At 44.5% G+C, this 284,879-nt stretch overlaps 11 protein-coding genes and 2 long non-coding RNA genes across 18 annotated transcripts in view; 7 read left to right on the top strand and 6 right to left on the bottom strand.

The window, feature by feature from the left end:
• Positions 1-13,434, bottom strand: part of REXO5 (RNA exonuclease 5) — a gene marked incomplete at its 5' end in the record, with an annotated part of 28,586 nt that extends 15,152 nt beyond the window's left edge. The window contains 7 exons of the mRNA XM_079953774.1: positions 868-983; positions 1,287-1,375; positions 2,517-2,624; positions 4,849-4,936; positions 8,948-9,074; positions 12,226-12,347; positions 13,294-13,434. Coding sequence (XP_079809900.1) covers positions 868-983; positions 1,287-1,375; positions 2,517-2,624; positions 4,849-4,936; positions 8,948-9,074; positions 12,226-12,347; positions 13,294-13,434 — 791 coding nt within the window. The remainder of the gene's footprint in view (positions 1-867; positions 984-1,286; positions 1,376-2,516; positions 2,625-4,848; positions 4,937-8,947; positions 9,075-12,225; positions 12,348-13,293) is intronic.
• On the top strand, positions 13,395-22,352 carry LOC307203290 (ERI1 exoribonuclease 2-like). Its single transcript, XM_079954021.1, has 9 exons — positions 13,395-13,474; positions 15,702-16,061; positions 16,712-16,782; positions 16,869-16,952; positions 18,819-18,946; positions 19,134-19,278; positions 19,719-19,819; positions 21,178-21,259; positions 22,213-22,352. The coding sequence occupies exons 2-9, from the start codon at positions 16,039-16,041 to the stop codon at positions 22,320-22,322; spliced, it is 744 nt and encodes a 247-aa protein (XP_079810147.1). The 5' UTR covers positions 13,395-13,474; positions 15,702-16,038; the 3' UTR covers positions 22,323-22,352.
• Positions 22,353-22,560: 208 nt separating this feature from the next.
• LOC307203250 (ERI1 exoribonuclease 2-like) lies at positions 22,561-24,587 on the top strand (the record flags this gene model as incomplete). Its single annotated transcript, XM_079953934.1, has 1 exon — positions 22,561-24,587. One exon carries the CDS (start codon positions 22,561-22,563, stop codon positions 23,758-23,760), a length of 1,200 nt encoding a protein of 399 aa, XP_079810060.1. The 3' UTR covers positions 23,761-24,587.
• Positions 24,151-44,614, bottom strand: LOC307203191 (acyl-coenzyme A synthetase ACSM3, mitochondrial-like). Of its 3 annotated transcripts, none has more exons than XM_079953826.1 (15): positions 44,505-44,614; positions 40,711-40,982; positions 39,282-39,492; positions 38,324-38,531; positions 38,058-38,201; positions 36,434-36,590; positions 35,246-35,325; positions 33,637-33,760; positions 32,221-32,301; positions 31,685-31,786; positions 30,120-30,247; positions 29,934-30,033; positions 28,718-28,837; positions 25,410-26,198; positions 24,151-25,149 (listed from the first exon to the last, which is right to left on the bottom strand). In XM_079953826.1, exons 2-14 carry the CDS (start codon positions 40,930-40,932, stop codon positions 26,112-26,114), a joined length of 1,764 nt encoding a protein of 587 aa, XP_079809952.1. In that variant the 5' UTR covers positions 40,933-40,982; positions 44,505-44,614; the 3' UTR covers positions 24,151-25,149; positions 25,410-26,111. The 3 variants fall into 3 exon arrangements, with proteins under 3 accessions (XP_079809952.1, XP_079809950.1, XP_079809951.1); XM_079953824.1 differs by having other exon boundaries at positions 40,711-40,986; positions 44,505-44,612; XM_079953825.1 differs by having other exon boundaries at positions 40,711-40,986; positions 44,397-44,521.
• LOC307203194 (acyl-coenzyme A synthetase ACSM5, mitochondrial-like) lies at positions 44,598-64,824 on the top strand. Its single transcript, XM_079953830.1, has 14 exons — positions 44,598-44,734; positions 47,109-47,330; positions 53,370-53,580; positions 55,239-55,446; positions 56,472-56,615; positions 57,414-57,570; positions 59,737-59,816; positions 60,626-60,749; positions 61,575-61,655; positions 62,182-62,283; positions 63,123-63,250; positions 63,343-63,442; positions 64,183-64,302; positions 64,522-64,824. The coding sequence occupies exons 2-14, from the start codon at positions 47,142-47,144 to the stop codon at positions 64,606-64,608; spliced, it is 1,731 nt and encodes a 576-aa protein (XP_079809956.1). The 5' UTR covers positions 44,598-44,734; positions 47,109-47,141; the 3' UTR covers positions 64,609-64,824.
• A 3,661-nt stretch (positions 64,825-68,485) lies between these two features.
• Positions 68,486-69,031, top strand: LOC307203344. Its single transcript, XR_013833165.1, has 2 exons — positions 68,486-68,600; positions 68,849-69,031. It is a non-coding gene; the product is annotated as an uncharacterized lncRNA (long non-coding RNA).
• A 3,563-nt stretch (positions 69,032-72,594) lies between these two features.
• Positions 72,595-78,842, top strand: THUMPD1 (THUMP domain 1 NAT10 acetyltransferase adaptor). Its single transcript, XM_079953981.1, has 4 exons — positions 72,595-72,852; positions 73,464-73,641; positions 73,893-74,141; positions 75,610-78,842. Exons 1-4 carry the CDS (start codon positions 72,610-72,612, stop codon positions 75,894-75,896), a joined length of 957 nt encoding a protein of 318 aa, XP_079810107.1. The 5' UTR covers positions 72,595-72,609; the 3' UTR covers positions 75,897-78,842.
• Positions 76,882-92,836, bottom strand: LOC307203193 (acyl-coenzyme A synthetase ACSM4, mitochondrial-like). The gene is made up of 14 exons (XM_079953829.1): positions 92,726-92,836; positions 91,368-91,609; positions 89,679-89,889; positions 88,717-88,924; positions 87,317-87,460; positions 86,456-86,612; positions 85,280-85,359; positions 84,682-84,805; positions 83,888-83,968; positions 83,636-83,737; positions 82,700-82,827; positions 81,700-81,799; positions 80,433-80,552; positions 76,882-80,068 (listed from the first exon to the last, which is right to left on the bottom strand). Exons 2-14 carry the CDS (start codon positions 91,566-91,568, stop codon positions 79,982-79,984), a joined length of 1,743 nt encoding a protein of 580 aa, XP_079809955.1. The 5' UTR covers positions 91,569-91,609; positions 92,726-92,836; the 3' UTR covers positions 76,882-79,981.
• Positions 92,837-98,589: 5,753 nt separating this feature from the next.
• Positions 98,590-197,446, bottom strand: LOC307202711 (uncharacterized protein). Its single transcript, XM_079952878.1, has 27 exons — positions 197,427-197,446; positions 133,880-134,098; positions 132,473-132,683; positions 132,162-132,372; positions 131,151-131,294; positions 130,261-130,417; positions 129,348-129,427; positions 128,284-128,407; positions 126,497-126,577; positions 126,244-126,345; positions 125,058-125,185; positions 124,131-124,230; positions 123,091-123,214; positions 121,507-121,583; positions 116,696-116,905; positions 108,567-108,777; positions 108,267-108,477; positions 106,520-106,663; positions 104,945-105,101; positions 104,754-104,833; positions 104,085-104,268; positions 103,579-103,659; positions 103,309-103,410; positions 101,985-102,112; positions 100,184-100,283; positions 99,728-99,847; positions 98,590-98,733 (listed from the first exon to the last, which is right to left on the bottom strand). Exons 1-27 carry the CDS (start codon positions 197,430-197,432, stop codon positions 98,626-98,628), a joined length of 3,600 nt encoding a protein of 1,199 aa, XP_079809004.1. The 5' UTR covers positions 197,433-197,446; the 3' UTR covers positions 98,590-98,625.
• LOC307203366 lies at positions 136,852-150,200 on the top strand. Of its 2 annotated transcripts, none has more exons than XR_013833195.1 (3): positions 136,852-137,007; positions 148,463-148,537; positions 149,718-150,200. It is a non-coding gene; the product is annotated as an uncharacterized lncRNA (long non-coding RNA). The 2 variants fall into 2 exon arrangements; XR_013833196.1 differs by lacking the exon at positions 136,852-137,007 and adding an exon at positions 137,547-137,681.
• On the bottom strand, positions 144,421-161,462 carry LOC307203332 (acyl-coenzyme A synthetase ACSM4, mitochondrial-like). The gene is made up of 13 exons (XM_079954103.1): positions 160,923-161,462; positions 159,364-159,574; positions 157,695-157,902; positions 156,680-156,823; positions 155,701-155,857; positions 154,275-154,354; positions 153,032-153,155; positions 150,521-150,601; positions 149,647-149,748; positions 147,935-148,062; positions 147,301-147,400; positions 146,149-146,268; positions 144,421-144,970 (listed from the first exon to the last, which is right to left on the bottom strand). The coding sequence occupies exons 1-13, from the start codon at positions 161,121-161,123 to the stop codon at positions 144,884-144,886; spliced, it is 1,743 nt and encodes a 580-aa protein (XP_079810229.1). The 5' UTR covers positions 161,124-161,462; the 3' UTR covers positions 144,421-144,883.
• LOC307203195 (acyl-coenzyme A synthetase ACSM5, mitochondrial-like) lies at positions 165,617-190,170 on the bottom strand. Of its 3 annotated transcripts, none has more exons than XM_079953832.1 (14): positions 189,681-190,170; positions 183,442-183,711; positions 180,917-181,127; positions 178,738-178,945; positions 177,897-178,040; positions 176,806-176,962; positions 175,581-175,660; positions 173,293-173,416; positions 172,864-172,944; positions 172,144-172,245; positions 170,928-171,055; positions 170,753-170,852; positions 169,972-170,091; positions 165,617-167,855 (listed from the first exon to the last, which is right to left on the bottom strand). In XM_079953832.1, the coding sequence occupies exons 2-14, from the start codon at positions 183,625-183,627 to the stop codon at positions 167,769-167,771; spliced, it is 1,728 nt and encodes a 575-aa protein (XP_079809958.1). In that variant the 5' UTR covers positions 183,628-183,711; positions 189,681-190,170; the 3' UTR covers positions 165,617-167,768. The 3 variants fall into 3 exon arrangements, with proteins under 3 accessions (XP_079809958.1, XP_079809957.1, XP_079809959.1); XM_079953831.1 differs by having other exon boundaries at positions 183,442-183,676; positions 189,681-190,169; XM_079953833.1 differs by lacking the exon at positions 189,681-190,170 and adding an exon at positions 189,503-189,652 and having other exon boundaries at positions 183,442-183,676.
• Positions 197,447-198,553: 1,107 nt separating the features above from the next.
• LOC307202710 (pancreatic secretory granule membrane major glycoprotein GP2-like) lies at positions 198,554-235,369 on the top strand (the record flags this gene model as incomplete). The annotated part of the gene is made up of 19 exons (XM_079952877.1): positions 198,554-198,590; positions 198,717-198,886; positions 204,017-204,154; positions 205,292-205,402; positions 206,016-206,141; positions 207,258-207,455; positions 210,498-210,618; positions 211,386-211,567; positions 214,260-214,337; positions 224,764-224,851; positions 224,998-225,387; positions 225,519-225,608; positions 228,126-228,328; positions 229,563-229,711; positions 230,925-231,170; positions 231,956-232,118; positions 232,237-232,321; positions 234,765-234,800; positions 235,218-235,369. The coding sequence occupies 19 exons, from the start codon at positions 198,554-198,556 to the stop codon at positions 235,286-235,288; spliced, it is 2,682 nt and encodes an 893-aa protein (XP_079809003.1). The 3' UTR covers positions 235,289-235,369.
• Between the last annotated feature and the right edge of the window lie 49,510 nt (positions 235,370-284,879).

The following is a 284,879-nucleotide window of genomic DNA, read 5'->3' as shown; positions in this document are numbered from 1 at the left end:
TCCCTGTGGAACAGCTCAGACCTGGCCTTTGCAGGGAGAAGGGGTGTCACAGAACAGCCTGTGTTGCTTCAGACAGCCAAGGAGGGAAATGTAGGTTTGTCCAGAAAGGGTACGTCATTTCTGATGATCAGCCCGTGAGTGCCAATACTTATACAGTGGTACCTCGGGTTACATACACTTCAGGTTACATACGCTTCAGGTTACAGACTCCACCAACCCAGAAATAGTGCTTCAGGTTAAAAACTTTGCTTCAGGATGAGAACAGAAATTGTGCTCCGGCGGCGCAGCAGCAGCAGGAGGCCCCATTTGCTAAAGGGTGCTTCAGGTTAAGAACAGTTTCAGGTTAAGTATGGACCTCCGGAACGAATTAAGTACTTAACCCAAGGTACCACTGTACGGCCAAATCTGCATTACCAAGGCAGAAGAGGGAGATCTCAGCTGGTCCCTGAATGAGCGCAGTGTGGGTGGGTGGGTGGGTGGGTAGGTTTGCAGAAGTATAACATTTCTTGAAAGAAAACCCTAAGGGCAGGGGGAGGATCGGCCAAACAGCTCCATCAAGTCTGAAAAATGCTCAGTGGACACAGAAGGGGGAGCAGGGTAACAGAAAAGGGATTTGGAGGGGAATGGCTTAGATTTTCCCAGCCTTGGGTCCCCAGGTGTTGTTGGAGTACAATTCCCCTCATCTCTGACCAGATGGTGGGAGCTGTCGTCCGGCAACATCTGGGGAAAGGGTAGCTGAGAGTATCCTGAACAGAAGCAATTAATTCTCAATTTATGGGATACACACACACACACTCCCCTGCAGTGCCTAGGCTTGGTGGTTTTCTGCCCCTTCTCCCCCACAGAATAAATGTGTGACAAGGGTACCTCGTGAGGTAATTTCTTATTGGTAACTTGGGCTTGACCAGCTCATTCATAATGCACCGACCACGGGCATCCACCACCGAGATTCGCGTGAGTTCAGATCCCTTATCGGTGAGGCACTGGGGAAAACATTGAGAAGCAAAGAACATCAAGAAAAGTCTTGACTGGCTCAGGCTGAGACCTTGCTTTCCTCCCCACAACATCCAAACCCCTGCCACGTAAGTACAAGCCCACAAGCAAAGGGGTCTCCTGACCAGGGCTGGTTCGAGTACTCAGAGTTGCTGAGGAGGCTTTTAGGAAATACCTGGCAACGTTTCACGCTGAAGGTCTCCCACAGTTTAAGCCTCAGATACGGCAAGGAAACATAACACAAGCACAACACTCATTTCTTTTGTTTGTCAGTGAGTGTCACGCCAACGTACCATTTCACAGTCCAGCCCAAAGAGGGGACTGCTGTCTGTCGCTGGGCCATCACAACAGGTGCGGACAAAATGGCTGCAGTTGCTGAGGCCTAGAGAAGGAAGCGGAGGTATTTCAGCTCCAAAAGACATGGCAAGAGCCAGTGTGGTTGGCGCTTCCATTTCAAGAGAACGGTGTGCAAGTTCTGTGACGTACGATGGAACGCCAAGGAAAATGAAACTTAGCTCAGTCTGAAGGAATATATCCGAGTACTCTGAAAATCATTTGCCCACCAACAAAGCCCACCAGAAAAGGGTAGATCTGGCTGAAAGGGAGCACAAGGATATCTGCAATGATTGTTGCAATGAATCCCTAATTATGATTACTTAATAATTATTGGACGCGGGTGGCGCTGTGGGTTAAACCACAGAGCCTAGGACGTGCTGATCAGAAGGTTGGCGGTTCGAATCCCCACAATGGGGTGAGCTCCCGTTGCTCGGTCCCTGCTCCTGCCAACCTAGCAGTTCAAAAGCACGCCAAAGTGCAAGTAGATAAATAGGTACTGCTCCGGCGAGAAGGTAAACGCCGTTTCCATGCGCTGCTCTGGTTCACCAGAAGCGGCTTTGTCATGCCGGCTACATGACCTGGAAGCGGTACGCCGGCTCCCTCGGCCAATAAAGCAAGATGAGCGCCGCAACCCCAGAGTCGGTCACGACTGGACCTAATGGTCAGGCGTCCTTTTACCTTTACCTTTATGCCCAGAAAAGGGTAGATCTGGCTGAAAGGGAGCACAAGGATATCTGCAATGATTGTTGCAATGAATCCCTAATTATGATTACTTAATAATTATAATATGATCGTATGATCGTAGAAGGGACGTGGCTTTGAGAAGGCGTGGCTGTGATTGTCATGAAGGGACTCTGCGCTTCTAAATTTGCCACCACACGACTGACTAGAACGGTAAGTGATGAGGTGGCAGACGACAAAAGCAGACTTTTTAACAATAGTATTGGTTCTAAACAGCAGCTAGCATATAAACAACGGTTTGTCATGGGATCTGACCTGAACCACCTTCTCAAGCTACCCTGCCTAATTTTATTCCATTGGTGATACTGAATAGTTAAGAGAATTTGTAGAAATCGGTGCATGTGCTCCACCACCGAACCACGGCACTCCCCCACTTTTCAAATAATCTGCAAATTAACTGTAATCACAAATGTGCATTTCCATTTTCCCCAATAACAGGAGCTTACCTTCCAAGGGGTAATCATTGAGACGCATCTCCTCTGCAGTAAGGACATACCTGGAGAGCCCATGGGCCTCTTCTCCATATTTCTGAATTATGGGATCTTTCCGCGTCACTGAAATACAGAACAAAGGGAGGGGTCATCAGGGTTGTGGGAGCCAGACAGTTTGCAGAATATAAACCTCCGGGGGGGGGGGGGGTGGAATTGCAAGACAACCCAATTAGGACCAGGAGATTCATAGGACACAGAATGCTGATTGACAGGCGTTTGTGTGTGTAAAACTGAGGGAATGGAATGGAGTACCCTGAAAAGAGCATGGCTGGCTGACATTCCGAACAGGAGCACTCCATACCGCCAGCTTTTGTTTCGGGTTCTACTTGCATTTCCATACATTGTATTAATACTCCCTGTCCTCAACACTGAACAAATGTCAAGTCACGCACATTTCATCCTAACGGGTCTGCTGAGAATTGCAGCCTTAATTAAAATTCTAATTTAAAGTAGTTGGGTTTTTTTTTTTTTAAAAAAATCCAAAATAAATTAAGTGCAGCTTTTGTGTGAGCTGCTAAAAAAAAAAAAGGCAACTTATCTTTTTCTTAACAGAGGACAAAAACAGGAAAGCCTTCAAGATCTAGTAGAAGCGGGTCTCATGCAGGTGGAGAGGCAGTGACAGAATACATCACCTGTTGAATTCCTGCCTTTTAGGCACCTTGCATGAACCCTGATGGTGTAGAGGAGCCAGCAACCACAGATGGAAACCCTTATTTTCCGGCTCCTCTCTACTTCTCCTTCCTGCGGCCTACGACTGCACACTCTGAGACAGCTCTGGGGTAGCTCTGTCGTTAAGGGCAGGAGACTCTTAATCTCAGGGTCAAGGGTTCAGTCCCCGCGTTGGAGAAAATATTCCTGCACTGCAGAGGGTTGGGCTAGATGACCCCCATGGTCCCTTCCAACTCTACGATTTGATGGCAGGGAATCCTGAGCTGTATGGTGGGAATCTGTGGCAGGCTCACAGGCATCAGTTGGTGCTAGTTTCTGGCAGGCAGGAAACCCGTGTCGCTCCTGTGGGGCCTAAGCCATTTAAGGCTTTTTATATGCAAGTGCCAACAGATTGAATTTGGCCCAGAGACGCTTGAAGAATGGGAAAAGTTGTGGAATGAAAGGATAAAATTTACAGCCTGTTATGCTTTGAAAGAGAATATGATGAAAATGATGTATAGATGGTATATTACACCAGGGAAATTAGCTAAAATGTATAAGACAAATAATAAATGTTGGAAATGTAAAGAAAAAGAAGGGACATTTTATCATATGTGGTGGGAATGTAAAAAAGTAAAGAACTTCTGGGAAATGATATATAATGAGATGAAAAAGATGTTGAAATATACATTTTTTTTAAAAACCAGAAGCATTTTCACTTGGTATTATAGGTCAGGACATTAATAGGCAAGATGTTAAATTGTTTTTATACGCAACAACTGCGGCAAGAGTATTGTTAGCCCAGAAATGGAAACAAGAAGAAATTCCGACGAAAGAAGAATGGCAGACGAAATTAATGGGCTATGCAGAATTGGACAAAATGACAGGAAGGATTTGAAACCTGCGGGACCAGAGATTTACAGAAGATTGGAAGAAGTATTTGAATTATTTGAAGAGCAACTGTAATCAACAAATTACGCTAGTAGGACTACAAGAAGTTTTGGAAGGAGAAATATGCGAAGTGTTACAAAGTAGAAAAAGATAGAGATATTGGTTATGAGTTTGAAATGTAATAAGGAAGATAAGAAATGCATACTGAGAGATTAGATTGGAAAATTTTCAGACAGGATTGATGGAAGTGAAAAATTTGAATAAGATGTAAAAGTATGTTTAATTACTGTTGAAAATGATATGTTAAAAAAAACTAATAAAAAATTATAATTAAAGAATTTGGCCCAGAGACTCGCTGACAGCCAGTGCTGTGTTTTCAGGACTGAACTATTTGGGCAGAGCTGTACCACATGTTTGACTGATGCCAGGTCAGATTCACAGGAGAGCCACACATGCCAATCTGGAATAGCAAGGGATTTTAACCAACAGTGGTACCTCAGGTTAAGTACTTAATTCGTTCTGGAGGTCTGTTCTTAACCTGAAACTGTTCTTAACCTGAAGCACCCCTTTAGCTAACGGGGCCTCCTGCTGCTGCCGTGCCGCCAGAGCACGATTTCTGTTCTCATCCTGAAGCAAAGTTCTTAACCTGAGGTACTATTTCTGGGTTAGCGGAGTCTGTAACCTGAAGCGTATGTAACCTGAAGCATATGTAAGCAGAGGTACCACTGTACACACAAATACTAAATACCTTGCCTGCTGGTCTGTGGAGCATCATTTATTCCCGAGCCGCAAAGTTCTTTCATAAAGTCATCAGAGGCCGGGGGCAGAGAGAAGCGCTGTTGAAAGACACAGAGGACATGGCAAACCAAAGAACTGAAAATGCAGAGAAACATGTGCATCACAGCGAGATTTCTCTTGTATCCAGGAATGGAGAACCTGTAACTCTCCACAACTCCAAATTTCACCATTTGCTTGTTTATTTAACGCCTTCCGAAACACACCCCAAGGAAATGCATAAAGTGCAACAAAGACAGCTTTATTTATTTATTACATTTAGAGGCTGCCTTCTGCTTCAAGAAGCTCACGGTGGTGGCACTGTTCTCCTCACTCCCTATTTTATCCTCACAACAACCCTGTGAGGTAGGAGAGGCTGAGAAAAGCAGGGACTGCTCCCCCCCCCCCGGTCACCCAGTGAGCTCCATGGCTGAGTGGGGATTTGAATCCTGGCCTCCCAGGCTGCAGTCCAATACTCAAACCATTACACCACACTTCAAAAAGAGTTAAAAATGACATGGGAAATAACAGCAGATAACTTTAAAAACAAACGAAGCAGACACGTATGGCAGCTGGAAAAGCCGGGAAGCTTAAACAAAACCAAAAAGAAAAAGAAAAACTTGGGTGGGGTTTTGTTTTGTTCTTTTGGTACCCCAGTAATTAAAAATACATTTCACTGACTCCTAGTGTTGGATCGGGTCCAGAAACCCTGCATACAAATAAATTTAACATGAATGAATAGCAGCTACGTAAGTTCTCGAATCTTCGGACAGAGAAGGTGCCAAAATACACAACTGAACAAAAGGTCAGGCCAAGTAATTAAGGGGCTGCTATGGAAGCCATGTGCCAATCCCACAAAAACAAACATTTTTCTTTTCTGCTTGAGGTCTTAGGGCAGGGGTCACAAACTTTTCAGCAGTGGGCCGGTCCGCTGTCCCTCAGACCTTGTGGGGGGGCCAGACTACATTTTGGTGGGAAATGATGCAAGAGGACCACGAGCCCCGGTGGCTACTTACCTGTGTCTTGCAAGCAGCAGGGGCTGGCGGCAGGACAATGAGCAGCGTGTGAAAGGGCTCCGGAGAGGAGCTGCTTAAAATGGCGGCCACTCAAGAGTTGCTGCTGGCACCAACAAAGCCCAGTCCCCTTCCTCCTCTAGGCAGGGCAGGGAGAAGCCAGAAAGAGGGAGGGAGGAGGCGCCGGCGCCGCCGTGTGAGGGAGAAGGAAAGAACCCATGTGCTGGTGATCCACGCGGTGATTCCTGGACCATCCGCGGGCCAGATCCAGAAGGCAATTGGGCCTGATCTGGCCCGCAAGCCTTAGTTTGCCTACCCATGTCTTAGGGGGTTCCACAGACTAAGGAAAGCGGTGTGGTAGATTTACCCTCCACTCAGATTTCAAGACAATGGCCCAAGTCCAAAACTTCCGAGGTTGATAGTTCTGGAAATAACAGAGCCTAGATAGAAATAAGTGGACGCCTAACCAGGAAAGTCCAAAGCTGAAAAATTACAGGATTTCCCTTTTGATCAAACATGCAGTAGTACCCAGGTCCTGATTGCAGGCTTCTGATGGACGTCTGGTTGGCTGCTGCGAGAACAGCATGCTAGACTAGAATCACAGAATTGTAGAGTTGGAAGGGTCATCTAGTCTAACCCCCTGCAATGCAGCAACCTCAACTCAAGCATCCATCACAGATGGCCATCCAACCTCTGCTTAAAAACCCCCAAGGAAGGAGAGTCCACAACCTTCCCAGGGAGTCTGTTCCACTGTCCAACAGTTCTTACTGTCCAGAAGTTCTTCCTGATATTTAGTCCGAATTTCCTTTCTGATAACTTGAAGCAGTGGCGTAGCGTGGGGGGTGCAGGGGGGGCCGGCCGCACCGGGCGCAACATCTGGGGGTTAGGGAAATCCACGGATTAGGGGGCGCAAATCCACGGGTTAGGGGGCGCAAATCCATGGGTTAGGGGGCGCAAATTACTTGCCTTGCCCGGGTGCTGATAACCCACGCTACGCCACTGACTTGAAGCCATCAGTTCGGGTCCCTCCCTCCGGAGCAGGAGAAATCAAGCTTGCTCCCTCTTCCATGCGACAGCCCTTGAGAGTTTTAGCCTAACTGAACAGGGCTCTTCTTATGTTGAACGTACGTGTCATTTGGAAGGATTTTTAATTCATCAAAACATCGAGCAAATGATTCAAGTGATTCCCCTTCTCCCCGTGACAGAGGTCCACTGACTGATACTGGTCTTTTGTCTTTTTAAGTTTCACCTCCGCGCTAGCTGAAGCGCCCAAACACTTTCCAAACGCACATGCAACAGATGCACTGCATAAACAGACCCCTATTAATAGGCAGAAAACAAGCGGGGTCTGCAACAAAATGTTGCAGTGCCGAGGGCTGCTTTTTTCAGCGCTCCAGACGACCAGCCGGGCCCAATTCTAGGATACTCCATTCTACTTCCCCCTTCAGGGTTTGCCTCCCCTCCCTTTTTTATTCCTCACAGAAACCATGTGAGGTAGGTTAGGCTGACCCGGTGAGCTCTCTGGCTAAGTAAGGATTTGAAACCTGGTCTCGTAAGAAGAGCTCTGGCCAAGCTCTGGTCCAGCTAGCTTAGCATCCTGCCCTCACAGTTGCCAACTAGATGCCCATGGGAATCCTGAAAGCAGGACCCAAGAGCGACAGCCCTTGCTTGTGACTGATTACCAGTCAGTGGTATTCAAAAATATACTCCCTCCAACAGTGGTGATAGAACCACCGTCTTTCTGAATACTCATCTCCCAGGTCATAGTCTAGTATAGTCCAAACACACTAGCATACAGCCATTTTTAAACTGCCTCACTCTTGAGTCCGAAATTGTTGCTTTAACGGTGGGGAGGACTGCACAGGGGGACAAATAACATTTTCAGGGAAATGGGAGTGACTAAAACGGGCCTCTTTTGTGTCGTTATCGTATTAATGACCTCGACTTCCAGGCAGGAGCCAGAGAAAGCTCAGTCGTTGTCTCGCTGGCAAGGACTGGCGGCTGCATATTCCTGGAAAGTCTTGAATTTGCTCTCAATTAAAGACATGTGTTTCCTTGCCACTGGAAAGCTCCCCCCCCCATCCACCCACCGCTTAAAAAAACCCCAACAAACTTGGGCAAAGTTTACTCATTCAAAGCATCCTGTTCAGAGGAGACTTGTAAGGAAAACCAAAAAGAAAAAGAAAAGAAAAGAAACTGAGCACATTAAAGCAGACTCTATTTTGCGTGGAAAACAGTTGTCTCTTTCAAAAGACAGAACGTACCATTTGTGTTAAGAAAAGCACATCACGCGAACGCATATTCGCAGCTAGGTTTTGGAGCCCTGTGTGCCAAGACTTGGGAGACGAAGTTCTTGAGGAGAGTGCATAGGGAAGACTTTTAATGTTTAATTATGTTTTTATATACGTTGGAAGCCACCAAGAGTGGCTGGGGTAACCCAGTCAGATGGGCGGGGCACAAGTTAAAATAATAATAATAATAATAATAATAATAATAATAATATCTGGTGCCTTCTTGAGCGGCCACAGATTGTGGCTGGAGAGTGGGGAGAGCAAGGGAGAATAGCACATCCATTTTGTCGCTTTATTTCATTCCTGCAAATCAGGCAACGAAACCTGCCAGCCTGGAAAAGGGTTCGCAGCAGAGGTGGGGAAGTTTCTCTGGCCTGAAGGTAACTCTCCCTTCTCAACTGACTTCTGGGGGGTTGAGGGGGCAGAGCCAGAGGGAAAAGTGGGTGGTGCAATGGATGTGAATTTTACACAAACTGAAACATATGCACCTCCCCCTCTCTATCCTCTATCTGGGTGTGCAATATGGACGGATGGAGATGAAAGGATTCATTCCAGCCAGGCAAAAACAATACAAAGCAAAGCTGATAAGGGACATGTCCAGGAGCCAAACAGAAAGATCAAGGGCGGGGGGGGGGGGGAGGCACATTTGGCCCAGAGAACTGAGGTTTGCCATCCCTAGTTTGCTGCCCTCTGGAACTGATTATAGGAGCTCTGTCCCGATTATAGGAGCTTGCCCAGATGCCTCAGGGATTACGGCTGGTGAACTTACATGTCTGAATATCTTTCGGAGATGCTTGAACTGCAGGTAGAAGCGGTCGAAGTGGAGCTGACCGACGTCCCACAGGACCACCACCACTACGCCAGCCAGACGCCTCCGGTGATGAACACGGCACCAGCTGCACCACAAAGCAGGGGGAGAGGGAAAGACATTACCACTCCGGTGAGCCTCCTGCCTTTCTCTAGGTGGGGGGCGACAAAGCACAGTAATGGGGGGGGGCAAGGTCTGTAGCTCAGCGGCAGAGCTTCTGCTTTGCATGCAGAAGGTCCCGGGTTCAAATCCCCAGGCATCTCTAGGTCCTGTCTGAAACCCTGGAGAGTCAGTGTAGACAATACTGAGCTTGCTAGACCAGTCGTCCTGTGATCGTGGTCTGCTAGTGGGCTTCCCATAGGCATCTGGTTGGCCAATGTGACAACAGGAGACTGGACTAGATGGGCCATTGGCCTGACCCCGCTGGCCCTTCTTGCGTTCTGTTTCAGTATAAGGCAGATTCCTTGGTCATGGGTATTTTAGGGACAAGGACCTGGTTTCCAGTGCTGGTCAATGTTGTTGATGCAGCGCTGGGACACAGAAAGATAACAACAACAACAACAATTTATTATTTATACCCCGCCCATCTGGCTGGGTTTCCCCAGCCACTCTGGGCGGCTTCCAACAAAACACTAAAATACAATAACCTATTAAACATTAAAAGCTTCCCTAAACAGGGCTACCTTCAGATGTCTTCTAAAAGTTTGGTAGTTATTTTTCTCTTTGACATCTGGTGGGAGGGCGTTCCACAGGGTGGGTGCCACTACCGAGAAGGCCCTCTGCCTGGTTCCCTGTAACTTGGCTTCTCGCAGCGAGGGAACCGCCAGAAGGCCCTCGGCGCTGGACCTCAGTGTCCGGGCGCCGGAATGTAAATGCTCTTTATGCCTCTTTAGTCCAACGCCCTTTACTTTGATTGGCACATGTTCTCCAGTTCTCAGTCAAAGAGATCTTCCTATCACCTGCTGTGTGAGCCTTTTTTTTTTTAAGGCAATGCCAAAAACTGAACCAGGAACTTTCTGCATGCTTTGTCCCTCTTGAGCATGGTTAAGGAGGAAGGAGAATGTTCATTCAGAGCAGCGAAGGCCTGCAGCAGTGCTGGGGAATCTCAGGTGCTGGATGCGGCCCCCAGGTAACTCTACCAGGCCCCCAGGACTCCTGACCACATCCCTCACAATATAGCCTCCCAACAGCGCATAGCAAAGCTGCTTTTGAAAGGCAAGGAATTTGGAAAAGCAGTCCGGGACATGGTGTTTGTCTGCTGCTTCCTAGTTTATAAATGCTGTACTGATTTGTTGATCGCATTACACGACTTTTGCTTTAATTGTGGCGTCCAGCTTATTTTTTAGTTGCTGCTTTGTTAACAGTGTTTTATAGACTGCAATTGTTTCACTTATGATTTGTTACTTGCTCTAGATGATTCACGCTGCATTTGTGATGTTCTCCATCAATCTCACTTACTGGCATCCACAGGATGCAGAAGTATTTTAGCCAAAGCGTAAAATTGGCATCTGTTCATAGAAGGAGATGCTTTAAGATAAAACTAAGGTTAAAAAGTGCCTCTTGTGTCTTGGGCCCGGTCTTATTCAACATCTTTATCAACGACTTGGATGCTGGACTCAAGGGCATCCTGATCAAATTTGCAGATGACACCAAACTGGGAGGGGTGGCTAACACCCCAGAGGACAGGATCACACTTCAAAACGACCTTGACAGATTAGAGAACTGGGCCAAAACAAACAAGATGAATTTTAACAGGGAGAAATGTAAAGTATTGCACTTGGGCAAAAAAAATGAGAGGCACAAATACAAGATGGGTGACACCTGGCTTGAGAGCAGTACATGTGAAAAGGATCTAGGAGTCTTGGTTGACCACAAACTTGACATGAGCCAACAGTGTGACGTGGCAGCTAAAAAAGCCAATGCAATTCTGGGCTGCATCAATAGGAGCATAGCATCTAGATCAAGGGAAGTAATAGTGCCACTGTATTCTGCTCTGGTCAGACCTCACCTGGAGTACTGTGTCCAGTTCTGGGCACCATAGTTCAAGAAGGACACTGACAAACTGGAACGTATCCAGAGGAGGGCAACCAAAATGGTCAAAGGCCTGGAAACAATGCCTTATGAGGAACGGCTAAGGGAGCTGGGCATGTTTAGCCTGGAGAAGAGGAGGTTAAGGGGTGATATGATAGCCATGTTCAAATATATAAAAGGATGTCACATAGAGGAGGGAGAAAGGTTGTTTTCTGCTGCTCCAGAGAAGTGGACACGGAGCAATGGATCCAAACTACAAGAAAGAAGATTCCACCTAAACATTAGGAAGAACTTCCTGACAGTAAGAGCTGTTTGACAGTGGAATTTGCTGCCAAGGAGTGTGGTGGATTCTCCTTCTTTGGAGGTCTTTAAGCAGAGGCTTGACAACCATATGTCAGGAGTGCTCTGATGGTGTTTCCTGCTTGGCAGGGGGTTGGACTCGATGGCCCTTGTGGTCTCTTCCAGCTCTATGATTCTATGAGTCTTATAGTGATGTGGCATCTCTCAGAAATTTTGCTACTTTCTCCACAAGGCCATTAATTATCCCATATGATTTATACTGCATTTATTATGTTCAACCATGTTCTTATTATTTATTGTTTGTAATCCTCTTTGGGATTCTTGAACGAAACTATAATAAATCAAGCAAATCAATCCATCTGTTCAACTAAACAAGGGAAATCAATATTCCTACTGGACTAGATGGGCCTGATCCTGCTGGGCCATCCTGGGGTTCTGATGTAGCCAGGAGTGGATCTGAACTGAAGCCTTCCCTGAACTAAATTCACATCTACAATACGCAATGAAAATACATTACTTCCCCCAAAGATCCCTGGCAACTGTGTATGCTGGCAATTGCAGTTCTGCGGGGAGCAAACTACAGTTCCCATGATTCTTTGGAGGAAGCCATGTGTTTTAAATGCATGGTGCTGATGTGATCTATGTCAGTGCCAGAAACTTGACACAGGCTAATGGAAGCGTCAAAGGTGCATGGCTCACAGCTCATCAGAGCAGATGAGAATGGCATTAGGTGATGGTCTATAGTGAGATCTATTCCTGTTGGAGCATGTAGGATGGACTCCTAGACTGAACATATAGCAGGGATAGGCAGCCTTCAGTCCTCCAGGATGTTGCTGGACTCCAGCTCCAGCTCTCAACCTCAATGAGAGCATGGGAGCATCAACACCTGGAAGGGGACAAGTGACTACCTGGGATGAGTTGCATCGTGGCGCTTCCCCAAAGCAGAATACTTGAGGAATCTGTACAGTTGGTCATAGCTGATTTCAGAGTCTTCTCCAAACACTTTGGCAGACAAGCGGGGCTGCTTCTCCTGAAAAGAAAGAGAGAACCGAATCAGGATTGTTTACAAAGACAGAAAGCGTTGAAGTGTCTGAGCTGCCACTGAATGAATTCCAGAAGGGGACGACTCGTCTCTTACAAAAAGGGCACAGAGAAAATAAATGAGCGAGCAGGGAAGACAGAGTGAGCATACAGTATTTTGATTATGCATAACTTGACATCACTTGGAAGCTATTTACATAAACACAGCAAATGCCAAGCGACTGCAGTTGGATGTGCCATTTGCAAAAATCCTCCGCTGGGAAGTTAACAACCCTGACTGTGAAAAAACACATGAGTCATCCTCTCAAAAAACGACCTTGCAGGGTTAGAAATGGTGGAGGAACTTGGCTGCCTGCTTTCCTACCTTTCGGTTTACAATATTTTAAAACTTGACCCACAAAGTGCTTTTAATCTTGTCTTGATTTCATGAGGGCCAGAAGCTTGAGTTTACTTTTGCAGAATTCAGGGAGGAGCACACTGGCTTCACACAAACATGGCCTGGAGGTGATCTGTCTTTAGATGATGACCACTTCTGATCAAGTCTGGCTCTCCTGGATTTTGCTCCAGTGAGCATTCAGGCTGCTGCATTTTGTACTAGCTGCAGTTTCCGGGACAACTTCAGGGGAAGCCCTGCAAAGAGTGCATTGTATTAATCCAATATGGAGGTGACCAGCACCCTGAAAACTGTGGTCAGGCTACTATGGTCCAGAAATGGCTGTAGCCAGGGAACAGTCAAAGCTGTTAAAAAAGCACTGGGTTGTATCCAGTGCTAGTCCTATTCAGAGTTAACCCACTGAAATTAATAGGTGTGACTAACGTAGGGTCATTATTTCCAATGGGTCTACTCTAGTACACAACTTATTGTTACTTTTTGCTGAGATTGCTGAGATCCACAGAACTGAGAGCAGATCTCCTGCAATAGCAGGAACACTTACATCACTTTTAGCTTTCTGCTGGTTTTGGCAAACATCACTTTCATCAACCTTCCTTCTCTTTTTAACCTTCTCAGTCTTTTCATTATCTTCACAGGGCCATTTCTTTTTCATGACATGGGTTGCTGTATCCATTTTGTCCATCAGTATGGGGTTGGCGTTTTTTTCTTGGGGTGTGTGTGTTGTATCTGCCAAAAAGACGAATCAGGAAATAAAATAGCTGGAAACAGATTTAAGTTGAACAAAACATAACAAACCCCAAAACACAATTTGGCATCCCTTGGCAGGCACAGACAGAAGAGGAGGAAATGGGGTGGTGGGGTGGATTGTGGGAACCTGGGTTGGAGGCAGGCAAATCTCCTCTTTTCACTCAACTACAGTTGCTTTGGAAGAGGAAGCAGGGATGGGAGCTCTCCCCTCCGACCCACATGTGGAGCAGAAAGCCTCAGTGGAGGTTGCATAGCAGTGGTGGCCAAATTCGACCCTCCAGATGTTTTGGGACTACATCTGGTTCTGTTAGCTAGGGATGATGGGAGTTGTAGTCCCAAAACATCTGGAGGGCTGAGTTTGGCAACCACTGGATAGGGTTTTGATCTGCCGAGGGGGTTGTGGCTGACAGGAAGTGGCAACTGATCAGGAAGGTGCTTGTCATCTGGACTCAGGAGCTGCCTTCACAGATGGAAGCAGACCCATCTACCCCACCAGAGAGCACACTCGCAATCTCAACATCCCCACAAGGCAAGAGAGTCTCCTGAGTGAACACACCACGTCTCAGCTTTAAAGGCTTGGTGGGAAAACTTGTTGTGACATCTTCGTTGCTTCTGTCCAGTTCTGAACTTCTTGCCCTGCTCTTGAACTCCTGAGCCCTGTGTCAGCTGCTGAGCCTGTACTTCTAGCCATCTGAATAAAGATATCTTTCTTATTTACAAGTATGACCCTCTGTTTGTGTTTTGGGAGGAAACCAGGGCAATGTTCTGCCACGTTTGAAATGGGTTTCAGCATGGTACAACTGTGTTGTGGGAGGGAGTAGGGGCTACTGTTTTGTTTTCGTTCTCTTGTTTTGTGTGTGTGTTTTCTTATCTTGTATTTTTGTGTTGTGAGCTGCCTTGAGATCTATGCATGGAGGGCTGCATTCAAATTTAATAAATAATAATAACCGGGAGCATTTACACAATGGTTCTAACCAGCTAAGCTATTTATAGTCACAAGACAGAATATGTTTGTTCTATGTTTTACGTTTGTGCACTCAGAAGTGCTGCTGAACTTAATTGGGCTTACTCTCTAGGAGGTGTGCCAATGATTGCAACCTATACCACACTGAAAGCAGTGGGGAGTTTGGTGTCTTCAATTTCTCCATTGCCTTTAATAAGGGGCAATGAAATGGGGTGCCCTAGAAACAGAAGCACCCCCCACTGCTGTTGCAGGCCCTCCCCTTTGAGAACACCCAAATTAACAATGGCACTTAAAAGTAAATCATGAATAATCTACCAATGATTTCAGCAGGACAAAATCTCTCACATACCTGGGAGGAAACCCCACTGACTTGAACAGGACACACTTCTGAGTAGACATGGTTAGGATTGTCATGTTATTCTAGATCCAATCCACAACTGAAGGGGAAGCCATTATAGAACAAGCATACTTCTAGTGGAGCCAAGCACATAGCAACATGCCAGACCCTCCAAGTGTCTCTATTTTCCAGGGGCACCCCTGATTTAGAGAAGTCCTGATTTCTGATTTGATCCTGGAATGTCCCGCTTTTCCTTAGGGTGTCCCTATTTTCATTGGAGAAATGTTGGAGGGTATAGAGTCACCCAACCCCCAAACCATCTGAAAGCCATCCTGTATAGGGAGTGGCTGGAGCAACCCAATAAGATGTGTGGGGTATAAATACTAAAATTATCATTATGGAACGGGAGGTCCCTATTTTCATCGGAGAAATGTTGCGAGGGTATGACATGCATCATAATAATAAAGGGAGGAAACAAATGTTGTGTCGTGAAAAGGCTGTAATACACACCATACAATTGAAACACATTCCCCCTCCCCAAATCCTGGGAACCGTAGTCTGCAATTCCAAGCACCCATAACAAACTACAGCTCCCAGGATTAAGCATATGGTGTGCATGGCAGCCTAAATAGCATGGAGCAGGCGCAGGGACACCCACAGCGTGTGCAATAATGGAGAGGAGACTCAAGACTGCAGGTTATAGAGCCAATGTTAGCACTACTCAGAGTAGACCGCTGGGAGACCAGCAGCCATGTGCGTTTATCCGTGGAGGGGGGCCGGATTCCTCCTCCTCCTCCTCCTGCCCTCTGAAGGCAAACCCCGCATATCCGCTTTTCCCGTCCCCCCCCCCCCCCGGGGGGACTTAGAAACGCCTTTCAAAGAACGACGGTCGTTTAAGCAGGAGAGATGCTCACCTTCTTCCTCCGTTCGCCTTCGCGGGGTGCAGAGCGGAGCTCCCAATCGAGGAAAAGCTTCAGATCGGCAATCGTTTCCTTCGGCCTAGGCTGCTCACCCGCCCACCCGCTCTCTCGGAGCGCCGCATAGGCTGTTGGAGAAGTCGCGAGCGGGGACTCCGGAGAAGAACGGAGAGCTCCCCGGAAGTCAGAAGGACCAGACCCTAGTAGCCGATTTGTCGACGGCATCGATAAGAGGCGGGATCCGCGGGCTGTTCAAAACGGAGGCCGGAAACGGAGAGGAGTGAGGAGCGTGGAGCGTCGGGGGGATGGGAGGCCGTAACCATGGCGACGAAGAAGTTGGCCAGGTGAGGCCTACAACAGGCGCTGCATCCTTCTTTTCCTCCATTTCCCTAGTGGGCTCTCGGGTTATTATTATTATTATTATTATTAAGTTCATTTATACACTGCCTTTTCATCCAAGGAGCTCTAGGTAGCGCACGTGCCCCCTCCCATTCATTTAATCCACCCAACAACCCTGTGAGGTTGGTTAGGTTCAGAGGCAGTCACCCAGGGAGCTCCATGGCTGAGTGAGGATTCGAACCCTGCTCTCCCAGGTCCTAGTCTGGTGCTCTAACCACTGCACCACCCTGGTTAACAAGCCTTGTGGGTTTCTTTTCCCTTGGGAAGGTTTGGGTGTTTAAAATAAGGGTTTGGAGGGAGCTGGTGAGAAGAAAAGATGCTGCCAGATGTCTGGAACAAACCCCCATTTTGCCCCCGTTCTCTCCCCTTTTATCCCATTTTTTTTGAGCTTCGTGCAAATAGGTTACAGGCTGGGCCACTTGCATTTCATTACTAGTTGTCCCAACTGTTCTCCACACTTTTTCTCAAGGGATTTGGGAGCCTCAGGCCTGAATCTCGATCGCTTGGTTACCCCCCAAAATACTGTTCTGCTATTGAGAGATTAATTCTTTCAGTATGTGTTTGTATTATTTATTTATTATTTATTTTTTTGTAGGCAGCTTGGCATTATTAGAAGAATTTCTAAAACATCACCCAGTGGCCAGAATCATGGCAAACCCAAACTGAGTGAGTACTGTACTCTGTCTGAATTGCAAAGCAAAAACTACTGTCTTTACTCTCACAAATAACACAATCCTTGCTTGATTCCGTAGGGCAGTTGTTTGACTACTTAGTAATTATTGATTTTGAGTCTACGTGCTGGAAAGAAGGCAGAAAATGTTACACTCAAGAAATCAGTAAGTGGAGATTTAGTAATATTGTTTGAGAACTGCTTCTGTGTGATCGGTAAATTAATAATGGAGCTATCAAAACATTGCTCATGCAGTTTATTTGTGTATAATTCCCAACCTACCTATCCCAAACTCTACATGTAAAGTATTCATATTTTGATACTTAAGTTACACGAATGACTGGAGGTGGGTGCTGGAACATAACAGCCCCTGGTATTTGGGGCACACCTCTTACTATCAGAAGTTTTCAACCTTTTTGAGTCTATGGCTCCCTTGACCAACTACATCCTTTCTGTGGCACTGTTGTAGGGCTCAGGAGCCCAGTTATGTCACCCCTTGCCTGCAGAGCTGGCAGCCTTTCACCTTTTTCAAACACTCTCCCTTGTGGAATGTTCCCTCAGCCTCCTCTTCCCTCTCCTCTCCTTGGGAGTCCTTCAGATAGCTGCTGCTGCTGCCACCCCTGGTCTCTGAGCTGCCCCCCCCCACCCCAAAGAGAGGTGTCTCCTCACACTGCCCCATAGGGGCATGGGAACTACCCCCTGGCCAGCTCCAGAGGTACCATTTACCTGGGGAGCCTGTAGCCAGGGCTGTGCTGCAACAAACAGGTGTGCAAGCATTTTGGGAGTCAAAGACGTTAAGAGGGCATCAGAAGAGGGAGGGAAGGAAAGAGGGACAGAGGCCAGTGTTGCCCACGGCACCCCTGACCATCGTTCAAGGCACCCCAGGGTGCTATACAACACTGGTTGAAAACCACTGCCTTAGATGTAGCAGCTCATGCAAAGAAGTCTCTGGCCATTGCTGCTATTGGCCACAATTCAAAGCTTTATGAGTGAGACTTCTTTGAACATGAAGGATTCAGCATGTCCTATGCTCTGGCTTCCCCAAACCCTATAGTACTGGGAAATGTGACCCATGCACCCCAGTTGAATGCACAGCACTTTCTTGAGAGAACAAGGCAGCTTGTGATTGGTTAAACTCTTTGCTTATAAATTAGAGTTTATTGGATTGGGGTTACTAAAGAACTAAGAGCATGGAGCTTAGGAGAAGATGTCTTCAGTCTATTGACGATTCCTCATCCAAGGATTTAATACACACTTTGAAAAGGAGAGGGAACAAGATGGAACCTTGTGGAATTCCACTAGGAAGGTCCAAATGAGAAAAGGACAATGTATTTTTGTCCAACAAGTGGAATTTAAATGGTACCAAACACTACCATGCTGTGTGTGTGTGTTTTTAAAAAAATAAACATATTTTTATTGAATTCCAATATATAAAAATTACAAAAAAGAGAAGAAGATACAAAAACAAACCCCCCCTCACCTCTCGCTCCAGGACAGATCAATCTAGTTAAGTTTGTCAAAGTCCAATCTGTGATTTCGGTGGTTGTCATTCTGTTAAGAAAACTCACCCTTCTTAAACTAGGCAAAACGCAGTACCTTAGGGATTGATTGATTGATTGATTGATTGATCAATTGATCAAAACATCTTGGCTTATAAGCATTCCTAGGAGCAAATAGATGAGCTTGTCTTAAAAAATATGAATTGATTTTTCAGTGGTATTAAAACATGCTGAAATGTTTAGCTTGTTTAAACCCGGGGCACGGTGGCAATTAATTGCATTTTTATCTCTTCCTCTCTCAAAGGAGCTTAGAAAGATTTATATAATCCCCTCTCCGTTTTATACTCACAACAATCCTGTGAGGTAGGTTAGGGTAAGGAAATATAACTGACCCAATGTATTTTATGACTGGGGGGCGGGGGGCCTTAAACCTTTGACCCAGCACTCTTCAACTCCATCTGTAAAACTGCATTTTTAAGAATGCTATTTCTTTAAAATAAACCTGATTTGGAATGAAAATGTACTTTCTTTAGTTGAATTTCCAGCAGTTCTATTAAACACCTTGAATGGAGAGATTGAATCTGAATTCCACATGTACGTGCAGCCTCAGGAACATCCCATTCTCTCTGAATTTTGCACTGAGCTAACTGGCATAAAGCAGGTACAATTTTATTGTTTCATGTTGCAGTCAATTTGCAAGCTAAGCTCATAGTTTCCAGTTGGTTTTGAAACCATTGAGCTTGACCCTGTTTCACTATGCCTGACAATGAATTGTGTTAAGGCTGAGTGTAAAGCAACACTTGGATACTGTCAAAAATACTAAATGTATCTTGTTCTCTTCTATTAAGAACCAAGTTGATGAAGGCGTCCCTCTTCATATATGCCTGTCTCAGTTTTCTAAATGGATTCAAAAAATGCAGAAGGAAAAAAACATTGTTTTCAGTTCAGGTCATTCTTCGGAAGGGAAATTATGTGCTTTTGTTACATGGTCAGGTAATTCATAGTACCTTTTTAAAAATCTGATTTCTTACACTGAAAGTGGTTTGAAGTGATTTGACCCTCTTGACTTTGCTTTTCCACTTCCTTTTGAAAAATCTTTCAAGGCTGTATTTGCAACATGTGCTAGAAACTGGTTTAAGAAAGCAAAAGAAAAATGAGGTTTTTCTTGGATAAAATACAAAACTCTGAGTTGGGGGGTGCAATGCACAGTTGTGGATTGCGTACTCCTCAGCAGTTATGTGTGCATTTCACGATCACACCATAGAGCGGACTTAGTCCCTAGGTATCTTTTCCTACTTTAATTCCTCATGTTTCTAGCCCGGCGAGGAATGGCTGTCTGATAAGACACAGTTACTATTCCACACGGAAGAAAGCTAGAAACAATAACAAAGCATAAAACATGAAAGGTTTATGACAGTTTGTTTGTTCTATAGACTGGGACCTGGGTGTGTGTTTGCAATACGAGTGTAAAAGAAAGCAGCTGAGAAAACCAGATGTTTTAAACTCCTGGATTGATCTCCGGGCAACTTACAAGGTGAGATCAGACTGTGTATGTGTAATATTCATGAAAGGAATGTGGAAATGGCCAATTTTGCTAGCTGAGAGCTGCTTATTGTTTGGATGGCCGTGGTCATGGTGTAACTGGCAGCCTGTCTGCATCTCCGCAAGCTAGATCATTGGCCAGATGAAATAAACTTTTGCTGCATTTCCACATTGCTTATAATACTGTCATGTTAGTTCAAACCTCCCATCTGTTTTACTCCTTTCCATCTCTCTTCTTTTCTTTTATTTATTAAGTGTTTTCCTTCGCTGGTGACATAAAGATCACATGTTTACATAGCCCTCCTAGGTATATGACCCATCTCTGGTCCTGTCTGTATTATTTATTTATTATATTATCCATATCCCACCTTTAAGGAAGTAAAGTAAAGAAATACATTGGGGGGGGGATAAAATAATTGAATAATGTTGCAATAAGAACACAGGAGGAGCTGTGATCGGAACAGTGGCCCATGTTGTCCAGCATTCCATTCCCAGCAGCCAACCAGATGCCTGAAAAGCATAACAAGTCACCAGGCTGCCTTCCATAGTGCAGTCACTGTGTGCAGGGAGGGGGGAATAGTCTGAGGTCACCTGAGGTCATCATTGCCTATCTCCTTTGGTCTCCTATTCCTTGTCATAGGGCGTTTCGTGGTAGACAGCCCTGTAAGTTAGATGGGACAGTGATTTATTTATTTTTTTGGAGGAAGGATATGATCTATGTAGTATATTAGATAGATAGATAGATAGATAGATAATTTATTACGGTCGGAGACCAGCTTATAAAACACACTTGAGGGTACAATCCCAGAAGGAAAACAAACATTTTAAACAATGTACAACAATAAGCCACCCCCTGACCCAAACTAGTTCGTTAAGAAAATCCCAAACTCGGCCCCATGGGTGACTCTGGGTCATCTCTCTGCGGTAGCTTATCTTAAAGTTTTTAAGTGTCTATACGCTTATTGCATTTATAAATGTAGTATATTCATTATTTTAAAAATGATAGATATCACTTAATACAGATTCATTTTATGATTGCTCCTGAATATTTAGTAATCAGAGCACTGATGGGAGTGTTTTCAGTTCTTTGACTTGCTAAAGCAAAGAACCTTTGGCCCTCTAAATGTTGTGGAACTCCTAACTTCCATCAGCCCCAGCGAGCATGGCCAATAGTCAGGGATTATGGGAGGTGTAGTTCAGCAATGTTTAGAGGGTCACAGGCTTCCCACACCAGTGCTAAAGAAAGGCGTATATGAAGAACTAAATTTTGTGCTGCACCTATGAACACCCACCATGATTCGAATTGAACAGAGCACAGCAGCTCATGTCTTTACCTTTATTTCCTCTTAGCTCTTCTACTGTCGGAAGCCACGTGGGCTAAACGGTGCTTTGCAGGATGTGGGGATCATATTTGCAGGACGGGAGCATTCTGGTGAGTGAATTTTTAAGTGTGTATGTGTGTATGTATGGAAATATTTCTAGTTATCAGTAGCAAGTTCTTAGGCTTGTTCCAAGCTCTGCCGAAACTGAGACAAACTCCATCGAATATAACCCAAACTGTTCAATAATGACATGCTCTAAAACCAAGAATGCTGGTTTTTCTTATCCTTTTAAATGAGTTTTATTCCACTTTTGTTTCACCCTTCTTTCAAAAAGTTCAGGACAATTTATTAAATTATTTGAAAAAAGTTCAGGGCAATAATTTGAAAAAGTGAAAAATATTTATTGCATATTTCCAAAGCATTGTGTACAATATCATACATTAGCAGAATTTTGAAAAACACTTGTAATATGATGAATAATGTATAAAACTAAAAATTATTGTGAATTTAAGATATTATGGATGTGCACGAACAAATGTAAAACAAAAGAACCAAGAAGGGGAGTGGAGGGAAGTCAAGGGATTTTAGAAATCGCATGTTTGGAAGTTGTTATGGATTGTAGACATAGTATAGTTATTTTTATGTGATTTTTGTTACTGTAAAAATTAATAAAATAGTATTAAACACACACACACACACACACACACACACACACACACAAGTTCAGGACAGTACCTACTGTTCCCTACCTCCTTCTGTTTTTATCCTTGCAGCAACCCGGTGGGGTGGGCTGGACCGGACTGGGAGGCAGAGTGACTCAGTCACTTAGTGCACTTCAGGACCAAGCAGGGAGTGGAACTTGATTGTCCCTGGACTTACTACCTGCCATGTGTAGATCACCAAATTTTATACTTATACTAGGGTCTTCTTATACAAGGGTGCTTTGTGCATAGCTGTATCCCTACAGGTTCTTTTGTTAAGCAGTGAGAAAGGGTTGTGTGAGTACAGAATAGTTAACTTGCCTGACTTGGTCAACAACAGCACCATATCTCTTTTTCCCAAGGGCTGGATGATTCCCGGAATACTGCCCGCCTTGCATGGAAGATGATCTGCGATGGGTGTGTGATGAAAATCACTAAATCTTTGGATAAGGTCAGTGGCTTTTCTTCTTGACATATGTGCCAAGAAGACAGTAAGAGTTTGCTGAAACAACTTTGAACTTGATCTTCTTCCTGGAGGATTCCGAGGCACATTTTCTCACTTGGCTGTTGACATCTCTTTCCTGCGGTTCCCACAATATCTTATTTGTTTATGGATTCTTTAGGCACCTCCTGCGAAGAATTCCATTGCCAGATTTTTGTCTCCGAAACCTACTGAAGGAAGTCCTTTGGGAAGCAATGATGGTGCAGGAATGTCATGTCTGGATGAGAGCAAAAATGCTGGAGTTACCACAGGAATTAAAAACAACAAGGAAAACCAACAGCAAGAGTTCACTCCTGTTCATCTGCATAGAAACGCCCATGTTCTGTCGAGAAACACCCCAAAGACTGATGGATATAGTAGTGTCCAAAGCTGCTTGATTGAAAGGCTCAATTCCCCTCTTGGCTCTTTTCAGCCTTCGCATAACTCTTTGGGCATCCAGAGTGGGCTAAATAACAGACACCCAATTTCTAATTCTTCAGTGCATAATTCAGGACTGGTTTTAGTCTCAACCACTCTTTCCTCCATAAGTATTTCAGATATAGACATAAGTACCACTCCAGATTGTTTATCAGCGTTGGCCAACTGGGAGGATGTAGCTTTAATACCAGCATCGCAAGATGATGAAAGTTTGGGGTGTTTGCAGCAGGAGGATGACCCAAACCATAAGAGTTCATTAACCGTTGAAGAGAAGATGGATCTCAATGAGTCGCACACGATGAACTTGGGATCTAAAAGTGTTGCGGATGCTACTCTGAATCTGGAACTCCCCAAGTCTGTTGTGTACCAAAGCCCCAGCACTACGATTTATAACATTAGCATAGCTCCAAATAAGTTCTCGGATACTTCTGCTTTTAAGCTTCCCACTGCAAAAGCAAGTGCTGCTTCCATTGATGTGCCAAATGGAACCCCTTTCAGATTGTCATCTGAAGCTCACAAAAGGAAGCCTTCCAGTCCAAAATCAGTTCCTCCAGCAAAGAAACCACCCTTTATAGTTTATGAAGACAAAGGCGCAACGCCTAGTACCTCCCAGTTAGTCAGGAGGCTCGGTTCCTACCGCGTCCCTTCCGGCATCTTAAACTCCTCAGTCAACTTAAACCAGCCTTTAAAGGCTGCAGAGACTGGGAGAGTGACCCCTCCTTTGTGCAGATGCGGTCGAAGGGCCAGAAGGCTAAATGTTTCGAATGGTGGTCCGAATCATGGCAAAGCATTCTATAGCTGCCCAGTTGGAAAGCAGGCGGGGAATAGAAAGGGCTGCGGTTATTTCATATGGGAGCATACTCTTCAAAAGGAGAAGTTCACACTCCCTACCTCCAGTGCTCTGGGGCTGCCATGTCCTGGACGCAGTTTCAGTTCATCAGGAAATTCTGAAAAGAAGACCCTTGTTCTCCGACCCTCTATGCGAACCTAGCCAAGGACTACCTCCTTGACGTCCTCCTTCATGGAGAAAAATGTCTCACCCCATCACAAATGAAAGAGGCTATTAGCTTTGTTTCCCCATCAGAATATTCTTCCAAATCATGCTGCAAATGGGCTGTCTATAAGCTTCTAAAGTGAGAAGTAAAAGGATGGGCGTCCCTGAAAGGATTTTGACAGTATTGCTGAAGATAAACCAAATGAGGATCAGTAGTTGGTCTTGCCTTTTAAAGTTATCCTGCTGTTTCTATATTCTAGGCTTATCACAGATTATGTCTCCGTTACTAGATAACTGCAAACACATGCATGCTCCATGAGAATCGGTAGCATAGGCTTCTGAACACTTGCTTTTTAAAAGAAATAGTGCATAAAGAAGGTATCATGGTTTTAAGTTTTATATACATATTGATTTTTTATTAGTGAAGTACAGTAAAAGTGTGGCCTGGAATTCTGGAGGTTGACTTCCTTCCGGTATAGCAGCTTAAATTCCACAGTAAAACTGAAGCACTTTTCTTATCTTGATGCTCAGAAAGTAAAGAGGTAGAAGTTCTACAACAAATTAAGCAAGCTCAGCACATTAAATGGAATGAAGTTGTTGTATAGCATGGCAGGAGAGTTCCGTGACTTTCTTCTTGAATGCATGAGAAAACTGGCAATGATTTGAAAATGGTTGCCAATATCATGAAATACTGTGCCTATAGTGCTTTCAGTGTCCCAGGAGATAACCCATATTGGTCCGGGCTGGAATTTTTTAGCTAACCATTTTTTATGATCTGAATTAAGTGAAATAAAATATGAAATAAAAACAATTTTCTGTTTTAACAGTTTGGGTTTTGCCTGTTGATAGCTTTTTGATTTTGATAGCTCTTTAAGCACTGTAGGGAAGTTACATATGCAGAAATATTAATACTTAAAAGTCTGCTCAGTTGTTCTTAACTATAATCCTAGGAGCTTGCTTACACACGGATGGGGGAGAGGATATTTAAGCACAGATGTGGGCCTCCGGTTGTTGCAGAAATGAAAAATATTCCTGGTTTGATCAGTCACTATCACACGCTTCAGGCCCCACTGACGTTCAGTGTGTATTGAATTCTCCCATTGAACTAAATGGGATTTAAAAGAATTTAATATTGGCTGGATTGTGTCCAGCTGAATTAAAAGCCTTTTCTCCTGCTTCAATGATGCCGGCATCATTCAGCATAGTACATCGTTGGTGGGAGCTTTGGTGGGGATGCTACTCTTGCATGGTGACCACCGGATCCCTTGTAGTTTATATCACCCTGATGCACAATAGAGACGGGACTTATTTAGGTTGCGGCCAGGCCAGGTTGTGTCTCTAGAATGGCTTTCTAGCAGGGGTGCCCAAAGAAGCTTCTGCCAGTAACTACCGTATTTTTTGCTCTATAAGACTCACTTTTTCCCTCCTAAAAAGTAAGGGGAAATGTGTGTGCGTCTTATGGAGCAAATGTAGGCTGCGCAGCTATCCCAGAAGCCAGAACAGCAAGAGGGATTGCTGCTTTCACTGCGCAGCGATCCCTCTTGCTGTTCTGGCTTCTGAGATTCTGAATATTTTTTTTCTTGTTTTCCTCCTCCAAAAAGTAGGTGCGTCTTGTGGTCTGGTGCGTCTTATAGAGCGAAAAATACGGTATGTGGAATGTTGAAATGAGCATGTGTCAACAGTGCTGTGAAGGTCCTTATTTATAATCCCAGACAGTTCACTTGCTTTGAGACAACTATGGCCCCATTGCAACAACTTTTACTCCCCTGATTTTTTCGGTGGCCTGGGTGTGGATACTTCCATCATCCTGTGTATTGGAAGCTGTTGGGTCAACAGGAGATCTGAACAGATCAAGACCCTTCCATTCTGTCTCTACAGGGGAGCGGGGAAAGGAACTGGCTAACATGCTTGATTACATGTCTAGCTTGTTCTTGTAGCTCCCTGCAGATTCGTGGTGATTTTTTAAGCTTCTGAGCTTTGGAATCAACTTTGTGTTGGCATTTTCTCCAGAGTACACTGTGTTCTTTTCTGCATGCGACTCAGCATCTGGAATGAGAGTTACGCTTTGCTTTGCTCAACCTTGCAAGATGCTTTTTGGATTTTATATAAATGGGTGGAGGGAGATGCTCAACCACTGATATTCCCCAAATGTCTGATCCTGCACTGCATGTAATATACCTCAAACTCTCCAAGGGAGTGAGTATGTGAGGGTTGGGGGATTTTTTGCAGTGTGTGTGTGACAGCTGCAGCATTGGGATTTAAATACAGAGGCTGGCATGGCAAGATCTTGCAACATAAGGAATCAATATAAAACTCAGAACAGGCGCTGTGGAAGTAAACAGCTAAATCTAAGCTTTCCCCCACTCTGCCTTGCGCAATTCATTTCTTCTGATTTTCCCACTGATTGTCTTTGGCAGATGTGGCACAAACTCCACCTGTTGGACAAGAGAAGGAATTACAGTGAGCCAAAGAGGGGGCAAAACATACAAAGGTTTTTTTTATATGGAGTCTGTTTGTGGAAAGCAAACAGTAGGGCTCTACTTACCCCTATTTCAGGGATGGAGGATCTTCCAGCCTGCGAGCTACACCACCTGTTGTGGACTGGCTGGATGCTGAGGAATGGTGAGAGGCACCAGCTGGGGAACCCCCAAGAGAGGACGGCTCAGAGCCAGGGGATTGGTGGCAGGTCAAGGATGAGGGGTCAGAGGGAGTGGACTGGGAGGAGGAGGTGTTGGTAGCTGAAGAGGCAACAGGGTTTAGTGAGAAGGAAGAGGCTGTGGCAGAGAGCAGTGCAGACTCAGAGGCAGAAGCAGAGGCAGGAAAGGAGAGGGACCAAGAAGCAGCAATAAGGCAGGTCGCCGAAGAAGCCAGGGAGTCTCGCTTTTCAGCTGTGACCAGCTCCCCTCCCCCTTGGTCTCCCAGAACACGAAGAGGAATGAAGCGGGCACAGCAAAGGGTGAAGGAGCCTCAGGGTGCTGGGGAGGAGTCTTAAGAGAGCAGTGGGAAGGTGGGGACCTTCAGTTCTTGCAACTGCTTCATTGGGCCAAGACCTGCCGGGAAGAGTTGCCATGATCACGAGGCCAGTGCTGTTTGCTTCTTTGAATGAAGAGTTAACTTTGTGAGTTATTGCTGACCTGCCCTGACTCCTGCCTTGACACCGCCCTACACCTGATGCCAGATGTGGGGCAGGTAAGGTAGGGGCTTAGCTGCTGGGCAGTGGCTGCAAAGCCCCCTCGCACAGTTTCTGAAGCACCCAACAACCATCTGGTTTTCTGAAGCATTGTGCCAACCAAGATTGGGCTCCTTCACGTTTATTTATATAAAAAAAATTATACCACAGTTTCCTTGAAAAATGCTGTAGTGTCTTACAGCAATTATGATACAATTAAAAGAGGACATTATAACACAATTAAAAACCACACAAACATTAAAGCAGTTCACCAGCTGATATGAGGGCAATGCTGTTGAGTTCAGGTGTGCAGGATAGCTCCCTGCAAAGTATCTTCTCATTCCTCTCTCAGGCTGCACACACACCAAATATTTAAAGCAAACTACCACTGCACCTGGACGCGGGTGGCGCTGTGGGTAAAACCTCAGCCCCTAGGACTTGCCGATCGTATGGTCGGCGGTTCGAATCCCTGCGGTGGGGTGAGCTCCAGTCGTTCAGTCCTAGCTCCTGCCAACCTAGCAGTTCGAAAGCACACTTAAGTGCAAGTAGATAAATAGGTACCGCTTTATAGCAGGAAGGTAAACAACGTTTCCGTGTGCTGCGCTGGTGCTGGCTCGCCAGAGCAGCTTCGTCACGCTGGCCACATGACCCAGAAGTGTCTCTGGACAACGCTGGCCCCCGGCCTCTTAAGTGAGATGGCCGCACAACCCTAGAGTCGGACACGACTGGCCCGTACGGGCAGGGGTAAAAAGGTAAAGGTAAAGGTACCCCTGCCCGTACGGGCCAGTCTTGACAGACTCTGGGGTTGTGCGCCCATCTCACTTAAGAGGCCAGGGGCCAGCGCTGTCCGGAGACACTTCCGGGTCACGTGGCCAGCGTGACATCGCTGCTCTGGCCAGAGCCAGAGCCGCACACGGAAACGCCGTTTACCTTCCCGCTGGTAAGCGGTCCCTATTTATCTACTTGCACCTGGAGGTGCTTTCGAACTGCTAGGTTGGCAGGCGCTGGGACCAAGCAGCGGGAGCGCACCCCGCCGCAGGGATTCGAACCGCCGACCTTTCAATCGGCAAGTCCTAGGCGCTGAGGCTTTAACCCACAGCGCCACCTGCGTCCCACGGGCAGGGGTACCTTTACCTTTACCTTTACCTTTACCACTGCACCTGAGTCCAGGGAACTGTAGTTTGTTAAGGGTGCTGGTAGCTTTGTAAGGGGTGAACTGTGGTACCTAGGATTCATTGAAGGAAGCTGCATGCTTTAAATGTATGCTGTGTACACAGCTTCAGAGATTGACTATGGCATTTTTCCAAAGGTTTGACAGAGCCTTGCCCCAAGGGACTCACAGTCTGCTAAGGCACAAGGGAAATACTAGAGGAGAGGGAGGGCAATGAAGACAGGAGTAAATAAGAGATGGATGTGTTTTTCAGTTTCAGGCACTTCAGTTTAGATATAGAAAAGTATTTGATGAAGGGTTCGTTCCATTCTGTGGACAAGATGACTTTTGAGGATTGATTTGAAGGAAAGGGGAGGTGGACTTACAGAAGCATTCTGGGTAGAAGTTGCAGGCATAAGGAGAAACCAAGGGTGGGGTTATTTTAGAGAAAAGGACACATCCACAAAGCTCAGGGTGGTAGAGCTGAATGAGCCCAAAGGAAGGATATAAAAGCTGGCAGGTGCAGGGACATAGCCATGGAGAGTATTGAAGGCAAGGACATGAAGCCTGTGTAGGAACTGGGCAGAGTTCGGAAGCCAGTGCAGGGATCTAAAAGAAGCTAGATCATGGCTTACCTTTCTAGGATACTTGTAAGGGGCAGTGACTTTTTTGACGTGATCCTGTAGCTCCTTAATCAGTGCTTCTGGGTCGCGGGATACATAGTCGGGTGCCAAAACCACAAAGGCTTTTACAACCTTAACACATAAATATGTTTGATAAAAGATCATGAAGACTTATCAAAATATTCTTTGGGCAGATTATAACAATGGATCATTTCCAACGGTCCACGACCAACCCAAAGAATGGTACACTCTGCACTCTGTGTGTGTGTGTGTGTGTGTGTGTGTGTGTGTGTGTTGTGTCCTGTGGCTGCACCACCTTTTTTTAACAGGCAGCTGAAGAGATGGACTGTACAGCCACAAATCTCTTAAGCCATTTTACTGTGCCAGCTTAAAGCTAAGCATGCCAATTTAAGTGGCTCGGGGGATTGCTGCTTGTACATCCCAGCATAAGGTGTTCAAATCAGCATGGACCATTGTGTTCTGGAACATTAATTCCTTGTGGAGTTCATAGGCTTTCAAATTCAAAAAAGAACACGTAAACACCAGCAGGATTTTGTCTTTTCAGAGACGTCTTTTTGCTTACAACAAATATGAACTATAAAAAATCTAATTTCAATTATATGACAGTTTAAAAACCAGAAATTACAAACCTAAAGGACCTATACTGGCTCCTGGTATGTTTCTGAGCACCATTCAAAGTGTTGGTGCTGACCTTTAAAGCCCTAAACTTTAAAGCCCTGTATACCCAAAGAAGCATCTCCACCCCCATCATTCAGCCTGGACACTGAGATCTAGTTCTGAGGGCCTTCTGGCAGTTCCCTCACTGCGAGATGTGAGGTTCCAGGGAACCAGGCAGAGGGGTTTATTGGCAGTGGCATCTGCCCTTTGGAATGCCCTTCCATAAGATGTCAAGGAAATAAACAATTATCTGACTTTTAGAAGACATCAGAAGGCAGTTTTTAGTGTGTGATGTTTTATAATGTTTTTATATGTGTTGTAAGCTGCTCAGAGTGGCTGGAGCAACCCAGCTAAATATAATAAGTAATAAAATTATTATTATTAATATAATATATAATATAATATAAATAGTAATAAAGTTGTTGTTTTGTTGTTGTTGTTGTTGAAGGTGCTTCATGCATTCTGACTTTCACCCATTCAAAACAGCCAGCAAACTGTTTCCTCTGTTTTAAAAACATTCCATACTGTAATACAACTCGACTCTTTTTACCTCCCCTCTGATGGAATCTGGGCTGCTAACAACAGCGGATTCTACGACCGCCGGGTGTTCTATCAATGCACTTTCCACTTCGAATGGTCCAATGCGGTATCTTGGAAACAAAAGAGAAGGCTTTGAAGGGACCTTCTGATATTTGGTCTGCAGAAAACGCTTAGCACCACACAGAAAGTGCGTTACCCAGCAGAATTGATGAGGTCGTCGGCTCTTCCTACGAACCAGAAGTAGCCATCTTCATCTTGCATTCCTCTGTCCCCGGTGATGTAGAAGTCCCCGCGTACAGTTGAATTTGTTCTTTCTGGATCATCCTGGGAGAGGTGAATAGGTACTTATAAAAAGCACAAGCATGCTCATGCTTGCAAATTTAGGCATAGCTGTGTGTGTGTATGTATAAGTGTATATGTGTGTATGTTTATGTATACTGTATCTCCGTCAGGAGGTTGTGGACTCTCCTTCTTTGGGGGTTCTTAAGCAAAGGTTGGGTGGCCATCTGCCATGGATGCTTTAGCTGAGATTCCTGCATCGCAGGGGGCTGGACTCAATGGTTCCTCGGGGTCCTTCCAACTCTATTATTCTATTATATCTATATCACCACTACAGTCATACCTTGGTTTTCAAGCAGCTTAGTTCTTATGTTTTGGCGCCTGAACGCCACAAACCCGGACGTTAGTGTTCCAGTTTGCAAACTATTTTTGGAAGCCGAATGTCCGACAGAACTTCCACGGCTTCCGATTGGAGGCAGGAGCTTCCTGCAGCCAATCAGAAGCCACACTTTTGTTTCCAAACGTTTTGGAAGTCAAACGGACTTCCAGAACGGATTCCGCTTGACTTCCAAGGTACGGTTGTGTTATTTTTATTCATTTCCTCCTGCTGTATCAATGCTATTTGCCACACCCTTCTACCCTATCATGCCATAAGACTTGAGTTAATAATACTGAGATAACGCAAGTGCCATATATAAAGCTGGTGAATTATACCATTTGTGGGAGCAGGTAAGTATTCAGCCCTTGGGTTAACAGTGAACATTTTAAGAACACCAGAAGAAAAGGCATGTTATGCTTGCACATTGCACTAAATCCAGAGTTAAACACAGGGGTAACCAAGCTTTCTGGACCAACAGGGTAGATATTGAAGAAAGTACCATGGCTGCCATGGGGGAAGGCATAACACAAAATTAAGAGCGGTAATTACTGCTCCTTTCCACCCCAAGCTGTTTCATGCTTGCAGTGGGAAGGTATGTATCCAATGCTAGTCCTACTCAGAGTAAGCACGTTGAAAGTAATAGAATTGACTAACTTAGGATCATTCATTTCAGTTGGTCAGCCCTCAGTGCAACGTACAGCCCTATAATTCTGGCTGGTCAGTGTCTGTACATGGAATTTGTGGGGTGGGGGAGCAGCATTTAACCTTTGCTTTGCCCAGTAAGGTTTTCCTGGGCATGCCTTTGCTCAAACCTTCAGTGTTGTGTTTCTTTCTGCTTGGACAATGGTCCTACAAGACAAGACGCCTGGTCTTCCTTGCTCTCCAACTCTCATTCTGAGCCCCTCAAATGGCTACCAAGCCACTTCAGCCGCTGCAATAGCTTCCAAGTTTCTGCCACTTGATCATCTTGTCCAGCTTTACATCTGTAGCTGGAAGGGCAAGATGCTACTCTGATTCCTGGAGATCCGAAAACTAGATCAAATTCCGAGTAAATAACTTAATGGCTTCTAATTCTTACTTAGCCGTGCAGTTTGCATCCCTACCGTGTATTGAGTGAAAAGACAAAATGGCCGCGTCGGTTTTATTCGGATAGCAATATCTCCTTCTTTCCCAGGAGGCAACATATTGCAGTTTTCATCTATTATCTAAAAGCAAAGAGAAAATAGTCAAAAGTCATAGGATCCATTACAAAGTTGGACTCGGGGGTGGGGTGGGAATCAGGTGGAACAGTGAAGGGCAATATCTCACTGCTACAGCACCTGTTTCACATCCAAAAGGTTTCAGGTTCAATCCCTGGCATCTTGGAGTTGGGGTTGGTGAAAGATGATGTCTGAAACCCTGGAGAGCTGCTGCCAATGTAGACGATGCTAAACCAGATGGACCAATGGTAACTTGAAACGAGGCACCCCAGTATGGTCCACTTTAGGCTGCCTTGTGCCTTGCACATGAATCCCAACCCCACCAGTTAAAGACCAGCTGCTTAAGCTAGGGGTAGCCAACTTTGTGACCTCCAGCCCTTAGGTTCTCCCCCCCCCCCAAAAAAAAAAAACTAAACTAAAACCAGCACTGCATACTGTACCTGAGTGTCATAGGCTGGGGAAGGCTTCCCCATAGAGCCCGGCTTAATTTTCATCCCCTTGAAAGTTCCACAAACCAGCACCTGTTTCAAGTAGTGAAAAGCAAAGTGTGGCTAATGAGATTTCGGTGGGTGAAGGTGCCAACTTGAATAAAATATTGGGGAAGCCTAGGTAGGCCCTGCCCTGCATAACTGATCACTAAAAGCGGCACACACATGCCATTTGAATGGCAATGTCCATCAGCTTTGTGGGGGATGGCCTCAAATATTTTATTGGGGGGCTGAAGGGGCCTTGGCCCCTAGGAGGTGGCTCCTATGGGCACAGAAATGCTAGGTGACATGTTGTCAGTGAGAAGGTAGAAAAAGTGGCCTTCTAAAAGCACTGGAGAAGTTGCATGGTGTCACGGTACGGTGTCTACTTAGCAAGTAATTATCAGGTTCAGTTCCTGACATCCTGACTTAGGGCTGGGAGAGACCCTTGCCTGGGAGAGATCTTGGACGGCTGCTGCCAGTCAGTGCAGACAGTACTGAGCTATATCAGCCTCAGTGCTCTGACTCTGCATAAGGCAGCATCTTAGGTTCATGTAACTAATCTGGTTGCATGCTGTCAAGACAATTAATTGGTTAGTCTCACTAATTAAATCAATGTTTAAATGTTGCAGCCCTGTTAACAGGTACATTAAGCCTTTGTATTTTATACTGTTGTGAGTTTATGGGTGCTAGACACCCTAAATTCCTGGGTCCAGTAGGTGTTAGAATTTAATCAAGGCAAGTGTTCAAATATAAGCCAGATTACTTTCCTGACCAGGAAATTGCCTGGGGCGATGGGCCATTAGGAAGGCAATAAGCCAGACAGCAAGTGGATGGGGCTCCTCCCTCTGCTCAGAGTTAATGAGAAGAATGAAAACCAGGGTTTGGAGTTGGCTAGAATGTGACCTGGAAAGTAGATGTTTCAGCTTGGTAAAGTTAGGAGAGCGGGAGAGAGCATCAGAGTCATGGCTGATGTCTGTCTGGATCCAGAGCTGCAGCTATGGGAGAAGCAAGACCCTCTTGGAGTATTAATGCTGTGAACCCCTCCATCGTAGGCTCAGGTTGTATATATGTGTAAATAAACCATTTATGATAAAGACACCGCAGTCTCCGCTTTGCCTCATTCTGTGAACTGCCCTGAGATCTTATGATGAAGAGTGGTATATAAATGTAATATATAAACAAACAAATAGATTCCCAAAAGGAAACACAAACCCAGGGTGAAGTGCCTGAAACCCCCTGAAATTTTGCACCACTCGGGGGTGGCATGCAAGTTACTACTTTTTGCTTTTTATGTAGCAGAATATGGACATCCATTGCAGCTTCATGAACCTTCTGAAAGCAGAAAGAACACCCTGTTGCTGCACTTTAAGAACTGCCCAGCGTTACCGTCTCTGTCTGCCCGTAGCCTTCGTAGATATCCAGTCCTGTTTTTGTTTTCCATTGCTCCAGGATTTCTGGGTTCATGGGCTCCCCTGCGCTCACGCAATGCTTCAGGCTGTGGAATTTATAACTTTGGATAAATGGGGGAAGGGAAGAGAGAGAAACGTTTAGATTTCAAAAGGGTTAATAATCAAGAGGTTATACAAATTAACCATGGTTTGGAGAACATGGATAGACAGAAGCATTTCTTCTAAAAAAGCTGAATGGTTGGAGATTCAGGAAACATTTATTTACACAACTAAGCTATGAAAATATAAGTGGTTTATAGGGGGAGAAGGGGAAGCTTTCTAGGTTGTGTGATGAGTTCACCTCTGCCCACCTGCCAGATTTTAGTCCATGGAGATTTAGAAGCAATAAGGTTTCCTTGCCAACAAAGGTCCGTATAGTTAAAGCTATGGTTTTCCCAGTAGTGATGTATGGAAGTGAGAGCTGGACCATAAAGAAGGCTGATCGCCGAAGATTTGATGCTTTTGAATTATGGTGCTGGAGGAGACTCTTAAGAGTCCCATGGAATGCAAGAAGATCAAACCTATCCATTCTTAAGGAAATCAGCCCTGAGTGCTCACTGGAAGGACAGATCGTGAAGCTGAGGCTCCAATACTTTGGCCACCTCATGAGAAGAGAAGACTCCCTGGAAAAGACCCTGATGTTGGGAAAGATGGAGGGCACAAGGAGAAGGAGATGACAGAGGACGAGATGGTTGGATAGTGTTCTTGAAGCTACAAACATGAGTCTGACCAAACTGCGAGAGGCAGTGGAAGACAGGAGTGCCTGGCGTGCTCTGGTCCATGGGGTCATGAAGAGTCGGACACGACTAAACGACTAAACAACAACAACAACAACAACAAGGCTTCCTGTTCCAATTTTCCACCCCATAGTATAAGATCTCCCACTTTATCTTTGCTCGTACTTCCAGAGCTGGAACTGGAAGTCTGCATATCTGTGTAGAGCTGCTTGCTAACAGCAGCCTGGGCAGCTATAGATTCCTGCCAGTCATTCATCCTAGACTTGCCATTGATCGATTGCTTTTGTATCCCACCGTCTTCCCCGCAAGGAGCTCAAAAGGGGCGTACAAGGTTCTCCTCCTCATTTAACCCCTCCCAAAACAACCCTGTCAGGTAGGCTAGCCTGAGAAGCAGTGACTGGCCCAGTGAGCTGCATGGCTGAGTGAAGATTTGGTCTCCCCAGCCTTTCTCAGCCCTGGGTCCCCAGATGTTGTTGGATTACAACTCCCATCATCCCTAGCTAGCAGGAACAGTGGTCAGGGATGATGGGAGTTGTAGTCCAACAACATCTAGGGATGCCAGGCTGAGAAAGGCTGCTCTAACCACTACACCACACTGGCTCTCACTGGCTTCTCCTCACCAGGGAGGACAATAAATGTTTTCCTGCTTAGGCTGGGATTTTGTCTGAGCAAATGCAATGATAAGTGGTGCCAACAAGTAGTAAATAACAACAGCACCTATAAAAACATAAGAAAACATCAAACATGTAAAACGTCCCGAAACAGGGCTGCCTTCAGATGTCTTCTAAAAGTTGTATAGTACTTCTTTACCTGCTTAAACTGTGATGGATTAGCATCCGATAAGCAGTTGGAGCAGAACAGAATGTTGTTATGGGAAACCTGGACAAAGCCTAGATGATTATAAAAAACAATGGATCAAAATCTAGTTTAATGCTGTGTACAGATCGTAATATATAGCTTTTTGCAGCTATCAACAGACAATTTTTTAAAAAGATGTGGCATACAGACATATTTGCTTATCCGTTCTCCAGCTGATTGATTTAAGTACTTATTGGATATGTATCCTGCTTTTCAACTAGTCCTCAAAGCAGCTTAACATTTATAAACACAACAGATGCATCAAGAACCACATGTTCAAAAACAAAACAACTAATGGAACAGGAGATGTTCTTTCCCCCAAGGCAGTTGCTATAAATTAGCTCTCTGGGGGTTGGAGAAGGGAAGCCCTCCTATCTTCATCCTTGTAATTTAGCCTCCAAAAATAGTTATTAGCCTGTGAAAGCTTTATTTGCCCGCCTTTTTACTCGTAAGACAGGCAGGTTGAGGATGAATGGGGGACCCCTTTCTACTCTTACCAGCCTCTCATGAGTAAAAAGCTGGTGAGTATGAAATGAAATGAAATGAAATATGGATGCCAGGAACCTCATCTAAATGTTGGTGAGGCTGCAACTCCATAGGCTCATACCTTCACATGTGGTGGGAATGCCCCAGAGTTCAATCCTTTTGGATAACAGTGCTGCATGAAATCTTCAAAATAACCAAACGGGTAATAGAAGCAACTCCAGAACTAGCTCCATTGAATATATTCCAGGACAACAACACACATGCACGGGACAAGAAATTCGTAAGTCACTTAATCTCAGCAGCTAGAAGTATATTAATGCTTTCAAAGCTCTTGGAGACCTTTTAGATAACAAGTGACTTATAAGAAAATAATAAAGGGATCATTTGGGCACACTGTGGTCTGCCATGAGGTCTGAATTTAGGTAGCTGTTGGTCAACACTGTTGAAAGCAGATTAAGAAGATGAACTTGCAGAAGTGAGCTGGGCTGAGAGAGAGGTGAATGCTGCAGCCATCACAGGGCGGCTTCACTGTGAGATAAATTCTATGCGTCTACTCAGCCAACATCCCACACAACCAGTTCAGTTGTATGAATCCAAACAATGTTGAAAGGAAAGTCCAGTCCTTGAGTAACTAGTATAATACTTGTCTCTTACTTCAAGTACAGGGGTTGGCTCAAAGCGTGGCATGCTGTGAACGAACACACATGCCCCTTGGATCCAGGGTGCGAAAACACTGCTCCAAGCCGATTTTGCCCAGCCTGTGTCAGACGTATTCCAAATGATGTCCGAGGGGGTCAAATCCAGCCAATACCTATGTAACAGGAAGAAGAAGTGCAAAATGTTAGGAATTCAACACCACACTGCTAGAAATGTTCCATCAGCGTAAGCATTTCTGGTTGTTTGCCTTCTCCTCCCTCTTCCACCGTGCTGTTGTGGGGTTCTCCTCCCCCCACAAAAAAACCCTGTGCACAAGGGCGGGGGAGAAGGAAGAAGCCCCACTGTGCTAGCTGAAATCATTATGTGGGCTTCCACTAGTGGGATCAGTTAGTTGACCCCAGCAAAGGAGGCAGATTGCTGTCATACCTACACAGCCTGTAACTGCAAGAAACAGCATTGTGAAGATCTGTTCTTGGACTATCTTAAGACAACTTGTTCATCTGGCATTCATCTTGATTTACTTTCACAAAGTGGTTAGACTAGATGTGGTCTTCATGGAGCATTTGTTCTGATTTGATTACGGGGTGGTTACATGACTGTGAGCATTCATCCTGATTTGCTTGTGGGGTGTTTCCATGTCTTCCCGTTAATCATTCATTTATCCCACACTTTCAGTGCATATCCTGTCACTTACCAAAGTCCAGGTTTAAAGTGGTTTTGTTGTGGTAGGCCATCAGAACCCTCGAGTCCATTTTGAAGGCACAAACCTGAAGGCCAGTATGTATGTATGTATGTATGTATGTATGTATGTATGTATGTCATAACACAGGCATAGGCAAACTTGGCCCTCCAGATGTTTCGGGACTACAACTCCCATCATTCCTAGCTAATAGGACCAGTGGTCAGGGATGATGGGAACTGTAGTCCCAAAATATCTGGAGAGCCGAGTTTGCCTATGCCTATCATAACATATACATACTCCTTTATATTATTTTTTACAAACACCTCAAAGCGGTTTACAAAAGGTATGTGCTTGTATCCTCCTGCAAAAATGACCAGAATAATTCCTTATCTGGGTGCTCTCATGAAACCGAGTGTGGATCAGTTGGCAAGAAACTGCAGAAAGTTTTGTTGTTGTTTAGTCGTTTAGTCATGTCAGACTCTTCATGACCCCCTGGACCAGAGCACGCCAGGCACTCCTGTCTTCCACTGTCTCCCGCAGTTTGGTCAAACTCATGCTGGTAGCTTCGAGAACACTGTCCAACCATCTTGTCCTCCGTCGTCCCCTTCTCCTTGTGCCCTCCATCTTTCCCAGCATCAGGGTCTTTTCCAGGGAGTCTTCTCTTCTTATGAGGTGGCCAAAGTATTGGAACCTCAGCTTCAGGATCTGTCCTTCCAGTGAGCACTCAGGGCTGATTTCCTTAAGAATGGATAGGTTTGATCTTCTTGTAGTCCATAGGACTCTCAAGAGTCTCCTCCAGCACCATAATTCAAAAGCATCAATTCTTAGGCGATCAGCAAATGACCAGAATAATTCCTTATCTGGGTGCTCTCATGAAACCAAGTGTGGATCAGTTGGCAAGAAACTGCAAAAAGTACACACACACAAACCCTTTCATACCTTCCATTTACACCAAGGCCAATGCCATGACTTGCGTGAGAATGTTCAGTCATTTTGGGAGTCCCTGTTGTCCCGCTGGTGAAATAGATAGCCATTGGGTCACAGCTCTTTGTGACTGCACAGTCATGCTCAGCAGGTGCAAGTCTGTAAGACACAGAATAAATTGAAGCCCATGTGATCAAAAGAACCACAGCCTTCAAGCACACGACGCTTGCCAAATTTGTCCTGCAGAGAGATTATGTATAGAGACAAGTCTGTATACTTACTTCAATAAGTTGCTGAAGTTTAGCCAGTCCTCTCTGTGGTTCCTTGACACAATGAGCTTGAATTCTAGAGATGGGCATTTGGAAGCTATGGTATCTATTGCTGGGGCCAGAATCTCGTCAGCAATGATACATCTGGCCTTTGAAGTCTGGACTCGGTGGAGAATGTCTTTTGCCGTCAGCTGTGTTGTCCCAGGAATAAGAACGGTTCCTAATGAGGGACCAAATGACGAAGATTAAAAATGATGTCACATGTTTCCAGCTTAAGACTGGCATGTTCCCTCCCTCCTCGTCAATCGTTTGGGAGCTTCAAAAGCTTTCTTCAGCCTGACCATCACAGCAACCAATGTTAACAGACATCGGCACACTTAGGGATCCGCAGAGTTTGCGCATCTTGCGTGACAGACCTCAGCAACTCAGCATTTTGGCTAATCTACTTTATTTACATATAAATACACACGGAGCACTGCAACATGGCTCCCCCTCTCTCTAGCATCAGACAGCAAAGAGAATGAACAAAGGACAATAGTCCCAGTTCACGGAACACAGTAACATAAACATCCTGTCTCCTGTGGAGTCAAAACATACCACGTCATGTGATAGACAAAAATCCCATGACTACAATCATGGAGCAGGAATTCTAACAGTAGGGGCCTGCTAACAATTCTCAGCACCCTTGACAAATGACAGTTCCCAGTATTCTTTGGGGGGAAGCCATGACCAATTAAAGTGGTCTGATACTGCTTTAAATGTATAGTGTAGGCGGGGGCTAGAAGAGAAGCAGAGGGTGGGGAAAACATCTGTATAAATAAAGAACATTATCCATGAAAGGATGGCTCAAGTGTTTAGGCAGAGGTCAGCCCCTGAACTAGAAAAATGGGAAGGGATTGATCCTGATCCCACATGGGGAGGGCCCATCCTGCTTCCTCCACCAACCAGCACTTCTCCGCATGCTGCTAACCTGTTCGCATGCAAGCCACATTCAAGAGCCACCATTCAGGAATCCGTGGCAGGATCACAATGACTCTGTCTCCCCTCTGCAGGCCACACTGCTCAGAGAGCACTTTAGCCGCTTTTTTGGAAACGTGGGACAGCTCCACAAAGCTCCACTTCACTTGGTCTCCTTGGTCATTGACCCACCAGAGAGCTGGGCTTGTCGGTCGATTTCCTTCCTGTTGGAATGACAGAGTCAGCTGGCTGTAAGCAACCACACTCAGTTGGCAGAACGCTTCTTATGGCCAATTATGAAGTAGTGGTTATAGCTATAGGCCTGTCAATTTTGGTTTCTCATGTTTCAGTTTTAGATTTAGTTATCTACACATCAGTTTGCAATTTAGTTTTTACTTTTTTTGAGAGAAATCAGTTATCGTGAAAATTCCTCAGCAAAATTTCTCTCACTAGCCATGTTTTTGGATGCAATTTTGCCCAATATGTACAATTTTATAAAGCAATCTTCCCTAATACAATACATTTTTGTTTGTTGTGCCCACTAATATAAGCATTCATATTCACAAATTATCCTAGTATTTTGATTTTTCTAAACATTACTTGGGCTAGAGAATGGCACTGAAAAACTCACAAAAGTTTGAATTTCAAAGTGTTTCGTCCCATATGTTGTTTTGAAAAGTGCAGTTTAGGATCTATTTGAATTGAGCTGAATTTCTGCCTTGTCCCTACTTAAAGTAACTAATTGGTTAATTTGACATTTCCTGCTTTGCTTTGTCTTTGTCGATGTCTCTACTAGTGGGACCAGCACCAGAATATTGTAATGCTCCTGTTAGAAGGTGCCAGCCAGCTATACCCTTTTCCAGTATACTCCATTCCATTGCCCTCCCCACTGGTTTTCTAGGTCCGCTCAATCTGCATTCTGAACCCACAGAGAATGCTCAGTCCTCATTGGTCTGTTTTGTCCCCCCTTAGGAGTCCCCCCCAAAAAAATATTTTGTACTTCTACAAACTTTGTATCCCTCAGGCCTGCTGATACCTCTTTGAGGGCGTATGGTGCAGTTTTGGGTACTAAAATGTAAGTGGCTAGCTTGTGGCCCTCCATATGATGTTGGACTACAATTCCCATCATCCCTGAACATTGGGCATGCTGGCAGTTGAAGTCAAACAACACTGGAGCAAAGGATCTATTGAAATATAGGATGGAATTTAAAACACCCACCACACACTGGCTAGGTTTCTGTGTAACACCAAGCCACAGTAAACAAGGTTTATGAACCAACAACAAATCATAGCTAACAAGGAATGGTTAATTTGTGTTTAACAAACCATGGCCAAACTGCTAAGGTATATAAACCAGGGCTTAGTGTTATGTGCGAACCAGACTGCTGTGTTGATGCGCCACATTTGAAAGACTTGACATGAAAAGTGACAGAAAATGTTACCTTTTCCGCCTCAGCCCAGTTATCTACCACATCTTTTGCAAAGTTGAAGTATTCTGGCACCTCTGGCTTATATTGTGCTTGTATGGATTCGTAGCCTGAAAAGTTCTGAGCAGCCAGGGCCAGCTGCCATTTGCTGAAACTTCTGGAAGAAGACAGGCGAAGAGGCCAGAGAGCTCGAAAGGCCGAGGCCTTCGATAATATCATTGAGGTGATGCACGCCATAGTGAGGCCTTCCACAGTGTATTACATTCAGTGCATTTTTCATGAGCTGCCTACCTGAAAAACATAGGGAAACCATTGTACAACAGAGAAGATACTGATTTCTTCAGCTCGCTAAGAATTTCAACGTTCTTTTTCTTTATTATTTTATGCAAAATCATTTCTAAACCTCCTATCTCTAAGTATATACAAATAAATGAAACCTAAACACAATAAAACAGTATAATAAAAACAGGAATTAGGTAATAACAGGGTGCAGTCTTATAGGCCAAGAAAATTCTGGAGAGAAAGCATGTCTTTACGAGATGTCAGAAGCAATCAATGGATGATATTTCACACTTTGTTTGTTTGTTTATTTATTTGTATACTGCTCTTTATTTGGGGCAGGGGAATCTCTTAAAACATGACAAGATTATCAAAACAGAACATCACAAATGGAAATCAGATACAAAAATATGATAAAAGATCTGCATTTAAAGCCACACAATTAGCAAAAAAATAAAAATAAAATCACCCCTTAAAATATCAACAACAAAAAACCTGGTTAGTAAGCAAATCTGGAAACGCAATAAACATTCCATGTGTTAAAACATCCGTGGCATGTAAACAAAATCATTGAGGTAGAATCTGCACCTCTTCACCTGACTATTGACCATGCTGGCTGAGGCTGATGGGAGATGAAGTCCAAAACATCTGCAAGGCTGCTCCATCGCATTATACCTCTGAAGTGTTAGTGGGTTAGTGGGTTGTGCAGTCTTCTTCAACCTTGGGTCCCCAGATGTGGGTGGACTACAACTCCCATCATCCTTGACCTCTGGGCTAAGCTGGCTGTGGATGACACTGGTCATGGAGTAAGTGAATCTTTATTGTTCCTTTCTCTACTGTTCCAATGATTTGTTCTGCCCTCCATCCCACGTCTGAGTTTTGGTTTAAACTGGAAGAATGTCTACAACGAATTCCAGAACCGGAGGCTACAAAAGCCACATTTATAAAACACTACAGGAAAAGTTACAATGATGTGTTTGTTCATACAACTGCCCTGATGTAAACCTTCAGATTATCTCTGAACCAAATTTACCACACGGGACCATTTTGTGCCGGGAGGGTGGGGATCATGCTTGCTATCCTGAGCTACTTCAAGGAAGAATGGGCTAAAACAAAGGAACGGAAACCAAGTTTTTGTTTCTCAAACCCTACCAAGTTTCCCCTCCAGTTTAAATTCTGGGTTATTTATGGCGTTTTCTTCTGGGGTATTTGAAAACACGCCTTGAGAAAATAATCTCACAATATGTGAAAGAGAAGAGTGAAAGATAAATAACCTGAAGCACTATTTTTGGGTTAGCGGAGTCTGTAACCTGAAGCATATGTAACCTGAAGCGTATGTAACCTGAGGTACCACTGTACTTCAAACTGGGAAAAATAAATACAGTAAATGGACAAAAGTGCAAAGACTCACAAAATGTTGAGGGGTATGCGTATCCCTGTGTCCCTCCAGAAAAAAGCACTGGTTAAAGGTGTTTGAGTATTGTTAGAAGACCCCTATTCCCCTCACAGAACTATAATTCTGAGTTCCTCACGAAGAGGGATTGATAGTTAAACTACTCTAATCAGTCACTTATAAACAACCCACTCAAAGTTCTTCTTTTCCTTGCTTTGTCCTCACATGGCCAGGGTTAATCCAGGTCAAATGCAATGGTACTTGCGGAAGGAACACAACAGTTAGCAGACTGCTCAAAAACTTTTTAAATTAGTTACACTTTTCCACAAGGGTAAAAACTGAACAGGGTACTGGATTTTCTCCACTATCTCTCTCTCATGTCGAGCAGCAGGCCGAAACACCCCCAGCCAGCTGGTCTACTCATGAGTAAAGCCCTGCAGAAACAGCTACTTGATTTAGAGATCTCCCTCCTTGAACTTGCATCTATAGCAGCTATTCCATCAGGCAGAGAGAGAGAGAGAGAGAGAGAGAGAGAGAGAGAGATATGAAATGGCAAGGTCTCTCCATGGCATCTGCTGAAAAACTAGCAACTTTTCAGCTTCTCTCTATTCCTGCTGTTACCTGCAAGATTTTGTTACTAAGAATTCATGCCTGAGCCTGTTCTTTCTCCCTTCTCCCTCCCAGGCCCTTTTTCCTTTTGTGTTGTGAGCCCTAGGGAAGCGACTGTCTTTTTTCACTGATCTTTTAAGCCGCTGTGGGAGCCTTTGTTTGGCAGAAGAGTGGGACAACCACAAACAGCACCGCAACAACAACATAGCTGGGCCAGCCCGCTATTTAGACCCCAAGGTTCCTTGGGATATCTTCTTTCGGAACTATGCTTTTTAAAGATTACAAAATCCAGAAGTGGGCTTTAAGCAGTGAGGATGCCAACTGCAAAGAAATGCATATTGTTCCAGGTTAATGCTAGGATTTATTCTGGGGAAACCAGTTTGTCCAGCCTTAAGGGACTTAACAAAAGAAATTAGGTAAAGGTAAAGGTACCCCTGGGACGCAGGTGGCGCTGTGGGTTAAAGCCTCAGCGCCTAGGACTTGCCGATCGAAAGGTCGGCGGTTCGAATCCCTGCGGCGGGGGTGCGCTCCCGCTGCTCGGTCCCAGCGCCTGCCAACCTAGCAGTTCAGCAAGTAGATAAATAGGGACCGCTTACCGGCGGGAAGGTAAACGGCGTTTCCGTGTGCGGCTCTGGCTCTGGCCAGTCTTGACAGACTCTGGGGTTGTGCGCCCATCTCACTTAAGAGGCCAGGGGCCAGCGCTGTCCGGAGACACTTCCGGGTCACGTGGCCAGCGTGACATCGCTGCTCTGGCCAGAGCCAGAGCCAGAGCCGCACACAGAAACGCCGTTTACCTTCCCGCTGGTAAGCGGTCCCTATTTATCTACTTGCACCTGGAGGTGCTTTCGAACTGCTAGGTTGGCAGGCGCTGGGACCGAGTAGCGGGAGCGCACCCTGCCGCAGGGATTCAAACCGCTGACCTTTCGATCGGCAAGCCCTAGGCGCTGAGGCTTTAACCCACAGCGCCACCTGCGTCCCTTAAAAGAAATTAGGTTCAAACAAATACTATTCTGTCCCATTTGGAAACACCTGTATAACTGCAATGGTTTTATTTGGGTTTTTGTTTTTTTAACATGGAATATTCACAGAGTTGTAGAGTTGGAAGGGACTACGAGGATCACATAGCCCAATTACTAATTAATTATTATTTAATTATTAATTATTAATTATTTTTAAATTAATACTAATAATGGTGGTGGTTGTGACCGGCCCTGGGACCTCATAGTGAAGATCGGTTAAGAAACCCCTTAAAAAGAATCTATTCGACATCAACTGTGTCTGCCCGAAGTGTGGCAGCAGCGAGCAAGCGAAAGCCTGCGCGCTCTGGGGCCGCCGCCGAAGCGCTTGGACGAGAGAAAGTTGGGACAAAGAAAGCGAAAGCGAGCAAGCAGCCCCGCCACGTCGGAAGCTGTTCGATTACCCCGATCTCGGCCTCCGCGAAGTTCAGCGAGCAGCAGCAGCAGCAGCAGCACCGCCCAGGGCGAGAGGAGGAGGAGGAGGAGGAGGAGCAGGGAGGGGAGACACTTACGCCGTTGCCTACAGTTTGTTGGACGGATTTGGCGGAGGCAACTTGGCTGATCTCGATCCCTCGACGGCGCCACTCGCCCCGCGCCAAGAGGAAGGGGCCGTCCCTGCCTGCCTTGGGGGAAGAGGCTGGCCCGCCCAGGCACTTGTTGCAGAGGAGGACGGACTGGTCCGGCGGAGTTTCCTCGGCCGCCTCCCTGGCACTGCGCGGAGTCCCCCGAGGGAAAAGCCAAGGTCAGTGAACTCTGGACTGCCCGGGCTCTCGCTGCTTCGCGGTGGGATTCAGTCGCATGCCTGCTAATACAGCTTCCGCAATCATAGAGCATAAGAAGATGCAGGATCAAATCTTCACCAAATCTTCCAAAATTCAGTATCCTTGGATGTCCACCGGGGTCTAGGTAAAAGTAAAGGGACCCTGACCATTAGGTCCAGTCGCAGACGACTCTGGGGTTGCAGCGCTCATCTCGCTTTATTGGCTGAGGGAGCCGGCGTACAGCTTCTGGGTCATGTGGCCAGCATGACTAAACCGCTTCTGGCGAACCAGAGCAGCGCATGGAAACGCCGTTTCCCTTCCCACCGGAGCGGTACCTATTTATCTACTTGCACTTTGAAGTGCTTTCGAACTGCTAGGTTGGCAGGAGCTGGGACTAAACAACGTCACGGGGATTCGAACCGCCGACCTTCTGATCGGCAAGTCCTAGGCTCTGTGGTTTAACCCACAGCGCCACCCGCGTCCACGGGGGTCTAATGGGATGGGGAAAGGAGGAAAGCTTGTCTCTGTCCACACAGAGCACGCAGATCCACAGAGGACCGTAGAACATCGAAACTGATTTATCTCAAAGCAGACCAATGGTCCATCTAGCCCAGTGTTGTCTACACCGATTGGCAGCAGCTCTCCAGGGTTTCTGTCAGGCAGGAGCAGGCATAGGCAAACTCGGTCCTCCAGATGTTTTGAGACCGCAACTCCCATCATCCCTGACCACTGGTCCTGTTAGCTAGGGATGATGGAAGTTGTAGTCCCAAAACATCTGGAGGGCTGAGTTTGCCTATGCCTGGTCAGGAGGCTCTGCCAAAGTTTTGCAGGAAGGGAAGTGATGGGGAAGTGCTCTTGGAAAGTGCGAGAGAACACTTACAATCATGGAACTGTGGAGTTGGAAGGGACCCTGAGGGCCATCTAGTTCAACCCGCTGCAATGCACTCGTTTTGACACAGTATCCCCTAAGTGCAATGAACCCGTTGCCTGGAAATCCCTGCTGTGTGTCGTGATGGAAGCTGAGCTGCAAAGGGTTGCTTCCAGAAAATTTTTATCAAAAGCGGTCCCATTGAACTAGCCATGCCCATTGATTTCAATGGGTCTACTCGGATTAGGATGAACAGTGGACACCACTGCAAGCATCTTTAGAAGGTGGACTCTTGATCATTGGAGGTATTTAAGCAGAGATTGGATGACCATCTGTCGGGGATTCGTTAGCTGGGCTTTCTTCATTGCAGGGGGTTAAACAAGATGACCCTTGGCATTCCCTTCCATGTCTACAATTCTGTGCTTCTTTGGACAGGGGGCATTTGGTGGAGAGGGTGGGGTCTGCTCTGCTCCAATGTGATTGCACCACGATTGTTCGAGAGATTAGATTTCAGTCAGGTAATTCAGACGGCTTGGCTTCGGTCCATCCCTTACCCCTGCTCAATATCGTGTATCTTACTTTGCTTACATAAAAGTGTTTCCCATGTGATTCACGGCGATATTGTGAAACTCTCTCTGACTCACTCTCTTCCTTCTGTTTATTTAGCCGTTTATTTAGCTGTTTATTGAGCCTTGTATACTTTGTTAGCCAAGGGATGCGGGTGGCGCTGTGGGTTAAACCACAGAGCCTAGGACTTGCCGATCAGGAGGTCGGCGGTTCGAATCCCTGCAACGGGGTGAGCTCCCATTGCTCGGTCCCAGCTCCTGCCAACCTAGCAGTTTGAAAGCACGTCAAAGTGCAAGTAGATAAATAGGCATCGCTCCGGTGGGAAGGTAAACGGCGTTTCCGTGTGCTGCTCTGGTTCGCCAGAAGTGGCTTAGTCATGCTGGCCACATGGCCCGGAAGCTGTCTGCGGACAAACGCCAGCTCCCTTGGCCTATAGAGCGAGATGAACGCACAACCCCAGAGTCAGTCACGACTGGACCTAATGGTCAGGGGTCCCTTTACCTTTACTTTGTTAGCCAAGGACCCTCAGAAAATCGGGAGTCAGCCCCTTTTCTCTTCTTTGTACATATTTGAGACATCTGCAGCATGTGAAAACAGAGCATCCTGCACAAACACCACTCATCCATTTTGCAGGGTGGAGTTTGGGAGATGAGCTGATAGGTTTGGGAAGCTCAGGAGTAGAGCATCTGCTTTGAGTGCAGAACGCCCCTCGTTCAATCCTTGACATCTCCACATAGGGCTGAGAACATCCCTTGAGAGCTGCTGCCAGTCTGTGTAGACAACACTGAGCTAGATGGACTCAATATAAGTCGGTTTCCTGCCTTTGGGATCCATAAGGTTGTGGCTCTGCTGCTATATTGACTGCTTTGAGGCTTACAGAGTCTTCAGGGTTTTTCTGCTCTCAAAACATGTCACTGCAGAGAGACCAAGCTGGTTGATGCCCTCAAGCTGCCATGAAGACCTTGCTTCGATGCTTCTGGAGCCTGCGGCAGCCTCCTTGCACTCTCTTTCGCCAAGCCAAGAGACACCTGGCCTCTCCGATCATCTCGCATTACGAAGCTATAAACCATGGTGAACTGGATGTGCCTGAGTATTTTAATTTTGCCAGGGATGTTCTGGACAGGTGGACCCAAGAGGAAAAGGTAGGGGTTTGGCTGTTTGTGGGGGGGACAGGTAGGAAAACCAAATATTAATAGTACTGTAGTGCACTTGGTCTCCCTGGAGCACAGAGGAACCTGAAACTTATTTTTTAAAATAAAAGTAAAAATTAAACAATAGCAACATTTATATTCTTCACAAAGTTTATACACCTCTTGATTGTAACAACTACCACCACCACCACAACAACAATCCCCAAAGCGGTGTATAAAACAGATCAAACAAATTATCAATAAAAATGAACAACAATAACTTGAGATTTTTGAACTTTTTAAATAGCAGTAGACTACTAAAAACAGATTAACGCTTGCATCAAGAAGAAAAACTTCAATAATGCACAAGAATAAAGAAAAACAATGCAACGGAATAATTTTTTAAAAATATATATATTTGGGTTGTTTCATTCATATTCCATGGAGGGAAAATATTTTGATTAGAATTGCTGGTGTTTGAGGGTAGTAATATTTTTTTAAAGGGTTTATTTTATTCATAAATATCAGGATGCCTTCAAAGTCTTATATTCTCATTTAAAGAGGAAAAGTTACTAAGAATTCCACATAGTAGCATATTTCACAGGAGCCATTTGAAACATCAATAATATACAAAATAATTTTTTGCAACATAGTTGAAAATGAAGCATAGAGGCTGGTGGCTTCATTCAGCGATGTGTTCCCCAAATTGAAAGATGCAGGGAAGTCTTGGATTCAACCCTCCAAGACCGCCTGATTCTTGTGTCAGGAGCATCCTCCTCCACGATGCCGCCTTCTTCTTCTTCTTCTTCTTCTTCTTCTTCTTCTTCTTCTTCTTCTTCTTCTTCTTCTTCTTTGGCGATCCCTTGTAGCCAAGGAAGGTTATCTTCCATAAACACGGTTTTAACAATGAGTCCGTAAGTGACTGTGGAGGCCAATTCTGGATCCACACGTCCTTCCACAGTGGGGACATTGGTTTCCGGGCGGGAGTTGATCACGGTGTAGATTTGCCAAGCGTGCCTTCCTCTTAGCACGTTTCTCCCTTGCGTCCTGAGTTCGAATGTCTTCAAAGCCCATGGCACCTTTGGTAAAGGCTGTTCTCCAATTGGAGCGCTCGCAGGCCAGTGTTTCCCAGTTGTCTGTTTTTATACTACATTTTTTAAGATTTGCACTGATTGACATAAACTAGACAGACCACTGCTACTTTGAAGCTTGCCTGCCAGAAACGTGTCCCAAGTGTATTGTCACTGAAGGGTTAACAACATCCCATCCTCCCTTATTTGCCTATACCACAGCATAGAATAATGCAGTTCAGTGATGTCTTTAAATCTCTTTTGTTGACCACCAGCATTACACTTTCCATTTTTAAGTTCAGAATAATGTAGTTGGTTTGGAAGACGATCGTCAGGCATCCGCACAACATGACCAGTCCAACGAAGCTGATGTTGAAGAATCACTGCTTCAACACTGGTTGAAGCACCTTGCCTTCAATCGCCATTTGTTCCCTCTGCTGACTTCAGCTGTAGCTCAGTGATTAAGCAGGTGTGTTGCATGCAGAAGGCCTCAGGTTTAGAGAGACCTCCATCTGAATCCCTGGAGAGCTTCTGACAGTCGCTGCGGCACAATATTGAGACAGATGGACCAATGGTCTGACTTGGCCTGAGGCGGCTTCCTGTGTTCCTTCTCTCACACATAGGAGGGGGAAGGCCACTTAAGCGAAGGGCTCTAGCTCAGTGATAGAACATATGCACACAGAAAGTCCTGTGTTCGATTTCCGGCATCTCCAGTTAGGGCTGGGAGGCTCCTGTGCCTGAAAACCTGGACAGCTCCAGCAGGTCAGTGTAGAGAAAACCAGAATAGATGTACCAATGGACTGGCTCTTTCTAAGGCATCTTGCGTTCCTATGATGTAGGCCTGCGACATAAAAATATATGGAGTTTGGCTGCAGCTGAGGAAATAACCCACAAAGTAATGGCGCTGACAGGAATAGAGAAAAATGGTTGCTTTTTTCAGCTACCTGACATGAAGGACATGAAGTTGTTTTAAATGTTGATTTTAATGCTATAACCCATCCTAGGACCTTAGGTTCAAGGGAGAGTAATAAATGATTTACTGCAATAATGATGATGATTACATTGTTATTATTAATAATAAAATTAATACTTACCTGACTGGTAAAATTAATACTTACACTCCTCTTCATCCTGGAGAAGAGTGACTAGTGGGGTGCCACAGGGTTCTGTCTTGGGCCCGGTCTTATTCAACATCTTTATCAACGACTTGGATGATGGACTCAAGGGCATCCTGATCAAATTTGCAGATGACACCAAACTGGGAGGGGTGGCTAACACCCCAGAGGACAGGATCACACTTCAAAAGGACCTTGACAGATTAGAGAACTGGGCCAAAACAAACAAGATGAATTTTAACAGGGAGAAATGTAAAGTATTGCACTTGGGCAAAAAAAATGAGAGGCACAAATACAAGATGGGTGACACCTGGCTTGAGAGCAGTACATGTGAAAAGGATCTAGGAGTCTTGGTTGACCACAAACTTGACATGAGCCAACAGTGTGACGCGGCAGCTAAAAAAGCCAATGCAATTCTGGGCTGCATCAATAGGAGTATAGCATCTAGATCAAGGGAAGTAATAGTGCCACTGTATTCTGCTCTGGTCAGACCTCACCTGGAGTACTGTGTCCAGTTCTGGGCACCACAGTTCAAGAAGGACACTGACAAACTGGAACGTATCCAGAGGAGGGCAACCAAAATGGTCCAAGGCCTGGAAACAATGCCTTATGAGGAACGGCTAAGGGAGCTGGGCATGTTTAGCCTGGAGAAGAGGAGGTTAAGGGGTGATATGATAGCCATGTTCAAATATATAAAAGGATGTCACATAGAGGAGGGAGAAAGGTTGTTTTCTGCTGCTCCAGAGAAGTGGACACGGAGCAATGGTTCCAAACTACAAGAAAGAAGATTCCACCTAAACATTAGGAAGACCTTCCTGACAGTAAGAGCTGTTCGACAGTGGAATTTGCTGCCAAGGAGTGTGGTGGAATCTCCTTCTTTGGAGGTCTTTAAGCAGAGGCTTGACAACCATATGTCAGGAATGCTCTGATGGTGTTTCCTGCTTGGCAGGGGGTTGGACTCGATGGCCTTTGTGGTCTCTTCCAACTCTATGATTCTATGATTCTATGATTCTATGACTGCTGGCAAGATTGACAGGAGTGTTGATGCCTGCTGATGTTCATTGCTTGTCTTTAGCTGTCTAGTTATATTTTGTTGTACATCCTTGAAAATTAGTAAAAAATACTTTGGAAACAGCAGAACAGAAGCAAGATCCTGGCACTAGATATCACATACATACAGACACACACCGCCGCTTTCCTTTTTCTTTGCCTATTTTAAAAAAATATTTTAAATGAAGAATTCCCCATAATACAGTAAGATTACAACTACAGAAAATACAAATCAAATAAGTAAAATATGGAGTCCTCTCTTAAAAGTACCGTATTTTTCGCTCTATAAGACGCACCAGACCACAAGACGCACCTAGTTTTTGGAGGAGGAAAACAAGAAAAAAAATATTCTGAATCTCAGAAGCCAGAACAGCAAGAGGGATCGCTGTGCAGTGAAAGCAGCAATCCCTTTTGCTGTTCTGGCTTCTGGGATAGCTGTGCAGCCTGCATTTGCTCCATAAGACGCACACACATTTCCCCTTACTTTTTAGGAGGGAAAAAGTGAGTCTTATAGAGCAAAAAATACGGTAATTCTCGGCCCTTACCACTCACAGAGAACAGTAGTTCCTGCTCCTCCCAGCGCTGACCTGGGATATTTCCTTTCTCCTCCAAGTCCGAGAGACCCGACATTTCCCTATCTCTCTCTCTCTCTCTTTTTTATAAATGATATTTATTCAAATTTTAAAGGTTACAAAGGGAAGCAAAAAAGAAAACAAAACCAATACATAAAAACAAGTCACATCAAAGAAAAAAGAAAAAAGAAAAACAGATAAAAAGGGGGGAAAAATACATACAATAAAAAAAGAACAAATCAAACCTTAACATAACTTTCTTTCTTTAGCTTATTTCCTTGACCTCCTCACACCTCCCCTCTATGTATTCTAGTTCAGTTAAATATTTCAGCAAATCCTTCATCTTTGTTTTTATCCTAATAATTTATCTTAATATACTGTAATTTTACATTCTCTTCTTTCACCAATTAACCATCCATTTTTACTTTATTTAATATTGTCTGTCATTAAAACTAATATATTTGAACTTGATCTCTTAAGACATTTCCCCTAGGGCCATAAAATTTTCATTCCACGATTTCCCATCTCTCATCAATTTTGTTTTTTAAGAAAATCTCCATATATACACTTTAAATTCCCAATTTTCTTCCACCGTCTCCCCTCCCCGGTCTCGGCCCCTGCCGTCAGTCCCATCAACCTCCAACAGTCCATCAACCTGGAGATCTTATATCCGAGGCTCTTAACTCTTCTTGACATCCCTTCTGCCGATCTTCTTGATAATCTTTGATGCTAAAAAGCAGATCTTGGGGGAGCTCCAACCCAATGATGCTTAGATTCCTTCTTAGCAAGTCCGCCAGATTTCCATAGTTGAGGCTAGGGCCCACAAAGTATTCCAAATCTTGTTTCACAATTCCTCCAAGTCCAAAGGCCCCAAAAGCTCCAAGCTCCTCCTGGCCCACATCCATATCCCAAAGGTCAATTGATCCCTGCATAAGGGGATCTCTCCCACTTTCCTTTTCCAAACCAGGCCAGGCTCCCATTTTTACAATCTGGCTTTTCCTAGTTACAGTCATATAGAGCTTCAACTTATAATCCTCCATTTGCCTCTGTAAGTTTAAGGCTCCCCTTGTATTGCATTATATTCAACAACGGCAACTTTCTCCTTCTCCAATTCATCAATTTGTTCAATTAAAATAGATTCCTGTGCCAGATTTTTGTCAACTTCTTTACTGCTGCCCACTTTTGTTCCCAAGATATCAATATTGGTAGCCATAATATCTATCTGTTTATGCAACTTTCCCAACAAATAGAATGTCCTATTCAGTACAGAGACTACTTCTTCCTTAGCCGACATTCTTGAGATGTTCAAGGTCAAAACTGATTTCCCACAGTCTTTATCTTAGCAGCTGCACTCTTGTAACAATGTTCCAAGGCTCCCTCTAGAGGAAGCCAGACTTCATTTGTATCAATCCACACAATTCCAGCACAATTCCAAAAGTAAATTTAGTGACAATTTTTAGTTACTTTTTCTTCTTTTTAAGCGCAGAAGCGGACAATGGAAACAATGTCCTTCTTTTAGACTAGCTGTCAAATTTATCCTGTTCACCGTCGATGGGCTTTTTGCAAACCGCTCCCAGGTTCAGAGACGTGGTGCTTCAATTTTAAGTTTTCACCTTCTCCTACAGGTTCTCCCCCGCTTCCAGGGGGGGATTAAATAATTTCAATCAGTGGCGTTTTGATCCTTTACATAGGACTTTCCAAGACCTTAGTTAGCAAGTACTTTGCTTCAGTCTATTTACAGAAAGGGAAGGTGGACTTCCTGTTTGAGCCTTCCCCGTTCGGTGCCAAATTAACTTATTTAAGAGTCCAATCTTCCGTTCTACTCACGGGTTGTTGTTTAAAGTCCAATTGTCCACAGGAAAAAAGTCAGCGCTCTCCGACAGCGGCAATGCGGCTTCACTCCGTGAAAGAAGCGGTCGATTCAAAGCACCGTGCCGCTCACCCCACGTCGCTCCGGATTCCCGTTGCCGGGTCTCCCCGCGAGTAGGGGGGGCGCAAAAGGTTCCAGCCGAATCCCAAGTTCACAGGCTTCTTCCGCCTGTGATTTCTGGGGGTCTCCGCCTTCGCCGTGGCGGTCAGACCCTATTTCTCACGGAGCGGGTTCCTCCCGATCGGAGGAGCTCCGCCATTGCCCTATCTCTCACCCAAGGTCCTCCATTGGCCACAACTGACCACACTTCTATATGATTCATACATATAAAATGGCTCTGTGGATTAGGTTGTTAATAATGTCTTCTCTGCTAGGATGGAAAGAGGCCTCCGAACCCAGCCTTCTGGTGGGTGGATGACCAGAGCAAAGAGGTGAAGTGGAGCTTTGAGGAGCTGGGAGTCTTATCCCGGAAAGCTGCCAACATGCTGGCCAATCCCTGCGGCTTACAGACGGGCGACAGGGTCATGGTGGTTCTTCCAAAGCTTCCCGAATGGTGGCTGATGAATGTGGCTTGTATCCGGACAGGTCAGTCAAGATTCGAGGAGAGAAAAGAGGGGGCTCCCTCCCCAGAAAAAGTGCTGTTTTCCCCAGTGAGAAGATTTAGCAGTAGACAAATATTCTCCACTGACAGCTTGACAAAAAAAACAGCAACACAATTTGCGGGGAAATTGGGAGGAAAGGGAATGCATTGCAGGATTCTCAGCTAAAGAATCCATGACATTGTACTCTTTGGATTTGGTCAGACAACCAGCTACAGATCCACATAACAATTTACATTCATTCAATCCCACATTTTACCAGCTTCCTTGAAAAAATACCATGGGGAACATTGTCAATAGCAGGCATCCCCAAACTCGGCCCTCCAGCTGTTTTGGAACTACAACTCCCATCATCCCTAGCTAACAGGACCAGTGGTCGGGGATGATGGGAATTGTAGTCCCAGAACATCTGGAGGGCCGAGTTTGGGGGTGCCTGGTCAAAAGCATTACCGAAATCAAGATTTCAGTTTTAAAATAAATTACTGTGTGGGAGGGAGAAGGAGCTGCAGAAGTGATGAAACCCACGTGCTCCCTTCTTTCATTTCCTGGCTAGCTTCAGAGGTCTGCATTTTTTAGAACGGATCAGTATTTTATTTATTTATTCACTGCAGGGGTGGGGAACCTCAAGCTTGGGAGGCAAACGTGGCCCTCTAAGCCTCTCTATCTGGCTCTGGGAATTCTCCCTGGCCATACCCCAGGATGTGTCCTTGAACTCCCATGATGCCTCTTGCTTGTCCGAAAAGAGGATCTAGAAGGGTGTGAGAATGTGTGGAGTTTGCAGGTTTTGCTCTTCCCACTTAAGCCCTTGGCCGCACCCACCAATGTCAGGTGTCCCTCAGACTGGAATGTGACCCTTTGGCTGAAAATGGTCCCACATACCTGCTTTACAGGGTCTAAGTTGCCCCTCTTCCTCCTAGGAAAGTCGGGACAAAAAATAGTTCCCCCGCCATTTTCTCCACACGTGAGGAAGGTTAGGCTCAGAGATAGTGACTGGCCCAATGAGTCATCTAGCAAGTCTGACAGATTACTGGGAATTTTTACCTTGGTTTCTCCAGAGGTAGTCCAACAGTCTAGCCCAGGAATGGGGAACCTTTGGGCCCTCAGGTGTCGCTGAACTACAACTCCCATCAGCCCCTAACAGCTAAAATAAGAGAACCCAATGATGATTGCTTTGTGGAAGAGTGGAAGCCTCTTTTGGATTATGGAAATAAATATTATAGTATGATAAATTCATGATCAGGATTTGAACTATGTGGAACAGAAGGAATTAAAGATTATTGTATTGTTGTTATGATATAAGAGAGAGGAGATAAGGTGCAGCATAGGGGAGAAATAATAAAAAAACCACCATGGAAAACAGGGTGGGAAGCCAATAAAACAAAAGAAAAATTCATTATGTATTGGGGTGTATATTAAATTTTTGAAATTTAATAAAATATAAATGAATAAAACAACAACTCCCCCCAGTCCTGGATATTGACCATACTGCTTGGGGCTGACAGAACATCTGAAGGACCCAAAGTTCTCCATAGCTGCTCTAACCACTACACCACCTTAGAATGAGACACCACTGTGTGTGCAGCCTTCCCAAGCATGGAGACTTTCTGGGTTTCCTGCTCACGTCATTCTCTGCTTCTTTTCTAGGTGTTGTTTTCATCCCAGGGACGCCCCAGTTAACCGCCAAAGACATCTCCTACAGGCTCCAGGCTTCCAAAGCCAAAGGCATCGTGGTCAGCGACGCCTTGGCCCCCGCAGTGGACTCGGTCCTGTCCGAATGCAAGTTTCTGAAAACCAAGCTTCTTGTGTCTGACAGCAGCAGAGATGGCTGGCTGAACTTCAGGGATCTCGTCCAGTAAGCATTGCAACAGACATGAATCGATAGCAGTAGAGATATTATTTAGATCAGTGGTCTTCAGCTGGTGCAGATTAATACCCAGGTCTGACTTCCCAAGCTGCAACATGGGATCCATTTTCACTTTTGATTTATACAGTGGTGCCTCGCAAGACGAAAAGAATCCGTTCCGCGATTCTCTTCGTCTAGCGGTTTTTTCATCTTGCGAAGCAAGCCCATTGACGGCTTAGCGGATTAGCGCTATTAGCAGCTTTTAGCGGCTTTTAGCGGCTTATCGGCTTATCGGATCAGCTGATAAGCGGCTTAGCGGCTTAGAAAAAGGGGGGTAAGGAAAAAAAAGTCGGAAAAACTTGCAAGCCCATAGGGAAATTCGTTTTGCGAAGCGCCTCCAAAACGGAAAACCCTTTCGTCTAGCGGATTTTCCGTCTTGCGAAGCGTTAGTCTTGCAGGGCACCACTGTACTCAATAGCAGAGCTGGACCGCTCATCAGACTGGATGAGGCAGCTGCATCAGGCAGCATCCCCCAAGGGGAGGCGTGCCTTTTCTGCCACCAGTCTCCCTGACCCCTAGAGGCAGAGAGGAGCTGGCAGCAGAGCTCTCCTCCTGCTGAGTTGGTGAGAGGGGAGGCATTCAGCCACTGGGAGAGCAGGGTTCGAATCCCCATTCAGCCATCAAGCTCAGAGGGTGACCTTGGGCCAGTCACTGTCTCTTAGCATAACCTCACAGGTTGTTGTGAGGATGAAATGGAGGGGAGGAGAACCACATACACCACCTTGAGATCCTTGGAAGATAAAGGTGGTACATAAATTTAATAATAATAATAATAATAATAATTTGAAAGTAGTGCCATAGTGCTTTCAGCCTATGGTGTGGATGTGGCCAATGACCCACTGGATTTCTGCCAAGGGTTACCGAATGGGTGCAGGATTCCAGCTGCTAGGTTCTGCTCATGATGTGTGTGTGTGGCTGCTGAGGAAGGGGAAAGTGTTGCCTGTCAATGCCATGCAATGTGATTGCTTTTTAAGATCAGCGTCTTCCGACCACGACTGCGCAAAGACCAAGAGCGAGGACACAATGGCCATTTACTTTACAAGTGGAACCACAGGAGCTCCCAAAATGGTGGAACATTCCCACTGCTTCCACGGCATTGGATTGATATCTGCCGCCAGGTAAAGCTTCAAAGTGCCATGGTAGCAAAAGCAGGGAATGGATGAGTCATAATAATAATAATAATAATAATATATTTATACCCCGCCCATCTGGCTGAGTTTCCCCAGCCACTCTGGGCGGCTCCCAATCAAATGTTTAAAACAGTACAGCATTAAATATTAAAAACTTCCCTAAACAGGGCTGCCTTCAGATGTCTTTTAAAGATAGGATAGCTGCTTATTTCCTTCACATCTGAAGGGAGGGTGTTCCACAGGGTGGGCGCCACTACCGAGAAGGCCCCCTGTCTGGTTCCCTGTAACCTCACTTCTCTCAATGAGGGAACCGCCAGATGGCCCTCGGAGCTGGATCTCAGTGTCTGGGCTGAATGATGGGGGTGGAGACGCTCCTTCAGGTATACATGGCATTCTGGATTGGGGCCTTCTTTGGGGATACTCTAATGACAGGGGTGGGGAATAGGATGCGGCTGCTGAGCTATATTCTGAGCCCTTCTCCTGGTCAGTAGGGATGGAGGAAGAATACGATTTGGCTTACTTTTACAGGATCTACATTGGTATCTTCTCAACATTATTAAATAGTGTTTTGTAATGCTTAATGGCAGTTTTCCATTGTCAGCGGCTCACTGCTCTACAGTTCGCCACCTGTATGGACTTTGCACTCTTTAGCCGACTCACCTTCTGCCTCCTTCAGCCTGATTTGCAGCACTTTTGCTGAGTCATCCTGTAACCTGCTTCCCAGAATCCTGATGCCCCGAGTCAGCAACTGGTTCCCCGTCTTCTGCTCCTTTCCCACATACATAGGCGCTGCATGGGTTTGTCTCCTTCGGCTATATTCTGGAATACGTCGGACCCAGGATGGGTTAAGACGACATGGAGTGGTGTTTTTGGTCCATGGATCAATGGGTCGTGCGTCTTTGTACACCGCCTGCCGCAATTTGAACCCGCCATCGTACTGAACGTAAGCGTGCAGGGCATTGCAGTGCCCTTTATGATGGTTCAGAAACGTCAGTTGACCCTAAATACAGCAACCGAGTTACTGATTGTGGTTCTGCTTGGAGCTTGTACAGTGGTACCTTGACTAAATTCCAGTCTATTATAAGTCCATTTTGGACTAAGTCCAATTGCAACCCGGAAATGAGTGCTCCGGGGTGAGTCTTTTTTTGACATAAGTCGGGCCCTGCTGCTGTTTTAGGGGTCGATTTTCATCGTCTGGTTCCCATTGAGGGTGTTTCGTTTGTTAATTGAGTCCCTCGCTGCTAATCAGAGGCTTTCTGTTGAGTCTGCCAGCTGTTGAGTCCTGAGCACCCATGCAACACAGTGATATTTGGAGGTTTTGTTTTTTCTATTTTTTGTGGTTTGGTTTGTGTGGCTTTTTCAGTTTTTTGACTGTGACTTCATTTTATGGGACTGACCTGTGACTGGCTTGTGACTTCGTTTTTGTGACTTGTTTTTGTGACTATGTGGAACCCAGTTCAGCTACTGGTTGATTGTATGACTGCAGAAATGGATAAAAGCCCCCCATCCAAACAATGACTATCATTATGTTATCCCCCCCCCCCCATCATACAGTGGTACCTCTGGTTACATATGCTTCAGGTTACAGACTCCGCTAACCCACAAATAGTGCTTCAGGTTAAAAACTTTGCTTCAGGATAAGAACAGAAATTGTGCTTCGGTGGCGCGGCGGCAGCAGGAGGCCCCATTAGCTAAAGTGGTGCTTCAGGTTAAGAACAGTTTCAGGTTAAGAACGGACCTCCGGAACGAATTAAGTACTTAACCCGAGGTACCACTGTATTTATTTTATAGTACAGTACATTGATTATTGCCTTCATTTTATGGATCAATGGTCTCATTACAGTAAAATTCCTGTTAAATTGCTGTTTTAGGGGGTGTTTTTCATTGTCTAGAATGGATCAATCCATTTTCAATTACTTTCTATGGGAAAGCACGCCTTGCTTTAAGTCTGCTTTGTTTTAAGACCGGACTTCTGGAATGGATTATGGTCTTAAATCAAGGTACCACTGTATATAAATCCTGTTTTAAAACAGCTGAACTGGTTGCACATTTGTCTTCAGGGCCCAATTCAAAGTGCACATGTTGGTGATTGAAGCTAATTTTTCTAAGGAGAGGATCTTTATCTGTTGTGAGGCAGATGTTTAACCAGCATGCAAGAAATCTCGCCCAGGCTACGGGCTCTACCTTTTGTTGACCTCCCTCTAGACACAAGGCCGCATAGGGTACACAGTGTGGGACAGCAAAAATCTTAAGAAGGAAAGCTGTCTGCACACGTTCTACCAGCTGGGTAAACCCTGGCAGCCAGACTGGAATTCCGTAGAGAAATTGAGCTATAACTTTGGCATTGAAGACCTTGAGGGCAGAGGGGATATGCGAATTACCTCTTGTTATAAAGAAATGCATTATGGCCTGCATAGATAAGGTACAGCAACTTGGGCTGTCAGTGGAATTTTTGTGATCAATGTCCGCACCATCTACCAAGGCTATAATAAAAACTAAGTTGTGGGACATTGAACGCCAGGAACTAACAGCAGCAGCAGAGAAAACATGTTCCCCTCTTAACTTTTAACTTTCTTGGGCATATGAAATTAACCACAATTATTTTGAATTTTTGCTTAATCCTCAAGAAAGAAGGGCATTTTCGCTGGCCAGGTTTTAATTCAAATCCTTCAAACCTCCTATGGGGAAGATTCTTGGGAATGGCGGAAGGAGAAAGAATTTGCCCATGTGAAGACCATCAGGTGGAAACTCTTACACATATGGTTCTTAAATGTAAACTATATGTTGATCTCCGCCAGCAGTTCCTAGATCAACTACATCCCCAAATGGAAACCAGAGTTAGAGGTCATACATTTTCTATTATTGGGGAATAATCAGGAGCTCACCAAGTTAGCGGCAAAATATCTTTATCTGGTTTTTTGTCGTTGAAACACATTGCAGATGTCTGATCTCCCTGGAGACCTAGAGATGTAATGTTAGACTGCTTTGCCTCTTTCATTTGACAAATGTTTTGTGTCACTGGGAAGGCGGTAATTCCGTATTGATTTGCTATGGATGTTTGTACGTGATGCCAATAAAAGGTTTGATGATCTTGATTGTCTCTATCTAGACTCTTGCCCGATACCCAATCACCACGTTCTGCACAGCTCCTACAGGATTCCGTATGTTGGTGCAGCAGGATCTTGCCAGGTACTTTTTACTGGGCTAACTGGAAAAGCGAATGCAAGGGGAAATGTCCTGTGTAAGCTGATGGGTGCCCTCCAGATTGTTGCCCTCGGTAGGCTTTGTGTCTCTTGGGCTGATGGGATTCCCCGTCCCCAGTCTAGGAAATGCGTGTGAAAATGCATGTGTGTCACTGCTAAGAGAGCATCATCTGTCCATATATGGAGAAGGGTCAGAGGTCAGAAGTGGAGCATCTGCTTTGCATGCAGAAGGCCCCAATCCTCAGCATCTCCAAGTAGGGCTGGGAGACACCCCTGTCTGAAACCCCGGAGAACTGTTGCCAGCCAGCGAAAACAATACTGAGTGAGATGGGCCAGTGGGCTGGCTCTGCTAAGGCAGCTCTCTATGTTCATCAACTTCCTGTAGGATAAATAGTGGGGTTTTTTTCAGATAGTGCTGTGTTTCCATTTTAAATCATGGAGGTTTTGGGGAGAGTATGGCTGAGTGAGCAGGAACACTTCCTGCTGCAACATTTTGTTGCAGTCATGGGTGTCCATGGGTGGGGCGGGCAGTTGCTCCCCCTGGATGAATCATAACCCCTAGGTTCCTACCTTTCATTTTATAAAAAAAAACCTGAGAGAAAACATACAGGCAACATTTTCTCTCTCTCTCTCTCTCTCTCCCTCTCTCTCTCTCTCTCTCTCTCAAATTAGCCTGATCCTCGCTTTCAGTTTCACTTTGTCTGCCCCCTACCCCTGCCCTGAAAAATTATTGTAGGCACCCATGGGTGCAAGCCTCACTTGTGGGTTTACTAATTGTCGCCATTTCTTATCAAGCTACAAATTCCCAAGCTTGGAGCATTGTGTGACAGGAGGGGAACCGCTCAACGCAGAGGTGTTGGAGCGATGGAAAACCCACACAGGGGTGGATATCTATGAAGGCTATGGACAAACAGAAACAGTATGTTTATCTTCTTTCTGGCGTGGCTGGGCATCTGGCAAACTCACCACAATGCAGTTGATAGATCTTTTAAATCAAGGGTGGTGTGGGGAAGGCCTTTTCAGCCCAGCCTTTTCTGAGGAAACTTCCGGGGGCTGCATGCCAGTGGGCTGAGTAGGAAATACAAAAATTGCCTCTGTATAGGAGGCTGGTTTCCACATACATTTCTGTAGCCCTTTTGCTCCCAGACAAAAAACTGTGTCTGTCTATATTTCCTATCTGTCTTTGTTTTGAAGCAGCTGGGGGAGTAAAGGCTTGCATTTGGGAATTCAGGACTCTGCATGACAAAGTGAGAAGCCATGATGGCTTAAGGGTTTTCAGGACGCTCCTGACATTTTGGGGGCAGTTGGAGACTAGGCAATATTTTCTGCTCAAGCAACAATGGAGAGGGCTTATTACCCTCCCAAACTACAGTGGTGCCTCGCAAGACGAAATTAATCCGTTCCGCGAGTCTCTTCGTCTAGCGGTTTTTTCGTCTTGCGAAACAAGCCCATTGACGGCTTAGTGGATTAGCGCTATTAGCGGCTTATCGGCTTAGCAGATAAGCGGCTTAGCGGCTTAGAAAAAGGGGGGATAAAGGAAAAAAACCCGCAGGAACTCGCAATACATTTTCGTCTTGCGAAGCAAGCCCATAGGGAAATTCGTTTTGTGAAGCACCTCCAAAACGGAAAACCCTTTCGTCTAGCGGGTTTTCCGTCTTGCGAGGCATTCGTCTTGCGGGGCACCTCTGTAGTGAGAACTCTCAAATGTTATTTGGCTTTGTTTTATCTCTCTCTGCTCTTACAGGTAGCCATCTGTACGAATGTTAAAGGGATGAAAATCAAACCGGGCTCCATGGGAGTGGCGTCTCCACCGTATGATGTCCAGGTACAAGCACGAATATAAACTTACCAGACTGGTGTCCGTCTGAAGACTGGGCAACCTGTTTATTGAGCACTCACCTTGATTTGTTTGTACAGAGTTTGCAGGGAGGTTAAATGATGTTTACTGAGTGTTCATTCTACTTTGTTGTGAGGTGGTTGGGCAACACTGCATCAAGGAAGTCCCACATTTTCCAGTGTATCTTCCAGTCACTTTCCTTACTTCCAAAACTCTGATTTGGTGGGGCGGGAATGGGTTTTAAAATTGTATTCCATAGAACTTAATGGAAATCACTAGAAACGTATTCCCACCATCACTAATCTAAATATTCTAATTCATTTCCCATTTCTTGATATACTGGCCTATAATGGAACCCTGGGAGCAAGCAGAGATATCCGTCTTAACGGGAGCCATTGAGAACCGAGCCAAACCGTAAAGTGTACCATTGTTCGTGGAGATATGTGTGTGACTTTTAAATCAACAAAGGTTGGCTGAAACAATATAAGCGTTTTTTTATCTTTTGCTTCTACAGATTGTGGATGATGAAGGCAAAATTCAGCCTCCGGGGGTAGAAGGGGACATTGCTATCAGAATCAAACCAAAGCGACCGTTTTGCCTTTTCTCACAGTACTTAGTAAGTATTATTTTTAGCATGTCAACAACGTGGTGATAGATAGAACAGCTTCACTTTGCAACCAAGCTGAGGACATCAGTTGCATTTAGCTCCAGGTCTAGATTTTTGCTATGTTACAGGGTCCAGTGGTAGTACAACATGCAGTGTATTAAGGCTGGATATGGATCTAATTGCATGCTAATCTAAGGTTCAATCCCCAGTATCTCTAGATAATGCTGGAAAAGATCTCTTTCAGAAACCTTGGAGAGCTTCTGCCAATCAGTGGAGACAATACTAGGCTAGGTGGATCAATAACCTAATCCTATTATAAGGGAGTTTCTTATGTTCCTACCCCTGATGCTCACAGCCATGTAGTTCCGCAAACCTGGCTGTTGTCAGGGGTGGGTGTTATCAGGCAGCTGGCAAGGCCCACATCCCAGCATGAGACCCACTGCCAATTCTTTTCGTCCTCCTGGCTCTGCTCCTCCTCTGCCTTGCTGTTTCTGCTTCTTCACCTGCCCTCTCCTGCAATAACAAGAGCAAGGAGTTTGAGCAGCATCCTCTGCTCATCTTGCCCTCTTCCCTTCGGGTGGTGGTTTGGTTTAGACTCCGGTGGACAGTACAAGCAAATAGGCTGCAGAGGTAGCAAAGAGATGGAGGAGGGAGGACCCACTCAGGGAAGGGAGGAAGAGAGAGCCTCTCGTTCAAGGGCCCACTGAGATCTGGAGTCAGCACTTTTTTGGCAGTAATCAAACCAAGAGCAATTCACCTTGCTATTTTGTCTTGGGACACCATTGCCAAAAGGGACAGACTGGCAGGCATCGGTGAAAATGTATTGAATGATGTTTGGTTGTTGTCAGGATAACCCTGAGAAAACCGCAGCCACCGAGCGTGGTGATTTTTATGTCACTGGAGACAGAGGGATTAAAGATGAAGAAGGCTATTTCTGGTTTGTTGGAAGATCAGATGATCTGATTAATTCTGCCGGGTAGGTTCAGTTCGGTTGGCTTCCCCCCTTTGACCTGTGCTATTAAGCGACAAAAGGCGTAGGAGTGACCTCCCCTTCCTTCTGTCTCTTAGGTATCGTATCGGCCCATTTGAAGTGGAGAGCGCCTTGATAGAGCACCCAGCTGTGGTGGAATCGGCTGTGGTCAGCAGCCCAGATCCTGTGAGAGGAGAGGTAACAGAGAGTCAGGCAGCCAACACATTCTGCAACACATGATACTCAGCAGCAGAAAGCCACACGCAGTGCGCTTGCTTGGGGAACATATCATAAATCTTGACACATTGCAGCGGTATAGGTGGTGCTGTATTTCAGACACATGCCTGAGCAGGGGAGGTATAAAAATGTTCTTGGTGGGCAAACTCACCTCGGTTCATTTGGCTGCAAAAAGAAAAGTGAAAAAAACAAAAAAACAGTTGCATCCCCAACGCCCATTTTTTGATGTTACCAGGATCTAAATATCCCCTGCAGATCCTGCCAATTTCCATGAGTTCCTAAATCTTCTTCTCTCCCTGCTCGCTCATCCCTATGGTTAATCCAACATTTAAGGATTAATCTATGTGTGCTTCCAGTTCTTTAAGTGAGGATCCGCCTGCTGCTAAAACAGCAACATTCATACTCAAGGGGCTCACAGGCTCAGAGAAACACCCAAGGTTTGCAGGCATACAAAACATTTAGGGGTGAATCCAAAGTGGGGGGGAAACCTTTTGAGGACTGAGCATGCTTAGTGGGAGGTAGAATGGAATGCAGTACCTTGAAAATGGCACCAGCTGGAACTCGGAACAGGAGCACAGAGCACTCCACACAGCAGTATTTTATTTTGGCTAATGATCAATATCCTATCCCAAGCACCCAGTCACACTGATGCCTATTTTTTCTTCTGAGTCGTTAATGCATATATGATTGGCATCCCATAGGTGGTGAAAGCCTTTGTCATCCTGTCTTCTGCCTTTATATCGCACGATCCAGAAAAATTAATCAAGGAGCTCCAGGATCACGTGAAAAATGTGACTGCTCCTTACAAGTATCCTAGAAAGGCAAGTATCTTCCCAGGTCCTAACAGGGAAATTAAAATGGGTTGTAGATTCGTTGAAATTGGTGAACATGATTAATTTAGACATTAATTTCAGTGTGTCTATTGTGAAGAGGAATTGACTGGTTTTTAAATTGTTTTGCAAACTCTGAGATGCTCTGGTAATGAATTAGTCCAAGGCTGCAAAAAAACTGAGATGCACTCTCATTTTTTGCCTACCCAGGTTGAGTTTGTTCGGGAGTTGCCCAAGACGGCAGCAGGGAAAATCCGAAGGAACGTATTAAGGAATCAAGAATGGGGAAGAGTGTAGCTTTGGCTGAACATCTGCAAACGAAGAACCTTCCTGCAGTACTGCTGTTTGTCGGCAAAGAGGTTCACTCAAAAAAATGTACTCTCCATTAAAGTTACTTCTAAAAGTTTCATCTGATTGTCCCCTCACCTGAAATGTTGGACTTGCAGTTTCCCTTCTTTCCAAAGTGGAACCATGATGCGTCAGGAACCCTCAATCATTCTGTCTCCTTTTTTTTTTTATGAGATTGGGGAAGCTGTAGCTCTTCAGGTGATGATCAACTTCCATTGGTTCCAGCCAGCAACAACAACAATTTTATTATTTGTACTCCACCCATCTGATTGGGTTGTCCCAGCCACTCAGGGCAGCTTCCAACATCTGTAAAAACATAGTAAGACACCACAGATTAAAAGGCTTTCCAATACAGGGCTACCTTCAGCAGTCTTCTAAAGGTTATATAGGTACTCATCTCCTTGACATCTGACGGGAGGGCGTTCCACAGGGTGGGTGCCACTACTGAGAAGGCCCTCTGCCTGGTTCCCTGTAGCTCCACTTCTTGCAGTGAGGGAACCACCAGAAGGCCCTTGGAGCTGGATCTCAGTTTCTGGGCCAAACGATGGGAGTGGAGACGCTTTTTCAGGTCAGAGGTGATGGGAGTTGGAGTCCAGCAACATCTGTGGGTCACGATCCCCAAGCCTTGTTGTAGTAGAGACAAACATCCAGTTTTCATTTGATTTCCTTTCTCTACATGTCAGGGAACTGCCATCAGTGCTGGAGGGAGAGAGCAAAATCCAGAGGGATTCCAGAGAGCGTCCCGGGATTGGGAGAGGCAGCCCATCTTCTGGGGAAGACAATCAGCGTAGCACCAGTGGAGAAGGGGGGCAGATGGGGGAAGTGGCGAGGCGGTCCCATGACTCCTTGCCGGGGACCAGCGGGGAGAGTAGGGGTCCTCCGCTGCCTACGCCCTCCTTGCGCAGAAGGCTTTCACGCAGAGAGAGTAGGAGGAGACTAGGCGTCAAAGAGCTTCTTTGCTGGAAGAAGTTTAAGAAACGCCCACTGACGGATTCTGCCAGCGATTGAGACAGCCACGGGTGAGTGGCTGTCCGGACAGAAAAGGTTCACTCAGGCAACCCAGCCAGGTGTTTGCACCGGCTTACGCATGAGCAACCCCTAGAACCATTACACTACATAAGTGATTTGCACAGTTGCATTGATGAAACGTTGCCAAAAACACTGTTGATGTTACCTTGTGTACAATTACATCAAGAGTTTTGATAGGAAGGGCCATAGTTCCGTGGTAGGGGATATGCTTTGCATGCAGGTCAGATCCTGTTCCCATTCTCTCCACTGATGGGTTAGGAACAGACCGCTGTCTAAAACCCGAGGATTGCTGCCAGCCAGTCTAAACCAGAGACAGAGAACCTGTGGTCTTCCAGATGGAGTTTTAGGGCTGATGGGAGCTACCATCCACACTGGCATGGCCCTGTGGTTAGGGAGATGACAGGAGTTGGAGTCCAACAAATATCTTAGAGGACTGCAGATTCTCCTTCCCTGATATGGACTTAAGGCAGAAAGTGGGTGAGTTGAGGCCAGACTCCTATTTTGTGCCAAGTTCCTTATCTACACCAAAGGCCTGACAGATGTTATGGTTTTTATTTTTTGTTGTTAATATACAATATTAGCTAATATAAAATAATTTTTGTTGCCAATATAAAATATGCTACAAATGTTGATCACCTCAAGGATCAAACTCAAATAGGAGTATGAGGGTGCTAGTAGATGGAATTAATCCCTAAGAAATGTTGTGTGAAGACACCCTCCCATGTTTTAGGACGCAAACCCTGCAGTGTTGACCATCTGTACTAGGCCCCTGTTTTAGGTTGGACTGAAGCTGAGAGAGAACAACAACCCTGAAATGTTGTTCACTGCTTTTCTCCCCACACTGCATGTTTGGCAGAAAAAGTAATCTGCAATAACCCTGTTGTGTAGCTCAGTGTTTCCCAACCTTGGGCCTCCAGCTGTTTTCGGACTACAATTCCCATCATCCCTGACCACTGGTCTTGTTAGCTAAGGTTGATGGGAGTTGTAGTCCAAAAACAGCTGAAGGCCCAAGGTTGGGAAACACTGGTGTAGCTCACCCTTACACACCTTACGCAGGTTGGATTTCTGTGCTGCAAGAGAACAAGTTACACCAGGCTTGCAACAAAGTCCAAAGTTAATGTTTCAGAAGGAAAGGAGAGGCTGAGGCTGGTATGGATTCCCAGTTTTTTTTTTAAAGCAAACCCTCATACATCTCATGTTGCAGGCAGGCAGATATATTTTAAGTTGGCCTCTCAGACACTCTTCCCAGGGTAATGTAAGCACTCTGTTGCAGTTCAGCCTCCTTTGGCTTGCATGTGGATTGGTTGCAAATATTAATGTTCCAAAAATAAAATACTGCTGAGGATGCAAGACCCAAGTTAGGGCTACTATGAATGACCATTTTTTAAAAAAAGATATTTATTAAAGTTTCCAATATGAATGACCATTTTTGCAGCCACCAACAAATAAATATTTTCAGGTGAAACAGGAGATTGTATTACCAAAAACAATGTCACTAAACTTTTATTTTTGTGCTATCAACTGTGCCCATGTATTTGTAACCTTGGCTTTCAGGGAAAAAATTCCCAAAGGAAAGTTTCTCATTGTACCAAATCAATGCTGGAAATAAAGCTATTTTCTAACCTTTATGAATTTTACATTTCTCCAATACTTCTGATTATGACTGCAGAAAGATTTAGACACACTTCAAAAGCTAAGGTGCTCAGGCCGCAAAGACTCATGCTTCGCTTGTTTCTAAATTTCAAGCTGCTAAAAGGTCAGAGTATATAATTAAGTTCAGAGAAATGGCTCCAACTCCCACAAATGAAAATAATAGTTGATCAAGGGATTGGAAGAACCCCCTTGCAAATTATAACAATTGAGGCTTTTTGGTTTATAAAAAAGGCGAGTTAACGGGGAACTTGATAGAGGCGTGTAAAAATTATGCACTGGTGCGGGGGAAAACAGAGTAGTTTATCTTCCTCATACGATAATGCAGGGCCATGCAATGAAGACAAAAACTCACCTTAGTGTGATGCTTAATTCTTCCTAATTGGTTGTAACCAATGTTAGTTAGAGTAGACCCACTGGCATTAAATGAAGATGAATAACTTACGTCTATTAATTTCAGTAAGGGACGCAGGTGGCGCTGTGGGTTAAAGCCTCAGCGCCTAGGACTTGCCGATCGAAAGGTCGGCGGTTCGAATCCCTGCGGCGGGGTGCGCTCCCGCTGCTCGGTCCCAGCGCCTGCCAACCTAGCAGTTCGAAAGCACCTCCGGGTGCAAGTAGATAAATAGGGACCGCTTACCAGCGGGAAGGTAAACGGCGTTTCCGTGTGCGGCTCTGGCTCGCCAGATGCAGCTTTGTCACGCTGGCCACGTGACCCGGAAGTGTCTCCGGACAGCGCTGGCCCCTGGCCTCTTAAGTGAGATGGGTGCACAACCCCAGAGTCTGTCAAGACTGGCCCGTACGGGCAGGGGTACCTTTACCTTTACCTATTAATTTCAGTGGGCCTTCTCAGAGTAACAGTATGCTACACTGCAATAGTTTTACACACACCCTGCATTAGATAGCAATTTGTATTACAGTACTTCACTTACTTCAAAATGTCACCAGCATTTTATGTGTTGGGGGCTCTCCTTCTCATTCTGCTGAGGCCCAGGACTTCTGCCTCAAAGTCTGACCCTGATTGTGGTGCAATTGCTCTCTGGCCTGTGCTTGCACAATAAACAGCAGTGAGGCAGCTCAAAGTGCACACACTGGGACATAATCAGTGAAGTATGACCTTCAGCACTTTCTCTCCTTTCATTTTCACCCACATTTTGCGGAGAGAAGTAAATAATAGGAGCAACAAGGTGAGCATTAAGATCTGCCACGTACAGGCGGTTTGCTGTTTGCCCTCCCTTGTCCCCAAAGCTACCAACTCTGTTGTTGTTGTTGTTTAGTCGTTTAGTCGTGTCCGACTCTTCGTGATCCCATGGACCAGAGAACGCCAGGCACTCCTGTCCTCCACTGCCCCCCGCAGCTTGGTCAGACTCATGCTGGTAACCTCGAAAACACTATCCAACCATCTCGTCCTCTGTCGCCCCCTTCTCCTTGTGCCCTCCATCTTTCCCAGCATCAGGGTCTTCTCCAGGGAGTCTTCTCTTCTCATGAGGTGGCCAAAGTACTGGAGCCTCAGCTTCACAATCTGTCCTTGCAGAGGACCTTTGTATGAATTAGTACTTTCTGTGCTGTATCTATGTACTTTTGTCCTTCCTGGCTGTGATGCTTTAAGACTTTTTTAAATGTTTTGCTCTCTTTTTTTTAAATTATGTTTCATTTTTTAAAAAACAAATCAATAAAATAATTGTATGATAGAAAAGGTGCGGGATAAATAATTGGTTAAAGACAAATAACCTCCATGCAACAAACCAGAATGTAATCAGAATGAATCCTCTTTATTGTATAATCAGAACAAATGGCCTTCCACCAAACATTCCGCCCCCCCCCCAATCCTAGGGTTGCCATATTTCAAAATGTAAAAGCCAGGACACCCCCCAGGGTTGTTGAGCTTTTTAACGAAAATGCTCAAAAAACTACAATTTTTTGGTTTACATGCCAGAGATCCAGGACAGACCAACACCTGGAAATTCCCCCTGGATGTAACTTCCGCCTTTGAAATCCTGGAAATGTCTGGGAAAATCCAGACATAATGGCAGCCCTACCCAATCCATCTTCTCACTCACCACAATTTTCTTGGTGGCCAGATTTTTGGCACAACCCAGTCTGCAGGCCCCTCTGGCATGCTTTTTAACTCTTCTTTTTGTTTCTGAATGTTTTCAAGCTATTTCGTCAAGATTTCCTGCTGCCCAGATTCCCTCCCTCTTTCTTTCTTTCTTTCTTTCTTTCTTTCTTTCTTTCTTTCTTTCTTTCTTTCTCAGGGCCTTTTCAGGAGCATTGGACACAGGTGGCAACTGGACTGCAGCCACTGTCTGCTGGCTCCTCAGGTGCCCAGAACTAAAAAAACCCCACCCCATCTCATCCCGGTCCACTTGCTGAAATTGCAAACGCCAGGCTATCAGTTCAAGGGACGAGGACTTCTCTGCATCTGAGACTGCAGAACATAAAGCAAACACTATGGTTGGGTGGGGGACCTGAGCAATTCAGTGCCGCCTCCTTCTGTTTTCTCAAATACTAACTTCAGGGGATGGGAATGCCTGGCTTTCTACTGGAAATGCGCCAAGAGAAGCAGAGAAGAACTGCCGACAGTCTAGCTCATTTCTTAGTATTTTCCATGATCAGTACTGCATTCTTCTTGATTTCCCGGCTTCTCCTATTATCAAAGTTCTGTTACAGGCTCCGTTCACCCTCTGCTTCCCCAGTGTGCATGCGCCCGCCCCGGGCACTGTCAACCTGTGCTACGCCACTGGTGGTTGGTGACATTTAAGCCAGCAGCTTAAAAAGGAGGGCAGGTCACCGTTACCCTGACAGCTCACCCATCACCCTGGGCCAGTTATTTAGACCATGTACAGTAACACTAGTGTACATTGATATTTTTTTTTTAAGTTCCCTGATATCAAAAGCCTACAATCTATAGCTTTCAGGGGTCCCACTGATATTGCTGCTGCTGCTGCTGCTGGAGGCTGCTTGGTTGGCACTGACCCAGAACAGGGACTTCTTGGTGGTGGTTCTCAATTTGAGGACCCCCCCCTCCCGTGAGGTGTGTTCCTCTTCCTCATCATTAATGTTGAGGAGGGATTTAAAAACATACCCCGTTTGCCCAAGCATTTGATGGCTGAAAGACACTGTAGCACCCTGCTTGTGGTTAACGCTTAGCTGGAATGAAATATTCAATGCAGCAATAGAGAAATTAAAATAATAATTTATTTGTCAGGCAAATAAATATGAGGCACAGTGGTATATGGTTACCAAGCTCTGGCCTGGCCTCCTGCCATTCTGGCCAGCACTTATATTTCCTTAATCCAGCCCCCTTGCTCCTCCTGTGGCTGCCTCTGTCCAATCAGCCTGGCTGAAATTCCTATTGGCTGTTTGCTAGAACCAATCACAAAAGATACACCCATTTCCTCATGCCCTTTTATGGGAAACAAAAAGCTATATATTCTTCTATCTATAAATGACAAATAAGTAGTAATATATCTTACATGTGTCTCAGCAAGGAACCTTAATTACCAGCTCACCTCGCCCTATTGCCCTCCAAAACAAATGGTTTAATCTCAAATTTTTATCTTAAACAGATGTCAAGGATCTTGAATTTACATCATCATTGAAAGATCTCCTTCTCTTGAAGGTCTTTTAAACAAAGGCCTGACAACCATATGTATGCTCTAATGATGTTTCCTGCTTGGCAGGTGGCTGATGGCCCCTGTGATCTCTTCCAACTATATGAAATAAGAATCTAGCATAAGGATTTAACATTTCTTAGCTTCTAATTCCTTTGCATAATTACATTTAAGCCAATATATTTAATACATAACATAGATAGCTTTTTAGAAGAATAAACCTTTTCAAAGTAAGGAACAGTTTCCAGCCTCAAAATAGAAAGAAAGAAAACCTATCTTCTCCAGCCAAGCCAGTTGCCTTTTTCACTGCTCTTGACCTTTCAACCTTAGGAAAATATGGCTCAAGTTTAATGGGAGGCACATGGTTTTATTTTACTATTTACCCACTCTTAATTATGTTTTTCTCTGCTTTTTTATCTTCTGTAATATGTAGGGTCAGTGTAACCTTGGCTGTCAGCCTGTAATTCCCTTTGACTTTGAGAATTGTTTTCTGCTATAAATCAGGGGGCCCCCTTGTCCAGGAGAATAAACATCTTGCCAAGGTTCTTAGGCAGCTGGTCTTCTGCCTGGCATGAACATTTGAAAATCTTTAAGCTCATTTTAAAATACAGGCCCTGATCAAGCCTCAATAAAAATGCAGGCTATGATTAGATGCCTCAACACCATTCCAGGCAACCTTGAAACTACAGAATTAGCTGTCTTTAGGATTGTGACTATGTTCACACACTCTTCATGTTTTAAAATACACTTTTTAATTTATTTTAAATGTTTCCTTTTTTCCTTTTGCTGCTTTGTGGTTTGCTACCCTGGGCTCTTTTAGAAGGGCAGGCCAGAAATCCAATAAAGGAAATAAATATATCTGAAATCACCCATTTGATTAGAATGCCTGGGTCTCTGCAAAGTTGGCATTGCATGGTTTTGTTTCCTGAGGAAGGTTTATGTGGCATATGCTGGTAGTTTAAATGGGAAATTTATTAGGCAGCTTTTTGGAAGCTGACACGGATAACTGAGAAATATGGCGGGGGCGGGGGCGTGTAGACTTTAGCTCCGTAACAGCTTTTCCAAAGTTGCTGCATCAGTCGGGTTTTAGGACCCGGCGGGAAACTATTTTGGGGCACAGCGCGGAACTGCGTGACGGATAAGAGTTTGCCTGTTGCCATGGAGACGGAGAAAGCCTAAGGCCTGTACTTCCGGTAGGAAATGCACAGCTAAAAGGAAAGCCATCGATTCCCGCATTTCGCTCCATTAGCACCTCTATCCTTTAACAAAAACAGAGAGTAAAAGGGAGAGCCTCAATGCTCTATGACTGCAGAGCGGCGCCACTCTATCCCTTGGCGCCTCTATGATAGGAGTAGGCCCGATGCTGTCTGATTACCGCCCCCATCATCCCTGGTGGCCAAGCCGGTGGGGGAGTCGTACTCCGGCAGCACCAGCAGAACCGAAGGTCCATACCCCCCGCTCCCGCTCCGTGGCAGAAAAATAAATGAATGAATAACAATTAAACATGCTAATATTTTCTACCTCTAAGCTTTGTTTCCTATCTCTATAGTGCTTCCCCCGGCGCGTCCCGATGACGCCATCGAAAGGGCGCCGACACGCGCGCCGTTGCGGGACAAGCCGTTGACGCCGCCTCCGCGGTTCGCCTTTCCCGACGCCCGCGATGGCTGCAGTGGAGACGCCGCCCGCTGCCGCGCCGGGAGCTGCGCCGGCTGCCTCTCGCAAGCGGCGGCCCAAAGCGCAGTACCTGCAGGCGGCTAAGCGGGCCCGGCCCGGCGGCTCCCGCCAGCTGGAGCCCGGCATGTGCGGCATCCTCATCACCTGCAACATGAACGAGCGCAAGTGCGTGGCCGAAGCCTACAGCCTGCTGGGCGAGTATGGCGAGCAGCTCTACGGGCCCGAGCAGGTAGGAAGAGGACTTTTGGGTTTCGACTAGGAAGGGGAGCAAGACGCGGCACGAGAGCAGTTTATAAAATTATATATCGCTTGGGAAAGGGGTGGGGGAGAAGAACCGTCGGAATCGTAATACCCGTATGCAAATCTGTGGTGCAGCTGCTTTTGGAATAGAACGAATTAAGTCCTAAACCCGAGGTACCACTGTACTGTACTGTGTCTTCTCCCCTCGAAACGGATATTGCTGGGGAAGCTTTAGAAAAGGGCGACCAAAAAGGATCAAGGGAATGAAGCGACGCCCCCGTGAGGAGAGGTTGCAGCGTTTGGGATTTTTTTTAGTTTAAGATAAACGGCAAATAAGATGATAGAAATTCATACAGCTCCGTGTGGTAAGGACAAAATGGCTAGAGGAAACTTTCCCTTGCTTAACACTATTAGAAATTGTGGGGACCCGAGTTTAATTGTTTAACACAGCCGTATTGTTTTTTTTAACAGGGCTGTGTTGATTTTTTTTAAGGAGAGACCGACCAAATTTGTATAAGAATTTAAGCTTGTACCAGCTCTAAAGAAGCTTTCCTCGCTGAGTTAACTTGACTAACAATATGTGTGCATGTGTCTGTAAAGTTCACAGATCAAGATGAGAGCAGACTGTCAGGAAATGAGGAAGATGATGATGATGCTGAAGCTGCATTGAAAAAAGAAGTAGATCAGATTCGCACCTCAACAGAGCAGAAGCTGCGACGATTCCAGTCGGTGGAGAGTGGTGCCAACAATGTAGTTTTCATTAGGACGCTGGGTGTAGGTAAGTGTGCGTGGAATGGGCTTAATGGGCAAGAGCATAAGTTCTGAGTCCTGAGTACACTAAGTGGAAAAGATGGGCATCAGAGGGGGAAACAGAGAGGTGGTAGAAAGAGAGAGAAAAGAGGTGGCCCTGCCCAGTTTTGGGATTGTCATCTCCTTGTGTTTGCGTGTAGACTTCCATGCCTTTAGAGATGCCCTTTCTTCACCCAGAGGAATGAGTGAAAAGTCTCTCTCACTGCCTTCTTCTTGCAGAGCCTGAGAAGCTGGTGCACCACATCCTGCAGGACATGAAAGCCACCAAGAAGAAGAAGACCAGAGTCATCTTGCGTATGTTGCCTGTTTCGGGCACCTGCAAAGCTTTCCTGGAGGACATGAAACAATATTCAGAGACCTTCTTTGAACCTTGGTTTAAAAGTCCCCGTAAAGGCACTTTTCAGATTGTTTACAAGGCTCGAAATAACAGTCACCTGAGCCGGGAAGAAGTCATCAAAGAACTGGCAGGTAAGTGATTTATTTTCTAGTAGCAGGAATAGGCAGAAGGTAAGTCAGGATCTGTTGAGGATCTCTGGGTGATTTGTAGTAGGGTTTCTGACTCCCAGTTGTTTAATAACAGCAACAAAAAATAGGGTGATTTTTTTCTTTGCTTTTAGGTTGCTGAAACAAAGCAAGCTTAGGGCAGGGGGAACAAGTAGGATTTGTGTGTGAAAAGGACTGGGGGCTCTATTCTGAGACTGAAAACAGATTCCAGGGCACCATTTTCCTTGCCTCTGTCATATCTCTCAGCCACTATTTTTCACATGACTTTGGTTGCCAATTTTTTTCGATCAGGGATGGGGAACTGGTGGCCCTCCTGAACATTGGCTGAAGTAGCAGGGGCTGATAGGAGTTGGAGTCCAGCAACATCTGAAGTCCTTCAGCTTCCCTATCTCTCTTTTAGATCTTCATTTCTAACTTTAGTGCTTTCAGGGTGGGGTGGAACAGTGGGTTGGACCCAGACTAACAATGCAGCCCTCTTAACATATCTGCTTGGAAGTAAGTTCCATCAAGTTCAGTGGACTTATTCCCAGGTAAATGGGCGCAGGGTTGCAGCCTAAGCTAATTGAGTTCCCATTGATTTCAGCGGACCTGTGAGCAACCAACTTAACAGTGTATTTTTAAAAATATGTATCCTTAAATGTGAGCCCCATTGAGTTCAGATGGCCTTGTTCCCAGGTAGAGGATTGCAGCCTTAATCTGGATACATTCCCTTTGTATGTAAGAGGAAGGTATTAAATACTTAAGCTGAAATAAAATATGTGTGTCTCTCATCATGCCAAGTATGGCCATCATCATCAGGCTGTTCTTAAGAGGCTGAAGATGAAAAGATGATGGATTGCTAAAGACATGCAGCACACAGTTAAACTGCAGTTTACTACCACAGGAGGTAGTTATGGTTACCAACTTGGGTCACATCCATGCCATACATTTATGGCACATGGTGCCCTCCAAAAAATCCTGGGAACTGTAGTTTGTTGAGGGTGCTGGGCATTCTAGCTCAGTGAAGGGTAAACTGCAGCTCCCAAGATTCTTTGGAGGAAGCCATGTGCTTTAAATGTATGTTGTGGATGTGATCTTGGATGGCTTCAAAAGAAGATTAGAAAAATTTGGAGAATAAGATTATGTTCTACCTCCACTGTCAGAGGGTGTATGCCTTTGAATACCAGCTTCAGGGATTTGCAAGTGGGGCAAGTGCTGTTGTGCTGAGGTCCTGCTGGTGGGCTTCCCAGAGAGGCATCTAGTTGGCCTCTGTGAGAACTGAATGTGGGGTTAGATGGGCCTTTGGCCAGATCCAGCAGAGCTCTTCTTCTGTTCATAGTCTCTTAGCCCTTATGGGACACCATCTCTTAATTTGTGGCTGATCAAAAGTATTACTCTCCAGGCTTACCAGAGGGCTTTCTGCCTCCCCAACCCTTCTTTGTTGCCTTGGCAGGAGTCGTTGGCCATCTCAACCCAGAAAACAAAGTTGATCTGAGCAACCCCGAGTTCACCATCGTGGTGGGCATCATAAAGAACATCTGCTGCTTGAGTGTGGTGAAGGACTACATTCTGTTCAGGAAGTACAACCTCCAGGAAGTGGTGAAGAGCAAGGAAGGGGAAGGGCAGCAGGATGCTTCCAAAGTGTCCCAAGAGGGGGGCCTGGATGGGGAAAAACCAACTGAGGAGAAAGTGGAGGAGAAGACTGAGGTGGCAGAGGCCAGCGACAATCACAAGGACTAGGACCATTCATGAAACTTACTGGGGGAGAGACTCTGAAGGATGGCTGTCAATGAATTGAGTGTGCTTTAATTGTCTTTTATAGCTTTATGGCAGTTAGGCTGTTTAGCCAAACCACCAATCTGCACAAATCGAGGAGGAACACCAAACTAAATGTTGCCACAGACTAGGAAGCAAGGGAACAGCCTGGAGCTTGCAAACAGGAGAACAGAGCTCTCTGATCAGAAGCCACAGCCAAACCGAGAGCTCCCGTCTCCTGATTGCAAGCTCCAGGGTGTTCCCTTGCTTCCTAGTCTTTGGTAACAGTAGTTGGGTGTTCCTCCTTGATTTGTGCAGATTGGTGGTTACAGCCAACTAGACTTTGACCCAAACCTGGATTTGAACACATGGCTTGAAATGGGTTTCCAGTTCTGGAGAGGGAGTCGGAGCATACAAAGGAAGAGTTGAGAGCTGGTGAGCCCCAAGGCAGGACCCTGACAGTCACACTGTGCTTTAGATATGAAATCTGAACCAAGCCTCTAGCTCCAGTCCAGCAAATGTGAGTCTCTGTAAAAATGTCAACGTGAGAGGTGAAACTCAAAGCATACCAAGGCTTGAGTTCCTTTTGACAATGAGATTTTGGCCTAATTTTGCTGAATCACCCCCCCCCCCATCAACATTAACTGCTACTTAAAAGGCGCTATTTCTCATTTGCTGTTGGTGTTAAATCCAGACACAGGCAGCATCTCTTGTATGGTTGTTTACAGACAAATAACACTATCTGTGTGGGTTCTTGCTCTCTCGTTTGGTAACAACTGTTGGTCATTATAGGGCAAGCATGCTATCTTCAAGCCAATGAACTGATGCAAGCCATAATCAGATTTTCACACTGGCCTGGCCATGGCTACATGCTTCAGATTTCTAAACTATTGTGAATCCAGAGTTGATTCAGGATCTGGGACAAACACTTCCTAAAACCATAGCAGTGTGTGGTGGAGAGGGAGCAGGGTTTTTAATGCCTAAAAAAATACAAGTTTTATAAAAACCTCGTGGGTAGTATATACCTTATGTGTTGGTAGGGATTTATTAGCAGCTAGATTAGGGATGGGGAACCTGTGGCCCTGCAACTTTTGCTGGACTACAGCTCCCATCATCTCTGACTATGATGGGCCACATGGGCTGGGGCTGATGGGAGGTGGAGTCCAGGAAATACTTGGAGGGCCACAGTCACACCCCCCCCCCCAACCCTGAAGTAGACAAAAGATCTGAGAGTAAGTTGAGAGAGAAATGAAACTGTATTGAAATATGTTTGCAGAGATTGGGAATAATCCTTTTGGAGTTGTTTCCACAGGCAAGGTGGGCAACCTTTATCTTATGTGTCTGGCAGCTAACAGACCAACACAGGTCTTCACCATCTCTGCCAATGGGCGCATTGTGTCCTCCTCCTAGACCTGGTGGGTTCTAGCCACCTTGTGCCAAGCAGCGTGTTGGTGAACGTTGCTTAATGAACCCACATACAGGGTAAGGTAAGGTGAGTTTGCTCCAGGAGGATGTTGTAGCCAGATAATGCAGCATGGGTGACTGCCTTTCCTAAACAAAACCCTTTTCTGAAGATTGAGAAAGAATGGAGGGACAGGAGAAGCATAGATGCCAGTGGTCTCACAAGCAGGGCCACACAATTCTGGCCTTTGACTGATGAAGAGCACGTCTGTATGAAAGGCTCTTCTGTTCCACTGCAGGCCTGGTTTCCGGGTGGAGCCCCATAACACCTGGGTTCCCAGTTCCCAACTCCCATCAATGCCAGCATGGAAGCTGCAGTCCCAGCCAGTGGCGTAGCGTGGGGGGTGCAGGGGGTGCCGGCCGCACCGGGCGCAACATCTGGGGGTTAGGGTTAGGGATAGGGTTAGGGGGCGCAAATCCAGGGTTAGGGGGTGCAAATTACTTGCCTTGCCCCGGGTGCTGACAACCCACGCTACGCCACTGGTCCCAGCAACACCAGGAGGGTCAAAGGCTTCCCACCCTGGCTTCAGATACATAGTATGCCCCCTCCCCGAAGCACCCACATAGGTGGAATGCTGCAGCGATACCTCATCTTCTAACCCTTGAAAACTAGGAGAGCCAGCCAGGGTAGTCTTGCATTCGTCTCTGTAGCCCATGGAAAAGAGCAGCACCAGTGTCTTGCATTTATGAGCAAAGAGTTGCCCCGCAGCAGCCAGTGTGGGGTTGCTGCATCTACTTTTCCATTAACACTGGGTCACACTGTTAAACTAGAGGTGGGAAGTTTAAAGGGGAATGCCTGCCCTCCATTTAGCAGACAGCTGTGACCCTAGAGATACAGCCCTGCGGCCCATTTGTGGGAAGAATCTGCCACTGCTTTTCTGTCTTGAGCCATAAAATTTGCCTCAGTCATTTCCCAGGCTCCCGTTTCTGGTCCCATCAGAAAATTGGTAGAGTCAGCTCTCTGTCACATATACTTCCAGGCAGTTTCAGGGTGCTTGTTCCCAGAGCAACAAAATCCTTGACAGAGCAGCTGAAGGGTGAGGGCTGTGAGCAGACAGAAACTCGCACCTCTTTTGGTTGTTAGGGGAAGAAATAATAGGAGGCCTGGGAAAGTGACAAAATAGGCCTGGAGTGAGACACCAGAGCATTAGTTCTGCTGGGGAGCTAGAAAAAGCATTTTTTGCGGGGAGAGGGTGGGTATTTCCTCTAAGATTGAAGGTGGTGTATGGGGCTTGGGAAGGGTTCTTTTTTTAAATTGGGTCTTGCAGTGTCATTTTAAACTTCGTTTTTTAAAACAAGTTGCCTGCATGAGTTTGGCTTTAGTTTCGATTTGGAATTTCCTTCTCAGAAAAGAATCCTTGTAGTAGAAGAACATCTGAGACAGGTTAAAAAAAATGATGATTCTGTTTTGTATATTGTCTTGTTTTTGTACATTGTTTTTTTATTAAACTGATTTTGTTTCAGTTTGAAGCCATTCCTCTGTGATTTTTTTGTTTGGTCGAGGACTAAGTATACTTTGTAAAATGGCAACTTTAAAAAAAGGAACAAGCAATTTTAGTGTAATGTTGCTGTCTTATATAAAAGGAATACATGAAGTGGGATAAGGGCAAGACTCCATCTAGCTCAGTACTGTCTCTTGGATCACGGAATCATGGAACTGTAGAGTTGAGAGGGATCCAAAGGGTCATCTAGCCCAACCCCTGCAGTTCAGTGGTACAGCTTATAGCATGTGTTGCATGCAGAGGGTCCCAAGTTCAAGCCCTGACATCAGGGAAGGGCTGTGAAAGGCCCCTGTCCAACATCCTAAAAAACTTCTGCTAGTCTGTGTCTAATTCTACGTGAGAAGGTCTTACTCAGTTAAGGCAGCTTCCTACGTCAGTTCAAAGGCAGGGCAGGGAACCTGTTGCCTTCCAGATGTTAAACAACAATGCCAATTGTCAGCTGATCACTGGCCATTCTGGCTGGGGTTGATGGCGGCCAGAATCCAAACCGCATCCAGAAGACCACAGGCTCCCTATCTGTGCTATAAGGCATCTTTTAAATGACAGGCTCAGGTCTAGGCTTGTATGCAACACCCATATTCTTTCATGACAAATTAGCCCAGAAAAGCCTTCTAACAAATCACTCCCTCTAAATAGTAAACACAGATGGCAAGTGCTAACAGGAAAGTAGCTAAAACGGAACCACTGGGAAACAAAAGAGTGTGACTGTCACAAATGGTGGAACTTCAAAGGTTGCAGAAAAAGTACAAAAGAAAAATCTGTTTTCTTTTAAAAAAAACCAACACTGGGAGAATTGCTCATGCTCACCCCACTCTTACAGCTGATCATATCCTGGAACCCTGATCTGGGGTACTTTTGATAAGAGCTGAGCATCCACTGGCTACAACATTTTGTTGCAGCCCCTGCTTGTCCTTTTTAACCTGAACCTTGCATGTGTTAGGTACCATTAATTAGTTTGGAATCAGGTGATCACTTTTAATATCTGCCCACATTGTGACCTAAATACTCTTAAAACTAACACGGTTTAGCACACACTTGGTTCTACACATTTTAAATGCCAGCCTAATGCTGATGGCGGATAACTCTTGCCTTAACCTCAGCACAGAACTAAATGGGTCCCCACTCCTTTTTCCTCAATACATTTCTTCGAATTTTGCCTGTGATGGTTTTTGGCAGCTCTTGAACAAATTCCATCTGATGGAAGAAGAAGAAAAAAAGGAAACACCACCAGAATTAAATTGCAAATGTCTATAAACGTTAAAGTTAGGCAAATCGGAGTATGCTATTTGGCCACTGAAGGGGTGAAGCTGAAATGGGAACAGCAGCCCTGCTATAGATAGACCAAAGTTCCATTCAGCCCAGCACCCTCCTTTTCCTGGTGGCCAATCAAATGCCTCCAGGAAGTCCTTGGTAAGGCACAAACACAGTAGCCCCCTCCTACGGAACTAGTATTCACAGACCTCCTGCTCCTGACCACACAGGCTTCACGATTGATAAGCCTGTCCATACTAAAAGCAAACATGGATATTATTTGGGATCAGTTTTTAACACAACTCACCTTTCTAGGATATTTGTATGGAGCAGTCACCTTTTTGACATGTTCTTGCAGCTCAAGGGTTAACTTCTCAGGGTTGTGTGATGCAAAGGAAGGAGATAAGACCACAAAAGCTTTCACCACCTAAGGAGCATAAAAAACAATCAGTACATGTTGCAACGTTTAGCTGATTGTAAGCAATAAATCATGAAAGGGGAATGTTTTGGTTTTTTAACGTTCAGGAGGACTTTAGGACCATATGGAGAGGAATTTAATTCAGGAACAAATTTTGCTGTTTCTATACCAGAGCATGGGCTGTTCCTTCGCCCATGTCCCCTGCAAAGAGCAACAACTTGAAAATTGCTAAGGATCTTGGTGGGAACTGAATGCTTTCCATGCTTAGATGTTTTTCCATTGCTGCCTTAGAGCATAGTGAAGCTGTCCCCATCCTGGTGCATTTCACAGCTCCCCCTGCCATCAGCTGTTCACATCAGCAGGGCTTCATTAATGTAATTCATTTCTATTTGTGTACACACAGGTGGGTTGGGCATCTTTACCCTATGAAAATGCATCTAAATCTCAGCTAGAGACAAATTAGGAGCAACTCAAGGACTCCAACTAGGGAGAAGCCGGTTTAGAGAAACAACACATCAAACAGGATACATAAGCCCTTTGGATAATGTCATGTGAACACATAAAGAACCCGGCACTGTAAATGCAGTGAGTGCATATTAAAAAGGAGCGTGAACACAGCCCAAGTCACTCTCCTGCAGGAACTCCAACTTAGCATCTTCCCCTCTTTCTCAGGGCTTCCTTTGTGCCTGTGTAGAATCATAGAACTGTGAAGGGTTGGAAGAGACCCATAGGGTCAACTTGACCAATCCCCTGCAATGCAGGAATCACACCTAAGGAATCTCTGGCACATGGCTATCCACCTCTGTTTAAAAATGAAGGAGAGTCCACCACCTTCTGAGGGAGTCTATTCCACTGTTGAACAGCTCTTACCATCAGAACGTTCTTCCTAATGTTAGTTGGAATCTCCTTCCTTGTAATTTGAATCCAGTGGTTCAGGCCCTACCCTCTGAAGCAGCTGTTGTTTCCCCAACGCCCCGATTCCTATACTTTCCCAAAATTCCCAATATTCCCACTGATCCAAAAAAGTTGGTAACCATGCAAAGATGGGAACATTTGTAGTCTGCAAATCCTCTGTCAGCCTCGGCCTTGTAGACAACCATAATTCCCAGGCCGTGCATTAAATAGGATTTGAGTTTCTTATTTAGCATTTCATTACCTCGCCTCTGACAGGATCTGGACTGCTCACCACAGCTGATTCGACCACAGCTGGGTGCTCAATCAGAGCACTTTCCACCTCAAAAGGCCCAATACGATAACTGTAAGCAACAACAACAAAAAGGCCAGTTGATTCTGAAGGTGACTTGGAAACTATGGCTAATCCAGAATGTGGTTGCCATACTGGTGACAGGGAACAGCCACCATTTTTTCATGTATAAGCATGGCAGCCATTTTGGGCGCAGCAATCTCGTGTGATCACACGCCGCAATCTCGCCTCCCAAAAGCGCTTTATTTGGGGCCGCGATCTTGTGCAGATCAAGTAACTCACCCAGAAGATGTGCATCCTAGTTTTGGGCCTGGACATGTTGGAGGGTATGGTGTACCGCTTCATGTTATATTCTTTCAGGTTACGTCCTGCTGTGACCCGGAAGTACCAGAAAGGGTTACTTCCGGGTTTTGCCGCTCACGAATGCGCAGAAGCGCAAAAATGACGTCATGCACATGCGCAGAAGCAGTGAATCGCAACCTGGGTGTGTGCAGGTGCACAGCTGCGGGTTGCGCTCTTTTCATGCTGTTTGCAACCAGAGGTACCACTGTAATTAGCCATTTCCCCTTGTATAGTGGTACCTTGGGTTACATACGCTTCAGGTTACAGACTCCGCGAACCCAGAAATAGTACCTCGGGTTAAGAACTTTGCTTCAGGATGAGAACAGAAATTGCGCGGCAGCAGCAGGAGGCCCCATTAGCTAAAGTGGTACCTTAGGATAAGAACAGTTTCAGGTTAAGAACGGACCTCCAGAAAGAATTAAGTTCTTAACCTGAGATACCACTGTACTTGCTTTCTCATTTTCCTGTGTATTTTGTGCATTTGTATCTATTGTCATTTTGCTTTAAAAATCTGTTAGCTGTTTTGAAGGCTAACCAGTGGGAAAGTGGCCTAGAAATATTAACAAATACTTGCTCCTCTCTGTAGTAACACATTCTGCAATGTACAAACCCAGAAGAGATGATAACATCATCGGATCGCCCAACAAACCACAAATAGCCATCTTCATCCATTAGCCCTCTGTCTCCAGTAATGTAGAAATCCCCACGGAAGACTGTAGCAGTTTTCTCTGGATTATCCTTACAATAAACATAATGATATGTCTTTGTGAATCAGGAGTATCTGGCTGCTGCTCTTGCCTAGGAAATAATTCCTACTCTTGCAGCAAAAAAAAGGTAAAGGACCCCTGGACGGTTAAGTCCAGTCAAGGGCGACTATGGGGTTGCGGCACTCATCTCGCTTTTAGGCCGAGGGAGCCAGCATTTGTCCACAGACAGTTGCAATCATAAGAACAAAAGGAGAGCCTGCACGATCCAGACACTGCCACATCTAATTCAGTATCCTAATATAAGGACACTGACACCACAATGACATTAGGTGACCCATTTTGCTCTCTGTACTGTGCTATTCAAGCTCTGCCGATCAGCTGATTATAAGGACTTGCACAGCACTGCACAAGTCCCTTTGGCCCAGCCGCAAAGTGGCCTTGTGAACTAAATGGGTAGGCTTGGCAGGCCTATTTAAACTTACGGGCAAGTTTCCCCACCCCTGATTATGGTGGTAAAAATGTTGCCATCGCATTGCAATTACATTGACAAAGAGAGAATTGCTACTCCTTACCATATAACAAGAGAGAGAAAACCAAATGGCCGATTTGATTTGGTGTACAGAACTAGAGAGGGGAGAGAACTCGCATCTAAATTTACCATGAAGCAAGAGAAAATACAAAATGGCCACTTAGATTTGACATACCGAAAATTAAAAGAGGAAACGTTGTGTTGTATATAAATCACTTAACATGTAGCAAGAAAAACAAAACGGCTGCTTTGATTTGATTTCCGGAAACTATACAGAGGGAACTGTCTTGCATAGAAATGAACTGCTTACCACATAGCGGGAAAAGAAACAAAATGGTCTCTTGGATTTTATTCTAATGGCAATGTCTCCTTCTTCCCCACGAGGCAAAATATTGCCGTTTTCATCTATAATCTAGGGGGGAAAGGCAAGTACAGTTATGGTTTAGAGGGGTGGGGGTGGGGAAACACCTCTAAACACACAGATATCATTACTACTTTCTTGAAACTCTTCTTGTTTCCATATTTTCACTAGACCCACCTGACAAATTAGCTGCCCTCTTACCTGAACATCATAAGGTGGAGCTGGTGTGCCCATGGACCCAGGTTTAATTTTCTTCCCTTTCTCATTTTGTGATATAATACCCTGCAGCAAACAAAAGTTTTCAAACCCTTGATCATCTTTGTAAGTTGCATTTTTATTCCACTTTAAAATTTCGAGCAGATAACTCAGTTTGTACAGACCTGTGACAGAACCTTCTCAGCGGTGGCTCCCCATTTGTGGAATGCCCTCATTATTAGCATTCCTGTTTGCTCAGGAATTTGATGGCTGTCAATTTGATACTGTCTTGACAACTCTGAAATTATTGTTTTAATGATTGCTTTTAAATGGGCTGTCTCTAACGAAGTTCCCCTCAGGGTAAACCAGTTGAAATTATTGGGCATGGCTAATTGAGGCCCATTGATTTCAATGGGCGTACTCTATGCAAAAACTAGGCCCCGTTTGCACTGTGCATTTAAAGCAGAATTATACCACTTTAAATGGTCATGGCTTCCTTTGTAGAATCCTGGCAGCAATTGTTCACTAAGGATGATGAAAGTTGTTAGGAGAACCCTCTTCCCAGGGAACTCTGGGAAATGTGGCTCTGTCTGCTACTTTGAGTTCCTAGGAAGGAAGATGCAACAAATGAACTAAACACTTTATGAAGGATGATGGTTATTATGACATTGGCTAAGCACATTAACTCGGTTAGGGTTCCACTGCATTAAGCATCTTCAATTTTGCTCCAACAACAAAGGATGTTACATTGTGCCCTGGTTTCTTTTGCTTGGAATGCTGACCCGCTAAATTGGGCCTACCACTTCAGTCTGTCCATAGCCTTCGTAGATATCCAGACCCGTCTGCCTTTTCCATTGCACCATCACCTCCGGGTTGAGCGGCTCCCCTCCTGTCAAACAGTGCCTCAGGCTCTTGAACTTGTAGCTTAACAGAAATAAGAGGAGGAGGTTTGAGTGTGTCCCTTAATTGTTATTATTTTTTAAAATGTCCCCGGGCTCCATTGAAAATGGATTCTCCACATGAACCAGGAAGTGTGCCCTCTAGAAAATGGAAAAGCTCTTCTTTTCTTATCTCTGTGGCTGTGATCACCGGGTGACGCGGACGCCATCAGGCGGTTGAATGCACATGCATACTCCGTTCATTTCTTTCCCACCTGCCCCCTCCGTGCAGCCCCGGGCACTGGCAACCCACGCTACACCACTGGTGATGCCGTGTTTTTCCCTACCAGCGCATTGGTGCATAGTGTGCTAGATGCAGGATTGCAGCACTTTGATGTGCAGGCTGGGAGGATCATTGTGGTGCGCAAATACAGGTGGGGTGTTTTCCATTCCAAGGCTGGATACCAATCACAAAAGAACGGCTACATTCCCGATGCAAAACAATAATAACACAGGGTACCTGGTAAGATCATGCTGCACCAACATGCGATAGGCTGTTGGGGCACTGCACACTGTCGTTATTGGATACTGGGAGAGAGTCTAGAGAAAGTAGGAAGGGAAGAGTGGGAAGAAAAGCACAAACTCACAATGTAAAATATATTTCGCTTCGTGGGTAACAAGAGCACATTTTGAGCCTTCCCTTTATCCAAAGAGCCCTAGGAAGAGTTCATTATCTCTCTGCTCCACAAACCTATTTTATCCTCGCAACAATTCTGCAACATGGGTTAGGGTAGGAGTTAGTGACTGGACCATGAACCAGTGAGGTTCATGAATGCATGGGGATTTGAACCTACAGTATGTCTCCCAGGCCATAGTCTGAAACTCTATCCACTACACCAGGGTTTCCCCAACTTGGGTATCCAGCTGTATCTGGACTACAGTTCCCATCATTCCTTACCACTGGTCCTGCTACCTAGGGATGATGGGAGTTGTAGTCCAAAAACTGCTGGAGATCTACGTTTGGGAAACACTGCTCTATAGCATACTGTTTTATAGATATTAATAGATATCATGTGGTGTATATGCTGCCAGCGGTCTTGATATATATTTATTTTTATAAAAAGTGTAGTTTATAATTTTTCAAATAAATAAGTGCATCTCAAATGGTAACATAGTAGGTAGTGGGGCAATTTCTCAGTTGTGCTGGAGCAAGGCTGGGTGATAGCTCAGAGCTTCAGAACCTAAGACAGGGATAGTGACTCCTTTTCAGCCTGAGGGCCACATTTGCTTCTAGTAAACCTCCTGAGGGCCATAGGCCAGTGTTGGGTGAGGCTGGGGGCAAAAATGATCAAAGCAACAAATGTATTTTTTTCTCTTAACCACTGCACTGCAGGCTGGTATCCACATGCTGGCATACTCCACTGTCTGTCCTCCATCCAGCCAAACTATCAAAGTTCAAGGATCCATTCCCAACCAAGAAAAACACTGTGAAGCAGGGTCAGGAAGTGGTAGGCCAGGGGAGAGTTCAAAGGGCCAGACAGAGAGGTCTGAAGGGCCACACTGGCCCTCTGGCTGCGACCTGCAGGTCACTTCACCTGGTCAAGGTTCCATAGTCTGGGTTGTTTTTTTACCCAGTTGGCAGAGAGTGTGAAACATAGCTTACACCCCCCCCCCAAGATAGGACTTATATTCTTACATTTAGGAATTCTCTTGGCTCAAACTGGGGCATGCTGTGGACAAAGACGGTGACGCCTCGAAGCCATGGGGCAAAAACACTCCCCAGGCCTGCCTTCACCCAGCCTGTATCGGACATGTTCCAGATGATGTCTGAAGGTCTTATGTCCAGCCAAGACCTGCGAGAGACAGAAGTTGAGAGATGGGAGCCTGCACTAATATGTACAAGAAAACCTGTGTCTTTCACTCTGCCCAGAGACTTTCAGAGAGGATATGGGATACGGAAACAATCAGTTGATGGGTGGCAGCCTGCAAACCTCAATTTCTTTGGCCACCAGGTTCAATTTCTCCACCCTTGAACTTGGGAATGGGGAAGAAAATTGATTCACTTTGCATTTACCAAATGCACACTTTGGGAAACAATAGGCGAACCAAAACACCACTATCCTGAAAAATCCTCACTTTTCTAAATTTTGCAAGGCAGCCCTCCAACCCAGCAGTGTGTACAAAAAAAATGAATTACATTTGGGTAAAGTGTGCACATATATATATGCACATATTCACGTAAACAGTATTCAAAATGTACTTGTCAAAATGTGTATGTTTGTCAAAATAGCATACAAAATTGTGTTTATTAGGAGAAATAATAGGTACTGAAATTGCCACAAGGATTTTTTTTTTTAAAAAAAAATTCAGATTGCTGCCAAAATATGGAGACTGGATTTAAGACTGGAAAAATGAGAAAGTGAGAAAACTGAAAAATGATTTGTCTATCCCTGCTCCAGAGAGAGAGAGAGAGAGAGAGAGAGAGAGAAAGAGAGAGTTTAATGCTTTAATGCTTCCTGGAGATTTATAAAAACACAAGCAAATTATAGAACTATACCTTCCAGATAATGCCAACCCAAGAGCTAAACTGCTTTGGGAATGCTCTGCCATTTTTGGAGACCCCGTAGTTCCACTTGTGAAGTAGATCGTCATTGGTTCATCGCTCTTGGTTTTCACGCAGCTGTGATCAGAAGGGGCCACACTTCAAGAAAGTCAAAAAGGGTGACAGGTCAAGGAAGTGAATGTCCAAGTCTTCTGTATTTAAATGTACAGCAGAGGGTGCAAACAGAAGCTATAACAGGGGCCAGCCTCATAAGTGCCAACTGTGGGAGCCTATGTGTCGGTCATGCAATTGTCACATGAACCTCCTGTGCCGATGCTCATTCTCAGACACTCATGAGCAATTGTATGCTTCTGAATACCACTGCTTGGGAATCGCAAGTGAAGAGAGGGCAGCTGAAATCAGGTTTTGTTTGTGGACTTCCCACGAGGCACCTGGTTGGCCACTGTGAGAACAAGGTGTTGGATGAGATGGGCCTTTGCTAGAGCTGGTTGCAGGTTTGAGGGTCGCCTGGAAATTACCACCCCCCACCACCAATATTCTTTGAAGTAGTGACCAGATCGGAGAAACTGCCTGCCATTTTAACTTCCTATAATGCCCAAGAGCGATGCTACATCAGGAGCTCTGAGGAGTTGTGGGGAACTTATAAGGCAGGTGGCTTTCCAATCCCAGTTGTGGTCACCAGTCATACACTTCAAGTACTATTATGCTCAGTCAGTAGAGCATGAGGCTCTTAATCTCAGCAGTGGCGAACTTTGACATTTCAAATTTCAACAGCGCCCTGTGTGATGCCAAAATTCAGTGCCCACCCCCACCTCTCGCCTTCCGTTCTAAGTCATTTTTGCAGTGCCCTCTCGGCTCAGTGCCCAAGGTGGCCAAACTGGGTGCACTCCCCTAAATCTGCCTCTGATCTCAGGGTCGTGGGTCTGAGCCTCTCATTGGGCAAAAGATTCTGCATTGCAAGGGGTTGGACTAGATGTCCCTCACGGTCCGTTCCAAAACTATAATTCTCTGATTCTATAATATTATAAACAGCCGTTCCTTCCCCCCAAAAATCTGTAAGGTGTTAAGGGTGCTGAGAATTGTTAGAAGACCCCTATTCCCCTCAGAGAACTACAGTTCCCAGCATCCCCTGGAAAGAGGAATTGACTGCTAAACCAGTCTGGGAATAGTAGCATTCTGAGGGGAAGAGAGGTCTCTTAACAACTGAGCAGCCTTAACTACATTTCCCAGGATTCTTTGGGGGAAGCCATGACTGTTTAAAGTGGTATCACAAAGGGGCCACATTCAGTAACCTGAAGAACGTGCATGTTGAGATGTGGGCTGAGCCAAGCATTGCCAGTTCTTGACCCTACCTGTACATTTCTCCTGCCGTATAAATAAAACCAGTTACTCACTCAAGCAGCTCCTTGAAGTTCAGCCAGCCTCCCTTCCTGCCTTCGGAGAGCAGCAACTTTGTTTTCAGAAAGGGGCAGGAAGACGAAATGGAGTCCACTGCAGGGGTCAAGGTGTCATGGGTAATGATGCATTTGGCCTTTGAAACCTGAAGTCTGTACTGGATATCTTTGGCCATCAGCTGAGGTGTCCCTGGCATGAACACAATCCCTAGAAGACCAACACATTCAAAATGGTGTTTAGGTTTTTTGGATTCACTTGTGTTTTTACCTTATTATCCCACTTTTCTTCCTTTTTTAGAAAAAAAAATATTTTCAAAGTTTCAACAAGGAAAACGTTTTACACACACACACACACACTCTTTCATAAAACCATGGTCATATCAGTACCTTTATGGGGTTCCCTGAACCCCCAGACTTCCCTCTACCCCTCCCTTGGCTTCCAAAATTCACCTTTTTAAACTGCATATAATTACATTTATCCAAATAGTTATACTTCATTTTTATCCGTTGTTATTTTAAAAAACAAGTGTTATGCATATCCTGCTAAGGTTTTTAAACTTTTTCAATGTTCTTTAATATTATATTCTATAAAGTTATGACATTATCTATTAAATTTGTCATCTTCTTGGTTAGCCTTGCCATCTCCACATAGTCCATCATCTTCATTATCCATTCTTCTTTCGATGGGACTTTTTCTTCTTTCCATCCCTGGGCGTATAGAAGAAAAGTGTATGTGGGGACGGATGGAATATACACCCCTTTTCTTCTAAGACGGAACGCAGGCCCAGACCTGCTTAGCAGTGGTGGAGAACCTCTGTTGCATGGTCCATTTTGTGTCTTTGTCTCCTTTTTAGACGCAGCAGCCAATTTATGTCATACTACATACAACCCCACAGCAGCCATTTTGTGACTGGCACCTACAGCAGTTTCTCGAGTTTCCAGAGCACCCAAGATGTGCTTACCTGACCGAATGCATGCCACATTCAGCAGCCACCATTCTGGGACTCGAGGCAGAATGAGAACCACTCGGTCTCCTCTTTGCAGACCGCATGGGCCAGAGAGCACATTGGCCGCTTTCCGTGACAGGACTCCCAGCTCCTCAAAGCTCCATCTCACTTCCTTTCCTTTTCCGTCTATCCACCAGAGAGCTGGATTGGATGTCCTGCTTCCATCCTGCAAAACAGCATCAGTTTCAGGGTGTTCTCCAGTTTATGGTAGAGACTTTATGGATAAGGTTGTATCATACAACAGCAGCCCCCTGCCCCCCCTTTGCAAAAAATTAAAGTAAGTCTCCAGCCCTTTTATCAATACGTAAATGCAGGCTGTGCAAACAAATCGGAACGAATGCTCAGTAAAGTCTGGGCACAGTTTAACCGCCACGTAAGCTTTGTGTAAGCAACCTTCAGAACAGAGTAATAGCAGCAGCAGCGGTAATAATAACAATAATAACAACAACAATAATAACAACAATAACAATAACAAGAATAAGTTGTTATTGGTCACTCTTTTTTTAACCAAAGTAACTAAGTGATTTACAGTAAAAACAAGCAAGCAAACAGATACGTTAAAACTGGAGAAAAATAAAACAAAGAAAAATCAAAAAGAGCTGTTTTTTACAAGCTAGAACAGTGGTCAGCAAACATTTTCAGCAGGGGGCCGGTCCACTGTCCCTCAGACCTTGTGGGGGGCCCGGACTATATATATTTTTTGGGGGAAAATAAATGAATGAATTCCTATGCTCCACAAATAACCCAGAGATGCATTTTAAATAAAAGGATACATTCTACTCATGTAAAAACACACTGATTCCCAGACCGTCCGCAGGCTGGATTTAGAAGGCGATTGGGCCACATCCGGCCCCCAGGCCTTAGTTTGCCTACCCATGAGCTAGATTAAAACATCCCATTCACTCAAAGAGACCATGGGTAAGTAAAAGCCAAAGACCTGGTGAAAGATGACTGCTTTTGCCTAGCTAAGTGGCTAAATGGGTTGAGGGCTCCTGGTTGCCTTATCTTTTGAGACACTTATCTTAGCTACTCTTTCCTGAAGGTTAAAGGGGACGCAATTTGGCTAAAATCTGGCGGAGGCCGGCCCAAAAATGGAAGCAAGAAGAACTACCAGCATTAGAAGAATGGAGGTTGAAATTGATGGACTACGCAGAATTAGACAAACTAACAGGAAGGATCCGAGACCAGCGGGACCAGAGGTTTACCGAAGACTGGACTAAATTTACTGAGTATTTGAAAAGTATTTGTGATGATCAGATTACGTTTGTAGGACTACAAAAAGTTCTGTGAGGAGTAATTTAAGAAATATTGTAAAAATGGAAAGGGAGAAATGATTTGTTAGAAAAGGTAAAGGCAATATTAAGTTAAGAACTGCAGGAGAAATAATCAAGACGGAAGGCTGTCAGAGATGCTGAAGGAAGTCCAAACAAGGACATATGTATAATAATTTGTGTGGTATGTCTTAAAAAAATTTTGTATGCTAAAAATAATAAAAATATTATACATAAAAAAAATATCTGGCGGAGGCCAGGAACGAGGTGTCTCTCTTTATTGGATCCCCCTTCCTCCCAAATTCAAGCACTGTCTTGGCATATCACCCCAGTAAAGCAGGAAATGGCTACCCTGAGTGGGGAGAAAGGTTACCTTTTCAGCTTTGGACCATTGATCCAGCACATCGCTTGCAAAATTAAAGTACTCTGGGACCTCCTTGTCACCCCGGTTAATAGCTTCGTAGTGTGAAAGGTCAAGTGAAGCGAACCTCTTGTTGTCATTCTGGAATGCCCTGCAAAGTGACTGGCAGCTCCAGACAGGCCTGAGTGTTTTGAGCTTGAGTAAGATTTGCATGTTGCAATGTGAGTGGGCCTGAGATCATGGGTGGTTTGGTCCTTCAAGAAAAGAGAAAATGAATCATTATTTGTTATAGAACCATAGAACTGTTGACTTAGATGTCATCTAGTCCAGCTCCTGTAGCCACTACTTATAATTTCTTGAAATAACTAAGGACATTTTTGTTCTAGCCAGCTTTTCCAGCCAAATGTATTTTTTTTTATTTATTACGTCTCTGTCTTGGATGTTTATTTGCATTTGCATTGTATAGGATATGCAATGCAGGATGATGAGGATGATTATCAATTTATTAATTGCCTTCTACCCAATTGCAATAAACAATAAAAATGGGGAAAAAATAGTTAAATGCACAAAAAACAGTATACACATTTAAAAAGAATACAAAATAGACACACAAGCCATGCAAGTACAACATCTCTGACTAGTGGATGGAAGGATCTGTCAATTTTGCCCCTCTAAGGGTCTCATTTTCCCAATATTAAACTCATTTCTCAGCATTTCTGCAGCAATTCATGGTTTTTGGTTTTTTTAAGCCCCGGGTAACACAATGAAGTTTTGTATGTTATTTTCACTAATATATGCAAGCCTGCATGCCTTCTGCTAGCATATTCATTTTTGTCCTCATTATTTGGTCTGAGAAATGCATTGCAAAATTTGGAGAAGTGCAAATTTCAACGGACGGCTACGTTTCAATTCACATATTGTTTTGAGAATGGTGAATTAGTTAGATGCACCTTTTGTATGGGAACTGAACCCAATATCTCTAACATTTGTAATCAGTATTAAGGATAGGGCAAACAGTTACATTATGATCATTTATGATTACTATTATTAATTAACTGCCCTTCAACATGAAGGGCAGTTTACATCAGCAAAACTCAACCTTACAACACAATACTAAAAGCAGTCTAAAGCAACTTCCATAAAGCTCTCATGCATTCTCTTGGTGCAGATCAGCCCTCTGCCAGTTATTCCCATTTTCAAAAAAGTGTGGCATCACATCTAGTTTGGCAGTAGGAGTAGCGATGAGAAAGTTCATTCTAGACAACCTTCCTACCTCACAGGACTGTTGCAAGGATAGAAAAGAATTCGCAAAAAAATTCAGGGTGTGCATGGAAGAACCAATAACTCAAAAGCAAGCAAGCCATTGTTACCTGGAGGCAGTTGGCTTAGACAAGATGTCATCCTGCACCACCAGAGATGGAAAGAGCCTCTGGCCAACTCCTGCTCCTCAATCCGGCTTCTCCAAAGCGTATGAGTCTTGTTCGTACTATAAGGGCCTTTCGCTGGAAAGGATTATTCCCCTGTGAGAATGAAGTTGTTTGTTTCACCAATGATCCTTTTTTTTTTTTTTTAAGCCACAAAGAGCAGAAAAGAAAACGTATACTAGTCATGCCTCTCCTTGGCCTCTCACTGCAGATCAATAACTAATCCGCTGCAGGTGAAGCTATAATTTCACCCTATGGTGCCAGCAGAGATTTGGGGGGCGGAGACAGCTAATATAGGAGTTCAGGAAGTTTTGTGGTGCAGGTAGAACTATACAGGATGGCATTCATACAATTAACAATTCCATAGTTATTGTTGTTGTTTTAAGTAAGTAATTGGCATGCATGGGGGGGGTAGCAGCTGGTGGAGGGTGATGTGGGGCCCTTAACCCTGTATTCCCCACTCCAGACCTTATCCAGATTGCCCGGGGTTGATATTACTAGCAGTCATTTTTGATTGTTGAACAGTTTTAGTCTTCTTACTTTTATTCATACAGTGGTACCTCGGGTTACATACACTTCAGGTTACATACGCTTCAGGTTACAGACTCTGCTAACCCAGAAATAGTACCTCGGGTTAAGAACTTTGCTTCAGGATGAGAACAGAAATTGTGCTCTGGCGGCGCGGCGGCAGCAGGAGGCCCCATTAGCTAAAGTGGTGCTTCAGGTTAAGAACAGTTTCAGGCTAAGAATGGACCTCCGGAACGAATTAAGTACTTAACCTGAAGTACCACTGTATCAGTTTGTCTTGCAATGTTTCTGTCATTTTAAAATTTGTTTGCATGCCACCCTGGAATCCTGTTTTGAATAATGGGTGGTTTATAATTCGCCACCTTCAAATAAATAAATAAAAATATTTGGATTGGAGGAAAACACTTCCATTCAGACTGCCAATGCCAATATTCATTCGTTCATTCATTCGTTCAGTAAAACACACATCTTCATGGCTCTTTCTAACCCTCTCCATATTATCCATGCAACAACTCTGCAAGGTTGGTTAGGACTAAGGGGCAGTGACTGGTCCAAGGCCACCCAGTTGAGGTTCATGGGGATTTGAAGCCTGGTCTTCCAGATTGTAGTCTGACACTCTCTAGTGGCCTCCTCCTCCGCTTGTGGACCCTGACACACTCAACTAGTGGTCATGTCAGGCAGCTGCACTACTTCAAGCAATTCCAGATGGGCAGGGGGCACCATTTTAATCTCCTACAAGGCCTCAGAATGATGTTTGGTTCTGGACAACGTGGGAAGTTAAAATGTCAGCTAGACCCTGCTGCCTAGCATTTCTCAGAGCTGTGAACCAGGTTGTTGGCACCCTGGCAACTGCCCAAGGATACCATTTGCTGACACCAGCCCTGGTGCAATACCTGCTCACTTAGAATGAAGAACAGAACAAGCATATTTTGATACTGAGCCACCATTGTCCCCAATCTCCTCTTGTTTTCTCCTGTGTGGTTCTTCATTTTCTTGCTCCAGTTGTGCCGTAGCGCTGTACTGTTTCCACTCGTCATAGCAATTTGGGCAAAATGCCTAAAGTTAATGATGGCTTAGCATAAGTTTGTTGAGCTGCACAACGGCCCTTGGGCATAGCTATTTAAAATATTAAAACATCTATTAAGGGATGGAGTTGTGATTCAATTAAAGCCATCGGTTAGGGCAACCACCATTCTTTGTTATGAATACATTAGGCACATTAAATCAATTTGCATAATTCTGCCTCCAAGTACCATGTTTTCAATGAATTTTGACTCCCTTGGCAAGACTGAGGAAGGATGATGGGAAATCTCAGGAGAGGACAGCATAGGAGTATAAAGAAAAAAAATGCTTCTGTTTTGAGGAACAAACAGGCAGTTACCAGGTGTACCATTTAAAAGCCTCAGAAATAATAATGCATCCCTTGAACACAGCAGAACTTACTTCTGAGTAGACAGTGTAAGGCTCCATTTACAATGCAGTCATACCTTGGTTGTTGAACGCCTCACGACTCGAATGTTTTGGCTCCCAAATGCCGCAAACTCGGAAGTAAGTGTTCTGGTCTGCGAACGTTTTTCGGAAGCTGAACATCCGATGTGGCTTCCGCTTGAGTGCAGGAAGCTCCTGCAGCCAATTGGAAGCCGCACCTTGGTTTTCGAATGTTTTCAGAAGTTGAATGGACTTCCAGAACTGATTCCATTTGAGAACCAAGGTACGGCTGTAAAGAAATAGATACGCCCTGCATTTCCAAAGAAACTACTGGCTGTAGAAGCATTGGAATTAAAGAATTGAAAGTGGATTGGTGAGCCTTTCCTTCAAGATTATATGCCAGCATCAACATTTCCTTCATTTGGTTCAGGGATTTATTCTCCAAATAAACAGGACTCCCATTTTTGCAACTACAGACATACACCATTTTTAATTGTTCTCCGAAACATGGAGGGAAAGAAAAAGGAAAACCGGGACATTCTGGGATCAAATTAGAAACTGGAATGGCTTCTGTAATTCTGGTACTGTTCTTGGAAAATGGGGACACTTGGACGGTATATAGGAGTAGTATTCAAGCCCATCATCTAGACTAGGTGTTATGTTCACCTTGTTTGTCCAGACTTGCCCTCTGCTGTGTTTGATTTTGCCTTTCTGGAACCTGAGCTGAGTCTGACTGCATTTGGGTGGTCATCCCCATAATGTGAAAGCCACTTCTGGAAATCTAGTGGAGATTTAGCACTTGTTTCTGGTGTTGATTGTTTTGAGGGGGGGGGGATCCATTTGCAACCCCATTAAGTGGGAAAATTGCTTGAGTTTTGCACTGGCAAAATAAGGTATTTCCCCACCCTTTTAAACTTTAGCACAATGTGGTGGAATGATTTTTTTAAAAAAGCCTCAGTTCCGTAACACAACATGGTGCTGCAGTGTAAAAGGAATATTAGAAACTGGGGAAGAAGTGCTAGCATTATAACCAGTAAAATTAGCACAATAATCTTTACATTTCTGGATTTGGAACTGGTGCTATTGGTATGTGATCTGGTATCTCAGGACTTGCCACAAGCCCACCCCCCATTACACCTGCCTCACTTGATGCAAACCCCATCTTGGGACTGTTGGCTGGGACAGAATACTGCCCAAAACCAGGAACTGGAAACTGGAGGTGCAGCTTGCACAAGAAGGGGTGAGTGCTCTCGTGTTCAAATCCTGCTTTCTTGTTGTCCACTGTGAGAACAGGATGCTGGACTAGATGGGCCATTGGCCTGATCCTGCAGGCTCTTCTTAGGTCCTTAATGCTCTTCTTACATTCTTGAAGCCTGAACTGATCACCACCATGAGATGAATATGGGCAGTGAGGCATTTACTAGATAATAGGGACTGTCCTTACTAAATACATACCTAAGACGCCTACTGAATCAGGCTAAAAGTCTAACTCAGGAATGAGAAACGTTTGAGCCTCCAGATGTTGCTAAACTACAACTCCCATCAGAGGAAGATGAAGATGATAGTTCAACAGCATTTGGAGGATCAATGGTCCCCATATCCAGGCTCTATCTAGTCCAGCATCTTGCTTCCCATGGTGGATAACGAGGTGTCTATGGGGAAGTCCATAAGCAGGGCAATATGTTTCTGTTGTTTGTGTTGCTAAGGTGGTATCTGTGCCAAACAAGCAGAGCCTCGTCCCCTGGAGAACTCATTACCAGTGACAAATGCTTTCCTTGGGAGTCAGCTCCTATCTAGTCTTCTGCTCACTGCTCTCGTTTTGTTTAGCAAGCATGAAGCGTGAAGGGGCATGGAGATGCCCTCTGCACCCAACAGGAGTGTCCTTCTTACTCGCTATTAATGTGAGTTGCCCTTATGAGATGGAAGAAAGCTGACCTTGTCTCCCTCACCAGCATCAATTAAAAGCTTAGTCGTTGTAGAAACACAGCATTATCCCCCAAAGTGCTTGGGTATTATAGATCCACCTGCGGGGCGGCACTTGGCACTGTTCCTTCTGGGAACTGCTGTTTGTTTGCCAGGTAATCACTCCATTGAGGTCTTTGCTGAAAGATAATTGGCAGCTTGGCCATCAGACCGGTTTGCCGTTCTCCCAGGATGTGTCTGAGCAGATGTGTTCGTAAGCTCGGCTTTGTGGCAATGAAAGAGAACCGAGGTCTTCTTGAAGGCAGCCATGGGTAGCAAAGTTATTTAGAGAGGGGACAGCTCCTTTGCCCTGTGTTTCACCGAATGCTTATGATATAAACAACCAAATGAGCACACTAAGGTTGCGCACGTCCTTTTGCTTCAGGTAATGTATGGTTAAAAACAACGTTAAGCACAACTTGGCAATGAACAGAGGTCTTTTTTATTTTGTTTTTGCAATTGTAACCTAGAACAGATTAATAATGGGCAGTGGAACCCAATCATCTATTTCTTAAAGTATATTCAGTAAGAAATCACAGCGCAGAAGTTGTGCACACGAAGAGTCGGATTTAGGGGAGCATGATTGGTTCGCCCGCATTGAGTGCCGAGTCGAGAGGGCGCTGAAACATTGATGCACAATAGAAGGCATGGGGAGTGCTAAATTTTGGCATTGCAGAGCGCAGCTGAAATTTTAAAGCCCAAAGTTCGCCACTGGCACATGTTGTGCGTGCAGGAGGTGCAAACAAATGAAACCTCTACTTAAAGGAGGTGATAGGAAAGATTAGGTGTAGGGGGAATTTGCGTGGTCATGTATGGGGTAAGGTGATCTCACAAACAAATTGGTTCCAAACTGTTACGGGCTTAATATACACCTTTGAACTTGTCGCAGTAACCAATGGGCAGCCAGAGCAGATTTCTGAGCAGAGGTGTCATATGCGGATGGAGTTTTACTCCTGTCAGCAGCCATGCTGCAGAATTCTAGGCTAGCTGCAGTTTCTGGGTCAGGTGCCAGGGAAGCCCCACACAGAGTGCATTACAGTAATCCAACCTTGAAGTGATTTGGAAAGCGCTGATGTCAGGCTTCATGTATAGTCAGAAACCCTTTAATGTTACCGTATGCTGATAGGTGATTGGTGATGTCTAATTTGTCTCTGATGGCAAACAGTTTACATCTTCTATCTATCTATCTATCTATCTATCTATCTATCTATCTATCTATCATCTATCTATCTATCATCTACCGGTATCTATCTATCTATCTATCTATCTATCTATCTATCTATCTATCTATCATCTATCTATCTATCTATCTATCATCTATCTATATCTATCATCTATCTATCATCTATCTATCATCTATCTATCTATCTATCATCTATCATCTATCTATCATCTATCTATCTATCAATCATCTATCTATCTATCTATCTATCTATCTATCTATCATCTATCTATCATCTATCTATCTATCTATCTATCATCTATCTATCTATCTATCATCTATCTCTATCTATCATCTATCTATCTATCTATCTATCATCTATCTCTATCTATCATCTATCTATCTATCAATCATCTATCTATCTATCTATCTATCTATCTATCTATCTATCTATCATCTATCTATCTATCTATCTATCTATCTATCTATCTATCATCTATCTATCTATCTATCTATCTATCTATCTATCATCTATCTATCTATCTATCATCTATCTATCTATCTATCATCTATCATCTATCTCTATCTATCATCTATCTATCTATCAATCATCTATCTATCTATCTATCTATCTATCTATCTATCTATCTATCTATCTAATCTATCATCTATCTATCTATCTATCTATCTATCTATCTATCTATCTATATCTAATCTATCATCTATCTACCTCTGAGATTATTGAGACAAATAAAAACCAGTTCTTTCATCCTGATTTCAGAGTCCTGTTAGGCTTCTCCCACTCCTTCTTCCTCAGCTGTTTCCTTTGGATTTTTCCAGAAATTGTCTTGGGCAGGTCTTGAACAAACTCTATCTGTTTTGAAAGATCAAGGAGAGAGAGAGAGAGAGAAAATAAGCACATTTTATTGGTCATTGTAGTCATTCCTTTCCCAGGGGAAACCATGATAGAAGTGTTTAAATGACTTAGACTCAGGGTGATCCATTGAAGCTGAATGTTCGAAGATTGAGGACAGATAATAAGAGGTACTTCTTCATACAGTACATACATAAGCTGTGTAATTTGCTCCCAGAAGATTACTATTATTACTATTACTATTATTTCAAACCATAGCAAGGTCAATACACAGGGTGCACCTGGAAGCAAAAGCAAGATTAAGACACATGCTAAACAGCATTTTACCAGGAGCTGAGTGCCCACGCAAGGCAGGACCTGACCTAATTGTGAGCATTAAGTTGCCTGTTCATCAGTGTACTTGGACCGACCTGAAGAAGGAAGACGAGACAGAGATTTTACCCGGACGTCTCGTTGTCAGAGGCCTCCTCATACACAGTTTCTTATCTACAAGATTTAACACAGAGAACCTGCACTTTGGCCTTCAGTACATTACAGTTGAACTCTTGAACTTGGTGGCATTGAATAGTAATTTGTACAATTGTATATATCTCTTCAAGACTGATTTGAGACTATATATATATATTCTTTGAGCTTTCATTATTTGGAGTTATAGTATGTGATGCATTAAGATATTTCGCGTGCAAGACATTCTCATCATGTATACAGAGTTGTGCTTGATGACATGTTAAAGAACAGCAGCATGAGGGGAGAGAGGAACAGCTGCACTTTGGATGACTGTACTGAGTGTCCAAGGCTTTTATTCCTAGACAGCCGTGAAGACTTCCTGGCTCTGGTCTGTTGTTCAGGCTGCTCCTCCCCATCTGATCTGATTGGGCAGTTCAAATGTTGGAGTTGGCAGGCTATACTGCCGCCCAAGGCTGCTGGCTGGGGTTGCCTGTTGTTAAATCCAGCCTCAAGACTGATGCCCAGGAACCGCGAACCCTCTTCTTACCTTTCTGGGGTACTTGTAGGGAGCTGTTGTCTTCTTGACATGGTCCTGCAGCTCACAAATTAATTGGTCTTTGTCTCGTGACTCGTAGGCAGGTGACAGGACGATAAAGGCTTTTACAACCTACCACCCCAAAAAAGTAAAAGAAAGGCCACAATCAATGCTTTCACAGCCTACAAGATTTTGCATAAAAATGGAAACAACAACAACAACAACAACAACAACAACAACAATAACAAACCTTTATTGTCACTACACCACCTGTGTGCAGTGAATGGATATATGTGAATGGATATGTATTCATGCAAATTTGGGAATAACAGGCATAGTTTGAGTAGAAATACAGTGCATCTCATCACAAGGAGGGTGGGGAATAGGAAATTGTCACCAAGTGACATGTCTGCCTGCTCAGTCTGCTGTCCAGGTGCTGACTGTGGATGGTGGTCCATTTCATGTTACCTCTCCCCTGATGGGATCTGGACTGCTGACAACAGCCGATTCTGCCACTGCCGGGTGTTCCATTAAGGCATGTTCCACTTCATAGGGCCCGATACGATACCTAACAAGGAGGGGCCATAGCTCAACATGAGGACACATGCTTTGCATACTGAGAGTTGCAAGTTAAATTCTTTTCTGGACGCTTCATCCCCCCAAAAAGATACTGCAGAATTGGAGAAGGGCAACAAAAACAATGAAGATGATAGAGCAATTCCTCTAGCAGGAAAGGTTATAACATTTGGGATGTCTTGGTTTGGAGAAAAGTCCTTTTTGGGTGCCTGCTAAAGATCCTCCTCTTTCCACAAGCCTTCTTTTTTAAAAAAAAAATCAGTGCAAAATTACAACAAAAATTACAAACATTGAATCCAAAATAAAACAGTACAAACAAGAAAAAAAACACAAGAGAAAAAAGAACACAAAAAACAAAAACACACATCTACAAATAAAGCCATAGCATCATTCTAGTCTAATCATTACATACATATTGACTTCCTTCCTTTGTTCTAAGACCTCGAAATTTTTACTCTTTCTAAGTTGTTGTGTCTAATGTAGATTACCTCTAGATTACTTTTTACACCATTTTTCTCTTTCTTTAACCCTGCATAGCTTCATTCATTACATACCAATGTGCTTACTCCTTTCCACATGCCTTCTAAAGTCTGTCTCTGCTCTGAATTTGAATTGATTTGAAGTATGTTGCTTGGAATTGGTTTTTGTCAGGTGGCTGCCAGCAACTCCCATGGCTGGTTGCCCAGGAATGTACAAAGGCAAAGAAAAGTTTCTTACCACCCGTTTTTTATTCAATATTTACAGAGAGAGGCTTTGGAACACAGCCTCTTGGATAATGGCGTTGTCCCAGTGAATCTCCACCCCCCTTCTCTCCCACCTCCTCAATGGGTGCCCTGTCTTTGAGCTCTTTGCTCTCCTACTTTTAAAGCTCACCGGGTTCTGGGAGATGGAGGGCCTGGAATGCTTTCTAGTCACAGTGTGTCAGCCAGCTGCTCCTGCTCTGCCTGCTCCTCCTCTCCCATTATTTCCCAACTTCTCCCCTCACCTGCCTCTGAGCTGTGACCTCCCTCAAACCCCTGTTGTAATTCTGAACTGTCTTCTTCTTCTCTGGAAAGGTCTGGCTGGGGAGGCGATCTCCACCATTTCACCTCAGCCCAGTCCCTGACAGTTTTTATATTTATAACCTTTTAAAACATTGTTTTTCTGGGGCAGTTGACAGGTATGGCACTGTTCACATGTGGTGTATTTTTTTAGCTGTGGTGTGAAACCAGTTTGATCTCTGCCAACAATTTTTTAACATGGTCTTTTACTCTTTCATGTTTGAGAGTCGCCTAGAGACTGGTGTGCATGGGGTGACATGTATGCATGATGTAAATTGGGGGTGGGGAGCCTCATGCCCAGGAGCCAGATACAGCCCTGCAGGCCTCTCCATTTGGCCCTCAGGACTCTCCCCCGGACACCCTCCTTGCCAGCCCTGATTTGCATCATCCTTGAATGCTTTTGCCTTGCTAGAATGTGACTTTGAACACCAATAATGCCTCTTGCTTTCCTGGATGGAAGCTAAAGAAGGGTGTTTGAAAGTACGTGCAGAAACTAACCTGCTTTAGGTTAAAATGTACATTTGTTGCTCCACCTCCTTTTGCCTCTGGACCTACCCACCTCTGGCAGGTGGCCTCTGAAAGGTCGCCAGGAAGAAATGTGGCCCTCAGATTGAAAAATGTTCCCCACCTCTGCTGCAAATAAATAGGCTTACCCAGCAGATAAGATGACATCATCAGCTCTTGCCACAAACCGGATGTAGCCATCTTCATCCATGATCCCTCGGTCCCCAGTGATGTAGAAGTCTCCACGTTCTGTCGAGGCTGTTTTCTCAGGGTCATCCTAAGAAAAATGCAGCAGAAATCACTAAAGCCAAAGAGGGAAACATTTATCTCTCGATTACAGCAACATCAAGGGGTGTCCTATCCTTGTGAAGGGCCTATTGCAGATCTAGCAACACAGACAGAATGCTCTCCCACTACAGCAAATTCAATGTTTGTGTGTTTTGGTGGGTGAGGAGTTGGCTCTCACATTTGGTTTGCCCGAGATGTCAAAGATCTACGCAAGAAAGCAGGAGCCTCAAGCTGGGGCTTAATGATGTCTCAGTCTCTCCCGTCTCCACAACATTCATACATTTGTTCATATCATTCTCAAAGAGTCCTGCTGGATCAGATAAAAGGTCTTTCTATTCTTGTACACCCTCCCATTGCTGCTCCCACCAACTGATGGTCATATTATGGCTTTGCAAGTCAATTTGAGTCATTTTATTGTGGAAAGCAACAAATAATAATAATTACATCCTCCATGAATTTGGTGAATACCCCTTTAAAACTTTTACTTACTTTTAAGAATCCATAAATTACACTTTCATGCAAAAACTTCTTTCCAGGAAGGCAGCTTCCGTAAGCATTGAAAGACCTTCCTCTTTCAACAGTCCTTTAAATGGATATATTTCTTACCTCAATTGACATCAGTACTGGAATTTTTTTTTTTTTAAATGTTTCTAGAGGTGAAATTGATTGCCTCTGGACCTACCCACCTCTGGCAGGTGGCCTCTGAAAGGTCGCCAGGAAGAAATGTGGCCCTGTGGCAAATGTGGCAAATTGATTGCTTTTACATTCTTGAATGGTTTTGATATAGCGAATTGTTTTTAAGTTGTTTGCTTTTTGGTCACAAGTGTATTTTATTTTTGCCACCTGCCCTGGGACCTTAAATGAATGAACAAAAATGGACAAAAATAAGCAAGAATGCAGAAAAATGAAGCCAGCAGTTCTTGGTGAAGTCTTTGTCCTCCTAGTGTCTGCTGAGGAAACACTCGTGATCATATATTCCTTGAATAATGCCCAACCATTTGAAAGGGTCCCGTCTTACCAGCATTGCCAGCTTGGCCCTGCGACCGTGGGTGCCTGGGGCCATGGGTGCCATGCAGCGTGCATGGCCCTGGCACCGAAATTTGTGGGTGCCCAGCCCCTTTGTGGGGAATTTTGTGGGTGCTCAGGCACCCAGGGCCTCAGGGAGTTGGCACCTATGCTCCTTACCAAGTAGCCAGAGAAGAGACCCAAGGGCCTTTGGGGTTTGATTTTAACAGCAATGTCTCCTTCTTCCCCAGGAGGCAGGCGATTGCAATGTTCATCTATTATCTAGAAAGAAAGATAAACAAGGGTGGGTTATGCAAGCTTTTCCATTTTGTCATTTTAGCTGAGTGTTAAGTTTTACTAGAATATGGTATCGTGATATTAAATCATACCACATGGGCTGTTACAACCAGGATGACCATTATGGCTCCCCTGTGTTATAAACATGCCTACCTGGACATCAAAGGGATGAGATGATGGTCCAATAAACCCCGGCTTGACTTTCATATCCTTCGGGGTTGAACAAAGTATGGTCTGAGGAAAAAATGGTAGATGTGCAATCAGCTCTCTCTCTCTCTCCCCCCCCCCTCTGTGTGTAACTATGGATTTTAATGAATTAGATAAATTTTAGTTGACTTTAACTATCTGCCTCTTTACCGATTTGGGGAAGGATCATACAAGCTGGACCTGCAAAAAAATTGCACCGTGAAGTCTTCTTGCAAAGGATTCCAAAAACCAACAGCCACATTCTTTTACAGGGTATTCCATTCCATTCCCTCACCCCACCCAATCAGATATTATTGGCATCACATTGAGCCTGGGTTTCTGGGTGTCAGTTTCCCCCCGTTTCTACCTGTGCAGACAAATCATGAATGTGCTGCATAAGAATTATGTATGATCAATATGGACTGAGGGACATATCAAAGTTTGGGAGTTTGCGGGGGGAAAAGCATGCATACAGATTTGATAGGCTTCTGTTGCTCATTGGCATATATGTTTGTGTCTGAATGCAAACATACAGTCTCTGTTTGCCCATAGCCTTCACGGATTACTATTCCTGTATGAGCTTTCCACTGCTCAATCACTTCAAGGTTGGTTGGCTCCCCACCACTCAGGCATCGTCTCAGACTCTTGAACTGGTATCTGAACAAGGATATGAAGAAGCATTTAGTCTTCCTAAAAAGAGACAACCGTTTTAATTCTACCAGATCCGACTTTTATCCAGAACACACGGAAAAGCAAAGAGTGGCGCCAATTTGGCCTCAGCTGGATCCAAACTCTGAGAATTTTATAGACATAGAGGTAAAATTGAAAAGGGGAAGGACAACAAAAGAGTCAGTCAGCAGAGGCTGGTTTATTCTGGCAAATTGTGCAGTGCCCCATCAAAGTCTACCCTCAGTCATCTCCCATAGAGTTCTTACTTAGAACCAGTAGGGGAGTTTTTTCTCTATTATTGGCTCTTTGGCGCCACCTACTGTTGGCCTCCCTGTCTTTTGCCCAACCAGTTCCAACAGGCACCAGCCATCACTGGACTCAAGCCAGGCAGAGTGACTTTGAAGTGAGTGAAACAAACAGGAATCAAGTTACTCTAGGGTGGAGTTCTAGAAATCACAGCCAGGTAGTTGTACCTGCTAACGTCGTGCTGCAGAAGCATACGGAAAATAGTTGGGGTGCCACAGAAGATCGTCACTGGAAATTTGGAAAGAGTCTAGGAGGGAAGAGCACACACACTCCAAATGCATCATGTGATTCGGGAGGTCTCACACATCTTATATTTTACATGCTTCCTGCCTTTCGAATAGGGCAATGTTAGCCTTACATTGAGGACGGTCGTTGGCTCGAACTGGAACATGCCATGCTGAAAGACACATGCCCCTAGCATCCATGTAGGATACAAATTACTGAAGGCAAATTTGATCCAGCCTGTGTCGGAGAAACCCCACATCAAATCCGAAGCTTTCAGGTCCATCCAGTTCCTGTTGATAAGGAGGCAAACAAGTGTAATATAAGATGGGGAACACTTGGTTTGTCAGCTGTACATGTGAAGAAAAGAAGAGCTAATGCTATTCTAGGCTGCATCAACAGAAGTATAGTGCTCAGATCAAGGGAAGGAATAGTGCTGTTCTATTCTGCCTTGGTCAGACTACACCTGGAATACTGTGTCCAATTCTGGGCACCACAATTTAAGGATGTTGACAAGCTGGAACATGTACAGAGGAGGACAACCAAGATGATCAAGGGTCTGGAAACCAAGCCCTATGAGGAACGGTTGTGGGAGTTGGGTATGTTTACCCTGAAAAAGAGATTGAGAGGCGATATGCTAGCCATCTTCAAATATCTAAAGGGTTGTCACATGGAGCAAGCTTGTTTTCTCCTTCTCTGGAGGGTAGGACCCAAACCAATGGCTACAAGTCACAGGAAATGAGATTCTGACTAAACATCAGGAAGAACTTTGTGGTGGTAAGAGCTGTTCAACAGACTCCCTCAGGAAGTTGTGGGCTCTCCTTCATTGGAGGTTTTTATGCAGGGATTGGATGGCCATCTGCCATGGATGCTTAACTGACATTCCTGCATTGTAGGAAATTGGACTAGAGACTCTTGCCAACTCTACAGTTCTATGATAGGTGCCCTAGAATTACATTTAATTAAATAGCCAATGTCTGAGGGCCACATGAGATGTAATACAAAGTCATATGTGGTCAGATCTTTTGGTTTTAAGACTTAAAGAACAGCAACTGCTGGGATGTGGGGTTTGGGGGGAGGGATGACTTTAAGCTGATCAAGGTTGGGCAATATCTCAGATTTAAACAACCTTCCTGAAACTGTGATTAGCTGTGTTGGCAATGTTTGGTGAGATGTTCGCCAACCTCAATTGCTTTAAAAAAGGATTAGACATCTTCACAGAGGATAAGGCTTGTCTAAAGACTGCTGTGTCCTATCTCTATGTTGTAGGTAGCATGCCTCTGAATACCAGTTGCTAGGAAGTACAAGTAGGGAAAGTACTATTGCACTCAGATCCTGCTTGGAGGCTTCTTATGGACATCGGACTGGACACAATGGACTGTTCTAACAGGCTCCTTTTAAAGTTCTGAATATGTTCCATTTCCACAATATCCTTTTTGAGGTGAGGTGGCCAGAAATGTACATAGCACCCCAAGTGTGGTCACACCATAGATTTGCATAATAACACCAGCAACCCAGCCCAGCTGTGTCCAGTTGCCCTACTTTGGGTATCCGAGGATTGACACTTTATTGTGGTTTAAACTTTTGGGGGAGGCCACAGTCACTGGACATGATGACTTCTGCCACAATGAAATTGTCACTCTTCAAACCTCACATAGGACTCTCTGCTGTGTTTCCTGCACCTGAAAATTTAGAAAGGGATAGGAGATACCTTCCGGCACTTGCTAGTCCAATCCCCAAACTGCTGCAGGAATGTTCCACCATTTTGGGATAACCTGTGGTTCCACTGGTGAAGTAGATGATCATAGGATCTTCACTCCTTGTTTTAACAGGCTGGTGATCATCACCTGCAGCTCTTTAAAGTAGAGAAGCAGGTATGTAAAAGTGGACTAGGTGTGGTCTAAATGGTTTATGATCTTGCAAGCTCAAATTGTGAAATTCTTTTAGGATTTGGATGTGTCTGTTACCAAATGGTTCAGTTACAGAAGCATTCCACTTTGTGCATGGATAGAGCTGTTTTGGCTACGTAAAGATCAACACTCATCTCTGAACAGTAGAAATAGAGGGAACATCTCCCACAACATCTGGGAGCATCCAATAAGTAGTTCTGTTATGTAATGCTTTCCTTTGTCCTGAACTTGTTGTTGGTCAATTTTATTTTTATTCGTTTATGAGAGGCATTTTTATACTAATTGAGTAGCATGGGGATTTGGCTTCCGGTGTGCATGACTAGACTACAAATGAGAAAATGAATATGTGGGACCTGAGCAAAATGTTGCAGTACTGAGCCCTCGTCCATAAGACTCCATTATGATCTACATCAGTTTCTCATTCTTCTAGTCTTAAGTTCTGCATCAGTTTGCGATTATTATTTTTTAAGCCCTTGTGAAAATTCTCCCAAGGTTTTAGTGGACATTTTCTGTCAAAATACATATTTTTTGCACACACCTTTGTCTGTTTAGCCCATTTTTGCAAGTGATGTTTCCTCACACAATGGTTTGTGGCTGTAATTTTCACTAATGTGTGCATATTTATGCACACGCTGTATGCATTTCTGTACACAGTATTTGGTGGGACAATTGCATCACAATTTTCAGTGAAGTTGAAAACGGCTGCCTTTGAGTTCGCATATTGTTTCATAAATTGTGAATTAGGTAGTTTCACACTAAAATCTGAAGCAAACCAAATTCCCCATCCCTTTGCATGATCTTGTTCTTCTCCAGCAGAAAAATGTATCAGGCAAGCCCTACTGATTGGGTGACAAGGTTTGCAAACACTGGTTATTTTCTTTATTGTTTTCCAGGCCAAATCCCCCATACCCTCCATTTATTGCAGGGCAACAATATCTATCACCCCTGAACATTGACCATGACCACAACATCTGGAAGGAATCACCCTGGCCACCTTCCTGGTATAATAATAATAATAATAATAATAATAATAATAGTTATTATATATACCCCACCCATCTGACTGGGTTGCCCCAGCCACCCTTGGTGGCTTCCAACATACAGTCATACCTTGGTTTCCAAACAGCTTAGTTCTTGAACGTTTTGGCTCCTAAATGCCGCAAACCCAGAAGTGACTGTTTTGGTTTGTGAACTATTTTTGGAAGCTGAACATCTGATAGGGCTTCCATAGCTTCCAATTGGCTGCAGGAGCTTCCTGCAGCCAATCAGAAGCCGCACTTTGGTTTCCAAACATTTTAGAAGTTGAACGGACTTCTGGAATGGATTCTGTTTGACTTCCAAGGTACGACTGTATATTAAAACACAATAAAACATTAAACATTTTTTAAAAAACCCTTTCCCATACAGGGCTGCCTTCAGATGTCTTCAAAAAGCTGTATAGTTACTTATCTCCTTTATCTCCCGTCTAGAGGATGAAGATTGCAGGTTTTTCTATCTCACTCTTTGACTTATCCCTGACTTGCTTAACAAGGCAGCAGAGATTCTCACTTCAGCAGCTCATGGAAGTTCAGCCATCCTTCTCTGCTGGTGCCTTTGGAGACCAACATCCGAGTTTTCAGGAACTGGCAATCAGATGCAACAGAGTCGATCAATGGAGCCAAGGCGTCGTTTGTAACTATACATTTGGCCCGAGACTTTTGGAGCCGGTACAAGATGTCTTGAGCAGTCAATAGGGTTGTGGCTGGGATGAAGGTGACACCTAGGAGCAAAACAAAGTGTGATTAAAAAGAGAGGAGAGGAAGACACAGCAAAAAATGGATCTTTCTGTTGGTTCAGGGCTTCACTCACCTGCTCTGATGCAGCCCACACTGATCAGCCACCACTCAGGCACCCTGGGGAGTATGATGATGATTCGGTCTCCCTTCTGCAGATTGCAAGCTTTGGAGAGGACGTCGGCTGCTTTCCTGGATAAGAATGCCAGCTCCTCAAAGCTCCACCGCACCTCCTCGCCTTTCCCACTTACCCACCAAAGAGCGGGATTGGAAGGTCTCTTTCCATCCTATCAGGTACAAAAGATGAAAAAGTATATGGGGGATAGTTATTTGTTTTACAACACAGGAAGCTGCCTGATACTGATTCAGACCATAGATCTATATAGTTCAGCATCTTCTACATTGACTGGTAGCAGCCCTCTAGGGTTTCCAATGGAAGTCTTTCCCAGCTTTATGTGGAGATGCTGTCAGGGACCATGTTGAGCAGGGCTGCACTGAGAAGGAATGGTGGGAGTTTTCCCCTCCTCCTGCTCCTGAATCTTCTCAGAAGCTCTGGAGCCAAGTGAGGATTCCCAGGTAAGATCCTCCCTCTATTGTGTGGGCAGGTAATCCCTCCCCTACCTGGCCTGGTCTCCTTGGCAACGCTTCCCCCAGGTGGGATTGGACAACTGACTGGGGTAGGCGGAGACCTCCAGGTATCCCACCTGAGGGAAGGCAAAGCCAAGTCTATGCTGATGGAGCCGCTCCAGACCCAGGGGCTGTGCGCGTCCATGCAAAGGGCGCCCCCCGTTTTATGCGGGGAGCAGTCATTCCCCTCCTCCTGCTCCTGAATCTTCTCAGGAGCAGGAGGACAGTATAGATTTGGAACAGTGGTTTGCAGAGGGGCATAGTTCAGAAGGCAGAAGCTGGGAAATACTGGATTTGGAACAGCTAGGAGACGAAACACTGGAAGAGAGAGGGTTAACAGATTCTCAGTCTCTGGACAGCATTCCTCCACTCAGCCCAAGGTCAAGAAAGGCTCCAAAAGTGTCAGAACAGAAAGCACAGAGACTACTGTGAGCGTTAAACGTCCGTTTGCAGATAGTAAACTCGTTTACAGCAGAATGCAGCAGAAGCAACTGTGGTTGGAATAGTAACATGAAAGGTTTTATTTATAAAACAAAACAAGACGACTCTCACATCCATCTTCTTCAGCAGAGGAGCAGAGAGAGAGGAGACCTTTAAATAGTTCCCATTCTCATAAATCAATTAAGTAATTAAAGGCAACCCGCAACATTCTGCAATGTGAGAATGAGACATTACAATACTAGCAGGTACAAGCTCAGATTACAAGACGTAGGAATGACGAAGATTAATAGGGATGGAAGGGGGTGTGATCCTTAATTGGGAGCACCACCATTTCTAGGAGCTGAGTTCTTTGTTCTCTCGCTGTGATTATTAAAGTTTCTAACTGGTAAGAAGTCTCATTTTCCTTTGTCCTGCTTATCTACTGCCACGGGGGGGGGGGGGAGGGGGGAGGAAGCCAATGCCCTGAAGCCTGACAGATGCTGGGGAATGAACCTGGCACCTTCTGCATGCAGAATAGAAGCCCTTACCCAAAAATCTATCTACTGTTTGTCCAACAAGAAGCCTCTAACCTGTTTACAGAAAAGAATGTAAGCCATTCACAAGTAAATACCGATAAATACTGATTGGTATTTATACGACATACAAAATATGTCGGCATAACATTTACCAAACTATAGATAAAATACAACAATGAACATGAAATGGACTTTTATTCTGACGTCGCATTCCAATTCAAACTTATTTTGGAGAAAGTCTTGTTGAGTACAGTGGCAGGGATCTAATTTTGAACCACGTGGATAGGCTTGCAAGATCCCATATTTCCCCATCAGTTTGCAGTTTTTCAATTTTTAAATCCTCATGAAAATTCATTAGTATTTTAGTGCAAATTTATCCTGATGTAAACATTTTCGAAAGCAATTTCCCCTCATATAATGCATATATGCATGCTATTTTCAGCAAAATAGAATCTAATCGCTTTAAACTAGTATATGCATGTCTGTACAAATTATTTGTCTGGAGGGCCACATTGCAAAATTTGGAAAACTGCAAATTTTGAAGGATGGCTTCATTTGGTTTGAACCTTGTTTCAGGAAATGCAAATTACCTAAGTCTGCCTTTAAATTCAGACTGAATCAGCTTCCTGCTCCCACCCCTATTTTCACTTCCTTGATAGTGGCATGAATGCCGTATTAAATCAATGTCACGCTCAGGTGTATTCTTTATGCTAGAATTAAGTTAATAGCACTATCAACTGTGTCCTAAGAAATACTGCAGTTCAAAGGAGGGTAACCCTGATTAAGGAACTAACATGATGGAGAGATTTGATCAGTTGCTCAAGTCCATTCTAAGGTTAATAATAATAATAATTTATTATTTATACCCCGCCCATCTGGCTGAGTTTCCTCAGCCACTCTGTTCGGCTCCCAATTGAGTGTTAAAAACAATACAGCATTAAATGTTAAAAACTTCCCTAAACAGGGCTGCCTTCAGATGTCTTTTAAAGATAGGATAGCTGCTTATTTCCTTCACACCTGAAGGGAGGGCGTTCCACAGGGTGGGCGCCACTACTGAGAATGCCCTCTGTCTGGTTCCCTGTAACCTCACTTCTTGCAATGAGGGAACCGCCAGAAGGCCCTTGGCACTGGATCTCAGTGTCATAGCTGTCAACCTTCCCTTTTTTTGCGGAAAATTCCCTTATTCCAGCACCGTTTCCCGCCGTTTCCTGCTGCTATCATGGATTGTTAGATATCCCGTAGACTGTCCCCGGGACAGGTGAGGCTGCTTATCCCTTATTTTCGAGGCTGCTGATCCCTTATTTTCAAATCTGAACGTTGACAGCTATGCTCAGTGTCCGGGCTGAACGATGGGGGTGGAGACGCTCCTTCAGGTATACTGGACCAAGGCCATTTAGGGCTTCAAAGGTCAGCACCAACACTTTGAATTGTGCTCGGAAACGTACTGAGAGCCAATGCAGATCTCTCAGGACTGGTGTTATGTGGTCCTGGAAGCCACTCCCAGTCACCAGTCTAGCTGCCGCATTCTGGATTAATTGCAGTTTCTGGGTCACCTTCAAAGGTAGCCCCACGTAGAGCACATTGCAGTAGTAATGCATTTCTGTCTATGGGATGACATAATATTATTAGATGGTTTCATTTGTTACCTATAGAGTAATGTTATATGTGCCTTCTTCTTTTCAATTATGTCTCTCCTTTCCTCAGTGGTGAAAAGAGTATTTAGGAGCTGGCGACAATCTGTCCAAGTAGGACTATGAGTATTTACTATTGAAGTCACCAAGTCCATCATAGCCTGAGGTTTTTCTGCGAAAGATGGGGTGTGTGTTTTCCAATTCATCAGATCCGTAGTCGTGAATGGAATATATTGCAGGGTCGAAGTTCGAGGTGGCCGTGGTCCGGGTTGCCTGTTAACCAGCACAGGCTCCTCAAGTGCATCAAATACTCTTCTAAGAGGGGCTACTACGTGACCTTTTTCTTCACTTTGCTCTAGGGGCCTCAAATCATAGGGGATGGTATCTGTCCCAAGGCGTTCTTTTAGCAGCTTTATACGCCTGGCTGTATTGCTTGCTGACCGATCAAGGTCTCCCTGTAACTTCTGTAATAGTTCTCTAGGACTTGGATGTACAGGGGTTTGGGGTGGGCAATCAGTTGTTCCACTAAAGGAGACTGTAGATGGAGGTCTATTAGGAGTCACAGGTGGAATAACCACTTCTGCTTGGGCTTTATTATAGGACTCCAATGCCTCCTGAAGATATTTATCATAATCTATCAAGGAATCAAGTTCTGTGACTCCACCCCCATTATTCATTCCACTTTCTTGCCTTGGGGTTACAACTGGTGGAGTGTTTGGATTAGGCTCCCCTCGGCGTGGCGCATAGGGTGGAGGTGAAAGCACCTCTTCCTCTGGCCCCTCAAAAATGGGTTTGAGTTTATTTGGCAAGATTCCTTTCCTAGCATGTGCTCAGCCAAGAATCTATATATGAAAATTGTTCTGGGCACCCTCCAGTTTCTTTGGCGATATTGGACCAAAGTTTGTTTGCTAAATTTATATCAAAGGTTCCCTGAGATGGCCATTCAGTATTTTGTTTCGGCCACTCTAATTCACATAACGTTCTCAAGCGCTCTGGCGTCATTTTGACTCCATATGCCCCTGAGAAGGCTTTCTTAAAATTATTTAACATACATTCAAGAGGTGTATTTCCCCCCTTTGCGTGAGCAGGCCAGAGTGGGAAATATTTTTAATATTGATCGTCATCTTCAGGACAACTTTCCCTTGGAAGATCCTAATTGGGATCCAAACAATGCAATTCACCTGGCCAGACTTACCACCTACCGCCAGACGCTTGTGCAAGGTATCCGCAGGGCGTGCCAGAAGCCCACTAATATGTCTAAAGTCTCAGAAGGGTAGATGTGTTACCCATAACACTGTTTCGTGTTCGGTGTGCACCCACAAAAAGACTTAAGTTGTCACCTTTTGAGCTCCTTTATGGGAGGCCACCCTCCTTTGTTCAGGATATTCCAGCTGACCTTAAACAAATAGGAGACCATGTGACACAGGAACAAGTGCAATCTCTCTCCCGTGTTTTTGTCTCTCTCCCGTGTTGTTTTTGTTTATCTTAACAGGTGGGCCCTCAAGCACATGCCATGCAGCATTGCCGAGCCGATTCATCAGTTCCAGGCTGGCATAGCGTATGGGTGAAAGAGTGGAAACGCGATCCACTTGCACCTAAGTGGCGTGGACCTTACACCGTCTTGCTCTCTACTCCAACAGCGGTGAAGGTAGCTGAGGTGACCCCCTGGATTCATCACTCCCGTTTGAAGAAGTCCGAAGGCAGTTGGACATGCAAAGGTGACCCCTCTAATCCTTTAAAACTGACTCTCTCCAAAAACCCCTGTATCTAGCCCTACCGGGAACGGGCTAGGTCACGGGCAACATTAGACGACCGGCCTGCTGCAGCCACAACCTGGAAGCTGGCTGACCTGTGCACGCCTGAAGCTTGAGGAGCGTCTGAACCAGCGACTGTGAACAGGAAGATTCTCTTATACAATTGATTGACTGCCCCCTTGTGGAACAATTATAAGGGATATTACTCATTGGGGATCCTCGGGATATATGTTTTGGTCTTGGTGGTTCCCCATTTCTGTCACTGGGGGAATTATATTGGGGCTAATATTTATTTGCTATCACAATAAGGTAATCTTTTGTGGAAGTAATGCATATGCTAGACATCAACATGATTTTATTATTAATCCTGATCCCTTGGGAAGGGGAAGGGTCCTTGAATCTGACCAAATTTGCTAAATATGGATTCCGCCATGACCACAATATGTGGGTAGGCTTAGCTGAGATGGTAGCCAAGGTTACAAATAGGACTAATTGCCTTGTTTGCTCTCTTGGGCCAGATGATTCAGAGGGAGGTATGCCCTTATTACCGATACCATTAAATGCCATTGGTATGGTAAGCGAAATGCCACACCAAACAGAAGTACAGAATTTCCCCGGATGGAACTCAACTAAACCAATACGAGTTATACCTGTGCAAGGGGAATTCTGTGTACATAAATCATCAGATGCAGCTGATCCTACCATGATAGGCTCTTCTCATTGCCACTATACTTGGGATTATATTAAGAATAGTCAAACCTGGGCAAACAGTACTACCTATCGAACTCGGAATACCTTGCCCTGTGCACCTCCTTTTATTTATTCATGCATGGAAAATGGTATGGAACATAACTGTGACAGAAAAAGGCAATCTAACATACTGCACTGTGAACTCTCTACCCCTTTTGATATTTCGCCTTATGCACTCCACATACCAAAAACCTCAGACCCGATGGTTGTGGTGGATATGTGGAGAATGGGCATACAAGAAACTCCCTTCCAAATGGAGTGGGACTTGTTTCTTGGGATGGGTATTACCACCAATGTGGATTATGCCCACTAGTTCAGCTAAGCGTACACGAAGAAACGCTGATATTTCTCATATAGCAGGAGGAAGTACCTAAAGTTGGAGCGATACTGATGATTGGCCACCAGAGCGCATTATAGCCTATTATGAACCTGCCTCCTGGAATCCTGGTGAGCTCATACAAGGGGCACGGGATCCTATTTATAATCTAAACAGAATAATTCGATTGCAAGCAGTAGTGGAACTTGTAACCAATGCAACGGCCCAGAGTTTGAGACTTATTGCACAACAGTTGGATGAAAGTAGAGCTGCCATTCTGCAGCTGAAAATGGGAATGGATTATGTACTAGCCAGGCAGGGAGGCCTATGTGGAGTCTTGAACTTGACAGGGAATGCCTGTTGCTTTAACATTTCTGATAATGGTGAGGCAATCCGTGTGTTGGCCACAAAGATGGAGAATATAGCACATGTCCCAGTACAAACATGGGAAGGATGGGATATGGGATGGCTCACCAATTGGTTACCTAATGTCGCAGGACTCAAAGGGATACCATTGTCTTGCTTGTTTTTCTTGACAGTAGTAGTAATGGTTTTATGTATGGTGCCATGTATCATTTCATGTTTTAGAAGTACAATTAGCAAGATGATTTCAAATGAAACTCTACCTCATATCATGGCCCTATATAGAGCTTTACCTCAGGAATATGATGAAGGTCAAGCTATCAAGGACACTTGGGATGAAGGTCCTTGAGCTTGAAAGGGGGGAATGAGGCATCTAATCATAAGCCTGCATTTTTATCAAAGCTTATATTTTTGATTAAGGCCTGTATATTAAGATGAGCTTAAAGATTTTCAAATGTTCATGCCAGACAGAAGACCAGCTGCCTAAGAACCTTGGCAAGATGTTTATTCTCCTGGACAAGGGGGCCCCCTGATTTATAGCAGAAAACAATTCTCAAAGTCGTAAAAAGGGAATTACAGGCTGACAGCCAAGGTTACACTGACCCTACATATTACAGAAGAGAAAAAAAGAGAAAAACATAATTAAGAGTGGGTAAATAGTAAAATAAAACCATGTGCCTCCCATTAAACTTGAGCCATATTTTCCTAAGGTTAAAAGGCCAAGAACAAATAGACTGGCTTGGCTGGAGAAGGGGAGTGTAAAGAGCAGAAGAGGTTTTATTTCTATTTTATTTTGAGGCTGTAAAATGTTCCTTCCTTTTTTACTTTGAGAAGGTTTATTCTTCTAAAAGGCTATCTATGTTATGTATTAAATATATTGGCTTAAATGTAATTATGCAAAGGAATTAGAAGCTAAGAAATGTTAAATCCTTATGCTAGATTCTTATTTCATATAGTTGGAAGAGATTACAGGGGCCATCAGCCACCAGCCCAGCCCCCCTGCCAAGCAGGAAACATCATTAGAGAACACATATGGTTGTCAGGCCTTTGTTTAAAGACCTCCAAGAGAAGGAGATCTTTCAATGATGATGTGAACTCAAGATCCTTGACATCTGTTTAAGATAAAAATTTAAGATTAAACCATCTGTTTTGGAGGGCAATAGGGCGAGGTGAGCTGGTAATTAAGGTTCCTTGTTGAGACACATGTAAGATATATTACTACTTATTTGTCATTTATAGATAGAAGAATATATAGCTTTTTGTTTCCCATAAAAGGGCAAGAGGAAATGGGTGTATCTTTTGTGATTGGTTCTAGCAAACAGCCAATAGGAATTTCAACCAGGCTGATTGGACAGAGGCAGCCACAGGAGGAGCAAGGGGGCTGGATTAAGGAAATATAAGTGCTGGCCAGAATGGCAAGAGGCCAGGCCAGAGCTTGGTAACCATATACCACTGTGCCTCATATTTATTTGTCCGACAAATAAATTATTATTTTAATTTCTCTATTGCTGCGTTGAATATTTCATTCCAGCTAAGCGTTAACCACAAGCAGGGTGCTACAGTAGTAAGAAAGCTACCGGTATTTTTTTTTAAAAAAACAACAACAACAGTGTTGATTGCCAAAGGGGCATTTTAATTTAAAAGATTCAGGGCATTTTCCAATTTTAAGTTTAGATGATTTGCATATTGGAAAATTGATGCTCACTTCCACCTGGATTAATTGTTTTTGTTCCAATGACTGTTGACTCTAAACAGCACAGAATGGCTGGCTGATAATATGAGCAAGAAATCATGACAGAGTTTCATACCTTCTCATTTTGGCTCCATTTATCCAGCACATCGCTTGCGAAATTGAAATGCTCAGGCACATTCTTGTAGAGAGCTTCATAGTCAGAGAAATCCAAATCTGGAGATCCACTGCAAGGTTGACTTTTAATTCTATAGGGCAGTTTGGAGGCACTCAGAGATTTTAAAAGCCTGGAGAGATGCTTCATTGCAGCTGCTGTCAATGATCTTGCCTTGATGGAAAACCAAAAGGATAAAAAAAGAACGTTCCAAATTCTGATCAAGAACAGAAAACAAAACGGACACTGATGTCGTAGTATATGGAAAAGAAAGACGGATGCAACGATGCAACTGGAACGATGAAATGGAAATGCAACTTCACTCCAGATCCAGGATCTTTCTTCAGGGTGGAAATTAAGAGCTCAAAGTATTAGTTCCTTCAGTCCCATGCTGAAAATAGGAGGCTAACTGTAGGCTAACTGCAATGGACCCCATCGATAAAGTGTGCAAGTGGTAGACCGGAATGCACCAAAGTTAGCTGTTCACGGGCATCAACTAGACTTTATGTTTGTGGGTGGCAGAGGGTAGATAATGTCAACTGCTTACTGAATATTGGTGATTTGTTATATAGTGTTGCATCAAGCAATTGTTACACCACACTTCCCAGTGCATTTTCTAGCTCTGTTTTCTTAAGGCAAAAAGTCCAGTGGGCAGGGTCTGGTCTCTTGAGCAAGATAACCAAATCAGGTTTAAATGCACAACCTGAGTTTGCTCTGATCCATTAAAAAAATGGTTGTGTTTAAAGTTGTTCTTTTTTTTAAAAAAATACCTGGAAGAAAATATTACTCATAGCTCATTTCAGTCGGACTGCTTTTGTGACTATCTTTAGTTGGGCTCTGGGAGCTACCGTATTTTTTGCTCTATAAGATTCACTTTTCCCCTTCTAAAAAGTAAGGGGAAATGTGTGTGTGTGTTATGGAGCGAATGCAGACTGCGCAGCTATCACTGAAACCAGAACAGCAAGAGGGATTGCTGCTTTCACTGCACAGCGATCCCTCTTGCTATTCTGGCTTTTGAGATTCAGAATTTTTTTTTTCTTGTTTTCCTCCTCCAAAAACTAGGTGCGTCTTGTGGTCTGGTGCGTCTTATAGAGCGAAAAATACTGTATATATTTATGTCAGATTAGATTGTTTCATTGTTAGATGCATACCTATAGGTCTGAAATTCAGAAATCCCATTTACTGCCATCTGAGTTTGCTAAAGGAAACTTCTTAAGTTTTTTTCAGACTGGAACAAGAAATAGTATAATATATATATATATATACATATACCTGTACATACTTACCACATCCTACACTCTGGGAAGAAGTGCAAAAGGAATATCACCAGAGTTTAAGAGAGTCAGATTTAGCTGAAAATGTTTAAGCTTTAAGAACGTAAACATTAACTTGTACTCCATTCAGTGACATTGGGCAACCTTTTTCTACAATTGTTCTGCAATCTGGTGTTAATGTTCTACTAGATTGTCACTTATATCCCAAAGCGCTTCCTTAGTCCATTAATTTATGTTTAAATATTTGTAAAATAAATTAATGGATGAGAGAGACTGGTCCGCAAGAGGATAGGTTAGGCTTTATTTTGCTTTAACAAAATATCTGTCTAAGACGAATGCTGACCTCACACCCAGTTGCTGGAGGGGGTGCAATGGAATGGTTACCTTTGCCTACCTTTGGACCTGTCTTGGGTGTCTTGGGTGAAGTTTTCCAACAAATCTACACTATTGTTCGTCAGATCCTTCCTCTTGACCCTGGTTTGGTTTGCGCTCTATCTTCCTGAATAACATGAATGATTTAACCCCCAAAGACTTGATTTTATTTCTTCCTTTGGCTACTAAGATGGAAATAGCTCACCACTGGAAACATAATTCTATGTTCTCTCTGGAGGGAGAGTGAAGTCTAGAATTTGGTATTCCAAGAAAAACTTGATCCATTGAAAGAGGCTTCTCAGAGGACTGATAGAATCTGAAAAATCTGAAAATATGCAGTTCTTGACTTACCTCATACAACCTGGATTTACTAAATATCCTCTGAGATACCGCTTGCTTTTCTTGTCTAACCATTCACCTCAGTCCTAAACATTCTGTACCTCTTCTTGTTGTGTAGGCCCATTATTTTATTTAGTTTCAGTCACTTAAATTATTCTGTATACCACATGCATATACATGCCTGTGTTGTGCATACATGTGTATATAATCCACTTTGTGTGTGATGATTTTATAGTAGTACCTTGGTTTAAGAACAGTCCTGTTTACGAACGATTCGGTTTATGAACTCCGCAAAACCAGAAGTAGTTTTCCAGTTTGAGAACTTTACCTCAGTCTAAGAACGGAATCCGAACGGTGGAAGGGCACCGGCAGTGGGAGGCCTCATTAGGGAAAGCGCACCTCGGTTTAAGAACGGTTTCAGTTTAAGAACGGACTTCCAGAACGGATTAAGTTCGTAAACCAAGGAACCACTGTATTATTTATTGCTGATTTATTTGTTCCTTTTTTATGGTTCCTTGTTACATTGAAGGAAATAATTTTAAAAAACCCAATGTTTTCAAAAAAAAAGAGAGAGAGGAAGAAGTAGTGGAGATTCCATCTGGCCTGCATTCAGATCTCCATCGCAGGATGCTGTAATTGTACTTTCACCAGTGGAAACATCAAAATGGGCTTTCTACTATCTAATACCAATCTATCCATGGTGAATTGGTGAGAATGGTGGACTGAACACAATTCAAGGGAAAACATCAGGAGTGTTCTGCAGAAGTGTTGCAACCACTCCAGACCCTAGAATATCCATTATTGTTAAAAGACAACCTTCCAGTTTAAGACCAGGCTTAAGGCTATCTTATCTTGGCTCAAGCTAGCCAGCTGAATAAGCTTACATTTGCTGACAAAACCCACCTCTCTCACCCACTCTATAAAGCAGTTTTGTCATTGTTTCTGTTTGTCTAAATTGCATGTTAAAAAAAATAAATAGAAGAGAGGTAGCTGTGTTAGTCTGTGGTATGAGGGGCAGGAGAACAAAAGGGTCTGTGGGACATTAAAGACTAACTGTGTTTATTAAAAAAAAGAAAATAAGACATAAGCCTTCATAAGCCAGCATCTACTTCCTCAGATATGTAGGTGAAGTATCCAACTGGGTTGACTCAACTACCTGGTCATGCAGTTGCAGATCTTAAAGTCTTTGAGCTTTGAGCTTAACTTCAAAACAATCTTATGATGACACATGATTCCAGTTAGACCAAAAGGTGTTGTGGCAGGGGGTGGGGGGAAATGGTCTAAAAAGATAATTCCTGGATGCCAAGATCCAGGCTTTGGGCAAGTACTCTTTGGTAAGAGAACTTCAGCAGAGATTTAAAATCACATAATATGCAGCAAAGCAAAGTGTGGAAATATAGGCTGTTAGACCTTTAAAATATGTCCTTCTACATTTCATCCAAAGTTCCCCTCTTCCCAGGGTTTAGGAAAAAATAGACTGTTAATTGGTGAAAGGAGGGAAAGTAAAGTTATATCATATTAAGATAAATTACAGAACAAAAATTGGAAAAGATGGAAAGGATTTGCTGAAATAGTTAACCGAATTAGAATACAAAAAAGGTAGGTGTGAGGAGGTCAAGGAAACAAGCAAATGAAAGATAAGTTATGGGAAGATTAGCTGTGTTTTTTTTCTTTCTTCCTTATTGTGATGTGTTGTTTTGTTTTTGTTTAATATGGTGTTTTTATTTTTGCTTTTTGTAACCTTTAAAATTTTAATAAATATTATTTTTAAAAAAACAAAGTTCCCCTCTTCCCCTAGCATAGAAAATGATCACACATTTAGCAAGTTAAAATTAGTTTACTTACAAACTCTTTAAAGGTCAGGTTCATGTGCTTTTCCATACACCAGTCAGAAAACACAGGCAGTAAAATTTGGCTTAGTTACAGTGGTCAAAATTCCTGAATTATTGGTAAAGGAACTCAAGGGTGGGGCTGATGAGTTTGGAGTCCAGTACATAGCTGTTAACTTTCCCCTTTTCTTGCGAGGAATCCTATTCGGAATAAGGGAATTTCCCTTAAAAAAAGGGAAACATTGACAGCTATGGTCCAGTAGCATCTGAAAGGCCCAAGGTTCATCACCTGTGATTTATGCTTATGGTCCTTGCAATGCAGGTTTGAATATATTGTGTAAGTTGTAACAATTCATGAGATTGCTCTTTTATTTTTCTGCAACGGCAGTGTAAGCTACTAAGCCATTTTATTCATTAGACACTATTTTATGTAAACCAACTTTCCATATTTATTCAGATTGGCATTATATAGTTCTTGCTACTTCCCTAAGATATGTCAAGACAATACTGATATATATATTGACAGGAGAGGTGAAATTCTTCAACTCATAATGATAAAATAATAACGATATAATATAATCATGATGTTATTTCTATACTGCATTTTCTGCAAACTTGTATCCAAAGCAGTTTACAAAAGAGTAACACCCCAAAAGCAGCAACACAATAACCACAATACATAATTAAAATCATAATACCATTCACAGCACTAACATTTCAATAATTAACCATTAATTTATAATACAGCAAATAAATTTAAGTGACCATGAAGGACACCAACAGGCCAATTAATATCCCATAGGCTATAAATTCCTATTTTATAGCCATGAGAGACACTAGAATTTTGTACAATGATTGCAATCCAAGAGCCACCAAGACAAATGGAGCATCATCATCTATTCATCGGTGATATTGTTGTGACAACTGGTCCTTTTTTGATAGCTTCAGAGTCTCCTTAGGCTTTCCCCCACTCTTTCAGCCTCAACTCCTTCCTCTGGATTTTCCCAGAAATTGTCTTGGGTAGGTCTTGAACAAACTCTATCTGTTTTGAAGGATTTAAAAGAGAGAGAGATAAACTGAGCACATCAACTTTTTTTGGAGTTGCATTTAGTCAACTTTTGTAGAACAGAGGAATCTTAACCCAAGTCTTAACAAAACACAGGATGACCAGCTGTCCCCACCTCTCCTGGAAAGACTCCTGGGCCTTGAATCTGGGGTATGGTAGCCAGAGGCTTAGCAAAGGGAGTTTTTGACCCTCCTTTCAGCTCCACGCAGCAAAAAAGCTACAGCAGCTGAATTTCTGCATGTGAATGGTTGAGGAATTCAGGCATTGCAAATTCCTTTGTGAAATGACCGAGTTGCATGTCTTGGACAAATGTACTGATTTCACACTTCTCCTAATGCTGCAGTGGTCTCCGGCAGTTTAAATGTATCAAACTTGGAGTTTAAAACATAGCTGACAATTTTTCCCTTTTCTTGCGAGGAATCCTATTCGAAATAAAAGTTGACAGCTATGGTTTAAAAGTTTGTTTAAAGTAGGTTTAAAGTTTTTAATTATGGATTTTAAATGGTTGCAACCCAGCTTGGGGATGCAGGTGGCACTGTGGGTTAAACCACAGAGCCTAGGACTTGCCGATCAGAAGGTCGGTGGTTCGAATCCCCGTGACAGGGTGAGCTCCTATTGCTCGGTCCCTGCTCCTGCCAACCTAGCAGTTCAAAAGCATGTCAATGTGCAAGTAGATAAATAGGTACCGCTCCAGCGGGAAGGTAAACAACGTTTCCGTGCACTGCTCTGGTTCGCCAGAAGCGGCTTAGTCATGCTGGCCACATGACCCGGAAGCTGTACTCCAGCTCCCTCGGCCAATAAAGCAAGATGAGCGCCGTAAGAGTTGGCCACGACTGGACCTAGTGGTCAGGGGTCCCTTTACCTTTTAACCCAGCTTGAGACCCACGGGTGAAGGGTGGATTATAACAGTAATACATATTCAGAGAGATAATACACATTCAAATAGGAACCATTGGAGAGGGATTGTAGCTTAGTGGCAGAACACATCTTTTTTTCCACGCAAAAGGTCTCAGCAACCAGAGGACAGGTGAATATGTCAGCTTTGATTTATTTCTGTTTTTCGTTTTTCCAATCTTAAATCCAGCTCTTCACATCACAACATCAGATTGAGAATTAACATTTCTAAACATCCACATGAAAATTCACGACCATTTGTGTGCAAATTTCTTCAAATATAAACATTTTTATTTATTTTTTGCAAATCAGCTCCCCTTAATTTAATGCATTTTTGCACTTCTATGCAAATTTACTCCAGTATATGCATTTTGAATGCACAACTCCACTGGACAACTGCATCGTAAAATTCAGAGCAGCACGAATTTCAAAGGACAGCACAAATGAGGTAAGTTTGCTTTGAAATGTGACTCTTGTCTGAAACCAGAGTCTGGAAGCATTGCTAGGCTAGGATCATTCCTAATCCATTCTGAAGAACATTGTCTCTCCCTCCACCCAAGATCCGAGTAATTCTGAACACTGTACTTGCCTTTCGGGGGTACTTGTAAGGAGCTGTCACTTTCTTGGCATGTGTTTGCAGTTCAAGAATTAATTGTTCTTTGTCATGTGACTGATAAACTGGTGACAGGACGACAAAAGCTTTCACAACCTACAATGAAGGCAAATGGAGGCAAGGTTAATCGATAGTCATGCTTGTGTGTGTGAAAGGGGAGGAAATGAGGGGAAGGGCTGTAGCTCAGTGGTTAGAGCTTTGCCTGCAGAAGATATCAGCTTCTCCAGGTCGGGCTGTGCTAGAACCCAGCCTGCAAACTTGGAGAGCCACTGCCAGTCTGTGAGGACAATACTGAGCTAGATGAACCAATGGCCTGGCTCAGAATAAGGAAACTTCCTGTGATACTATCAACTGTACCCGCCTCCCTCTCTGACAAAAACCTAGCTCTTGCTGAGATGGGGAATGTAGGTGTGGGCTATCCCACCTGAGGCTGCTGCTGGGGGCTCAGACATCACTGAATGCTCTCTTGAACACACAGCCGCCCCCTACTGTACATAGAAAATGAAACAGGGAGGAAGCAAGATGAGACTCATTCCTCCTAGGATGTCCTGGGATAGCCCTCTATTGTGAAGGTGCCCTCTTTTTCAGGTGTGGGGTACCATTGGCCCTGCAGGTATTTGAAGGGCTGACCAGTTCAAAGTTGAACAACCCTCAGAAGGAAGCGCAGAGACCTAGAAGCTGCCCATCCACACTTAGCTCCTGGACCACAGACTGGGCAGGAACATAGAAGCCTTAACTTCTAATTTCCATGCTTATATTACAGGTGGAGCTGCATGTTGCCTACAACTCCACATTGCCGATAACAAAAATGTCTCAAACTGATTGTAACAGACCTATATGAAGGACTCAACGATTTGAAAATAGAGGCAATGGATGTATTTTTGTTCCTTAGTGAAAATCTTTCAATACAAACATATAGGAGGAGGAGGAGGAGGAGGAAGAGGAGAAGAAGAAGAAGAAGAAGAAGAAGAAGAAGAAGAAGAAGAAGAAGAAGAAGAAGAGAGAACCATACCTCTCCTCGGACAGGATCTGGGCTGCTGACGACAGCTGCTTCTGCCACTGCTGGGTGCTCCATCAAGGCATTTTCTACTTCTGATGGCCCAATGCGATACCTCAGATTTGAAGGAGAAGTTAGATCTTGGCAAGCTATCAGCCTGAAGCAGAGCTTTGTGTGTGCTAACATGGTTAACTTAGGTCTGTTAATTTCAATGGGTCTGCTCTGAATAGGGCTAAGACTGGATCTCACCTTGATTCAGGTGTGAAGAGGACTTTGATCCTCGAGATATTGTTCAGCTATAACTCCCATAACCCCAGGGGCAAGGATTCATCTGCACAGTCCCATGAGTATAAGCCAGCACAAAGGTTTCTGCTAGTGGAATAGGGCTTCCCCTCCCTCTCTACTCCCTAGACCAAGTGTGCTGTGGGGGACCGGGACCTGTCAGGTGAAACCCCAGAACAGTGCATGGAGACAAGAGGGGAGATTGCTTTGTGAGACAAACAGAAACACTTCTGGTTATAGAAGCATCTCCTTAGTGTTACTTTGAATTTAAAGCGCATAGGGTATCATTCAGCTAAATTTTACTTAGAACACATATATACATGAATGGGCCTAACTTAGTCATGTTTGTTAATTTGGGTGGGCTTACTCTGAGTAAAACTTAATTGAATACCACCTACAGCTTCCCCCAAAGAACCCTGGCAACTGTAGGTTAATTTTCACAGAGCTAGAGTTCCCAGCACCCTTAACAAGCTGAAGTTCCCAGGATTCTTTGGGGAAATAAATGAGCTTTAAATGTATGGAATGGATGTTACTTTACCAGGGACGGTGCTGGCTTGATTTCTAGTCTTTTAAATGGTGTTGCAACTTTTGCATTGCAAATACTTGTGGCATGTTAAAAAAAACACCAGCCGTGCCAAGTGTTTTACAAAATAAGCGTACCCGGAGGACAAGATAACGTCATCGGCTCTTGCCACAAACTGGACATATCCCTCTTCATCCATGAACCCTCTGTCCCCGGTGATGTAGAAGTCCCCACGCTCTGTTGCGGCTGTTTTCTCAGGGTCATCCTAAGAACAATGCAGCAGAGATCAACAAAGCTACAAAGGCACATTCCTCTCTTGATTCTTGCAACATCAGATGGTATCCTGCATTTGGGAAGGGCCCATCACAGGTCTAGCAACACAGGCAGAACGTTCTAAGATCTCAAATTGAGTGCTTTCCTGGGTAAAAGTTGGCTTTTGTATTTGGTTAACACAGAGACGCTTGGGCTTTCGCATTTGGTTAACTGCAAAGAACTAGCATGGAATACAACTCATGGTACTTCTGGTCCTGGCTCTTATCTTTCTCTATCAAACTACATGGATTCTGCTGTCATTAGCAGGGGCCCTTCCCTGAGTGCCTTCTCCAAGGAAGGTGCGGACAATGGCAATACAAGAATGGGCTTTTTCAGTGGTGGCCCCTTGTTCCTGGAATGCTCTCCCCAGGGAAACATGCCTGGCACTATCATTGCCAGCTTTTAGACATCAGGCTAAGACATTTATGCTGACCCAGGCATTCCACTGTTAAATGGGATGATCCACTGCTATGATTCGTGCCCTGTTTTGTTTTGTTCATCTTTCAGTAAGGTGGGGTAAAATCCCCCCCTCCCACAATTTTTGATGTATGAACTCTCCTAGCAATTTTTGCTCCATCATATTTTCCCTTACTTATTTGGTTTAAACCAGATGTAGGGAACCTTTAGCCCTGAACTACAATCCCCATCATCCCCAGCTTGCTTGCTGTGCTTTCTGGGGTAGATGGGAGTTGTAGTTCTGCAACATCTGGAGGGACAAAAGTTCTCCGCAAATGATTTAAACTGATTGCCAGCTTGCTTTGCATTTTACGGGTTTGTAACTCCCCCACCCAGCCTTATTAACGTCTGCTGAAAAAGCACCCAATATCTTTTTATTCTAAGGGTGGTCCTCTAAATGCTGCTCTACTACAGCACTGAACAGTCCTTGCAATCATGGTCAATGGAGAAGGATGGTGAGATGTCCAGTCAGGAACATCTGGAACGCCAAAGGTCCCCCACCTCTGTTATATTCCTTGGAGGCTGCCCCATCATTTGAGAGGGTTCCTTTCTTACCACATAGCAGGTGAAGAGACCCAAGGGCCTTTTGGGCTTGATTTTAACAGCAATGTCTCCTTCTTCCCCAGGAGGTAGGCGATTGCAATGTTCATCTATTATCTAGAAAGATGGAACCCCAAGCGTCAGTTATGTGAGCTTTTCTGTTTTGTCTCTTTAGTTGCGCAATATGGGCACATCACAGTGTTTACTCAAGCAACATGGGTTATTATGGCTGACTGTTATGGCTTCCCTGCATTATAAATATTCCTACCTGGACATCAAAGGGAGGAGCTGGCGTTCCAGCAAAGCCAGGCTTGACTTTCATATCTCTCCTAGTCGAACATAACATAGTCTGTGTAAAGAAATGGAAAATGTCCAGTCAGGTTTCTCTCTCACACTCTTTGAAACTATGGCTTTTAACTGATTAGAGAATTTTCAGTCGACTTTATCTATCTTCCGTTTATAGATTTGGGGAAGGGCCATAGCTGAGTGACTCTACAAGCTGGAGTCTGCAGGAGAAGTTGCAGCATGGAACAACAACAACAACAACAATTTTATTATTTATACCCCACCCATCTGGCTGTGTTTCCCCAGCCACTCTGTGTGGCTCCCAGTGCATATTAAAACATAATAAAATGTCAAACATTAAAAAAACACTTCCTGATACAGTGGTTCCTCGGGTTACATATGCTTCAGGTTACATACGCTTCAGGTTACACACTCCGCTAACCCAGAAATAGTGCTTCAGGTTAAGAACTTTGCTTCAGGATGAGAACAGAAATCGTGCTCCAGCGGCGCAGCGGCAGCAGGAGGCCCCATGAGCTAAAGTGGTGCTTCAGGTTAAGAACAGTTTCAGGTTAAGAACAGACCTCCGGAACGAATTAAGTACTTAACCCGAGGTACCACTGTACAGGGCTGCCTTCAGACGTCTTCTAAAAGTTGTGTTTTAGATGTTTCCTTGACATCTGATGTCTCCTTGACATCTGGTGGGGAGACATTACACAGGCTCGGTGCCACTACCAAGAAGCCCCTCTGCTTGGTTCCCTGTAACATTTCCTCTTACAGTGAGGGAACTGTCAGAAGGCCCTCGGAGGTGGACCTCAGTGTCTGGGCTGAACAATGGGGGTGGAGACGTTCCTTCAGGTATACTTTTCCTATACAGGGTTCCAACCAGCCAGCCATGCCCTTTTCTAGGGCACTCCATTCCATTCTCTCCAATATGGATGGAGGTGCATTCTCCCAGGTGGGGCGTTTTGGGGAAAGCATGCATTTGGATTTGATAAGCTTCTGGTGGCACAATGGGCCAGCTGCGCTTGGCTGTTAACCAGAAGGTTGGCAGTTCGAGCCCACCTGGGGACGGCAGTAGGCAAGTTTCCTGCATCACAGCGGGGAGACTAGATGACCATTGGGCTCCCTTCCAACTCTGCAATTCTGTGATTCTATGATTCTATAGATACATGATAAATAAGGTATACTATTCATTGTATCAAATTGTAGATTTCAACGGAAGTCTCATAAAGTTCAACTAAAAAAGCAGACGACCCAGTGGATCAGTTCATTCTCTAGTCATTCTCCAGTCAGTTCATGCATAAGGTCCATACATGTAAAAGTATCTATTCCACCTGTCTGTTCAAAAAGTCCAATAATCCACATGAAGAGTTGTTACAGTGCCACAGAATCCTTTCACAAAGTCTAAGACAAGGATTTCCAGAATATTAGCCTTGTTTCACCATCCTAGGCTTCATCAGTAGAACAGGCTCATATGTAATATTACAGGATAGTGGATCTTATAGCATAGTAGTGGTTGCGAAACAAGGCTAATATTCCGGAAATCCTTGCATGAACTGACTAGAGAATGAACTGATCCACTGGGTCTTCTGCTTTCTTTGTTGAACTTTATGAGACTTCCGTTGAAATCTACAATTTGACACAACGAATAGTATACCTTATTTATTCAAAAGCACAGCCGGTTATGTCTTGTGTGTTTATTAAGTATGTTTCACGTAACCATAGGTTTATTGTTGTTGTCTATAGATACATGGCCAAATGCCAACATACTGTCTCCGTCTGCCCATAGCCTTCACGGATTCCCACTCCTGTCTGCGCTTTCCACTGCTCCATCACTTCAGGGCTGTTGCCTTCCCCACCGCTCAGGCACCGTCTCAGGCTCTTGAACTTGTATCTATATGAGGGTATGAAGAAGCTTTGAGTCAACAGTGATTATTGCCTCCATGGCAAGTTATAAAAAGGTAAAGGGACCCCTGAGCATTAGGTCCAGTCGTGACTGACTCTGGGGTTGCGGCGCTCATCTTGCTTTACTGGCCAAGGGAGCCGGCGTACAGCTTCCGGGTCATGTGGCCAGCATGACTAAGCCACTTCTGGCAAACCAGAGCAGTGCACGGAAATGCCGTTTACCTTCCTGCTGGAGGAGCACCTATTTATTTACTTGCACTTGGACGTGCTTTCAAACTGCTAGGTTGGCAGGAGCAGGGACCGAGCAACGGGAGATCACCCCGTCGCGGGGATTCGAACCGCCGACCTTCTGATCAGCAAGTCCTATGCTCTGTGGTTTAACCCACAGCGCCACCCCCGTCTCATATGGCAAGTTATACAGGCATACAATAGCATCCCAGTTAGCACACCTAGTGCTGGTGTAATGTTGGACTCGAATGCCCATCAGTCCCGGAAAAGCTTGGCCAATGCTCAGGTTAGGGTGGGATTGAGTTCAGAAATTAAAAAAAAAAAATGTTATCAAGCGCCAGCAAGAAATAGAAAATGGAAATATTGTAAATGCAAGAAATAAAGAAATGGAAAATGAAATCGCAGAGGATTGGACTAGGTGAGCCTTGGGGCATCCCTCGACTACAATTCTAAGATTCTATGAAATATTTCCAAAGGAAGCAAGATGAATTTAATAGGAAACAAGCTAAAACAAAAGGAAGAAAAAACAGGCAGGGGGTTGGACTAGATGACACTCAGTGTCCTTTCTAACTCCACAGTTCTGTGAATCTATGATTCTGTAAACCCAGGCAGAGGGACTCGGAAGTGCACTTTTTAAAAAAGCAGGAAGTTAGTGCTGAGTTTTAAAATGCACAGATGCTGCCATGCAGAGTTTGCCATACCTTCCAACGTTGTGCTGCAGAAGCATACGATAAACAGTTGGGGGGCCACAGAAAGTTGTCACTGGATACTTGGTGAGGGTCTAGAGGGGAAAACACAAACACATTCCTATTGCACCAAGTGATTCCAGAAGTCTCACAAGGGTTGATTTCTGATTTTTAACTTTTTGTCTGAAACATTTTCCTGCAAGGTTGAATAGTTGTTTTAACTTCTACCAAGAAATGGAGGAAACAGATTTCCTGCCTCCGTCAAAAAGAGGGAATTGTGGTCTGGAGAGGGACCACTGCTCAGCGGGAAGAGCTTTGAATGCAGAAGATTCTCAGTTAAATTCTTAGCCTCTCTGGGGAACCTCAGACTGGGGCAGAATGCGGCCCTTCAGACCTTTCTATCCGGCCCTTGGAATGCTCCCCAGCTACATCTCCAACACTTTCTAGGCCTCAGCCCTCCCTGGCCCTGCTATGCACCCTTCTTGAATGTTTTGCCTGGCTGGGATGTTCCCTTAATGAAGAAGAAAAAGAAGAAGAAGAAGAAGAAGAAGAAGAAGAAGAAGAAGAAGAAGAAGAAGAGTAGTAGTAGTAGTTTGGATTTGATATCCCGCTTTATCACTAACCGAAGGAGTCTCAAAGCGGCTAACATTGTCCTTTCCCTTCATCCCCCACAACAAACACTCTGTGAGGCAAGTGAGGCTGAGAGAAGTGTGACTAGCCCAAGGTCACCCAGCAGCTGCATGTGGAGGAGCGGAGACGCGAACCCGGTTCACCAGATTACAAGGGTCTGGTGACTTCTGTTTCAGTGTATCTGAAGAAGTGTGCATGCACACAAAAGCTCATACCAAGAACTAACTTAGTTGGTCTTTAAGGTGCTACTGGAAGGATTTTTTTTATTTTGTTTTGAATAAGGCAATGTTAGCCTTACATTGAGAACAGTCGTTGGCTCGAACTGGAGCATGCCATGCTGAAAGATGCAGGCCCCTTGGATCCACGAAGGGTACAAATTGCTGAAGACGAATTTGATCCAGCCTGTGTCGGAGAAACCCCAGATCACATCGGAAGGATTCAGGTCCATCCAGTACCTGTAATAAGGAGGCAAACACGACGACTGCTCAGTTACATTTATTAGACTTACTTATGTTTGAGGAACAAACTAGACAGGGTGAAAAGATATGGGATGAGATCTTTTGATTTTAAAGGACAGCAGGTGCAAGAATGGGGGAGGTGGAGAGATGGAAATGGTTCAAAGCTGTAGTAATGTGCACTTACTTTAAAATGTTGTGCTTGGGGGCTCTCCTTTGGATGACTAAGAATTGCAGTTTTATTGTGCCTTAAGCTTAGAACAAAGATTACAGCCACTCCATCATGCCTATCAAAGTTCTTGCCACAATTAAATACAGTGGTGCCTCACAAGACGAAATTAATCCGTTCCGTGAGTCTCTTCGTATAGCGGTTTTTTCGTCTTGCGAAGCAAGCCCATTGACAGTTTAGCAGATTAGCGCTATTAGCGGTTTAGCGGCTTTTAGCGGCTTATCAGCTTAGCGGATCAGCTGATAAGCAGCTTAGCTGCTTAGAAAAAGGGGGGGAAGGGGGAAAAAACTGCAGGAATTCGCAAGACATTTTCGTCTTGCGAAGCAAGCCCATAGGGAAATTCGTTTTGCGAAGCGCCTCCAAAATAGAAGACCCTTTCGTCTAGCGGGTTTTCCATCTTGCGAGGCGTTCATCTTGCGGGGCACCACTGTAGTCATTCTTTAAAGTGCCACAGGACTTTCTGTTGTGTTTGTTGCTCCTGAAGATTTAGAAAGAGAGAGATACCTTCCAACAACTGTCAGCCCAATCCCCAAACTGCTGCAGGAGTGTTCCACCATTTTGGGATAACCCGTGGTTCCACTGGTAAAGTATATGGTCATTGGATCTTGACTCCTTGTTTTGACAGGCTGATGATCACCGTCTGCAGCACTTTAAAACAGAAAAGTGGTCAAGTAGTAAGAATGGGGTAGGTGCAATCAAAATCAATGGTCTGTGATCTTGTAAGCTTAAGGTGTTCTGGGAAATTAGGATTCCAATAGAAAACGAATAAGTGCTAACTGAAATAAAATGTTGCAGTGGGAAGACCTCATCCAAGATACTCCATTCAAATTAACTCAAGTTCCTCGCATTTTTGAATCAGCTTGTGATCCGCGGCAACCCGGAAATAATGGAGCGTGTTACTTCCGGGTTTCGCTGCTCGCGCATGCGCAGACGTTCAAAATGACGTCAGGGGCATGCGCGGTAGCTGCGAAACGCGGCACGCGCAGATGCACCGTCGTGTCTTGTGTTCCATTCGGGATACAAACGGGGCTCTGGAACGGTTCCCGTTCGCATCCCAAGGTACCACTGTACAGTGGTATCTCCAGTTACAAACTTAATTTGTTCCAGAGGTCTATTCTTAACATGAAACAGTTCTTAACATGAGGCGCACGTTTGCTAATCGGGCCTCCTGCTGCCGCCACACGACCTCCGCTCACATCCCGGGGCAAAGTTCGCAACCAGGAGCATCTACTTCTGGGTTAGCGGAGCTCGTTACCCGAAGCATTCATAAGGAGGACTGTACGTTCCACTGTACTTTTTTAAAAAAACAATCCTGTGAAAATTCTGCAACATTTTAGTTGACATTCCTCCCAAAAATACATATTTTTGAATACACTTTTGTCCGCTATACAAATGTTCACAAGTAATTGGCCATCTTCCTGATGTAGGTGACGAATACTGCAGACACCAGGTTTTTCTGTATCTCACTCTTTGACTTATCCCTGACTTGCTTAACAAGGCAGCAGAAATTCTCACTTCAGCAGCTCATGGAAGTTCAGCCATCCTTCTCTGCTGGTGCCTTTGGAGACCAACATCCGAGTTTTCAGGAACTGGCAATCAGATTTAAGAGAGTCGATCAATGGAGCCAAGGCGTCGTTTGTAACTATACATTTGGCCCGAGACTTTTGGAGCCGGTACAAGATGTCTTGAGCAGTCAATAGGGTCGTGGCTGGGATGAAGGTGACACCTAGGAGCAAAACAAAGTGTGATTAAAAAGAGAGGAGAGGAAGACACAGCAAAAAATGGGTCTTTCTGTTGGTTCCTAGCACAGAGAGGGCTTCACTCACCTGCTCTGATGCAGCCCACACTGATCAGCCACCACTCAGGCACCCTGGGGAGGATGATGACGATTCGGTCTCCCTTCTGCAGATTGCAGGCTTTGGAGAGGACGTCGGCTGCTTTCCTGGTTAAGAATGCCAGCTCCTCAAAGCTCCACCGCACCTCCTCGCCTTTCCCACTTACCCACCAAAGAGCGGGATTGGAAGGTCTCTTTCTATCCTATCAGGCACAAAGGATGGAAAAAAATGGAAGCTATTTTACTTAGATATCTCTCAAAGATTTATATACCAAATAATCAGCAATGACCGCTCCCCACTTAAAACGGGGGGCGCCCTTTGCGGGGACGCGTGCAGCCCTGGATCTGGAGTGGCCCCATCAGCATAGGCTTTGCCTTCCCTCAGGTGGGATACCTGGAGGTCCCCGCCTACCCCAGTGAGTTGTCCAATCCCACCTGGGGGAAGCGTTGCCAGGGAAACCAGGCCAGGTAGGGGTAGGGATTACCTGCCCACACAATAGAGGGTGGATCTTAATTGTTAATCCTCACTTGGCTCCAGAGCTTTATATACCAAATAATCAGCAAAAGTTTTCTCAGCGGTTTACAGAGAACCCTATAAAATATTCCAAAGAAGACACCAATAAAACCAAACTATCCCTTACATCCTGTTTCATATTTTATCTATGGTTTGATTAATTTTATGCCTGCTGTTTTTGAGCAAGTAGGCATAAAATTAATCAAACTATAGATGTGGCATCCCCATAAACAGCTGAAGCCAGACTATCTACAGACAAAATTTGCAACATATCTGATACTCTGTAAATTCAAGTCCTCAGGACAACAGAAATGAATTAAGCAGACCTCAAGTAACAATCTTAATGCCACTTATACAAAGGAAAAGGAAACATACAAAAACATTCATAATTTTGAACATCACTTGGCATGTTAAATAAGGGAAAACGAAAAAACCAGAGGATGTAAGGGTTAGACAAGAACTTTCACACTAAAATACTGATGAATTCCCTGCAGACATTTTTAGGCAGGAGGCAGAATGGGTTTGTAAGCTGAGGGAGAAATGTTGAGAACTGAACTTAAGACGGAAAAAAATGAGAAACCAAGAAAAGCCAAACAGGACAACTTTTCTCAGCTCTGGCTAGCAGTTAGGAAGTTTCCATGCTCCTTTTTTTTATTGACTCAAAACAGTTTTGACTACCAATGGGACTTCACTTCTTAATGTAAATGAAATGGGGAACTTTAGGTTTTAGGTTTTGATGATTTGCTGAAAAGTAATGCTAATTTATGTTTTGTTGACATATAGTTTGTTTTGAGAGACATATTCAATGACCGTTTGCTATAAACAATAAAGATCAGCACGACTGACTGATAATACTAGGAAATCATGACAGATACAGTCCCTTACCTTTTCCTTTTGGCTCCATTGATCCAGGACATCATGTGCAAAATTAAAATGCTCTGGCACATTTTTGTAGAGGGCTTCAGTGTCTGAGAAATCCAGAAATGGAGATCCACTGCAAGGTTGACTCATGATTCTACAAGGCAATTTGAAAGCACTAAAAGACTTTAAAACTGGAATTCTGGAGAGAAGCTTCCTTGCCCCTGCCATGAAAACAATTCTTGCCTTTATGGAAAACCAAAAGAAAAAGAAAAAAAAGAATTAAACATGATAATTCAAGATTCTGCTCAAGAACAAAAACAAAACACCAATGACAGAAAAATATGTATACATTGAATAAATTCCAGTGACAAAAGTGCAAAGTGGAACTCCAATGGAAATGCAACTTCACTCCATAGCCATAATGTGTCTTAGGGGTGAGAATTCAGAGTTACTCTATATCAGGCTTCCTCAACCTCGGCCCTCCAGATGTTTTGAGACTACAATTCCCAGCATCCCTGACCACTGGTCCTGCTAGCTATGGATCATGGGAGTTGTAGGCCAAAAACATCTGGAGGGCCGAGGTTGACGAAGCCTGCTCTATATAGCTCTTTCAGTGTTGAAAATGGGAGCTGAACTGTGCATCATGTTCCAATTGCCAATTTGCTGCTGGGCCAGGTTCCAGCCTCAAAGAATCCTGGAATCTGAGAATTGTAAAATTGGAAGTGACCCTAATCTAGTCAGAGCCCCTGCAGTGAAGGAATCACAGCTAAAGGACCCCTGACAGATGGCCACCCAATCTCTGTTTTTTTGAAAAAATTAAATGTAGGAGATCCCACCACCTTTCGAAGCAGCTCACTCCAGGGTTGAACAGCTCTTACCATCATAAAGTTCTTCCTGATGTTTAGTTGGAACTTCCTTTTTTGTAATTTGGGTCCGTTGGTTTAGGGCCCTACCCTCTGGAGCAGCAGGAAACCAGCTTGTTCCATTTTCCTTGTGACAGCCCCTCAGATATTTGAAGATGGCCATCCTTTCACCTCTTTCAATTTGAACTTAGCCTGATCTTTTATTCCCCTTCCTTCCCTCCCCCTTCCCTTTTTATGAAGATTACCCACTCTGGTGTTAAGTTGTGGGTGAACATATCAGACGACACAGCGATTCTTCAAACAGCTCTTGTTTATTCACAGGCCAGAACAGAACTGGGCTGAAGGGCTCAGCCAACCTGCTTATATAGAGCTCAACTACAAGGCAACAGTAACAACTTTCTGTAACTATCCAATCAGTGAACGTCACTTTCAATTCCTTATTTGCATATATGGACCTGAGTGAAAACTATCTACAGTATCCCCCTGCTGGCACAGGCTGAGAACCTCAGTATATAACATATGGGATCCCACAGCTAATTCTCCCCTGATCTCCTCACTGGCCCAAATAGAACTAATTAGCCAGCTAGCCCTGGTGATCATCTAATGTTTATTGGATGGATTTCCCCCCTAAATTGATTTTTGAATTCTGAATTTATTGTTATTCACGTTTTATACTGTATTTTATGCTGTTTTTGGTTGCATCAATTAAGTGTTTTAAATTTGTTGTTTGCCACCCTGAGCCTGGTTTTCTGAACCGGGAAGGGCGGGGTATAAATAAAAATTTATTATTAATATTATAATTTAAGTCTCCTCTTTTCCAGGTCAACATACCCGACTTTCTCAACAGTTCCGCATTTATATGTATATTTGGGCGCACTTTTCTCTAAAGGACACATTTAGTACACATTTGGTCCCTTTAAAAAAGAATGCTTTCTGTAGGCATTTCTCTCGGTTCTGCCACTTTTGTAGCACATTGGGCGAGAAAGTAAGAGGGCCTTCTTGGTGGTTGCTCCCACATTGTGGAACTCTCTTTCATGAGACTAGGCTGGCCCCCTCTGGACTTTCCTTTTGCTGCCAGCCAAAGATTTCTTTGTTCCAACTGGCCTTTCACCACAAACTGATGGGGTCTTCTGAGGTGGGTGATGTTCTTTTGAGTGTGTGCAAGAATTTGAGTGGTTTTCAGTGTTTTCAGTGCTTTTTAAAACAAAGTTTACCTATTTAATTGGTTTTAATATTTATACTTTGAATCTTCATCTGTTTTAATTGATGCTGTAAGCAGAGACATCAGCTTGCCAACAAAGGTCCATATAGTTAAAGCTATGGTTTTCCCTGTAGTGATGTATGGAAGTGAGAGCTGGACCATAAAGAAGGCTGATCGCCGAAGAATTGATGCTTTTGAATTATGGTGCTGGAGGAGACTCTTGAGAGTCCCATGGACTGCAAGAAGATCAAACCTATCCATTCTGAAGGAAATCAGCCCTGAGTGCTCACTGGAAGGACAGAACATGAAGCTGAGGCTCCAATACTTTGGCCACCTCATGAGGAGAGAAGACTCCCTGGAAAAGACCCTGATGTTGGGAAAGATAGAGGGCACCAGGAGAAGGGGATGACAGAGGACGAGATGGTTGGATAGTGTTCTTGAAGCTACCAGCATGAGTTTGACCAAACTGCGGGAGGCAGTGGAAGACAGGAGTGCCTGGCGTGCTCTGGTCCAATGGGGTCACAAAGAGTTGGACAAAACTAAACAACTAAACAACAAGCTGCCTTAGGTTCTGCACCAGGAGAAAAGTTGCATATATATTTAATAAATAAATATGAGGAGGAATTCCACATGCCCCACCGAAAAGTCCTAATTTAATGTTGATGTCCCTGATGAATAAGCATAACTGAAGGGAAACCCTTGATACATGAAATTATATATTTTTCAGAGAGGGAGTTTAAGGACAGGCAAGCAGTACCTGTATAATATCCTTGCCTGGTTTTCAAATTACTGAAAACTAAAGAGATTTCATCACTGTTTGCTGGAGGCTTTTTGAAAAATCAATTTTCTCTCTCTCTCCCCCCCCCCCCATCACATCAAATCACATGTTTATGTTGCTTCTACTGAGAGGCTCAGGAGATATAATAATTTCATCTACTTTCCTCAAATTTTCATTTAATTGTGAGCAGAATTCTGGGGAAGGGGCAGGCATGGATCCATTGAGAATCCAGGCAAATTAAATACTACCAAGCAAGGAAAAACGGTACGATATGTTATAAGAAAGTATAAGAAACTATAGTAAGAGTAAGGTAAGATATATAAGTACATTCAATGTTGTAAATGTAACTTACATTGGGAAATGACCCGAAGTCTGTTTTCATATAATTTAATTTATTAGAATTTAGTTTATTGGATTTTTTACTTTGGTTTATTTTTGTTTAGTTAGAAATTATAAGAAAAGAGCATGTACAAATACAAGTTTTTTTAAAAGAGAGAGAGAGAGAGTCCAGGGGAAGGCTTGATTTGAGAAGTTAGACCTTGCCATCTTGGTAATAAAACATCTTCAGAGAAGGCATGTCTACCGAGAAGTAACCCACACTGAGTTAAATAGGACTGAAAGGTAAAGGGACCCCTGACCATTAGGTCCAGTCGTGGCCAACTCTGGGGTTGCGGCGCTCATCTTGCTTTACTGACGGAGCCGGCGTACAGCTTCCAGGTCATGTGGCCAGCATGACTAAGCCGCTTCTGGTGAACCAGAGCAGTGCACGGAAACGCCGTTTACCTTCCCACCAGAGCGGTACCTATTTATCTACTTGCACTTTGACATGCTTTTGAACTGCTAGGTTGGCAGGAGCAGGGACCGAGCAACGGGAGCTCACCCTATCGCGGGGATTCGAACCGGCAACCTTCTGATCGGCAAGTCCTAGGCTCTGTGATTTAACCCATAGCACCACCCGCGTCCTTAAATAGGACTTACTCCCAGGTAAGTGAATATAGGATTGCAGATCCAGCTATACCTACAAATGATATTATTGTTCACACAAAATGTGAAAAGGGCAAGCAGTGAAATTCAAAAGCTGGTAGTATTTGTGAGTGTGTGCATGAAGGCACTTCACCCAGTGGGTTGCTAAACCTTGCTGTGGACACATTTAATGGAGTGGGGCAGGTGCTTGAAGCCCCCCCCCCCCACTTGCTCTGTTAAACAGCTTGCTGGGCAGCAGTTGGTGGGGCCTCCTATTGGCACCCATGCAAACTACAGAACCTGGAATCAGCCTTTTGAATGTGTTATAAACATGCAACACCAGATGACGCCAGAGAGCAAATAAAATTATAAGCGATTTCCCATAGTGGATTTAATTTCTGACTTATTTATAACACGCCCCCCCCCCCCCAGTGTGTAGATCCACCCCCTGACAACATTTTACATTCTTATGTATAAACCACTTCTTAAGAGCACCACTGACTTTACCATCCTGACATTGTACAAACAGGCAGCTTCTAGCTACTTCCTAAGCACCATTCTTCAAAAACAACATGGGAATGTAGCATGTAACAAGAGTCTCTAAATAAATATAATCTAGCTGAAATATAGGATGGTTCTACATTGTCTATTAAGTATCAATAGTGATTGGATTGCAGACGGGGTTGTTTACTGAGCACTCATCCTGACTTGTTTATATTGTCTGATGTTATGCCAAGCAACTGTTATTCAACACCCATCAGTGCATTTCCCCATCACATTCCTTTATTGCATTTTTATTTTATTTTTATTTTTTCAATCCAGTTTTGCGGTGGCTTTGGAAACTGGGTTTGGTGTGCAAGAGCACAAAATCAACATCAATGGCACATCCTGAATCTGCAGCTATGTGACTGAATCCTACCCAAAAAGAGTCTGAAAGCACTCCTCGTTAGTTGAGCTGTGGCTAATGCTTTCTTGAAACAACTGGAAAATATCTATGTGTATTAGTTACAGCTCATTTCAAACTGACTGCTTTTGTGACTATATTTAGTTGGCCATTGGTACCTACATGCTTTATGTAAGATCTGATTGTTTTAACAGCATAGTTTCATTGTTAGACACATACCCAGAAACTAGAATCTCTGTATAAACATGCAGACAACTTACCACAACCCACACTCTGGAATAGCAGAGAGCACTCCAAAAGGAAATTCACCAGGGTTTTTGAGAACTGAATTAAACAGCAAGCAGTACATTAACATTAACTTTTATCAGAGATCCATCGGTTGACATTGGAGAACCTTTCACTTGAATAGTCTGATGTAAGTCAAAAGTTAATGTTTGACTAGATCACCACGTATTTGCAAAAAGGCCCCCATTCTTTCCTCCAAATTAATTTATGCTGAAATATAAGATATGCCCCCCCTTTTTTCAAAAGTCATTCGGGGAATGCAGGTTGGATAAGGGAAAATGGAGTAGAGAGGTTTAGCAAATCCAGAGATGGCCGTACTCTTTCCTTGACTCTGAAAGGTAGAAACGGTGGCCTCTCCTGTTTCATTCAAGATCTTGCTGGGCTTGTCCTAGTTCTTCAAGTGGTGAATTAAGTGGTGATCAGTTGTGGGGTTCTGGTTTGGTTTCCTTTTGAAGGAGGTCACAGAGCTTTTCAACATTTTGTACTATTTTCTTTAGTAATGAAGAAGAGGTTCAGCTCAGTTTGTATTTGAAAGTTAATTACCAAATTCACCCTTCCCAAAAAAAAAAAAAAAGTGAACTGAAATGAAGGCTATTGTGACATTATTTACATGCTCTGGTAACTTCCAGATTGGGTTGTTGCAATGTACTATGCATGAGGCAGCCATTGAAAACAACTCAAAAACTTTGTTGTTGTTTAGTCGTTTAGTCGTGTCCGACTCTTCGTGACCCCATGGACCAGAGAACGCCAGGCACTCCTGTCCTCCACTGCCCCCCGCAGCTTGGTCAGACTCATGCTGGTAACCTCGAAAACACTATCCAACCATCTCGTCCTCTGTCGCCCCCTTCTCCTTGTGCCCTCCATCTTTCCCAACATCAGGGTCTTCTCCAGGGACTCAAAAACTTAAATTGGTCCAAAATGCAACAGCCAGATTATTGGCTTGGGGTTCTGTTTAGATTTCATATAATAATAGTCTGGCTCTATTCTGCCTTGGTCAGACCACACCTGGAGTCCTGTGTCCCAGTTCTGGGCACCACAATTTAAGAAGGATATTGACAAGCTGGATGTGTGCAGAGTGTTGGGGTGCTGCCAGGGAGACGGAGCCATCATGCAGCCCCCCCCCAGTCATCTCTGGACGATCACCGGTCTCCCGTGGAACAGCATCAGTCAATTAGCAACACGAGCCTCAGAGACGTTCCAAGACTCGTGCACACCCTTTTCAGCAGTCTCCACAATGGAAGATTCAGACAGGAGAGCATATTTACAGCTTTATTCAACGTAGATCAGAACAAAGGAAAAACATGAGTGCTTGCCACCGTGTCCAGGAAAAAAGCCGGAACAAAAGCTATATACAAAACGGAAGTTCCCAGAGAGAACAGTGTTGGGAGTAAACAGGCATGTGACACACAACAATCATGCCTGAACATTTAAGGTGGAACGGAAATATCCTAACACAGAGGAGGGCAACCAAGTTGATCAAGGGTCTGGAAAGCAAGCGTTGGGAGTAACAGTTGGGAGTTGGTGATTAGCCTGGAAAAGAGGAGGCTGAAAGGAGATATGATAGCCATCTTCCATTATCTAAAAGGTTGTCACATGGAAGATGGATTAAGTTTTCTCCTGTTCTGGAGGGTAAGACTCAAACCATGAACTGAATGGAACTAGTGGTGGACATAAATGTAGCCAGGAAGTTGGACAGGATCATCCGGTGGCATGGGATTGCTCAACGTGCCTCACTTTTGATCTGCTAGTTTTACTTGGTCATCCATTTGTAATACCAAACTTGCAGAGGTCTGCAGAACAGAGCCTCGTCCAAGTTAATCAATTCTCCTTTGAACTCAGGGGCCACCTTGTCGTGATTTGAACTTGTCAGTTTCCTGTTGACCTCAGTGTTAAGGTTTGGAAGAGCCTTGTATCTAAAGTTCAGGTTCGTTTGTAGATAAATTTAAGGCTGCATGCAAATGGGCTCTTGAAGTTCCTCACCTTATTTGCTGGCAGAGAAATTGTGATGGGGAGACTCCATAGAATTTCTCCGGGGGGATGAAAATTCTCCACCATTTTCTCAGGGTTGTGCTCACCATTAGAAGTGGCACCAGCACAGTTATCAGCTTTTCCTTTTGTTGGCAGACAGTCCACCATCTGGACTTAGGCTTCATTCACATCAGACATTCAAAGCACTAGGGTCTACTTTAAACAGTCATGGCTTCCTCCAAAGAATTCTAGGAGCGAGAGTTCTTAGGAGGCCCTGATTCCCCTCCCAGAACTACAGTTCCCTGAGTGGTTTAATGATCAATCCCTCTTCATGGGGAACTATGGGAATTGTAGCTCTTGGATGTGAATAGGGGCCTACACTGCTCTGGTTCGCCAGAAGCGGCTTAGTCATGCTGGCCACATGACCTGGAAGCTGTATGCCGGCTCCCTCGGCCAATAAAGCGAGATGAGCGCCGGAACCCCAAAGTCGGCCACGACTGGACCTAACGGTCAGGGGTCCCTTTGCTTTGCTTAACTACTCTCCATACCCTTAAAAAGCTAAAGCTACCAGAATTCTGTGGGGGAAAGCCATGGCTTATTAAAGTGCTACCATAGCACTTTAAATGTATGGTAGGAATGCAAACTTGGTGGTCTTATGGGCCCCACCCCTCTTTAGACAGTTCTGTGTATTACTTCAAATGGTGTACAGGAACCTATCCCCACCCCATTGAGAAGATTCCATCTATTACCATTTTTGTTACCTCAAAATCTGGTAAAGACAGCTCTTCTGCATTTGGCAACCCTTCTGCACAGATGGCACCACTCTGAGGGCTGTTAACTTCAAGTGTTGTTAGTGAGATTCATAGGGTCAGCAGAAGCTACCTTTAACTGAGCCAGACCATTGCTCCATCCAGCTCAGTACTACCTACACTGATAGGCAGTGTTGCTGTTGTTGTTGTTTAGTCGTTTAGTCGTGTCCGACTCTTCGTGACCCCATGGACCAGAGCATGCCAGGCACTCCTGTCTTCCACTGCCTCCCGCAGTTTGGTCAGACTCATGCTGGTAGCTTCAAAGACACTATCCAACCATCTTGTCCTTTGTTGTCTCCTTCTCCTTGTGCCCTCCATCTTTCCCAACATCAGGGTCTTTTCCAGGGAGTCTTCTCTCCTCATGAGGTGGCCAAAGTATTGGAGCCTCAGCTTCAGGATCTTTCCTTCCAGTGAGCATTCAGGGCTGATTTCCTTCAGAATGGATAGGTTTGATCTTCTTGCAGTCCACGGGACTCTCAAGAGTCTCCTCCAGCACCATAATTCAAAATCATCGATTCTTCAGCAATCAGCCTTCTTGATGGTCCAGCTCTCACTTCCATACATCACTACTGGGAAAACCATAGCTTTAACACCTTGTTGGCAAGGTGATGTCTCTGCTTTTTAGGATGGCAGTAGCTCTCCAGAAATCCAGGCAGAGAGTCTCTCCCAGCCCTACCTGGAGATGCTAGGGATAGGACCTAGGAGCTTCTGCAATTGCTGCTGTTATTTGTTAGCAGCTGGAGACTGGAGCATGCCAGCAATAAAACCCCTGGTGCCAGTGAAGTTAACTCTTTCTTCAAAGAATCCAAAACAGCACAGGCCTAGTGGTCACAGCAACTCTTCCTAGTAGGTCTTGTTCTAATGAGGCCCCAGCTGTGAGGACTGAAGGTCCCTGCCTTCCCGCTGCTCTCTAAGACTCCTTCCCCAGCAGCCTAAGGCTCCTTCGTCTTATCTCTCTTTGCTCTGCCCTCTTCATTCCTCTTTGTGTTCTAGGAGTCCATGGAGGAGAAGAGAAGGGGAGACTCCCTGGCTTCTTCAGCAGCCTGACTCATCTCTGCCTCTTGGCCCCTCCTTCTCACCAGCCTCCCCTTCTGTCACTGATTCTGGACTGCTCTCTGCCACAGCCTCTTCCTGCTCACTAAACCCTGTTACCTCTCCAGCTTCTGACCCCTCCTCCTCCTGGTCGGCTCCCTCTTCTCCCTCTGGCCACTCAACACCATCCTATCTCCAGTCTCCTGGTACCGAGCTTTCTTCCCCAGGGGGCTTTCTTGGGGTTCCTCAGCTGGTGCCTCCCACCCCTCCTCTGCACCCAGCCACTCCATAACATGACTTTATTCAGCTTTCACTCTCAACTGAAGGCTACCTTCTTTTCATAAGGCAAACCTTATGAAGGGCATGCCAATAGTGGGCAGGGCCATAGGCAAAAGTGACTGGAACAATGAATATAGATTTTACCTTTGTACAGTAGGCTAGTTTCTGTACACAGCTGCAGACGGCTTTCCACCCAAACAACAAAGAGCCATTCTCAGAGTTCAAGGTCACCTTTATTTGCACAAAGTTTGTTAGGCAATGTTGGCTATTTATTGAGCTTTCCTTCTGATTTGTGTGTGGCAAGCAATCATTGATTGATTGATTGATTGATTGATTGATTGATTATTCAATTTATATACCACCCTTTAACCAAAGATCCCAGTACAACATTAAAAACATAATTTACATAACATAAAAAACAATAAAACAATTGGGGGATGTCATAATATCCACCTGTCCACTTTTAAAAGGCCATAGATTGTTTGATTGCTGAAGTCCTGGGTAAAATGGGAATGTTTTCATCTGGCACCTAAAGACATGTGATGATGTCTTCCTCAGCACACCACCGGGGAAGGGGACACCCGGAGAAGGGCCTTGCATGACAACCACAGGGCCCGGGTCTGTTTGTATGAGGAGAGGAGGTCCTTAAGATAATGAGGTCCTGAGGCGTTTAAGGCTTTATAGGTCAGCACCAGTGCTTTGAATTGGGCCCAGAAACGAATTGGCAGCCAGTGCAGTTGGGCCAGTCATCTTGCACCCATGAGCAACCCGGCCATTAAATTTTGCACCAGCTGAAGTTTCCAAACCATCTTCAGAGGCAGCCCCATGTATAACGCATTGCAGTAGTCTAACCTAGAGGTCACCAGAGCATAGGCCACATCAGTTAGGTAATCCCTGCACGAATAAGGGCGTAGCTGGGCCACTAGCCAAAGCTGACAGAAGGCACTCCTCACCACTGAAGCCACTTGGGCCCAAAACTACAGCAATGGATCCAGGAACACCCCCCAAGTTATGTACTTGCTCCTTTAGAGGGTGTGTAAACCCCCAGGAGCAAACAGTCTCCATCTGGTTTAAGGAACCACCTACTAACAGTGCCTCTGTCTTATCTGGATTGAGCTTCAGTTTATTGGCTCTCATCCAGTCCATTACAAAGGCCAGACCCCAGTCCAGCACATCTGCCGCCTCACCTGCAGATGTGAAGGAGAAATAGAGCTTTGTGTCATTATCCCACATATTCTCATCGCTTGCCATAAGAAGTCTGGTTGTGGGAGAGAAGTGAGTTTGTTACACAAGAGTGCCAAATCAACTTTAACTGCTGCTGATTTGTGATTGTAGACATATGTACTATTCCTATGTTTTGTAATGCCCATTGCACACACAAATAAAATTGTTCTTACTTTAATTGCACAATCTGAATTTGCTGGAATGTGGCTGAATCCCAACCAAAAATAGTGGCAGGCCGGAAGAGCCTAGAGTCAAAGAGATATGCCCCTCACCAAATATAAAGTTGGAGCTGACTTAAATGGAAACATTCTTGGGATGCAGCTGCTATTCAGGATTCTGGTGCAGGATTAGGAGTTGTGCTGCTTGCAGTAGATGTCCATTTGCTTCCACAGTGCTCTTCTTGAAAATTTGTAAATGAAGTGAATATTTCAAAATCTCCTGAGGTCTCTCCCTTCCACTTAAATCTCGTGTTGCTGTCTCAGACTTGTCACTGCGTGGAAGAGTGGGTGGCACATAACAAGGGATATTTAAAGTCCATGGATATCTCTGCATAGTAATGGTACAGTCTACTTTCCCTTCCTTCATTGTTTATCATCCCCACAGTCTCTAATCTGGACACTCAAAGTCCAGCCAAGAGTTAGGTCATCCCAATATCAACAAGCCTTGAATAACGTCCACAGCGTTCAAGAAAACTCGGTAGTTGTGCAAACTCCCCCATTGTGTTAAACTCGCCCCCATTCTTTGTTCCTTAACTCGTTCCGTCTGATTTTCCCCGTGACTGTCTTCGGCAGCTCCTTGACAAACTCCATCTAGCAAAACAAGAACAACAACAAGAAAGGAAGAATGGCAAATCAGCCCATAGAGTGACTTCCTATACAACAGCTGCGGCTGTTTAGCATAGTGCAGGTGGAGTGTCTGCTCCGAATAATGACAGTCTATGTGGGCTGGCCTTTACAGACAGAAGGATGAAGGGAGTTGTAGTTCAGCAACAACTGGAGGGCCAAAGGTTCCCTGCCCCTGGTCTAGGTAAAATGCGCCGCTTTGGATTGCAGGTGGGGGCTGTTATTTCTCAGCAATCTGTTTGCAGAGGCATGTGGTCTGAGATCAGGGCATCTATCAGTTGATGAGTGTTGCAAAAAGACCTGAATTCAGTTAGCCTCCGACATTTATGGATTTGTTCATGAATGGTGAATATGGGTCACTTCTCTGAGTTTTTCAAGGAGGGTGTGGAATTCAGCACCCAGATTAGGCAAATGGGTATCTGTTATTAGTGACAGTGGGTGTCCCAACTAGAGACGTTCTTATTACGATGTATTTAATAACACAGCATTCTTTATCAAGTCATGTACATTTAAGGCACTATTATACCACTTTAACATTAAGAGCTATCCTCCCTAAAGATTATTGGGAGCTGTAGTTTGTTAAGGGTTCTGGGAGATGTTAGGACATCCCTATTTCTCTCACAGAGATAAATTCCCAGAGTTCCTGGGAAAAGGAATTGACTGTTAAACCACTCTGGACATTGCTGCTCAGAACCCTTAACAAACTATACTTCCCAATATTTTTGGGGGGAAGCCAAGTTTGTTAGTGGCATAAAAGTGTTTTAAATGTTTGGTGAGGTTATGATCTCAGACACAGACATTTTGCTGTTGGGAAAATAAGTTTGAATGTATGAAAGGAGGAGCCTTTCAAATCCCAGTAATTAAGAACTGGTTAACAAGATTGGGGAACATAGTAATCATGAGGAAAATTAGAAGTCAAATCAAAGACTAATGATAATTACTAGTCGATTAGATTCCAAAGTAACTGGTGTGCCTTCATTTCTTGAAAGATCAGAGGCATCATTATGGTATAGAAAATATGACTAGTGACCTTTCATATCTCTATTTTTTTTTGGGGGGGGGGAGATGTTATTCCTGAGCTTACAACACCGCTCTCTCCAGCACCACTGTCTCTAAACATCTCTATATTCCCTGGTAATACTTGCCTTCCTTGGATATTTGTATGGAGCAGTAACTTTCTTGACATGCTCCTGCAACTGGAGTGTTAATTTTTCCTTGTCTTGGAGTGTGTAGGCCGGGGACAGGACCACAAATGCCTTCACCACCTAAAAGGCAGAGTTGGCATATAAGCAAAGACAATCTCTCTCTCTCTCTCTCTCTCTCTCTCTCTCTCTCTCTCACACACACACACACACACACACACACACATTCACACGCACACACGGGGCTGTGCCCCTGCTCACTCTAGTCACCAACACCCCTGCCACACACCCTGCACAAACCCCTCTAAAGCCTCCCCTCCTCACATATTCTGGATGGGATAACAGGATACGGGATTAGGTGGACTATTGGCCTGTTCCAGAAAGGGCTCTTGCACATAATAATAATAATAATAATAATAATAATAATAATAATAATTTTTTAAAAAGGTAAAGGACCCCTGACAGTTAAGTCCAGTCGCGAACTACTCTGGGGTTGCGGGGCTCATCTCGCTTTACTGGCTGAGGGAGACAACGTTTGTCAGCAGACAGTTTTTCCGGGTCATGTGGCCAGCATGGCTAAACTGCTTCTCGCGAAACCAGAGCAGCGCACAGAAACTCTGTTTACCTTCAGGCTGGAGCAGTACATATTTATCTACTTGCACTTTGTTGTGCTTTCGAACTGCTAGGTTGGCAGAAGCTGAGACCCAGCAAAGGGAGCTCACCCCGTCATGGGGATTTGAACCGCCAACCTTCCAATCGGCAAGCTCTGGGCTCAGTGGTTTAGACTACAGTGTCACCCATGTCCCTAATAATAATAATACAGTAACAACAACAACAACAACAACAACATTATGTCACCCATCTGACTGGGTTGCCCCAGCCACTCTGGGCAGCTTCCAACAAAATATAAAAAAACACAATAAAACATCAACCACTAAAAGCTTCCCTGTCATGGCTGTGTGGCAGGTCTGAACCCTGGTATCCCAGGATTTAGTCTGAGCACTACACAACTCTAACCACTGCAGCATACTAGCTTTCTTAGCCCCAGGCAGCAGGACCAATAGCCTGGGATTAAGGGAGTTGGAGTCCAGTGAAACCTGGAGAGCCACAGGTCCCCCAGCCCTGCTGGACAGATGCTGTTTTTGCAGTTGTTACCTCTCCTCTGAGCGGGTCTGGGCTGCTGACAGCTGCGGCTTCTGCTACCGCTGGATGTTCCAAAAGGGCGCTTTCTATTTCAAATGGTCCAATGCGATACCTAAGAAATTGACATAACAACAACAACAACAACAACAACAAGATGCCTCGCATGGAAATGTCTCTTAACCTGAATAATGTCTATTTTGCAGATGAGAAGGATGAGTAGATTATTTGCATTTGTTGGAACTTGGGGTGAAAACACATGCATCTTACGTATAAAGAAGCCTACTGCTAACAGTTGAATACTAGCAATATGTTGCGGAAAACAATAAATCACAGACAGGGAACCTTGGGAGCTGAATCACAACTGCTACTACTCTAGATAATCATAACATCTCCTTTAACTCTCCTCTGAGGGGCTCAAAGTATCATTCACCCCTCCACATGTTAACTTCACAACAACCCTGTGAAATAGATCAGCCTGCAAGCCTGTGACTGGTTGAAGGTCTCCCGGATCTTCATCCAACATCCAGCTGTTACAGAGCACTGGCTGATTAGAATCATGTTCGTGCCAATGCAATATGGTTTGGGGATCCTGAAGCATCCGGCTTCAAAGAGCTACAGAATTAGGAAAGGAAGAAGACAAACCAACCCTGAAGAATTGATGACATCGTCAGCTCTCCCGATAAACCAATAGTATCCATCTTTATCCATCAGTCCTCTGTCCCCAGTAAGGTAAAAATCCCCTCGTTCTGTTGCAGCTGTTTTCTCTGGGTTATCCTAATGAAAACAGTTCAGAAAGGGAGAATTAACCACAAGGACATTTTGCCCCAGGACTGCAGAGTTATAGGAGCATCAGAAGCTGCCTCACCCGGAGTCAGAACATTGGTCCATTTGGTTCAGTATTGTCTCTACACTGACTGAGAACTCTGGTTTGTTAAGGGTGCTGACAGACGGTTAGGAGGTCCCTATTCCTTATTCCCCTCACAGAACTACAGTTCCCAGAGTTCAATGAGAAGATGAATGGTGGTTAAGCCAAACACAATACCTTTTTATGTGTTTCATCAATATGTTTGTTTTCATGCACATTTAATATATATGCATTTATGTAATATTGGTTGGTTGGCAAACTGCATAGCATATCTCCAGCCAGTCTTGTGGCCAACTAACATTTTTCCAGCTGGAACTCACTGGAACTCAGTTCCGGCACCTCTCAGGTGGGCATCATTGCCATTCTAAGAGAACAAGGTTCATGGTGAGTTCCGGTACCTCTTTATCTAGAAAAATAACATTACTAATATCCTATATCCTTTTTAATGTGCTTGTAGGAGGGGCTTGGAGGGAGAGGGGTCATTGTTTTGCTTTGTTCTTGTTTTTATTATGTATTTTGTGGTTTCGTCTTGCATTTTTATGCTGCAAGCCACTCTGAGATCTACAGAGGAAGGGTGGTATGCAAATTTAAAAATAAATAACTAAATAATGCAAACGAAATTCAGAGGGGTGCAAATTTTGAAGGACAGATCTGTTCACACACAGAGAGAGACATATATATATTGGAAAGGGCATATTTGACAAATTCAGCTTCAAATGAAAACTGAATCTAATTTCTCTCCTACTGCTAATTGCTGTTGAGGATCTTTTGATGCCAATAGGCCTATGCATTTGTTAAAATTTCCTCAAGATGAGCCAGTCACTTTAATACAGTGGTGCCTCACAAGACGAAAATAATCCGTTCCACGAGTCTCTTCGCCTAGCGGTTTTTTCGTCTTGCGAAGCACCCCTATTAGCAGCTTAGCGGCTATTAGCAGCTTAGCGGCTTAGTGGCTAAGCGGCTATTAGCGGCTTAGCGGCTATTAGCGGCTTAGAAAAAGGGGGGGAGGGAAGAAACTCGCAAGACTCGCAAGACTCGCAAGACGTTTTCGTCTTGTGAAGCAAGCCCATAGGGAAATTTGTCTTGCGAAGCGCCTCGAAAAACGGAAAACCCTTTCGTCTAGCGGGTTTTTCATCTTGCGAGGCGTTCGTCTTGCAGGGCACCACTGTATTTCTTTTGTATTGCCTTTATTCTGTATTAGACAGACATATACAAAGCATGCCACCAACTGTTTTGATATTTTATTTGGATGGATGGTATATGAATATTATTTTATATGTAAATAAAGACACAAATCTGCAACTCCTTCCCAATTTTGCTTGAGAACTCCCCCCCCCCCCCCCGCATTCTGGGGCAGTAGTGATGAAAATGCAGAATAAACCTGAGTTGAACCAAGGGGAACAAAGCTCTGTGGATTCACCCAGCCTTTCTAATTATGGTGTCCCTTCATATGCCACACAAAAATCAATGAAGTTCTCCAGAAGGCTTCTTACTACATAGCGAGAGAAGAAACCAAGGGGCCTTTGGGGCTTCACTCTGATGCCTATTTCTCCTTCTTTCCCAGGTGGCAGAACATTTGCTTCTTCATCTATGATCTAGAAAAAGAGAAAAGTAAAGGTAAAGGACCCCCGGACGGTTAAGCTCAATCAAAGGCAACTATGGGGTTGCGGCACTCATCTCACTTTCAAGCCGAAGGATCTGGTGTTTGTCCACTGACAGCTTTCCAGGTCATGTGGCCAGCAGGACTAAACTGCTTCTGGTGCAACGGAACACCGTGATGGAAGCCAGGGTGCATGGAAATGCCATTTACCTTCCCGCTGCAGTGGTACCTATTTATCTACTTGCACGGGCATGCTTTTGAACTGTTAGGTTGGCAGAAGCTGGGACAGAGCAACGGGAGCTCACTCCGTTGCGGGGATTCGAACTGCCGACCTTCTGATCGGCAAGCCCAAGAGGCTCAGTGGTTTAGACCACAGCATCAAGTATCCTCCATTTTGGTGTGTCACAACAGCTGTACTCTGTGGTTTCGGCTGGTCCCCATTGGGATTAGTGTGGCAGAAAGCAAGGAGGCCAGCAGTAGGTAGAACCAAATGACTGGCAAAGTGAACTAATTCTAGTTTTGTCTCCATATTCTTCCCTGTTGAGTTTTACAAGGACAACACTGAGACTAAGGAAGAAGGGGGAAGCTGGCAGCTGGGGCCACTCTGAGACTGGTTGTAAGTAGGCAGATAGGCAGCTGCGGGGGGAGGGTGTTGGCTGAAAGCGGACCGACATTGGTAGTGCAGTGCCCCATTTCCCCTAATGGACCAGCCTTCACTGGCTGTCATTTAAAAATGGATAGGAGCTAGAAAAATAGGAACCACTCACCTCGACTTGATATGGTGCGCATGCCTTTCCCATTGAACCAGGTTTAATTTTCATCCCTTTTTTAACCGCACAAATCGCACCCTGTTTAAAAGAAGATTGTTATATTGTTTCGAAAGGGACTATATGGCATTTCCCCAACAGCTTTTGTTTTTTGTTTTTTTTTTTAAATAAATTTATTAGTTTTCATCCAGTTATACATTTTATATCGAATACAACATATTATACCTGTTTTGAACTTCCTTCAGCGCCTCTGAAATCATTCGTACTTATACCTTTAGTACACATTCCCTTTTTCGATATTGCCATTATTCCTCCTTATTCCCATTTTTTTTATAAACAATACTTATTTGTATTTTTACAGTGCCTCTTGGAATCCCACTAACGTTGTGTTTATACCACAAATGTTTTTCAGATAATCAACCAATTTTCCCCAGTCCTCGATGAACTTTTGGTCTTTAGTATATCTAATTTTCCCAGTTAATTTGTCCAGTTCGGCATAGTCTATCAATTTTAATCTCCATTCTTCTATCGTCGGTATCTCTTCTTGTTTCCACTTTTGGGCCAACAGGATTCTGGCTGCCGTTGCTGCGTATTGGAAAAGCTTAAAATCTTTTCTTCTTATGTCCTTTCCTACAATACCTAAAAGAAAAGCTTCTGGTTTTTTCACAAAAGTATATCTTAATATTTTTTTCAACTCATTATAAATCATTTCCCAAAAGCTTTTAACTTTCTTGCATTCCCACCACTGATGAAAGAACGTCCCTTCTTTATCTTTACATTTCCAGCATTTGTTATCAACCTTATACATCTTCGCTAATTTTACAGGAGTCATGTACCATCTATAAAACATTTTCATTACATTCTCTTTCAATAACGTACATGCCGTAAATTTCATATTCTCTTTCCACAGTTTTTCCCATTCATCGAATTGAATATTATACCCAAAATCCTTTGCCCATTGTATCATTACCGATTTAACCTCTTCATCCTTAGTATGCCTTTCCAGCAATATCCTATACATTTTTGACAGAGTTTTATACTCATTGTTTATTATATCTTTTTGGAAAATCGATTCCTTTTCCACATAGCCCTTTTCCTTTAAATCTTTTTAAAATATTTCATTTACCTGACGATAATGCAGCCAGTCATACATAAGCATTTTTACTTGTTCATATGGCAGCTTTTGATATCTTTGCATCTTGATCTTCTGCACGTTTACACTGAAGTGACTCGCAAGGATTTCAAATGGCACATTCCCAAGTTTCTGTAGCTTTACAGCGTTTGACTAGGGCCAGGTCTACACTAAACTATTAGATATATTGTTCTAAAACGTCACAGGGCATACTGCTAAAATAAAAACTTTCCTTACCTTGTTTCCTTCATAAAAAGCAGTTTCCCTATTGCCCGGTTCCTGGTTGCTCTGCAGCGCCCTATGGTGTCTCATTTTAATAACGCATTATTAACATCACAAGCAAAACGTAGTATGTCCAAATATGTTATGATAACTGTTCCTTAACCCTTCCTTAACATTATAAATCATGAGTGTAGATCTGCCCTAGGTTTCAATAAATAGCAGGGGATGTCACTGCCTTTGTTTGAGCTACCCTGTTTCCCCAAAAATAAAACAGTGTCTTATATTAATTTTTGCTCCCAAAGATGTGCTGGGTCTTATTTTCAGGGGATGTCTTATTTTTCCATGAAGAAGAATATGGTACACATTTATTGTCTAATTCTGAGTCAGCCAGACTCCGTCAGGGCAGAGAGAGCAGCAGGCGGCAGCTTGTTCTGGCGGCGGCACGAGCTCTCTGATTTAAAGAGACCTTGCACTGCCTGAACAGCTCTGGTTGTACTGCGGCCAATTAGTGAGCTGCGTGGCGGCGCCCGCTGCTACGGTCCAGAGGAGTCGGACGCCTTACGGTAGCTTTAGGGGCCTTATATTCCGGGGAGGCCTTATGTTCAGGGGAGGTCTTATTATCGGGGAGGTCTTATTTTTTTGGGGGGGGGATGCCTTATATTACAGCGAGAGGCAAAACTGGAAGTAGGTCTTATTTTCGGGGGATGTCTTACTTTCGGGGAAACAGGGTAGGTGCAGAAGTTGGGCCTGAACCCAAAAGACCTCACTACTCTTTTTAGCCCATTTCTCGGGAAGCAAACTGATGATGCTTAAAGACAATCAGCTTGGCCCAGAACATGAGCTGAAGGTGCAGGGGTGGGGGAAGCTGACAGATACTCATAATACCCACAATCCTCCTTTTAGGCAAGGAAGAAGCATTTTATGTGAGTTCAATGACAACTGTTTATTTACCTAATGAAAACACTAAATGGGAGTGCAAAGCAGGGGGTCAGTGAAGGTCATGAACTGGGGAGTGTGGCTGGGGACGGATGTGGCATGAGGAGAATCCTGAGGGCCAGATAGCGAGGCTTGGTGTCCACCTTGGCCCATGTGTTTGAGGTCCCCTATCTCCATCTTAAAAGATCATTGAAAGCATACGAATACACAGGAGCACCTACTGTTTCCGTCTGTCCATAGAGATCATAGATGTGCAGTCCTGTCATGCTCTTCCACTGCTCCATCACTTCAGGATTCAGAGGCTCCCCTCCACTTAAGCAGTACTGCAGACTCATGAACTTATAACTGAATGTGGGTGAACAAAATAAGAGACCCCCAAGGACATTTTATGCAGCGTCTTAGAAACACACAGTTCAAGGAGGGGGGTCATCAACAAGGCCTGGCAGGTTGTTGGGAGTTACACTCCATGGGGAAAGAACATGAGCTCTATTCAGTCATTTGGTGGCTGTGGGTACAGAATAGGTGAAGGGGGTATCTCTCGAGCACACCTGGCTCACCCCACCCCCATATATCCCAACATATGTGTTGTCCAGGAGTGTGGCTGGTGCAAGCATTGGCATCTAGCGGGCAGGCCTAGATAGGCACATTCTAGAGAGCCCCTTCTGAGTACCCAGAACATGTTGTACAGAAGTTATTGGGCACCCTAGGAAAAGCACATTTCCCACGCTTCCCAATGTCCCAGATACTGCTTTGATGGTATTTAAGACTATGGTGAAATGTGGTCTCAACACACCTTCAGGCCACTGGATAAAAGGATTACTACATCAGTATCTAAATATAGTTGTGTGTCTCCATCCTGAGCCATGAGTATGTTTACAGATGTACTCTTCATTTCGAATCCTGTTTTGCTCCTGATGACATCATTAGGAACACAACTGAGACCTTATCCAATCCGTGTAAGCCTTCCAAACCACATCAATCAACCATTGCACTTCCCGTTTGTCATTCACCTGACTTAGCAAAGGCAGTTGTGACCATGGTAGTGCCAGGCCGTGAAATTTTCCTCCCTCTTCCTCCCTCCCTCTGGCACCCTGAATGCTGTTATGGCAGGGGCACAAGTGTCTGGGAGGTCAAAACGGAAGCTATTGGGTGCCTTGGGAAAAACACATTTCCCAGGCTCCCTAGTGCCCAAGGCACCACCAAAGGGAAAGAGCAAGAACCACACCCCTTCCTGCTGCTACCACTCCAGATACCAGAAGTAGAAGTAGTTCTTCTCTTCCTCTCAAATTGCAATTGCAATTCTTGGAATGTAACGTTTGTCTGGCATTGGAAACAAGCAGTGCAAGATGCTAGGGTTTGTATTTCAAACTAGAGCTTCAATAACATCACTGACATCAGAGTCTGGACGCATGCAGCAAATCCATTCTGAAACCATTGTATTTTGAAAGGAGTTCTTCAAGGTACCTGGTGAGATCGCTCTGTGCCAACATGCGGAACAAGGTTGAAGGACCCAGGATGGTGGTGATGGGAAACCGGGACAGAGTCTAGCACATAAAAAAGGCAAAGGTTGTGCAAGAACAACACAATCTGATCTAACCCAATGTCTTGATCAACTGAGTTTTATATTAACTGTCTTGGTTTCTCTCACAAATTGGCTGATGCATAGTAATGCTAAACTAGGGGAGTGGAGAACTTTTTTCAGGCTGAGGGTCACACTCTCTTCTTGGCCACCTTTTGAGGGCCACATGCCCATGGTGAGTGGAGCCTGAAGGGAAAGTGGGCGGAGCAACCGATGTTAATTTTACCCTTGAACAGAGAGCTTAGTTCTACACACTCTCTAGTCTCCAAATGAAAAGCATTATCAGAGTTCAAGGGCCATAGCTGTCAACTTACAGATTTGAAAATAAGGGACCAGCAGCCTCGAAAATAAGGGATCAGCAGCCAAAATAAGGGATTTTCCAGGCACAGTTATGTTCAACTTCTGAGCCCCTCCGAGCCAAAGGCAGAAAGCCCAGCCAGCAGCCAAACAAAGCCTCAAGCGGTGGTTCCCACAGCACAGCAACCCGGCAAAGGGGATGCAGCAAGGAAAACCACCGTCACCTCTCTGCTGGGAAGCGCTGAGCAAAAGCGAGTCCCCAGGCAATGCAGCCGATTTGATTGGCGCAAGGCATGCAAGCTCCACCCACCCAGTCGTTCCTAGACTCCTTATTGGGTGAGCAATGCAGACAAGCAACACAGTTGGAGCATCCGTCCTCCCTGGCCGGCAGGCAGAGAGGCAGAGGAGCTGCTTCCTTTGAAACCTGGGAAATTTAAGGGACATCATCAATAAGGGACAGCAGCGGGACACAGCACTGGGATAAGGGACTTTCCCGCCAAATAAGGGACGGTTGACAGCTATGTCAAGGGCACAGTCTATCCGAACCAAAACACCCAAGGAGAGTACAATGCAAGGCTAGTAAGGGTTGTAGTTTGGGGAGTTGTAGTTCTGCATGTGGCAGAAAATAAGCTTGCTCCATCTTCCATGTGACAGTCCTTCAAATATTTGAAGAAGGCTCTCATGTTTTGGCTCTTGTATTGTTTCAGAAAGTGTGAATTAGGTAGGTTTATCTTGAAATGCAAACTTAATTTATCCCTAATCCCCCAGGACAAACATTCTCCTCCATCCCTAAGTAAAACAAGAACAATTGTGGTCTGATTAACCTTAAGTGGGCATGAATCCCAACCTATTCCACAGGCTCAGAGACAATAGCAATTAGTCAAAAATAATGTTAAAAAACAATCAGTCTCATTACTTCTCCTCCTCTTCTAATGTAATCCCAGCCACTGACTAGCTGCCATTATAGAGAAAAATCAGGTAGAATGTTTGAAGAGACCGGAGCAAGAATCTTACATTCAGGATAATTGTTGATTCTATTTGCTGCAGGCTGTGTATGAAGACGCAGGAACCCAAAGCCCATGGTTCGAAAACAGACCCCAGAGAAGCCACCACCCATCCTGTATCTGCAGTGGACCACATAATGTCAGCAGGGGTCAAATCCAGCCAGTATCTGATATAACAGAGGAAAGAAAATGGCAACAGGCAATTCAAGCATGCAACAAGGGCCTTGAAGATTATGCTCAGCGGTTGGCATTGTACTGTTTGGTATTATTATTATTATTTTAAATTTATTTATTAAATACATTTGTACCCTTCAGAGTTTGCAACCCTGATCTACTAGGGTCTCTGCCCCCATTTTGGAAACCCTAAGGAGCCCCCTCCCCTTATGATCAGGTACCGCCCAGTAATTGTGCCTGGTGTTTTGATGCATTCACATTTAGGTGTGCAGTCTGAGACATGAATTGCATGAATGCGTCTCTGCCTTCAGTGCTCCACAAGGCTGTTCTGCATTCCCAAATGCCTATCTTACTTTGCTGCGCTTTAACTTACCAAGTTGGCTTGCTTCACCATAAGCTGGACTTCACCTTGCCTTGCTTGACCCTTCTCTGTCTTTCTGAAAACTGGACTTTGCCCTGCCTTGCCTTGCCTGACTCTGTGATGCTGGACCCTGAACTTGTGCCATGAGAAATTGAGGGAAGATTGGCTGAGGGTGAGTGGAAGAGAAGTTCTTCATGAATTTCTCAGGGGTGGGTCTCAGTATTAATGTTGGCAGCAGCAACAACTGTGTTGGCAGCCTGGCTGCCATTTTGTATCCCTCATAATGCATTTCTGGGGAGTTGTAGAGTGGGGGCTGATGGGAAATGGAAATTGCCTCACAAAATGGTGGAGAATATATGGAGAAAATGTTGCAAAGTAACCTGCTTTGGTGAGGAGATACAGAAAACCTCAAGACCTTTTCTCAGTACATGTTTGCTTCGGCTCTATTTGATACCTTTTGTGGGCGATGGGCCGAAAGCCAAGACTCCCTTGGGAATGCTCAGCCATCTTTGGAGCCCCTGTCGTTCCACTGGTGAAGTAAATGACCATTGGATCATGGATCTTTGTTCTCACACAAGTATGGCTGTCGGGAGCCTCTCTGTGTAACACAGAAAGCCACAATAGTTAAAGAAACTCCAATCACAAATGCAAGAAGCCACTTTCTACCCACAATCACATACCCAAATTTAGCCACTATCTACGCAAGAAGCCTTTACATTGCTCAGGGACGCATTCCAGCCAGGCACAAGCACCCAAGGAGGCTGCAAAGCAGGGCCTGGGAGGGGGGGTGGTCTGAGGAGAGAAAGCCATGTTGTTGTTTTCAAGGGTACTCAAGGGTATTGGGACGTGGGTGGCCCTGTGGGTTAAACCACAGAGCCTAGGACCTGCCAATCAGAAGGTCGGCGATTTGAATCCCTTCGACAGGGTGAGCTCCCGTTGCTGGGTCCCTGCTCCTGCCAACCTAGCAGTTCAAAAGCACGTCAAAGTGCAAGCAGATAAATAGGTACCACTCCAGCAGGAAGGTAAACGGCGTTTCCGTGCGCTGCTCTGGTTCGCCAGAAGTGGCTTAGTCATGCTGGCCACAGGACCTGGAAGCTGTATGCCAGCTCCGTCGGCCAGTAAAGTGAGATGAGCGCCGCAACCCCAGAGTCGGTCACAACTGGACCTAATGGTCAGGGGTCCCTTTACCTTTACCTTTACCTTTACTCAAGGGTATGCAGTACTCTTTTGGCACCTCTTTTTTGTTGTTAAAAAGTGTGGCACTTACTGTAACAACTTCATGTGAATACCAGCACCATTTTTTTTCTAGGGGAAAAAAGACTGAGAGAATGTATGCCTGGAAAATGGCTATGGCCTGAGGAAAGTCTCAAGGGCTAACCAGAGAGGCTTGGAGGGCTGCATTTGGTCCCCTGGCCCCGAAGGTTCTCCACCCCTGTGTTGTTGGATGAAGCACAATGAGGGATACTCACTTGCAGAGTTCTTTGAAATTCAGCCACCCATCCCTCGGGCCTTCAGATACCACCAGCTTGGTTTGCAGGAAGTTGCAGCTGCCTGCAATGGAATCTACTGCAGGGGCCAAAGCGTCCGTGGTGATGATACACTTGGCCTTCGATGCCTGAAGTCTGTGCTGAATGTCTTTTGCTGTTAACTGGGATATTCCAGGCATAAGGATGATTCCTACAAGAAGAGCAATGTTTTTTTTAAGGACAGGTGGATCTGTGTTGTAGGAGTTTTGGAGACTCAAATGGTTCTGGGCCAAATGGAGAGGCCTGGTGGCAGGGGTGTAGGAAAGGGGGACGGGGGGGGGGCACCCAATGTGCCATCATGGAGGGGGTGACAAATTATCTTTTTTTATTTTTATTTTATAAGAATATTTATTAAGGTTTTACAAAATCATAAGTAGAAAAATACACAGTAAAACAAAAACAACAAAAAAAGGGAACAATTACTGCCCCACTTGGGCGGTTCATAAAAAACTTTTTTTTATTTTAAAAAATGCCTGCTCCAAAGGTCCTACCTTACTACACTAGGGATTATATAGCTACATATGAAATTTCATGCATACCAGTTAATATCTTGACCCTCCTCCACGAAAATAGCTGTTTACTTGGCCGTTTTCCTATGTCGTGAAGGCTGAAATTTCAGCAAAGCACGTGCCTTTCCTAGACTCTTTTCGGGCACCTGCTAAAAGCATTCTTCTTTAGGCAAGCATACCTAGATCTTAGGAAGCTGAAGTAATTTTAATCTTAATATTTTTGCTTTTGTATGTTTTAAAGTAGGATTGTTAATTTTTCTTGATTTTCCTGCTGTAGTTTTTTGTTTTGCAGGTTTTTAAAAATAAATTTTATTAAGTAAATAAACAATAAATATAAATAAAAGAACACAAGCCAAAACACAATCCATCCTGTAGATTTAAATATCTATCCATAGTCGCCTACTTGTTATCAGAGGCTCAGAATCCACATTCCTTTGTAAGAAAATATGAAATAACATAAAACCATTTTTGCAGGCAAAAAAATTATATATATCAATGTGTGTGTCTGTGGGGGGGGGGGGGTGACAAGAAATGTTCCGCACCGGGTACCACCTGACCTTTCTATGCCTCTGCCTGGTGGGTCTAATCTGGCCCATGGCATGGAGTCTCCTGACCACCATTTTATGACAGGTGTGGGGGAACCATTGGCCACCAGATGTTACTAAACTACAACTCCAGTCATGCCTCACCATTGACCCTTCTTGCTAGGGCGGATGGGAGTTGTAGTTTAGTAACATCTGGAGGGCCAGAAATTGCCCACACTTGCTTTATTGTTCCAACTTGTGGGTTGCCACCAAGAGCTGCCCCCCACAACATGATGCCTTCCTGATGTCTTGCACTACAACTCCCATCTTGCTTGACCATTGGAAGTTTTGGCTGGGGATGATGGAAGTTGTAGTTCAAGACAGTTCCAAGAAAGGCTGTATTTCAAGGTTGGGGAACTTGTGGCCTCCTGGTTCTGTGGCTGCAAGACTCCAGGTCCCATCTTGTTCCCTGAACATTGGCCATGCTGGCTGAGGCTGATGGGATTTGGAGTCTAACAACACTGGAAGAGTCACAGGTTCACCATCCTTTCTGTATTACGTTCGGCTATTTTTATTGACCTGTCCTTATGCAAGCCACGGTCACCAACCACCATTCCGGGATTCGGGGCAGGATAACCAAAACTCTGTCTCCTTTGCATAGCCCACATTGGTTGGAGAGTATATTGGCCACTTTCCTGGACAGGACTCCCAACTCCTCAAAGCTCCACCTTACTTCACCCCCTCTTCCATTTATCCACCATAGTGCTGGGTTAGAAGGTCTTTTTCCTTCCTGCAAAATAAATGCAGATGTGTTAAAAGATAAGGAAAAGTTTGTTTTGTTTATAGACCTGATTTAGCAGGGGCGGGGGTCCTTTTTTCAGCCTGAGGCCTGACCGTGTTTATTTGAAATGTGTGTTTCTGGGCACTGTGATCTATCGTGTTTTTAGGTACCATCCTCTTGTGTGTTTAAGAGGGCCGTGTCCTCATGCGCAAGCAAAGCCCCCCAAAATGGGATGTCCTGATTCAAGCGGGACAGTTGAGGGGTATGTGATGACCACGTCAATTCCAGATCAGGCTTGGAGGGTGTGTGGATGAAACTTATTACTGGGCTCCTCCAGGCAGCCTGTTATAATAATATAACAATAATAATTTATTATTTATACCCCACCCATTTGACTGGGTCTCCCCAGCCACTCTGGGCGGCTTCCAACCAAATATCAAAAACAATACAGCGTCAGACATTAAAAACTTCCCTTCAGGTGTCTTTTAAAAGTAAAATAGTAGTTTATTGCCTTGACATCTGCTGGGAGGGCGTTCCACAGGGCAGGCGCCACTACCAAGAAGGCCCTCTGCCTAGTTCCCTGTAACCTCACTTCTTGCAGCGAGGGAACCACCAGAAGGCCCTTGGAGCTGGACCTCAGTGTCCAGGCTGGATGATGGAGGTGGAGATGCTCCTTCGGGTATACAGGACCAAGGCTGTTTAGGGCTTTAAAGGTCAGACCAACACTTTGAATTGTGCTCAGAAACGTACTGGGAGCCAATGAAGATCTTTCAGGACTGGTGTTATATGGTCTCGGTGGCCACTCCCAGTCAGCAGTCTAGCTGCCGCCTTCATCCTTATTTGCTTACATAAAGCTTATGTGGAGGTTAGATTGTATCTGGTCTTTACTCAACGTCTACTGCAATCTGGGGGGGTGGGGGGGGGTTGTACACCAAAGAGCATTATACCTGATTTGTCTGTGGGGTGTTTATACATCTGCCCATTAATCATTTGCTCACTCCTCACTTTTTAATGCATTCCTCCGTAATTTTCTTAACCGTAAAAGGTTCAATTCTTTTTTAAAGTGGATTTGTTGTGCTGGGATGATAAAGCATTTTAATCCACTTTAATTGTGCAAACCTAAATTTTGTTGTATGTGCTTGAAACGCTACCACAGATCTCTCATGGTTTGGAGGTGCTTGTATTTTAGAAGTAAGTTGGCATCAAAGCATCATATCTGTGTATATATATATTTCTAGAAATACACACACACACACACACACACACACACACGTGTTAACTGCTTTTCAAAAAAGGACACAATCAGATATTAATTTAGAAGGAGCCACTTCATCTGTAGAAGGAAAGTAAATTCTACCTTCTCGATCTGTGACCATTTATCCAAAACGTCACTTGCAAAGTTAAAATACTCAGGTAGCTGCTGCTCTCCTTGGCTTTGAGCTTCGTACTGAGCAAAAATGGGAGAGCCAAGGAACCTGTTGTTCCTGTGGAACCATCGGTGATGCAGTCGAAGTATCCAGAACGATCTGAGAATCTGTGATTTCAGTAAAGTTTTCATGGCGGAAGAATTAAACCTTGCAATGACGTTAGCGCTAAAAAAATTAAAATACTCCTTTGGGTCACCAATCTACAAGAAAAAAAAGCACGGCACAGAAGAATAAATACAATTCCAAATAATGGCAGCCATCGTCATCTTTACAACAGCCTTTTAAGGCAGATTAGCACAACTGCTCTCCTGTTGCAGACCATGCGTTGATGGAAGGAAAGATACAGTACTTGCCTAAGGCAGGGGTGTGCGTCAGGGAGATCTGGATTTACTGCGCTGCTCCAGATGACCAGTTTATCAAGCAGCTATCCTGATTTGTTTGGACAAAGCTTATGGAGAGATGATACTATGCCCAGCCATTAGCATTTGTTCTGATGTGTTGGAGTGGTTATATGGCAATGAGCACACACCCTGATTTGTTTAGACATCTTCCCATTAAACAATTTGTCCATCCCACAATTGTTGTTGTTGTTTCCTTCCACTCTTTATTATTGAATTGACAGTGTAAGTGAGTTGATAACAGAACTATTCACACACACACACACACATATATATACACAGAGGTTTGTGTGTGTATTTGTATATTAAAGGGTAAAGGTAAAGGGACCCCTGACCATTAGGTCCAGTCGCGGATGACTCTGGGGTTGGGACGCTCATCTCGCTTTATTGGCCAAGGGAGCTGGTGTACAGCTTCCGGGTCATGTGGCCAGCATGACTAAGCTGCTTCTGGCGAACCAGAGCAGCGCACGGAAACACCATTTACCTTCCCGCCAGAGAGGTACCTATTTATCTACTTGCACTTTGTCATCCTTTCGAACTGCTAGGTTGGCAGGAGCAGGGACCGAGCAACAGGAGCTCACATCGTCGCGGGGTTTCGAACCGCGACCTTCCGATCGGCAACCCCTAGGCACAGTGGTTTAGACCACAGCGCCACCTGCGACCCGTGCATCTCATATTACAACAACAACAACAACAACAACAACAACAACAACAATTTATTATTTATACCCCGCCCATCTGGCTGGGTTTCCCCAGCCACTCTGGGCGGCTTCCAAAAGAATATTAAAATCCTGTGATACATCAAACATTAAAAGCTTCCCTAAACAGGGCTGCCTTCAGATGTCTTCTAAAAGTCTGGTAATAAGCTTCATGGCTGAGTAGGGATTTAACCCTGGCCTCCCAAATCCTAGTCTGGCACTTGAACCACTACACCACACTGCCAGTTCATTGCCAGTTCACTGCCAGTTCACACTGTTGTTCAGCCCGATGTTGCTGAACAACAACTCCCATTATCCCCGACCATTGCCCAAGTTAGCTAGGGTTATAGGGTGTTGTAGTCTAAGAATGTCTGGAGGACTTTACCACCCATGCCATAAATGAAGAGAAATAAAGAGAAATGCTCATCCAACATCTGCTGGATAAAATGCAGTTTTTCAGTGCCATTTTTGCTGTTCAAATGTAGTTGGGGGTTTAGGCCCATTAGGGGAGAGCACTAACCTGAGAGTTCTGGTAGGTCAGGAACTGGAGCAAAAGGTTTTTAGGAGAAAGGGCTTCTTCACTGGGCTCTGTCACTTTTCAGGACACCTCTGTCTTCAAAGCAGTTGTGGCAGCTATTGCTTGGAGAATTTCATACGCACTGAGGGTCCTGAATTGCCTTGGCAGGCACTTCCACAGCAAAAAGGTGTGTGGCCAAGTATTGGATGCCAGTGTCCTCTAATAATTGACATAATACGTAAAATATGATGGTACTTTGACCCTTCTCAGGCAACAGCTTGAGGAGGGAATGAAAGCAACAGGGTAAACATTTACATCTGCATACAGATTTCTTAACATTCTCTCCCCCACCCCCTTCATTCCTAGAGTGACCCAAAAGATCCTCCTATCCCTCTGTGTTCAAGGGCTTTAAAGAAATCTCTGAGTTCTGTGTTCAGAGCAACAACATAGTGAATCAGACCATTGGTCCATCAGCTTGGATAGCTCAGTTGGTTAGAGTGTGGTGTTGACAATGCCCAGCTTGCAGGTTCAATCCCTGTATGGAACAGCTGCATATTCTTGCATTGCAGGGGGTGGGATCAGATGATCTTCAGGGTCCCTTCTAAGGCTACAATTCTAATTGGGTATCATCTGCACTAACTGGCTGTGAAGTACACTGAGCACTCAGCTGCAAACTATTATCGTACAGTGGTATCATGGTTTGCGCACATCTTGGTTTGCATACATTTTGGATTACAAACACGTCAAACCCGGAAGTGCGTGTCCCGGTTTGCAACCTTTTTTTGGATTATAACCCCCTTTTTTGGGGGGGGGATTACAAACAAAAATTTTGGGGGGGCCTTGGGTTACAACCTGTTTTGGTTTACAAACAGACCTCCGGAACGGATTACAGTGGTACCTCGGGTTATAGACGCTTTAGGTTACAGGCGCTTCAGGTTACAGACTCCACTAACCCAGAAACAGTACTGTCAGGGAACTGCCATCGGAGCCAGAGGGAGAGGGAGGGCTCCAGAGGGATTACGGAGAACGTCCCAGGAGGGAGAGAAGCAGCCCGTCTATTGGGGAAGGAAATCAGCGTAGCACCAGTGGAGAAGGGGGGCAGGTTGGGGAATCGGCAAGGTGGCTCCATGACTCCTCGCCGGAGACCAGCGGGGAGAGCACGGGTCCTCCGCTGCCCACACCCTCCCTGCGCAGAAGGCTTCCGCGCAGGGAGAGTAGGCGGAGACTAGGCGTCAAAGAGCTTCTTGGCTGGAAGAAGTTCAAGAAACGCCCACTGACGGATTCTGCCAGCGACTGAGACAGCCACGGGTGAGTGGCTGTCCGGACAGAATAGGGTTCACCCAGGTAACTCAGCCAGGTGTGGTGACGACTTACGCACGAGCAACCCCTAGAACCATTACAAGTACCTTGGATTAAGAACTATGGCAACCCTAGGTAATGAAATATGGCAACCCTAGGTAAATACCTTAGTTCCTGATTCCCGTTCACAAATTTGTACCTACTGATACACAGAAGATGCTCTATTGACAGTCTGCTCTGCTTTTTTAAATTAGTATTTTATTAGAAGAATTTCGTTTATAAAAAGAGTGATGAAAAAGAAAAAGAAAAAGGAATAACATGAATGAAAATAGAAATAAAAGAAAAACACTCCATTACATTTCCGTATGTTGTATACAGATGTGTATAGTCTTATTAGCCTAGTACAAATATCTTTATCAATAACTTAACATATTCTGTGTAAAGTCATTTCATATATCATTATATCCATCCAAAGAAAGTCTGTGTCTATATGCAGTCTGTTCATATGTTGCTAATGCTGTCATATTGTCAAGCCATTGATTAAGGGGAATCATATCTCTATTCCTCCAGTTCATCAATATCAATTTCTTAGCCACCATTATGGCATGTAGAATCCATTTTCACTGTTCCGTTTTCACTTTCCATACAATAGGTATATAGTTCAAAAGAATATTCACATTTGAAAATCTTAAATTCCTCCATAACGTGTTATTTATACAATGCAACACTTTCTCCCAAAACTTAGTGTGGTACGTTGTTAAAAATATGTGTTTCAAAGAAGCATTGTCCATATTACATCTCCATTTTACATCTCCTGCTTAACAGATACTTGCCAAACCAGATTTGCAGAGGTTCCATTCCAAGCAGTTTATTTATTTCATGATTTACAAGTGAAAAAAAACTATTTGTAAAATTATTCTTCCCCAGATACGTCCTTTAGAGCAGAGAAATATTTGGGGTCATTTAAGAGAGTCAAAATGGCTTTGGGATTGCTCTCCTGCACCATTTCAGAAAATGGTTTACGCACCTGTGTATGTGTGCCCACTCTGGGTATTTATTAAATTTATTTTATTGTTTTTTGACACCTTAGAATTTTCATAGTGCATTCAAAAGAAGGTTCCAGGCAGATTACTGCATATAAAAACACAAGCAAAACAGTAGAAACTGGTTACTGTTAACCATAATCCCCTCCCCCCCAAAATACAACTCCAAAATCAATAACCCATAGAACATGGGTCCTCAGGGAGGACACTGAAATAATCTCTTCAGTTTTTGAAGGCCAGCTTAAAGAGCTGTCTTCAGCAACCATTGAGACCTGTAAAGAGCTGGTGCCACATGTATCTTTGTGAAGAGGTAGTTTCATATTCTTGGTGCCATCACTGAGAAGGCCTCTAACTAAAGACCCACTTTGAACCTCTGAGAGTGGTGGCACCACCAGGAAGATCTCCTTTGATGATCTTAATTCCTGGGCAGGTCAATAGGGGAGGAAGTGTTCTTTCAGATATTTCTGTGTAAGGAATGAGAAAACCCCTTTCTTTGTAGGGGATGAAATTTAAGATACAGTGTTGAGGGAGGATCTTATAGGTTCTTTTTCTGTTCCTTCCTTTGTTCTTTCGTTTCTTTCTTTTCTTTATTAGTTTGTTTCTTTTATTGTATTATGAAAACTTTAATAAATATTTCTCCCCCCTCCCCGCAAAAAGAGTTAAAAAACCTTTATTTCCAGCGATTATTTATTTGGTACAATCAGAAAACTCTTTCCTTTGAAGAAATGCAAAGGTCAGCTCTGCAAATATGTTGCACAGTGGGCAGCACAACATAAAAGTTTTGTGTACATTAATGTCTTATAAAATTATGGTTGAGTAGAATGCAAGAGAAATATACACAGGCTATGCGGCGTTTCTGACCCAAGTGTTTCTGCAAAACCGTGCAAAGAACTAATGTTCTTCAATATAAGTTTATACGATGAGAAGGATCACAGCCTATGGCATTTTGCAAGGGTATTTTGCAACAGCGACAGATTTGCTCTGATGTCACCATGGACTTAGGCATGCAGTGGTGTCTTGTCTCCTCTGGCTGCCCTTGGTTAAATTACTGAGATGTCACAAAGGGATGGGCCAGTTGTATGTTGATTAGATGAGTGTTAAGGGAGCAGGTGGCGCTGTGGTCTAAACCACTGAGCCTCTTGGGCTTGCTGATTGGAAGGTAGGCATTTCGAATCCCCATGACGGGGTGAGCTCCTGTTGCTCTGTCCCAGCTCCTGCCAACCTAGCAGTTCGAAAGCACACCAGTGTGAGTAGATAAATAGGTACCACTGTGGCGGGAAGGTAAACGGCATTTCCATGCTCTCTGGTTTCCATGCTCTCTGGTTTCCATCACGGTGTCCCGTTGCACCAGAAGCCGTTTAGTCCTGCTGGCCACATGACCCAGAAAGCTGTCTGTGGACAAACGCCTGCTCCCTTGGCCTGAAAGCGAGATGAGTGCCGCAACCCCATAGTTGCCTTTGACTGGACTTAACCATCCAGGGGTCCTTTACCAAAGGACCACTGACAGTTAAGTCCAGTCACAGACGACTCTGGGGTTGCGGAGCTCATTTTGCTTTACAACCATGTGCAACCATGTTCATCAGCAACACAAAGGAAGGGAAATATATGAATGACTTGGGGACGGAATAGAGATTAGTTCAGTTCATATTTTAATACAAACTTACCAGATTTGCACTTCCCAAACCAATACATGGGGGGGGGGGTGCAGCTCTCCTTTAAAACCAACATTTTACTGAATTTTGCAATGAAGTTTCCCAACCAAAGAATTTGTACATAGATGCACCTAGAAGTGTGCACATGAAGATAATACCGAAAATGTTGTTATGTTATGGGAAATTGTTCACAAAAATCTATAAATTAGGTAGCATTGCATACAAAAATGCATCTATTAGAAGAAATGCCAGCAGGAATGCCTATGAATTTTTGCGCAGACTAAGACAAGCTAATCTAGAAACCTATTTAAGATTGGAAAAACTAGAAACCAGAATCAACAAATTTGCCCATCCTTAGAATGAGCTGAAGAATTGCCAGCTGTAGCAAACTACACATCCATTGCATTCTACATAGCTGGGTCTCTCCAGATGTTGCTGGACTACAACTCCCATCATTTCTAATCATTAGCCATGCTGTCTTGTGATGGATGGGAGATGGAACCCACCAACTTCATCTGAAGGGCCACAGGAAATAATAATAAACATGTAACGGTGAAGAATTCCCGATGTATTGCAGTTTCACTTTGGCAACAAAGGCTGCATTCTCACTGCAATTAATTCCATTCTCCTGACGTTCCCCTAGCTGTTATTTTGCCCATTATATTTGAGCTTTCACATGATGTAGAAAGGTAGTTATGGAGAATTAAAGGAACGGAATGTAGTGAAAGTTTCATGCTCATTTCCGTGTTATTTGGGTCTAGAAAAAAAATCAATTTGCAGCCCATCATCCTGGAAAATCACGGGAGTTTCACATGGCAATTTGCCCATCTTTTTCATGGGTCCATGCTGTGAAGAGTTGTGAAGTGACACTCTCTGCTCATTTTAAGGCTCGTGCCTTTTCAAAACAGTTGGCCTGCTGAGAAAGCATGCTGGTATTTTGGCATAGAAAGTCATGCCGAAAAGGTAAAGCCAAGAAGAATGGTGGAATGTCGAGATATTCATATGAAGAGAAGCAAACTTATGAGAAAGTATAGTTATTGTTGCTGGACAGCGTGAAACCCTTTGCTTGAGATATCAGAACTTAGCGATAGATAAGGGTATGAAGGCAAGATGGGGAAACTCTTGCCTGATTGCAGGACGATTCTGCATATGCAAATGTCCTTCCAAAGCTAGACAGTCCCCCACTCTCTTTTCCGCAAAACGTTCCTTCGCATTTTCCCTGCAGCTGTCTTTGGCAGCTCTTGGACAAACTCGACCTAGCAAAGTAAAAGACATTGACGTCATTTATTGCAGTCACATTACCATGGCTCACCAGAGTTTAGTGCTTTTCATGTGAGTGGAAGTGTCAAGTTAATGGCTTCTTCCAGCCAACAACAACAACAACATCTCCCCCCTGAAAATGTCTCCAGTCTACGATCATTGTTATTATTCATTAGACTTGTTCGTTACTTGAAGGCCTCCAAGCAACTTAACAGGCATACAAAAATTAATATAAATATATTACACCTTACAAAGCTAGCAAAACAACTCTTGTAACAGCTGGAGGAAGCTTTGGTAGCACACTGGGAAGAAAAGGATAGCATCACGGTTAGCCCAAGGCCTGGCTGGAAAAAGGAAAGGCTTGACCTGACGCTGAAAATATGTCAGTGAAGGCACCCGACAGGCATTGCTGGAGACAGCATTCCACAGATGATGATGGAGAAGAAGAGTTTGGATGTGATATCCCGCTTTATCACTACCCTAAGGAGTCTCAAAGCGGCTAACATTCTCCTTTCCCTTCCTCTCCCACAACAAACACTCTGTGAGGTGAGTGGGGCTGAGAGACTTCAGAGAAGTGTGGCTAGCCCAAGGTCACCCAGCAGCTGCATGTGGAGGAGCGGGGAAGCGAACCCGGTTCTCCAGATTACGAGTCTACCGCTCTTAACCACTACACCACACTGGCTCCTTCGTTGAATAGCCAGTTGAATAGCCACAACTGACAAGGCCCTTTCCCTTGTCACTACCCTCCAAGCCTTCCTCAGATGAGGGACCTGGAGAAGGGCCTCTGAAGATCTAAGTGCCCTAGTGGATCAGACTGAAAGCCAACGCAGTCCAGACTCTTCTTTCTCACAGTGGCAGCCAGGTGCTTCTGGGAAGCCTACAAGCAGAACAGGAGCATAATCACTCTGTTCCCTTGCAGCTAGTAATTCAGATGCTTACTGCTACTGAAGCACAAGGAAGGAGGGTCCTGCCACCATGACTAGTACCCATGGACAGGGCTGGGCAATATCTGGTTTTCAACATTGCGATATATCATCAGCTAAACATTGTGATATGCTGATATATCATAATGTCTGAACTACGGAGAGAGCTATGTAGAGGCATTGGCTGGTTTCACAGTTTTCCTGGCATTGTGATTTTTGCTGGAACCTGCTTTTGTGATTTGCAGGACTCAGGGGAGAGCTGTGCCAGCAGAGTTAACAGGGAGTGCAGGAATCGGGAGAAGATAGATAGATGGACTGTTGGTCTGACTTGGGATAAGGCCGCTTCCTCTCTCCCTACACAAGATAATAATAATAATAATAATAATAATAATAATAATAATAATAAAAAAAAAAATTTATACCCCACCCATCTGGCTGGGTTTCTGCAGCCACTTTGGTCAGCTCCCAACAGAATATTAAAAACACGATAAAACATCAAACATTAAAAACTTCCCTAAACAGGGTTGCTTTCAGATGTCTTCTAAAAGTTATTTCTTTGACATCTGATAGAAGGGCATTGAACAGGATGAGCGCCACTACCGAGAAGGCCCTCTGCCTGGTTCCCTGCAACCTCACTTCTCGCAGTAGGGGAACTGCCAGAAGGCCCTCAGAGCTGCACCTCAGTGTCTGGGCAGAACGATGGGGGTGGAGACACTCCTTCATGTATATTGGGCCAAGGCCGTTTAGGACTTTAAAGGTCAGTACCAACACTTTGAATTGTGCTTGGAAACGTACTGGGAGCCTATGTAGGTCTTTCAGGACCGGTGTTATATGGTGTTGGCGGCCACTCCCAGTTACCAGTTTAGCTGCCGCATTTTGGATTAGTTGTAGTTTCCAGGTCACCATCAAAGGTAGCCCCAAGTTAGAGCGCATTGCAGTAGTCCAAGCGGGAGATAACTAGAGCATGCACTTACATAGTGCATCACTTACATAGAACTAGTGAAATCACTGGTGTCTTCCTGTACCTAGGGCCATGAGTAGGGAAAAGTCTCCCAGGTTAGCACCAAGACACTAGGGCGCATATCACATCAGTCCAACAGGAAAGTGAGACACAACTTCTTGATTTCCCAAAGTTTGACTTCTCAACACACACTGCCATTTCCTGGTTAGGTTCTGGGAAGATACTTGCCTTTCTAGGATACTTGTAAGGAGCAGTCACCTTTTTCACATGATCCTGGAGCTCCTTGATTAACTCTTCTGGGTCATGTGATAAAAAGGCAGGTGACAAGACGACAAAGGCTTTCACCACCTATAGGATGGATGCCAATTGTATGTGCTTTAATGACTCAGAGAGAAAAAGTAGGTTTCAGTGTGATTAAGTGCTTGGTGTAGCAAATGACACTCCCTTCTATTCCCCCTTCCCCTCGTCCCCCTGCAGTCAGCCAGCATTTCACATCCACTAAGCATGCTCTATTCTCATGTAGTTTCACCCCACTTAGGAAATTCCCCTCTAAATATTGCAAATTTGGGGGATTCCCCTGAGCCTGCTGCTGCCCCAACTCTTGAGCATGAATGACGCCATTTTGTGTTGGCCAAAGCCAGAGCATATCAAATATAACTGTTTGGAGGGAAGGGAAGACCAGGATTTAGGGATTCACGGAGGTTGGCAGCATCTCTAGGGAAAGGAAGATATTTAGACCCCATTGTGGTCCTGGTAAGATCATGCATCGGGCTGTTTCCCCCCCCCCCCGACTTTTCATTCGTACCCAGCTGAGCTAAGGTGAGTTTGCTCACTGAGAACATTTTCATAGTTCCTAGACTCAGAAGCATCTTGGAAATGCAGTTCTGCCAGTGCCGCTGTCATGTTTCAAGATTTATTACGCTTTCCCCAAACAAGCAAACTGCATGTGGCTTTTGCCCCCTGAGTATCGTGTGTTGCAGAATGTCTTGGCTCCCTGAATCTCTGTTACCTCTCCTCTCACGGGATCTGGGCTGCTGACCACAGCCGATTCCACCACAGCTGGGTGCTCTATCAAGGCGCTCTCCACTTCAAATGGGCCGATACGGTACCTAAGAGAGAGAAGGAGGTCAGTTCCGTGCCTTTTGTGGCAGAGCAAATGAAAAAGCCAACTGAACCAAACCTACCCAGCCGAATTAATCAAATCGTCTGATCTTCCGACAAAAAAGAAATAACCTTCTTCATCTTTAATCGCTCTGTCTCCAGTGATATAGAAATCGCCACGTTCACTAGCTGCTGTTTTCTCAGGGTTATCCTGGCAACAACAACCAGACAACATTTCAACCAATGACTGCTGATCTGTCCCTTTTGGTAATGGTGCCTCAAGATAAAGTAGCAAGGTGACTGGCTCTTGGGTTGATTACAGTGTTAGCTCCTGATCTTAGAGGGTCCTTGGACCAGATGTTGTCACTTCCTCTGCCCTAACTGAGTGGGACCTACCTCCTCCTCTCTGTTGCCTCTATTTTCTCATACTCTCCACCAGACCCTAAACCAAACCATCATGTAAAGGGAGAGTGGATGGTTTGAAAAGAGGATTAGACAAATTCATGGATGATGAAGTTATGAACAGATTCTAGCCATGATAGCTATTTTCCATCTCCACCATCGGAGATGGTATGACTGTGAATACCAGTTGTTGGGATTCACAAATGGGGAAAGGACTGTTGCACCAAGGTCCTGCAAAGCCATTTCCCCTAATATAACACAGCTAGATAAGTTATTTCCGCTAATGTATATGTTTTATGCAGTTTACCCTGGTATATGCCCTTTTTTTGGGTACACATTCCACAACATTGCTATATTCAGAAAAGTGCAAATTCCAAAGGATGGCTGTGTTTCAGTTTGGGTATTGTTTTGGGAAGTGCAAATGAAGAAGGTTCATCTTTACATGTGAATGGGATCAAATCCCTTCCCCTGTCCCTTACCACAACCAAACCCTGTTACAAATGCAAACCCAGATCAAGTGAAGCTGTTGGTGAACATTTTCACCAGACCTGCTGGGGAAGCCCAAATTGAGTTGTTATTATTATTATTTATTAGAAAACACTACACAAAAATGAACATAAAAACCCAAAATATCTCCATCCCGCAAGAACAGAGAAGTACAACTCATCATTAGAGCAGGGGCAGGCAACATGATGCCTTTCAGATGTTGCTGAATTACAGCTCACATCTGTTGAGGCTGATGGGAGGCTGATGGGAGTCGAAGACCAACAATATCTGGAGGGTACAGCTTTGCCTCTCCCTGGCTTAAAAGTTAAGGAAAGTGTAGCAAGAGTCTTATGTGTTGATTTTCTTCTCCTTCCTTAGTTTGCCCACTTTGTCACCTCAAATAATACTTACTAAGTACCCTGCGAAAAGACAAAATGGTCGCTTGGGTTTGATCCTGATTGCAATGTACCCTTCTTGTCCTGGAGGTTGAACATTGCCTTCATCATCTACAGTCTGTAGGAACCAACAAACAAACAAAAAACAGAAGGAAGCTTCCCAAAATGCACATATTATTTCAATTGACTGGCCTTGATTTAAAATTCATATGTGGCACCCATTAGTTTCTATGGAATAAATAAAAATAGCTAAAGCTTGTTCTCAGGGTTCTGTTACACTCCAAGAAATGGGAAAGAGTAGGAACATGTAGATGGAGAACTGAACTATGCAACTGAGGATTGACTTAGTTATCAATGGCCCCCATTAAGTTCTACGGTGTGTGTGTGTGTGTGTGTGTGTGTGTGTGTGTGTGTTCACAGAGTTCTAGTACATGATATTCTATTGAGAAATGGAAAACATTTGAGAATATTTAGATAAAGAAAGAGGGGGCTAATCAGTCTACATTGATTGCCATTCAATTCTTTGGAACAAGGAAAATGGACTGCTCAGATGGGACACAGTTGAGAAAAGAGCAAATTACTTGCATACACAGGTCTTCTCCCCAATTCATAATAATGGGGATTTACTTGGTGACAGAAAATTATAGGGAATTAAAGTACAAGGATAAAGAATATTTATTCTCTGTTTTCTTCAAGCCTTTCAATGGACACCATTCTGGTAAATGTAAGTTTGTACCTGGACATCATATGGTGGAGAAGCCATTCCTAGTGAGCCCGGTTTGATTTTCATTCCCTTTATATTGGAACATATTGTTACCTGTAAGAAAGCGAGAAAGAGAGAGCGAGAGAGCACAATACAACTAAATGAAATTTGGGGTGATTTTGGAGAGGGGGAAGATTGTTTCCACTGTGGCATGACAGCATACCAATCTAAGACAAGCAAGGTTTGATCTAGGAGCAAAGGGGATCGAGAGGTGCATGTAGAAACTAGCGCCCAGGAAAAAAAAGAAAGATTTACATTCCTTGCTCCGCCCACTTTTGTCCCTAGGCCCGCCCACCACTAGAATTTACCCCCCAGAAGATTGGACAGAATGGAATGCAGTCCTTGGGCTAAAAAAGATCAGTCAAAAGACCCACCACCATACACTAACAAAGACAGACATACTGTTTCTGTTTGTCCATAGCCTTCATAGATATCCAGCCCTGTATGAGCCTTCCACCGGTCCATCACTTCTGGGATGAGTGGTTCCCCTCCTGTCACACAGTGCTTCAGGCTCATGAATTTGCAGCTTGAGAAGAAATGGCAACCATCAGTAGCAATCCTATAGATCAGGGTGAGGGAGCTTTGGCCCTCCAGATGTTGCTGAACTACAACTCCCATCACCCCTGATCATTGGCTCTGCTTGCTGGGTCCCATGCCCCCACCAGATGACTCCTCTACCAAGGAGGATCCGGAGCCCCAGAAACTCAGGAATAGCCCAGAACATTATCCATGGAATAGTTGGGACCCTTGGGGGAGGCTGGCGGGGGCCCCTCCCTGCAGAAAGGGAGCTTGGTCTGGGATACAGAGGCAGAACAACCCCTGCAAAGACCTCAGTTGCAGAAGACTCCTCGTGAGTAAAGGGCTATTTATTCATGGACCCTCCTCCTGAGTAGGACTCTCTGCGGAATCTTGAAGAGGCTGCAGCAGGGCCCAAGGTGGGGCTATGGCATCTCTGGCTTAACGCCTCAATGTCTTGCTACCACCACTTTGTGTTGTACACAGAGCTAGCTGTTTTCTTCATATATTTATGGTTTTCATTTATATACATTTCAATAGTAGTTTAACAGTAAATCAAACATTTCAAAACTCGACTTCCTTCCTCCTCTTTCTGCGCTTCATTATTTTTTTTTTATCATCATTCCTTAAAGGTAAAGGTAAAGGTACCCCTGCCTGTACGGGCCAGTTGTGTCCGACTCTAGGGTTGTGCGCCCATCTCACTTAAGAGGCCGGGGGCCAGCGCTGTCCGGAGACACTTCCGGGTCACGTGGCCAGTGTGACGAAGCTGCTCTGGCGAGCCTGCACCAGCGCAACACGGAAACACCGTTTACCTTCCCGCTATAAAGCGGTACCTATTTATCTACTTGCACTTAAGAGTGCTTTTGAACTGCTAGGTGGGCAGGAGCTGGGACCGAACGATGGGAGCTCACCCCGCCGCGGGGATTCGAACCGCCGACCATATGATCGGCAAGTCCTAGGCACTGAGGTTTTACCCACAGCGCCACCCGCGTCCCTATCATCATTCCTTGCATATTCTAAATTATATTAAATCATTCTTTTATTCATCTATTTTCATACATCTATATTTTTAAAACTGCAGATTATTACAATAGTCCTGCCAATGTTTTTACAGCTAGCTGTTTTCTTACCTGGACTTTGACCTGCCCTTTTACCTGTTTTTTGTCTGAGCTGCTGGTGAGCTGGACCTTGGGCTGCCCTCTTGCCCTAGACTGGAGTTCAGATGGACCCTTGCCTGAGCCCCTCTTGGAACCACTGCTTTTCTGGAATTGGACCTTGGGCTGCCCTTAGATGTTCCTGCTGCCCGTACCCACAACAGCCTTGGTTATCTGGAAAGTCTCCTGCAACCTGGGACTCACCTAGAGCAGGACACTGGGGCTGATGCCATTTGTGTTCCCAAAACATCTAGAGGGCTGTCGGTTCCCCACACCTGCTACAGAAGTACCAGCTATAGCCAGCTGGATTTGTGCTGGTGTTTTCTTTTCACCTAATCCCTTGAATTTGATTAGATTGTGTTTCATAAACCACTTTGCAGTGGTATTATGCTTAACTTGATTAAGCAAATGCAGGGAACAGTATGCAATTTCTCTAGTCATGCAATTATTCAAATGATAGACTAGGTTAAGCATCTGTTTTCGTAACATTTGCCATGGTGTATGGGCCAAGCTCCATTCCTAAGAACACCCCAAGCCTCAAACTACAAGCAATGACTCAAGAGTGTCTCTTTCTCCCATAATGCAATAGTGTAGAAATGAATTACAATCTTTCCTTACCTGCCCACACAGGTATTCTACAGTGTGAATAAGGTAAAAACACATACCCTTCAAGTGTTTTCCTGGGACATCGTGGAATTACAGAAGCCATCCTGGCTTCTGATTAGGTCCCAGAATGCCCCCTCCCTCCAGCACAGCCGCTGCTGAGCTCAGCAGTGGTGCTGTGCTCTCGCACGAGTCAGTTGGCTCTTGCAAGAGCACGGCACCAAAAGATGCTCATGTGCTAGCAAAATTTTAACAACCCATCTCCATAAAACAAGGACAGTGATCTACTAGGAACTAGGGCCGTCCATGGTAAATATGAGCAGCTGGAGCAAATGACAAGAAACGTTTGCCACCCATCCAATTCTCATCACAGTTCTTCTCTTGTGTTCATCTTTCCAGTTACACGTTAGAAAGTACCTGGTGAGATCGTGCTGAACCAACATCCGGTATGCAGTAGGAGCTGTGCAGAAAGTCGTGATTGGGTATCGGTTGAGAGTCTGAACGGAGGCAATGGAAGTACAAGCATTACTGCCACCTCAAATTCTGGTTTTGGAGCATAGGGTGAGATCCAACGTTAGGAGGGTAGCTTTCGGTGGGACGTCAGAAGGAACTTTCGAAAGAAGCTCTCTTTAGAAACATCAGAAAAATGGGTATGCAGTGTAACAATGTACACAGACTGATTGCCCATCTCCTTAGCTTCTCCTTGCTGCCAGGTCGACCCCTCTTTTGACAGCCCCAGATCACTCTGGGTGGACTTCAGCTGATCTGGGGTGATCCCATGCTGCCTCAACATGATCCAGTTGAATGTTGGGTCTACCAGAATCAGAAAGACCCAGTTTGGGACCCAGTGCACAGCTCTAGATTCTACACACTCTCACATCCCTCTCTGTCCTCCACCCAGGGAATCAAGAGGCATTATTAAAGTTGAAGGACACATTCTAGATGGGCAAAAGCGGTCAAAGAAGGCTGCAAAGCAGGACCAGTGAGGGTTGTGGCTTGGAAAGGGGTGTGATCTAGGGGGAGTCCAGTAGGCCTTCTTTAGAAGCATAGAGGGCTTTATTTGGGTCCCGACCTTGAGGTTCCTCATATCTGGTCCACAGACCCTACATAGCCTGGCTCTTGAGATCCTCAGACCTGAAATCTTTTCCATATTTGCCAAAGCTTGAATCTGAAACTTTTTGCATGAAATCCTCATCCTTTACAACTGAACCCTTTCCTTAAAAGTGAACCTATGACCTGCATGCAGGATGTTATGTATGCAGGCATTGTAGACTGAAGCCAGGCTGCATGAACGCAATGCAGGCCTAGGCCTTCAAGCCTCCTGGAGCTCAGGAGCTTCATCTGCATAACAAAAGACAGAGAGAATTCTAAAACCCTCCAACGACATTCTTAATAGCTGCCAGGCTGCCAATTGCTGCTGAGATAGGGCCAGTGTTGTGATTCGCTAATTGCAGCATTAAGGCAGCCTATCACAGGTGGTGGGTATGTTTTGCCTGGGCCAGCTTAAGGTATATATACTAGGCCAAGTGTCCCTGTTTGTCATTCTTCTTGTTCCCGATGTTCCAGTAAATCCTTTTTGAGCTGAATCTTGGTCTTAGGTCATGCCCGAGCCCACCTACATGCCACAGACCTTTATTCTTACATTTATTATGACGGTGGGTTCGAATTTCAACAGGTGATGTACAAAGACACACGACCCATTGATCCAAGGAGCAAACACGCTGCTCCAAGCTGACTTCACCCATCCTGTGTCAGATGTATTCCAGAATATATCTGAAGGAGTCAGGTTCATCCAGTGCCTGTTCAGTGAGAAAGAACACATTTGTATTGGCTGTCGATAGTCAGGATCCTGGGAAACAGTTTACAGGATGTCTCGGCAGAGATGTTGCACATCTGATTTAGAGGGTACGGGAAGAGCTGGTGGAAAAGTGCAAACTCCATATGGGCAGTGGAGTGGATCAAAAAGAGAAATCTCCTCACCTCCAGCAATGCTTTGTCCCTGCTGACAGGTCAGACTTTGGGGAGGAAGTCTAGGGCCCCACTTAGCAGAATAGAAGATCCTAGGGGGCTACAGGGAACATGTCATAATCTAAGTGAAGTCTAAAACTGTCTAATTGCACCATTGGTTGAGCCTCCTGCTCTGTTCTCCCCCACCAGCACCTTGCAAGTTATGCCAAAATTACATACATTATGTAAGTTACATAACTTGCATTAAGTAGCAGACAGTGAGACAAATAACATAGTATTGGAGGGAAACCAAACTGCAGTGCAAGAGAAACAGTGCTGACAGTGATGAATACAGTTCAGAACAGAAATCGCTGCCTTCTTACAACCTTAGTAATGGGCAATGCTGTTTTACCTGGCCCAGGGGCGCCATCTGGGGGGAGCGCCAAGTCACCCCCCATTTTCAACCAGGGGACTGGGCCCTGTCAATATTACATGCCCCGTCAGGCCTAGCCAGAGCCACGTTGGGCCCCATCAGGCCTTCCCGTGGATGTGACAGTCCCCATCAGGCCTCCTCCTGCCATGTGACATCATACTTCTGCTGCCCCCCAAAAGCTGGACAGAAGCCAGCACCTGTGCCCCAGCCTGAGCTTCCCATCCTTCTGATTCACCTGTCTTCCTCTTAACCTGAAGCTTTCCAATCCTGTCAGGGCCCTTTGCACCCTAATCCAAAATGGCGTTGCACTGTTTTGCCACCCCAAGAGTTTGAAAGAAGTCAACGGGCGTTACCTGCCACTTGCTGCAAATCCAATCCCGTAACTGCAGTGGGAATGTTCCACCATTTTGGGAGACCCTGTGCTCCCACTTGTAAAGTAGATGATCATGGGCTCGTCACTTGTTGTCTTAACGCAGTCGTGGTTGGCAGGTGCTGCTCTTAAAAACAGCGACATCGTACGGGATCAATGTGAAACATGCATTTCATGAATGAAACCCCCTGGCAAGCTTCCCAAACTACACCAGCTTGGCACAAATCCAATGGATTGTTGTACAGCATCCAAGTTTCTCGGCCACCAAGAAGTTTTCTGGGCATGCTCCAAAGACCCCCCCAAATTTGTCCATTTATATAAATTTAAAATGGATTATATATTTTTAGTGTGTGGTCTCGTAAGTATCCCACTGTGATGCCAAAAGGATTTCTGTGCCTGTCAAGCTCTTCCAAATTTGTCTATTAAAAAAAATATATTTAAAAAATATTTTAACTAATCACTCCTGAAGAGCCCCTGCTGTGGTGTCAAAAGGTTTTTGTGATCTTACTGATCCCCCCAAATGAGTTTTTTTAAAGAGAAATAAAATTGGCTATCCTCACTTTTTCACTTCAGCTCCAGCCCCCTTAACACATGACCCTTGAAGGGTTTGTTGTGGCTCAGTCTGGCCCTAGGCCTGAAGATAGTTATCCACCCTTGGTTCTATCTATGCTTCCACCTACACCCAGCTGGTAAATAAATATCAGTGTTACAAAACATCAGTGAAAGCTATAACTGAGTAAGTGTTGTACACCTGGAACATCTTAGCAGATTGAGCATAGCAATTGGTTGCTCTCATTTCATGCTCTGTCCATTGCAGTACTTACTGGAAGAGATCCTTGAAGTTCAGCCAGCCATCTCTGCTGCTGTCGGACACAAGAAGCTTGGTTTTCAGAAAACTGCATTCAGACAGGACTGAGTCCACTGCAGGGGCCAACGTGTCGCTGACCACGATGCATTTGGCTTTGGAAGCCTGGAGCCTGTAGGAGATGTCTTTGGCGGTTAACTGGGGCGTCCCTGGGATGAAAACAATGCCTAGAAAGGAAGCAGGCAATGAAGTGAACAGAGAACCCAGAAAGTCTCCAGTGGTGTATCATTTGAGGATAATGCGGTGGTTAAAGCAGGTGTGCTGAAGCTCAGATAAATGAATTAGTAGCATAAGAACATAAAGAAGAGCTCTACTGGGTCAGAACAAAGGTCCATCTAGATCAGCATACTGTTTTCACAGTGGCTGACCAGATGTCTCTAGGATGCCCATTGTGATGGCCTGGGACTCGGGCTCGGACTCGAAGCCAGAGGAGTCTCAGTCTGCACCAGATCCTTTGCCTCAGGCAGCATCTGAACCTAGTCTGGGGCCTGATTCTGAAGAGCCCCAGTCTGCACAGGTTCCCCTGCAACAAGCTCCAGCTGGGCCGAGTCAGGGGCCTGAGCCTGCCCTGGCTGCAGATGCGGGGATTACCTCGTTGCCCTCTGCTGGGCAATCATGGGTCTAGTAACCCACCGACATCTCCCGAGCTGCAGAGACTGAGGTCTGAGAGAAGGAGAGACCTGAGTACTCGCAGGAGGAGTGCTCGCCTTCGAGTAAGACAGGAAGGCGAGTCACTGGGGGATCAGGACTGGCCGTTACTCTGACAGAGATAAAAGGCTGTTGGACCCCGCCCCGGGTTGCTGGAGCAATGTTGCTGTTTGCCAGAACCTGCCTGTGATCCTGTGCCTGACCTCGCCTGGTTTCCTGCCTTGTGTCCTGCCTTGGCCCTGTCAGACTGACTCCTTGCGGAACCCTTGGATTCGGGACCGGACCTGGACTGCGTTACTTGGGTTACCCCTGGGCCCAGCACACCATAAACAGAGTGTAATAATTCTCTTCCACTCATGATCCCCAGCCACTGTTATTCAGAGGCACAATGCCTGTGATACCTGAAGGTAGTACAAAACCGCCAGGACTAATAGCCATTGATAGCCTTATCCTCCATATGTTTGACTAAGTCCCTTTTAAAGCCTTCCAAGCCTTCTTCTAAAGGTTTATCTAGAACTGGTTCTGCTCTGCCTCCACAGTCGGAGACAGGAATTCTTCTGAATACCACTTGCTAGAAACCGCAGTGCTCTTGTGCTCGGGTCTTGCTCAAGGATTTCCCACAAGGATCTGGGTGGCCTCTGTGAGAACAGCATGCTGATCTGGATGAGCCATTGGCCTGACCTAGCAGACTCGTCTTATGTTCTTATTCTGGGAAATAATGTCACAGCCGAAATAAAATTTCATGTGTTGCTAGATAAGCAAAGGGTTAAGACACATGGAGTTTCTCCTGTAAATTCCTAGAGATGGGGCTCTTTGAGGTCACAACCTTTGCTTGCCCTGGCAGGAAAAGTAAACATAGGAAAATAATCGTTACTACTTCCTTAAAGATATTTTTAGCCTTCTGTTGGAAGCTGCCCAGAGTTGCTGGGGAAACCCAGCCAGATGGTGGGGTAGAAATAATAATAATAAATAAATAAATAAATAATAATAATAATAATAATAATAATAATAATAATAATAATTCCTTCCTGCTCAGAGCTCAGTTTTCTTTCTTCTCCATGTAGCCAACAGAGAAAGGATGCTACTGGACTCCATTTTTTATTTCAACCATGTATTTTGTAATTTAGAAGTATATTCTGCCTTGGTTGTTTTTCACTGCTGCTTACTGCTGAATCAAGTCTGAAGCTTTATGTAAGTGAACAGTAATTTTATTCTTACATTACATTACATTTAAACCAAATGAAAGGGATAAAATGGGGAGATCTAGTCTGCTAAAGCATCCTGGATAATTACTAATAAGGTTAAGCAACCTTTGTCCCAGAAGTTTCTACATTTGATGCTGCAAAGGGATGCTAAATTTTAAGCCCTGCTAACTAGACATTGGACTCACACAAGTAAGAGGAAGGATAAATAATAAAACAATATCCTATCCTGCCCTCCAAATCCACCCAACATTAATGACTATTTTCTTGTCCATAATATTGACTAACCTGTCCGCATACAAGCCACACTTAGTAGCCACCATTCTGGAATCCGGGGTAGAACTGTCATGATCCGGTCACCTCTTTGCAAGCCGCATGGACCAAGGAGCATGTTGGCAGCTTTCTGGGATAAGACTCCCAGTTCCTCAAAGCTCCACTTCACCTCTCCCTCCTGGTCATTCACCCACCAGAAGGCTGGATTCGAAGGTCTCTTTCCCTCCTAACAGATAACCCAAAAAGCTATAATAAGATGAAAGACAACTAAAAATGGTGCATGATCCGCAGGGCCAAGCACATGTGTGAATCAGATAGGATTTTGCGTGTAGAGTTCCCAACCCCTCCAGGTGGAAATAATGATACATGACACAATTATTAAGGTTAATGGGCTAAAAAAGGCCACAACTTTATTGGTTACAGGTGAAGAGTGGTATTGGCTTAGGCATTGGTCCTAACCAACTATATCCGACTCCAGCCTGTCTGCTTGAAGTCCAGGAAGGAACAGCTGGTGGGCGGCGAAGAGGGAGATCCCCGGCCGCATCCTGCCTTAAATAGGGCAGGCCACCCCACCCCCTGAGCCAGCTGATTGGCCGGCCAGGGGATGACGCGGCTGGGAATCCCCCCAATTGCATGGGGCTGGCCTCCGCCCGCCATGCACATGGAGGGGCCGTGAAGCCCACAACCCCACCTCCTCCTTAGGCGGAAGTGGCCTTATGACCAACAAGGAAAGGTAAGGGAAAGAAAGAGAAGGCAGTAGTACCCTAGGAATAGACTTGCCTTGGAAGCAGTCATCATAGGAACACCGGGAGCTGTCTTATACTGAGTCAACTCATGGGCCTATCTAGCTTGGTACTGTCTACAACGAATTGGTGTGGCTCATCCCTGAGGGGGCCCTTCCGGGTGAGCACCATTTGTTTTTAGCTCCGCAGTTTGCTCAAGTTTTTATTGTTTGAAATACCTTTTGAAGTCCTAATTGTTCAAAAATTGTTTCTTTCTTTTATTTGGTTGTATTACTGTAAGCAACTGCATGTTGTTGTTTTTTAGGTAAAGATAAAGGGACCCCTGACCATGAAGTCCAGTCGTGACCGACTCTGGGGTTGCGGCACTCATCTCGCTTTATTGGCTGATGGATCTGGCGTACAGCTTCTGGGTCATGTGGCCAGCATGACTAAGCCGCTTCTGGCGAACCAGAGCAGCACATGGAAATGCCGTTTACCTTCCCGCCACAGCGGTCCCTATTTATCTACTTGCACTTTGACGTGCTTTCGAACTGCTAGGTTGGCAGGAGCAGGGACCAAGCAACAGGAGCTCACCCCGTCCTGGGGATTCGAACCGCCGATCTACTGATCGGCAAGTCCTAGGCTCTGTGGTTTAACCCACAGCGCCACCCGCATCTGCCCTCCAAACATCTGCCCTCCAGATGTTTGGGACTACAACTCCCATTGTCCCTAGCTAACAGGACCAGTGGTCAGGGGTGATGGGAATTGTAGTCCCAAACATCTGTAGGGCCGGAGTTTGCCTATGCCTGGTCTTGCCAGTAATGGTGTTTGCAAGAAGAGAGGAAAGGTTCCTGTGTTTGTTTACCCCCATTTACCGGCCTTCAGCTTTCCTTTTGTCAGTGAAGTTGCTATGAGGAGTTGCTAAAACAATTCCTGATGTTGAGGGGGAAGTTATAAATTACAGGGGGCTGCATATTCAATATAATATGAAACAAATGTCTACAATGAATGGCAACAGCTCTTCTGGGTTTCAGACAGCGATCATTCCCAGGTCAGAGGTCATTCCCAACTGGGATCTCACGCATGCAAAGCATGTGGTCTGCCACAATGAATGGGAGGGGAAATTCACTTCTATTTGCATTATAATGAGAAAATACCTATTTTGGACTTTTTGAACCAAAATGTGAACGGAAACATTGTTATCCTTTGAAATTTGTATCTCTCCGAAGTTTGTGATACAGTTCTCCAACCAAACAGTAAATACAAAAACACATATATTAAGGGAAATTATGCACAAAGATTGCATTTGTTCATGAACATAGCATACTAACATGCATTACATTAGGTAAAAGAGCTTTCCAATATGCAAAAAAAACCCCACAAAAAACACTGCTAGGAGAAATTCACAGGCAAATGCTGCTGAATTTTCGTGAGGATTAAAACAAATAATCACAAATTGTTGCAAGAATGTGGAGATTTAAAAATGGAAAAATAAGGAAGTCAGAGACATCGAAACTGGTTGATTCATCGATACCTGTCTACAACTGAATTAGATCCATAGTCAGCCCAGGTAACTCAAGGCAAATAAAGAGAGCTTACAGAAATCATGGATCAGAATCCTACCAAAGACTAGAGTTAGATAACCCGTGTGACCAAATCCAAGACTTCCTTCAGTCTCTTAGTTTGGGGAACACGTAACTGAACAAAGCCACAGGTCCCCTGTACTCCACGGAGATCATAAAAGCATACCTATCGTACCATCAATATCCTGTTTTCTTGCCAGCCATGAATGTCTTCTTAAAGCAGACAAATTCATACCTTTTCCACTTGGGTCCACCTGTCCATAACATCACTAGCAAAATTGAAGTACTTGGGCACTTCCTGTTCACACCGGTTTATAGCTTCGTAGTGTGAGGTGATTGGAGAGGCAAGGTGTCTTTTGACTTGATGGAGCAATGTGTGAGGTGGCCGCAGATTCCAGAAGCATTTAAACAAGGTCTTCATGGCACCAGAGCAGAAGGCAGCTTGAGAACATCAACTTAGTTGGATTTTTCTGCAATGACGTGTTATAAAAGCAGAAAAGTTTTTCTAAAAAAACCCTTGAAAGTTAACAGAAACATCTGATACATTAGGAACACTGTAAAATACATTATACCAAGTCAGTATTGTGTTAGATGTGCCAATAGACTGACTTGCAGAATATTTCTGACTACACAGTAGAGGTTGACTGATTCCACAGAATCACTCGAAAGCATACAGGGGAAATGTTTGATGTTGGCTTCTCCAGTTTTTGCTTGTTTGTTCTTGTTTGAGGTAAAGATCTTGAATCCAGGAGATCAGGGAGGTTGTGAGCTACTTGGGTGAGAGCACGTGGGGCTACCTTTGAAGGTGACCCGGAAACTACAATTAATCCAGAATGCGCAGCTAGACTGGTGACTGGGAGTGGCTGCCGAGACCATATAACACAGGTCCTGAAAGACCTACATGGGCTCCCAGTACGTTTCCAAGCACAATTCAAAGTGTTGGTGCTGACCTTTAAAGCCCTAAACAGCCTTGGCCCAGTATACCTGAAGGAACATCTCCACCCCATCACTCAGCCTGGACGCTGAGGGCCAGCCCCGAGGGCCTTCTGGCAGTTCCCTCACTGTGAGAAGTCAAGTTACAGGGAACCAGGCAGAGGGCCTTCTCGGTAGTGGCACCCGCCCTGTGGAACGCCCTCCCAACAGATGTCAAGGAGATAAACAACTACCTGACATTTAGAAGACATCTGAAGGCAGCCTTGTTCAGAGAAGTTTTTAATGTGTGACATTTTAATGTATTTTTAATCTTTGTTGGAAGCTGCCCAGAGTGGCTAGGGAAATCCAGCCAGATGGGCGGGGTACAAATTATTATTATTATTATTATTATTATTATTATTATTATTATTATAGACAAACGTGGGACATGAATCCAATAAAGAAATACTAAAGGAATATGCTCACTTGTGACGGGTACAAGGTTTTTTTGTTTTTTGTTTTGCAAAAGTTTCTTCTAGGCCTATAACAATCTTTTTAAATAGAATTGGGGGCAGGGCTTGTCAAACCAGCTCATTTCACCCCCCCCCCTTTTTGGCAGTGAGGTACTGTCGTTCTCATTAAGCTCCCGGTTTTTGTTCTGCAAGACTGTTTGTGCATGAGCCTATCTTTCCCTGAAGCCGCTGCACACAGGCTCATTATATTAAGTATTCTGTGTGCTTAATGATAACAGGGGGGAAAGGTGCATTGTGGGTCATTTTCAAAGACTGCTTGTCATTGAGAGCACTAAAATGGCACTTTAGGTGGGGAATGTTTTCCAGCTTGCAGGGTGGATCAAGAACTGGGTCACAAACCATTTTTGACAAATAGATGGGACAACCCACCTGTAAATCATCTGATGTCATTACTGTGTCAGGTGACAACTTCAAAGCCCAGGTAGGGCTGGGAATGTCCCCTGCCTAAAACCCTGGAAAGCTGCTACCTGTCTGGGTAGACAGTACTGAGCTTGATATGCTAGTGGTCTGACTCAGAATGAGGCAGTTCCCTATGTTAACTATGATAACTATTGTACAGTGGTACCTCTGGTTGCAAACAGGATCCGTTCCAGAGGCCCGTTCACAACATGAAAAGTGCAACCCGCAGCGGCGCGTCTGCGCATGCGCAGGTTGCGATTCACTGCTTCTGTGCATGCGTGTGACGTCATTTTGCGCTTTTGTGCATGTGCAAACGGCGAAACCAGGAAGTAACCCTTTCTGGTACTTCTGGGTCGCCGCAGGACGTAACCTGAAAGAACGTAACATGAAGCGGACATAACATGAGGTATGACTGCAATGAAATTTGTGGTGTCGTATATTTAATAAATAACCCCTGAATAGAGGTGAAATCAGAATGATCACCATCATGTGTCAATTTCTTTGACACAGCAATGAACATAACTTCCTTGAACCAGTTACCTAGGGCTAGTGCTTTTTTTCCTGGGGGGACGCAGGGGTACACCTACTTCTAAACATTTTGTGAATTTTGTACTTTTGTCCATTTACTTTTCCTGATTTCAACTATAAAATGGTGGTTTTCCTGAGTCAGAATAAGGGTACCCCTAAACATTTTTTAAGGAAAAAAAGCACTGCCTAGGGCATAGTCTGAAGTGTCTCTCTAGTCTTGAACACCTACCAGAAGGTAAACGAAGAAGATCTGCTTTACCTTTGTCAAAAACAGGCAAAATATGTCATCTAGGACCCAGGATTTCATTTTTACCTGTGAGCACGCCGATTTCTGTAATCATGTGTAGCAGACATTTATGGAAGATCAGTTTTCAATTTGACAAAATGCTTAAACCTGTTTCGGGTGGTTTTGTTGTTTTAGAGTTTGTCGGATTGATCTATTGTTCTTAGAGTGTTTCTGCACTTTATTTTTCTTTCACCTTGTGCACCACATGGTTGGTTTTATGCTATTGAAGCAGACTTTAAACTCGTTGAGCTAATAAGTAAGATGGACCAGTGCTATGACTTGGTATAAGGGGAGCACCCCAGGCAGCGGCGGAGCAAGCTGATCAGGCGCCTATGGCGGTGTGCGTGCCCTACACCCGGGGCGGGGCCAGCCACCAGTGGGGTGGGGCCAGCCAGGGCAGGACGCTCCGCGGGGCCCCTGAGGAGTCTGCCTGCCTCCTCCCACTCATTTACCTGACAGCTGGGGGGTGGCGGCTGGTGGACCATTTGGGGCAGCGAGGAGTCTGCCTGGCACCCAAGCCACCGTGTCACTCCCAGGAGAGACACATGGCTCAGGCGCGCTGCAATCCCCGTGGTGAGTGCCACCCGGCATTTTGTCACCCCCCTCAGTGGTGACATCCGGGGCGGCCCACCCCCACCGCACCCCCTTCCTCCGCTCCTGACCCTAGGTTCCTAAAGTGTTAGCAGCTTTAACAATTCAAAGAGGGAGCAGACTCAATTCTCTCTGCAGCGAGCCCTGTCCCCTATCTCTAACTGTGTGGGAATTAAGCCACGTGGCCTGCTGATAAGGCCATTTTTAACCAGAGCAGACCCAGGCTAGGTCCCCTTTCTCCTCTTCTGTGGTGTCTGCAACATCCTGGAAGGCCAGAATGAGAGTTCTGTGGCTGCTTGTCCTGACTGGTTTAGCATGCCTTCCTCTTACTACTGCAGAAGGTGGCATTGGCCCATCAGAGAAGAAACCAAAGAAAGCCAAACTGTCCCAAATCAAGGAGGAGGACAATGTTCTGGTCCTGAAAAAGAGCAACTTTGACAGGGCTCTGAATGGAACACAGTACCTGCTGGTGGAGTTCTGTAAGTACTTCTTCTTCCAAAAGTGATATTACTATCTATCATCTATCTATCTATCTATCTATCTATCTATCTATCTATCTATCTATCTATCATCTATCTATCTATCTATCTATCTATCTATCTATCTATCATCTTCTATCTATCAATCGCTACATTTCTATTCCCTCTTTCCTCCAAGGAGCTCAAGGTGCCATACGTGGTTCTGTTCCTCTCCATTTTGGCCTCACAACAACCCTGTGAGGTAGTTTAGGTTGAGAGACTGTGACTGGCCCAAGGTCATTCTGTGAGTTTCATGGATGAGCAGGGGTTTGAACCTCAGTCTAACCACTAGGCCACACTGGCTGATGAGCTAATCTTCACAAAATGGGCACTTTAAACCTTAATGTCTAACAGTGCTGGGGATGTAGGGTAAATTTTATTCAGCTCTCATTTAAAGGTGAATCTGCCTAATTTGTACTTTTTTTTGGGGGGGGGAGTACAAGAACCGAAACACAGACATCCTGCGAAATTTGCACTTCTCTGAATTTTGTGACGCAGTTTGTCAGGCATCTCATATATACAAAAGCGTATATTAGCGTAAAGTGTACCTAAAGATGCTAACAACATTCATGCTAACAACATGCAAAAATGTGTGATATTAGGGGAAGTCACTCTACAAAAATGTAGATATTAGGCAAAATTGTGTGTAAGGAGAAATGAGCACTAAAATGCTGATGAATTTTCATAAATATCACACACACCCCGATGTGGAAATGTGAAGCAAACTTAAGAATGGAAAAATGAGAAAATGAGGGAAACAGAAATCAACGTATTTGCCTTGTGACACCTTAAACTAACTGTGCAATCCTTACAATGTCTGCTCAGAAGCAAAATAAGTCCAATTGAATCAACAGCAATTACTTCCTATGTTGCCCAGCAAGGAATGCTTCCCTTGGGGTGAAAAGGTCTCCCCATCTCTAACCCTTTCCACGTGCTCTTTGAGCTGGGGTATCTAAAGGCCAACTAGTCCACTCACCAAGCTAAATTTAGGACTGCTAAATCTCCCCCACTCCTAACCAATATAGAAACTGCAGCCAATTATCTGTTTCAAGCAAAGAAGAAGCATATTATAAGAGAATCTAGATGCTGTGAAAGCAAGTCAAGGCGCCATGCCCTTATTTTCTCTCGCTGCATAATGTATACCAGCTCATGGTGTGTTCCTGCTGTTGACTTTTCAGTTTAATCCATTGGTATAAAAATATGCCAAGGTTGATTTTGGCTTTGATCTAGCAATAGTTGTGGTCACTTATTAACTTTTTAGCAAACTGAAAAATCAATGCAAATAATGAACATCCATTATTAGTGCAGAATGATTTTGTGGATATATGTTTTGCTAAAACATATACAGCATAATTCTGTATATGTATATGTATATGTATATGATGTATTCTGTATATGTATTCTTCTATATATACACAGAAGAATTCTGTTTGAAGTTTTGAAAATGGGACTTTGGGGCAGCAAGTGAACTTGTCGATTCTGTTTTCTGTTTTTTCTGTTTCCCTTTTTTCCAGTTCTCCATATTTCTAGGTTTGTGATTATTATTATTTTAAGTCTCCATGGATGCCCATTAGCATTTCAGAACATTTTCTCCCTAATATACAGAGTTCTGAATGCAGTTTTTCCTGAAGTAAAAAAAATGCAAGTAATTTCCATTGATATAATGCATTTTAATATGTTGTTTTCATGAATATATGCATTTCTATGCACATTGCTTGGCTCGGAAAACAGCATCGAAAAATTTGAAGTGCGAATTTTAAAGGATAATTGTGTTTTGGTTTGCATATTGCTTTGGAAAGTGGTAGGTTCACGTTACAATTTGAACAGAACTGAATTTCTCCCCTCTCCCTGGAGACTAGTCATACATGCCTTTCTTACAAAAAATAAACAAAGATATAGGAGGTGAATATGGTATTGTGTGTTTTCTATGCGGTGGAGGGACACACACACACATTTTGAATGTAAAATGTGTTATTGTCTGTGAGTCACTGATTTCTTGGAAGAGGCTTATTCATGCAGCTTACTCTTTGACCTTCTTATGTAACAGTGGGGGGGGGGATGCATATTTTTTTCTTCTGACAGAGAAAAGTATGTTCATTAGAATTATGAAACTCTGGAGGATCAAAAATTTGTTATCTAGAATGGGGTGGTGAAGGACTCTCCCCAGCACACTCCCCTTTCCCTCCACTTCCAGGGGTGCATCTAGGGACTTTCTGCAAGCTCCCTACCTACGCCTGTGCTGTGACCCTTTCCCTATAACGGAAGCACTGATGGGCACTAAGCAAACCCCCAAAATAGCATATTGCACAGTGCCCACAGCTGTCTGCATTTTATTTTTATTTTTTTGTAATTTGAGAGTGAGGGCTGGTTGTCAGGCACACACACACACAACTTTGACTTGTATCTAGCAAAGTTCTACTCAGAGTAAACCCATTAGAATCAATGTCCCTAAGTTCCAGTGCTTTTTTTTCTGGGTACATAGTACTGGCAACTTTCCCTCCCACCAAATGTTAAAAGCGTGGGACTTACATCACAACTTCATGGTGAATACTGGCACCTTTTCTTCGAAAGAAGAGGCACTGATCATGTCCATTAATTTCTCCCCTGAGTAGGACTAGAGTTGGATATGGCCATTTGTTCACAGGGCAGGCACAAACAGAGTGCCCCAACCCCTCCTCTAAAACATTTAAGCCTTTTTAGTACTCACCAGTCCTCAGGAGTTGGGGAGTGGGTGGATGTCTTGACTGAGCCTCTCGCTATGACTGCTGTGTCCCTGGTTCCCCTCTGCAGATCCTTTTCTGTGTCCCGTGCCTGGGTTGTCGTTTTCAGGCAAAAGTGAAAGCTTGCTCGCAGCTGTAGCCTGAATTGCCTGGCCCGACTGTCATACAATCTGTGCAGCAGTGGTGGGACAAAGTCCAGCCTTGGCTTGGAGCGGTGCCCTCGATCCTCACATCTGCTGTGTGTAGTGAGGGGTACCCCATTCCTTCCTTTCTTTATTTATCGTTAGTGGTGGCTGCTGCCTATCGAGACTGGTAAGGCAGATGACTGGGAGACCAGCAGTGGGTGGAGGCAGAGGCAATGACAAGCAAGAAGTCAGTAAGAAGAATGGCATGTAGGGGTTGGCCGAAGGCAGTCTGAGATTGATGGGGCCATGCAAAATTTGCCCTAATAGGTCAGCCTCCACTGCTTATACACTGCTTTCCCTCTGCAGTGGTGACCCCCAAAGCAGCAGCAGCAGCAGCAGCAGCAGCTATTATTATTATTAGTTTATTATTATCATTAGTTTATTTATTCCTCAAGGAGCTCAGGGTGCAGCAAGATAAGCTTTCATCATGGGATGGGGCAGGGAACCTCAGGCCGAGGGTCTGAATGCAGCCCTCTCTCTCTCTTTTTTTTTAAAAAAAATATTGTCAGGGGTTCAGGAGCAGAAGCACAGGGAAGAGGGGAGATGGAGAGCGAAGGGGAAGAATCTGAGGGCAGCGTAGGAGAAGATGACAGTGGCCCGAGAGATTCCATGAGCCTCTCCAGCGAATCGGAAGATTCACAGAAGGGGGCGCAGGTGGCCAGGGCAAGGGGGGGTCCCAAGGGGGACACCCCAGAAGCAAGCGGCCAGCGGGGACTCCCAGAGCAGCAGTTGGAAATCAGGACCAGCTTCCCCACCAGAGCATAGTGGGGGGAAGAGTCACAGGTATCGGGAGTAGCGTCTCCCCCAGCAGGGAGAGGAGAGGAGTCAGGGCTGACCACGCCTTCATCGGAGAGTCAGACAACGGAGGGGAGGTCAGATCCGGCCAGTATCCCGGAAGAGGGAAGCAGTGACAGAAGTAGTGTAACGGTCAGGAGGAAGGTCACTGGGTTGGCGCGAGAGGCAAGTTCAAATGTACAGGAGCGTGGGACAGCAGAGAATGAGGATTGGGAACCGGGTCCTAAAGCCCGCCGGAGGCAGGGGGAGGAGCTAAGCGACTCAGCGTCTGAGGAGTCCAGAAAGGGGAATGCCCCAGCGGACAGGAGGACCCAGAGGAGAAGAGAGCAGCGGAAAAGGTGGAGCAGGGCTAGGATCTTAAACTGGTGTAAGAGGGGAGGAGATTCAGATGGGACTTCGCCGATCTAGGGTTTAAGATGTAGGGCTGCGCGCTGCGGCTTTGAAATGGAAATTGAACTTCAATAAAGACTTTTGGACATTACGACAGCCTAGCGTTGGTCCTCTGTGAGCTGGGACCTAGAGGCAGCTCTGACAAATATATTTATTAAACTTTTAGAAACAAGAGAACACATAACAACAACAATAATAAAGAAGAACAAACATAGTCAACAATACACTTTGAAAAGAAGAGATAAAAAACAAAAAAAGTACAGAAAAAAATCACACCAATCAGATTAACAAAAAATAAAAACACCAACTTTTATATTCATACTTAATTAACCTTCTTTCTTGACTTCCTCACACCTCCCTTTTTTTGTGTTCCTCTTTGTCCAATCAGGTACAGCAAATCCTTACCCTCTTTCAAACCTCATTTCAAATTATTAAGATCCCTTCTATTATGTCTCTGATCTTTCCTCCTTATATTTAAACACCCTTAACATATTATTTGCTTTTGACATAATATAACTTTGACCTTTCACCCTTTTTCTATTACATTTTTGCATATTTTTAACACCATATCACTAATGCCATCTTATTTTTATATCCAACATCATTTTAACATTCATAAACTTTGCAGTATTTCTGCAGATAATTCTTGAATGCAGCCCTCTCTCTATCAGGCCCTTAAGACTCTGCCCAGGCCATGCCCCAGAAGCTACGCCCTTCGCTGGCTTGGGTACGTGCCCTGATCTAGCAATTTCGCTAGGCTGGTATGTGTCCTCAAATGGTGATAAAACCTCTTGCTTGCCTGGGTAGAGGTTGGAAAGTTGTGCATGTCTGACTACACCGATTGTTCCCATGGCCACCACAGGTATGTGGCCCCCGGAATGAGGGATTGTGGCCCTCAGGCTGAAAAAGTTCCCCATCCATATTTTCTAATGATGCATCACTTTAACCAGCTGAATTATATGCTTAGGAATTTATTATTATTATTATTATTATTATTATTATTATTATATTTTGATCCAACCCTACCAGTGGAGATAGCCGGTGTGGTATAGTGGTTAAGAGTGGTAGACTCGTAATCTGGTGAACCGGGTTCGCGTCTCCGCTCCTCCACATGCAGCCGCTGGGTGACCTTGGGCTAGTCACACTTCTTTGAAGTCTCTCAGCCCCACTCACCTCACAGAGTGTTTGTTGTGGGGGAGGAAGGGAAAGGAGAATGTTAGCCACTTTGAGACTCCTTCGGGTAGTGATAAAGCGGGATATCACATCCAAACTCTTCTTCTTTTTCATCTACCTGCAGGCCTCTCAGACCAGCATACATGGTTCTCCCCCTGGTGTTATCCTTACAACAACCCTGTGAGGTAGGTTAGGTTGAGAGATTAGTGACTGGCCCAAGGCCACCCAGTGAGTCTCATGGCTGAGTAGGTGATCTGAACCTGGGTCTCTCTGACCATAGGTTCAACACACTATACTTATGGCCGGATTCCTTTATGCAGTCGGCGACGTTGAAAGATTTCCAACGCTCAGCCACATTGAGACTGGGATCAGCGTCCATAGCGTTGCAGACCCGCGAGAACATAAGACTCGTGTATTTGGCCTTGAAGCAGCGAACTACGCCTTGGTGGAGAGGCTGGATGACGGAGGGGGAGCTGTGGGACAGAAAAACAACTTCGACATCGCTATGAGCAAACCGGACTCTCTTGGGGTGGCCGGGAGCATCATTGACAATCAGCAACACCTTAAAGTCGATTCCTTTCTCTTCGAGGTACTGCTTGACTTCTGGAACGAAGCATCGGTGGAACCAATCCAGGAATATTGCTGCCATCACCCAAGCCTTTTTGCTCTATTACCAGAACACAGGCAGGAGGTGTTTGTCCTTGCCTTTTAGAAGAGTTTGAAGAGTTTGGATTTGATATCCCGCTTTATCACTACCCGAAGGAGTCTCAAAGCGGCTAACATTCTCCTTTCCCTTCCTCCCCCACAACAACCACTCTGTGAGATGAGTGGGGCTGAGAGACTTCAGAGAAGTGTGACTAGCCCAAGGTCACCCAGCAGCTGCATGTGGAGGAGCGGAGATGCAAACCCGGTTCCCCAGATTATGAGACTACCGCTCTTAACCACTACACCACACTGGGCATGAGGATTTGCAGACCCAAGGGCAAGCCAGGCTTTATTAAATGCCCAGCCACGTTGCAACAAAACAACATCACATGGTCTTGGGCCGCCTGTCTTTCTGCTTTCGAAATGTATGTGCGGCTGGGCATTTTCTTCCAGAAGAACCCCATCTCGCCAGCGTTGAAAACTTGTTTGAGGAGATATCCCTTTTCTTCTATCAGTTTCTTTAACTGTTTGGAGTAGGGTTTTGCCTATTGTTTATTGGCGGGCGCAGCCTCACCAAGGCTGTGCCCGTTTTTCAGGTTGAAGCTGTTGAGCCAACCTTGGCTGGCTTTGAACTCCTTCTCATCACAAGGCCTCCCCTCTTCGATAAGAGGTTTGAACAGTGCGTACAGGTCAAAAGCTTTTTCTCGCAGCATGTTGCAATCGACGGGAACACCTCGGTCATTCATGTCTTCCAGCCACAAGTGCGCCTTTTCCGCTTTCACCAAAGTCTGATCACAAACTTGGCTCATCACCTTAGCTGTTATGGGAGCACCTGAGGATTTCCCAGACTTGGGTCTCCAGCTGTTTTTGGACTACAGTTTCCATCATCTCTGACCACTGGTCCTGCTAGCTAGGAATGATGGGAGTTGAAGTCCAAAAACAACTGGAGACCCTAATTTGGGAAACTCTGCTCTAAATGCTACATCACACTGACTCTGTGTGAAAATGGGAGCCAACTGCTATTAATGCCAGCTTCTGCATGTTGCCATTTGCCTAAGTAGCATAATAGATTGGGCAAAATAGATTGGGCTGCCCTGATTGGGACTCCATGCACAAATTGCCCTAAGATCCATGATTCTTGAATATCCCCACCCCCAAACGTGGTTACATAAAAGCCTAACAGGCAAGGATCAAAAGTCTTCTGTTTGAGTTCTCTTCTCTATTGAATGCCATAGAAGACATTAGATGAAATAATTAATGTTCCAAGGAGGCTGCTGGGTATTATTTCAAGGCGGCTGATGGCTGTGGCAGGCTAGAGGATGATTAATGGAGGTCTCCTGGTAATTATGATGGAAATAAATGTTTCGGGTATTTGCAACTGATCGGCATGTTAAGATGAACAGATTAAAACCTTCTAGCCATTTATCAAAAGTTTAATGAAAGTGACTGTCCCATGCTGGTTTCGGATGGGACAGTTACATAATACGGTGTCTTGAGGAATAAATATAGGAAAGTTATTTATTTCTGCATTCAGATGGCTGTAATGAGCCATAACTTTCTATGCTAGCTCAGCCTTCTCCCCCGCTGTTGCAGAGGATGCTGTGACCATTGGTCATGCTGGCTGGGCTAATGGGAGCTGGAGGCCAGCAAAATCTAGAGGGTCTTGGTTGGAAGGGGTCTTATTTTAATGGCTGCGTGCTCCTAAGGTCAGTTTAAAGAGAAAGGAAAGGAGGGGCTCTGTGGTTAAAAGAACTCTTCTGCATCTGAGTCCAGCATTCGCTCTCTCCTGCTCATCAGCCTGAGAACTGGAATACAGAGTTGATGCCTGGGTGTCCTCACCTGGGACCCAGGTGGGTGTTGTGGCCCAGGAAGTACAATCATACCTTGGGATACAGCCACTTCAGGTTGCGTTTTTTCAGGTTACAGACCGCCGAAACCCAGAAGTACTGGAACGGGTTACTTCTGGGTTTCGGCGGTCACACATGCACAGAAGCACTAAATCACACTTTGCACACATGCAGAAGTGCCAAATCGCAACCTGTGCGTGTGCAGACGCGGGTTTCGAACGCTGTGGGTTGCGAACGTGCATTCCGCATGGATCACGTTCGCAACCCAAGCGTCCACTGTATGTCAGAATCCACAGTGCGCAAACCCCTATGCAATTACGGTACATCCTCTGTCACAGAACATGTTTCTGATACACAACTGACCACGGCCTGCTACGTTCACGAACACAACCTCCTGAGGGAGACTGTTCCTCTGTCGAACAGCTCTTACTGTCAAAGTTTTACTAATCAAAGCTTATAAATTCACTATTCTTCTGTCCCATACAAAATGTTGCTTTTCTGCTATCTCTTACATGAAGACTTGTCTGGATCAGGAAAATTTATTGTTGTCCTGGCTTTGAAGTTGAAGGCTGGTTTCATTCTGCTATGCAGAGCTGATAAGAGAGGCCCTGTTTGTTAGCGAAAACACAAAAATGCATCTTCTATTTGCAGGTGGCGGGGGGGGGGGGTTTACAAGGAGAAAATGCTTAAACTTCCAACTCTGTGATTCTGACTCAACAACCACAACATATATTTGCCACTGCCCTGTACTGGAAATGTGTTGGAAATAAAGCCATCTCTCTCCTGCCTGCTTATTTTGCAAGGAATTCAGTGCTGCCTTGGCCTTGAAGCTCTGCCAGCTTGCTACTTAGTTTTAACAAAAAGCAGATACCTAGCTAAACAGAGATTTTTAATGCATTTGTTTTACACACTTGATGTAACGTTCGTTAAATCTCAAAGCCAGAGATGTCCAGTGTCAATCAGATTATCTCTGTCAATTGAGTCAATTAAGGATCAAGGCCCCTTTATGTTTTCACACTGTTGAGTCAGAATCACATGACCACATGACCTGGAAGCTGTACGCCGGCTCCCTCGGCCAATAAAGCGAGATGAGCACCGCAACCCCAGAGTCGGCCACGACTGGACCTAATGGTCAGGGGTCCCTTTACCTTTACATTTTATACAATTATATTGCTGAAAGGGATCACTCATGGGCTAATCATGTAAAGAGAATGTTATAAAAGTGCCTTGAATTTTGCGTCCGGCGTACAGAATTTGGAGAATTCCTCTGGATCATTTATTCTTACTGCAGTCTGCAATAAATCTGAACTCTTTCCATGACGCTGCTGTCTTTATTTGGTTAAAGAGGACCGGTGTCATTTCCAGACCCCCTTTGTAGGGTAACAGAATCACTCTGGCTCATGAAGTGGACGTAATCTTGTCATTGTGACTACTACTAGTCAAATATTTCATCGCCAAAAGGGCATGCTGTGATCTGCCAGGGAAAATTTGGCATTTTAAAGCTCGTTTTACATTGTACTTTATTTGGGCCTGAGCTAAACCTCTGTCAATGTTGCTTTGTGTTATTTTCATTCATTTTGTAACGGTCTGATAACCTGATGTTGTTGTTTAGTCATTTAGTCATGTCCGACTCTTCGTGACCCCATGGGCCAGAGCACGCCAGGCACTCCTGTCTTTCAATGCCTCCCACAGTTTGGTCAAACTCATGCTAGTAGCTTTGAGAACACTGTCCAACCATCTCGTCCTCTGTCGTCCCCTTCTCCTTGTGCCCTCCATCTTTCCCAACATCAGGGTCTTTTCAAGGGAGTCTTCTCTTCTCATGAGGTGGCCAAAGTATTGGAGCCTCAGCTTCACAATCTATCCTTCCAGTGAGCACCCAGAGCTGATTTCCTTCAGAATGGATAGGTTTGATCTTCTTGCAGTCCATGGGACTCTCAAGAGTCTCCTCCAGCACCATAATTCAAAAGCATCCATTCTTCGGCAATCAGCAATTCTGGATCTTATAGCTTTGTTGCCCAGGAATTTGCCTAATCCTCTTCAAAGCCATCCAGATTAGTGGCCATCCCTACTCCTTGTGAGTGGGATTTCCATAGGGATTAACTTCCTATGAAAAAGCATTTCCTTTTGTCTGTCCTGGATCTCCCAACAATCAATTTCATTGGAACATCCCTGCTACAGTACACAGTAATTGAAGTCTTGTTGCATCGCAGATGTTTCCCATCCATACTTACTGGCTCTATTACACATGCCATGTAATGTTTGTGTTGTATTTGTGGCAGATCAGTCTTTTAGTTCTGCAGCTCCTTTCCTCTCTACTTCTGAGAAGTAGAGACATCACCTTGCCAACAAAGGTCCGTATAGTTAAAGCTATGGTTTTCCCAGTAGTGATGTATGGAAGTGAGAGCTGGACCATAAAGAAGGCTGATCGCCGAAGAATGGATGCTTTTGAATTATGGTGCTGGAGGAGACTCTTGAGAGTCCCATGGACTACAAGAAGATCAAACCTCTCCATTCTGAAGGAAATCAGCCCTGAGTGCTCACTGGAAGGACAGATTGTGAAGCTGAGGCTCCAGTACTTTGGCCACCTCATGAGAAGAGAAGACTCCCTGGAGAAGACTCTGATGTTGGGAAAGATGGAGGGCACAAGGAGAAGGGGGCGACAGAGGACGAGATGGTTGGATAGTGTTTTCGAGGTTACCAGCATGAGTCTGACCAAGCTGCGGGGGGCAGAGGAGGACAGGAGTGCCTGGCGTTCTCTGGTCCATGGGGTCACGAAGAGTCGGACACGACTAAACGACTAAACAACAACAACAACAACAACTCCTTTCCTCTGGAACTCCCTGCCTGCTGGTATTAGGCAGAGCCTTCATTGCACTGTTTTCAATAGCCACTAAAAACTTTTTAAAGGCAAACCTACCCAGACACCTGATTTTATTGTGTACATTTTTTTTAATGTTGATATTATCTATGATACATTTAAGACATCTACTGCTTTTAAAGCCTGCTTTATTATTATATTCAATGAATATTTTGCATTGTTTTATTAATGTATTTATTAATGTATTTATTATCGTTGAAATTTGTACACAGCCCTACATCTGTAGAGCTCAAGGCAGTTCACAATATAATATATAAACTGCTTAGAGATTATTATTATTTGTTTAAGCAGTATATAAATCTTGCTAAGTAAATGAATTAAAGAAATAGCAAAAACACACTCTTCACCTGGTCACAGTTCTTCCCACTATGAAGATGTACTGTAATTCTGTTTACATTAGCATAGTTCTTTCTAAATTTGCATCTATAAATATACATTAGCATATGCAACTTGTACACAAACCTATTCTCTTCTGTGGTGATCAGTGTCGGATTTACGTATGATCGAAACAAGCTATAGCTTAGTGCCCCACTCTCTTGGGGGCCCCCAAAAAAATTTAAAGGAAAAAAAACCTGGGTGTACATTTCCAAAATATAAGATAAAAAATAAAACCTACATACAGCAACAGTGTTTTGTGTTGTGTAGGCTCCTATGATATAAGTAATGAGCCCTGCCTACTAGCCTGCTCCCTGAAATATCACTGGTTTGCTCATTTTTAATATACTTCTTCTTAATTGTACTTCAGTTCAACAATTACATTGATAAAATACATACTTTGTTATGTGCAAATGGCTTTGGATACCTATTAGGTCCATAAATTACCAAATAGCATATATTCAACACAAAAAAACAGTGAAAACTTGTTGACAAAGGACAGCTGGACATATAAAGGGCCCCATTGCCTTCAGTAGCTTAGGGCCTCATCAAACCTAAATCTGGCCCTGGTGATGGTGATGGTGCTGATTATGGGCTTCATACGGGCATGTGATTGGCTGTTGTGGGAACAGGAAGCTGGACTAGACAGGCCGTTGTTCTTCTGTTCTTCTGTGTAAGGGGCCTCCTAGCCAATGTGGATAAGCAACTGCTTTTCTTTGTCTTGGTTTTCCCCAGACATCCCGTTATCTGGACCTTCTCAGAGCTTGGCTGCAGAGTTTGCCAAAGCTGCAGAACAGTTGAAGAAGGAATCTGTGGATATCCGATTTGGCAAAGTGGATGTGACCGATCAGAAAGACTTAAAAAAGGAATTCGGCATCCTGGAATATCCGACCCTGAAGTTTTTTGTAGGTGGTGACAGGAAAAACCCCGTTGATTGCAAAGGTAAACCCATACGCAGCTGCAAATAAGCCTGTTTGCTCACAAGGGGGAGCATGTGCCCAGCTCTCAAGCATACAATGGAATCATTTCAAAACTTAATAAATTTGAGCACATGCAAGAGTGTTGAATAAGGACAGGGGCATTTAGGGCTGGGTGGAAAGGAGACAGTTTCACAAAACACTTCATCCCCCACAAAATATGCCCACTGCATTGGGAACAGTTGGGTTGTGTGTGTCTATGAAATGGGGTGAAAATGCTCACTTTTCATAGCAGGGACATAAATCTTTGCTCACAAAAAGCACACTCTGAACATGTCGTCTGCCAGCATCACCAGATGCCCGCATACTCCAGAGATGGGGAATTCCTGGCCCTTCGGAGGTTGTTAGTGTTGGAATGAGGAGAGGGGGGAATGAAACACAGTGGCTGCAATCTCCATGCTGCAACATTTTGTTGCAGGGTCTCATTTGGTCCAATCTTTAAAAACCGCTGTGGCGATCGCACAGGGCCCCTGGACGTTTGACGGTCTATTGACCCTGTGCCACCACTGAGATTGCTTTTTCCGCTGCCACCACCCCGTTTCTCACAGGGACACACGGAGTCCAGACAGTTGTTAACATAAACAAATACTCAAGTTTATTTTTAAGTGCAGGAACATGCTTGTGGTTTCAGTTAGTTATTCTTGACAGTTTCTTAATCTTAGTTCCTAACAACTTCAAACTGATTATCCCCAGCTATCTATCTGACTCCACCTAACAATTCCTCTCACTCTCTCACAATATAACTCTACCAACCCACACCTAATCCTCCCCTCTTCCTTCTTCAACTCCCAAACCTCAACTGACTTTCAAAACCTCCCACTCTAACTTTTACTCCCCACTGGCCAATCACATTCTCACTCATTTAACCCTTTCCTAATGACCCACCTAGGGTGGCGCTGTGGGTTAAAGCCTCAGCGCCTAGGACTTGCCGATTGAAAGGTCGGCAGTTTGAATCCCTGCGGCGGGGTGCGCTCCCGCTGCTCGGTCCCAGCGCCTGCCAACCTAGCAGTTCGAAAGCACCTCCGGGTGCAAGTAGATAAATAGGGACCGCTTACCAGCGGGAAGGTAAACGGCGTTTCCGTGTGCGGCTCTGGCTCTGGCTCTGGCCAGAGCAGCGATGTCACGCTGGCCACGTGACCCGGAAGTGTCTCCGGACAGCGCTGGCCCCTGGCCTCTTAAGTGAGATGGGCGCACAACCCCAGAGTCTGTCAAGACTGGCCCGTACGGGCAGGGGTACCTTTACCTTTACCTTTAATGACCCACCTAGGAGGCAAACACCACAACGCTTTCAATTTAAGCAGATGGATTTTCAGGAGTTAAAACTTTGGATTCCTTGCCACTGGGGAAAGCTCAGCTTCAGCACTGAACAGCTCATGCACTGCTTCTCAGCACCTTTTTATTTCCCCTTTTGTTTAGCAGAAAAACATATGGGTTTTGCTTCTGACACCTAATTCAAATTAGGCAGCCTGCTCAATAAACTGTGGAATGATCCTGAAATCATTCTGGATTAAATTGCTAGTCGATATTTTGTGCAGGGTTGGGGCGCGGGCTGAACGGTGTTTTCCAGATTTGCCATGTAAATCACATCAGGACGTGCTCTTTTCTGGGTTTTCTTTAAATAATAATAATAATAAAGAGAGTGGCTTGACCTGAACAAACCTGAACAGACGTGAAAGCTGGTGATTAGGCAGCTAATTGGCAGCACATCCAATTACACAGGAAAGTCACAATCGTGCATTAGTTAAGCCAGGAATGGGGAACCTATTTCAGCCCAAGGATCACGTTTCCTTCTGGGCAATCTTCTGTGGGACACATGCCATGCCAGTGGTGGAAGGAGTCAGAGTTAAAAGTGGGCGGAGCAATGAATGTGAATATTTACATTTAGACTCGTTTCTACACCCCTCTCTCCCTGTCTTCCATCCAGGCAACCAACAGGCACTGTTAGAGTTCAGTGACATATTCCAGCCAGGCAAAAACACTCAAGGGTGCAAAACAGGACCTGTGAGAGGTGGGACAGTCCTGAGGGCCAGATAGAGAGATCTGGGGGGCCGCATTCAGACTCCTGGTCTGAGGCTCCCCACTACTCAGTTAAACTCTCTTAAAGTGCTCTGTTTGGATTTGTGAAAGGGCAAGTCGGGACATGTGGGACATTGGGCCCCATCTGAACCACACATTTAAAGCACTCACATGCCACTTTAAACAGCCATGGCTGCCCCAAAGAATCCTCGGAATTGTAGTTTGTGAAGGGTGCTGAGGATTATAAAGAGATCCACTATTCGCATCACAGAACTACATTTATTAGTGTCCTGTGGGAAAGAGGGATTGATTGTTTAATGATTCTGGTGATTGTATCATTCCTGCTGATAAACCTGTTGATTCTTCTTCTTCTTTTCTTTTCTTTACAGGAGTTAGAGAGGCTTCTGCCTTCGTTACATGGGTCAGGAGGCAAACAGGACTCAGTACTATACTTCTTAATAGCACAGACCAGGCCAAAACCTTCATAGACTCAGATGATTTGGTGGTGATTGGCTTTTTTAAGGTAAACTATTGTGGATGGGAATTGATGTGATGCAGCAGCAAAAAGAGCTAATGCAATTAACGATGGTGTAGTGTTCAGATCAAGGGAAATAATAGTACCTTGGTCAGACCCCACCTCGAGTACCATGAAATTTAGCAAAAAAACCACACCACATAGTAACATCTAGTTACTCTAGTTATCTCCCGCTTGGACTACTGCAATGCGCTCTATGTGGGGCTACCTTTGAAGGTGACCCGGAAACTACAACTAATCCAGAATGCGGCAGCTAGACTGGTGACTGGGGGGTGGCAGCCGAGACCACATAACACTTAAAAGACCTACATTGGCTCCCAGTACATTTCTGAGCACAATTCAAAGTGTTGGTGCTGACCTTTAAAGCCCTAAATGGCCTTGGTCCTGTATACCTGAAGGAGCGTCTCCACGTCCATCGTTCTACCCGGACACTGAGGTCCAGTGCCGAGGGCCTTCTGGCGGTTCCCTCACTGCGAGAAGCCAAGTTACAGGGAACCAGGCAGAGGGCCTTCTCAGTAGTGGCGCCCACCCTGTGGAACACCCTCCCATCAGATGTCAAAGAGATAAGCAATTACCTGACATTTAGAAGACATCTGAAGGCACCCTGTTCAGGGAAGTTTTTAATGTGTGACATTTTAATGTATTTTTAATCTTTGTTGGAAGCCACCTAGAGTGGTTGGGGAAACTCAGCCAGATGGGCGGGGTACAAATAATAAATTAAAACAAAATAAAAGAAAAAAATTCCTTCCAGTAGCACCTTAAAGACCAACTAAGTTAGTTCTAGGTATGAGCTTTTGTGTGCATGCACACTTCTTCAGATACACTGAAACAGAAGTCACCAGACCCTTCTATATAGTGAGAAGGTGGGGAGGGGTATTACTCAGAAGGGTGGTGGGAATGGGTGATTGGCAGATAGCTGTGATGAGCCTGTTGACGACTCTTAACGACTGCAATAGGTTGACTGCAGCAAAGTTGGCATCTGGGTTTATTGCAGGCTCTGGTGCCAGTGTCTGTATTAAGTCTGGTAGTAGTATTATTGTGGGTTAGGAGTTGTTTAAGATTGGGTGGCTGTCTGTAGCCAGACTGATACCCAGAGAGAACTTGCTGCAAGACAGACCCAAAAAAGAAAATAACAGAACACCTATAGTCATCACATACAGCTCCCAAGTTAAAACAGTACAACGCATCATCAGAGATCTACAACCTCTCCTGGACAATGACAGTTCTCTTTCTCAAGCTCTGGGAGGAAGACCTTTCATTGCCTACAGACAGCCACCCAATCTTAAACAACTCCTAACCCACAATAATACTACTACCAGACTTAACACAGACACTGGCACCAGAGCCTGCAATAAACCCAGATGCCAACTTTGCTGCCACATACACCCGGACAACACCATTACTGGCCCCAACAACATCACACATACCATCTCGGGACTATTTAATTGCTCATCGTCTAACATTGTGTATGCCATCAAATGCCAACAGTGTCCTTCAGCTCTCTATATTGGACAAACAGGCCAAACCTTACGCCAAAGGATAAACGGACATAAATCCGACATCAGGAATCACAAGACAGAGAAACCAGTAGGAGAACACTTCAATCTCCCAGGACATTCTATACAAGATCTCAAAGTAGCTGTGCTATTACAAAGGAATTTCAGAAATAGACTGGAAAGAGAAGCTGCTGAATTGCAACTTATTACCAAACTTAAAACCATGGAGAGACCTGGTCTGAACAAAGACATTGGATTCTTATCTCATTATACATGACAAAGCCATTTTTCACCTTCTCACCCCTTGCTTTTTCCTGTAAGACCTATTGCAGTCGTTAAGAGTCGTCAACAGGCTCATCACAGCTATCTGCCAATCACCCATTCCCACCACCCTTCTGAGTAATACCCCTCCCCACCTTCTCACTATATAGAAGGGTCTGGTGACTTCTGTTTCAGTGTATCTGAAGAAGTGTGCATGCACACGAAAGCTCATACCTAGAACTAACTTAGTTGGTCTTTAAGGTGCTACTGGAAGGAATTTTTTTCTTTTATTTTGTTTTGACTATGGCAGACCAACACGGCTACCTATCTGTAACTGAAATAATAAATTATTATCATCATCATCATCATCATTATTATTTATTATCATCTGAGGTCCTAAACTGCAGCTGATTTAGCCTGTGTGCAAATTCAGCACTGAGTTTCACGTTGCATCCTGTTGTTGATGTGCAACTCTTAGATGACTTTAAAGGAGGCTTAGACAAATTCATGAAAGATAGGGCTATCAGTGGCTATGAACCGTGATGGCGATACTCTGCGTCCATGGTCAGAGGCAGAAATGCTTCTGAATACCAGTTGCTGGAAGCTGAAGGAGGAGAGAGGGCTCTTGTGGGTTTCCTACACACATCTGGTTGGCCAATGTGAAAACAGGATTCTGTACTAGATAGGCTACTGTACTGACCCAGCAGGGCTTCTCTTATGTTTTTCTCCCCTCCCCCTCCCCATATACAGAGCCTTCAAGGTGGAGCTGTGGAGGTTTTCTATGATTCTGCAAGAGATGTCCCTGAACTTCCATTTGGAGTAATAGCCAGCGAAGAGGTATTTGCTGACTTTGGCATCAGAGAAGACATGGTGGTTGTATTCCAAAAGGTATTATTAACACGTGTATCTTATATACTAATGTTAAACTTATTCTCCAGTGGAATCCCTATGTAGTGGAAACAATGCAGAAAGACATTATATGTATAAAAAGCTGTAAGGGAACAGGGACAGGCCAGCAGCTTTTGGCTCTCCTCTCCTTGAACAATGCGGTGTAGTGATTAAGAGCAGTGGACTCGTAATCTGGTGAACCGGGTTCGATTCCCCACTTCTCTACATGCAGCTGCTGGGTGACCTTGGGCTAGTACATTTCTCTGAAGTCTCTCAGCTTCACTCACCTCACAGAGTGTTTGTTGTGGGGCAGGAAGGGAAAGGAGATTGTTAGCCACTTTGAGACTCCTTAGGGTAGTGATAAAGCGGGATATCAAATCCAAACTCTTCTTCTTATTATTATTCCTTCCAGCTGCTTGTTACAAGAACTCCATTATGGTCTTAGTGTCTGGACTTGTTGTTTTCCTTCAAACTCCCAATTTCCTTTCCTTTTGTGCTATGTCTTTTGTATTTGAAGCCTGAGGTGATATTTTGTGATCTCACAGAGCCTTTTTCTTTGCTGGAGTGAAATGCTTCAACTAAATAGCTGGATAAAACGGGAGCAGTGCAACTTTTTCACATTAGTTGAAACGGCCACTGCTATCTGTCATGTGATTAAACACAGCCATTATGCTTTGACCGATGGGAAAATGTTGTGGCTCTTTAAAAAAATGAGATGACTGTGTTGGATGGAAGTTGTAGTCCAGGACACCTTAGGGCTTCAGACATGGGACATTCCAAGCCCCAGCTGGAGAGGCCGAGGATTAAAACTGGGACCTTCTGCACACAAAGCAGATGGTTATCAAAGAATTGTAGAGTTGGAAGGGATCCCAAGGGTTATCTAGTCCAACCCCCTGAAATGCAGGAATCCTAGCCCCAGCCGTCCCTGGGTGGGCTCGAACCACCAACCTTCTGGTTAGCAGCCAGATACACTGACTCATTGCGCCACAGGAGGGCAGCCATTTTTTAAACATCATTTCTCGAAAGGCACAAGGCAGCAGCTGAATACACAGATTCGCCCTCCCCGTGTGAATGTTAACAGAGAGAGAATGTTAACCTCCCGCTTTATTGTTAAATCGAATATTTTTTGTGCTCCAGGGAAAGCCCGTTCATAATGAAGCATCCGAAGAAGGCAAACTGAACAAAGTGGACCTTACTGGATTAATAAAAACATTCACCATGGATTTAGTCATAGAGTATAATCTTGAGGTGAGTTTGGAGCTGCCTGAGTGGTTGGAGTCTCAGATTAGGATTGGGGAGACCTGAGTTTGGGTCTCTACTCGATCATTAGGCTCCCTGGATTATCCGGGGCCATTCTCTATGACCGAGGGTACACTGAGATGAGTGGGTCTGTGCCCCATTTGCCCTAATAGCCCAGACTTCTCTGCTCAGCTCAGTACAGTGGTACCTCGGGTTAAGAACTTAATTCATTCTGAAGGTCCGTTCTTAACCTGAAACTGTTCTTAACCTGAAGCACCACTTTAGCTAACGGGGCCTCCTGCTGCCGCCACTCTGCCAGAGCATGATTTCTGTTCTCATCCTGCAACAAAGTTCTTAACTGAGGTACTATTTCTGGGTTAGTGGAGTCTGTAACCTGAAGCGTATGTAACCCGAGGTACCACTGTACTAGAATATCTCCAACAAGAAACTTTGAAATGGTCCCACAGACTTGCGGCCTCTGAATGGGGCAGTAAAGAATTCAGGTTTATTCATTTCATCAGGTCTAAGTAGGGCTTAGCTGACTACAACCCTCAGTCTCTTTCTGGATTGCGACCTTCGTTGCCAGGCTTCTGTGAGAGAGCTCTGATGTTTTGTTTTCCAGACATCTGTGAAGATTTTTGACGTGCCCGTTGAAAATCACATTGTTCTCTTCATGGCCAAGAGCGCTGACATGTTTGGCTCAGCTTATGACAATTATACATCTGCTGCCTCGGAATTCAGAGGGAAGGTTGGTATCATGTTGTTTTCTGGAGTTCTCCTGGATTGCACATATTGGATGTCTGAGGACATTGTAGATGTTTGCATTCCTGGCATTGTCTCGCAAGCCTAGGTTCAAATGCAGTTCCAAAGGCAGTCAGTAAGTGACAGACTAGGGGCGAGCAGCCGTGAAATATGAGAAATAGCCCCAGTCATATAGTTGTTTTTGGGGACGCAGGTGGCGCTGTGGGTTAAAGCCTCAGCACCTAGGACTTGCCGATCGAAAGGTCAGCGGTTCGAATCCCTGCGGCGGGGTGCGCTCCCGCTGCTCGGTCCCAGCGCCTGCCAACCTAGCAGTTCGAAAGCACCTCCGGGTGCAAGTAGATAAATAGGGACCGCTTACCAGCGGGAAGGTAAACGGCGTTTCCGTGTGCGGCTCTGGCTCGCCAGAGCAGCGATGTCACGCTGGCCACGTGACCCGGAAGTGTCTCCGGACAGCGCTGGCCCCTGGCTTCTTAAGTGAGATGGGCACACAACCCCAGAGTCTGTCAAGACTGGCCCGTACGGGCAGGGGTACCTTTACCTTTACCTTTATATAGTTGTTTAAAGGTTTGACATCTGACAGGAGGGTGTTCCACAGGGCGGGTGCCACTACTGAGAAGGCCCTCTGCTTGGTTCCCTGTGGTAGATATTTTACTCATTTATTTACACATTTATAACTTGCACTTTCAAACAAATATATCAAGGAAATATACAACAAAAAGCATCCATAAAGATATCATTTTAAACATGCATGTTGAAGTTTTTTCTACAAACAGTATATTTTTTATGAAATAAATAAATAAATAACTTATTGTTATTGTTATTTGAATTTCTATACTGCCTTTCACTTGAGGACCGCAGAGCAGTTCATAATAAAATAAAGTAAAATAAAATAAAATAAAAATCAGTCTTCAGGCACCGTCTAGGACAGCCATTTTGAGGCCCCAAATGCTGTTGGATTACAAGCCCCACTGTCCCCAGACAGCATAGCCAATGGTCAGGGGTGATGGAGGTTATAATCAGAACAACGTGGGGGGGCCCAAGGTGGGAAACTGTTCTGGGATGTAAGGGGGTAGAAATATTTCTTGCTTCTTTCATTCTTCAGATCATGTTCATCTTTGTGGATACTGATGAAACCAGAAATGGCCGTGTGATTGAGTACTTCCGGGTAACAGAGGTAGAAGTCCCTTCCGTTCAAATCCTGAACTTGACAAGTAATGTCAAGTACAAGATGCCTGCAGATGAAGTGACCCCAGAGAATCTACGACACTTCTGCCGGAACTACTTAGAAGGAAAAGCAAAGGTGAGCTTTTGGGATGGAAGCAAAGAGGGTCACGCTTTTCATTTGGTATACCATGGCAAACAATTTGTCGGTTTCATTAGTCTGGCTCTTATTGAGCCTCACAAGTGAATCAATTGCTTTTTTGCAGTGTTTTATTAATGTGCATGTATAGTTAAAGTTAAACCACTCTAGAAATTGTAATGTTGATGGCAGCTGATGATCGGTGGGTTCTTTGGCTGGCAGCCAAAGGGAGCCTGTAAAATGCAGGCTTTTTTCTCTATCACCTACCTGGGGAGAAAATGCTTTGCCAACCCTATGATCAACGCTCCCTACAGCACTGAGCGTAGGGCTAGCAATGCCCTTTGTGCTGTGGTTCCCAGGCATTCATCCACCAGCAATAATAGTGCCATGTCAAATTTGGCCCACGAGGCTGATCCTGATAAGGATTTGGTTTGTGGAGCCAAAACAGTTCCCCACCATTGCACTGAACCCTGCTGTCTTTTAGCTATAGTCTCGTAATTTTTCTTTGCTGTTTCCTTCAGAGTTGCCTGACTTCTTTTTTAAAAATGCTGTTGTTGGTTGGTTGGTAGGTTTCAAAGCCACTTCCGCTTTGAAGGAGGTGGGGTTGCGGGCACTCACGACCCCTTCACATGCGCAGGGGTGTGGTCAGCCCTGCACAATTGGGGAGATTCCCAGCTGCGTCACTGCCCAGACAACCAATCCGAGTGGTCTGGGGGTGTGGCCTGCTTGATTTAAGCGGGACGCAGTAGGAAGCTCTCCCCTTTTCGCGCTTCCAGCTGCTCCAGTTTTCCCACCCTCCTGCCCTTTAGGATTTTTCATCTCTTTTGACCTTGCTGTGGACTCTGGTTGGTTGCTGTTGAAAGGCCTGGTAGGACTTTTTTCATTTGGCAAATTGGCACCAGCCACTTGATTTTTGCCTACCTCATAGTAAATCATCACAACTTTGTAAGGTTTGGTGGTTAGGCATTGGAATATTGCTGGAGAAGAGGGGAGGGGAGGTAGCACCATCACCTCCCCCCCCCCCCCACATTCTGTTAAAGGATTCTGGGGGTGTCACCCTGTCCGAAGCCTGGAGAGGCTAGGGCCTAAGGCACGACCCCTATTGGTGACCCTGGGGGAGCTCCTAGTTGATGTGCATCAGCAGGACTCCCCTATGGGTGGTTAACCCTTCCCAGACTCCCTGCAGATGGGCAGGAGTCAGATATAGTCGGTTAGGTCCAATGCCTAAGCCAATACTGCTCACAATATGTAACCAATAAAGTTGTCGCCTTTTTTAGCCCATTAACCTAAAATACTGCCGCTAAGTGTCTTTATTCAACCTGGGGGGGGGGGGGGGGAGAGTCGCAACCTTTGCCACATAACAAGCCTTTCCCAGACATGTACTTTTAATATGTACATTTGTCTTTAATATCTGCTGAGTTTATCTCTGTCTTGATCATTTTATTATGTCTGCTGTTTTTAAAGTCTGTCTTGCTTTTGCTCATTTTAATCAATATTGCATGCAATGTTGTGTGAACTGCCTATATATTTTGATGAAGTGGTATATAAATCTTGATAAGGAACTATATAAATCCTCAGTCAGAGTTCGAGATGCGTGGAATGCCAGGTGGAGACATGGTTCAATAATATTTGGGATATTGCTAGTTCAGAACGACTAACTGGGCTCAGAAGAATTGCAGATGGGGTTATAAAAGAAAACACCTTTGATGAAACCTGGTTTCCCTTTTTTTCATATGTAAGGGGAAAAGAAAGTAAAGTTCTTCCACCAGCCTCACAAACCTTTCTATGGAGAACCTGTATGGACCGCCAATGTCTTAAAACCATGTAAATTGACGCCATGGTTTTGGTGCTTTGTTCTTTGCTGTGACTGCATTGTATAGTGCATTTTGGTTTAAGATGAGTGGAATGCCAGACATATTGAATCAGAAGATGCTGAGGGAACAGAGTAGAAGGAAATCCACTCCCTATTCCGTACATGGTTGGGGAAGGTGCCTTACAACAGGGAAGTGTTAAGTTGTGGGTGAACACAGCGATTCTCCAAACAGCTCTTGTTTATTCACAGGCCAGAACAAAACTGAACTGAAGGGTTCAGCCAGCCTGCTTATATAGAGCTCCACTACAACGCAACAGTAACCATTTTCTGTAACTATCCAATCACTGAAGGTCACTTTCGATCCCTTATTTGCATATGTGGACCTGAACTATCTACAGTATCCCCCTGCTGGCCCAGGGTGAGAACTTCAGTACATAACAGGAAGGGACATAGCTCAGTAGCTGAGCATTAGTTTTGTATGCAGAGGTTCAATCCCCAGGTTCAATCCCTACCGTCTCCGGGTAGAGCTTGGAGGGAACTCTGCCTGAAACCCTGGTGAGCTGCTGCTAATCAGGGTAGACAATACTGAACTAGATGGAGCGAAGGTCGACTCAGAATTTCACCAAGGGCCATGGAGTGATAGAGCATCTATTTTGTATACAGATGGTCTCAGGGCGAGTCCTCAGCATCTCCCAGTAAGTCTGAGAATGTCCTCTGCCTGAAATACTATAGATCAGGGGTCAGCAAATTTTTCAGCAGGGGGCCTTATGGGGGGGCGAGACTATTTTGAAGGAGAAAAATGAACAAATTCCTATGCCCCACAAATAACCCAGAGATGCATTTTAAATAAAAGCACACCTTCTACTCATGTAAAAACACGCTCATTCCCAGACCATCCGCAGGCCAGATTTAGAAGGTGATTGGGCCGGATCCAGCCCCCGGGCCTTAGTTTGCCTACCTATGCTATAGATGGACCCATGGCTTGACTCGGTATAAAGTATCATCCTATGTCCCTGGGATATTGACAAATTGCTCTACTGTAGTGAGTAGTTCTGCTCTCCTGCTATGGGACAAAGCAGACAGCCGGTAATTAAAGTGAAAGGGAACATGTGGCCAGCCAGATAAGCCTCACCAAGGACTTTTAGCAAAGAGAGCCACTTAACCACCCAGCACAGCTTCAAAGATGAGCCCCTGTTGACATCCGTCCTTATCTCTTTCCCCCTTATTAGCCACATAAATCCAGTGAGGAAATCCAAGAAGGCTGGGATAAGAAGCCGGTGAAAGTGCTGGTTGGGAGCAACTTTGACCGGGTTGTCTTTAATAAGAAGAACCACGTGTTTGTCCTGTTCTGTGAGTATCAGTTGCGCTTCTGAAGAGGAGACTCTGGTGGATGAGCTGTCACAGGGAAAGAATTACTTGATTTGATTGAAGACAGCAGCAGAGTGGCACACTGAGCTGATATGGAGTCGGCTTGTGTATGTTCAAGCAAATACTGCTAGTTTAAACTGCAGTGGAAAGAGTTTTCACTTCCATAGCGCACATTTCATGCACACTTAGACCACTTTAACAGTCATGGAGGATCCTGGGAACTGTAGTTTGTTTAGGCTGCTGACCTCACAGAGCTACAATCCCAGGCCCTTTAGCAAACTAAAGTTCCCAGGATTCCCCTTTGAAAGTTTATTTTTTAAAATAAAAAGTACTTGCCAGTGCATTCCAATACCTCTCTTTTGTTTCTCAGTAGTCTAACTTTGGCTACAGTGGTACCTCTGGTTACGTACTTAATTCATTCCAAAGGTCCATTCTTAACCTGAAGCTGTTCTTAACCTGAAGACCACTTTAGCTAATGGGGCCTCCTGCTGCCGCTGAGCCGCTGGAGCATGATTTCTGTTCTCATCCTGAAGCAAAGTTCTTAATCCGAGGTATTATTTCTGGGTTAGCGGAGTCTGTAACCTGAAGCGTGTGTAACCTGAAGCGTATGTAACCTGAGGTACCACTGTACAGTTCTGTCGGCACTCACTAGCTGACTACACCATTAGAAGGTGTTATAAGTTCCAGCACCACCACTATTTATTTATTTGTTTATTTTAAAATGGCATATTCTTGGTTTTCGATCCCAGATGCACCCTGGTCTCGCGACTGCCAAAAACTGCTACCTGTATGGGATGAATTTGGCAAGTTGTATGAAAGCCGGAAAAACGTTGTCATTGCCAAAATAGACTTCACGGCAAATGACATTCTGTTAATCAACCTGGAACGGTACCCCTTCTTCAGGTACTTTCCTGCAGGATCTGAAACAGAGGTGAGATGTTTTCCACCCTCATTGGGTACTTATGGGTAATGGATGTCTTGTGATGAAATAGGAGGGGGAGGGGATGCAATTCTAGCAGCAAGCAAGGGTGTTCTGTGGACTCAAAAGCAAAGGAAAACTACATTTCTTGCTATTATCATGCGTGAATCATGGCTGAACAGACACACACATCTGCAGAAAGATAGGGGAGTAGCAACACTTTCCAATTACATTTGTGGGTGTGTCAGAGCTAGGGTTGCCATACATCTGGAATTTCCTGGAAATATCTGGAATACTGTTGTCTGGGAAAATCCATGTCAACCCATGTCAAAGCTTGCCAGTGTGGTGTAGTGGTTAAGAGTGGTGGACTCGTAATCTGGTGAACTGGGTTCGCGTCTCCGCTCCTCCACATGCAGCTGCTGGGTGACCTTGGGCTAGTCACATTTCTCTGAAGTCTCTCAGCCTCACTCACCTCACAGAGTGTATGTTGTCGGGGAGGAAGGGAAAGGAGATTGTTAGCCGCTTTGAGACTCCTTGGATATCAAATCCAAACTCTTCTTCTTCTTCAACAACTTCTGTCTGGATTTTCACTGTTTGGCAGCCTAGTCAGAGCACACCCACTGGTGTGAATTAAATTTAGCTGGCAGATCAGTCAAAAAGCTACGGTTCCATAATGCAGCAGGTATTGCAATGTGAAAAACATTAGGAAACAGGACAGAAGCACTAGCATTATTTTCAGGAAATGAATTCAGCATTCCCTCACTTAATATCTCAAGCAATGCTTGAAACGTTTCTGGGTGCAACAGAAACTTCTGGAGCCTTCTTCCCGATTACGTTTCAGACCCACCATTCTCTTGTGCTTTTCAAAAAAACAACAACCATGGAATTAGTCTTACAACAAAGGAGTTCACAAATAATAAAAAAATACATCAAACAAATGGGTTTGCTCCACCATTTGGATGGATCATCTAACTGAAGTGAGAACATCACCTCTGGAGCCAAGTAATTCAATTCAACGGCACTCTTTTATAATTAAGACATTACTCAGGTTTCCCCCCTCCTCTCTCCCCCTATTCCCCACATATAAATTACATCCAAAGACATTTGTCCTCATTTAATCTCTTAGGAAGGTAATGCTGTGTGTGCATGCCCAGATTCTAATGAACCAAAGAGGGAGCCCTGAGCATTTAGGTGGCGTAAAAATGTGTCTGTTTACAGAAGCCTGGGGCATTTGGTTCTTTTTGGAATATAAATGCATTTCCTTTTCTTGTTTTGCCTTGCTCCTGGCCTGATGTGTTTTCACCCTCTAGGAATACTAATTGAGAAGGTTGGCAGCTGGGATGTGTTGCCATTAGTTGCCATGCACTGGAATAAAATAATCAAATCACAGATTTGGAGGGTGGGGGCAGGACTTGTATGCCACTGGGTCCAATTTCCTGCTTGATGCTGGCAGTCCAGAGTAGAGATGTAAAATTTCCGGAAATTTTGAAGCCATGAGGAAAAAACGTTTCCCACCGGGGAAAAAAAGAAAATTTGGAAAATTTGAAAAAAAAAATTAAGTGTGGAGTAGTTTTACAAATTGTGTGAAACACAGTGTAGATAAAAATATTATGCTTGCAATAAAACAGGTAACCACCCCCTTTCCCTCAAAAGCAAGAAGCCATCAACATAAAAAATAATCAGATTTGCCCCTTAGCACCAACAGCAAATAAAGTTAAGGTCCACCTCAATATTTAAGCTCCATAAAAGGTCTACAGGTTTTTTCAGGTTTTTTCCCAAATCTTAAGATATTGTAAGCAGTTTTCTTCATGGTAGTTCTTCAGATCAAAGAGCAGGTTTTTGTCTAAGTTCAGATTCACTTGGATGCCATTTTGAATCAAGATGGCAGACTGAACGTTTCAAAACTGCACTGACTTTAACCCCCGATTTCAACTGTTTCTTGGAATTCCTGAGCAATGCCAGGCACTTGCTGCTATTTTAATTTATGTACTGCTTTTTGCTAGATTGGCTTCTCAACAGTTTACTATATATATATATATATATATATATATATATATATATATAACCAGATCCACAAATATTAAAATACAGTGGTACCTCAGGTTAAGTACTTAATTCATTCCAGAGTTCTTAACCTGGTTCTTAACCTGAAACTGTTTTTAACCTGAAGCACCACTTTAACTAATGGGGCCTCCTGCTGCTGCTGCGCCACTGAAGCACGATTTCTGTTCTCATCCTGAAGCAAAGTTCTTAACCCAAGGTACTTTTTCTGGGTTAGCGGAGTCTGTAACCTGAAGCATATGTAACCTGAAGCGTATGTAACCCGAGGTACCACTATAGAAACATTCAGCATTAAAATATGAAATAAAAAACAATCCCATTAATTAAAACAGAAGATTCAGGTTGAGAGTTCAAGGGAAATGTCTTCAAAAGCCAGCAGAATGCCAATATGGATTGGGACCTTCATAAGCATTGGAACAATGGGCTGTATCCAGCTAAGTACTACTTTGAGCAAAATTCGTAAACCAAAGTTAGCAATGTGCATTAACTTCATTAAGTCTACTCCAAGTATACAACCCAATATCTGTGTTAAAGGATGTCTGTAGGGCAAGCATGTACCAAGCATGTTGCCCTATGAGTCCACAAAATAACAGACATTTCACTGTTCCATTCACCTCTCCCCCCTGTTTTTTCCTCCTCAAAGGTTGTCCCATACAAAGGCGAGCACAATCTCAATGCTTTTGCTAAATTCTTAGAAGAACAAATTAAGGCAAGAAAGAAGGTAAGGTATACATTTATGTTTAAAGGTGGTTTTAGGATTGTCTTGCACACAATGGATTCATGTACCCATGCCTGAGGAATCCTGTCTTTGTGGATTCACAATGCAAAATTACCTGATCCACACTTCTTGGGCTAATGTGTGGCTCAGAACCTATAGCACAGTCCTAAGCATGTTGGCGCTGTGGGTTAAACCACAGAGCCTAGGACTTGCCAATCAGAAGGTCAGCGGTTCGAATCCCCGCGACGGGGTGAGCTCCCATTGCTTGGTCCCTGCTCCTGCCAACCTAGCAGTTTGAAAGCACATCAAAGTGCAAGTAGATAAATAGGTACCGCTGTGGCGGGAAGGTAAACGGTGTTTCCATGCGCTGCTCTGGTTTGCCAGAAGCAGCTTAGTCATGCTGGCCACATGACCCAGAAGCTGTATGCCGGCGAGATGAGAGCGCCGCTAATGGTCAGGGGTCCCTTTACCTTTACCTTAAGCATGTCTACTCAGAAGTAAGACTTCTTGAATCCAGTGGGGCCCATGTCCTTCACAGAAGGCCATTGGCCCACCCCCAAGTTGTAAGTCCAGCCTGGGCAGTTTGCTGCTTCTTCTAACGCTAACTTGTTATGAAGAGTCTTTGTTGCATGACTTACTTTTTTATTTGATTGTTTATCAGGACTCATCCAAAACCAAGAAAGAAGACTCTGAGAAGGAGAAGGAAAGAACTGTGCAAAAGGAAGAGCTGTAGGTTTTCCTTAAAGCACAGATAACATTGATTTTTGAAGGATGGTAGAGTTGTTTACAAGAATCTTGACCTGATCATATGGGATTTGGGAAGATATTCAAACAAATAAAGACAAGAGAAAGAAATGCACTGGTTTGATTGTGTGTGTTTTGGCTCAGTGATGATCATTCTCAGCAGGAGTGGAGATTGGCTCATGATAGAGAATGGAAAACTGGCTTATCCACCTCAGTCTTTTCTGAGCCAGCCCCCACCTGCCTCTCTTCTTAATGCCAACCAATCAGGACATGACTCTGCCTGTCACTGCAATTAATCCAGAATGTGGCAGCTAGACTGGTAACTGGGAGCTGCCGCCAAGACCTACATTGCTCCCAGTACAGTTCCAAACACAATTCAAAGTGTTGGTGCGGACCTTTAAAGCCCTAAACTGCCTCAGCCCAGTATACCTGAAGGAGCATCTCCACCCTCATCGTTCAGCCTGGACACTGAGGTCCAGTGCCAAGGGCCTTCTGGCGGTTCCCTCACTGTGAGAAGTGAGGTTACAGGGAACCAGGCAGAGGGCCTTCTTGGTAGTAGTACCTGCCCTGTGGAATGCCCTCCCATCAGATGTCAAGGAAATAAGCAACTATCTTGACTTTTAAAAGACATCTGTAGGTGGCACTGTTAAGGGAAGTTTTTAATGTTTAATGCTGTATTGTGTTTTTAATATTTGGTTGGGAGCCGCCCAGAGTGGCTGGGGAAACCAAGCCAGATGGGCGGGGTATAAATAATAAATTATTAATATTATTATTATTGGCTCTGGTTCCACACACTGCTGATCTCCCCGCCTTCTGCCCCACTGGTCCCAATGAACCTCAGCTGCCTCTGGGATAGTTTTTGAGTCTTTCTAACTCAGCTTCCTTGTTGCTAACCAAATCAGACCTAGGAAAATGTCCCGTCCCATAGAAAGGGGTCTGCAGGCTGCTCTGATGAAGCTTTTCTGTTGGCACAGCTCAAATGCCCAGTTTGCACTTCATATTAACTCAAGCATTTGCAATTTTAATTCTTGCATTTTGGGAATTGCAGCTGTGTGAGGGGAATAGGGGTTTCCTAACAGCTCTCAGCACCCTTAACAAACTATAAACTTTCCAAGATTCTTTGGGGGAAGCTGGGAATGTTTAAAGCTGCATCACAGTGGTGTGGATGTGACTTTTGCCATTTGAACCTGGCTCCAGCTGACCCTGGAATTTTTGGGAAAAGGTTAGATCCCATAAGCCCAAAGCCTGCCCTCTCCTACTCAAAGGTGCACTGAATTTTAGCCATCTCATTTATTCAGCTCCTGCATAGATAACCAGCAAGTCGGGCTGCCAGTGAGTTGAATAGATTGAACTGAAGATGAAATGGCAAGATGCAGAAGCTGAATTAAAGATGGAGGTTTTTCTAGGAACTTTGAATATGTAAGATTCCTTACATCCTCCCTTGTGTAACCACAGATGGCAAGAAATTTGATCCAGTTTTAATTTAAAGGCAAACCTACCAAATCCACATATTTTTAAAAAGGGACAAACCAAAACACCACCCTCTTCTCAAATTTGCTTTTTTCTTAATTTTAAAACGCAGTTCTCCAGCCAAGTAGTGTGCACAAAGAATGCATATACCAGAGTGAAGTGCGCACAAAAGCACATATAATAGTAAAAATAGCATACCAAAATGCACTTTATTAGAGGAAGTTGCTTTGCAAAAATTGGGGAAACAGGCACATGCAAATTTTGTGTGTTGGGAGAAATGGCCACTGAAAATATTTTCCTTTTCCTTCCCCCACAATGTGAGGGGGGTGCAGGAATGCTCAAACTAGCTGTGTACCTTGCCACCCCATGCTTGGCAGCTATGACATCTTCTATCCACATATCAATGTTTGGTCCAGGATTTCCCTTTGCATGGAGCCCCATCTCAAGGACACCGAATGCATACTCAGCCTGGATGTGACTGCCAAGAGCACTGGTAGTGACAACTGGAACAGCCAGACAATGTAGCATAGTGGTTAGATTGCAGGGGTCAGCAAACTTCTTCAGTAGGGGGCTGGCCCACTGTCCCTCAGACCTTGTGGGCGGGCCGGACTATATTTTGAAAAAATAAAAAAATGAACGCATTCCTATGCCCCACAAATAACCCAGAGATGCATTTTAAATAAAAGCACACATTCTACTCATGTAAAAATGTGCTGATTCCTGGACCATCTGTGGGCCGGATTTAGAAGGCGATTGGGCCAGATCCGGCCCCCGGGGCTTAGTCTGCCTACCCATGGGTTAGTCCTGCAGTGGTTCTCAACCTTGGGTCCCCAGATGTTTTTGGCCTACAACTCCCATGATCCCTAGCTCACAGGACCAGTGGTAAGGGATGATGGGAGTTGTAGGCCAAAAACATCTGGGGACCCAAGGTTGAGAAAGGCTGGTAGAGGGTCGGACTAGGACCTGTGAGATCAGGGTTTAAATCCCCAACTGGCCATGAAGGCTCATTGGATGACCTTGGTTCAGTCGCTGCCTCTCAGCCCAACCTACCTAACAGGGTTATTGTTGAGATTAAATGAGGGGGGTGAACCATGATCTCCTTGGAGAAAAAGGTGGGAAATCAAGGCAATAAATAAATAAAAACTCCTTTCCCTTCCTTAACACACAGGGACTATTTTTGTGAAAATTCCTATACATAGTAGCAAATGGGTGTTTGTTTCAGTATGGATGATAATGTTCTTAAACAGCCTTCTGAAACAGGGTGAACCAGCAATAAGAAAAGCTAATGCTATTCTAGGCTGCATCAACAGAAGTCTAGCGTCCAGATCAAGGGAACTCATAGTTCCACTGTATTTTGCCTTGGTCAGAGCCCACCTGAAGTCCTGTGTCCCGTTCTGGGCACCACCATTTTAAGAAGGATATTGACAAGCTGGAACGTGTGCAGAGGAGGGTGACCAAGATGATCTGGAAACTAAGCCTTATGAGGGAGTTGGGCATGTTTAGTCTGGTAAAGAGGAGACAGAAGAAATATGACGACCATCTTCAAATAGCTACAGGGTTGTCACATGGAAGATTGAGCAAGCTTGTTGTCTCCTACTCTGGAGGGTAGGACCCAAACCAATGAAGATTCCTGCTAAACATCATGAATAGCTTTCTGGTAGCAAGAGCTGTTTGATAGTGGAACAGACTCCTTCGGAAAGTGGTGGATTCTCCTTCCTTGGAGGTTTTTAAGCAGAGGTTAGATGGTCATCTGTGATGGATGCTTTAGTTGAGATCCCTGCATTAGCTGAGATGACCCTCAGGCTTCCTTCTATGCTGTTATGAAAGTTGAGCAGGTTGGGTGGGTGGGGTTTGGGGCAATGTATGTGCATGAGTTTTTAATGGGGGGGGTGTCAGGGATCAGGAGCAGTGGTGGCTGGTACACATTGGGACTGGTGGGGTGGAAAGCAGGGAGACCAAGAGTGGATGGAGCCGGAGCCAAGGACAGAGAGAGCTACCTCCTGATTGGTTGTAAGAAAGAAGACAGGCAAGCAAGGGCTGGTTGAGGGCAACAGAGGTTGGCAGTGCTTCACTCACCTTAATGGAGCCGCATTTGCTGATGAGAAGTAGTCCTTGAAAGAAGCAAACAGTCTCCAGGTGAAGTGATGTAAGATCTTGAGTGGCTAAACTCCAATTACTTGACACTTCTTAATGTACAGTCAAGCCTTTCTTTGTTTAATTGCAGCTACTGAATCAATCAATTCTTTGAAAGCTCTTCAGTATCCCAAGGCAGTTTTGAGATTGCTTTGTTCCAAAGACCAATATTTACTTCAATGAGTTAGCCAAGGTCCAGGCATGGTCCATGCAAAAGAGAAGCAAGCTAATTATTCAACTCCCTATTCTTTTTTAAAATATTGCATCATTGTTTGCAAACTGGCATTGCTGAATCCCACTGGCTTCTGTTCTGAAGGTAACCACAAGGTTGTTTGGGCAAAAGATTGAGTTGCGCTCTTGGGTGGCAGAGAAAGGGAGATCATATGATATGTGAAATGCCAAACATATATTTTATATTTATTTTATTTTATTTTTTGAAAAATTAGCTTGGTGCTTCTTTTTGCTCTCCTCTTCAAATGGTGTCTGTGACCCTTATTATTTATTGTAAAATAATCATAGGGAAATGTCAAATAACAGGGCAAAACTGCAAGGCGTATCACTCGTTCCAATTGGGATCAGAAAATGTGAAAAGCCTGTGTCCTGCCAAGGTTAAAGACGGGCAAATCAAGCTAATTCCAGTCTGTGCTTCTTTTTATTTCTATTTCTATTTCTATTTCTATATATACATGCAACTCCCCACTTACACAGAGGTTATGCCTCATGCATAAGTGAAAATTGCATAAGTGAGGAATACCTTCTAAACACCCTCTAAATGTCCCCCCAGCCACTCTCTCTCCAAAAGACTACTCTCCAAAAATAAAATAAAAATACTGTACCCCAAATATCCAGACCTGGAATTGTAGCTCTGGGGCTGGCAGGAGGCCGGAGAATACGCAGGAACATGGCTGTTGCTGCTGCTTCAGTTGTTAGACGGTGTCAGGGGACTGCCATCGGAACAGGGGAGGGAGCCAGGGGGACTATTGGGATACAGAGAGCCTCCTGAGGAGCAGTTCCTCTTCCAGCGGTGGGAAAAGCCACACCTCCAGTGGAGAAGAAAGTGAAGGGACCAACCAAGTGAGGGAAGGGCTCGAGGATGCTGCTGAGAGCCCCAGCACCTCACCTAGCCAGGCTGGCCAGGAGGGACGCACGCCAATTCCGTCGCCCAGCTTGCGCAGAGGGGTGAAACGCAAGGAGGGGAGGAGGAGGCTTGGGGTGCCAAAGTTCTTATGTTGGGGGAGAAGCCGGAAGGGGCCACTCCCAGATTCTGCAAGTGACTGAGACGGACATGAACTTTGGTAGATCTGCACTGTAAATAGTTTGCACAATAAAACCTGTAAAAGACAGGTCGGAGTCATGCCTGTTTACTCACGAGCAACCACCACCAGCATCTAACAGGCGGGGAGGCTGAGCAGCCTAAACAAAGCCCTGTTGTGCCTCTGGTCTTTTCGGGGCTTCCTCTTCGGTCTCAGACACCATATACACACATCTCCCAATGCCACACAGGCCGGTGCAGCCTTCTGTGATGTCATGCCAGGCCCTCTCAACATTGAGGAGGCTGGTCTGCCTTCAAACAAATATTGAGGGGGCCAAAGACTTCCCTCTGTCCCCTAGAGTTGGCGCATCTGCCACAAAGTGGTGACGAGCCATTGCGGCTTCTGGCAAGATTTTGTGTTCTTTGTGAGATCTCATGAGATGACGATGAGATCGCATGAGATTTTGCGAGATCTCACTGGAAGCTGGCACTGCCGGTGGCGGTGGCGAGATGAGAGGTGTGCACTGTCCCTTGAGCACCTGCCACCTGACGTAACTGCCTCACACCACTTTGTGGGCAGGCCTGGCCCTGTGGAAGGGTGACTGACCAGGAGGTGACTGGAATGGAGCTTCCTAAAAAAGAGCAGAATTGGCTGGCTGGCTGGCTGCAACCCTGAATGGGAATATTCTGCACAGCCACGTTTTGCTGTAAAAAAAAACAACCCTCTCCTCTTTTCACAAACCACTTGATATTTATGGTTTTGGCAACGTAGAGGAATTTGAGAACCAGGAAAATGGAAATGTGTCCAGATAATCCAAAGGCTAGTTTTTGTTATATAGTTATACAAATAAAGCTGATTAAACAGCCTTAGAAACATTTCCTTTTCCAAAGGCTATATAAGGGGAAAATAAAATCTAGCCCCCCTGGTTTTCTTTTCTTTGGCATCAATTGGTAAGTATAAGTTGATTCGATATTGCCTATTCCTAGGTAGTAACACAAAGAATTTGACAACGGTGGAGTTTCTACAGGGCAGCAGCTGGACTTAATTTATGTGATTGGCAGATATTATTGGTAGTCACATTTTAGGGGAGAAGCAGACACATAATCAACTTTTTTTTTAATAGGGATGGATTAAGGAGAGCCAGAACGAAAGAACACCTAGCCGAATGACCTGAGTGATCTTGTGGAGGTCTGGGGGAAGGGATAGCCAGTGGCAGAGGAACGTCCACTTCTTAAGCCTTCATTGGCCAGGGCAGAAGGGTTGTAGTTCAGTGGTAGAACATCCACAGGTTCAATCCCTGGAGCTTCAGGTAGGCCCGGGAAATGCCTCTGTTTGGAACCCTGGAAACCAGACACCTCAGTATTGTAAACAATACTGAGGTAACTGGATCAATGGTCTCATGGGGTGGAGATCCTGGCAGGGCAGCTTTTTTTTCCCTTTCCCCCATCCTGTTATTGGAACTTTGTCTTTCCCCTTTCTTTTTATTTCAATAGAAGAATAAAATACTTCCAGGGATGGAGCAATTTTTTCTCCCTTGTCAGGCTTTGTGTGTAAGTGATTTTCCAGGGAAATCAGAGGACTATGATCTTGAAGGTCCAACACCTCCTGTGATCTGTGCGGATGTACCCTGGCACATCCCAGACCCTCCAAGTGTCCCTATTTTCGAGGGACATCCCTCATGTAGAGAAGCCATCCTGGTTTCTGATTTGATCCTGGAATTTCCCACTTTTCCTTAGGATGTCCCTATTTTCATTGGAGAAATGTTGGAGGTTATGGAGTTATCTGACCCCTGAGCCATCTGAAGGCAATCCTGTATAGGGAAGGTTTTTTTTAATGTTTAATGTTTTATTGTGTTTCTATGTATGTTGGAAGCTGCCCAGAGTGGCTGGGGCAACCCAGTAAGATGTGTGGGGTATACCGGTAATTAGTAAAATTATCATTATGGAATGGGACATCCCTCTTTTCATCAGAGAAATCTTGGAGGGTATGACATCTACTTTTGGGCCCTGCCACCATTAGGGCATCGATGGCAAAGTGAGGGCTGCAGAGCTGTGACAATGAGGAGGCTTCTGATGGCAGAACTTTTCTGCTCACAAATCTCCAATGGCAGAAACAGAACACTGCAATACCTAATGATCCTTCGGTCACCCTCTCTGCTAGGACTATCTCTGTAATTGTACGCTTGGGATTCCCACTTTTGGAATTTCCAACCTCTGGTTTTCAGAGGCAAACTAGAGCGAGAACATAGCTATCGTGACTATCATCACCCGCCCTTCACCATCAGTTCCCTGTGCCAGATGCGGAAATTTAAAATCCAGAAATTTTCCTGCTTGGCTGGGGGTTGGACTCGATGGCCCTTGTGGTCTCTTCCAACTCTATGATTCTATGATTCTAAAAACAATGAAAACAAATTACAATCCTAGGTATAGGGTGGGTCCTGAAAACACACACGTCAAGTGTCAAAGGCCAGGCTAGAATAGATATGTCTTTAGCATTCGAAAGCTGGTTAGAGCATGGTGCTAATGCCAAGGTTGCAAGTTTGGTCCCCATATGGGACAGCTGCAGAGTCCTGCATGACAGAGGGTTGAGCTAGATGATCCTCAGGGTCCCTTTCAATTCTGTGAATTTGTGAAGGTGTGCTTCTGTGGAGAAGGAGTTCCGCAACTTAGCAGTGCCACAGATAATGCTCTCTCTTGGGTCACCATTCCCAAACTTCCAAGAGAGAAAGATCCACCTCAGGTTATCTTAATACCTGATGGGGTCTGTAAGGAGGGAGGTGGTCTATCAGATATCTGGGGCCTAAGTCGTTGAGGGCTTTAAATGCTAACATGGGCATCTTGAGTTGGGTCTGGAAACAAACTGGAAGCCTTATCCTCTCTTTTTTTTAAAAGTAATCCAAGATGGTAGCCATCACTAAAAAAAATGGGGGGGGGATTCCATAGTTTAACGGTGCACTGTGAAGAAGTACTTTCTTTTGCTTGTTCTAAATGAAGAAGAAGAAGAGTTTGGATTTGATATCCCGCTTTATGACTACCCTAAGGAGTCTCAAAGCAGCTAACAATCTCCTTTTCCCTTCCTCCCCCACAACAAACACTCTGTGAGGTGAGTGGGGCTGAGACACTTCAGAGGAGTGTGACTAGCCCAAGGTCTCCCAGCAGCTGCATGTGGAGGAGTGGGGAATCGAACTCAGTTCACCAGATTATGAGTCCACCACTCTTAACCACTACACCACACTGGCTCTGGGATAAATCTCCCAACATTCAGCATCATTGGATGTTCCCAAGTTCTATTGCTATGAGAGAGGGGGAAACAAAAAGTCCACTGTAAAAGCTATGGGAGCACAAGGATTATGTCATCCTGTTCAGGGTTTAAAAGCTACTGCAAGGGAGAGCCAGTGCAATATAGGGCTAGCGTATAACGAGCTAGGATCATGACAGCATGCAGTGATCCTTCCTTGGTTCTTCTTGTTCCCACAAAAGCATAACATTTAATTAAAAAGAATTGCCTTTTTGTGCAAATGTTGATATCAAATATTTGTTGGCTATTCTGAGTTTGCAGCTGAAGCATGTTTGGTGGAAATTACTCTAGGGTTGGAGCAATAAAATGCTGCACACTGACACTGGAAAGTATTTGATAGCTTGACATACAACGGCATTAAGATCTGACAGTGTTTGATAATGGCCTTGCGACGATATTGTGCATTTCATATTATTTGATAGCTGACATGCAATGGTAACTAGTTTGACAATATTTGACAATTGACTTGCAATGATACTGAACATTTATTGGAACTGATAGCTGGCATGCAATAGTAGTTGAATTAAGATATGATTTGATACTTGGCAAGGGGTTGTATTTTAAACTTGGCCAATCAAGGAACTTCCTAACATGCCTAATGAATTACTGGCATGCTTTATCACTTATTTTGAATGCTGCAAAAAGCTATTATTCTATCTAGAAAATGAAAATGTACCTCGGAAATGTGACCCTAGCATGTTTTATTATTTTTTACAAATCTTGAAAGAAATGAACAATTATAATTACAAAAGAAGCTTCTACTGATATTAACGGTGTAGTCTTATACTGTGCTGTCTTCATAGAAATAAGTCCCATTGAGTCTGAAGGGGCTGGCTCCCTGGTAAGCAGGTATAAGGCTGTCCAGCAGGACAACCGAGTTTCACCAAATTTCAAAGTCTGAGTTCAAAGCCAAGGTCAAAATCTTAATTTCATTATGTGGAATTTCAATACAAAATTGACAAAAGATAACAAAAGGAAACTCAACATGTTCCAAAATTTATTTCGGTTCTAACAAATGTGCAGAGACACAACAATGTCTGGACATCATAGGCACATCAGCAAAGGTGGTTACTGTATTGACCACGTGTTGCAATGCTGCAAACTGCTTATAAGAGTTTGGGGAGTGGTTGGTTAAAATTTCGTTCTTTAAAACTAAAGCTTTAGTTTTCAATTGGAGCTCAACTGAAATACGGTGACTCCTGAGTGCTTTAAAGCTGAGTCCATGAGTTTTTTATTTATATATTTTCCCCCTTATTAAAGTAAGTTGTTCATAGGCCTAGAGGTTCAGAACAAGGGTCTCTTTTGTATTGATTTTGGGGGATTACATGAACCAGCAGGGAGCAGGCCTTGATATTTGACTCTGGCCCAGATGAGCCCTTATTACCGTAGTAATGCCACATTTTCTTTTATTAATAGGTTCTGAAAATGAGAAAGCGCAATTTATAGGGAATAATATATATCTTTTTGTCTTCCTTTCAGCCTGGCTATCTGTCGCCCTGTGTTCTTGGGTATCGTCGCTTTTCCTTTTACAGCTAAGTATGAAGCATCCATTTAATCTGCTCTTGTTCTTAGTCAGTCTCAGATGTTCCACCTTTGCACAGACGACGAGGCTGGTGAACGGTAAGGAGACAAATGTCCTGTTTTAATGAGATACTTTTTGCTGTTGTGATTGAACCTGGCGATTGAACCTGAGACCTTCTGCACAGAAAGCATGTGCTCTACCGCTAAGCTAAAGCCATTTCCCTGTTTTTATTCTATTTCACTAGAAGAATGTGTGCGGATCAACGGATCCCGTTCCTGCTCCGATCCGTGTTTGAGTCACACAGTTCTAGATCAGCCCTGGCGAAGCACCTCCTACGGGGATGGAAATAACTGTGACAGTGATAAAAAAGGGTGGTATCGATTTGTAGGCAGTGGAGGAGAGCGCATGCCAGAATCTTGCGTGCCGATCAATAGGTGTAACACTGATGCACCCATGTGGCTAAATGGATTGCACCCCACCCGTAATGATGAAATAGTAACCCGTACCGCCTGCGCCCACTGGAGCGGTAACTGTTGTCACTGGTCTATCCCTGTACAGATTAAAGCTTGTTTAGGTGGTTATTACGTCTACCAGTTTCAAGGGACACCAGCTTGTTCCTTGACTTACTGCACAGGTATGTTGCTTGGAATTGTTTTGGAGAAAAGATTTGCATTGGGAACAGAGCAATCTATTTTTTTAATTTATTTCATTTACATTACCTGTGAATCATGATCCACTTTGTGTTTCATCAATGCAATCTTCCAGATCCTGCGTACGTAGGGAGCCCATGCCACGGATGCAGTGCAGAAGAGTGCAAGCTGATCAATGGGGAATGGGGCTGCTCCTGCAGTTCTGGTAGGTGCATTGAGGGGGTCATGGCTGGGAATCATAGAGTTGGAAGAGACCACAAGGGCCATCGAGTCCAACCCCCTGCCAAGCAGGAAACACCATCAGAGCACTCCTGACATATGGTTGTCAAGCCTCTGCTTAAAGACCTCCAAAGAAGGAGACTCCACCACACTCCTTGGCAGCAAATTCCACTGTCGAACAGCTCTTACTGTCAGGAAGTTCTTCCTCATGTTTAGGTGGAATCTTCTTTCTTGTAGTTTGGAACCATTGTTCCGTGTCCGCTTCTCTGGAGCAGCAGAAAACAACCTTTCTCCCTCCTCTATGTGACATCCTTTTATATATTTGAACATGGCTATCATATCACCCCTTAACCTCCTCTTCTCCAGGCTAAACATGGAAGGACCAAGACGAAAGAGCATTGGAGCGAGAAAGGAGGAATGATTGATACTACCCTAGGACAGTCGTGACATCGCCCACTGGCATGCAAGGGCTCATTTACAGTGAGGGGGGAAAGTATTTGATCCCCTGCTAAATTTGCCCATTTGCCCTCTGACGAAGAAATGACCAGTCCATAATTTTAATGGTAGGTTTATTGTAGCTGTGAGAGACAGAATAACAACAGGAAAAACCCCCAGAAACCCAGAAAACCTAAGTCACAGATCGATGTGCATTATAATGAGTAAAATAAGTATTTGATCCCTTTCCAAAAGATGACTTAGTACTTGGTGGCAAAACCCTTGTTGGCAATTGCAGAGGTCAGACGTTTCTTGTAGGTGGCCACCAGGTTTGCACACATCTCAGGAGGTATTTTGTCCCACTCCTCTTTGCAGATCCTCTCCAAGTCAGTAAGATTTTGAGGCTGATGTGCAGCTACTCGAACCTTCAGCTCCCTCCACAGATTTTCGATGGGATTAAGGTCTGGAGACTGGCTAGGCCACTCCAGGACCTTAATGTGCTTCTTCTTGAGCCACTCCTTTGTTGTCTTGGCCGTGTGTTTTGGGTCATTGATTGCTTCTGTCGACAGGTGTCTTTTGTACAGGTACTGTAAAGAGCTGGAATTACAGGTAAGACCTTTCCCTTACAACAGGTGCTTCTAATCTCAGCTCGTTGCATACAGTGAAGATACCAGGTAGCCTGACATCTGGCTGGTTGACAGGGGATCAAATACTTATTTCACTCATTATAAATTATGGATCGGTCATTTCCTCGTCAGAGGGCAAACGGGCAAATTTATCAGGGGATCAAATACTTTCCCCCCTCACTATATACAGATCAGGGGTACCAAACGTTATCTATTATTCTTAGAATTTATTAAATCTGTATACCGCTCTTCACCCGAAGATCACAGGGTGGTTCACAACATAAAGATACAAAATGAGAACACAAAATACATAATAAAACAAAAACAAATCAATAACTCCCCCCCCCCCATAGCATGTTCAATCAGTCAAAGGACTGGTTATAAAGAAATGTTTTTGCCTGGCGACTAAAGGTATGCAACGGTATCCAGGCAAGCATCTTGGATGTCCACCATCCCTAGCCAGCATGGCAAATAGCCAGGGATGATAGGGGAGGTAATCCAAACATCTGAAGAACATCGCAGTGGCTGCCCCAAATCCAAATTTTCCATCTTTTAAAACAGGGGTGGAAAACATATTACTATCCAAATGTTGTTAGACTACAGTTCCTATCTTCCCTGACTATTGGCCATGCTGCCTGGAGATGATGGGAGTTGAAGTCCAATCTAACAGCATCTGGGAGGCTGCAGGTTTCCCATCCCTGTTTTAATTGAAAATTCAAATGGCACATGCAAACGAGCCATCGCAGATTAATCCCCAGAGGCAGAAATTTCATAATATTGTTGGGAGTAAAGCAACCTGCAATTGTAAAGCATCAAAGCTACCCAAACAAGTAGGGTGTGACAGGCAACCTTTTCTTCCCTCACAGAGTCCTTCTTAAATAACTACCTGTAGATTATTTATTTTCTTAGGCTTTTCTTCCTTCCTCCTCAATCTCCAGTTAGTATTAGACCTCCCTTCATTTAGTTAACCTCATGACACCCAGGATGGCTTGTGCTCAGAACGGCTTTATTTGCCAGGAGTAATAAACTGTCTGTTGCTTGAGTCTTTTGACAGTCAGTCTTATCAGACTATTTCTTTATGCAACTCTGCTTCAGCAAACTCCCACGATTTCTTGATGTCAATCAAAGCACCACTGTTTTCAAAGGAGACACTGCAAGAGGTTTATCAGCTAGCCAGAATGAACTCTGAGCCCCGCAGAATTATAACACTTACAGTTTACTGTAAAAACAAAAAAAACCTCTGTATTTGCTGTGCTACTTATTCCACACACAGCACTCCTGCAGCTAGGAATGTAAAATAATAATTACAACAGATTGTTGGTTCAATATATGAACTGCTTGGAGGTTTTGAAATGGGGGAAATAATCTAGCAGTAAAAGAATGTACTGAGTAAATATTAACAGCTGCTGCCACTACAACTACTATTTGTTCTTGTTCTTAAGATGCTTCGAACTTGGAGCCACAACTGGAGTGTGGTGCAAATGAAATCAAGGTCTCCATGGCAAAGTGCACCCTCAATAGCTTCCAGAATTTAACAATGCATCTGAGAGACAAACGATGTGCTGGTTTTGTAGAGCAGGGGAACAGAACAGTGGTCTCTGTGGAGACACCCACCCAAGCTGGTCAGTGTGGAACGCTATTAACGGTAGGTTCTCTATTCAGTGGAAAAGCCTTACCAGGAAGGATTTTCTGGATCCTTTCCTGGAGATGGTTCTCATATCTGCAAATACTTAAGGCAGGAGATGATTGGCTACATTGTCTCATCATGAAGTCAATTTAGAGCAGGCTTCCTCAACCTCAGGCCTCCAGATGCTTTGAGACTACAATTCCCATCATCCCTGACCACTGGTCCTGCTAGCTAGGGATCATGGGAGTTGTAGGCCAAAAACATTTGGAGGGCCAAGGTTGAGGAAGCCTGATTCAGAGTGAAGGCAAGTTGGAGCACTGACCTCACTCTGCAGTGGCTTTGCCACATAATCATGTAGTGAATTCACATTGTAACAATAGCATGGCATTACCATTCTGGTTACAGGACCCCTGATTGGCTATAGGTTGTGAGCCCCACAGCGCTCTTGGGATCAGTTGTAGATTGGCAGGCTCTGTTGCAGAAGGAAGAAGAAATGGGCCAGACTGAAACTGGGTCAGAGGAAGTGGGCTTTCCCCTTTACACCTTGACTTCAGCCACTTCCTAAGCAGCAGCAGGGACGCTGGTCTCCCCCTCCCTTGACCTGCTTGTGGAGCCTCAGTGGAAGTTGGGGAGGGCTCTGGGCACAAGGGGAGGTGGAAGAGGAGTCAGCAGTGACTGAACAGGAGCTCAAGCAGGAGGGTGCAGTCTTGTCTCCTAGAACCAGGCACCTTAGCAGATGGGAGCAGAAAAACCTACCCATATCCAACCCTGACATTCCCACAAGGCAAGCAAGTCTTGTGAGGGAGCATGGCGTGTCTTGTCTTTAGAAACTTGGCGTGCATAGCAACTTGTTGGGACATCTTGGTTGCTTCCATCCAGCTCTGAACTCCTTGCCCTGCTCTTCTTAACCCCTGTACTTTCCTGAGTCTTGTGTCTGCTGCTGAGCCTGTACTTGCTCAAATAAAGAACTCCTTCTTACTTCAAATGAAGTAAGTGTGTTTTGGGGAGGGAGCCAAGACACAAGACTCTTGTGGTCAGGAGGGAGATACTTTTAAAAGCAATGGTGCCAAAGGGAGCATCTATGAAACTGGGGAGTAAGGGGGCTAGGAGAGCCGTTTCCATTTCCTTGAAAGCAGCTTCCCTCTCACTTTCACATTAGAAATGTGCACTTGGAAATAATAGCCAGGGACACATATAACTGTGCTGAAGTCAGTAGACGAGCTGCTTTAATTCTTTTTATTCCCCCTTTCAGAAAAATGAAACCCATGCTACATATAGCAACACACTCTATCTGGCTGATGGGACTGTCATTAGAGAGAACGAAATCAAAATTAATTTCCAGTGCTCCTACCCATTGGATATGGAAACCAGCCTCAGAACGGCCATCCAGCCCATTGTCAGGTACAGCATTATTTATTAAGAGGAAAGCTGTTCATCTTGCCTAATGATACTTTCATTTCTATTTAGGGTTCCAACCACTGGGGAGTAATGTGAGGGAGCAGATCCTGTTCTTCTTCTTCAGCTCAAGGTCCACTATCACTTCTGGGCAATCTTCCAGGGGCCACATGCCAGTGGCAGGCAAGGGCCAGTGGCAACTTGGACAGAGCAATGAATGTAAATTTTACCTTTGTACTGTAAGCTAGTTCAGTGGTGGCTGATGCACGTCAAGACTGGCAGAGCAGAATGCAGAGAGCTCAGAGAGCAGGCAGAGCCTGAGGCAATCGCAGACAGAGCAAACTAATTGTAGTTTTGTTCTCATCCTCCTCCCTGTTAAGTTCTGCAAGGGCATCACTGTCAAGGTGGGAGTTGGTTTAAAAAAGGTAAAAGGTAAAGGACCCCTGGACGGTTAAGTCCCGTCAAAGGCGACTATGGGGTTGCGGTGCTCATCTCGCTTTCAGGCCAAGGGAGATGGCGTTTGTCCACAGACAGCTTTCCGGGTCATGTGGCCAACATGACTAAACCACTTCTGACACAATAGAACACCGTAATGGAAACCAGAGCACATGGAAACGCTGTTTACCTTCCCGCCACAGTGGTACCTATTTATCTACTTGCAGTGGCATGCTTTCGAACTGCTAGGTTGGCAGGAGCTGGGTCAGATCAATGGGAGCTCACCCTGTTGTGTGGATTTGAACTGCCAACCTTCTGAACGGCAAGTCCAAGAGGCTCAGTGGTTTAGACCATTGAATACTCACAAGGTGTCCATGAAGCTAACTCTTATTCAAAGAAACAGAGCAGTTCAGGCCTAGTGAGCACAGCATCACTTCCCAGTAGGTCTTGCCCCAATGAGGCAGTTGTGAGGACTGAAGGTTGCTGCTTTCCCACAGCTCTTTAAGTCTCCTCCTCCCCTGAGTTCTTCCCCAGCAACCTGAGACTTATTTGCCTTGTCTGTCTTTGCTCCATCCTCTTCATACCTCTTCTGGTTCTCCACAGAGAATGCTTCTGAATACTAGCTACTGGAAGCATGGTGCTGCAACCCTGTGTGGGTTTCCCTCAGACATCTGGCTGGCCACTGTGAGAACAGGATGCTGGACTAGATGGGCCAACAGCATCTTCTTATGCTCATAATCCCCACATCTGAATACACTCTTACTTCCTTTTTTTCACCTTCCAGTTCAACCAACATCAGCATTGAAGGAGCAGGTCAGTTTATAATTAAGATGGCTCTCTACAGAGACCAAAACTACACCTCGCCCTATGAGGGAGCAATGGCCGTGTTGCCAACTCAGACCTGGCTCTATGTTGGTGTCATGGTCACCAATGGGGACATGAGCAACTTTGTCTTGCTGATGGACAATTGCTTTGCAACGCCCACAGAAGACACCGCTGACCCTCTGAAATATTTCATCATTCAAAACAGGTACAGTAAGGGGTGTGTGTGGATTTGATCAAGGGACTGTCCTTTTCCATTCATGGTGTCAGGATCGGGTTCCGGGGTGTGGGAAATCAAGCCTAGAGTGGAAGCAGTATCCGGACTGGGATCAGGGATACAAGGGCAGGCTGCAACCTAGCTGAAAATATGTGGCTGGTTAGTGCCTGTCTGGGAAGCTCCACAATGCTCTTGTAAATTCAATGGAAGAAAAGTGACACACGAAAATTAAGTTTAAGAAGCAAGACTAGGAAGATACTGGGGAAAGAGGCAACGGGATATGGCCACTGTGCCTAATTTTCCCCTTTGCGTCTAACAGAATTTCTGCTGTCTCTGTGTTATGGGGTTATTTGAAACATCTGGTGAGCCATTTTGGAGACAGATGCTGGACACAATCCCTTCTGGGCAGCCTTCTGGGGCCCCCTGGGTGGGACAAAAGTGGGTGGAGCAACAGATGCAAATTTTACCTTTGTGCATTGAGCTAGTGTTTACACACATGCAACTCATCCCTCTCTATCCTCCACCGGGACATTATCAAGAGTCATGATTGGAGTTCAGGGACACAGTCCAGCCAGGCAAAACACTCAAGGAGGGTGTGAAGCAGGGCTGGTAAGGAGGTGTGGTCAGTGAAGAGGGGGTGTGGCTAGGGAGAGTTCTGAGGGGCAGAAGGAGAGGCCTGATAGGCTACATGCTGCCTCCCGGCCTGAGGTTCCCCACCCCTGTTCTAGATGGACTGGTAGGGCTCGTCTTACATAAAGTTCTTGCTGGTTTTACAGCTGCCCAAACAGACGGGATGCCAGTATAACAGTCCCAGAAAATGGAGTCTCGGCTCAAGGACGGTTTTCCCTCCAAGTGTTCAAGTTCGTTGGGAATCATAACCTTGTTTATCTCCACTGCGAAGTCCGCCTCTGCGACCCTAGTGCTGGACCATGCAGACCGGTGAGCCTGATGCTCCTCAGTACAAATTGTAGCTTAGTGGGTTCCAATGTACTCTGATACTAATGGATGGTCCATTCCATCCCTTCCTGAGAAACCAAATCACATTTCTCTCCTGTAGCGCTGTGCAGGAATTGAAAGTCGCCAGGCTGCTGCTGCTGTCGCAAAGGGCCATTTGTTGGATGTGGGTCCCATTGCCCGCCAAGGTAAAGACGTGTGTGTGTGTTTCAAATACAATAATAAGGGCAAAAGTGCTGAACCTGTATCTAGGCTGGAGATTTCAGCTTGTAGGTGAATCGCTGGATGCTTCTTCTTACAAGGAAAGTCCCTGGATGTAAGAAAGAAACATATTGGGGAGAATGCTAGGTTCATGCATAGGAATGTTCAGCACATTTCATTAGGGGGTGCACCCAAGGATCTTTTAATAATAATGATAATGATAATAATAATGATGATAATAATAATAATAATAATAATAATAATAATAATAATAATAATAATAATAATAATTTATTTATACCCCGCCCATCTGGCTGGGTTTCCCCAGCCACTCTGGGCGGCTTCCAAAAGAATATTTAAATACTGTGATACATCAAACATTAAAAGCTTCCCTAAACAGGGAATGCATTTTTTAAATGCATTTGTTTGTTTCAATGAAGGAAGAAGGGGGCGGGATGACAAAAAGCTAACCAAAACAACCAAATAGAAGATTTTTCCTGCAGAGAAATACAGTAGACCCATGCCAAGCTGACCAGAGGCAGGGCAGATCTGGAGGACCAAGGGCAGGATAGTTCCTCCTCCTTCTCCTTGCTTTTATGCCACAGAAGCAGCCCCTCATCTTCACAGATCTTGCTGCACAAAAGTTGGGGAGCAGAACTCAGATGGAGACAGAGCCATGAGACAGAGACAGCTGCAGGTGCAGGCAGAAGAAAAAGTCTGGAGTGGGTCAGCAGCTTCTGCCTGGGCTATACTTCTGCCAATCCATTCCAGCCTTTTTCTTCTGCCTGCATTTCTTTCTGTCTGCTTCCATTGATCCCCAGTTTTTTAAACACTGGGTTTGCTTGAGTATACCGGGCACTCTCATTACACATGCCTATGGGCTGGTGTCTACCCCTCCCTAAAAGAGAAGGAAAGCAATCTTAAATGGAGGGAGCAACCCACATACAGCCCAGAGGGACTAAGGATGCTCAATGGATGTGGAATGCTGAGTGAATGATGGAAGAAATGAGATTGAGGGAATAGAATAGATTAGCTGGAATGCTGAATAGCAGCACTTCACTGGTCCTGTTATAGTTGTCATTTTTCATGATGCCTGTCCTCCAATAAGTTCAGGGCAGCATTCAAGATCCCCTCTCTTTACTCTCACAACAACCCTGTGAGGTTGGTTAGGTTAAGAGAACGAAAGAGAGACAATGGCCATTTTGCAGCTGCTACAGTCCAGCTCCCACTGAAACCTCCCTACATTACTCAACTTGCCATCTGCTGTGACTGCAACAAACATAATTATGTCATTAACACTGACACATTTCAGTGGAACAATGCAGAAAATAATGTAATCATTTCCCCCACAAATGTATTAAAATTTTGTAAAATATACAAACAAAATATAAAACAAACATAGTACGCTAACTGAAACAGAACTTAAACTGGGTGTCTGTCCATAAACTCCAGCATTATAATGGGAATAAAACTGACGATAATTTTACACATTCACAATAAAAATTAACAGCGCTTTGTAAGCCTCATGCATGGGAATAATATCCAACCATATAGATTTTTTAGAGGGGAGGCAGAAGAATCTGACCTTGTTGTTGGATCACACAATTTACAAAAAGGTATTATGTACCATCAAGTAAACTTTTCCAAATGTTGGTGTCTCTCCTCCATTAACTTTTCTGCTGCAGCTAACCCCCAAATTCTGGTCCACCAGCCTTTGAAAGAAAATTCTGTATGCTTTATCAAAAGACGTGCAGTTTCTAAAGGCAATTACTTATGTAATGTTCACAGCCAAACAAAGGAAAGAAAGGCACTGATACCACTCATTTTTGCTGGCATGATTTCTGTCCCTGACCTCAGCAAACATGTGAATTGTAGCAATTTCCATTCCAATTTCCATTTTGCAAGGATTTCTCCAACATCCCCATTCACAGCTAAGCAGAAAAAGAATCTTTATCTGCCAGTTTACAGTCCAGCACTCCACCCAATGCACCACACTGATGAGCGCAGGAGCCTCACTTACCCTGCTGTCAAATAGGTCCCTCCTGTGGCTTCAGTAAGCAGAATTTTTAGTATGCAGCATGCATTGCTGCACTGCTTTCTTTCTATTACTTTTAGTGGTAAAAACCAGAAAGGTCTAGTTAATAACCCAGAGTGGCAGGAACAATGGAAAGGATGATAACAGACAGGAATAATTTCACCAGGCAAACAAAAGGGGAAGTGAACTGCATTTGGGTCTGTCTTATGGACAGAAACAAATGGCTCCATAAAACGGGTGTTTGTACAAAATGTACAGTGATCCTTACTAACTGTTTTGTTTTACTTATTTACTTGTTTTTATCCTGTGAACTGCCCTTAGATCTTACGATGAAGGGCGGTATATAAAGCTAATAAAAAATAAAATAAAATACCCTTTTCTGCCACCTGGTACAGGTTTTGAACATCTTGCTGGGGCTGCTGCACCTCAAGGTAAGCTCTTTTTTTTTGTTACCTGAAGGGTGGGTGGGTTCCCACTAAATAAATAAAAAAAGCAAACTTGAAATTATTATCTGGATGCATTGTTCTGGCTTTAAAAAATCCCAGGTAAGGGTAGGCATGCATAATGATAACTTGGACACATTTTGTAGCATTTCTCAAATGCAATAGATATGTTTTGCCCTCTGTGTCTTACAAATGAAACGAGCAAATTTGGTACCAGACCCAAATTGTGTTTCATATAAGACTCATTGGTCCATCAGGTCATGTATCTTACGAGGGAAAGGGGAATTTAAACTAGATGGCCTTTTGGATCCCTTCCAACTCTACAGTTCTAGGATTCTATGAAACAAATGTCTGAAATCATTTTCACCTGCAAACTTTGAATATGAGAGTATTCTTCCTCTTCAGGTTTACAAGGAGTGTGGGTGACTGTGCTGATGTCTGCTGTTCTGGTCTTCTCCATCCATACATTTGCTTAACAGCCAACGAGAGAAAACCTTGCTGAAGCAGCCGTAAGCTGATGAAGAATTCAATCAAACAGAGAGAGGAAAACGTAATGGACTACCTGCGTGCTGATTTTCTTTTATTGTGGTGGAGGGGATGGAAATCTAGATCAATTTAATGTGCTCTTCTTAGATGAATTTATTACAAGAGTGGTCCAGTCTTCCTGCTGCACTCCTTCCTAGTCAGTCCAAGGCCACAGATGATGCTCTCCAAGAACGTGCTTCTGATACCCAACCCCATTATTTCAACTTTGGAACATCTTATTTGTGCTCACTAATTGAATGCACCATTGGTGTCCAAGATGTGCCTACTGTACAAAACTAGCCCACTGTACAAAACTAGCCCAATGTCACATCAGCCATGACCATCGCTGCCAAGTGGCTCCCAGAAGTTTGCAGGGTGGCCCATGGACTTAAAAAAAAAGGTTCCTTGCTCCTGCCCTGGAGCAACGTTGTCATTGTGGGAATTAAAACAGTGCCTTATTAGATCCCAGACTTAACTGCCTAATACAGGAGACTCAGTATAAGTGTTTGTGTAACTTTGGGCCCCACCAAGGCACTGGGACCCCAGCACCTGCCTGTGGATGCCTCACTCTGGTGCCAGAGCTTCTTCCTTCTCACATTGTCTGTTCATGGGGGAAGACAACTTTCTTTCTTTTTTTAAATATATTTTTTATTAATTTTAACAAAACAAAATTGTAAAAAAGACATCCACTTTTTCACCAATACAAACTTTTTGGACTTCCCTCAGCTCCTCTGAGAATCCTCCGTTTTGATCACTTCTTACGCATTCCCTATTTAATATTGCATTACATTAATAACATATCCCATCTCTTTTTCATTTATACAATAATTCTACTTTTAAATCTTCACAGAGCTTCCTGTAACCCTACAAACGTTGTCTGATCATCACATATACTTTTCATATATTCCGTAAATTTTCTCCAATCCTCAGTGAACTTCTGGTCCCGTCGGTTCCGAATCCTTCCTGTTAATTTATCAAGTTCTGCGTATTCCATTAATTTCATTCTCCATTCTTCCATTGTAGGTAGTTCCTCTCGTTTCCATTTTGGGGCCAATAGTATTCTTGCTGCTGTTACTGCATATAAAAACAACTTACATTCTTTCTTATTAATTTCATTTCCTATTATTCCTAAAAGAAATGCCTCTGGCTTCTTTGTAAATGTATATTTCAAAAAAAATTCATCTCATTATATATCATCTCAGGGGAAGACAACTTTCAGTGTATATCTCCAGTGCTCAAACACTTGCACTAGCTTCCCTTACACTAACAGGCTGGGGTCAAGGCAGTGGCGTAGCATGGGGAGCACAGGTGTAGTTGCCCTGGGTGCAAAATTGTTAGGGGCACAAAATTCCAACACCCAGTGCTGCCTCAATACAGCTGTGCATTTCCATCTCTGGGCTCCATTGAAAACAGCTTCTACATGCAAAACAGGAAGTGACCTCTCCAGACAACAGAACGACTCTTCTTTTCTTATCTCTGTGGCTGCGATCTCCTGGGTGATGCAGATGCCATTAGGCAGTTGAATGTGCATGCATACTCCCTCACACCCAACCCCTCGCATAGCCCCGGGCACTGACAACCCACGCTATGCCACTGGTTCCAAGGTCCAGGATGCCTGAAGACTGAGGTCTTTGTGGGGAGTCACTGTTAGTGATTCCCCACGGCTCTGATGAATGGCTCGTACCTATCAGATCTGTGCATTCATTATTGAGGGCCCTGTTTTATAGAACTCCCTTCCAGCGGAGGGCAAGGCAAGTCCCTCCTACCTGTTGAACTTCCACCACCTACTGAATACTTTAAAAAATCTTTTGCATGTATTTAAACTGAATTCTGATGTTATCGTTTTAACCCATTTTAATTTTCATTGTGTTCTTCATACATCAGTTAGAGACAACTGCCGTTAAATGGTATACAGACTGTCTAAATAAATATTTACAGAAATAAAAATTACTTTCCCCACAACATGCATATCGAGTCTGATTTTGGTGGTTACAGGGGGCTGAGTCCACTGCGGAGAGGCAGAAATATTGCCAGGAATTATATGTAAATAGCGTTAGGTGACTCAGGTCCATAGTTAAATATATTAACTGCTGATTAATCATCATCAAGACTGCTGGTTCATCTTTCTCAGGCAAAGAACTCTCCAGGCATTTCAGCTGAGCTCCCCTTGGTTAACTGTTATACTGGCATTCTGTAAGCATTAGATGAATATTAATGAAGCTTCTTTTTTAAAAAAAGAAGAAGACTTCATTGAGATGCAGGTGGGCCTTGAATATCTTCTGGAATAAATGTTGTTTGCTTGTCAAGACTAACACAGGTAGAATCCCAATTAGTCAGGAAAGGCAATGGAATGTTGTGTGTTCAAACACTCCTGACAAAGCAATATGCCTTTATTAAGTGGCGGCTGTGAAATCTGCCAGAAGCTGAGCCTAGCATTTGATTTCTATTTCATTTCATTGCCCATTCCATATTCTAAACAGGTGCCAGCACTAATTTCATGAAGTGCAATAAACAATTGCGCTTGCAAACTTGGCTCACAGATGCTCCTTGCTCATAAATGAAGCCTACAAAGAACTACAGAAGCTCTCCCTGCTCCCACTGGGGCCTAGTGATGGGGGAGGAACTCAATTTGATTAGGATTTTAATGCAAATCTACCTAATTTTCAGTTTCTGAAACAATGTGCGAATGGAAACACAGCTCTCTTTTGAAATTTGCACTTTTGAAATTTTGTGGTGCAGTTCTTCAACCAAACAAGATGTATAAAAATTGGCCATCTAGAGAAAGTGTGCATAAGATACATATATTAATGGAAATGATATATGAAATGCATTATATTGGGGTAAAATGTGCATACTAGAGGAAATTAGCACTAAGGTGCTATGAATTTTCACGAGGGCTTTAAAAACAACACCTGATGCAGAAAGTAGGGAAATGAACTTAAGGGGGGCAGGGTGGAATGAGAAACTGAGAAGAACTAAAATGGACAGAATTTTCTATCCTGGCTAGAACCATACCAAATGATCTACAGTCTTGTTTAATGAGGCCTTTTACTTGAATCTTAGAGAGACCTTTCCCCAGCAAAAAATTGCCCACATGTACCACTGTTCCTGTAGGATAAGACAATGAATAACAACAAGTCACAGGCCACGGTCACAGCATGCATTCAAAGCACTATGCTGCCATTCTAAACAGTTGTGATTTTCCCCCAAGGAATTCTGGGAGCTGTAGTTTGTTAAGAGTGGCGAGAGTTGCTAGGAGACCCCTTTTCCCTCTCACAGAGCTACAATTCCCAGAGGTCCTGGGAAGAGGAATTGGCTGGTAAACCACTCTGAGAATTGGAGCTCTGTGCTGGGAATCGAGGTCTCCTAACAAATCTTCACTTCAGCTCTCCACATTTTCACATCAGTTCATGCTTATATTAATTTTTTTTTTAATCCTCCTGAAAATTCATCAGCATTTTAGTGTGATTTTCTCCTTACACACCTAATTTTGATGAATAGATGCATTTCTGCAAAGCAATCCCTCCCCCAATACAATGTATTTTTCTATGTTATTTTCACCAGCCTATGTTGTCTATATGAACATGTTACCCAGCACTGGCCCATCCATGAGGCAAGATGAGGTCACTGCCTCAGGAGGCAGGATTCACAGGGGCAGCAGATCCAGCTTCCATGGATTGCCTCACCCTCTGCTGTTGCCATGATGGCTGTGGCAAGCTCCTTGGAGCCTCGTCCTAAGTAGCCCATGCTGCAATACTGCCTCCACAGTAAGGTAAAGGTAAAGGTAAAGGTAAAGGTAAAGGTAAAGGTAAAGGTAAAGGTAAAGGTAAAGGTAAAGGTAAAGGTAAAGGGACCCCTGACCATTAGGTCCAGTCATGACCAACTCTGGGGTTAGGGCGCTCATCTCGCTTTATTGGCCGAGGGAGCCGGCGTACAGCTTCCGGGTCATGAGGCCAGCATGATTAAGCCACTTCTGGCGAACCAGAGCAGCACACGGAAACGCCGTTTACCTTCCCGCCAGAGTGGTACCTATTTATCTACTTGCACTTTGATGTGCTTTCGAACTGCTAGGTTGGCAGGAGCAGGGACCGAGCAACGGGAGCTCACCCTGTCGCGGGGATTTGAACCGCCGACCTTCTTATCAGCAAGTCCTAGGCTCTGTGGTTTAACCCACAGCGCCACCCGCGTCCCTTTCTCCTTCTACCCCTAGGGAGGAAATGTTGGGTCTCCTGGGGTCTGTATATGCCAGGCATGATTCAAAGGAGGCCCCTTTCCCCCAATGATGGCACTTGATTCCCAGTTCAACCATCGGGTAAGGTTGATTTGATCCCCTCTCTCGCCACCACTGCCTGTTCCCAGTGTAAATCTTCACTCCTTCTTCTTTTCTGGCAGGAGTGTGCCATTTTGTGGTCTGCCTCAGGTATCAAAATGTATCGGGCTGGCCCTGACTTTATTCATGGATATGCATTTCTTATTTAATAATATTTATTAAGTTTTTAACAAAAAAAGGATTACAAAACAGTAAACAATAAACAAAGAACACACAAAGAGAATACAAAAACCAAGATTTAACGTAAAAAGAAAAAAGAAAAAAGAAAAATCCCTCTTTCTGATATCTTACAATCATTTACTTATTTTCCTGACTTCCTCACACCTCCCTTTTTTGTATTCCATTTAAAAATTTGTTCAGCAAATTCATACCCTCTTAATTTACCCTTAATTGTTTATCCTCACATATTCTAACTTCAATTTTTCATCTGATATCAATCCCTTCTTGCATATTCTTATTTTGCCTTATTGCTAGAACCACTTCGTTTCATTCCAACATCATTAACATTCAATAATTTTACAGTGTTTCTGTAGATAGATTTTAAAATTCTTCCAATCTTCTTCCGCCGACTCTTCTCCCTGGTCTCGGATTCTGCCGGTCATTTCCACCAATTCCATGTAGTCTATTCATGGATATGCATTTCTGTACCCATTATTTGGCTGGAGCACTGCAGAATTCAGAGTGCGAATTTTGAAGGATGGCGGTTTTCCGGTTCAGGTATTGTTTTAGAAACCGCAAATTAAGTAAGGCCGTCTTTTTCCCTGTTCCTACCAGCAGATTTGGAACATGCCAAACATCTACTCTGGTCTGTCAGAAGGACATCCTAAAAATTGTCTTGATGAAGGAGATGTCAACCGCTTTGTTACTGAGCTGTGGCCCTTCCCCAAATCCTTCGAAGAAATCCTTTGCAGATTTTCTGGAGTTGAGAATTCATGTTTTCGATTGTGAATTGGTTCTTTTGTAAAGAAACACTGCTAATTATCTTTCTTGTCTTTCTGACAATCCCAGCATCAATTAGCTATATTTACCTAACTGCATGCAAATTCTGCAAGACACACATGAAAGATGACTTAGTCATCATATTTTCTTTCTCAAGAGAACCTACCCAGCATCCCCCAAATCACATTTAAGCAGCTTAAGTGGGAAAGTTTTGCTATCCCTGTAGATGGCAATTCCCTGAACACTCTGTTTGTTTACTGTGGGGACCAATGCGATCTCCATCATATGGATGGGATCTTTCAAATCCTCTGTTTTAGAAACAGATAGGTAGCCGTGTTGGTCTGCCATAGTCAAAACTAAAAAAATTCCTTCCAGTAGCACCTTAAAGACCAACTAAGTTAGTTCTTGGTATGAGCTTTCGTGTGCATGCACACTTCTTCAGATACACTGAAACAGAAGTTTCCAGACCCTTCTATATAGTGAGAAGGTGGGGAGGGGTATTACTCAGAAGGGTGGTGGGAATGGGTGATTGGCAGATAGCTGTGATGAGCCTGTTGACGACTCTTAACGACTGCAATAGCTCTTACAGGAAAAAGCAAGGGGTGAGAAGGTGAAAAATGGCTTTGTCATGTATAATGAGATAAGAATCCAAGGTCTTTGTTCAGACCAGGTGTCTCCATGGTTTTAAGTTTGGTGATAAGTTGCAATTCAGCTTAAAACCATGGAGATACCTGGTTTGAACAAAGACCAAACTTAAAACCATGGAGACACCTGGTCTGAACAAAGACCTTGGATTCTTATCTCATTATACATGACAAAGCCATTTTTCACCTTCTCACCCCTTGCTTTTTCATGTAAGAAAAATGGCTTTGTCATGTATAATGAGATAAGAATCCAAGGTCTTTGTTCAGACCAGGTGTCTCCATGGTTTTAAGTTTGGTGATAAGTTGCAATTCAGCTTAAAACCATGGAGATACCTGGTTTGAACAAAGACCAAACTTAAAACCATGGAGACACCTGGTCTGAACAAAGACCTTGGATTCTTATCTCATTATACATGACAAAGCCATTTTTCACCTTCTCACCCCTTGCTTTTTCCTGTAAGAGCTATTGCAGTCGTTAAGAGTCGTCAACAGGCTCATCACAGCTATCTGCCAATCACCCATTCCCACCACCCTTCTGAGTAATACCCCTCCCCACCTTCTCACTATATAGAAGGGTCTGGAAACTTCTGTTTCAGTGTATCTGAAGAAGTGTGCATGCACACGAAAGCTCATACCAAGAACTAACTTAGTTGGTCTTTAAGGTGCTACTGGAAGGAATTTTTTTCTGTTTTAGAAGATACTGTGAGCCTGGATCATAATCTACATCAGGAATGGATGGATGGATCAATCTATAGGTGGATCTACACACAGGAAAAGAACGCTATGAATAAGTAAGAAATTAAATCGTTCTAACGAAAGAAAAAAACGCTATGTAAAAATCATAGAATAGAATTTTTTTTTGCTCTCCGGTGCCATCTGGTGTTGCATGTTTATAAATCATTCAAAGCGCTGTTTTTTGACTAATGTAGCTGAGATCTATTTGGGAAGGCACACAAAATACCAACAAAAGGATTTGGTTAGAGCAGAACGTTATCAGAAAATTGTTGGAATGCAAGTATTATATGGTTTCTAGCAAGCAAAGGGGAAGGGGGGAGAATGTTGGGGCATATTTATTATTATTATTGTTGTTGTTATTGTTATTAATTTCTTAAAATTGACACATGTTGGCAGCCATAAGGAGGGAAGAGTAGGTTTATATACAGTGCTTTTTTCTTTTAAAGGAACTCACCATGAAGGTTTTACAGTAAGAGCCACGCTTTTAACATCTGGTAAAAAAAAAAAGATGTCCGTATCCTTGAGTACCCCCAGAAAAAAAGGCTGCTGGCACTCTGCAGATAGGAAGTTGCGTTTCTGCCAGTCCTCTTTCTGTAATTTATCTTCATGGGCCCCAAACCATGACAAGCTTCTAGTGAAATGACAGCCTCATTGCTGTGACTGAATCACTTCAGGCCGTGGCAAGAATTAATATGATTCAGAGACATCTGTTCTAGGTTGGTATCCAAGAGTGGGAGTTGATTCCTCATCCCATGTTCTCTAAGGCGCCCAGTGAACAAATTCAGGTAAATCATCAATTGGGAAACTTGGGAAGAAAGTTGGCTGCAATCTCCCCTCTATGCTTTTAACCCTAGCATCTTCACTGTTTGAGATATTTTTAGGTTCCAGATTTGTCCAATCATGTGGCACCTCTTCACCTTTTCACCATTGCACTATTGCACAATTTTATAATTTCATCATTTCACAAACAAAACTTAAAAATAGAAGAGGGGGATAGTACAAATGTTTCTAGATATTTTTTTTAGCAGCTTACTTCCTCGTTGGAAAAAGTCTGAAAATACTCCTGATGGAATCCAGCACGATTTCACACTGCCTATTTTAACATGGTATGATTCTGGCACATTTTGGCACTCATCTTTTATTATTAGAGTGGGGTAGGATTTGTCCCTCTTACTGCTGTTGATGGGTGAACACATTTTAATTATTCTCATGCTTTATTTTGTGTTTTCCATTTTATAGGCTTGATAAGTTGATCTGTACTTTAACATTTTGTAAGCACCATGGAGACATTTTGTGGAAGAAGAAAAAAAGCTGTGAAGAGATCTATTAATATTAAATAAATAATTCAAAGCTTCCCCTTTTCATCTTCTAGGGCTGGGGGAGAAATTAGATTCAGTCCCTATTGAAAGGCTAACCTACCTAACACAGACTTTCTGCAAAAATATGAGAACCCAAACACAGCCAGCCTTTGAAATTTGCGCTTGTTCAAATTTTGCAGTGCAGCTCTGCAGCCTAGTAAACTGTGCAAACACACATGGACCAAAGGAAATTGTACATATAAATGCGTATGTTCATGAAAATAACATACAGTGGTACCTCGGGTTAAGTACTTAATTTGTTCCGGAGGTCCGTACTGAACCTGAAACTGTTCTTAACCTGAAGCACCACTTTAGCTAATGGGGCCTCCTGCTGCTGCCGCACCGCCGGAGCACGATTTCTGTTCCCATCCTGAAGCAAAGTTCTTAACCTGAAGCACTATTTATGGGTTAGCAGAGTCTGTAACCTGAAGCGTATGTAACCCGAGGTACCACTGTACAGTGATGCATTATATTTGAGGAACATCATATCTGAGGGACCATTTTCACAAAAATGGTGACGTGATGTGGAAATGTGATGAACTGAATTTAAGGTTAGAAAAACAAGAAAAGGAGAGAAACCAAAATTGACAGTTTCACCCATTCCCTCTAATGCCCTCTGTTACAATCGACATGAGTCTTACAAGGCTTTGAGTCAGTCAGTTGATCTATTGGGGAAACATGACCGCTCTGGCACTTTACTTTCCAGGAGAATGCTGCTCTCTCCTACTACCTCAGGCAAATAAAAATGTGGTTTGACAATCCTGTCTTGTCGCCATCATCTGATAAGGAAGTCCGCTCTGCCAACCTGAGGGGACGGCAGCAAAATTACCTCGGGAAAACAGATAGCATCGCTAATAGCTTTGTTCTCGTCTCATTTATAACCCAGATAACTCTTTCCCTCTGAGGCTAGAGCTTCCCACAGCACCGATTAAATGGGTAACAAACCATCTCTCTCTCCCCCTCCCTCCCTCCCTCCTTTTCTCTCTCTCTCTCCCTAAACAAATCTCTCCCCCACTCAAACAATACATTTCCTAGACATCACAAAGGGCGTCACCTCCAGGGCTAAACAAGTCTACAACACAGTGCATAATTACTGTCCAGGTAACAAAAATGTTGTTTTATTGCAAGGGTAGGGAGGCTTAGGCCTGGGGGCTAGATATGGCCCTTTGAGCCTCACTATATGGCCACTGGTCCCATCACCTCCTGGCAAATAGAAGGGGAAGAAATGGAGGCAGTGAGAGATTTTACTTTCTTGGGTTCTATGATCACTGCAGATGGTGACAGCAGTCACAAAATTAAAAGACGCCTGCTTCTTGGGAGAAAGGCGATGGCAAGCCTCTTAAAAAGCAGAGATATCACAAAGGTCCGTATAGTTAAAGCTATGGTTTTCCCAGTAGTGATGTATGGAAGTGAGAGCTGGACCATCAAGAAGGCTGATCGCCAAAGAATTGATGCTTTTAAATTATGGTGCTGGAGGAGACTCTTGAGAGTCCCATGGACTGCAAGAAGATCAAACCTATCCATTCTGAAGGAAATCAGCCCTGGGTGCTTACTGGAAGGACAGATCGTGAAGCTGAGGCTCAAATACTTTGGCCACCTCATGAGAAGAGAAGACTCCCTGGAAAAGACCCTGATGCTGGAAAAGATTGAGGGCACAAGGAGAAGGAGACAACAAAGGACAAGATGGTTGGACAGTGTTCTCGAAGCTACCAGCATGAGTTTGACCAAACTGCGGGAGCAGCGGAAGACAGGAGTGCCTGGCGTGCTCTGGTCCATGGGGTCACAAAGAGTCGGACACGACTATACGACTAAACAACATATGGCCCTTGAGTCTCTCCCAAGGCCATACTCCTCATCAACCCTGCTCTGTGGTCTCCTCCAGTGCATTTGCTTAACTGGAATATAGCCTTGAACTGTGGTCATGCCTCTACCTTGCCTGCTTGGAGGATAAAGATGTGTCATATCCCTCCCTTAATATTTCTCACATGAAAATAGGGGTATCCTATTCAATAATAATAATAATAATAATAATAATAATAATAATAATAATAATAATAATAATAATAAATAAATAAAAAACAACCTTCTCTCTGCAGGGTTGCCTTCAGATGTCTTCTAAAGGTTTGTATAGATACTTATCTCCTTGGCTTGGGGGTCACCCTCCAACATTTCTCTGCTGAAAATAGGGACGTCCCAAGGAAAAGTGGGACATTCCGGGATCAAATCAGAAACTGGGATGGCTTCTGTAAATCCAGGACTGGCCCTGGAAAATAGGGACACTTGAAGGGTCTGGTGTGTTTGTGTGTGTGTGTGTGTGTGTGTGTGTGTGTGTGTGTGGCAAACTCTGAACCTTATTCCCCTCACAGAACTACAATTCTCAGAGTGGTTTAAGAATCAATCCCTCCGCTGCAAACTCTGAGAATTGTAGCTCAGGACAGTGGCGTAGCGTGGGGGGTGCAGGGGGGGGCCCGGGCCGCACCGGGCGCAACATCTGGGGGTTAGGGTTAGGGGGCGCAAATCCACGGGTTAGGGGGCGCAAATCCATGGGTTAGGGGGTGCAAATTACTTGCCTTGCCCCGGGTGCTGACAACCCACGCTATGCCACTGGCTCAGGAGCCGGGAGGAACTGAAAGCTCCTGATCCCAAGAGTTTTCCCTCCCCTGTCACAAATGAATCAGAATGAATGCTCTATAAAAACCAGTCATAGTCTAACTTCCACATAAACTTTGTGCGAGTGAATCAGGATGAATGCTGAATAACTAGATCATCTGGAAGGGCCCTAGAAGATAGAAGAGAAGGTGCCAAGCAGATCCGTCTTTGGAGAGCATTACACAAACTCCCCCCCCCCTCCCCGTGCCTTGTGGTGGAAGGGTGACCTGTTGCAGACTGCTTACAGAGCCCTGCTTCAAAAGAACTTGCCATATGTAGCCAGATGGCCTATCAGGAAAATTGCTATTACCACACCAGGCGGCATCTGCAGAGAGAGGATTTCAGTTCTGTGCCCAAGGTAGGGAGGAAGATACAACAGCAGGGGTGGGTCATAGCGCTCATCTGAGCACATGTCAACAGGCACAGCGCTGATTCAACAGCAACAAGGTCACGGAAGGAACAAGAGTGCTTCTCGGGCTTCCAGAGTGCCACTGGCAAAAATCCAGATGCTGCCCATGTTTCTTTTTATCTCTGAGCCAGTCAGCACTCAGCCATGGGGCTCAAACACATGTGCGCACACAACCCTTTGCTTTATCTGTGGGAGACAGCCAGTGATGTCTTGGAGCCCCTGCCCTCCCTGGTTAGAAGCACAAATTTCATGCTCCGCTTCAAGTCTGCCAGTCTATACATATATAGAAATTGGATTATTTAGCCTAAATTGTTGACTTGGAATCAGTACGGCTCCAGGTTGTTACTTCTGCATGCCACCCTGATCCCCAAGATTCCAGGGGTTCCAGGGTTCGCGTTTCTTTTAGAATGAGGGACAGTGGAAACTGTGGCGTCTCTGTGATATAGGGCTTATGTACACATGTATACAAACTGGTTATGCACCTTTTTCACAAATAAATTCTCCCTTTCAGAATGCATTCCTGCGCATTGTTTTCACTAACGTGTGGATTTTATGCACAGTTTAACTCAGCGGTCTTCAACAGGTCCAGATCCGAGACCCACCTCTGACTCCCAAGCTCCAAAGGTGTGGTGCCACGACACTAAAAGACTTAGCCCACTTAGAAACTAAATGAACACCTGGTAACTTAGGGGAAGTTGGGATCATTCTCCAGATGATCACAGCAATGTGGATTGTGAATAAGGGACAATAGTCCCTCTGCTACCTTTGGTTTTCTCCTGGGATTGATTTCACCAAGCACTTCCAAATTGCCATCTTGTCTTCCATTTTCAACTTTAATAAGTGTGTAAGAAGCTTCCTGCTTGATCGTACCTGAGGTCCACCTTTTCCAGGCATCCAGTGTCCACCAGGAGTCAGTGTTTGTGATGCTGCATACAGCGAATGTCTTTACCTAAATTCTTCTTCTTCCCTGCAACCAGCAGGGGCAAAGGCCAGCCGTGAGTAAGCCTCCTATAGGGATTGTCTTAACAGTTGATGGAAAATGTCGTTGAGTCATAGATTTAGGGCACGATTGACTGAGCACCGCATCCGAGCAAACATCACTCAAAGGAATGAGTATATCATCAGATATGTGCTTTGTATAGAGAATCCTCAGGAGCTTTGTCTGTTTCGTACCCCCTTGGCTGGCACTCTTCCCTCTACATCCAATTATGTCGAGAGGCGAGAAATGTAATTGACACAATCCTACAGATCCATGCTGTGCAGGGATGCTCATGCAGTCGCCTCGCTAAACGTTTCCTCTCTGGTTGCCAACATGTCAGAGCCCGGCAAAGGACTCCATGTGGTGATGATGTCTACATTTTGGACCGCAGTCATCCATCATGACGAACACACGTCAGCCAACCCTTATGCAAGCCGAGCGTCACAGCCCCAACAGACGTGGATGAAGGCCTGAGCAAACAGGTGTTCTATTCTCTGATGACATCAAGTTTTGGATATGGATATGGAGTCAGGCTGCTGCTGGTGGAACAGTTACAAGGACAGTTTGATCCTGGGGAAAGCACCTAAAACAATGATCTTTAACCAGTCTGGGAACTTCTCATTGGACTTACCTTTATTCCCTTTCTACATCACTTCCCACTAAAAGAGATCAACCATAATATATCATATCACTAGCACTGCCCATACGTCTGTGAAAATACAAAGCCATTGTTTCCTGCATTGAAATAATGACAAGGTTGGTGCTTGGAAGGCCTCCATGGGGAGAGCATTCCATAAACCAGTCCAAATTCAAGGTACTGGAATTCCTGCTTGTTAAATATTAGACCAGTGACATCTTGGTTGTCTCTTCAGAAAGAGACTGAAGACTTTCTTTTTTCAACATGTCTTTGAAGTGGAGATATTTATCCTAATTTGTTTCTTTTTCTGTATCTGAGCTGGTTTTGGATGTTCTGTTCCTTGTGTGTTGGATAACCCCGGGTTACTTTTGGAGGAAGGCTAGGATACAAAATTAATAAATGCATAATAAAGAGGGGCTACTACAGAAAAGGCCAGCTCCCTCAATGCCATCCCCTGGTCTTTCTTTGGAGGTGATGCACAGAGAAGGGCCTCAGCTGGCAATCTCAGGATTCGGGCAGGTTCATACAGGGAGAGGTGGTCCAAGATGCATAAGTCTTTAAGACCAAACCCAGCATTTTGAATTGGGCCTGGAAACAAATCTACAGTTGAGCCAGAACCAGTTTCATGTTCATGCCTTCGTGTTCAGCAAACAATGTAGCCAGTGAGTTCTGTACTAGCTTTAGTCTCTGAACAGTCTTCAAAAGAAGTCCCACATATGACACATTGCAGTAGTCTAACCTGTCATTTACCAGAACATAGCCAGGCTTCACCACGGATCCCATTTTTAGTTGAATTACAGTTCTGTCACGAAGACAAGTATACAAAGTATAAATGCTGAGAAGCCATGAGACTGTATAGGGCAGGCTTCCTCAAACTCGCCCCTCCAGATGTTTTGAGACTACAGTTCCCATCATCCCTGACCACTGGTTCTGCCAGCTAGGGATCATGGGAGTTGTCGGCCAAAAACATCTGGAGGGCTGAGTTTGAGGAAGCCTGGTATGGGGGTTTAGGATCTGGCAGAACAGGGACATCCGGTCTCAAACAGGTGGCTAGATTTGTTAATGGGGGAAAGAGTGGGGCAGTTCCTGGAACTCTAACTAAAACCACTGGAAAGCAGGATGCTAATGAAAGAGCAAATCGCCCATTCTTTAATAAGGTGGGGTCAAAGAGTAAAGCTACAGACTTAGCAGAGCTCAGAACAAAGTTCAGATCAGGCAGGAAGCCCTCTTATATGACTTCCTGTGCAGGAGTGGCCCATGGCCAGCCTGGATGGGCACAGTCAGTCGAGGCACTGAAGGTAATTCTCTAAAAAGCTCTTCATGAGGAAGTTGCAGTGACACAGCTCACTGCCAGGGACAATGGTCAGTAGGTCCTGTCTGGATTGGAGTTCACTGACATCTGGAGGACCATAGGTTTTCTGCCTATATAAAGGTAGGGGTTGTATTCCCAAATGTAAAGAATGTGTTAACAATCCCAGAAGATGAAGGACTGCAATCAGGAGAGATAGAACTATCTCAAACCGTTTGCCTTTGAATGTGGCTTGTGATAAAAAAAATAAAAATAAAAAGTCACAGCAATCAGGCATGATGCACGGAAGTGTCATTTGTCATTTTTGTCCTTGCCCGCATTTTTCTCTCTTCCCTCTCAAGTGCCAAATGGGCTGCAGAATCCCTCGCAAGTGATTTTTATTGCTAACATCAATGACCAGCCTTCCTCCTGAAAAGGAAAGGAAAAAAGCGAATTGGTTTTGAGCTGGTGGGGAGTGCTACATTACAGGCCAAGTAGAAAAGGGAGTCATAGAGGCACAAATAATTAAGCCGAGAGAGAGAGAGAGAGAGAGAGAGAGAGAGAGAGAGAGAGAGAGAGAGATTGTTCAGGTTCATTCACCCATTATTTATCTTGGCTCTGTTATTAATGGCATTTTAACTCATTGAAAGGTCATGAGCACCATCATTAGCGATGCCCTCTGTTTTATTTAAATGTACCCAACTGAATTGTTGTGTTCTTGAGCTCAACCAAAAGTCCATGACGGCAATCCTCTCTTGACAAACTGAGGCTGTGATCCAATGCACAATTACCAAGGAGAAAGCCCCATTGAAAACAATAAGGCTTACTTCTGAGTAGACATTTATAGGATTGCGCTGAGATGATTGTTGTTTGTTTAAATGCTTCTCAAATGAAGTCTTCAACTGCCCCCTTCTCTCCTCGTGTGTGGAATAGCTGCATGAAATTATCATGTAAAATATACCTAACGCAAATTCAAATTCATACAACATGCACAAGGGGATCCTCCAGCTGACCTGTTTGCTGAGCGTTCATCCTCATTTGCTTGCACAAAGTTTACTCAGAGTGGAAAACGGGGCTTTCAGACCTGCTGGGCCATTCCAGCAGAGTTGGAGGGTGAGGACGAGGGAACTGGAGATGGAGGCAGTGCAGGCAGCGCGACACCTAAGACTGCAGCAACTGAAACATCTCATGGGCATTGTGGTTGGGCCTGTTGCAAATCCCTTGCCATTAGGTGTCCTGGCTCTGTGATATGCTGTCAAGACTGGGTTGGCTGCAGTTTGAGGTAAATCACAAGCAAGGAGACAAAGCAAAACTGAGGACCAAAGAACAAGCCAGAAACACCCAACACCATTGCTGCTCAAACAAGGCTTAGCTGGAACAGGAAACCCTTCCGGCCCATGAGGATCTAATAGCAAGTCTGGGTGGGTGGAATCTGCCTAGGCCTAGAAGGTTATTTGCCCAAAAGCTCAGAAACTACCCAGAACCCTATTTTCTAGAAGCCATTCCAGCTTCTTCTTCTTTTTTTAATATTTATTTATACAACAAGAAAAAACACACAAAAAAAACCACAAATACCAAATTACACACAAATTACAAAAATAACCATAGACACATAATTTTCTTGGCAAACAATAGAACATCTATTGGTCTTAACACTAAAGACCCAACTTCCCGTCTATTCCATATTTCAAATTCATATTACTTATTGCCAATACACATTTTTTTCATAATTAAGCTTATTCTCAATAAATCTAATTTCTTCTATCTACCTAGCAACTATTACTGAAGTTCCTTGAATGCTGCAACAGAATTTAAACTACTATATTTATTTTTCAAATATTCTTTGAAAACCTCCCATTTAGAAACAAATTCCTGTTTTGATTTATTCTTTATTTTTTCTGATAAACCATCTAATTCGGCATATTCTGTCAGCATTTGGATCCAATCTTGTATAGAGGGGATTTCATTACTCTTCCATTTTGCTGCGATCAAAACTCTTGCTGCCGCCGTCGCATATAAGAAGATACCCTTCCTCTTTTGTGGAATATCCAAATCTGTTATTCCCAGGAGGTAGGCCTCTGGTTTTTTATTGAAAGAGATCTTTAGCATTTTTTGCAGTTCTGCATGTATACTCTCCCAGAATACCTGTATTTTCCTACATCCACCATGGTAGAATGTTCCTGAGTCTCCGCATCTCCAACAATTACTTGACACATTTTTATACATTTTTGAAAGTTTCCATGGTGTTAAATACCATCAATGTTGCATTTTTTGAAAGTTCTCTCTAATCGTGTAACAGTTTGTGAATTTCCAATTGATCTTCCATAAATTTTCCCATTGGGCCATGGTTATTGAATGGCTAAAATCCTGGGACCACCTCACCATTGCCACTGTTACCTCCTCCTCCTTGACTGTCCGGTAAGTTTTGGAAAGAGTTTTTCTTTTAGAATTTACATGATCAGATTCGAATCGGGAAATTTCTACTGAGAACCCCTTTTGTTTGTCAGATTTAAATTTTTCAAATAACTGATGGTATTGGAACCAGTCTGAAATGTGTTCTCTTATTTCCTCAATTTTTTTAAATTTTATTTGGTTATCTTCATTTTTTACAAGTATTTTCTATGTTGGCCAGCTTTCCTGAGTATTTTTCCGTTTTACTGCTATGGCTTCTACTGGAGAAGTCCACCACGGGACTTTAGGCTCCATCAGGTCTTTATATTTTTCCAGCTTCTGATTTGATCCCAGAATGTCCTGCTTTTCCTCAAGACGTCCCTATTTTTATCAGAGAAAGGTATGGAAAGACATCCCTATTTTCATTTGAGAAATATTGGAGGGTATGGAGTTATGTGACCCTTAAGCCAAGGAGATAAGTAACTATACAACCTTTAGAAGACACCTGAAGGCAGCCCTGTAGAGGGAAGTTTTTTTAATGTTTAATGTTTTATTATGTTTTTATATATGCTTGAAGCCGCTCAGAGTGACTGGGGCAACCATGTCAGATGGGTGGAGTATAAATAATAAAAGTTTTGTTGTTGTTAAATAGGATGTCCCTATTTTCATTGGAGAAATGTTGGAGGGTATGGAAGCTGCTGCCTACAGCTCTGTAGTTTAGGTAAAAGGTAAAGGTAAAGGACCCCTGGATGGTTAAGTCCAGTCAAAGGCGACTATGGGGTTGCAGCGCTCACCTCGCTTTCAGGCCAAGGAAGCCGGTGTTTGTCCACAGACAGTTTTCTGGGTCATGTGGCCACCACTAATGGCACACGGAGGACCATGACGAGTGCCAGAGCTCATGGAAATGCTGTTTACCTTCCCACTACTGTGGTACCTACTTATCTACTTGCACTTTGACATGCTTTCGAGCTATTAGGTTGGCAGGAGCTGGGTCAGAGCAATGGGAGCTCACCCCGTCGCAGGGATTTGAACCCCTGACCTTCCGATCAGCAAGCCCAAGAGGCTCAGTGGTTTAGACCACAGCGACACACATGGGGATGCTACATAGGGGTCCAGCAGCCCATGACACATGTCCCTGAGGAGGGTCCAGAAGAAGAATGACATGAATGGCTTTCTAAGTGCTTTACAAAATCATAAACAGCTTGGAGGAAAGAGGGCATTTGTACACAGTCTGGGACAGCGGGATCTTGCTCAAACCATGGCAATCCCTAATGCACTGAAGCAATAAGGAGCAAAGTCACACTCGGAGGGAAATTGAGAGTTCTCAGGGAAGAGGAGACGACATCAGGAAGTTGTTTTACTTACACGTAAGGTCATATTTAGTAAAGGGAAGCTGGTTAAATTATGCTGATATTTACTGACATTTTGCTGGTTTTATTTTGCTAATTTTTGCACGTTCTATGATTTCGGAGTCAGGCAGCAACTCACTTTCCCTAATGAATGTTTTGCAGAGATGTGACATTTACTAGGAGATGATTCTTCCATGTCTTGTTGACTGCTGGGCAGGGGCACATCCAGGGGCACACAGGGAGTGGGAATTTGGGAAGAAGGAAAGAGAGCAAAGGAGAATATACATACATACATATATATAGCAACCACATCTGAATTTGTCCTAATGTAATCTTCAAGAGCACCAGGCATAACTCCGTGTTTCTGGAAATCTACATAAAAGAGATTGGGGCTCCACTCTTTGCTGTTACATTCATGGTTTTGGGAGACCCCTCACTTTGCACTCCAGTGACCCAGATTTCAAACAGAGAATCTGATACTTATCTCAGTTACTTTTTAAACAATTTCTGAGTGTGATCCCTTCCACAAGGGGCAGAGCATTAGACTCTTAATCTCAGGGTTTTGAGTTCAAGCCCCACTTTGGGCAAAAGTTCATGCATTGCCTGGCGTTGGACTAGATGACCCTTGTGTTCCCTCCCGCAATTCCTCGATTCTAATGTAGGGATTGGGAGTAATAAAAATGTCCATCTATATGTAGAATTACAGCCTAAATTATTAAAATCATAATTCCTAAAACAAAACCATCATAAACAGCAGCGAATGTTCTCCTTGGAACTCTGAAGAGGAGGGTTCCAGATAGATTTGTCAGGAGAGCAAGCTGCATAGAAGGGGAGCCATCACCAAGAAGACCCTGTTCCTGATTCCTGCCAGGCTTCCATGAGCCAGGACAAGGCCTCTGAGGCCGATCTTAAGAGCCCAGATGTGTTCATAAGCCAATCTTTCAGCTCAGGTGAAAAATGAATGCAAGTCACAGGAGTGTAGGAAGCTGCCTTATACAGAGCCAGAACATCTGTCCATCTAGCTCAGCACTCTCTGCTCGGACCGGCAGCAGCTCTCCAGGCTTCCAAACAGGAGGTTTCACCAACCCTACTAAGAGACGTCAGAGTTTGAACCCAGGACCTTCTGTGAGCAAAGCACATGCTCTGCCATCATGATACAGCCCTTCTCATATTATTAAGCCATCTTCAACCAGTGCAATATGTGGAGGGGCAGCTCAGCCAATGATTTCTTTGTTTCGTTTTTTTATGAATGTTCAAGAGTGTCCTTACTTCTTTCCGTGAGATGCTGCAGCTGAGTACAAAGTGATTATCCCTCTTGACACACTTCTTCCCCCCATTCTCCAGCAACTGCTATAACCTCTTCAAACCTTTTTCAGATGGTATGGTTCCCTCCCCCTTTACCCCTCCCTGCATAAGTCTTCACCTTCAGACTTATAATTAGCCTTCACCGACCCAAATCTTTGATTAAACGCCTTTCAAGCTTTTATCTAGCAAGCCTGTTAGCTGGTCCTGGGTTATTGCATTGTACAGCATGTTGATGGATTGAACCAAATCTCTCCCTTTCTTTCTTTTTTCCCCCAGCCCCTTTCCCTCCCCGTTCACTCTGCAGCCATTTCCTCAAGTATTTTGATCCTCCTGGCAAATAGGATGACATTATTGATTTGCTCGGCACTGCAAGTCTGGAGACTCATCTGCAAAAGCATTACTCTTTATTGCTTCAATAATTTCACTTTAGGAGCACAGAGGACTCTTTCTTTATTTATTTTTCCTTTCTCTCTTCCCCCCCCCCCCTCCTCTTTAGTATTTAGTGATGCTTTAAATTTTTTATGTGCTCTCAAGTGAAATATCAGCTGTTTGCAGAAATGCAATAGGATTTATCAGAAATCCAAGTCCCCCTTTAGGTTTTCCGACTGCTTCCAGTCCAAATTATCCGCTCCCTGAAAAGTTCCAGAAATTGAGAGAGGGACAAAGCTAGTCCAGACAGGAAATTGGGGATGAGTGAATACAGTGGTTTCTAATCTCAGATTAATGGAACTCCGCTCACCCCTTTTGGTGTGGCGGCATTGCAGGACGGCAGAGGCTTCACTGGAGCCACGACGAGGGAACTGGAACAGCGGTGCCCTTCCTGATAGGCGGTGGGGGCTTAAGCCCCCTCCACCTATCAGGAACTGGATCCTAGCCTGCACCCGGCTTTGGCTAATGGAGATGCAGGCTGGGGACTAGGGGGTGAAGCCGACAGAGAAGTCGGGCTTCCCTTGGATCCGCCTCTTGCCCATATGAGCAGCCTGCACCTGGGGCACTACCTGTTTGTTCCTTCACCGGGTTTTTCCCCTGCCCACCCACCCTCGGTTGAAGCTGATATCAATGACTTTGCCGTGCCTACGGTGGTCTGAAGGAATGATTGCTGGGTGTGGAGCACACTTCCACCCTCAGACAAAGCCACAGCTGTCTGAACATCATGCCCTCTATCTAACCTTTGCCCTCTTAGTGGTCTGCCGTGCCCTGTCTGTGATCTTTGTCTCCTTCATCATACATTGTTCAAGGGGAAAATGACACAGTGGAAACAGGTGCCAAAATAACTTTGTACCACCCCATGATCTCAGGATTGGAAGATGTATAAAGGTCACAGTCCAAAATGTATCTGACTGGTTTTGCATATTGTGCTAATAAAAGGAGCCTCTACAGAGCTAGCCGGCAGCTTGTCTTGGAGCATACTTGCCAGCTTGCTCCTGCACAGCTCACCTGCATCCAACCTCCTGTCGCCCTCCGTTATTCCTACAGTGGTCACCGTTCTTAAGGGGCTGGGTAGGAATTTGCCCACCGGGCTAATTGGCACTGACCCGGTGGTTTTGCCTACCTCATAGCAATCGTCAGAACTGGTTAGGCATTGGGGATATGCTTTGTTCTGGGTGGAGGGGAGGTTGTAGTCTCTGCCTGCCCCTCCAAACGCCAGGGTATCCCGTTAAAGGGATCCGAGGGGAGGGGCCATGTCCACATGCCCTCCCCCAAACAGCGGTCTCTGCGGGGGTCACCCTATTGCAGGCATGCCCAAACTCACACCTCCAGATGTTTTGGGACTACAACTCCCATCATCCCTAGCTAACAGGACCAGCGGTCAGGGATGGTGGGAACTGTAGTCCCAAAACATCTGGAGGGCCAAGTTTCGGGATGCCTGCCCTATTGGATGTAAGTCTTAGGAACCCCGATCTGGATTGACCACGCGTGACTTCCGGCTGGCGGGCCAGAAGTATTTTGATTGCCCCATGTCTAAACCAAACCTCTTTCATCTGTATTCAATAAGGCTGTGGCCTGTTTGACCCAACAAACCAGTCTCATTGGTCTTTTATTTGCGTGGTTTGGGGTATGGGAATCCTATGCCTGGTCCTGCAAGTAACAGTTACTGAACACTGGTGTTCCACTTTGGAAATTTTTGTTTGTTTGTTTGTTTGTTTGTTTGTTGCATGTATACCCCATCTTTTCCTCCAAGGAGCTCCTGGTGGTGTCCCTGTTTCTCCCCCTCCTTATTGCTTCAAAAAGTTCAGAGTAGGTAAGTTGACCTTTAAATGTGAACAGATGCCTCCCCAGGGCAGTCTTTAGCATATGTGCCACCGGAGTGCAAAGATCTGCCCAGCGCCCCCAAATTTAGTTTAGCCTCCCCCAAATTAACTTTTTTTGGGAGCAGGGAAGCCAAAATTGTTGACCTGGGGGGGGGCAAACTCAAAGTTTGGGGGGAGGGAAATTGCTCACCTGTAACAACGACGCAGCAGAAATAACTGCTTTTGTTTCCTGACTAGTTGGGAATATTTAACACTAAGGAGTAACAGAGGGATGGGGGGGGCGAGAACTTTTGCTCTATTGCTTTTCACTGCCGCCGACCGCGAGGGACCAGTATACTGTAGGTATACATTTGGGGCGCCCCAGAATTTGGCGCCCAGGTGCCCCGCCCCACTTGCACCCTGGGTAAAGACGGCCCTGTGTCTCCCCCATGCCAAATGCATGAACTGACAGTGAAATCCAATGCACATTTACTCAGAAGTAAGTACTCCTAGGGAAAGATGTATAGCAGGGAATGAGAACCCATCCTCTATAAAGGACCATTGACCCATGGGGGAAATCGATCATGGAGGGTGCAACCAGAGCAAAGAGGAATGGAGGCAGCAGTCTCTATCTGTGTGTGTCTGTTTCTCTATATTGCATGGAATTAGGACCACATTAAATTTCGCCGAAGGTCACATGTACCAGACGGGGTGCAAGCTCCTCAGCCTAGTTACAGCCTTATATCAAATGTGTCGTTCTGTTCATGAAGCCTCTCCACTTGGACACTGGCACTCTCACAAGGTCACACACTCCCTCCCCAGTCACATCCCCTCTCTCTAGGTCACAATTTTCATTGGCCCTACCTTTCACCTTCCTTGGGTGTTGTTTCCTTACTGAAGACGGATATTGGCAGGCTGGGACGTGTACAGAGGAGGGCAACCAAGATGATCATGGGTCCAGAAACCAAGCCTTATGAGGAACGGATGAAGGAGCTGGGTATGCTTAGCCTGGAAAAGAGGAAACTGAGAGGAGATATGAAAGCCACCTTCAAATATCTCAAGGGCTGTTGCATGCAGGATGGAGCAAGCTTGTTTTCTTCTGCTCCGGAAGGTAGGACTGGAACCGATAGATTCAAGTTACAAGAAAGGAGATTCCAACTCAAAATCTGGAAGAACATTCTGACAGTAAGAGCTGTTTGACAGTGGAATGGTCTCCCTCAGGAGGTTGTGGACTCTCCTTCATCAGACGTTTTCAAGCAGAGGTTGGATGGCCATTTGCCAAGGATGTGTTAGTTGAGATTCCTGTATTGCAGGGGGTTAGACTAGATGACCCTTGGTGTCCCTTCCAACTCTACAATTCTATGATTTCAAATGTGTCATTTAACTCTGATAATGCCTCTTGCCAATCAGGATGGATGACAGAGGTGTGTGTGTGTGTGTGTAGAAACTAGCCAACGGTACAAAGGTAAAAATTATATACCTTCCTCCTTCCACTTTTGACTCTGGCAATGCCTACCAATGGCATGTGGCCCCTGGAAAGTTGCCCAGAACAAAATGTGGCCCTTGGGTGACTTCTCTTAAAGGCAGGACTGATTACACTACAGAACGGGGGGTGGGGGTCTAAATCTGAAGATGTTATGATGCTTGTACAACATATGTTCTTGAGTCTCCCTGAAAGCAAAATCAATGATTTTGTTAAGCCACAAGCATGCTGGTAGCTTAAGTAAAGGTTTATCTGCATTCTTCATACTTTATACATTTGCTCATTCCCAGTCCATGCTCAGAAACAGCTTCCCTGGTTGGGTTCAAGGCACTTTTGAGTCAACTGGTACAACAGCACTGCATTGGTTTGGGGCATTTGGCCAAAAGAGCATGGGAGAGAGAGATCAAACTGCAGCAGAAACTGACAACAATTAGGTAAGACGATGGAGGACATTGTGAAATACCTTTGTCCACCAAAAAGTGTCTGTGTGTAATTATTAAACATGGGAAAATCTGGTAGCCCAGGATTCAGTTCAGAAGAGGGAAATGCTTTGCTTTCAACTAGCAAATGTCTCCGATACATATTTTGAAGTTCTTAAGCCGAGCAAGCTTCTGTGAAAAGTAATCATCCAACCTTCATGGAGAAAATCACAGAGCATGGAAGAAACGTAATTAAGTTCCTCAGAAACTGCTATCTTTGAGCCCTTCCCAGCGCGTTCTAAGAAATCGGCTGGTGTTGCTAGAAGATACAGTATCTGGACAAGACACCACATCAGGGGCATAAAGTAGCACAAAACTTTGCAGGGGTGCAGGGTAACAGCTTGGGTCACCAAAACCCTCCTCCCTCAACCCAACTGAATCCCACTTCTTGAACCCACTCACAATTGTTTGGTAAGCATCTCTCATAGAACTACAGGTCTCTCTATATGCCCTTCAGAACTTTCCCTAAGCCACACCTACTATCAAAGCCACACCTCCTTTTCCCAAACCACACCCCTCTCAGTTGTCTTGATGGAGGATAGAGAGGGGTGTGTGCAGAAAGTAATCTAGAATTTGATAAGAGACTGACTATGGCGGGGGGGGGGGGGTTAAGAGCGTATCAGCCAGTGCAGAGGTTTTAACAAAAGTGTCATCAACAGTCTAGCCACTGCTTTCTGTGCTAGCTGGAGTTTCAAGCTACCTGCCTTTCAATACAGCGAAAATGATAACATTTGTTGCTTTCATTGGGCTTCTCTGAACTCACCAGTGAGCTAGAGAGCAGCCTTGCCAGTCTGACCAGTATTTTTGGTGATATGCTCCAATGCCAGTTGGATATGTGGTGAACTCGTAAAGTCTTCCTTCCACAAACCTGAAGGCTTAAACTACTATTATTCTCCGTAACTTCTGGTTTTCTATGGCTACATTCACACCCTACATTTAGAGCACTACGACACCACTTTAAAGAGTTATAGTTTCCCCCAAAGAATTCTGGGAACTGTAGTTTGTTAAGGGTGCTGAGGGCTGTTAGAATACCCATATTTCCTTCCTAGAGCTACAGTTTGCAGAGTGGTTTAACAATCAATGCCTCTCCAATAACTCTGGGAGGAGGAATAGGGGTATCCTGACAACTTTCAGCATCCTTAAACTACAAATCCCATGATTCTTTGGGGGAAGCCATGACTGTTTAAAGTGGTGTCACTGTTCTTTAAATGTATGATGTGTGTGTGATTTAGATGCAATGATTACACTCTTACTTTCTTTGCATGGAAAAGCAATGCACATCTGAGCCCTTGCTAGCAGTTTGCAGTGGTAGACACAAGTTTATGTCCCCCTCTGAGAGACAGTTCTCAGACAAGGCCCTGACTCTAAGGATGCCCTCCATTTCTTTTTGACCCAGTAGGTCTATTTAAAAAAAAAAAGAGCCCAGGGTCCCATCACTCAACAGGTGCATATGTGATACCTAAAATTAGATTGAGTCAATCAAGGACCAAGAAGGTTATTCCGCCTATAAATTAGATCCTTGGGGTAACTTACCAGGAACTTGGATGAGAGCTCATTAACAATCTGTCCGTCGCATGCTGCATGCACAACATCAAAAAGTCCTCTGCTAAACACAACTTGATTAAATCTCCTGCATTCTCTCCAACCTTCATCGACTTTGGAACTCAGATTCCGGTCCCAAGCTACATGGGCAGATTATAGCAAGTTATCCTGGACAAGGCTAGATGGATACAGATCCGTACTGAGGGTCTCTTGTGCCCTTGGTAAGGAGTAGTACTGGCACATACAGCCTGCAATAGCAACATGTGTGCATCCCAGGTAAATGAGGGTCTTGTTTCCCCGTGAGACTGCCAGAGGGGGCAGGGAAATGAGGGGCGCATGCACAGGTACTCTGAGGCTTCAGGGTAACAAATGGCCCATCACTCCATGAGAGCCAGTGTGGTATAGTGGTTAAGAGCCGTAGACTCGTAATCTGGGGAACCAGGTTCGTGTCTCTGCTCCTCCACATGCAGCTGCTGGGTGACCTTGGGCCAGTCACACTTCTCTGAAGTCTCTCAGCCCCACTCACCTCACAGAGTGTTTGTTGTGGGGGAGGAAGGGAAAGGAGAATGTTAGCCGCTTGGAGACTCCTTCGGGTAGTGATAAAGCGGGATATGAAATCCAAACTCTTCTTGTTCTTCTTCTTCCCCTTTTTGGCCAGCTATTTATGTTTGTAGCCAAGCTGGCAGAGGGGAGAAACTCACTGCTTCTCACAGAAGCAAGAGCAGCCTTATGACCTGCTAGCTCTTCTCTGAGAAAAGTTTCTCTCTTTGGGCTGTGCACCTTCTCTCTGAGGCAACCACCTCCTCTTCACCTGGCCAGGTGAGCAAAGTGCTTCTTCCAGGCACGGTTCTTCACTGGTCTGGCTCCTTCAGAGAAGGGGAAAGCCTGCCTGTGGGCAAGGAAACAGCCCCTCCACAATATACATTATGCGTTATACATAGGGTTGCCTCTGAAGACACTTCGGAAACTTCAGCTGGTGCAGAATTCAGCGGCCAGGTTGCTCACCGGAGCAAGACGGTTTGAGCATATTACACCAATCCTGGTCCAACTGCACATGCTACCAATTAGTTTCCAGGCCCAATTCAAAGTGCTGGTTTTGACCTATAAAGCCTTAAACGCCTCAGGACCGCAATGCCTCAAGGACCGCCTCTTTCCATATGAACCTACCCAGACCCTGAGATCATCTTCTGAGGCCCTCCTTCATGTGCTGTCTCCTTGAGAGGTCTGGAGGGTTACAAGAACCAGCCTTCTCTGTAGTGGCTCCCCATCTGTGGAATGCTCTCCCCAGGGAAGTTCGCCTGGCGCCTTCATTATACACCTTTAGGTCCCAGGCAAAAACGTTCCTTTTTAAACAGGCCTTTGGTTGATTTGATTGATAGCCTATGCCCTTTTAAAAGGTGTTTTTTGGAGGGTGGGGTTATTGGGTTGTCCTTTTTATTTTTATTCTGTATTTTGTGGTTTTATATCTTGATTTATTCTGTGAGCCGCCTTGAGACCCCCGGGTATAGGGTGGTAAAAAAAACACCAGGAGGCTCAGAATCATGTTTACACTTCCAGAGTTAACACTAAATACAGTGGTACCTTGGGTTAAGAACTTAATTTGTTCTGGAGGTCCGTTCTTAACCTGAAACTGTTCTTAACCTGAGGTACCATTTTAGCTAATAGGGCCTCCCACTGCTGCCGCACCGCCACCACGCAATTTCTGTTCTCATCCTGAAGCAAAGTTCTTAACCGGAAGTATTATTTCTGGGTTAGTGGAGTGTGTAAGCTGAAGCGTCTGTAACCCGAGGTACCACTGTACATTGCTTCTGGTACATGAGAAACCCTAGCCACTAGAGGACCATTTGTGTGCTTGGCTTTTTAGACTCGTCTACCCTTGTACTGAAGGGACACGGGTGGCGCTGTGGGTTAAACCACAGAGCCTAGGACTTGCCGATCAGAAGATCAGCGGTTCGAATCCCCGCGACGGGGTGAGCTCCCGTTGCTTGGTCCCTGCTCCTGCTAACCTAGCAGTTCGAAAGCACATCAAAGTGCAAGTAGATAAATAGGTATCGCTCTGGCGGGGAGGTAAACGGCGTTTCCGTGTGCTGCTCTGGTTTGCCAGAAGCAGCTTAGTCATGCTGGCCACATGACCCCGAAGCTGTCTGCAGACAAAACGCCGGCTCCCTCAGCCTATAGAGTGAGATGAGCGTGCAACCCCAGAGTCGGTCACGACTGGACCTAATGGTCAGGGGTCCCTTTACCTTTACCTTTACCCTTGTACTATCTGAAACTGAATTGGTTGCCAGATATGAGGTTGGGTCATCTCCTACCCCACTAATAGTCTCAGTGCTGCCCTTGTAGATCTCAGCAGGTAGGACAAAGCTAGAATCAGTTGTCTCTGCTTACCATTGGCTCTGCCTAAGAGTTGTCTCCCTGCCTTCTGCCCCTACCATTCCCAATAGTCACGAGCCACCACTGCAGGACTGTGTGTGCCACACAAGCTGTGCATCTATGAAAGGGAGATTCAAACGCCCGTCTCATCATCTTGTCCTTGACCTCAAAAGCAAAACGTCTTGCGCCAGCCTGCAACCCTGAACGCGTTCTCTTTTCTCAGCCTGCTAATCTAATCTATTAACATCACCGCATCTTAAAGAAAGCCATTTCACCTGTCAAATTATGCACCCTCCGCGCAGCTCACCAAATAAACTGTTTGACTTTCATTGCTGGAGGGTTCATGAATATAAACAAAAGTATCGGGAGGGCCAAGGGAAAACACCCCACCCCACCCCACCACCGCCAAACCACCCCCACCCCCAATAATTTCTGTGGATGCATTAGTGAGCTGGCGCTTCTGCTAAATCAAAGCACGCCACAGTTTTGATTGGCGTTTAATAGAGATTTTGTGGCCTGCAGGAGTAAAGAGAGAAAAGAGAGAGAGAGAGAGAAAGGAAACTAACCATGTTTAATAATTCAAGAGAACTTGATGCGTTTCATTATTACTCAAAAGCTAATTACCGCTTTTCCACCACAACCCTGCTTTGCATTATAAATAAAGTGTGTTCAGCAAACATCACTCAGTGGAAAATGCAGTAAGGAATGTCCAGCCAGGGTCCCTTTAGAAAATAAGGGGCAGGTGTCCTTTTCAAGGAAAGTATCTCTGCATTATATAATGATGGGCTGGCTTGCAACTGGGATTGGCAAAATTCAGCTCTTTTCCACACAAACTAATCATAAAACAGTTCAGAGGTCATTAAGCCCTCTGATCTACAACTAGACATGAGTGAACTGGTCGATTTTAGTTGTTGACTTCTTATTCCCCGCTTCGCTTAAGCTTACTTCTTCATATCAGTTTTTGATTGATTGGGGTTTTTAAATGTCCTCATGAAACTTCATCATTGCTTTAATGCAAATTTCTCTTAATAGATAAGAGGCCCCCCCCACCCCCACCCAGCCAGATCAAGCCAATGGCCCATCTAGCAGGATTTGACATCTTTCCACAGGGCCTGCAAGACAAAGCTGTTCCGCCAAGCCTTTCGCCAGGGCATAGCCTGACCCCCTCCTTTGGCAATTTTCTCAGAACTCTACCCAATGGTTGCCTTCAATTTGATTTGAAGTATTTTATTTTTTATTTTTAATGAAATGATTTTAAAATGTTGTCTTATATTATTGTTGTTAGCAGCCCTGGGCCCAGCTTCAGCTGGGGAGGGCGGAATATAAATAAAAAATTATTATTATTTATTTAGTCCAGCAACCTGTTCTCACAGTGGCCACCTAGATGCCTTTGGGAAACCCACAAGCAGGACTGAAGCACAAGAGCACGCTCCCCTTCTCCATGAATTCGTCAAATCCTCCACCCAAGCTGGCAGCCCTCACTGCCTCCTGTGGCAGTGAATTCCATAGTTTAACTATGTGCTGTATGAAGATGTGCTTCCTTTCTTCTGTCCCAAATCCTCCTTCATTCAGCTTCACGTGATTTCGACAAGTTCTATTGTTATAAGAGAGGGAGAAGAAGAAAATCTAGCCACCTTCTCTACTCCTCCCATATTTTATCAGCACAACAACCTCGTGGGGGTCCCTGAGGGATGCACCCAGTGAGCTTATAGCTGAGTCAAGCCTTGGTCTCCGATATCTGAGTGTGAACCAATCCTTCTGAAACTCTAGCCACCTCCACACACTGGCTTTCAGTAGGATAGTCCCTTCCGAAGAATGTACAGTGGGACCTCGGGTCACAGACGCTTCAGGTTACAGATGCGTCAGGTTACAGACTCCGCTAACCCAGAAATAGTACCTCGGGTTAAGAACTTTACCTCAGGATGAGAACAGAAATCACATGGCAGCGGGAGGCCTCATTAGCTAAAGTGGTACCTCAGGTTAAGAACAGTTTCAGGTTAAGAACAGACCTCCGGAACGAATTAAGTTCTTAACCCGAGGTACCACTGTATACTTTTTGCAGACTGGTCTCTAGGGTCATCACAAGAAGGCCTTCTTTTTTTTTAGCTGGAACTCAGCGGAACTGAGTTTTGCCACCTTTTTTTTTTTTGATGCATTCCAGCTCAACAACAGATAGGTAGCCGTGTTGGTCTGCCATAGTCAAAACAAAAAAAATTCCTTCCAGTAGCACCTTAAAGACCAACTAAGTTAGTTCTTGGTATGAGCTTTCGTGTGCATGCACACTTCTTCAGATACACTGAAACAGAAGTTTCCAGACCCTTCTATATAGTGAGAAGGTGGGGAGGGGTATTACTCAGAAGGGTGGTGGGAATGGGTGATTGGCAGATAGCTGTGATGAGCCTGTTGACGACTCTTAACGACTGCAATAGGTCTTACAGGAAAAAGCAAGGGGTGAGAAGGTGAAAAATGGCTTTGTCATGTATAATGAGATAAGAATCCAAGGTCTTTGTTCAGACCAGGACTCTCCATGGTTTTAAGTTTGGTGATAAGTTGCAATTCAGCAGCTTCTCTTTCCAGTCTATTTCTGAAATTCCTTTGTAGTAAAACAGCTACTTTGAGATCTTGTATAGAATGTCCTGGGAGATTGAAGTGTTCTCCTACTGGTTTCTCTGTCTTGTGATTCCTGATGTCTGATTTATGTCCGTTTATTCTTTGGCGTAAGGTCTGGCCTGTTTGTCCAATATAGAGAGCTGAAGGACACTGTTGGCATTTGAGAGAACTTGCTGCAAGACAGACCCAAAAAAGAAAATAACAGAACACCTCTAGTCATCACATACAGCTCCCAAGTTAAAACAGTACAACGCATCATCAGAGATCTACAACCTCTCCTGGACAATGACAGTTCTCTTTCTCAAGCTCTGGGAGGAAGACCTTTCATTGCCTACAGACAGCCACCCAATCTTAAACAACTCCTAACCCACAATAATACTACAACCAGACCTAACACGGACACTGGCACCAGAGCCTGCAATAAACCCAGATGCCAACTTTGCTGCCACATACACCCGGACAACACCATTACTGGCCCCAACAACATCACACATACCATCTCGGGACTATTTAATTGCTCATCGTCTAACATTGTGTATGCAATCAAATGCCAACAGTGTCCTTCAGCTCTCTATATTGGACAAACAGGCCAGACCTTACGCCAAAGAATAAACGGACATAAATCAGACATCAGGAATCACAAGACAGAGAAACCAGTAGGAGAACACTTCAATCTCCCAGGACATTCTATACAAGATCTCAAAGTAGCTGTTTTACTACAAAGGAATTTCAGAAATAGACTGGAAAGAGAAGCTGCTGAATTGCAACTTATCACCAAACTTAAAACCATGGAGAGTCCTGGTCTGAACAAAGACCTTGGATTCTTATCTCATTATACATGACAAAGCCATTTTTCACCTTCTCACCCCTTGCTTTTTCCTGTAAGACCTATTGCAGTCGTTAAGAGTCGTCAACAGGCTCATCACAGCTATCTGCCAATCACCCATTCCCACCACCCTTCTGAGTAATACCCCTCCCCACCTTCTCACTATATAGAAGGGTCTGGAAACTTCTGTTTCAGTGTATCTGAAGAAGTGTGCATGCACACGAAAGCTCATACCAAGAACTAACTTAGTTGGTCTTTAAGGTGCTACTGGAAGGAATTTTTTTTGTTTTGTTCCAGCTCAACAACTTAGGGTTGTTTGTCAAAAGCTCCTGCGCCTATTTTTCTAGGAAAAGAAGCACTGATCACTAGTCACATCCACTGTACATACATACATATATATATCCATCCCTTGGTGCAACCAGGGGTCCAGTTTTTATTTGTATAATAAAAGCAAAGAGCTCTGCTTTCTTGGCAGCGGGAATAAATTGTGCTAAAGTAAACACGTTCCTATGAGCTGGCTTAATTGATTTGAAGTGCAGAAGCAGGGATGGGGAGGAAGATTTTGCCAGCTAATAACAAAACAGCGTTTGTAAATCGACATTGGGATACAGTTGAGCAGGTAGTTCCTGTAGAGCAGTTCTTGTAGGGGGCCACATTCAGGGCAACCGAGGGGGGGCATTTTACAGCTGGGCATTTTACAGTTGTACTGTAGGCTAGTTTCTATACACTCAGAGAAAGGGAGTAGGGTTGCCATACATCTGGAATTTCCTGGACGTATCTGGAATACTGCAGCCACAAGCAGTGTCCGGGCGGAAATCAGCTAAATGTCCAGGAAAATCCAGGTGTATGGCAACCCGTGTCAGCAGTGTTGTTTTTGCTGATTTTCCTCAGAAATAGCTCAAAAACGTCCAATTTCATTGTGATTTTGCAAAAAAAGGCTCAACAACTTTTCTGTCCGGATTTTCACTTTTTGAAATATGGAAACCCTGAAAGAGAGGTATGTATCCCTTTCCATCTACCATCTAGACAAGCAGGAGGAATGGTCAGAGTTCAGGGATACATTCCAGCCAGACACAAAAACACCCAAGAAGAGTGCAAAGCAGGGCCAGTGAAAGGGGTTCCCTACTGGCGGGGTGTTAGTATAATTCATTTTACATTGAAATGGAAAAATATCTTTAATAATAATAATAATAATAATAATTTATTACTTATACCCCGCCCATCTGGCTGGGTTTCCCCAGTCACTCTGGGCGGCTTCCAACAAGAGATTAAAAATATATTAAAACATTAGTCATTAAAAACTTCCCTAAACTCTGTATGTGTATTGCTGAAGGTTTAGCATGGAAAATTCCACTGAAGCCAAGAAGAGCGCTCTGGGTACCAGATAGGTTAATGATTAACTGTTAATGTATCTCTGCTCTGCTCTCTCACATGGTGTTTACCTTTAGATCACTTGTGAGAGGTATTCAGCTGCAAATCACCATCTTGGCAGTAGGGGTTTGATACTTCAAAACTGCAAGGTTTTTAGCGGGGGCAGTTAGAATAAGAATTGACGTAAACCTCCCAAATGTATCTTGTATAGTCAAGTTTTCACCTCTGTCTTCCGTACATTTTGTTTTATTGCTATGGCTAGTGACTAATGCAAATATTCTTCTTTTTCTTTGATTCTTTTTCTGAAAGCCACCAAAGACAAAGGTGTGCTAATGAGGTCTGTTCTGGAGAGAAAACAGCCTCCAGGCTAATGGAGTCTGTGAGAGAGACAGAGCTATGTCTGTCAGCTCTGATTAGAAGTTATTCCATATTTGTAGGAAAGTGAGACTATGCTTGGACAGGCATGTGAATATATGCAACTATTTCGAAGTATCATTAATTGTTTCTGTACCTGTTTGAAGAAAGTTCAGTTAGTAAAGCTTTGGAACAATATTTTTGGCCTGAACCATTTCTATTCCAAGAAGAGTCCATTTTTATTCATCCTACTGCTTCAGGCTGCACAGTATTAATATCTGCAATAGAGCGTTGCCCATGGAGTGTTCCCTACCCCTACTGTAAAGCCAGACTGGCAACTGGTCCAGGGCTAGACAGGTATTCTGTGCAACAGCAAAGAGAATTATCATGGGAGTGGCGGAGACACCACGGGGTGTTGCCTAGTTGGCAGTGACCTGAGGCAAGGCCTTCTTAATGGTGGCTCTTCATTTGTGAAATGCCTGTGAGGTGTGTCTGTCTGCCTCCCTCATTGTTGGCTTTCAGCGAACACCTTTCCACTTCCTCAGGCATTTGATGTGTGAAATAAACTATTCCCAGAAACACTGAAATCACAGGTTGAGAGAGTGCGTTTTAACTGTTTTAAGCTTATTAATTGTTTTTATAAACCTAATAATAATAATGCCGTGTTTGTCACAAGGAAGGTTGAGATATAAATTAAATTCTTCTTCATTAACTTTCAAATAACATAATTAAGCAATACATCTCTGTAAACAATGTACACAAGTAAAATAAATCAAAAACAAATCATCTACAAAGCAAATACATCAAGACACAGCATTGGAGCACAACACAATTACAAAATCTCATAAATATTACAAAATAATATGGCAACTATTACTTGGCACATACATTTTACAAGTAAAATTATGCCGGGAAGCTCAGACGCCTTTCAAGTCCCTTGTTCAAACCGTGAAAAAATTGCTTTAGAGATTGCAATGGTTAGTCACACGTAGAACTTGCCCAGCTGCTTGAACATTTCCCAGAAAAGGCATTTGTGTTTCATCTCAGCAAAAGGAGAATACTGCAGCGCTGTTATAACAGAGCTTGTCTTCAATTTCCCTCTGGCTTTCATTAATTTCTCACTGCCTTGTTAAGGTCACTGGCAACCAAGCAATTTCTCCCCCTAATAATGCTTTATTACCCCAAATTCCAGGTGACTGGAAAGGATGGGGTTTTTTATTTTAAAAAAACGCACATGCAGTGTTACATAATTTAGAATTTGATTTTGTAGGCAAAGGGGGGGGGGGTGCTGATTCCTTCCCCCTTTATTGTACTTTGTATAAATGCCAAAGCTGCACATTTAATTTGTACAACTAATGTTCTGCTGTGAGAATACTCTATGGGAAGTGGTAGAGACAGAAGCAGAAGATTTACTGGGAACAGGCACTCTGAATCGCTTGGGTTTTGCATCTGTTAATGATGGGGGTTCAGTTTAGGTGGTTCGTTTAAGACGGAGGGGAAGCAATGCATCATTTGGTTCCAGTGAATGAAGGTGCAAAAATCAGCCTTCATTGCTTCTGTAAAATGATGGAGCTATAGGGAACCTTGGGGATCATCTAGTCTGACCCCTGAATCAGTGTAGGAAATCCAGAGATGGAGCATTCCTAGCAAATGGTTGCAGAGCCTCTGTGCCACAGTTCTCATTGTCAAACCGCTCTTACTGCCAGGAAGCTTTCCCCCAATATTTATTGTATTTTATTTCACAGAATGCATATACAGTGCTACCTTTGGATATGATTGGGAGCTGCTCCGGAGCCCCGTTCGCATCCTGAAGCGAGCACAACCCACGTCTGCACATCTGCATGTGCGCGGGTCACGATTTGCCGCTTCTGCGCATGCGTGTGACGTCATTTTGAGCTTCTGCGCATGCTCGAGCAGCAAAACCCAGAAGTAACGCATTCCGTTATTTACGGGTCACTGCAGAGTGCAACCCAAAAGCGCTCAACCTGAAGCAACTTCAATCCGAGGTATGACTGTACTGCTTGTTTAATTATTATTTAAAACAGACCAATGGAAAACAATCAAAAGATTGCACATACCCAGATCCCAGCTGCTGGCAAAGGGCATTCTCAGTTGCTGGTTCCAGGAGACTCCAGCTGCAGTTTGGGGTCTTCAACTCGTGGAATGTCTGGTTCCTCTTCTAAGAACTCAGTGTCTAAGCTTGGCATTAGGACAGAAAGGAAGAAGGAATACAAGGGACTGCTGGGAGACGAAGGGACTGCGGCACTTACAAATATGGGGTTCTTTTCATTTGCTTTCCCCCATCACATTCCCACACTCATTAAGAACAGGGCACCTTTAAAACATGCCCGTTTATCGGGGACCTTCTCATGCAGGTGGCGCTGTGGTCTAAACCACTGAGCCTCTTGGGCTTGCCAATCAGAAGGTTGGCGATTTGAATCCGTACAACGGGGTGAGCTCCTGCTGCTCTGTCCCAACTCCTGCCAACCTAGAAGTTCGAAAGCACGCCAGTTCAAGTAGATAAATAGGTACCACTGCGGCGGGAAGATAAACGGAGTTTCCATGCGCTCTGGCTTCTGTCACGGTGTTCCGTTGTGCCAGAAGCGGTTTAGTCATGCTGGCCACATGACCTGGAAAACTGTCTGTGGACAAATGCCAGCTCCCTCGTCCTGAAAGCGAGATGAGCACCACAACCCTATTGTCGCCTTTGATTGGACTTAACCGTCCAGGGCTCCTTTACCTTTACCTTCTCATGTAGACACAACACAGAAATGACACTAAAGTTCTTGTGCCCCTTCTTACACAAGCCTTCCTCAGAAGAAGTGATGCCATACCTAGTCGCTTCAGCATCTGGAGCTGGAGAGGCTGCAGCAACAAATCTGGCAGCATTATAAATAAAGCTGCCTTCCTCCTACACTCGTTGCTCCTTCAGACACTGTGCTGAAGACGGCAGGACACAAATTGGGCCGTGGGGAATGCGGTTGTGCCTTGTATTACTCAAGAGGATTAACAGTGCTAGAAAGGGGTCTAGCAGGTGTAGTGACGATAAGAAGAAATGTTGCAGTCCGGCATTTTGTTTCAATAAATCCACGCTGTCTCATCTACAATACCTGGGCTTAATTAAAGGCTGTTGTCGTTTTGCTTTGCCTCTAGTTTGTAGCTTACCTATTTGCCTGAGTCAACTCAAGGAACCAGGAGAGCAGGGGAAAGCAACCTCAAACCCTGTAGGTTGTATCCATCAGTTTCTCTCGGTTTCCCATTTTTTCCCATCTTAAGTTCGGTTCACATCAGCCTGCGGCCCTCCAAGTCTTTGTTTCCAGCCCTCTTGAGTCTCCCCAAGCCACACCCACTCTCTCCAGATTACATTCCTCAGTGTTATGTACTGAAGTTCTCACCCTGGGCCAGCAGGGGGATACTGTAGATAGTTATGCAAATGAAGGATCGAAAGTGACGTTCAGTGATTGGATAGTTTTAGAAAGTTGTTACAGTAACGTGGTACTGGAGCTCTATATAAGCAGGCTGACTGAGCCCTTCAGTTCAGTTCTGTCCTGGCCTGTGAATAAACAAGAGCTGTTTGAAGAATCGCTGTGTCGTCTGATATGTTCACCCACAACTTAACACTCAGCATCCCAGCCTTGCACTCACCTGGACTGCCTTACCTGGCTAGAATGCATCCCTCTCACTAGCCTGGAAGGGGGAACGAGAGGGAGTTGGAGCATGTGTAGAAATGGACTTGCTGTGCAAAAATAAAGGTGTACCTCCATTTCTCTGCCCACTTTTGCCTCTGGCCCTGCCCACCCCTGGCATGTGGCCCTCAGAGTGGTTGCAGAGGAGGTTGAAAAAAGTGGTTGAAAAAAGTAACTGTATTCCCAATATAGGAAAAAGGGAGAGAGAAATTCTCATGTTGGGATTTTAGTGGTGTTTGTCTTACTTTCAAAGTGGCCCAAAGATGTTTGGGGATGCCTTTTATTTCATTTAACAACTAATTTATCTGGTGTTCTGCATTCTGCAGCTTTCCCAGGTTCCTGTGCTTCCTTAAAAAACCCCAAGACTATTATGTCCTCAGCTGAGCTTTCCTAGACACACGAGAAGATGGAGAAATCGCCTTTTTAAAAGTGCAGTCTTTCTGCTTTCAAAGAAATCAGTGTGGGGTTTAAAAGGTGGAAAAGGAAAAAGTCCCTTAAAAGGAAAACCAACGAGTGTACCAATTTCAAGAGCTCAGAAGGTAGGCTCTCTAGATGTTGCTGGACTAAAACATCCATCATCCGCAGGCAGATTAGCCTATTGCAGTTATTAATATTGTGCAACTTGAAGCAATTGGATAAATAAAAACTGACTTCTCTTGGAATTAAATGATCCAGACCAAAATATGTTTTCAAAGCTTTACTAACAGAACTTTCTTCAAAGCCGAACATAAAACAACAATGATACATCCAAATAGTTGCATAAAATCGCATGCTTGTCCAAGCACAGGTTCAGTTTCTTTAAAATATAAAGTACTATTTATAATCAGAGCTGACAAACAAAGCTCTTTCTCTCCCATAGACTCCATTTGCCTGCATTCCAACCCAAGGCTGTTTTTTCTCCTGGAGAGACTCAGAAGCACAATTTTTGTCTTGGGTAGCGTGAGAACAAAAAGAACAAAGACTAACTCCCCAAGATGTCAATTTGCAAGAGAATACCTCTCACATGATCTAAAGTTAAACACTAGCAGTTAAACAGCCTCGGCCCTGTATACCTGAAGGAGCATCTCCACCCCCATTGTCCAGCCCAGACACTGAGGTCCAGCACTGAGGGCCTTCTGGCGGTTCCCTCGCTGAAGTGAGGTTACAGGGAACCAGGCAGAGGGCCTTCTCGGTAGTGGCACCTGCCCTGTGGAACGCCCTACCAGCAGATATCAATAAGCAACTATTTTACTTTTAAAAGACAACTGAAGGTGGCCCTGTTTAGGGAAGTTTTTAATGTTTGATGCAGTATTGTTTTTAATATTCAGTTGGAAGCTGCACAGAGTGACTGGGGAAACCCAGCCAGATGGGTGGGGTATAAATAATAAATTATTATTATTATTATTATTATTATTATTATTATTATTATTATACCTGTCAGATACTCAGAGAGTTCGTCTTACCTTCAATTGAATTTCCCATGCCCCCTTAGCAATGCACATACAGACCGTATACAAAATTATTTTCCATTCCAACATAAAATTAAACATTTATACTTAACATAGCCGAGGGTCAGATATGATGGGAGTTGTAGTCTTATAACAGCTGGAGACCTAAGGAGACCTAAGGTTGAAGAGGCATTGAATTAACTTCTGAACTGATTCCTCCTCTGCAGCAACCCAATTTCTGTGATTTGGCTTGAGAGAGCAGCAAGTACAAGCCTCCGGGTTAAGGGCCCCCTAGAGAAAGATAAAAAGCTTGCGGGAGTGCCAGTTGCCAAGGCTGAATGATCCATCTTGCTGCAAAAGAAACTGTCAGGTTTCATTCTGCCCTTGCAAAATGGGCAGTTTTGTTTTTATGTGTGAGCTCCAATTTGGGAAGGACACTGTTCTGATGTTTCTAGACAGACCGGGAATTCAGATGCAAGATCTGAAAAGGCAAAATAAATGGATCCCCAGAGCTTGTTTTTATCAAAGTTCCCCCTTTAACACACAGTAGGAATACAACACTTATACAACAAGATGTAGACCAGGCCATCTCCAGCCTTTCTAGATCTGAGACCCAACTTTCATCCCAGCTAGCTGATGGGCCGCAGAGAGTCCCGCTTTTAATTAATTTAAAACTTTTCAGTTTTATTTTTTGAAAATGCAGGTGTATCTGAGGTAGAAACAGGTATCACTAAAAAAAAAGTGTATTACCAAAACATTATACAAAACACACATCTCAGACACAGATTTATCACAATCATCTATTTTGAAGGTGGAAGATTACTTGGAGATCATCTCATCCAGGAGTGGAGAAGCTCAGGTCCAGGAGCAAAATGTGCCCCTCAGACCTCTTTAGTTGGCTGCATCCTCCTTGCATATCTGGAATGTGCTTTGGGAGGCCACAGTATTCAAAGCTTCCCTCTTGAGCATTCCAATTACTAGAAACAACCTAGGCCTCTGGCTCCTTGCTGAACCTGCTGAACTTCTTTCTGGATTACATTTTGAACCTCAACTGATTCTCTGTGCTTAACCTTGGCTTGTTGAGATTACACTACACCTTGAACCCTGCTCTCTTGGGTAAGTGTTTTAGGAAAAGTTTGTGTCCTCCTTGGACTGAGGGCACCCGCTGGATGCGGGTGGCTCTGTGGTCCAAATCACCGAGCCTCTTGGGCTTGCCGATCAGAAGGTTGGCGGTTCGAATCCCCACGAGGGGGTGAGCTCCCATTGCTCTGTCCCAGCTCCTGCTGACCTGCAGTTCGAAAGCACACCAGTGCAAGTAGATAAATAGGTATTGCTGTGGCAGGAAGGTAAACGGCGTTTCCGTGTGCTCTGGTTTCCATCACAGTGTTCCGTTGTGCCAGAAGCGGTTTAGTCATGCTAGCCACATGACCCGGAAAGCTGCCTGTGGACAAACGCCATTCCCTCAGCCTGAAAGTGAGATGAGCACCGCACCTCATGGCCTTTGGTTTGGACTCAATCTGACCCTTGTGTTTCCCCTCCCCTTATGGTTTTGATTTATGGGCTACTTTTAAAATGAATCGTCACGCTGGCCACGTGACCCAGAAGTGTCTTCGGACAGCGCTGGCTCCCGGCCTCTTAAGCGAGATGAGCACGATGTCAGCATCGCCCTTGAGCCAGTGTACCAACTGGACTCATGCACCTCAACCCCGACTGGGCTAGGCGAGCTGGGTAGCACTGCCAGAGACCACCTTTCTCACAGGAACAGGTCACAGTGCTGTGGACTCACAGCTTAGAGCTGAGAGCACCGGATTCACTGTCTCAATAATACAGTCGTTGCGCAGCAGATTGGAGCAGCGAGAGATCAAGGCCTTTGAAGTAGCAGGTGCTTGGGGATTTCGTCCTCCTCCCCCTCTGCCTCTGAAGTTTCCCTTCTTCTTTGAAGATTTCTTGCAGCACTGAAAACTCAAATGGCCTTGTGCTCCACATGAAAAGCACCGCCTCAACTTTAGTGCTTTAACAGTAGCAGTTTCACTTTCACTTTCCCCTGCTGAAGACTCAGGCACATTTTCAAGCACATTTTTAACAGCACAGTCCCGGCTTTCTCTAACAGCCTGTCTGCGATCCCACTCATTCAAGAGCACGCTAGACACATAATCTTCTGTTAGCCGGTCAGCAGGCAGTGTAGAAATCTGGGCAGCTACTCCATCGTAAGAATCATCTAGGCTATTTATCATCAGCATTGCAAACACAGCCTCTGAAATAGCCAGGTCTCGCTGAACAAGGTCCTGTCTGAGACGCTTTAACTGAGATAGATGGCTAGGCAAATCACCACCTTTCTCCAACTGTAACCTGCACAGCTTCTTGAAGAAAATCACACTGGAACCAGCATTTTGTCTCAGATGCATATCTCTCAACTTATGCCAAACAGCTTGTGCAGTCTCTTGACCCTCTAAGTTCACCAGCAAGTGGTCTGAAACACTCAAAACAATTGTCCCTCGGGCTTTCATATCTGCAGCATGCCACTCAGCCCATTCATCATCATCCTTATCGGGAGGGTCATCTTCTATCGTGTGAAATAGCTTTTCCCTCTGTAAAAGCGCTTTCATCTTTACTTGCCAAACTGCGTAGGTTTCAGGCGTGAGGAGAGGAAAGGACAGAGCCATCTGGCCAGAATGTGCACAGGCCATGTCTGCTATTACTTAGAGCAAGACACTTCCCTCGTGCAAACACAGATAAAGCCTTGGACTTCTTCAGCCACTCTCTCTCCCACTCAGAGCGCAATTAACAGGCAAACAGGGATGCTATCTTCTTTCTTTGGCAGTCAGCAACATACCTCCATAAATCAAGCAGCAGCAACAGCAACAGCGGCAGCTTGAGCACTCTGCTCCAACACAGCTCTGCTTCTAGGCACCACAAATCAGTCCAGCATGCAGCCTCCGTTCCACCGTCCAGCAATCAGCAACAGAAACCTCTGGCGACTGGGACGACTGGGATGACTGGAACAACGACTGGTCAGACGACTGGGCCCATAACCGATGTCAGCATTGCCCTTGAGCCAGTGTACCAACTGGACTCATGCACCTCAACCCCAACCGGGCTAGGCGAGCTGGGTAGCACTGCCAAAGACCACCTTTCTCACAGGAACAGGTCACAGTGCTGTGGACTCACAGCTTAGAGCTGAGAGCACCGGATTCACTGTCTCAATAATACAGTCGTTGCGCAGCAGAGTTTTGCAGAGTCTTGCAGAGTATAAACCACTCGGAGAGTAGCTCTGTAGAGTATCTTCCTTTTATTCTATAACTACAGCTATAATACAAAACTATATACAGAGCTAAATATTCCGAGCATAAATCAATGCTACTTTGAGTGCCTGCAGCTGCTCTTAGCAGCAACCTTATCTCTAAACACAATCTCTAGCACTCACTCTCTCTCCGACACACTGACTGACTGACTCTCTCTCACACACACACAGATGTGGTGCTGGGCAGAATAAGTAGATAGCAGGGCACGCCTCCTCCTCTCTGGAGAGTCAGCAGAGACCTCAGGAGATTCTTGGATATGGGAGGGGTGAAATCTCCTCACACACAACCCCAGAGTCGGTCACGACTGGCCCGTACGGGCAGGGGTACCTTTACCTTTACCTTTACCTTTAAAATGAAGCTGCATTTTAAATGGCATTTTAACCTGTATTTTAAATTGCCCCCCCCCCATTATGTTTTTACTGTAATTTTTACTGTTGTTTGCCGCCCTGAGCCTGGCTCTGGCCGGGGAGAGCGGGGTATAAATAAATTTATTATTATTATTATTATTATTATTATTATTATTATTATTATTTTATTATACGTAAATCCAGCACTGAACAGACACCCTCTCCATACTTGTTATTCCCGGCAACTGACACACTCCCTCTGACAGCAGAGGTGGAACATAGAATTTGTGGTAATGGCTGCTCTGTGGGGGGTCTCCACTTTGCCATCTCCCACCAGGGAGCTTCCCCCTGTGTTTTAGATAATGCAGGTTGCTCTTTCGCCAGATGCAATTTTTCACTGTCAGAGTGACATTTCAGTGGAGGAAGTCCAGGAAATAAAGCACAAGGTGTTTCCGTTTATCAGCCATGCTGATGACAGGTTTGGGCTTTTCCAGACCATCACCTCCTCTCAGGCAGATATCACACACCTGCTCAGTCAAAGCAGCCCCCATAACATCTCACAGTAACTCAGTGGCATGCATGGCTGTTGCAACATCCCCACACCCTGTAGGGATGGTGTAGCTATGGGCAACTGTCACTGAGCTTTTGAGTATATATTCAACAGCATTTGCCTACATTGTTTATTTTATTTTTATTTGATGGGATTGCATCTACCGCTTACTCATCAAATCACCTAAGTGGTTTATGGGGGAAACATAAAATAGGCATTAAAATTAACAAGATCCCATGTTAAAAACCAGCGAGAGACTTAAACATTTTCCAAAATAAAATCATCAGGTTTTTTTTTTTAAATGTACATTATAAATTAAAATAACAAATTAAAATATAAGACAGATGTACATTTCTAAACTGAACCATGTAAGATAACCGTGTAAGGTACCATGTATGTTGAGGTTATAGCAAGGTGTTATATTTCCGATGCAAAAAAGTTGCTGAAAGGGCAATTAAATTGAAAATGAAGAACGCGTTTCATTTGATTTATTCATTTAATTTATTCATTACCATTATATACTACCTATCTGCCAAGGCAGTTTACAATTTTAAAGAACTAAAGGAAATGATGTGACATTTAAAGTTTAAATTTGCTGGAGTGGGAGGGGACAGTCTGCTTGGAGGAGGCCCTGTTATTGTCTATGCCTTCCTCCATACCCTCCAACATGTTGAGCCCCCAAAACCGGGACAATTGTCTTCTAATCCCTGCTCCTGTGCAAGTCATGTGACCTGTGTGAGATCATGGAGCTCAGAAAAACACTTTGTGGGGCAAAAAGCCCGTTCAGCCCAGAAACTGAGGTCCAGCGCCGAGAGCCTTCTGGCGGTTCCCTCCCTGTGAGAAGTGAGGTTACAGGGAACCAGGCAGAGGGCCTTCTCGGTAGTGGCACCCACCCTGTGGAACGCCCTCCCATCAGATGTCAAGGAATTAAACAACTATCTGACTTTTAGAAGACATCCGAAGGCAGCCCTGTTTAGGGAAGTTTTTAATGTTTGATGTTCTATGGTGTTTTTAGTATTCTGTTGGGAGCCTCCCAGAGTGGCTGGAAAAAACCATTTTTTCCCGTGACACTTGTACCTCCCTCTCTCCATCAGTAGATAACTGGTTGGCTAAAAAAAAGAAAGAAATGCAAATTATGAAAGCCTGTCTAAACCATACCCTCCAACATGTCAAGGCTGAAACCCGGGACACATGTCTTCCAGGACACACTTCCATGTGAGCCTTGTGTCTCGCAGGAGAGCACAGAGCCCCAAAGCACATTTTTGGGTGCTGTGCTCTCATGTGAGTTCACAATCTTGTGCATTTGTAGGTGCTGTGCTCTCACGTGAGAGAGCACAACCCCCTAAAACAGGATGAGGGGTACGCGAAGCTGTACCATTATCAGAAGACCTCTGAAAGAAAGCAGGGATGGTTGCTTCCAAACCTCCAGTGGCAGAGAGTTCCACAGGGCAGGGCCTGCAGCACTAAATGTCAGGCTCCTAGTAAAGGACAAACAAACCTCATGGGTGTGGAAAACAGCCAAAAGTGCCCCATCAAAGGCTCTCATGGTAATGCAACCTGTACACTGGGCTTTGCGCCTTTGAATGACCAGCCAGCTCTGAAGACTAACAGCAAGAAAAGCCCAGCTTATTTTAGTTTGCTACAGTGGCCATCAGTGCTCTATCACTGCTCTTTATCTGCATGCGGAACAGTAGTTACCAATGATGTTTCTGCCTGCTGAAGAGAACACTTCTGCATTTGAATGGGTCAGCGGCTATAAAGCAAGGTCACTTTTTATTTGTGGGGAGGGTGTATGATCAAAATGAATTGCTACTTCAGAGGGAGATTGAGCAAACCCTTTTCGAAAGCATGATGCAAAGCAGATTCTTAGCGCTTAAAGATGTAGCCATATAAACATTCCTGCCCAATATTCAAATGGAGTAAAAAAAAAAAAAAATTTCACCTGTCCATGAAAAATATAGTCAAGTTTAGGACTTGCATCTAAAACATCACTGGAGAGAAAATTACCTCTTGATCATCTTCATTAGGATAGATGGATTAAGCGATTTGGGAACAGAGGTTAATTCTGAAATTTGTACCCGTGGCCAACTGTGACATGGAAAGCATTTTCACACACAGGGCAAAATGCAGGTCTTGTTTCCGTCAGGTTTGAATGTAAGAACTTTGTTCAGGGCAGACGTAGAATCATAGAATTGTCGAGTTGGAAGGGACCCCATGGGTCATTTAGTCCAACCCCCTACAATGTAGGAATCCTACCCCAAACATCCCTGGGTGGGCTCAAATCACCAACCTTCTGGTTAACAACCAGGTGCACCAACCCACTGTGCCACTAGCCCTATTCCATTGTTATCACCTGTTCATTAATTTATCAATGGAACCATTAAATGGATCATGTTTTCCCATGAGCCATCAATCAATCCCTTGTACTAACACTTCGCCAATCAAGTTCTGCACACCTCCTGAAATGAGGGGACCAAAGTTAGTCATGTCCATTGATTTCAATGTGTCTAAATAGACCTAACTTTGGCTACAACTCCTAGTGTAGAAGTCAAGTCCTGCAACAACATGTTGCAGTGTAGCTTCAGTCCCTGACAGGCCTAAGACAGAGAAAGAAGATCTAAACTTGGCCGACTCAATAAATTTACTGTAATAGGTCAGTGCGGAAGGGCCATCGCTCATAGGTACAGCATCTGCTCAGCATGCAGAAAATCCCACCATCAACCCTGGCTTGTAGGCTGGAAGAGATCCTTGTGAAGTGTAGGTGGGTTCCCACAAGACAAGACACAATGATAACAGCAAGAACCTTTATTGAACTAACAGAACTGGACAACAGGGACAAAGCAACTGCTTATATCCATTTCTGAGTGGGGCCACTCCCACTCCCAACAGGATTGGCTATCTAAACTTCCAAGCTGCGAATCATAACTCAGAGCTTAAGAGCCAATGGCAAAGGCCCAAATCCTGAAATGTTCTGTAATTGGATATCATGTATCAAATCAGAACACAGGGGCTCAGAATGCTTAGTCCAGACTCAAGCTCAGGCAAACAAAGACCACATAGCACCATCTGGAACCTGTAGAGCTATTGCCAGTCTGTGCCCAATGATTAGACTCAGCATAAGGCAGTTTCCAGTGTGAGCTTAATTTGACCTAGTGGTAGGGACAACATCAGCCATAAAAAGGCAACCTAGCCTTCTGCAATTTCAGACTAGGAGGCTTACCCATCACTGATCAAACTATATAGCTTCTAAGACAGGGGTTGCCAATGTGGTGCCCACAAGTGCCCAAGGGCCTGCAGAGGCCTTCCTTGTGTCGCCGGGGATGCACCACCCCTCTCAAAATTTGGCTTGCAAGAGGCATTCCAATGTATCCAATAGAACAGCTTGCAGGGGGTGCTTGGTGTCCCCAAGATGGATAACCATTTGCAACTGAGCCCACAAGCCCCAAAAGGTTGGCAACCTCTACCCTAAAACCTTGCTGTTTCAATGATGTTAAATTATGGGTAGCATTAAATAAGGCATATAGATGTCTTCTTCTGAAAGCTCTGCTTGGGTACAAACGTTTCAGGTGCACGATTTGAATGTCCTCAAATGGATAAATCCATATTTTATGTGGTGGGTTGGTCAAAATGTAAAAAATATCGATCTTCAAAAGTGCTTAAGCGTAAGGCAGAAAATAAGGCAAAGTTTTTTTAAAAAATCAATAGATCAACAAGAACTCCTTTTTGCTCTATGGAACCAAGAAGGACTATGGACATTAAGAGCTTTTTAAAAGAGAGAATAATCCAGCACAGCAAATGACAAAAATAGTCTGAATTGCCTTTTTATGATAATTTTATATGTGGAGTTAAGGCATCCATTATGCATGGTTCTGAATTTTGAAAGGCACCAGGTATTAGCCCTGAAGAAAGCAAGTGCATTACCAGGCCATTATTATCTTCTGTTACAAAAACAAGACTATAACGTTAGATAAGGCTGCTGGATCAGACCAGCCTCCTGTCCTCGCAGGGGCCAACCAGATACTAGCAGGAAGTGTGCAAGAGGGACCTGAGTGCAACACCACTCTGCCCACCTGAGATTCCCAGCAACTGGTGTCGTGAGGCATGCTGCTTCTGACAGTGCAGGTAGTACATAGTCATCATGGCTAATCACTATGGGTAGCCTTGTCCTCTATGAATTTGCCCCATCCTCTTTTAAAGCTGCCCAGTTTGGTGGCTCCATGTTCCATGGTTTATCTATGCACTGCCTGTACTGGGTGACTCCTTCTGTGCCCCAACTCTCCCTGTGTCCAGGCTGGTTTACCTGCCTGATGGACATGCCATTGACTTTTCAAGTCCCTCTAGGACCATCTGATCTGCCCCAGAAGACAGGACTTGGTCTAATGGACTTACGTAACAGCAGGTGCAGCAGGTATCCTTCTATAGGAGGGCTGGAAGTTGGAGGCACTGTAGTGCAATGTGGTTCCATTCCTTCCTCCTGGACCGTGTCCAGAAAATGGTGTTGGGGGTGAGTGTTCAGACACCTGGGCACTCATTTGTGGGGTATCTCAGGGGCCTGTCCTCTTCTCCAGCATCCTTCTTGTGTTCAGGTGCATTGTGGGAAATGGCAAAGATGGCTAGTATTAGTGGCTTCTGCCTATTGTAGGGTGGAAGGCAGGGAGGTGGAGGCAGCACCAATGACAGACAAGAGCTAACTCGTTTACTAAGGCAAAAATGTGCACTTGTTGCTCTACACACCACTGGAACATGGCCCCTGAAAGGTTGTGCTGGAGGAAATGCGGCCCTTGGCCTGGAAAAGGTTCTTCATCCCTGTCCTACACAAAAGGCATCTCTTTCTCTCTCTTGCAGCAATCAAATCGAAAACCTGCATTCTGCCCCTTTTTTCCAGTTTACATACATTTATTTCTATCTCTCACCACCAGTCCCGGCAATGTCTTTTCTCTCTTCCTACATCTGTTTCCAGTAAAGGAAATGTTCAGAATGTATAATTCCTACATGAACTGAAACTCATTGACTCCGACAGCTTTATAGCATTTTTAAGATTAGAACTGGCGAGGCTTCCAATTATTTGTGGAACGAATCCAAGCAAATTGATTTCTGACAACAGGAAGTTAACAAAATGAATGTCGTCAGTGGAATATAACTTTATGGCGCATCTCCACGCTTCCTATTGTTCTGGTGGTTTTGATTGCTTTCCACGTGTGTAAATAGCAGGGGATAATTTACGGTGCCTTTCCCAGTTTGTTGCTTGCTGCATTCTGACTTGCTTCCTTAAAACTGTCAGCTACCCTGAAACAACCCCGAAAGCGACAAAACGAAAGGGCTGATCAGAATCGCAGAATGGAGTGAAGAACCAAAGGAACAAACCCCGAGTTTGTCCTGCACCAAGGAAGAAGAAAGCAAGAGAAGCAGGCAAAGACAAAGTTGTGGCCTGCCTCAGTCACCTCACCTCCCTCTCACCCCAGTGGTGACTGGCGTCCTTTGGGACTGGCAGGGTGGCAGGCAGGGAGCCCAACAGCAGGTGGCACCAAAGTCAATGGCAGGCAGAGCCTACTAATCCCAGTTTTGCTTCCATCTTCCTCTCTGCTGAGTTCTCCAGTGACAACCCTGAGACTAGGAGGAGGAAGCAGACCGGCAGGGCCACCCCTTGGGCTGATTGTAAGTAAGGAGGCAAGGAAGATGGGGGGTTGGCTGTGGGCAGACTGAGATCGATGTGGCACTGCATCATTTCCAATAATGGACTTGCTTCCATGAACACCAACTGCCTGTGGGAAACAAGAAGAGTGATCCTATCACTAACACTTCACCTGCTAAAAGTACACACACACACACACACACACACACACACACACACACACACACTGGCCACTGTTCCTGCTTCCCCCAAAATAAAATCTAAACACTCTGGAACCAGTCCTGCGAACATCACTTTTTAAAAAGAACAATGAGGTCATGTTAACATGCTTTGAATATCCTTCCTCATCTCAGCCTTGACTTCATCTCCTTACTGTAAATCTGACACAGGATCCTGGATATCATTGTAAGCGATCAGGTAACATTATAGAAAGTTATTCCAGTGTGCGATTTAAAAAAGAAGGCGGCTACGTTATAGCTCTGAGTGGAATTGTTTGCTGTTGTTTGGTTGCCAGCCAAATAGCATCCAGATGTTGGTAAAACCTTTTCATGTTGTTGTTGCTGTTGTTGTTATAAAAATAAAAATGCATTTCAATGCTGAGAAAAAAATCTGGCAGCAGACTGAACAGGGAGGCGATTGCATGCCACATCTGCAGTATAATATTTCTTTTCTGTCTGAACGTTTCTTCACCTTCCTCCTCCTTTCCATTTTTTTAAAAATGTAATCACTAGGATGAGAATTAAGGCCCTCTCCCTGCTTTCCCAACAGTCTTTCCCCCCCCCCATGTAAATTGGGGAAAACTGGAGAAGTTTCTTCAAAATTTGGGGTGGGGGGTGTTGCTGCTTACCTTTTTTCAGGATCCCCCAATTGGCTGTCTCAGGTAGCAAGAAGGAAGGAACCTCCACACCAGGGGAGAGGGAACCTTTGGCCTAGAGGCCAACTGGAGTCCTCTAGGTCTCTCCCTCTGACCCTCAGGACTGTGTCCACACTGCATCCCCTTCACAGCTAGAGGCAAAACAGGCAATGCCTCTGACCTTCTTTGCTGTCCTGCATCCATGGTGGGCAGGCACATAACAGGAGGTGGAGGATGCAGCTGACAAGCACTGGAGGTCAATAAGTGTCACACTATTTGGAGGCTAGATCTGCCACCCATCTGTAGAGGCTGTCAGGACACTGGCAAGTGTGCACCAGGGGAAGCGGGGCTAGAGTCAGGTGAGGGAGCCAGTGATTTATGGGAAGCTTCTGGCCAGAAGGGAAGAGTCAGAGGCAGGGGGAGCTTCAGAGGTGGAGCGTGGAGCACAGAATGTGCTGAAATTAGGAGAGGGTAGAGGCAGGGCCGGCAAGTGAAGGGCTAGGTACTTTCCCACCCTCTCCTGCACCACTGTCTCCCAGAACCAGGAGGGGACTGAAAAGGGATGAGCAGAGGAAGTTGCCAGGCGGGCACAGTCTCTGGCTGCATGCGTGCAGCCCATCGGGGAGGAGGTGCATAAACTGGTGGAGAGGGAGTGGTCCCCCATTGCTACAACTGTTCCATGGACTGGGAATAGCTGCCCGGATGATAGATTGGTGTGCATAGAAATCTAGAGCTGTAGAAGTGACTGTGTTATCTTTGCCTTTGGCTGGGGAGTCTCCTTGACACCCTCCCACGGCCTGCTGCCCTGAAGCCACTGCCTCACCTTGCCTCGTGGGCTAGCTCTTGCCAATGCCAATGGAGGTGTGACGTTAACATATGAGTGTGCTGGAGGTGAATTAGTTAAACAAGTTACCCAATCAGAACCCAGGGGGTGGAGTCAGAGGGACTATAAAACCAGCTTTGGGAGGGGCAAAGGGAGGAGTTCGTTGGGAGTTGGGTGGTTGGTTCGAGTGGGAGTGAATTGGGATAGAGTCTGTGGGTAGGTTGAGTTAGTGTAGTGAAATAAGTTGAGTCAGGAACAGTTAGGAGCTAGGAAGTAAATATCAGGTGGTTTAGTGAGTGAGAGCAGGTAGCGGAAGTTATAGGTCTGGATAGGCACCCCATGATTGTAATTGACTGATACAGTTTATGAAACCACACGCTTGTTAAACTGCAATAAATAAACAGAAGTTTATGTTCCAATTTAACCCTGACTGAGTATTGTACCAGGTAGGGCCTGGGTAGTGGCAGCGAGAAATAAAGTGGTGGCACAGGGATCAATAGACGGTGAAATGTCAGGGGACCCTGTGTGATTGCAACAGGGGGTTCTGGCTTTCTCGCCCTCTTGGGAAGCACTCTGTTCCCCCAAGGGGTGTCAACCTGAATAAAATACTGTGGGGACCCAGGTAAGCCCCACCCCACAT

This window comes from Podarcis cretensis (assembly GCF_951804945.1).
Source record: "Podarcis cretensis genome assembly, chromosome: 14".
Classification (NCBI taxonomy): domain Eukaryota; kingdom Metazoa; phylum Chordata; class Lepidosauria; order Squamata; family Lacertidae; genus Podarcis; species Podarcis cretensis.
Note: the sequence above shows the minus strand (reverse complement) of the source record. Positions and strands in the feature narration are given on the sequence as shown.

What these genes read in the sequence shown, in the direction of transcription:
- LOC307203290 (XM_079954021.1), top strand. Translation starts at nt 16,039, where the DNA reads ATGGCGACGAAGAAGTTGGCCAG. An exon ending in ATGTTACACTCAAGAAATCA is followed by an intron (nt 16,953 to 18,818) that starts GTAAGTGGAGAT and finishes TACTTTCTTTAG; the next exon opens with TTGAATTTCCAGCAGTTCTA. An exon ending in AGCTAACTGGCATAAAGCAG is followed by an intron (nt 18,947 to 19,133) that starts GTACAATTTTAT and finishes TCTTCTATTAAG; the next exon opens with AACCAAGTTGATGAAGGCGT.
- LOC307203191 (XM_079953826.1), bottom strand. Translation starts at nt 40,932, where the DNA reads ATGGCGTGCATCACCTCAATGATATTATCGAAGGCCTCGGCCTTTCGA. An exon ending in ATCCATCACAGTTTAAGCAG is followed by an intron (nt 33,761 to 35,245) that starts GTAAAGAAGTAC and finishes ATTTATCCAAAG; the next exon opens with TTATAAATTCCACAGCCTGA. An exon ending in CTTACAAGTATCCTAGAAAG is followed by an intron (nt 26,199 to 28,717) that starts GTAAGCCATGAT and finishes CTTGTCCAACAG; the next exon opens with GTGGAGTTTGTGCCACATCT.
- LOC307203194 (XM_079953830.1), top strand. Translation starts at nt 47,142, where the DNA reads ATGAAGACCTTGCTTCGATGCTTCTGGAGCCTGCGGCAGCCTCCTTGC. An exon ending in GGATTGATATCTGCCGCCAG is followed by an intron (nt 56,616 to 57,413) that starts GTAAAGCTTCAA and finishes CCACATACATAG; the next exon opens with GCGCTGCATGGGTTTGTCTC. An exon ending in GCCTTTTCTCACAGTACTTA is followed by an intron (nt 62,284 to 63,122) that starts GTAAGTATTATT and finishes GGTTGTTGTCAG; the next exon opens with GATAACCCTGAGAAAACCGC.
- THUMPD1 (XM_079953981.1), top strand. Translation starts at nt 72,610, where the DNA reads ATGGCTGCAGTGGAGACGCCGCCCGCTGCCGCGCCGGGAGCTGCGCCG. An exon ending in AGCTCTACGGGCCCGAGCAG is followed by an intron (nt 72,853 to 73,463) that starts GTAGGAAGAGGA and finishes GTGTCTGTAAAG; the next exon opens with TTCACAGATCAAGATGAGAG. An exon ending in AGTCATCAAAGAACTGGCAG is followed by an intron (nt 74,142 to 75,609) that starts GTAAGTGATTTA and finishes TTGCCTTGGCAG; the next exon opens with GAGTCGTTGGCCATCTCAAC.
- LOC307203193 (XM_079953829.1), bottom strand. Translation starts at nt 91,568, where the DNA reads ATGCAAATCTTACTCAAGCTCAAAACACTCAGGCCTGTCTGGAGCTGC. An exon ending in GGGTTGGCATTATCTGGAAG is followed by an intron (nt 86,613 to 87,316) that starts GTATAGTTCTAT and finishes TGTCTCTCGCAG; the next exon opens with GTCTTGGCTGGACATAAGAC. An exon ending in AGCCAAGAGAATTCCTAAAT is followed by an intron (nt 85,360 to 86,455) that starts GTAAGAATATAA and finishes TACTTTCTCTAG; the next exon opens with ACTCTCTCCCAGTATCCAAT.
- LOC307203332 (XM_079954103.1), bottom strand. Translation starts at nt 161,123, where the DNA reads ATGAAAACTTTACTGAAATCACAGATTCTCAGATCGTTCTGGATACTT. An exon ending in CGTGGCTTGCATAAGGACAG is followed by an intron (nt 157,903 to 159,363) that starts GTCAATAAAAAT and finishes CTCTTCTTGTAG; the next exon opens with GAATCATCCTTATGCCTGGA. An exon ending in CGGCCCATCGCCCACAAAAG is followed by an intron (nt 155,858 to 156,679) that starts GTATCAAATAGA and finishes CTGTTATATCAG; the next exon opens with ATACTGGCTGGATTTGACCC.
- LOC307203195 (XM_079953832.1), bottom strand. Translation starts at nt 183,627, where the DNA reads ATGAAGACCTTGTTTAAATGCTTCTGGAATCTGCGGCCACCTCACACA. An exon ending in CTCCACCATATGATGTCCAG is followed by an intron (nt 172,246 to 172,863) that starts GTACAAACTTAC and finishes TGGTTCCTACAG; the next exon opens with ACTGTAGATGATGAAGGCAA. An exon ending in CTTACAAGTATCCTAGAAAG is followed by an intron (nt 167,856 to 169,971) that starts GCAAGTATCTTC and finishes TTACTTTGCTAG; the next exon opens with GTCGAGTTTGTCCAAGAGCT.
- LOC307202711 (XM_079952878.1), bottom strand. An exon ending in CTCCTCCCTTTGATGTCCAG is followed by an intron (nt 126,346 to 126,496) that starts GTAGGAATATTT and finishes CCATCTTTCTAG; the next exon opens with ATAATAGATGAACATTGCAA. An exon ending in CCTACAAGTACCCCAGAAAG is followed by an intron (nt 98,734 to 99,727) that starts GTAAGAAGAGGG and finishes CTTTCAAAACAG; the next exon opens with ATAGAGTTTGTTCAAGACCT.